This window comes from Pongo pygmaeus, chromosome 9 (genome assembly GCF_028885625.2).
Source record: "Pongo pygmaeus isolate AG05252 chromosome 9, NHGRI_mPonPyg2-v2.0_pri, whole genome shotgun sequence".
Classification (NCBI taxonomy): Eukaryota; Metazoa; Chordata; class Mammalia; order Primates; family Hominidae; genus Pongo; species Pongo pygmaeus.
The window spans coordinates 106,515,959-106,804,316 of NC_072382.2; the positions used below are offsets into that span (position 1 = coordinate 106,515,959).

General features: G+C 36.7%; 6 protein-coding genes and 1 long non-coding RNA gene across 12 annotated transcripts; 1 reads left to right on the forward strand and 6 right to left on the reverse strand.

Moving 5' to 3' along the window:
* Nucleotides 1-34,518: 34,518 nt before the first annotated feature.
* CASP4 (caspase 4) lies at nucleotides 34,519-61,042 on the reverse strand. The gene is made up of 9 exons (XM_054437876.2): nucleotides 59,180-61,042; nucleotides 46,437-46,691; nucleotides 43,588-43,697; nucleotides 42,618-42,791; nucleotides 41,210-41,444; nucleotides 40,174-40,317; nucleotides 38,733-38,842; nucleotides 36,408-36,511; nucleotides 34,519-34,626 (listed from the first exon to the last, which is right to left on the reverse strand). Exons 1-8 carry the CDS (start codon nucleotides 59,184-59,186, stop codon nucleotides 36,413-36,415), a joined length of 1,134 nt encoding a protein of 377 aa, XP_054293851.2. The 5' UTR covers nucleotides 59,187-61,042; the 3' UTR covers nucleotides 34,519-34,626; nucleotides 36,408-36,412.
* LOC134740278 (uncharacterized) lies at nucleotides 52,142-122,042 on the forward strand. Of its 3 annotated transcripts, XR_010127630.1 has the most exons (5): nucleotides 52,142-57,528; nucleotides 96,414-96,467; nucleotides 115,749-115,804; nucleotides 116,645-116,770; nucleotides 119,239-122,042. It is a non-coding gene; the product is annotated as an uncharacterized LOC134740278 (long non-coding RNA). The 3 variants fall into 3 exon arrangements; XR_010127631.1 differs by lacking the exon at nucleotides 115,749-115,804 and having other exon boundaries at nucleotides 116,645-116,779; XR_010127629.1 differs by lacking the exon at nucleotides 115,749-115,804.
* Nucleotides 84,352-100,589, reverse strand: LOC129007267 (caspase-5). Its single transcript, XM_054437879.2, has 9 exons — nucleotides 100,379-100,589; nucleotides 98,660-98,911; nucleotides 94,866-94,975; nucleotides 93,553-93,726; nucleotides 91,788-92,022; nucleotides 90,417-90,560; nucleotides 88,911-89,020; nucleotides 87,271-87,373; nucleotides 84,352-85,880 (listed from the first exon to the last, which is right to left on the reverse strand). The coding sequence occupies exons 1-8, from the start codon at nucleotides 100,455-100,457 to the stop codon at nucleotides 87,275-87,277; spliced, it is 1,203 nt and encodes a 400-aa protein (XP_054293854.2). The 5' UTR covers nucleotides 100,458-100,589; the 3' UTR covers nucleotides 84,352-85,880; nucleotides 87,271-87,274.
* Nucleotides 106,428-120,471, reverse strand: LOC129007266 (caspase-1). Its single transcript, XM_054437878.2, has 10 exons — nucleotides 120,433-120,471; nucleotides 119,535-119,801; nucleotides 118,375-118,437; nucleotides 116,463-116,578; nucleotides 115,625-115,798; nucleotides 114,964-115,198; nucleotides 114,423-114,566; nucleotides 112,142-112,251; nucleotides 111,528-111,658; nucleotides 106,428-110,907 (listed from the first exon to the last, which is right to left on the reverse strand). Exons 1-9 carry the CDS (start codon nucleotides 120,437-120,439, stop codon nucleotides 111,560-111,562), a joined length of 1,215 nt encoding a protein of 404 aa, XP_054293853.1. The 5' UTR covers nucleotides 120,440-120,471; the 3' UTR covers nucleotides 106,428-110,907; nucleotides 111,528-111,559.
* Nucleotides 122,043-126,872: 4,830 nt separating the features above from the next.
* On the reverse strand, nucleotides 126,873-130,656 carry CARD16 (caspase recruitment domain family member 16). 3 transcript variants are annotated; one of them, XM_054437880.2, is made up of 4 exons: nucleotides 130,601-130,656; nucleotides 129,693-129,959; nucleotides 128,785-128,847; nucleotides 126,873-127,028 (listed from the first exon to the last, which is right to left on the reverse strand). In XM_054437880.2, the coding sequence occupies exons 1-3, from the start codon at nucleotides 130,605-130,607 to the stop codon at nucleotides 128,828-128,830; spliced, it is 294 nt and encodes a 97-aa protein (XP_054293855.2). In that variant the 5' UTR covers nucleotides 130,608-130,656; the 3' UTR covers nucleotides 126,873-127,028; nucleotides 128,785-128,827. The 3 variants fall into 3 exon arrangements, with proteins under 3 accessions (XP_054293855.2, XP_063527454.1, XP_063527453.1); XM_063671384.1 differs by lacking the exons at nucleotides 128,785-128,847; nucleotides 130,601-130,656 and adding an exon at nucleotides 130,501-130,579 and having other exon boundaries at nucleotides 129,693-129,873; XM_063671383.1 differs by lacking the exons at nucleotides 128,785-128,847; nucleotides 130,601-130,656 and having other exon boundaries at nucleotides 129,693-130,095.
* A 17,208-nt stretch (nucleotides 130,657-147,864) lies between these two features.
* Nucleotides 147,865-190,479, reverse strand: LOC129007786 (caspase-1-like). The gene is made up of 8 exons (XM_054439056.2): nucleotides 190,284-190,479; nucleotides 187,230-187,339; nucleotides 151,974-152,147; nucleotides 151,260-151,494; nucleotides 150,722-150,865; nucleotides 149,169-149,278; nucleotides 148,569-148,699; nucleotides 147,865-147,949 (listed from the first exon to the last, which is right to left on the reverse strand). Exons 1-7 carry the CDS (start codon nucleotides 190,462-190,464, stop codon nucleotides 148,601-148,603), a joined length of 1,053 nt encoding a protein of 350 aa, XP_054295031.1. The 5' UTR covers nucleotides 190,465-190,479; the 3' UTR covers nucleotides 147,865-147,949; nucleotides 148,569-148,600.
* Nucleotides 190,480-200,298: 9,819 nt separating this feature from the next.
* CARD18 (caspase recruitment domain family member 18) lies at nucleotides 200,299-229,540 on the reverse strand. Of its 2 annotated transcripts, none has more exons than XM_054440287.2 (3): nucleotides 229,491-229,529; nucleotides 228,583-228,849; nucleotides 200,299-200,368 (listed from the first exon to the last, which is right to left on the reverse strand). In XM_054440287.2, exons 1-2 carry the CDS (start codon nucleotides 229,495-229,497, stop codon nucleotides 228,584-228,586), a joined length of 273 nt encoding a protein of 90 aa, XP_054296262.2. In that variant the 5' UTR covers nucleotides 229,498-229,529; the 3' UTR covers nucleotides 200,299-200,368; nucleotide 228,583. The 2 variants fall into 2 exon arrangements, with proteins under 2 accessions (XP_054296262.2, XP_054296263.2); XM_054440288.2 differs by lacking the exon at nucleotides 200,299-200,368 and adding an exon at nucleotides 227,488-227,872 and having other exon boundaries at nucleotides 229,491-229,540.
* Between the last annotated feature and the right edge of the window lie 58,818 nt (nucleotides 229,541-288,358).

Below are 288,358 nucleotides of genomic sequence, written 5' to 3' on the forward strand. Positions count from 1 at the left end.
CTACAAGAAAGCAGCAAATCCTGCTGATAGTAAACCTCTTCAGCCTTCCTGATGTCTTATTTCCAGTCTCAAAGGATTCACATTGCATTGATTTTATTTGCTAAACATTTTCAGATTCTGACCACTTCCCTCAATTCTAATTGTTCATTACTTCTATCCAGGCCAACATCCTTTCTTTCTTAATAAATAAGTTAATAAGAACTTTGTAAACTAACTGATTGTCCTTTCTATTCTATTCTTCACAATGAAGAGTGTTCCAATATCTATATTTGACCATGAAACTTCTCAGCTCATTCTAATCTAGGCCTACTCATTCACCCTCATCTTCTGATACTGTTCTGACTTTGTGCCTTACATTCAAAACACTCTGCCCTTCATTTAATTTCTAGAAAGCCTCTACATAGGGATCTCTGTATTTCTAGCCCCCACCTTCTCATTCCTTCTTGTTTGCCTACTGCTGTCTGTGTATCCTTCAAGTCTCAGATTAGACAGCACTTTTTTCATGGAATCCTGTCTGATTTTCTGAGGACAGACAGTGTCAGAGTCACATGCCCATAGGGCATGTTGCTTCTCCTTAGGGTAGCAGACCTTTTTCCCTTTATTTATGATTCCCAGCCTACTTATCAGTATCCACTACTAGATTTTATGCTTTGTGACGACAGGGACCATGATCTATGCCTGTGCTAATTTTGGCATCCGAGGGATATTTATTAATTATATTCTAAATCACCAGTCAAGTGAATGTAGGAACAAATAAAAAAAAATTAGGTGTGGCTCAACCCTTGTAGAATACTGTTTTCTATTAACAGCAAACCAGGTAAGTTCGATTACATTTAACAGACAAAAAGTGCACATTGGAAGTTTCAAGCAGAAGGAAGCCATATTCATTCTCCTATTCATTCAGGACTATTTAAGGAGCAGCAGCTCTTGAAACTGCTAGTATTGGGAGTACCATTTTGGAAACATGCTTACACTCAAGAGGAAAAATAGAAATGCAAATAAGTATAATGAAACACCTTTTAAGAATTTAAATAATGAGCAGATGCTCAAGAAAAGCACAAGCAAAGTGTGTCTCAGGTAGATGATAGCTGTCCAATCGAGGGATGGCTTGGCACTGAGACCTGAAGAACTGGTAGGAATTTGGCCCTTGGACAACTGGGGGCTGGTCTCCTGTCAAGGAGCAGTGTGAGAAGAAGCAAAAAGCCTTGAGGGTGTCTGATGTAACCAGGAAGTTAGGAGAGCTTGGCTTTAGAAGAAATAGAAGTGTGCATCTGAGACTGAAGTGGAAGTGATCAGAGACAGGGCAGGTATTTGAAGATATTTTCACAACCTCAGCATCACCCCACAACCTCAGTGGATATTTTCAGAAAATTAGAGTAATGGCTGAGTTTGAGAGTCATGCCAACCTGAGATCACTCCTCTCAACTGACTTTTGACCTAAAGCATGCTCTGAAGGCATTCTCTCAGAATCCCCTTCAACTATGATATGGCAAGAATAGCACAACTGTATTGCTTGGTTTAAAATATTAAATCAGAGAGACTGCATGAAATAGCTGTCATATGGTAAGTATTTTTTAATGAAACCATTATTACATGTATTTTTTGTTATTATAATAATCACTGAATGAAAGCTGCAGTGATAGTAAAAATGGAGAGAATCAATCAGAGGAAAAAACTCACCAGCACCACAGTTTTGATTCCAGGCAGTAATGTAATGCTTAAACACTTTAAAGGGTACTCTTCCTCAGAAGTTTTAGTTAACGATAGCTGACTAAAGTTGGTTGTTTATAATTATCAAACCACAACTTTTTTTTGACTACTGGCTTTCAATTTCTACTGTCTATTTTTTAATACCTTGATTCAAATCCAATGACCAGTAACATCAGCCTGCTTGGTCGAAGAGGTAGCCATGTTTATGAATTTGACTAACTGATGCCTAGCCAAATGCTTTATTAGTTTCATGAAGAAGAAGAGTGAAGAAAACCATCCACCTCTATATTTTGGGAGCTTAAGTTAAATATTGTGAGGTGAGACATAAACCCCACAGAGAATTATACTACAGGGAGAATCAAAGGAGAAAATAAACTCAACGACAAGGAAGTAGGAGTGAAGTAAATACAGTAATTGTTTTATGAAGCTGAAATCATACTTTACAGGGATTAATGGAAAAAAATGGATACACATATTTCAAAAGGTAGTAAAACTTGCCTGAAAAATCATATTTTTAAAAACGCAATAGGGAGCAACCATATGTTCCTGAGCAAAAAGAATTACATTAATAGATCACTAGCAGGTAAGCAGAGACAGGTAACTTAACTGATTGACTTTCCTAATAATACTAATCTGCAGAAAAACCTATTCCAGATCAGCTTTAGAGGAATTATCTGCAGATATATAAAAGTTAATAAATGTCTTCAGGCTATTTAAGATTGATCTATTCAGGGTAAGGAAATGGGTAGTCATCTAATTTTTTTTATGTGGCTACACATTACCGCGATATAAGGTTTAGAATCCACTGATCTAGTCCCATTTATTTATTTTTCAGTGAGGAGAATGAAGCCAAAGAAGCGATATGACCTGCTGGAATACTATCTGTCTAAATAGATCATGACTCTATCCCTTAGGCTTTTTCAGCTTCTATGTATAAGACAGGAGACCTGAAAGTTGTGTGCAGGAAGAGTTGGAAGGTTAAGTCCTGGAGAGAGGGAGATCAATTAAACAACAACAAAACAAAATAAAACAACTGTGATAGCAACCAATGAAATATTGCAGTAAAGTAGTCAGTACAAGGACTAAAGAGAAAGGAAGAAAAATGGAATCACTTTAAACAGACCAAGAATGTAATTCACAATAAGAGATGGCAAAGAGGGTGACGACAACTCAGAAGCTCTCATATCTGATTCTGGGAGAAAGGTTTATAATCTGGGCAATAATTTGGGAACAATAGAAAACAGAAAATTTCAGAGTGCATTTGGAAACTTCTAGAATTTTCTCATGCAAATAATAACTTCCTCTGCTTTCTTTACCCTCTACTCTCCCTTTGATTACCAGAAGCTGAAAGCAAGGAATTAACTTCTTTCTAGCTAGAAGACATCTGGAGAACATATTCTCTCCTTCAGTGTCTAATACTAGCTCCCGTGATTCAAACTTCACACAACCAGTAAGAAAAAAGATTCAGCATGCACTCTATTTGGCCCATTTCCTGTTTTGTGTTCATTACACAGCAATAAATAAAGTGTTTTCTAAGATCCCAGTCCCAAGCTCCTATTCAGAAGAGGACTCACCTGCCATAGATAACAGCCTCCGACCTTTCTTACAGCACTGAAAAAAGGCTCAGACTGAAAAATGAAAGTAAACTGTGTATTTACTTATTGCAAAGAATGGAAATATGTAATCACAGATTGAGAGACTGCTGCTCAGAAATTCTAGGCTCATTGTCAAGAAGTTCCTTGTCATCAGCAAATTGGCATCCAAGTACTGGACTCTAGTTTCTTCCCGTGGGAAGAAACAAAGAATGGAAACGACCAACATTGTTATGTGCGTTGACACTTCAGCCTGTTTTTTTCCCTCCTTTTCCTTTTCCTGCTCTGTAGTCCCCACACCTTCTATCCATCTGTCTCTTCTCTTTTTGATCGCTCAGTTTTTGTTTCTCTAATCACATAAAAACACAAATTCTGAAGGACTTTAATCTAACAAGCCTCCTTTATTTCCTCATAAGAATTAACCAGATAGTTTGTATTTCCTGTTTAAACTGTGTTATTGGATCCTGACAGTGCCTTCCCCTTTCTGTCTCATTGTTGTCTTAACCTTTGGTGGAGATAGTGCTGAAGAAACCCTCTTCTCTACTCCATGGCATGCTTTCCTTTAGCTACCTAATATGGCCATAATATTTAATTTTTACCAAAAGTGAAAGTTTACCTCTGCTTTTTGATATTCCCTGAACAAAGGCTGATTGTAGAAGCAATCTCAGGCTGTAGTACCATTAATATGTGATTGTACAAAAGAGATATGTCCAGAAGAATAGTTAGTAAAAGGAGAAAGTAAAAGACAGTGAGGTGTTGAACTTCGAAAGTTTTCAAGAGGTCCGAAATTCACCTTACCTTTTTTGAGTTTAGGATTAGAAGAGGCTCATGATTACAACCGAACTTGTTGTTCTTCCAGTCCTTCAAAATCTTGACAGCACTGAGTGACTGATTTGACCCTAAACTCTTTTTCCTTGCACAATGCAGGTGATGCAGGTGCATAATTTTGCATTCAGTGCACTGTGGTGTTTCTTCATAGTTGTATGTTCTGTCTGCTAATACTTTTATGTTTGTTGACTGTCATACCTTCTCAAGGAGACTGTGAGCTATTAGGAATGAAGGGTTTAATCAAAATTTACTTTGTATTTCTCAATTCCCTTAGCTAAAGGTACAAATATGCAGATTCTGTTCATGGATTTTTCGATAGTAAGCTCTGGGATTTGGGAAAAAAGATCCCCTTTGCACACCATGCTGTCACTGTCATAACTGCCTTTCTTCTCCCCATTGCTCCTGCTGAGTTCTAAATTCTTTGAAGTCGGGTACCTGCTTTAGTTTATATCTGTGTTCCTAAAGGAGAAAGCCCAGAAAATGGTTTATTAAAGAAAAAAAAATGGTGCTATTAGCCAGTTCAGGTCTTATGAATCAAGTCTAAAGACTCTAAATCCATAACCTTTTCTACATTTCAGATCCTGTTTTTCCAGTGGGGTAAAAAACAGTAACAAAAACATAGGACACCCTTTCATTTTTATATCAGACTTAATGGAATGCTTAAGTAAATGTTTGCTTTTTTAACAGACATGACTCTAAAAACAGGTGCATAATGAGGGAATTCCTGGCTTCCTGTGGGAAAAAAATAAAGTAAACATTTAAAAAAAGGTCCACTAAAAGATATGCAAGTTATAAAGTCACACCACCAGTGGAAATATACACACTCTGAAAAGGAAAGTGTCCATGCTGTGTGTAAATATTCCCCTGCTGAAATTAGAGAGAAATACCTAAAAGTGAGTATTCATAATCTTATGGTCACCTAAAAAATAATCAACTGACCCACAGAAAGAGGGCACTAAGAACAGAACTTTGAGAGAAGAACAATGTACACTGCCCTGATCAGAACGAAAATATTCCTTCAGCATTCACTGTTTATTATATTACAGGTAGAGTACCGCTATTCCAAAATGCTGAGAACAAAAAGTGTTTTGGATTTCAGACCTTTCTGAATTTTGGAATATCCACATTATAATTACCAGGTGAGCATCCCAAATCCAAAAACTTAAAATCTGAAATTCTTCAATAAGCATTTTCTTTTTTTTTTTGAAAGAGGAAAATGGTTATTTTTTATTATTATTATTATTATTATTATTATTATTATTATTATACTTTAAGTTCTAGGGTACATATGCACAACGTGCAGCCTTGATATATAGGTATATATGTGCCATATTGGTTTGCTGCACCTATCAACTCTTCATTTACATTAGGTATTTCTCCTAATGCTATCCCTCCCCCAGCCCTCCACCTCCTGACAGGCCCCAGTGTGTGATGTTCCCTGCCCTGTGTGCAAGTGTTCTCATTGTTCAGTTGCCACCTATGAGTGAGAACATATGGTGTTTGGTTTTCTGTCCTAGTGATAATTTGCTCAGAATGATGGTTTCCAGCTTAATCCATGTCCCTGCAAAGGCCATGAACCCATCCTTTTTTATGGCTGCATACTATTCCATGGTGTATACATGCCACATTTTCTTAATCCAGTCTATCATTGATGGACGTTTGGGTTGGTTCCAAGTCTTTGCTATTGTGAATAGTGCCACAATAAACATAAGTGTGCATGTGTCTTTGTAGTAACATGATATATAATCCTTTGGGTATACACCCAGTAAGGGGATTGCTGGGTCAAATGGTATTTCTAGTTCTAGATCCTTGAGGAATCACCACACTGTCTTCCACAATGGTTGAACTAATTTACACTCCCACCAACAGTGTAAAAGTGTTCCTATTTCTCCACATACTCTCCAGCATCTGTTGTTTCCTGACGTTTTAATGATCACCATTCTAATTGGTGTGAGATGGTATCTCAATGGGGTTTTGATTTGCATTTCTCTGATGATCAGTGATGATAAGCATTTTATGTTGTGTCTGTTGGCTGCATAAATGCCTTATTTTGAGAAGTGTCTGTTCATATCCTTAGCCCACTTTTTGATGGGGTTATTTATTTAATTTTTCCTTGTTAATTTGTTTGAGTTCTTTGTAGATTCCGGATATTAGCCCTTTGTCAGATGAGTAGATTGCAAAAATTTTCTCCCATTCTATAGATTGCCTGTTTACTCTGATGGTAGTTTATTTTGCCATACAGAAGCTCTTTAGTTTAATTAGATCCCATTTGTCTATTTTGGCTTTCATTGCTATTGCTTTTGGTGTTTTAGTCATGAAGTCCTTGCCCATGACTATGTCCTGAATGGTATTACCTAGGTTTTCTTCTAGGGTTTTTATGGTTTTAGAACTAACGTTAAATCTTTAATCCATCTTGAATTAATTTTTGCATAAGGTGTAAGGAAGAGATCCAGTTTCAGCTTTCTACGTATGGCTAGCCAGTTTTCCCAGTACCATTTATTAAATAGGGAATCCTTTCCCCATTGCTTGTTTTTGTCAGGTTTGTCAAATATCAGATAGTTGTAGATGTGTGGTATTATTTCTGAGGGCTCTGTTCTGTTCCATTGGTGTATATATCTGTTTTGATATGAGTACTGTGCTGTTTTGGTTACTGTAGCCTTGTAGTATAGTTTGAAGTCAGGTAGCATGCTGCCTCCAGCTTTGTTATTTTGCTTAGGATTGTCTTGGCAATGTGGACTCTTTTTTAGATCCATATGAACTTTAAAGTAGTTTTTTCCAATTCTATGAAGAAAGTCATTGGTAGCTTAATGGGGATGGCATTGAATCTATAAATTACCTTGAGCAGTATGGCCATTTTCATGATATTGAGTCTTCCTATCCATGAGCATGGAATGTTCTTCCATTTGTTTGTGCCCTCTTTTATTTCGCTGAGCAGTTCTCCTTGAAGAGGTCCTTCACATCCCTTGTAAGTTGGATTCTTAGGTATTTTATTTTCTTTGTAGCAATTGTGAATGGGAGTTCACTCATGATTTGGCTCTCTGTTATTGGTGTATAGGAATGCTTGTGATTTTTGCACATTGATTTTGTATCCTGAGACTTTGCTGAAGTTGCTTATCAGCTTAAGGAGATTTTGGGCTGAGATGATGGGGTTTCTAAATATACAATCATGTCATCTGAAAACAGGGACAATTTGGCTTCCTCTTTTCCTGATTGGATACCCTTTATTTCTTTATCTTGCCTGATTGCCCTGGCCAGAACTTCCAACACTAGGTTGAATAGGAGTGGTGAGAGAGGGCATCCCTGTCTTGTACCAGTTTTCAAAAGGAATGCTTCCAGTTTTTGCCCATTCAGTATGATATTGGCTGTGGGTTTGTCATAAATAGCTCTTATATTTTGAGATGTGTTCTATCAATACCTAGTTTATTCGGAGTTTTTAGCATGAAAGGATGTTGAATTTTGTTGAAGGCCTTTTCTGCATCTATTGAGATAATCATGTGGTTTCTGTCAGTGGTTCTGTTTATGTGATGGATTATGTTTATTGATTTGTGTGTGTTGAACTAGCCTTGCATCCCAGGGATGAAGCCGATTGAACGTGGTGGATAAGCTTTTTGACATGCTGCTGGATTCGGTTTGCCAGTATTTTACTGAGGATTTTTGCATTGATGTTCATCAGGGATATTGGTTTAAAATTATCTTTTTTTGTTGTGTCTCTCCCAGGCTTTGGTATTAGGATGATGCTGGCCTCATAAAATGAGGTAGGGAAGATTCCCCCTTTTCCTATTGATTGGAAATTTTCAGAAGGAATGGTACCAGCTCCTATTTGTACCTCTGGTAGAATTCGGCTATGAATCTGTCTGGTCCTAGACTTTTTTTGGTTGGTAGGCTATTAGTTATTGCCTCAATTTCAGAGCCTGTTATTGGTCTATTCAGAGATTCAACTTCTTCCTGGTTTGGTCTTGGGAGGGTGTATGTGTCCAGGAATTTATCCATTTCTTCTAGATTTTGTAGTTTATTTGCATAGAGGTGTTTATAGTATTCTCTGATGGTAGTTTGTATTTCTGTGGGATTGGTGGTGATATCCCCTTTATCGTTTTTTATTGCGTCTATTTGATTCTTCTCTTTCTTCTTTATTAGTCTTGCTAGTGGTCTATCAATTTTGTTGATCTTTTCAAAAAACCAGCTCCTGGATTCATTGATTTTTTGAAGGATTTTTTTTGTGTCTCTATCTCTTTCAGTACTGCTCTGATCTTAGTTATTTCTTGCCTTCTGCTAGCTTTTGAATTTCTTTGCTCTTGCTTCTCTAGTTCTTTTAATTGTGACGTTAGGGTGTCGATTTTAGATCTTTCCTGTTTTCTCTTGTGGGCATTTAGTGCTATAAATTTCTCTCTACACACTGCTTTAAGTGTGTCCCAGAGATTCTGGTACGTTGTGTCTTTGTTCTCATTAGTTTCAAAGAACTTCTTTATTTCTGCCTTCATTTAGTTATTTACCCAGTAGTCATTCAGGAGCAGGTTTTCAGTTTTCATGTGGTTGTGCGGTTTTGAGTGAACTTCTTAATCCTAAGATCAACTTTGATTGCACTGTGGTCTGAGAGACAGTTTATTGTGATTTCTGTTCTTTTACATTTGCTGAGGAGTGCTTTACTTCCAATTATGTGGTCAATTTTAGAATAAGTGTGATGTAGTACTGAGAAGAATGTATAATCTGTTTATTTGGGGTGGAGAGTTCTGTAGATGTCTATTAGGTCCACTTGGTATAGAGCTGAGTTCAAGTCCTGGATATCCTTGTTAACCTTTTGTCTTGTTGATCTGTCTAATATTGACAGTGGGGTGTTAAAGTCTCCCATTATTATTGTGTGGGAGTCTAAGTCTCTTTGTAGGTCACTCAGGACTTGCTTTATAAATCTGGGTGCTCCTGTATTGGGTGCATGTATATTTAGGGTAGTTAACTCTTCTTGTTGAATTGATCCCTTTACCATTATGTAATGGCCTTCTTTGTCTCTTTTGATCTTTGTTGGTTTAAAGTCTGTTTTATCAGAGACTAGGATTGCAACCCTTGCTTTTTTTTGCTTTCCATTTGCTTGGTAGATCTTCTTCCATCCCTTTATTTTGAGCCTATGTGTGTCTCTGCACATGAGAAGGGTCTGCTAAATATAGCACACTGATGGGTCTTGACTCTTTAGCCAATTTGCCAGTCTGTGTCTTTTAATTGGGCCATTCAGCCCATTTACATTTAAGGTTAATATTGTTATGTTTGAATTTGATCCTGTCATTATGATGTTAGCTGGCTATTTTGCCCATTAATTGATGCAGTTTCTTCATAGTATCAATGGTCTTTACAATTTGGCATGTTTTTGCAGTAGCTGGTACCGGTTGTTTCTTTCCATGTTTAGTACTTCCTTTAGGAGCTCTTGTAAGGCAGACCTGGTGGTGACAAAATCTCTCAGCATTTGCTTGTCTGTAAAGGATTTTATTTATCCTTCACTTTTGAAGCTTAGTTTGGCTGGATATGAAATTCTGAGATGAAAATTCTTTTCTTTAAGAATGTGGAATATTGGCCCCTACTGTCTTCTGGCTTGCAGGGTTTCTGCTGAGAAATCCACTGTTAGTCTGATGGGCTTCCCTTTGTGGGTAACTTGACCTTTCTCTCTGTCTGCCCTTAACATTTTTTCCTTCATTTCAACATTGGTGAATCTAACAATTATGTGTCTTGGAGTTGCTCTTCTCGAGGAGTATCTTTGTGGTGTTCTGTGCATTTCCTGAATTTGAATGTTGGCCTGCTTTGCTAGGCTGGGGAAGTTCTCCTGGAAAATATCCTGAAGAGTGTTTTCCAACTTGTTTCCATTCTCCCCATCACTTTCAGGTACACGAATCAAACGTAGATTTGGTCTTTTCACATAGTCCCATATTTCTTAGAGGCTTTGTTTGTTTCTTTTTACTCTTTTTTCTCTAACCTTGTCTTCTTGCTTTATTTCATTAATTTGATCTTCAATCACTGATACCCTTTCTTCCACTTGATCAAATCGGCTATTGAAGCTTATGCATGCCTCACGAAGTTCTCGTGCCATGGTTTTCAGCTCCATCAGGTCATTTAAGGTCTTCTCTACACTATTTATTCTAGTTAGCCATTTGTCTAACCTTTTTTCAAGGTTTTTAGCTTCCTTGTGATGGGTTCGAACATGCTCCTTTAGCTTGGAGAAGGTTGTTATTACCGACCTTCTGAAACCTAGTTCTGTCAACCTGTGAAAGTCATTCTCCGTCCAGCTTTGTTCTGTTGCTGGCAAGGAGCTGCAATCCTTTGGAGGAGAAGAGACGCTTTGGTTTTTAGAATTTTCAGCTTTCCTGCTCTGGTTTATCCCCATTTTTGTGGTTTTATCTACCTTTGGTCTTTGATGTTGGTGACCTACAGATGGTGTTTTGGTGTAGATGTCCTTTTTGTTTCCCTTCTGTTTGTCAGTTTTCCTTTTAACAGTCAGGTCCTTCAGCTGCAGGTCTGTTGGAGTTTGCTGGAGGTCCCCTCGAGACCCTGTTTGCCTGGGTATCACCAGTGGAGGCTGCAGAACAGCAAATATTGCTGCCTGATCCTTCCTCTGGAAGCTTTGTCCCACAGGGGCACCTGCCTATATGAAGTGTCTGTCGGCCCCTACTGTGAGGTGTCTCCCAGTTAGGCTACACGGGGGTCAGGGACCCACTTGAGAAGGCAGTCTGTCCATTCTCAGAGCTCAAACGCGATGCTGGGAGAATCACTGCTCTCTTCAGATCTGTCAGCCAGGGACATTTAAGTCTGCAGAAGTTGTCTGCTGCCTTTTGTTCAGCTATGTCCTGCCCACAGAGGTGGAGTCTATAGACTAGTAGGCCTTGCTGAGCTGTGCTTGGCTCTGCCCAGTTTGTGCTTCCTGGCTGCTTTGTTTACCTACTCAAGCCTCAGTAATGGTGGATGCCCCTCCCCCAGCCAGGCTTCTGCCTCGTAGTTTGATCTCAGACAGCTGCACTAGTAGTGACCAAGGCTCCATGGGCATGGGACATACCAAACCAGGCACGGGAAAGAGTCTCCTGGTCTGCCGCTTGCTAAGATCATGGGAAAATCTCAGTATTTGGATGGGTGTGTCCTGTTTTTCCAGGTACTGTCTGTCATGGCTTCCCTTGGCTAGGAAAGGGAAATCCCCTGACCCCTTGTGCTTCCCGGGTGAGGTGATGTCCCGCCCTGCTTCAGCTCGCCCTCTGTGGGCTGCACCCACTGTCCAACCTGTCCCAGTGAGATGAACCAGGTACCCCAGTTGGAAATGCAGAAGTCACCTGTCTTCTGCATCGATCACTCTGGGAGCTGCAGACCAGAGCTGTTCCTATTAGGCCATCTTCAATAAGCATTTTCTTTGAATATCGTGTCAACACTAAAAAAGTTTTACTTTGCTCAACACAATACTAGCAAACTGAATACAGCAGCACTTCAAAAGGTAGTTCACCACAGGCCAGTGCACTTCATTCCCAGAATGCAAGGTTGATTCAACATACACAAGTCAATAAATAAGATTCACCACATAAGCAAGATTTAAAACAAAAACCAGACACAGAAAAAGCTGCTGATAAAATCCAATATCCCTTCATGATAAAAACCCTCAACAAATTAGGCAACAAAGAACATACATCAAAATAATAAGAGCCATCTAGGTGGGCGGGGCCAAGATGGCCAACTAGAAGCAGCAGCAAATCAGAGGCTTACATAGAAAAGAACCATATTATCACGTGAATCCTTCAACAGTATTGTTGAAGGTATCCAGGTTCTCTCATCAGAACTGACTAGGTGACTGCTGGGATTCCCAGAGAGTAAGGAAGACCAGTGTGGTCTGGCAGGCCACCTGAGAGCCACATGGGGCAGGGGAGCCCCACATCCCAGCCAAGGGAGTTGGTGAGTGAGCATGCTACCCAGCTAGGGTAACCATGCTTTTTCCATGGACCTGCGCAACCCATGGATCAAAAGATCTCACTCATGAACTCACGCCACCAGGACCTAGGGTCCCAAACCTGGAGTGGGCAGATTTTCAAAGCCTCTCAGCTAGAATCAACTTAAGCTTGCCTAGTTTCCAGTGGGAGGGGCGACTAGCACCACAGCTGTGGCTGCCTGCTATCTAAGCCATTTGAGCTCCTTGGGGGAGGGTTGGCAGCCAGCACTGAGACTCATAACTGCCTAACATGCTAAGCTCCCTAGGCAGGGGAAGGACCACATCTATCTCTATAGCTCCAGGCCATACTTTTCCCCTGCTAGAGCCAGGGAAGCTGGACAGCTTAGTCCCAAGAGGTGTCTCCCACAGCCCCACACACCGGCTGTGGCAAACTGCAGACAGAGTGCCTCTTCAGGCCTTACCCTGACCCATCCCTCCTCACTGGGAGGGGCCTCCCTGCAAGAACTCCAACAACTCCAGCTAGAGGCTCAGGGACAGAACCCTGATCTCCCTGGTCCTGAGCCCCTAGGAGGAAGGCTGGCTGCAGTCTCCGTGGACCAGCAGACTTAGCCTTTTTTACTGGTAGTTCTGAGGAATCCAGGCAGCCCAGGTGAGTCGGTTCCCCCCAGCAAAGCAGACTCCCTCAACAAAAAGACATTCAAAGTGCTTTGTTAAATAGGTCCTGTTCCCTGTGCTACCCAACAGGGTGAGACCCTCCAACAGGGTGAGACCCTCCAACACTTTATACAGGAGCAATCCTACTGACATCAGGTTGTTGCCCCTCGAGGTCAGAAGATCCCAGAAGAAGGAACAGGCACCCATCTTCGCACTTCTCCAGCCTCCTTGAGTGACATCATCAGGTGTGGGGACAAACTAGATGAATAGGGCCTGAACCCCCAGCAAATCACAGTAGCCCTACAGAAGAGGAACCTCACCATTGAAAGAAAAACAAACAAATAGAAAGCAGAAAGCAACAACAGCAGCATCAACAAGAAAAACAAAAATCTCCACAAAAACTGTATCTGAGGGTCAGCAACCTCAAAGATTGAAACTAGATAAGCTCTTGAAGATGACAAATAATCAGTGAAAAAAATGCTGAAAACCCAAAGGGTCAAAGTGACTCTTCTCCTCCAAACGACTGTAGTGCCTCTCTAGCAAGGGCACAGAACTGGATGGAGGATGAGATAGTCAAATTGACAGCAGTAAGCTTCAGAAGATAGGTAACAAAACTCTGCCGAGGTAAATGAGCATGTTCTAACCCAATGCAAAGAAGCTAAGAATCTTGATAAAAGGTTAGAGGAGCTGCTAACTAGAATAACCAGTTTAGAGAGGAACATAAATGACCTGGTGGAGCTGAAAAACAACACAAAAACTTCATGAACAATACACAAGTATCAATAGCTGAATTGACCTAGAAGAAGAAAGGTTATCAGAGTTTGAAAACCACCTTGCTGAAATAAGGCATGCAGACAATATTAGAGGGAAAAAAAATGAAAAGGAATGAACAAAGCCTCCAAGAAATATGGGACCACGTAAAGAGACCAAGCCTACGATTGAGTAGAGTACCTGAAGGAGACGAGAAGAATGGAAACAAGCTAGAAAATACACTTCAGGTTATTATCCAGGAGAATTTCCCTAACCTAGCAAGACAGGCCAGCACACAAATTCAGGAAATACAGGGAACACCATTAAGATACTCCATGAGAAGATCAACCCCAAGACACATAATCATCAGATTTTCCAAGGTTGAAATGAAGGAAAAAATGTTAAGGGCAGCCAGAGAAAAAGGCCAGCCAACCTACCAAGGGAAGCCCATCAGACTAACAGCGGACCTCTCAGCGGAAACTCTAAAAGCCAGAAGAGATTAGAGGCAAATATTCAATATTCTTAAAGAAAAGAATTTCAACTCAGAATTTTATATCTAGCCAAACTAAGATTCATAATCCTTTCCAGACAAGCAAATGCTGAGGGATTTCTTCACCACCAGGCCTGCCTTGCAAGAGCTTGTGAAGGAAGCACTAAATATGAAAAGTAAAAACCAGTACCAGTCACTGCAAAAAGCACAGCAAATTATAAAGACCAATGACTATGAAGAAAGTGCACCAACTAGTTTGCAAAATAGCCAGATAGCATCATGATGACAGGATCAAATTCACACATAACAATAATACCCTTAAATGTAAATGGGCTAAATGCCCCAATTAAAAGACACCGAATGGCAAATTGGATAAAGGGTCAAGACCCATTTGTGTGCTGTATTTAGGAAACTCATCTCACATGCAAAGACACATAGGCTCAGAATAAAGGGATGGAAGAAAATTTATCAAGCAAATGGAAAGCAAAAAAAGAAACCAAAAAACAAAAAGCAGGGGTTGCAATCTAGTCTCTGATAAAACAGACTTTGAACCAACAAAGATCAAAAGAGACAAAGAAGGACATTACACAATGGTAAATGGATCAATTCAACAAGAAGAGCTAACTATCCTAAATATATATGCACCCAATACAGGAGCACCCAGATTCATAAAACAAGTTCTTAGAGACCTACAAAGAGACTTAGACTCCCACACAGTAATAGTGGGAAACTTTAACACTCCATTGTCAATATTAGACAAATCAACAAGATAGAAAATTAACAAGGATATTCAGGACTTGAACTCAGCTCTGGATTAAGTGGACCTAATAGACATCTATAGAACTCTTCACCCCAAATCAACAGAATATACATTATTTTCAGCACCACATGGCACTTATTCTAAAATCAACCATATAATTGGAAGTAAAATACTCCTCAGCAATGCAAAAGAGTGGAAATCAAAACAAACAGTCTCTCAGGACACAGTGCAATCAAATTAGGACTCAGGATTAAGACATTCATTCTAAACCACACAATTTCATGGAAACTGAACAACCTGCTCCTGAATGGCTCCTAGGTAAATGATGAAATTAGGGGAGAAATCAAGAAGTCCTTTGAAACTAATGAGAACAAAGAGAAAACATATCAGAATCTCTGGAAAACAGCTAAAGCAGTGTTAAGAGGAAAATTTGTAGCACTAAATATCCATGTCAGAATTCTAGAAAGATCTCAAAATGACCGCATAACAGCGCAATTAAAAGAGCTAGAGAGGTAAGAGCAAACTAATCCAAAAGCTAGCAGAAGACTAGAAATAAATAAGACCAGAAAATAATTGAAGGAGATAGAAACATGAAAAATCTTCCCCAAAATCAATGGATCCAGGAGCTAATTCTTTTGAAAAAATTAACAAAGTAGACCACTAGCTGGAAGAATAAAGAAGAAAATAGAGAAGAATCAAATAGACACAATAAAAAATGATAAAAGGGATATCGCCACTGACCCCACAGAAATCCGAAGTACCATCAGAGAATACTATAAACACCTCTATGCAAATAAACTAGAATCAAGAAGAATTGAATAAATTTCTGGACTCATACACCCTCACAAGACTAAACCAGAAAGAAGTCGAATTCCAGAATAGACCAATAACAAGTTCTGAAATTGAGGCAGTAATCAATAGCTTACCAACCAAAAAAAGCCCAGCACCAGACGGATTCACAACCCAATTCTACCAGAGGTACAAAGAAAAGCTGGTAACATTCCTTCTGAAACTATTGCAAAAAGAGGGACTCTTCCCTAACTCACTTTATAAAGCCAGTATCATCCTGATACCAAAACCTGCCAGCGACACAACAAAAAAAGATGAACATCAATGCATCTGATGAACATCAGTGCAAAAATCCTCAATAAAATACTGGTAAACCGAATCAAGTAGCATATCAAAAAACTTATCCACCACATCAAGTCAGCTTCATCCTTGAGATGCAAAGCTTGTTCAACCTATGTGAATTAATAAATTAAATCCATCACATAAACAGAAACAAAGACAAAAAACACATGATTATCTCAACAGGTGCAGAAAAAGCCTTCAACAAAATTCAACATCCCTTTATTTTAAAAACTCTCCAATTCTGTGAAGAAAGTCATTGGTAGCTTGATGGGGATGGCATTGAATCTATAAATTACCTTGGGCAGTATGGCCATTTTCACGATATTGATTCTTCCTACCCATGAGCATGGAATGTTCTTCCATTTGTTTGTATCCTCTTTTATTTCCTTGAGCAGTGGTTTGTAGTTCTCCTTGAAGAGGTCCTCCATGTCCCTTGTAAGTTGGATTCCTAGGTATTTTATTCTCTTTGAAGCAATTGTGAATGGGAGTTCACTCATGATTTGGCTCTCTGTTTGTCTGTTATTGGTGTATAAGAATGCTTGTGATTTTTGTACATTGATTTTGTATCCTGAGACTTTACTGTGGCACTATTCACAATAGCAAAGACTTGGAACCAACCCAAATGTCCAACAATGATAGACTGGATTAAGAAAATGTGGCCATATACACCATGGAATACTATGCAGCCATAAAAAATGATAAGTTCATGTCCTTTGTAGGGACATGGATGAAATTGGAAATCATCATTCTCAGTAAACTATCACAAGAACAAGAAACCAAACACCGCATGTTCTCACTCATAGGTGGGAATTGAACAATGAGAACACATGGACACAGGAAAGGGAACATCACACTCTGGGGACTGTTGTGGAGTGGGGGTGGGAAGGATAGCATTGGGAGATATATCTAATGCTAGATGATGAGTTAGTGGGTGCAGCGCACCAGCATGGCACATGTATACATATGTAACTAACCTGCACATTGTGCACATGTACCCTAAAACTAAAAGTATAATAAAAATAAAAATAAAAATAAAAACTCTCATTAAAGTAGGTATTGATGGAACATATCTCAAAATAATAAGAGCTATTTATGACTAACCCACAGCCAATATCATATTAAATGGGCAAAAGCTGGAAGAATTACCATTGAAAACTGGCACAAGGCAAGGATGCCCTCTCTCAACACTCCAATTCAACATAGTATTGGAAGTCCTGGCCAGTGCAGTCAGGCAAGAGAAAAAAAATAAAGGTATTCAAATAAGGAGAGAGAAAAATTATCTCTGTTTGCAGATCACATGATTCTATATTTAGAAAAACCCATCATCTCAGCCCCAAAACTCCTTAAGCTGATAAGCAACTTCAACAAAGTCTCAGGATACAAAAACCAATGTGGAAAAATAATAAACATTCCTTTACACCAACAATAGACAAGCAGAGAGCAAAATTGTGAATGAACTCCCATTCACAGCTGTGACAAAAAGAATAAAATACCTAGGAATAAAGCTAACTAGGGATGTTAAGGACCTCTTCAAGGAGAACTACAAACCCCTGCTCAAGAAAATCAGAGAAGACAGAAACAAATGGAAAAACATTTCATCTGCATGGATAGGAAGAATCACTATTGTGAAAATTGCCATACTACCCAAAGTAATTTATAGATTCAGTGCAATTTCCATCAAACTACCATTGACATTCTTCACAGAATTAGAAAAAAACTACTATAATTTCATATGGAATCAAAGAAGACCCCGTATAGCCAAGACAATCCTAAGCAAAAATAACAAATCTGGAGGCATCAGGCTACCTGAATTCAAACTATCCTACAAGACTACAGTAACCAAAACAGCATGGTACTCATACCATAAAAGATTTATAGACCAATGTAACAGAACAGAGACCTCAGAAATAACACCACACATCTACAACCATTTGATCTTCTACAAGTCTGACAAAAACAAGGAATGCGGAAAATATCTCCTGTTCAGTAAATGGAGCTGGGAAAACTGGCTAGCCATATGCAGAAAACTGAAACTGGACCCGTCCCTTACCCTTTATACAAAAATTAACTCATTGTGGATTAAAGGCTTAAATGTAATACCCCAAACCATAAAGACCTTAGAAGAAAACCTAGGCAATATCATTCAGGACATAGACATGGGCAAAGACTTCATGCTGAAAATGCCAAAAACAATTGCAACAAAAGCCAAAATTGACAAATGGGATCTAATTACACTGAAGAGCTTCTGCACAGCAGCAGAAACTATCATCAGAGTGAACAGGCAAACTACAGAACTGCAGAAAATTTTTGCAATCTACCCCCCGAGAAAGGTCTAATATCCAGAATTTACAAAGAACTTACACAAATTTACAAGGAAAAGAACAACCCCATCAAAAAGTGAGCAAAAAATATAAACAGACACTTCTCAAAAGAAGACATTTATGTAGCCAACAAGCATGAAAAAAAACTCAACATCACTGATCATTAGAGAAATACAAATCAAAACCACAATGAGATACAATCTCTTGCCAGTCAGAAAGGCGATTATTAAAAAGTCAAGAAACAATAGATGCTGGTGAGGCTGTGGAGAAATAGGAACGCTTTTCCATTGGGAATGTAAATTAGTTCAACCATTGTGGCCGACAGTATGGCAATTCCTCAAGGATCTGGAGCCAGAAATACTATTTGACCAGGCAATCCCATTACTGGGTATATACCCAAATTAAAATAAGTCTACTATAAAGACATATGCACACGTGTGTTTATTGCAGCACTATTTATGATAGCAAAGTCATGGAACCAACCCAAACGTTCAGCAATGATAGACTGGATAAAGAAAATGTGGTACATATACACCATGGAATACTATGCAGCCATAAAAAGGAATGAGATCATGCTCTTTACATGGATGAAGCTGAAAGTCATTATCCTCAGCAAACTAAAACAAGAACAGAAAACCAAACACTGCATGTTCTCAATCAAAAGTGAATGTTGAATAATGAGAACACATGGACACAGGGGGGGAACAACACACACCTGGGCCTTTTGGGGCGTGGAGGGGAAAGGGAGGGAACATAGAAGACAAGTCAATAGGTGCAGCAAACCACCATGGTACATGTATACCTATGTAACAAAACTGCACATACTGCACATGTACCCCAGAACTTAAAGTAAAATTTAAAAAGAGCCCTCTGGCCGGTCTCGGTGGCTCACGCCTGTAATCCCAGCACTTTGGGAGGCCGAGGTGGGCGGATAACGAGGTCAGGAAATCGAGACCATCTTGGCTAACACGGTGAAACCCCGTCTCTACTAAAAATACAAAAAATTAGCCGGGTGTGGTGGCAGGCGCCTGTAGTCCCAGCTACTCGGGAGGCTGAGGCAGGAGAATGGCGTGAACCTGGGAGGTGGAGCTCGCAGTGAGCAGAGATAGCGCCACTGCAGTCCGGCCTGGGCGAAAGAGCAAGACTCCATCTCAAAAAAAAAAGAGCCCTCTGTGACAAACTCATAACCAAATTCATAGCCAATCATAGTGAATGGGGAAAAGGTGGAAGCATTCCTCTTGAAAACCAGCACAAGACAAGGATGCCTTCTCTCACTACAACTATTCCACATAGAACTGGAAGTCCTAGCCAGAGTGATCAGGCAATAGAAGGAAATAAAAGGCATCCAAATAGGAAAAGAAGAAGTCAAACTATCCTCCAGTATACAAAATTTGGTAGCATGCATGTAATGTATCTTTATAATAGAACAATTTATATTCCTTTGGGTATATATACCCAGTAATCATCCATACTATTCTTTACATGTGGTATTTTCATCTGTTTCTGATATCAAGGTAATATTAGTCTCATAAAGTAAATTGAGAAGTGTTTTCTCCTCTTATAATTTTTATAAAATTTTTTTAAATTTTATAATTTATAATATATTATAAAATATATTATTATTTTATAATATATAAAATAAAAATCAAGACATAATGAATGGTGGCAAGGCTGTGAAGAAAAAGGAATGCTGTCCAGCACGATGGCTCATGCCTGTAATCCCAGCACTTTGAGAGGCTGAGGCAGGTGGATCACTTGAAGTCAGGAGTTCGAGACCAGCCTAGCCAACATGGTAAGACCCCATCTCTACTAAAAATACAAAATTTAGCCAGGTGTGGTGACACATGCCTGTAGCCCCAGCTACCCGGGAGGCTGAGGCAGGATAATCACTTGAACCTGGGAGACGGAGGTTGCAGTGAGCCAGGATTGCGCCACTGCATTCCAGCCTGTGTGAGAGAGTAAGACTCCATCTCAAAAATAAATAAATAAATAAATAAATAAGGAATGCCTGTACATTGTTGGTGGGAACATAAATTAGTTCAGCCACTGTGGAAAGTAGTTTGGAGATTTTTGTATCCAAAGAAATATAAATCATTCTATTATAAAGATACATGCAAGCATATGTTCATTGCAGCACTATTCACGCTAGCAAAGACACGGAATCAACCCAAATGCCCATCAATAATAGAATGGATAAAGAAAAGGTGGTACATATACACCATGGAATACTTTCAGCCCTAAACAGGAATAAGATCATGTTCTTTGCAGGGACATGGACATGGGTGGAGCTGGAAGCCATTATCCTCAGCAAACTAACACAGGAACAACCAACCAAAAACTGCATGTTCTCACTTATAAGTGAGATATGAACAATAAGAACACATGGACGACAGGGAGGGAAACAAGACACACTGGGGCTTCTGAGGGGCTCAGGGGAAGGGATAGCATCAGGAAGAATAGCTAATGGATGCTGGGCTTAATACCTAGGTGATGGGTTGATCTCAGCTGGAAACCACCATTTCCTTTGTAACAAATGTGAACATCCTGCACATGTACCCCAGAACTTAAAATAGCTTGAAAAAAAAAAAAAGAACTTAAAACAGAACTGCCAGGGAAGCCAAAAATACTTCCAAACTCACTCTACAAGTACAGTATTACTCTGATACCAAAACCAAACCAAGATACATTAAAAAAAAGAAAGAAAACTATTGGCCAATATGATTGATGAATATTGATGCAAATACTAGCAAACAAAATTCAACAACACATTAAAAATTGTTCATCATGACCAAGTCAGATTTATCCTAGGGATGCAAAAATGCTTCAACATATGCAAATCAATGTAATGTAATACACTGTATCAACAGAAGAAAGAAAAAATATATAATCATTTCAATTGATTCTTAAAAATCAATTGACAAGATTGAAAATGCCATCATCATGAAAATTCTCCAAAAAAAAAAAACAGGTAGAGAAGAAACACTTTAGCATAATAAAAACTATGTACAACAGACCCACACATAGTATTATACTGAGTGGGGAAAACTGAAAACCTCTCCTCTAAGATCAGAAACATGGCAAGGATGCCCACTTTCAACACTGTTATTCAACATAGCGTTGGAAGTTCTAGGAAGAGCAATTAGACAAGATAAAGAAATAAAGCGCATCCAGATGGGAGAGGAAAAAGTCAAATTATCCTTGTTTGCATGTTATGTGTTCTTATATTTGGAAAAACCTGAAGACTCCACCAAAAAACTATGATAGCCGATAGACAAATTCAGTAAGATTGCAGGATACAAAAATCAATCTACAAAAATGGGTAGCATTTCTATCTGCCAATGGTAAACAATATGAAAAAGAAATTTTAAAATTTCATTTATAATAGCTACAAATAAAATTAAATACCTAGGAATTACGTTAACCAAAGAAGTAGAAGACCCTCACAATGAAAACTATAAAACATCAATGCAAGAAATTAAAGAGGATGTGAAAAAAATTTAAAAATTCCTTGTTTGTGGGTTGGAAGAATCAATATTGTTAATATGTTCGTACTACCCAAAGCAATCTCCAGATTCAATGCAGTCCTTATCAAGATACCGTTGATATTCTTCACAAAATCAAAAAAAAATTCTAAAACGTATATGAAACCACAAAAGATCTGAAATAGCCAAAGCTATCCTGAGCAAAAAGAACAAAACTGTAGGAATCACAATACCTGACTTTAAATTACACTACAGAGCAGCAGTTATCAAAATGTCATAGTACTGGCATAAAAATAGACATGTAAATAAATGGAACAGATTACAAAATGCAGAGATAAATTCATACATCCAGAGTGAACTGATTTTTGACAATAGTGCCAAGAATATTCATACATTGGTGAGAGGACAGTCTCTTCAATAAATGGTGCTGAAAAATAAAACTAGATATCCACATGAAAAAGAATGAACCTAGACCCCCAACTCTTGCCATATACAAAAATCAAATCAAAATGAATCAAAGACTTAAATCAAACACCTCAAACTATGGAACTATAACAAAAAATGGAGAAACTCTCCAGTCCTTTGGACTGGGCAAAGATTTTTTGAGTAACACTACGGAAGCATGGGCAACCAAAGCAAAAATGGACAAATGGAATTATATCAAGTTAAATACCTTCTGCACAGCAAAGGAAACAATCAACAATGTAAAGACAAAATCCACAGAATGGGCAAAAAAATTGCAAACTACTCATCCGACAAAGGATTAAAAACCAGAATATATAAGGAGCTAAAACAACTCTATAGGAGAAAATTTTAATAACCTGACTTAAAAATGGGCAAAAGTTCTGAATAGACATTTCTCAAAAGAAGACACACAAATGGCAAACAGTTATATGAAAAGGCGCACAACATTAGAGAAATGCAAATCAAAGCTACAATAAGGTATTATCTCATGCTAGCTAAAATGGCTTTTATCTAATAGTCAGGAAATAACAAGTGCTAGCAAGGATGTGGTAAAAGGAACCCTCATTTGCTGTTGGGGATAAAGTCAGTTAGTACAACCACTATGAAGAACGGTTTAGAGGTTCTTCAGAAAACTAAAAATAAGCTACCATATGATCTAGCAATTCCATTGCTGGGCATACACTCAAAAGAAAGGAAATCTGTATATCAAAGAGATATCTGCATTCCTATGAATATTGCAGCATTATTCACAATAGCCAAGATTTGGAAGCCAACTCAGTGTTCATGAACAGGTAAATGAATGAAGAAAATGTGGTACTTATTCATAGTGGAATACTATTCAGCCATAAAAAAGAATGAGATTCAGTCATTGGCAACAACATCGATAGAACTGGAAGTCATTAGGTTAAGTAAAATATATGAGGCACAGAAGGACTAAGATCACATGTTCTCACTTATTTGTAGGAACTAAAAATTAAAATAATTGAATTCCGTGAAATATAGAGAAGAAGAATGGTTACCAGAGGCTAGGAAGCGTAGTGTGGGGTGCAGGGAAATTGGGGAGGGTTAATTCCTCCAAAAACTGTTAAAAAGAAGGATTAAGACCTAGTATTTTCTAGGAAAACAGGGTGACTAAAGTCAATAATAATTTAATTTTACATTTAAAAATAACTAAAAGAGTATAACTGAATTATTTGTAATACAAAAGAGAAATACTCGAGGTATGGATGCTTCACTTTTCACAATGTAATTATTATGTATTGCATGCCTGTATCAAAATATCTCATGTAAGCCATAAATATGTTATGTGTATACACATAAATATGTACCTAAAATTGAAAATTAAAGAGAGGGAGAAAAAACAAACTGGACTATCATTTAATCTAGGAATCCTCTTATGGAGCATATATCCAAACGAAAATAACTCATTCTTTCAAAAAGACACATGCACTCATATATTCATCACAGCACTATTCATAATAGCAAAGACAATGAATCAATCTAGGTGTCATCAAGGGTGGATTAGATAAGAAAATGTGGTGCATATACAACATGGAATACTACACAGTTACAAAAAGAACGAAATCATATCCTTTGGAGTGGCATGAATGCTTCTGGAGGACATTATCCTAAGCAAATTTACTCAGAAACAGAAAACCAAATAGTGTGTGTTCTCAGTTATAAGTGGGAGCTAAACGCTGGGTACACATGGATAGAAAGATGGGAAACAATGGACACTGCGATCTACTAGAGGAAGGAAGGAGATAGAAAGACAAGGGTTGAAAAACTACCTATTGTGTACTATGCTCACGACTTGGATGACAGGACCAATTGTCACCAAAACCCCAGCACCATGCAATATTCTCAGGTCACAAAAGTGCACATGTACCTCTTAATGTAACTTTTCAATTAAAAAATGTGGGAGGTAATGGGAAAAAATTTACGTTTTGGAGAATTTTGGATTTTGAATTTTTGGATGAGGAATAACCACATTTAGGGCTAGATACCTTGACCAGAATGGAGTTTCAGTACTCCTCTCCAACCTCTTCAACTCCGCAACACACGTGCACATCGGCCTACAGGCCTACTTCTTTTAATGTCCTAGGAAGAGATAGAAACATCTTGTCAATGTCACTCAGTGACGAGCATCTATGCCCTGCAATCTGGAAGATCGAATGAAAATCAGACCTAAAAAGGGAAATTCTGTAGACCTTTGCTCTGATGTAGAATCTTTAGCCAGAAAATCTGCAACAAATACAGCAAAATGAATAACAAAAATAAAAAAGTACTTGCACCTGCAACAAGCATAGCAACATGCATATCTAAGCATTGAATGACCCTCCCCAGGGTTTTTTAAATCTGCTCTGGATCTGATAGCCATGAATGATACAGGTAAATTAGAATCCATTCATTCCATCTCTTCAGGGCAGGCCAGATCTGCTTTCTATGTTTCCAACCGCGATAGTCTAGTATCCAGGGAAGTCAAGTGATATTTCAGAAAATATCCTCCTTATCACTGGATAAGGGATATTCTTGCCAATGTTTGATAAGTGTCCGAGTAAAAAGCCACTTGTGAAATGTTGGCAAGAAACATTATCTGTGAATAAACCACATCACAAATCCCAAGACTGGCTCTTGCCTGAAGAAAAAGAAGAAATATTGTTTTTTTCTAAGTCAGCTAAGGCATGCAATGGAATTCACTTTGTTTTCTATACACTGGATTATATTTCTAGTGAATATATTCAAAATTCAGTGAGTATATTGTTACTGATATTTGACAAGCGTGCTGCATGTGGTGCAGATATTAGAGTAGCATATTCCCTGAGTTCAAGAAGTCATCAATTTAGTAGAGAGTAAGAGAAAGGTAAAATGGGGCAGAGGAAAGTGACTGGTCCATGGAAAAACATACCTAAATGTGCATTTCAAGAGTGATATTTACTAACTGTGATTTAAGTTAATTATGAGCTCTGAAATGCAATGGCCTCATCTATAAAGGGGAGGATAATGATTCATATACAAAAGATATCTGAAGCATCATAAGTGTATGGAATAATGTAGGATATGTAATACTCAATCTGTACAGTATAATTCTATTAATAGATTCTCAATTTATCAACTTCAAAAATAATTTTAATTAGAATTAAACAATATTCACCAAAAATATTTACGCAAAATTTTAACTAAATACAAAAATGGTACAACAGAACAAAAGTGAAAATCTAGAAAGGGTTGATTAGGGAAGAAATACATAATATTGGAGGAAAGAAGTTCTTATGGACAACAGAAATATTGAAGAAGAATTAATTTATTACACAGTTGACACAGAAGTAATGAAGACATATAAATATTACACAAAGGAAGGTGTAAGGGAAAAATAATGGCAATAGCTCTGTATATAACCATGGACACTTTGTTTAATCCAATCTTTTAGTCAATGGTAATGGTAATAAAATATATTGAATATTAAATTAAAATTCTATATAGAACCATGTCTGTCACAATTAAAGGGAGGTTTTAACTAAGTCTTGTTCCAGTTAAATAAAGTAGGTAAGAGATAGGATGGAGACAGGTGTCTCTGCAAATGTTTTGTGAAATTAAGGAAGTAGATGGTTACTTTTCTTCAGGAGAGCACCATGATGTGGTTGCAATTTACACAGTGGAATGTGGAGCTAGGTGTAATATTGGAGTTATAGATAACTAAATTGGAGTTTCTGATAGTCATCTGGAAAGGAGGAGTAAAAAATAGTGAAAGAAAAGAAAGACACAGAAATCAGCAAGATTGATGTTGAGAAAACAGTGGACCGAAAAAGGGCTACAAAGACAGAGGCAAATGTCATATGGAAGGCCGGGATCAAATGATTTTAAAGAACAGTTCCATCTAATATTAAAGTCTACTGATTACACTGAAGCTAGAAGTGTTTGGGTCTTTTGTGTGGTATCATCATTTTTGATCATGGAAAAAATTAATTCTACCTTAGGATATGGTCAGCACAATGTGGAACCAGTCTGTCTCCTGAGGGAGGGCATCTCATTATAGACAATACGTAATTTAACTATATGAGCAGAGCCAAGACCTTCAGGCCGTAGGTGACCAAGAGAATGCAAGTTCAAGGAAACTGCCAAACATGGTGAATGAAAAGATTCAAATGACTTTTATTTAAACTTGATAAGGAAGTTAACTGAGTTAAGTTACAAAGTAGAAACATCTTTAATGATAGCAGTTGTTTAACACCTTCTTTACTCTGGACCATGCTAAATATTTTGCCTACATTAACCCATTACATCCTTAGAACAATGATATTTATATTCACATCTATTAGTAAGGAACTCAAAGAAAGCCCAGAGAAGCTAAATAAGTGAAATTAATTTACCAAGTACTAAATGGCTGTGTCGGTCTATAAAAGCAACGTTCTTACACCAAAGCTTACATTTAGAATTATTCAGATATATTCTGTTTTATGTACTTCATAATTCTAGGTAAAACCCCCTTTAAGGTAGGACCCAAATGTGCCTTGCTTGCTTTTCTGCTTCTCTGCCCTCTGCTCCCACTATTCTATAAATACTTGATGTCTGGGCAAATTGGACTGCTGAATGATCCCAACATGGCAGACCTTTTCTATGCGGAATCAGATTCTAATGTACTCCAGCTTAGATCATTTTCCACTGAATTCTCTATTATTGCTCACAGTTTAAGGAAAATATTTTGTACTATAGAGGAATTCAATGATTACTAATTCAGTGAATATATATAATATATTAGTATACATAATATATATAATTATATATTATATATATTATATATACTAATATATATAATATATAATATAATTGAAATATATAATATATAATACATAATATATAATATATAATATATAATATAAAATTTATTATTATATATAATATCTAATATATAATATATATTATATAAAATATATTATTATATATAATATATCTTATATATAATATATAAAATATATAATCTATAATATATAATATATAAAATATATAATATACAATATATATAAAATATATTATATATTATATAAAATATATTATTATATTTAATATATAATATATAATATATAATATATAATATATATAATATATAATATATAATATATAATATATATAATATATAATATATATAATATATAATATATAATATATAATATATAATATATAATATATATAATATATAACATATATAATATAAAATATATTATTATTATATATAATGTATAATAATTATATAATATAAAATATATTATTATATATAATACATAATAATAATATATAATATATAATATATAATATATAAAATATATAATATATCATATATAATATATAAAATATATAATATATCATATATAATATATAAAATATATAATATATCATATATAATATATAAAATATATAATATATATCATATATAATATATAAAATATATAATATATACAATATATAATATATAAAATATATAATATATAAAAAATATATATAACGTATAATATATATAAAATATATATAATATATAATATATAAAAAATATTATGTATAACATATAATATATAAAAAATATTATATATAACATATAATATATAAAAAATATTATATATAACATATAATATGTAAAAAATATATGTTATATATGACATATAATATATAAAAAATATATACTATATATGACATATAATATATGTAAAATATATATCATATATGATATACAATATATGTAAAATATATATCACATATGACATATAATGTATATCATATATAACACATAACATATGTAAAATGTATATCATATGTAACACATAACATATGTAAAATGTATATCATATGTAACACATAACATATGTAAAATGTATATCATATGTAACACATAACATATGTAAAATGTATATCATATGTAACACATAACATATGTAAAATGTATATCATATGTAACACATAACATATGTAAAATGTATATCATATGTAACACATAACATATGTAAAATGTATATCATATGTAACACATAACATATGTAAAATGTATATCATATGTAACACATAACATATGTAAAATGTATATCATATGTAACACATAACATATGTAAAATGTATATCATATGTAACACATAACATATGTAAAATGTATATCATATGTAACACATAACATATGTAAAATGTATATCATATGTAACACATAACATATGTAAAATGTATATCATATGTAACACATAACATATGTAAAATGTATATCATATGTAACACATAACATATGTAAAATGTATATCATATGTAACACATAACATATGTAAAATGTATATCATATGTAACACATAACATATGTAAAATGTATATCATATGTAACACATAACATATGTAAAATGTATATCATATGTAACACATAACATATGTAAAATGTATATCATATGTAACACATAACATATGTAAAATGTATATCATATGTAACACATAACATATGTAAAATGTATATCATATGTAACACATAACATATGTAAAATGTATATCATATGTAACATATAACGTATACAAAAAATATATCATATGTAACATATAACGTATACAAAAAATATATCATATGTAACATATAACGTATATAAAATATATATCATATGTAACATATAACGTATATAAAATATATATCATATATAACGTATATAAAATATATATCGTATATAACATATAACATATATAAAATATATATCATATATAACATATATAATATATATCATATATAACATATAATATATATAAAATGTATATCGTATATAACATATAATATATAAAATGTATATCGTATATAACATATAATATATATAAAATATATATTCTATATTATATGGTATATATAAAATATATATACCATATAATATATAATACATATAAAATATATATAATATATAATACATATAAAATATATATTATATATAAAGTATATATTATATATAAAATATATATATAAAATATATGTTATATATAAAATATATGTTATATATGTAATATATATATATTTGGTCTCTTTGGATAAAGGGAACTGAGTGTATAACTTGGAGCAAAGCTTGAGTTGGCCTTCAAAAATCTTATCTAAAGTCAACACCAGTATCTGTGCTCTAGTGGGTGGGTGTGTGTTTCTGTATTGATAACCCCAACAAAGGTGTCCTGTGTAGAAACCCATTATCTGGTGTAAAAGAGCAGAAAGAAATAAAATCCTCCTTTTCGTGGGCTTTTTAAATATCATCATCCTGAAAGTCTTCTAGATTCGGTCAGCTTGTGTTTCCAGAGGCTTCTATTGAATCTTTTAATCACACAACCCCACAGTTCTCAGGAACTACAAGATATGTCTTCTACGACTAGCAATTGCCAAGAGAACCATGTTCTCCTCTTAACCTGTGTTCAATTCTATCTATTAATGTGTTTGCTCTATCATTTATTCACATGCCCCTAAACGCATGCAACCCGGTAAAAATCTTTTCAACAAATTTTACCTTTTCTAATCCTCAAATTCTAACAACATTCAAACATCAAAGTCTCAAATTTAAATATTGTAATGGTTAGTATTGAATGTCAACTTGATTGGATTGAAGGATGCAAATAATTTTTCCTGGGGGTGTCTGTGAGGGTGCTGCCAAAGGAGATTACCTTTTGAATCTCATCCTAAATCTGGATGGGCACCATGTACTCAGCTGCCAACACAGCTAGAGTAAAGGAGGCAGAAGTTGGAAGGACTTGACTTACTGAGTCTTCCAGTCTCCATCTTTCTCCCATGCTACATGCTTCCTGCCCTGGAACATCAGACTCCAAGTTCTTCAGCATTTGTTCTCTTGGAGTTACACCAGAGACTTGTCAGAGGCCAGGGACTTTAGGGCCTTTGGCCACGGACTGAAGGCTGCACTGCTGACTTCCCTACTTTTGAAGTTTTGTGACTCAGACTGATTTCTTGTTCCTCAGCTTGCTGACAACTTATTGTGAGACTTCACTTTGTGATCACATGAGTCAATTTTCCCAAAAAATCCCATATATATATATATCTCCTATTAGTTCTGCCCCTCTAGAGAACCCTGACTAATACAAATATGCAACAAACATCTACCAACCAGCAATACAATTCACAGAAGCCACATTATTGTGTACTGACAGTATGTGTTCTTTCATGTTAAGCAGCAAACATAAAGAAACGGAAAAATACTGGATGCATACAGATGAAGTCAGTATTTTAATGTCTGGTGTTCTCAAAGACATCAGCACTCACCACCACGGCAGGCCTCGATGATCACCTTGGGATTGTCCTTCAAACTTGGACAGTTCCTGGTATTCAACATTTGAAAGACTTGATTGACGTCTAATAGATCTGGGACTTGCTCAGACTACTTCTTGCCACAAATCCTTCCTGAATACCATGAGACATGATCACCAGAAAGGTACTGTCAGAGGTCTTGTGCTCTGGGCAATGGGCAAATGCCTTCAGCTCTGTGGTCATGTCCTAAAAGAGATCCATACTACTGATTTTTCACTATGTGATTCACTATTATGGCACCTTAGAAATCAAATAAATAAATACCCAAGGAATTTCTTAAGGAATTCCATGACAAATAATGAAGTGGCAAGGAAAATTCTAGTCTTAATTTAGAGAAAAGTAAAGAGAGTGTTATAGAAATCATCCTGAGATTTCTTATAGAGAGAAGGTGGCATTATTGAATTAATAAAACATTGCCCAGTTAAGTTATACCAGGCTCTTGCTGAATGACTGTTATGTTATGAGGGAACATGTAGCATCCAGAATCCTCCACTGGCAAGTTTGGATTTTAGATTCTCAAGAGGTTACATTTCCTGGTCATACAACTAAGCTTTCTAACATTATTTAAGAATGTGAAAGCCATTACCATTGTCTCTATGTATGACAAAACTTATTGAAGCAGTGACATATTCTTTCACATTCACGCTGTACCCCAGAGTTTCCACCAGCATCTTTATATCTCTGACATCAACTTCAGCTCTGACCCTCCTGGGAAGAATGGCATTCCTCCTGGGTAATGGCATTCTTCTCTATCCCACTTTGTGTTCCTTACAGCATCATCTATGTGTGAATCCATAAAGGAAGAGGTGCATTCTTAGGAGGACAATCCTGATCTAGTCATTAATACCATTGAGTGAATTCACTGCTAATGGAACACATTCCAAGCCAGAGGAGATTTCCAGTGGTGCAATACAGGCATCTACTTTCATATCTTAGAATCAGCATTTTTACAAATATTTTAGACAAAAACATAGAGAGCTTTTCAAGACCATGCATAATTAAACACCCAGAAAACAATCAACATGTGAGATAAAATATTTACGATATAAGTTTATTTCAAAAGATTCAAACACTAGGATAAAATTTAATGGGAGTAGTACTTAATTAAATGTTTCTTTAAAAAATATATGTTTGCCTGTTTATTTACTTATTAGTCATGATAGTAATCATCAGACATTGTTTTAATGAGCCTTCGTGCCAACCTTCAGGATTTCTTCTTAGTACATATCAGTTATTTTAACATTGCTGTGTTGCAGATTATCAGAGCCATAGAATAGAAGTGGTCTAAGCATCTGGGTTAGCCCTTTGAGAAGAGCTCCCTATTAGAAAAGAAGGACGATTTTAGAATTTTCATGAATGAGAAATAAGTTTCTAACATATCTGAGCCATTATAAATGTTTCACCTTTTTAAAACATCCTGCATTAACGGATACAGGCGTGTGTCATTTCATATCCCTAAATTATTGGAATGCTTTAATTTCAGGATACAGATTTTTAATTATCTATTCATTAATGATTTATATATTCATGTGAGTGCAATAAAAATGGGAACGTTGTTTGTCTTGTTCATTTTTCTCTGTCTAGTCCATAAAACAGGGTATGGAATACAGTTGGCATGTGATTATTATTTTTTCTAGTGGCCCAGAAAGTAATATTAATTCTAATGAAATTATTTAGTGAAGTGTTCTTTTAACAAGTATTTATTGAATACACACTATGGGCAACCAACTGTTAGATAAGAGCGTACCTGTGAATAAGTCAGACATTTAAAAATTATATCTTAAAGCTTAAAGTCCAATGGGGGAATCTGAATTTATTTTTTAAATTACCCAAACATGTCGTAAAAGTTATGGTAAAGAATTATAGGGCATTTCAGGATAGGGACTCTGAAATACAGTAGTAGAAGTAGAAATGGAGAGAGAGATCCAAATTTGAACAATAAATCCATAAACTTGACAAAAGCTTGAATGTTGGATGTGAGTGAGAAGAAAGAGCTCAAGATGAATTTCGGGTTTCTGGTTTGAATAACTAGTAATGGTGACATCATTAACCAAGATAGGAGAAATTGAAAGAGAAGCAGCATGGGGGAAAATGGCACGTTCAGCTGTGGGAATGTTCAGACAAAGGCGTCTCTGGGAGATGTGAGTGAATATGTTCAGTAGACACTTGAATTGTAAAGTCTGAGACTTAAGTGGGTAATCAGCATTTAATACACAAATTCAAAATTTGTTCATATAGATGTGCACACAGGAGTAGTGACACTATTGGAATAGCCTCTGTAGAAGCAGAATAGATTAAGAAGAGAAAAAATAATATGGTCAATCTATGAGAATTACCCATAGCCCTCCCACCCTGGTTTTATCCTATGTAATTAATATCAAGGAAGATGGGAATTCAAAGAACGCTATTTTTTTAGAAGCACCATTACCTAGGAAGGGAGAAAACACTGCTTGAGAGTCTTGTGTGTCAAGGTAACTTCCAAATGGTGGATCTAAAGAAAGACGGACATTGAAATAGCCTCACCTTCTCTGAAGAACTTTACCCCAATGTGTTGGATACTGTCTACTGAATTTTTTTTCCACACACTTGACTGATTGATAATAAGTCCTGTTCAAGATGTAAGTCACTTGAAACCATGCACATCACTTGGGAAACAAGAGGGTCTTCATATGAATGACTAGACAGTTATTTAACAGCTAAGGCAGAATAGAGTATCTGTGAGTGACACCTTTGGTCTCTGCTTTGTATGGTGAAAGTGGAATCAAGATATCATCAGATATAGAATTAATAATTTTCTTGACATGTGTATGTCAAGGTGGCTCCTGAGGAATCACAGTTGTGTGAAAGTAAAGTTGCCCAACTCAGTTTGATGAACAGTATGGGGGAGAAAAAGACATATATGCTTGGACCCCTAGTTTTGCTAAGATTTTTCACAGTAGAAAGTGGTTAACTGCCTCATATGAAAAATGAAATATAGCTCGTTCACACTGCCAAATCTCTCTCCTGTTGTACATAATATTTGATGGTGGTGTGATTTCCGATTATTTCCTTGATTCATTTTGAAATAATAAATAATATACTTTACTCTCATTTCTTCTTTCATCAGTTTTGCACAGTAGCTTAATTCTCTTCTGTGTAAGTTGATCAGAGTTTCCTGGTGTAATTTACTCCAACTTTTCTCACCTCCAATTATCCCTTTTTTCCCCAATGTCTTATTGTGGTAAAAATACATACCACAAAATTGACCATCTTAACATTTTAAAATGCAGTGTTTGATACTAAATCCATTCATAATGTCATATAACAGTCACCCCCATTTACCTTCAGAATTCCTCTTTATCTGGCAAAGCTCAGATTCTATATCATTAACTAATAACTCCCCATTTCCTCCTCCCCACAGTCCCTGGCCATCACCATTCTACATTCTGTCTCTATGAATTTGATACCCTAGGTACCTCGTGTAAGTGAAATCATACAGTATGTGTTTTTCTATTGCTGCCTTATTTCACATAGCATAATGTCAAGGTTCATCCATATTGTAACAAATGTCAGAACATCCTTCTCTTTTAAGGCTGAATAAAATTCCATTATGTGTATATACCACATTTTTCTTACCCATTTATTAGTTATTGGATAGTTCTACATTTTAGATATTGTGAACAATGCTGCTATAAATGTGGATGTGTAAATGTATCTTTGAGACCCTGCTTTCAATTACTTTAGTTATGTACCTATAGGTGGAGTTTCTGGAGCATATGGTAACTCTACTTCTAATTTTATGAGGCACTACCATACTGTTTTCCAAGGTGGCTGTACCATTTGAAATTCTCACCAATAGAGCACAGAACTCCAATTATTCTACATCCCTGCAAACCCTTGTTATTTTCTGTTTGTTGGGGGGTTGTTTGATGGGAGTCATTCAAATGGGCATGAGGCAGTATCTCACTATAGTTTTCGGCAACATCTTCTTTCATCCTATTGTTGGGGATAAGTCACAGTCAGTTTTCTTCATCAGCCAAGTATAGATATTTCATGAGCCATAAAGCTAGAAAATCCAGTTAGCTTCCTCCACTTCATTTCCACTCACCCACCATTTTCACTGAGATTATATTCTCTATTAGAAAAAGACACAGTTCGTTTGTCTTCACTTTTATTGAAATACAAAATGTTAAATATGCAAGCTGTACTAATGAAGGTGCTCCTTGAAGTTGATAAAGGAAGGCTGGGCTGCTTGTGGCTTCCTGCAGGGGAGAGAAAAAACAGAATGTCAAGATGGTCACCCCTTGCTGCCTTCATCCCATCCCTCATCATGATTCTTCTTGCATCCTCTTCCATGTGCTCTTGCCACTTCCCTTGACTTCCATCTGTGACATCTTAGTCTATTCACCAAAATGTGATCTTTGTAAAACCTAATTTAAAGCATATTACTTCTTTTTTCTAAAGCACTAGAAAGGCTTCCTGTCTCGCTCAGATAATAATTTTTAAAGGTTTACCATGTGATAACATAGAATCACGCTATTTGGCTTCTCACTGCTTCTCCTAATTTGTCTCCAGTTTCTCCACTCACATTCTCTTTTGGTCACACTGTCTCATTGCAGTTCTTTAAACATGTTAAGTGCATTTCTACTGCAGGGCATTTGCACTGGCTGTATTCTGTGCTGGGACACTTTTCCTGCATAAGAACCACGTTATTCACTCCTCAACTCTGTCCATTCTTTGTTCTGATTTCATTATTTCAAGAAAAGCTTTTGAGTGAAATATCTATAAGAGTACAGCATCCATCATTCTGTGTTTTCCTTTGTCTTCCTTTATTTTTCTTTTTATCTTTTTTTGCTCTCTGGCCTGTGATATATTTACCACTTTATGTCTTCAGAGTCTGTTTCTACTCACTAGAATATAAGCTTTCTGAGTGTAAGAAATCTATTTACGTTGTTAATTGGCATATTCCAAGCATCTAGAACAAAACCTGGTGCATAGTTAGTGTTGGCAAATATTAGTCAACAAACAATTCAATGTCCAAATGTAGCCCCATCGTATGGATTAGGCACTGAAAGCTGTTATGCTGAAATGATGCAATATTGTGACTGAAGTGTCAGAAACCAAGAGTAAAAATTATGTGGTAAATGTTGGAAGTATTGAGAACAACTTTATACATTTCACTATAAAATATAATTTTAAGTATGTATTTTAGAGGGAGATTGATAATAGTCTTATAATCTAGTGTGAAATAAAGATATTATGAGTGAAGAAAGTAATCATTTAGTCCAGACTCAGTGTACCCATTCTATAACATTTTGGTCAAAGTAATAAGAAAAGTTACATGGGAGCTTGAAGGAACTTCTGGACTGTGATTGAGGATTCAAAAGCCAACTCTGAGTGATTGGTGATCTGCATTGTGAGAACAGTCTGAGAACCAGAGCCTGGATCAACACAAACTCCACAGTGTAGGATGTATTCTGTACCATCTGGTAATGGTACCTGGATGTCAATAATGTGGTATTTGCTGTGACATCCTCACTCAGAGGATCAAAATGCTGCTTTATCCAGAGTTAGCTCCTTTGTTTACTCTGTTTTGTTTAGGGTTTGATGCAATGTTTGGCTACTTAGTGTGTGTGTCTCTCTCTCTCTCTCTCTCTCTCTGTGTGTGTGTGTGTGTGTGTGTGTGTGTGTAAGAAAGCGGAATAAAAGAGAAAGACAGACTATGAGAGGTAAATGAATATAAATAGTAATGGAAGCATGAATATGTTTCTATTTCAATAATTGCTATCTTTGGTTTTTCATTATCACATTCTGCTGCGATTTTCCTTACCTCCTTGATTGATTGATTGCCTGATTAATTGTAGAGTTGGAGGAATCCAAATGCATATAAGTCGGAAAAAAGTAGCAGATAATCACCAGACTATATCAACAAAAACACCAATTTGACCATCCAAATACTCAGCTGTCATTTGTCATTGGACTTAACCACCAATATCACTCTCTCATTTATTTCACACACCACCAACAACTCTCAATACTTAACCATTTTCAATTGCCAGGAAAGAGGTAGAAATATCTTGTCATCGACAGTCGTTCTATGGTGGGCATTTGGGCTTTAGCCCTTGGAGTTTCAAATGATTGCTGTACCTGAAAAAGAAAATAGGCTGTAGATGAGATACGACTCTTTTCAAGTCTCAGAAAGCATCTTTCACCATGTACCAGACAACACCTGGAATGAAGTGAGCTTGCAGGTTTTATAGAACCAAGCCCATGGGCATTCTAACTCCTCGACATTGTACCCTACCTCTTAGAATTGACACTCCATGTCAGACTGTACTCTTTACATCAAAATAAACACCTCATGTCTAATCCAAGGTCTTTCAACATTCATTTCCTCTATTTTCCATTTCTGACCTACAGATCTGACAATAAGTTATCCCTTGGAAATTGTTCATGAAAACTGGATAAGGAAGGACTCTGTACTTTCAATGCCCACCAAGGCTGATCCCTCAATTGAAGGAGAATTAAATCGCAGTATCTTATCTTTCTTTCTTTCTTTTTTTTTTTTTTTGAGATGGAGTCTTGCACTGTCACCTGGGCTGGAGTGCAATGGTGCAACCTCGGCTCACTGCAACATCTGCCTCCAGAGTTCAAGCAATTCTCCTGCCTCAGCCTCCCAAGTAGCTGGGATTACAGGTGCCCGCCACCACACCTAGCTAATTGATTTTTTGTATTTTTAGTAGAGACGTGGTTTCACTATGTTGTCCAGGCTGGTCTCAAACTCCTGCCCTCATGATCCACCGGCATCTGCCTCCCAAATGACTGCTGGGATTACAGGCATGAGCCAACGTGCCCAGCCCCAGTACCTTATCTTTAACACCCAAACACTGAACAACTTTCATATCTCCACCACCAAACTGATCTTGTAGTTTTTTTGCATCAACTAATTGGTAAGTCTACTTATCCTAAATCCAGAATTTTCAGTTCCTTTTTCTATGAACATCCTTGAAAGTACAATGTCTAACTCCCAGTTATCCAAGAAGATTGAAAAGTTTTAACTTCCTAGATCTCTATTCACAGGAACTCTGTCTCAATTTATGCTGCATTTCCTCCTCCTTCTCCTCCTCCTTCTTCTTCTTTCATTACATTTTTTTTTAAGACAGGGTCTTACTCTGTCATCCAGGCTAGAGGGTAGTGGTGAAATCTCAGCTCATTGCAACCTCCACTTCCTGGGCTCAAGCGATTCTCCCACCTCAGTTCTCAGGTAGCTCGGATTACAGGTTCCAGTCAATATGCCCGGCTAATTTTTGTATTTTTTGTAGAGATGGGTTTTGCCATGTGGCCCAGGCTGGCCTCAAATTCCTGGATTGAAGCCACTCCACCCTCCTTCGGACCCACAAAGTGCTGGGATTACAGGAATGAGTGACTGTGCTGGCTCTGGATGGCTTTCTTCTATAAACGCCAGAGGTATATCTTTTTTTCCCACAGGAGTTTTACTGTCCTCTACAATTTTTACTTTATTAATAATTATACTATTCTGTGTTAATGCCAATCCCATTTTCTCTTTAAACAAGAGGGTGCATTTATCTATGTATTTATGCATCTATTTATTCAATAATTATTAATTGAATATCTGCTACATGCCAGGTTTGTTGAATTGCTGAGCAAATCCCTGCCATCATGAAGTTTGCATGTTAGTGAGTAAATACACGTAAAAAAACAGACACATAAATAAACTATTAATATATGTTGAGTGGGTGGAGGTACGGGCTATGGAGAAAAATAACGTAGGAAGTAGTAGGAATAAGGAATGTCCCAAGTTGGGCAAGAAGTAGCAAACCTTTCCTTCTGCACTTTTTTATGGAAAGAATGACTTCTTTTTTGTTCCCTCTCACATGTCTTTATGGATCCTATCACAATCTGTTAGCACATATTTGTTTGTTAACCCACATTTTCAGTATCCATATCTCCCACGAAAATGTGAGTCCTAGATAGGATTACGTCATGTAGGCCTGATTTACCCCTCTGTCACCAGGAGGAAATCCATGACCTAACAGACCACCCAGATTTTATTCATTTAATAAATTAAGAAATAAAAATTATTTCAAAATATTTTTCCTTCTCTAAAACTTAAGAACATACAGTCCATAACATAAAGCTTATGGTTGATATTATTTTACTTTGATCTTCTGCTGGGATATATTGGAATTGTCTTTTCCTTAGCCATATTTTAAACAACTGAATGACAGAAACTAGGTACCTCTCTACTTTCACTTCCCTGACAAAGATTGTCATTGTGAAGTAAAAGGTGAATCATGACAAATTCTTCCTGAAGAAATAAATGAATAACTAGAAAAGAGACACTTACCTTCCGAAATACTTCCTCTAGGTGGCAGCACCAAGAATATTTCTGGAAGCATGTGATGAGTTGTGTGATGAAGATAGAGCCCATTGTGCTGTCTCTCCAGGACACGTTGTCTATAATGATACAGGTGGGTATGCCTTGGGCTATGACTTTCACTATGTTTTTGTTCATATTTATGTTTTGAGAATGTTTTTAAAAAGAAAAGCATAGCTTGGGAATTACATTTACAGATTTGTAGGAAGCACTTACAACCTGACATTTACCCACTTTCCACAGAAAGTAAACAGAAAACCTAGCAAAAGGTGATCAAAAATTGCAGTTTGTAAGCATTTCAAGAGATTGTATGTTGAATAAATTTTGATTCTTGGGATTGACTTTCCACTACAAAACTCATGTTCATTCTCTCAGCTTTTATAGGGGCTTGAGAAATAACTGGAATTATCCCACTTTACAGAGGAAGAAATAGAAGCACAGAAAGATGAAGGAACTTCCCCATGTTCACACAGTGAGTAAGCAACAAAAAATTGCCACCAGGCTCCAAAGTTGTTTGCAGATTATGCCACACTGTCTTTCACCATATAATAAACAAAAATAGATGAACACATGACAAGTTTCAGTGATAGAAGATGAAAAAAGTGATAAAAATCTACTGTACAGGATGGTGCCAGTAGTAACCAACATTGTATTATGTACTTGAAATTTGTTAATAGAGTAGATTTTATGCTAAGTATACTTCTCACAAACAATCACGGAATGATGGTAATAATAAACAGAGAAGTGTAAGAATCTTTTGGAGAAGAGAGATATGTTTATGGCATAGAGAGTGGTGATGATTTCAGGAGTACATACATATCTCCAAACTCATTAAGTTGTATACATTAAATATGTACCATTATGTATGTCAATCATACCTCAATAAAGTGGTTTTAAAAAATAAGATTTAAAAATATACAAATCAAAAACAGTTAAATGTATGCTCCTTAAGATGATTACCTAGACATGAAATACTAACCAGTGTTCCCTGAGATTAGACCTAATCAGCCCCATCCTATCATTTCCTACTTGTTTTAAAGGGTATCCACAGTTCTAGCAGGGCATGCAATGGCACTGCTCATTGTAGAATCAGATGGGAAATATGGAGAAGAAAACTTGAAGTTGATCATTTGAGAAAAAGAAGCCATTCCTGGAATCCATAAAAACACTATGTAAAATGTTAAATGAGCTTAATAAAAAAACAGAATTCATCATCTGTTTAAATGGTGAGTGGTGAATGGGTTTCCATGTATCGGGTTGCTTTAGGAATCTGTTCTCACAGCACACATAAGATCATGTAAAATACGACATTCTATCAGATCATTGTTTCATAGGGATTCTTGATTTTCTAGATTCATTCAAAGGTAGCCTCAGGCCCACAAATCCCTTACTGCCACTGAAAGATACATACGTGGTGTTGAAGAGCAAAAAGCAATGAAGTCCTTCTCCACGTGGGTCTTGTAAACAGCATCTTCCTCCAGGTTCTCAGGTGACTGTGAAGAGGCCACTTCCAAGGATGCTGGAGAGTCTCTGACCCACAGTTCCCCACGGTTTGCTGTGGAGACATTAACTTTCTGCACACTGCTGTGCCTCCCACAGAATGGCTATCACAGTTGCCCACCTTGTTCTTTTTGAATGTTCATTCTTACTAGTTTCATACTTACAGACCCACACACTACAAACACACACACGGAAACACACACACACACAAACACACGCACAGACACACACACACTCACACCACTTTTCTTTCTCTCCAGTGTCATTCAACAGTGTGCCTACTGATAGTGAAATCATCTTGAATTTACTATTTTCTAGAAAAAAAAATCTGTTTTGTTTTGAAAAATAGATCCCAAGAGCTATGAGACAATTGGTCTCAAATTCCTGGCCTCAAGCCATCCTCCTGTCTTGGCCTCCCAAAGTGTTGGGATTATAGGCATGAGCCACCATCCTCAGCCAGCCATGAGGCAATTGAATCTCTGGAGCAAAGTGGAACTGCAACATTCTAAAGTCCCCTGATCTCTTTACTAATTTCCCCCTCAATAATTATAAGAAAAAGGGATGCTGTTTTACATAATGGCCCCAGTTTCAAATGAAATTCTTCTCAAACCACACAATGTCAAAATGTCTGTAAAACATTTACAAATCAAGCTATCATGAAAATGATTCTATTCCAAAGTTTGAGTATTTCTGTTTAACTTTGATTTAGGGATTCTGATGATCTCCTTCACCACTTACTGTGGATAAAATTGTACAGAAATTTCTCCACTAATTATGATGAGACAATTTCTTGTTATACCAGACCCTTAGGTAGAGTTTCTTTAGAATTCAATGTACTTTATTTGCACTGGATGGGGTCTAAGACTGTTGACCCTAAATATAAACCAAACATCACAATCCTCCTCATACACCTTCATAACTGTTAGATGTTCAGTCTTAGCACTCACCACCTCTGCAGGCCTGGACAATGATGACCTTGGGTTTGTCCTTTAGACTGAGGCAGTTGCGGTTGTTGAATATCTGGAAGATGGTGTCATAAAGCAGCACATCTGGCTTTTTCTCATCATGCACGGTTCCGCAGATTCCCTCCAGGATGCCATGAGACATGAGTACTAAGAACGTGCTGTCGGAGGACTTGTGCTCTGGTCGGGCAGCAAATGCCCTCAGCGCTGACTCCATATCCTGGAAAAGAGCAATGTCTAACTTCAGTCGGAGAAGCATCACAATTAATGGGACCTCCTAGATTTACCATGAGCAAAACGAGAAACATATGTAACATCCGAGTCATGGTGCTTCACATAGTGCTTACTCAGTCATGACAGCTGTTTTATGGTTTTATTTTTCCTTCTCCATGGGGCTGTGGGTTCCCATTTTCTCTTCCTGCTGACATACTGTCTTCTTAGTATATTGTATATTGTTATGTGTTACTCATGTTACTTTTTCTTTTCCATCTCAATCTTTTCTCTCCTTACCTACCAAGAGTCATGTGTTATAAATGCAACACACCACGTTCTTTGTAAAATCCATCCCACTATGCTTAGAATAGAATCAAACTTCTGGCCTGACCATACACCACCCTCATACTATGTCCCTTCTCCTTCAACCTCTAGTCACACTGGTCTTCTCTTTGTGCTTCTCATGTGCCAGGTTTATTTTCAGCTCAGCTCTTTCACAGGTAGCATCTCCTACTTTGAAGGCGCTGCATTCATGTCTTTCCAGAGCCATCTCCAACCAACCCAAAAACATTGCTCTCCACCCTACAATTCTGTCTCATATTTCCTTTTTCTTTTCTTTTTACTTACTTTTAGCTGTCTTGTCACTGTTTTGTAGACACACATATGCACACCTGGTGCTTGAAGTTGTCTTTTTTCTTACAATTTCACTGTTTCTTTCTACGGTAACCTAGATGAATGCTGGCTGGGAACTTCCTGTCTCATTTACAGACCTATTCCCAACGTTAGGAATAGCTCTTAACACCAAGTTTAGGACTCAATATTCGTTTTATAAGTGTACTGCCATTTAACATTCATTACTCTATAATTTTCTGGGGATTCTTGGGGCTGCATCCCAATCACATGATTTTGGAATTCAGTAAGAAACATAAAAACACGTGTCAATCATGTTTCGTCTAGTTTTCCAGAATTGAGGATATTTGGAGGACCAAAAAGACAGACATAGATTTACCAGTCTAGTACTCTTATTTTGTATACGCACACACATACACACACACACACACACACACACGCACACAAACCCAGAGGTTGTTAAACCTTGTTGAGCTCTTTGAAGCTAGGTAGTTATTAGAAGGATGTGTCTTGAATATGTATGTGTTTGTGGTGGCTGAGGGATTCTTACCCTGGCTGTCAGATTCTCTTCTACATCTACGCTGTAGTCCAGACCCTCAAGTAGCTCCTTCATCCCTGTGATGTCAAAGTCAGCTCCATTCCTCGGAGGCAGATGGTCAAACTCTGTATTGCATATGATGAGAGCCAGGCGTGTGCGGTTGTTTCTCTCCTTTATTGGATAGATCTGCAGGATATGGAGATGCAATAAATTTAATTTACTCAAGTCTCCTTTCAGCCTCCTTATGCCTATCAGTGTTGCTTTTTCAAGTCTTCGTGCAGCTGCTCTCTGCTCTAACTTGTATCAAAAGACACTGACTTTCTCTCTCTCAAGAACCCAGGGAAACAACCAGGACGTATCTGAAATGGTTATTAAGAATCTTGAGGAAACTAGATAATTCCTACCCCTTTTCTTCTCCCTTTTCTTCTTCACCTACTCCAATCTTTCTCAGCATTCAAAGTTCAGGCCAAATTTCATACAAAACAAGAGATGTCATTGACTCCAATGAAAAATGAATACAGCAAAAGTCTTTGACTTTGGAAGAATAGCTATTTTGTTACTATTTTTAACACATAAATTTATAATGTTTTTCAAGCTTTAATTATATTTCCCAAGTATCCTTCATGTCTAGCTTTTCAACTAGATTGCAACCAATTACAAGTCAGCTATATTATCCTCCAAATGTGTTTATTCCATGGCTAATGCTACAATTGCCATAAAATCCAAATAATTACAAGAATAAATACAGGAGCAATAGAAATACCAATTTTCTTTCAACTCATGATAAAATGATCTGCATCATGGATTGAGAAAGGATTGGTATCGTTGTGAAGTCACATAATCTTTCCCTTAGTAAAAGCATTATTGAAAATGGTTACTGTCATCCCCACCCCCAATCATTTAGTGCTGTAAGAAATGGTGCACTGAAGGAAAGCAATGATATCTCTTCTTTTTTTTCTATTTCATGTAGATAGCATAGCACCTCTTCAGCTCTTTCTTTACATAGTCTCAGGAATTCTTCATGAGGGCAAAGCTTGAGGGCATCTGTAGATTCTCCTGACTCAGGTGGTCCAGCCTCCATATTCGGATGAGCTGCAGGATATTGCATAACATAAATTGTGATTTCTGCCTCTGTGACCCAATTTATCACCTAAGAAGATTGAGAGAGAAGACGTCCTGGGAAGATTTCTTCACATATAGGGGTTTTAGTTGTATCTCATATCTAGTATTCTACATCAGGAGATGTATTGTTACTGGAAAAAATAGAAAAGCAGATCCACCCAAACATGTAATCATAGATTCTGATCATTCTGGGGAAAACATGTCAATGATGTTGGGGTTAAATTTGGCCTTTCCTTATACAGTCAAAAGAATTTGAGTTTTCCAAAGGTTTTACTCCAGGATACTCATTTATCTGTATGGACTTTCTATTGTGTCTGTGCAAGAGTATACTGAGTAAATAGTTGTCAGAACACTATCTACTACAAATTTAATGTGTGTTCCACGTCCAATATTTAATTTCTACTATCACATGTAAAAAGTAAAATTAAACAGGTAAAATTAATTCTAATAACATTTATTTAACATAACATACAAAAAGTATTATTTTAACATGTATTTTTAGTCACAAGCCAAATGCTTAATAGTTATCCCATACAGGATGGAACAAAATCCCATTTTGGAGTAATCGTCACCTCCTAATCCCCACTACACATACAGACACATACATACACCAAACCACAGAATATTGAATCTTGTACTTTCAAAGCATTATTTTTTCAGCAACCTTACTGTTAATTTTTAATGATTCTAGAAGAAATGAACTTCAATTATCCCTGTGCAAATTGTAAAGCCAGCTATTTGTAAAACCAGCCAGTCTGAGCTCTGGAGATGTAACAAGTTTTAAGAGTGTGTATGAATATCAAGCCTTCTGAGCATCTCTTTTCATAGATTACACAGTGATATATGACCTTCGGTCCTATTTCAGAAAATTCTGCCAATGTGAAGACATACTGGATCCTTGGATATTCCCTGGTCAGAGGGTATGTTTTCTAATCCAAAGTTTCCTGTTTCCAGTTCACTTACAGGTTTGGAGAACTTCCTAACTTAGTCATCTCCTAATGATCATTATGTGTGTATGTGCGATACAGTGTTTTCAGATAAAATTAGAAATTAGATAGAATTTCTATCTTACATCCAATAATAAAATTAGCATGAAAGCAAATCATTTCATTACAAGATAGTACATATTATACTGCAAACTGCTGCCCAAAGAGAGCTGGATACACTCTAGGTACACTGGCAGTGTGCCTAAAGTTTCCTGGGATCACTCTGGAGACTCCAACTGCAGATAGAGCCCACGGAGACACTAGACCCCTCCTGTGAGGGGTTGCAGCTGCCTTATTCCTGCCACAGCCTCTGCTAATCAGATAGGTTACTTCAGTTTAGAATTGGATGCTCATTGTGATATCTGGGTTTGCTAAAACTATTCTGAAGCCTCTATTACTTCTATTCTAATTCCCATTAGTTGCACTATCACTGACTTTTTGAAAATGGAGATTGTTTCCATGCCATCCAGGTCTGAGAAAAAACTAAAGACCTGCAAAGGGACCAGTTTAAATATTAATGAGAATGCTACCTTCTTATAATCTTGGACAACTATTGTACTATCATGTGCTCCCTGTTGGTAGGAACACCCCTTCTTCATAGAGGAGTGCTGATTGAAAAAGCTCATTTGATATAGTGAGGTCTCAACAATTTATATTTCCTTTTGTTTATCACTGTTTATCATTATTGGTAATCTGTAATACTTCATGGCTCAAGATTTCAGCTTAAATTCTGGGGGGAATTGAGTCTGTCTCTGGTGAACTTCAATATGAGAATATTTAACCTTTAATAATACATAATTCAATCTGGGTCAAAAGTTCTGAAAAGAAGTTTTAAAATTTTAGACATTTTATGGAGATTCTCCTTATCATATTTTGTAACTCGCAGAAGTAAGTAAGCACTGGAAAAGTCTAGTTCATAGCATCCACATAATAATTATGAAAACTAATATTTATTGAATGCATATACTTTATTTATTTATTCATCCTACATTATTTAGGCATCTGCTATGTGCCAAGAAAACTACTGATTACTGTTATTGATTGGTGAATAAACCAGTTGCATTCTGGTGGGAGAAACTTGGTAGATGTTGTTTCTGTCTACTGAGATGAAAAGGGAATAAAAATGCAACAGTTTTGTTCTGGGGAACAAAGTGTATAGTTTTAGCTGTATTTGTTTTGTGATGCCAGGAAAACAGTCAAGTAGACCTGTTGAATATGCTGCTAGAGCTAAATGATCCTGGAGTTCAGAGGAGAGAGTTCCTGATGAGAGCTAGTATCTTGGGAGTTGTTGGCGTGTGATGCCTGTCATTATAACGTTTCTAGGCTTAGACGATCTTATGAGAAAGTACTGGAATTGTCTTCATTTCACAGATGGTAAGACTAATAACTAGGGAGCTAGCAAAGTTAAGCAACTTGCGGGAAGTCACATAGGTCACAGGTGACAGAATCTAGGTTTAGTTCTGTGTGTCCATTACTACAAGTTGTGAACTATTAACTATTTTTGTACACAGTCTGAACACAAGGACTCAGCCTTTTAGCTGATTGTAAACTAGATTCCGCCCCACAAAAGGGAAGTGGTCTCTAAAAGGACAAAGATAGATTTAGTGAAAATGATAGTTTAGGAAGGGAAAGATAGGGGAATCACAGAAGACACTGCTTAGGCCTTGGAGTTAAACAGATTTAGGGAAAATTGAGATATTCATTGTAAAAGATCCAGTCTTACCTTTTTTATTGGGGGATATTTGGTCTATGTTAAAAAAGGTTTGAAGAAGCATTTGTCCTGCCATACGTTGCTTCTCTTGGATAGAGTCTGCCATGACCCGAACTTTGTCTTCAGTTTTAGCATCATAATATTTCTTTTTTTCCTCTTCCTTCCAGTTCAGCACATTTTGTTCCACCAAGTTATCCAAAACACCAGTGAGGAAATCTTTGCCCAGGGATTCCAACATCTTAAGTGGTTTTTTTCTGTGGTTGCCTTCTGTTAGAAATAGAAAGACTCCTTTAACTACGTGCACAGCTTAAAGAGTTTCACCCTCACTTTAGATATAGTTCTATAATGTGAAATACTTCTGAAAGTATGTCCTACTTCACCAACTGTCTTCTTGTACCTGTAGAGTTCTGTCATTCATCAAATTCCTACCAGGTTGTTTAACAATTTATTGCCACTTAATACTTTTTTTCTTTTTTGTTCTTTTTTCTTTTCTTTTCTTTTAGCTTCTCATCTTCCTTCTGTGGCATTGGACCTAATGCTAACTTCCTGGTCAATCCATTGTATTCATTTTTCTCTTTTACTGGTTCACGGCCCATAGTTATAATGATCTGCCTAAAATATACATTCCCAGGAAAGTCAATGCTCTTGTCTAGAATATAAATTCTTCCTACTAGATTTTTACTTCCTATATGATTTTTACTCTTTTCTGTATTCAGTTTTCTTGGTGAAATAACTGTATCTTTGAATTTGCATTTTTTTAACCTACATCCTATACCCACATCTTTGTATTCAAAATGTTTAAAAGTACTTAATATGCTTGCTAAATACATAAATTAAAGAATAAATGGATGAGTGCATTCATATTTATAATTCAAATCTTGTTCTCAATGAATATTTAAAATTGAAAGTAACCTGATTACTAATCTTCCAGTGTGGTGGATTAATTTAATTTGACACCATGTTAATGTATTACTCCTTAGAGTAATTTGAATATTTATAAGGAAATATAGATATCAAAGTAATACATCCTTTGTTTCAATGCAACAGATATGATTTCGGCAGATTGTACACAGAAATGCTGGATAGCTTATCAATTCTCAATCCATGCTACGAAGGCAATTATACAATCCATGTAGATGTAAGGATAGTGTTGACACAAAATGACATCTAAAGAAATCATGTCAGGGCGTTGCACAAAAGCTTTGGCACAGAAGCACCAGCCTCATTGTCTGGGTTATGTTGAATTAATATTTTCGTAAATGTTTATTGGGCAGCTATTATGAGAAAGACATTAGACATTACAAACCAGGAAAAAAGTTACCTAATACAAATTAACTTAATAAAGGGTAATATCTCCCATGTACTTATTATAAATAAAAAATGAATGCATATAAAACAATTTAAATCATTATTATAATTATCATTATTATTTACAAATCACTGTACCAAAGGTTTTACAAATATTAAAATACTGGACCCTCACAATAAGCCAGTGTGGTAGTTATTATATTCCCTATTTTATATTCACCATTTAAATAATAACTTGTGTCACATCATATGAATTAGGATTCAAATCTTGTTTTTTTCACCATAGTCTATATGGTTAATCATGATATGGTTCAGTTAAAATAGTTAATATTCATTGAGCCCTCATCATGACAAGTGCATTACTGAAATTTCACAAAAATTCCATGTAAAACATATATTAACCTCTCTTATATGGAAAATGAAAGGTAATAAGTAATTGACTCAAATAATGTGAGAGAACACCGAGTATATAGTAACTGGGAACAAGAATTGAAATCTAGGGGTTCAGAATCCAGAGCCCCCATTCTTAATTCATCAAACTACATTGCCTGACAGTTGGTGAAGAGCTTCTTAAAAGAATGTAGACAAGATGTTTAAGGGGCTCAGAAAACATTAGTACATTCCAACAGGTGAGATCACAAAGGCTTCTGAGAAGAGGTAGCAAAAATATTAGTCTTGCAACATCGTGTACAGATGTTGCAACACAGTGTGATTTGCAAACAGTACACAGATTAGTGTGTGGGATATCCAAACTACCTGAGTTCTGGGCTTCTGTTTTATTTATTTGTGTGCTCTGTAAACTAATATAGTGTTGACTGAATAAATGATATGTGAAGAAATACAATAAGCAATAAAATTGAAGAGTTTTTAACAAAAAAATGCCACATATGACAAACACACAGCTAACATCATACTCAATGGTGAAAAGTTGAAAACGCTTTCTCTAAGATCAGGAAGAAGACAAAGATACTCACATTTACCACTTCTATTCAACGTAGTTCTGGCCAGAGCAATTCGACAACAAAAAGAAATAAAAGGCATCAAAATTGGAAAGGAAGAAGTTTAATTGTACCTGTTCAAAGATGAAATGGTCTTATATACAGAAAACCCTAAAGGATCCACCAAAAATCTTTTAGAACAAATAAACAGATTCACGAAAATTGCAGGATAAAAAAAAATCAACATATAAAAATCTGTAGTGTTTCTGTATAACAATAAACCATCTTTAAAAAATAAATAAATTTCCATTTAAAATTGCTACGAAAATACTTAGAAATCAATTTAACCAAGTAGGTAAAAAACATGTACACATAAAAGTATAAAACTCCAACCAGATCAACATGGTGAGACTATGTCTCTACAAAAAATTTAAAAAGTTGGCTGGCCATGGTAGCATGTGTCTACAGTCCTTGCTTCTTGGAAGTCTGAGGTAGGAGGACTGCTTAAGCCCAGGAATTTGAGATTATAGTGAGCTATAATTGTGACACTATACTCTAGTCTTGGCTACAGAACGAGATCCTGTCTCAAAAATAACAACAATAATAACAAATCTCAAAACTATAAAATATTGATAGAGGAAATTGAAGAAGACAAAAATAAGTAGAAATATATTTTGAGTTGATGGACTGGAAAATTACTATTATTAAAATGTCCCTAATAACCAAAGAAATATAAAGATACAATGCAATTCCTATCAAAATTCTAATGGCAGCTTTTACAAAAATAGAAACAAATCCTAAAATTTATATGGAATCACAAAAAAAAAAAAAAAAACCCTTAATAGGTAAAGCAATTTTGAGTAAAGGGAACAAAGCTGCAGGCATTGCACTATCTGAGTTCAAAATAGACTACAAAGTACTACAGTCATCAAAATAGCACAATAGTGGCATAAAAATAGAAACAGAGAGCAAATGAACAGGACAGAAAACCCAGAAATAAACCCAATTATTTACATTAATTTGACTTTTCAACAAAGGTTTCATGAACACACAATTGGGAAAGAACAAATTCTTCAATAAACGGCACTGGAAAAATTGTAAAACCACCTGCAGAAGAATAAAAATCTCTAAACATATACAAAAATAAACTCAAAATGAGTTAAATAGGTAAATGTAAGAACCAAAACTGTGAAACTACTAGAAGAAAACAGAGGCGAACAGCTTCATAACATTGGTCTAGACAATGATTTTTGGATATGACACAAAAGGACAGGAAACAAAAGCTAAAATATGCAAATGAAATTACATCAAACTAAAAAGCTTTTACACAGTCAAAGAAACAATCAAAAGATTTAAGAGATAATCAACAGTGTGGGAGAAAATATTTGCAAACCATACATCTGATAAATAATTAATATGCAAAATACAAAGAACACAAACAATTCAATAGAAAGAAAATAAACTGATTTAAAAATAAGCAAAGGACCAGAATAAACATTTTTCAAAAGAAGACATACAGAGAATATGTATATGAAAAATGATCAACCTCTCTAGCCATCAGGGAAATTGAAGTCACAATGAAATATCACTTTGCACCTGTTGGAATGGCTATTACCAAAAAGACAAAAGATAACAAATGGTGGAGAGGATGTAGAAAAAAAGAAACTCTTGTATGCTGTTGGTAAAACGTAAATTAGGCCCTTCACAGTGGCTCACAACTGTAATCCCAGCACTTTGTGAGGTCAAGGTGGGCGGATCACCTGAGGTCAGTAGTTCTAGACCAGGCTGGACAACATGGTAAAACCCTGCTTCTAGTAAAAATACAAAAATTAGCCAAGCATGGTGGTGGGCACCTGTAATCTTAGCTACTCAGGAGGCAGAGGCAGTAGAATCGCTGGAACCCTAGAGGTGGAGGTTGCAGTGAGCCTAGATTCCACGACTGCCCTCCAGCCTAGGCAACAGAGTGAGACTCTGTCTCAAAAAAAAAAAAAAAAAAAAAAAAGTAAATTAGCATGGTCTTTATGGAAACCTATATGGAGACAACTCTGAAAGTTAAAAATAGAGCTAAAGATATGATCAAGCAATCCCACTATTAAATATATGTCAAAAATTGGAAAATCAGTGTCTCGAGGAGATATCTGAACCTCTATTTCCATTGCAGCATTATTCACAATAGCCAAGATATAAAATCAACCTAAATGTCTGCAGACAGATGAATAGATGAAGAAAATGTGGATTATATACACAATGCAACACTGTTCAGCTTTTAAATGGAAGTAAATCCTATCGTTTCTGACAATATTGATGAACATGAAGAACATTGTATTAAGTAAAATAAGCCAGGCCCGGCACCAAAACACAAAATATCACATTATCTCACTTATACATAGAATCTAAACAGGTTAAACTCATAAAAGCAGAAGGTTGTACATAGAAAATATATACAATGTTTATTTGTCAAATAAATAAATAAGTAAATTAAAAGTATGGCCTGAGGTATAATCTACACATTCTGATGGCATCCATTATATGCTTAAAAGAATAAATAAATCATTCTCAAATTTATGGATTCAGCCCAGATGTGGATGTCGGTATTGGAACCCATACATTCAATAGACAATGAGATATCTCAACTACATCTCACAACATCATTCAACTCAACTTACAAAGATGAACTGTTCATTTTTTCATTTCCATCCTTCATTCTCTTTTCCATATACTAGTAAATAATACCTATACTCCAATTGCAAAAAAGCAGCAAAACCTGGTGATATTCAACCTCTGTGGCCTTCCCTATATCTTATTTCCCTTCTTAATTCATATTGCATCGATTTTATTTGCTAAACATTTTCAGAATCTGACCACGTCTCTCAATTCTAATTGTTCATTACTTCTACTTAGGCCAACATCCTTTCCTTCTTAAGAAATAAATTCATAAGAACTTTATCAATCTACTCTCCGTCCCTTCTATTCTACTCTTTGCAATGAAGAGTGTTCCAATATCTAGATTTGACCATGAAAACTTTCAGCCTATTCTAATTTAGGCCTTCTCATTCACTCATTTTCTGATACTGTTCCCACCTTGCTCATTACATTCAAAACGTTCTGCCTTCATTTAATTTCTAGAAAGATTCTATTTAGGAATCTCTGTATTTCCAGCCCCTACCTTCTCATTCATTCTTGTTTTCCTACTGCTGTCTGTCTAACCTTCAAGTCTCAGATTAGAGGGCACTTTTCTCAGGGAATCAAGTCTCTACTTAGGGATCTGTATATTTTCAGCACCCCCGCTTCTAATTTCTTCTGGTTTTTGAACTGTTCTCTGTCTATCTGTCTGTCTATCTGTCTATCCTTCAAGTATCAGATTAGATGGTATTTTCTTAAGGGAATCCTCTCTAATTCTTCCAGAGGAGACAGTGTCAGAGGTATATGCTCCTAGGGCACCTTGTATCTCCTTAGAGTAGCATATTTTTTTTTCCATTTATTTATTTATGTATTTATATATTTTTGTGAGACAGAGTCTCACTCTGTCACCCAGGCTGAAGTGCAGTGGTGCTATCTTGGCTCACTGCAATCTCTGCCTCCCAGATTCAAGCGATTCTCCTGCCTCAGCCTTCTGAGTAGCTAAGACTACAAGTGCATACAACAACGCCTGGCTAATTTTTGTATTTTTAGTAGAGATGGGGTTTCACCATGTTGGCCAGGCTGATCTCGAACTCCTGACCTCAGGTGATCCACCCATTTGGTCTCCCAAATTGCTGGTATTGGATTACAGGCATGAGCCACCACATCCAGCCTTTTTTTTTTTTTTTCCATTTAATTGTGATTCCCAGCCTACTTACCACTATCCACTGTTAGAATTTATGCTCTGTGAGGACAGGGGCCATGAACTACATCTGCACTATTTTTGGCATTCTTTTTACTAATTATTTACTGAATGTTTACTAATTATTTACTGAATCAGTAGTCAAGTCCACGTAGGAACAAATGAATAAAACTTAAGTGTGGCTCAACTCTTGAGGAATATGAAACCACCTTTGCAAAATTATAATTGAGGAAATTACAACAATGAACGAAATCAGACTGGGAAAGCCTTTGTGGCTACCTGCTTATGGTTTGGTGCCCCGCCCCACTCCAGCGATGGATCCAGAAGCTAGCCCAAGTGGCTGCCTAGTTCTCTTGGACTGGGGACTGGCTCTGGTACTCTCTCCACTGGCAGGCACTGCCAACCCAATGTGCATGCATTTAATTGCAGTGGAGAAATAATCCTGGAGAGATGTCCTTTAACTGTAGCCCTATCACAGGGCTTCTATCTGTAGCTGCATTAAAAGGTGTCTGGATTGGTGAGTACCCTAGGTGCTCACCAATGCCTCCTTCCTTCTCCTGCCAATGCCTCCTTCCTTCTCCTGACTGGTTCTGTGGCCCCATAGTGGGGTGTCTCTCTGTAGCCCCATTGCAGGGTGTTAGGATTGGTGAATATACTAGGCACTGCTAATGCCTCCTTCCTTCTCTCGACTGCTCTGTAGCTCTATGATGGGGTGTCTTAGCCCCACTGCAGGGTGTCTGTTTGTAGCTCCACCACGGGGTATATGTTTGGCTCCACTGGGGTCTCGGTTGGCTCTAACTAGTAGGAAGAGTCTTGGTTCAGGAGACTTGTCCTCAATCAGGACAATTTTGAGATTTCTCAGACAGAGAATAGGAGGATAGTTTAGAAGGGATACTCTTGGAGTTCCTGTTTAGGGATCATCTGATTTGGAAGGCCTTCTGTCTGTCTCATCTTTGTGTGTGTTTGTACATGTGGAGGGAATCTCAGAAGGAATTGCTGAAGGAAGTCCAGCAGGCCTAACTCAGAGAACTCTTCTTATTTGGTTACATTCGATAAGACCTGGAGAAAGCTCAACAGGCCTGTCTCATGGTGACTATCTGCTCTTTGCCTTACGCAGAGACCCAATTGTGAATTATTGTTCTGAGGTCGTCCCTCCCCACCTGGAGTGGATCAAAGACAACAGGGACCAACAGGAAAAAGTCTGAGCTTTGCCAGGTTGATATTGGGTGCTGAACGAGGTGACTAGTGTCTGTTTTGTTATGTGAATTCTGCTGGGATAGAAAATGTTAAATGGTTCCCCATGCAGCCGGTTGGGCAGCATCTTGCATTTTAAGAATCTTGCCTATGTTTCCATAAAACAGAAAATGGTGATTTTTCTCTTGTAAAGTGGCTTGAACCCCACAACTATGGTGAGGTGAGCAGGGTGATCAGAAGCCATTCCATTCTTCTGGAAGTTGCAGAGGAAGGGAACCCAGAAATCTGATATGCCAGCAAAAAGAGTAAGAAATTCTTACCAGCTAGGTTTCTGGTCTCTCTCTCTTTCTCCATCAGTGTAAACAGTAAACATCACTATATGTTTCTCTGTAAAGGTTTGATTAATAGAAAAAAGAATTTACAAGACTAGTCTTGCTAAGAATTTGTCTTTCAGTGTTCGGTAATGGAAAGAGGGGTATCACAAGATAGAACATGAGTTTAGGACCCCTATAAGCCTGCTTTTCAAGCCAGCTCAGCAGGCTGGCCAATTATAAACTTCGTTATGGGTCCCCGAAACGAATACTGTATGAAATTTCTCTGTCTTGTTTGGCCTCCTTAAAAGCTTAATCTTGTGACCATATGTGGATACTTTCTTTTGGTTTATACCATCCAGCCCTAAAAATTTTTCTTGAGCAGTTAAAAGCCTTGGCAAGGTTAAAAGTGGCTTCTCTAGTCTCCTTCTTGGAATAGCAATAGAAACTGCTCAATGCTATAATTCAGTAGCTAAGACTTTGCCTTTTGACAATAGAGGCCCAGGCTCTATTCTTGGCTTCTGGAATGATTTCTTTTTTTTTTTTTTAAATTTGAAAAAAAGTGTTTTTTTTTTTTTATTATTATACTTTAAGTATTAGGGTACATGTGCACAATGTACAGGTTAGTTACATATGTATACATGTGCTGTGCTGGTGTGCTGCACCCATTAACTCATCATTTAGCATTAGGTATATCTCCTAATGCTATCCTGGTTTGCTATTTGCATAACTTTGCCATTTAATGAGGTTCCCCCACAACCCCATGGATAGCTTCTGATTTCCTGTCTTGAATTTTCCTTTCTCTGAACTACCTTGGGGAAATTCTAAGTCTTCTAAAAAGAAACTGCTTACCACATCTTTGAAGCACCTGGGAGGTTACTTTTGATAAAGTTCAAAAGCCAGAAATGTTGGCCACATGGCTAAAGTTGGGTAATAAGAAATTTAAAAGGATTTTTTTAAGAGCACTGTGGTTAAAAGTCAGCTTAATTAAAGGTGAATAAACAAGTTATGGATACATTTAAAAGGCCTTTATGTTTTTCTCTTCTTGGATCTCGTTTTTCTGTGAAAAGGTTTTATTCTTCTTAGTAAACCGAATTATTTTTCTCCATTTTTTGTCTTGCCACTCTTAATGCACACATGAGAGGCCCTAAGATAACTTCTGGTAGCCTGGGACTCCTTGAGAAAAACAGAGTAGGCACCACAGACCCCATTTTGGGAAAAACAAACAACAAAAAACAAACAAAAAACCCTCTGTTTTATTCATGACACCCAAGGAATTAAAAGTAGATGGATCCCTCTTAAAATCAAAGGCTCTGTTCTGTTTTGCATTGTGTTGTCTGACAGTGCGAGTTTTGGGGATATCAGAAATTACTTTGCATTATGAGATAGCTTTCGTATGTAATAACTAGGTAGGAAATATACTTTAAGGGATGGCTAATAGTATTTTTGGAGGGAAACTTGGCTGTTTGCACACTTGGGTCAGAGAAGCATGCTCCGGGCCACCTTGAAGATATGGAAACATCCCCATGCCTGACTGAGAGATGAGAATTCCATGGGGGATGGGCTGATTTCAAAATGGACTGATTGGCTTTAAGTTGCCTTGCAATAAAATGCAGGTTAGAAGCACTGCACTCTCTTCTCCAGTAGTATTTCCTTCCTTTTGGGGATCCAGGATCCAGTATAAAATGGTATCCTTCATTTTGGAGATCTGTCTTTGCCTTCAGCTGTGCCTGCTTATTTAGCTCAGAAAAATATGCATGCTTTCCTGGCCCTGTTCCTCCAAGGGCTCCACTCTGAAGCCAGTAATCCAGCTAACAACTGGCAAATAAAAAATCTTACAAGTGCTGAATTTTCTGTCTGTCTGTGTATTTATATAGACTTCTATAATTCTGATATAATTTACTGTACATTATTAGTAATTATAATTGTTATGTAAAATTGTTGGATGCCACAGAAGTAAGCAAAATTCCTAGTCAAGTATAGCTTTAATAGTGTCTATAGACTTTTGTGTTCCACAGACATTTTGTCTTGCTTTTGTCCTTTTCAAAAGGCAGTTTATAATCAGATATAGGACTCTTAGTGCAGGTCTCAGATAACTTTAAAAATTGTGCTATTGGAATAGAGGAAAAAAACGAAACTTCCAGGACTCTCATGGAGAGCTGATATCTTAAATGTCACCAATCCTTTTGTTTTCAGAGTCAAGATAACTTATTTTTTTAGAGATATTTGCAACTTTTAACAAGTAGGTAAAATACACTCCTGTGAAAAAATTTTGAAGCATATTTGTTTCTCTCTCCCTGATTTCTCCAGAATTTGGAAACTCTTTGTAAGTATTCTCAATTTATGGCAGCATGGTTAATTCCATAAGTACAATAAAAATCTGTTTTCTTTTGTAACACGACACAATTGGAGAAATTGGTTATTTTACCAAGGCTTTGACTGGAATGGCACACTTCCCTTAAAGAATCAAAGTTGACTTATAGAGCCAATAAAAGCCCCTTGGGGAATCTGGCTTCATACCTTGTCTACACAGAGTCCTTGTACAAGGTTCCTGATCTGTAGTAAGTAAAGAATATCACTTTCTAACAGGTTCATGAGCTCCAAGTTATCTTGGGACCTTGAGAGGAGAGGAATTTACCCAACTCATAGGTATTTAAGGGTACAAATGCATGGCTGGGATCGGCTCTTAAAAAGTCTTATCTGAGATTCCTCATGGAACAGAGTTCCATCAAAGCCAATTTAAACAAAAAACAGCCTAAATAACACTTCCCTCTCCCAAACAGCCGGATTTGCATGAATTACTCTTACGCCATTGCAATTCCCCTGTCTTGATAAATTGGCTCTGTCTAAGGAGTCGGCAAGGTGAACCCACCTGGTGATTACAAATTCTTAATAGCAAACCAGGTAAGTTTGATTTCATTTAACAGACGATAGTTGCGTGTTGGATGTTTCAACAGAAGGAAGGCATGTTCATTTCCCTATCCATTCAGGTATATTTAATGAGCATAAATTCTTGAAACTTACTCTGCTATTATTGGGGGTACCACTTTGGAAGCATGTCTGTACACTTTAAAGTTTGCAGTCAAGTGGAAAAATAGATATGCAAATAAGTAAAATGAAAAATATTATAAGAATGTAAATAATTAGCAGAAGCTCAAGAAAAGCATAAGCAAAGTGTGTCTCAGGCAGAAGACAGCTGTCCAGAGAAGGGAGGGCTTGGCACTGAAACCTGAAGGACTGGTAGGAATTTGTCCCCTGGAAAACTAGGAGCTAGTCTCTTGGCAGAGAGCAGTAAGGAAAGAATCACAAAGGCTTGAGGGTGTCTCATATAACCAGAAAACTGGGAGAGCTGGGCTTTAGAAAAAATAGAAATGTGAGGCCAGGACTGAAGTGGCAGTGATCAGAGAGAGGGCAAGTATTTGAAGATGTTTGCAGAAAGTTAGATTGATGGCAGAGTTTGAGAGTCATGCCAACCTGAGACCACTCCTCTCAACAGAATTTTGACCTAAAGCATATTTTGAAGACGTTCTGTAAGTATCCCCTTCAACTATAATATGGCAATAATAGCACAACTGTATTGATTGATTTTAAATATTAAATCAGAGAGAGTGCATGAAATAGCTATCATATGGTAAGTATTTTTTTAAAGAAATGGTTACTATAGATTATTTTTTGTTATTATAATAATCACTGAATGAAAGCTGCAGTGATAATAAAAATGGAAGGAATCAATTAGAGGAAAAAACTCATCAGGACCACAGTTTTGGTTCCAGGCAAAGTGATGTAATGCTTAAACACATTACAGGATACAATTCCTCAAGAGTTTAAGGTAACAATAGCTGTCTACATTTGGTTGTTTATAATTATCAAACCACGACTTGTTTTTGACTAGTGGCTTTCAGTTTCCCCTGTTTTTATCTAATGATCCCTTGATTCTGGAGCTTAAGTTAAATGTTGTGAAGTTAGACATAAACCCCGGAGAGAATTGTTCTATAGGAAGAATCAAAGGAGTAACAAGGTAATATGAGTGAAGTAAATACAGTATTTTTTTTTATGAAGCTGAAATCATGCTTTACAAAGATTAATGGAAAAACTGGATATACATGTTTCAAAAGGTAGAAAAAATTGTCTGAAAGTTCAGATATTAGAAAAAAAAAGGCAATAGGGAGCCACTGTATGTCCCTGAGCAAAGTTAATTACATTAATAGATCACTAGCAGGTAAGCAGAGAGTGTTAACTAACTGGTCAACTTTCCTAATAGCACAAACCTATGACAATTCAGTTTCATAAGAATTATGTGGCGATCTTCAAAGGTAACAAATGCCTGCAGGGTATTTAAGATTGAGCTATTCATGGTGAGGAAGGGGGTAGTCATCTCACTTTTTTTATATAACTACAGATTGCTGTGATATGTTATAAGGTTTAGAATTCACTGCTCTAGTCCAATTTCTTCCTTTTCCTGTGAGGCGAATGAAGCCAAAGAAGCGTTATGACCTGCTGGAATACTAGCTGCCTAAGTAACTCTATCCCTTAGGCTTTTTCAGCTTCTGTGTATAAGACAGGTGACCTAAAAGTTGTGTGCAGAATGGATTGCAGAGTTAAGTGCTGGAGAGAAGGATATCAGTTAAAAACAATAACAACAGCAAAACAAAACAACTGTGATATTAACCCATGAAATATTATATTAAAGTAGTCAGTACCAGGACCAAAGAGAAAGGGGAAAAAATTGAATAACTTTAAACAGACCAAGAATGTAATTCACAAGAAGAGATGTCAAAGAAGATAACAATTCAAAGGCTCTCAGATCTGATTCTGGGAGAAAGGTTTATGATCTGGGCAATTAATTTGGAATCAAAAGAAAGATTTCAGAGTGCATTCTGAAACTTCTAGAATTGTCTCACACAAATAACTTCCTCTGGCTTTCTTTACCCACCCTTTGATTACCAGAAGCTGAAAGAAAGGAATTAACTTCTTTCTGGCTCAAAGACATCTGGAAAACATATGACCTCCGTTAATATCTCTAACACCAGGTCCCATGATTCAAACTACACGGAATCAGTAAGAAAAGGAATTCAGCATGTGTGCTATCGGCTCACTTCCTTTCTTGTGTTTATTTTAGAGCAATAAATCAAGTGTTTTCTAAGTTCCTACTCCCAAGCTCCTAGTCAGAAAAGGACTCACCTGCCATAAGGAACAGCCTCTGTCCTTTTCTACAGCGTTGAAAAGAGCCTCAGACTCAAAAATGAAAGTAAACTATGTATTTCCTTATTGCAAAGGGCGGAAACATGTGATTACAGATTGTGAAACTGCTGCTCAGAATTCCAGACTCATTTTCAGGAAATGCCTTGTCATCAGCAAATTGGCATCCAATTACTGGAATTTAGTTTCTGACTTGGGGAAAAAAAATGAAAATGACAAAACATTATCCTGTGGGTTGACACCTCAGCTTCTTTTCTTGTTTCCTGTGGCCACCCCAACTTCTTCTATCCATCTGTCTCTTCTCTTCCTGATCTCTCAGTTTTTCTTTCTCTGATCACAAAGAACTACAATGACTGAAGAAGTTTAATCTAACAACTCTTCTTTCATTTCCTCATAAGAATTAACCAAATAGTTCATATTTCCAGCTTTTTGGGCAGACACTGATCTGCAGGAGTTTTTACATAGTCCAGCAGCTCCCAGAACTCTAGTGAGGCAGGAGTCCCGTCCACTCCCATGGAAAGGGGGCTGAAGCCAGGGAGCAAATTGGCCTTGCAGCAGGTCCACTCTCACAGAAGCCTGCAAGCTAAGATCCGCTGGATTAGAATCCCCACTAGCCAGCATAGCAGCCTGGAGTACGCCAGAGATGACCGAGTGCCCCAGGGGAGGGGCAACTGCCATTACTGCAGCTCTAGTCAGTGGTTTTCCCCTACCAGTGCTAGGGAGGCTGGGCAGTTTGGACTGGACAGCAGTCTTCACAGCGCAGCACAGCCGCTGTGGCAGATCATGGCCAGACTGCTTCTTGAGGTGGGACCTGGATCCATCCCTCCTCACCCGGCAAGAAATCCTTGCAGGAATTCCAGCAACTCCAGCTAGGAGTTTACAGACAGAGCTCTCATTTCCCTGGGACAGAGCACCTGCGGAGAGGGGCAGCTGTGGTCTCAGGTTCAGCCAACTTAATCTTTCCTGCCTGCTGGCTCTGAAGAGTATCAGCGATCCAGACAAGGGGGATTCCCCCAGCCCAGTGCACCACCTCTGCTAAGGGATAGCCAGACTCTTTCCTTAAGTGGGTTCCTGATCCTGGGCCTCCTGACTGGGTTAGACCTTTCAACAGGGTTGCCAGACACCTCATACAGGAGAGTTCCAACAGGCATCAGGTCAGTGCTCCTCTGGGAAAAAGCTTCCAGAGGAAGGAGCAGGCAGCACTCTTTGCTGTTCTGCAGCCTCCCTTGGTGATACCTAGGTGAACAGTGTCTGGAGTAGACCCTCAGCACACTGCAGCAGACCTGCAGAAGAAGGGCCTGAATGTTACAAGAAAAACAAAAAACAGAAAGCAACAATAACACAGCATCAACAAAAGAGACCCTACAAAAATCCCATCCAAAGGTCAACAGCTTTAAAGATTAAAGGTAGATAAATCCACAAAGATGAGGAAAAACCAGTGCAAAACCACTGAAAATTCCAAAAGCTGGAATGCCTTTTCTCCTCAAATGATTTCAACACTTCTCCAGCAAGGGCACACAACAGGGCTGAAGCTGAGATGGATGAACTGACAGAAGTAGGCATCAGGAAGTGTATAATGACAAACTTTGCAGAGCTAAAGGATTATATTCTAACCCAAGGCAAAGAAGCTAAGAACCATGATAAAAGATTACAGGAGCTGTTTATTAGAATAACCATTTTAGAGAGGAATACAAATGACGTGATGTAGCTGAGAAACACAGCATGAGAGCTTCATGATGCAAACACAAGTATCAATAGCAGAATCAACCAGGCAGAAGAAAGAGTATCAGAGCTTGAAGACTATCTTGCTAAAATAAGGCAGGTAGAAAAGATTAGAGAAAAAAATAAAAAGCAATGAACAATACCTTCCAGAACTATGGGACTATGTAAAAAGACCAAACCTATGACTGTTTGAAGTACCTGAAAGAGATGGGGAGAATGGAGCCAAGTCAAAAAACACACTTCAGGATATCATCCAGGAAAACATCCCTAACCTAGCAAGACAGGTCAAAATTCAAATTCAGGAAATTCAGACAGCCCCAGTAAGATACTCCACAAGATCAATCCCAAGACACATAATAGTCAGATTCTCCAAGGTTGAAATGAAGGGAAAAAATGTTAAGGGCAGCCAAAGAGAGAGGCCAGGTCACCTACAAAGGGAAGCCCATCAGACTAGCAGTGGAATTCTCAGCAGAAATCCTACAAGCCAGAAAAGACTGGGGACCAATATTCAACATTCATAAAGAAAATAATTTCCAACCCCGAATTTAATATCTGGCCAAACTAAGCTTCATAAGTGAAGGAGAAATAAAATCCTTTTCAGAGAAGCAAATGCTGAGGGATTTTGTCACCACCAGGCTTGCCTTGAAAGATGTCCTGTAGGAAACAGTAGTCATGGAAAGGAAAATCTGTTAGCAGCCACTATAAAAACACACTAAAATACACAGGCCAATGACACTATGAAGCAACTACATTATCAAGTCTGCAAAATTAACCAGGCAACATCATGATGACAGGATCAAATTCACACATATCAATATTAAACTCAAAATAAATGGGCTAAATTCCTCAATTAAAAGACACACAATGGCAAACTGGACAAAAAGACAGGACTCATCAGTGTGCTGTATTCAAGAGACACTGTTGGTGAGAATGTAAATTAGGTCGTTGATTGTGGAAGAGTGTGTGGTGATTCATCAAAGATTTAGAACAGAAATACCGTTTGACCAAGAAATACCATTACTGGGTATACACCCAGAAGAATATAAATCATTCTATTATAAAGATACATTACATGCATGCATATGTTCATTGAAGCACTAATCACAATAGCAAAGGCATGAAATCAATCAAAATACCCATCAATGATAGGCTGAATAGAGAAAATGTGACACATATATACCATGGAATACAATGCAGCCATAAAAACGAATGAGATCATGTCCTTTGCAAGGACAAGAATGAAGCTGGAAGACGTTATCCCCAGCAGACTAACGCAGGAACAGAAAACCAAACCCTGCATGTTCTCACTTATAAGTGGGAGCTGAACAATAAGAACACATGGACTCAGGGAAGGGAACAACACACATGGGGGCCAGATAAGAGGATGAGGGATGCGGGAGAGCATTAAGGAAAAGAGATAATGTATGCTTGGCTTAATAACTAGGTGATGGATTGATCTGTGCAGCAAACCACCATGGCACACATTTACCTATGTAACAAACCTGCGCATCCTGCACACGTATTCCAGAACTTAAAAAAAATTTAAAATAAAATGGTAGTATGAAGTTCAACATTGAAGGATTGCAAGAGGTCAGACATTCACCTTCACTTTTAATGAGTTTGGGATTAGAAAAGGCTCATGATTGCAACTGAATTTGTAGTTTTTCCAGTTCTTCAAAATCTTCACATCACTGACTGACCGATTTAACCCCAAACTATTTCCCCTGCACAACACAGGTGCATAATTTTGCATTCAGTGCACTGTAGTGTTTCTTCAGCATCTCATACTCTGTCTGCTATTACTTTTATGTTTGTTGACTGTTATACATTCTTAAGGAGACTGTGAAATATTAGGGATCTATGGTTGAATTATTTATTCTTTCAAAGCTGTGAAAATACAATAAAGAGCACAACACATTTTGGTCACTTTATTAAATGACATTAAATAGTTTAAGTTTAAACTACTAAACAGCACTTTTAATGGTGAAAACACAGGTAGTATATTGTCATACTTGAATGCTTTTCTTTAGAAACACAATTCCAGTCCTTATATATATTACAAGACAGCCTTAAAGGAAGAAGTGACATCTTTTCTACAGTACTTAAGATACTCAATACAGAACTGAAAAGCAGTCTAACAGAAACAAAGGCAAAGAGTGGTTTTTATCTCAGCAGAAAAGTAATGGTAGATTTAAAGCAGGCAGAAAAGATAATAGGACCTAGGAACTCTATAGTTTGTTGTTCAACCTTTGGGCTCTTTCTTCGTAATGTAAATGTGCACAAAGATGATTTACTTCCTTTCACATAAACTCTGGTGTTGCGGGAAGTCAGGGACCCCGAACAGAGGGACTGGCTAAAGCCATGGCAGAAGAACATAAATTGTGAAGATTTCATGGACATTTATTTGTTCCCCAAATTAATACTTTTATAATTTCTTACGTCTGTCTTTACTGCAATCTCTGAACATAAATTGTGGAGATTTCATGGACACTTGTCGCTTCTGCAGTCAATATTCTTGTGATTTCCTATGCCTGTCTTTAATCTCTTAATCCCATCATCTTCGTAAGCTGAGGGTGTATGTCGCCTCAGGACCCTGTGATGATTGCGTTAACTGCACAAATTGTTTAAACAATATGAAATCTGGGCACCTTGAAAAAAGAACAGGATAACAGCGACGTTCAGGGAACAAGGGAGATAACCATTAGGTCTAGCTGCCTGAAAGCTGGGCGGAACAGAGCCATATTTCTCTACTTTCAAAAGCAAATAGGAGAAATATTGCTGAATTCTTTTTCTCAGCAAGGAACAGCCCTGAGAAAGAGAATGCGTTCCTAGGAGGAGGTCTCTAAAATGTCCGCTCTAGGGACGTCTGTCTTTTACGGTTGTGATAAGGGATGAAATAAGCCCCGCTCTCCTGTAGTGCTCCCAGGCTTATTAGGATGAGGAAATTCCCACCTAATAAATTTTGGTCAAACTGGTTGTCTGCTCTCAAACCCTGTCTCATGATAAGATGTTATCAATGACAATGCTTGCCCAAAGCTTCATTAGCAATTTTAATTTCACCCTGGTCCTGTGATCTTGCCCTGCCTCCATTTGCCTTGTGATATTTTATTACCTTGTGAAGCACGTGATCTCTGTGACCCACACCCTATTCGTACACTCCTTCCCCTTTTGAAAATCACTAACAAAAACTTGCTGGTTTTGTGGCTCAGGGGGCATCACGGAACCTGCCGACATGTGATGTCTCCCCCGGACACCGAGCTTTAAAATTTCTCTCTTTTATACTCTTTCCCTTTATTTCTCAGACTGGCCGACACTTAGGGAAATAGATAAGTGGCCACAAAGAATTATCGGCGGTGGGTTTCCCCCAATACTCTGACAAGTAGAGGTGCCATAAAACCTACAAAGTGCTCAAAATAGGGTTTTCCTCCTTGTTTTCTACTCATTCTTAGATTATTTGTTTTCTGTTTTTTGTTTGTTTTTTTTTTCTTAAAAGGACAAACTGAGCTGTAGCCTAGGGTTTTTGTGTGGTGGATCGATTTGTACTGTTAGTGAGCAGGACTCTACAGTGTGTCACCACTGAGTCATGTCTACCCTTGTACATGTCTCAGTTTCTCTCTCCAGAGTTCTATGAACTCTGAGAGGGCTCAAAACACTGGATGATTAGCCTGATATTTATTTCCTGGACAAGCCATTTTTATAATTAATTTTTGTTGGGGATTTTCCTACAGGGCTGCTGCATGTCACAAGGGGTCAACCCCCAGACACACCCAGGGGTGCCTTTTGGCTAGGAGGAGCAAATGCCCTTTCTCTTCAAAAAAAAGTTGAGAAAACTCAGTTTCTTATTAACCAGTGAAATCAACAATTCAGTTCCTCATGCAAATGTGCAAAGCGAATTAAGATTAATTTTGGGAGACAAAGCAATTGAGAGAATTCCTTGGAAAGCATCTCCAAACTATAATTAAAATCCTGAAACAACAACTTTCTGGGAGAAAAACCAGCTAAGATAAATCAAAGACCATCAACCAAAGAGAAGTCGGGGGCTCAGGAGGACTTACCAGTTCCACCAGATGAGAAGCTTGAAGTCATGTAGGCTTCAATGGGCCCTGCTGCTACCATGGCTCCATATTTGGGCAACTCCTTTGGGGTCCTGAGTCTTCTCTGAGGTGCCACATGTTTGATCACCAAATTATTGTCAATGCAAAGAGTAAAACTCTGTAAAATGTTTGAATAAATTTATTCTTAGCCAAATATGAGTGACCATGGCCCATGACACAGGCCCTCAGGAGGTCCTGAGAACATATGCCCAAGGTGGTTGGGGTACAGCTTGGTTTTATACATTTTAGGGAGGCATGAGATATCAATTAGATACATTTAAGAAATACATTCATTTGGTCCAAAAAGGTGGGACAACTCAAAGTGTGGGACTACAGGCTACAGGTAAATTTAGACATTTTCTGGTTGATAATTGGTTGAGTTTGCCTAAAGACTTAAAATCAATAGAAAGGAAACGTTCAGGTTAAGATAAAAGATTGTGGAGACCAAGGTTCTTTTGAAGTCTTGTAGTGATGGGCCTTAGAGAAAATAGATGACAAATGTTTCCTATTCAGACCTTTAAAAGGTGCTAGACTCTTAGTTAATCTCTTCAGGATTAGGAGAGCCTGGAAGAAAATGATCTAGCTATGTTAACAGAGATTCTTTACAGATGCAAATTTTCCGACACAAAGGACAACTTTGCAGGGCCATTTCAAAATATAGCAAAGAAACCTGTTTTGGGGTAAAATATTTTGACTTTCCTCCTTATCACATAATGGTATGCCAGAGGAGATTCTAAAGTCATGATACACAGGGTTAAAGAAAATCCATCTGATGAGAATTTACGGTTTGTAGGGCCTGGCTCCCCAGACCCCTTAGATAAGAATTTGGGCAAGATAAAGTCACCAGAACAAATTTGGGCAAGATAAAGTCATCAGAACAAATATCTACCAACCAGCCATCTAATTCACAGAAGCCACAATCTTGAGTACTGACAGTATGAGTTCTTTGACATTAAAAGACAGACATAAAGAAACTGAAAAATCCTGGATGCATACAGATGAAGTCAGTGGTTGAATGTCTGGTGTTCTTAAAGACCTTAGCACTCACCACCGCGGCAGGCCTGGATGAAGATCACCTTGGGTTTCTCCTTCAAACTTGGACCGTTCCTGGTATTCAACATTCGAAAAATTTCATTGACTTCTAATATATTTGGGAGTTACTCAGAGTACTTTTTCCTACAAAGGCCTTCCCAAATGCCATGAGACATGAACACCAGGAAAGTGCTGTCAGAGGTCCTGTGCTCTGGGCAATGAGCAAATGCCTTCAGCTCTGTAGTCATTTCCTAAAAGGCTCTATACCACTGATTTTGGACTGTGTAATTCACTATCATGGCACCTTAGAAATCAAATAAATAAATACATAAGGGATTTCTTAACGAATTTTATGATAAACAATGGAGTGACAAGAAAAATTTTAGTCTTAGTTTGGAGAAAAGGGAAGAAAGTGTTATAGGAAATCATCCAGAGATATAAAGAGAAGGACGCATTATTGAGTTAATAAAACACTCCCCAATTAAGTTATACCAGGCTTTTGCTGAATAATTCTTATGTTATAAGAGAACATGTAGCATCCGGCATCCTCCAATGACAAGTTTGGATTTTAGATTATGAAGAGATTATATTCCCTGGTCCTACAACTAAGCTTTCTAACATTATTTAAGAATATGAAAGCCATTACCATTGTCTCTGTGTATGATAAAACTTACTGAAGCAGTGACATTTTCTTTCACATCCACGCTATACCCCAGAGATTCTATCGGCATCTTCATATCTCTGAGATCAGCTTCACCTCTAACCCTCCCAGGAAGAATGGCATTCCTCATGGATAATGGGATTCTTCTCTGTCCAACTTTGTGTTCCTTACAGCATCATCTATGTGTGAAGCCATAAAAGAAGAAATGCATTCTTAGGAGGACAATCCTGATGTAGTCATTAACACCATTGAGTGAATTCTCTGCTAATGGAACACTTCCCAAGCTAGAGGAGATTTTTATTGGTGCAATCCAGGAATCTATATTCATATTCTAGCATCAGCATTTTCACAAATATTTTAGACAAAAACATAGAAAGGGGCAGTTTCAAGGCTGTGCCTAATAAAACACTCAGAAAACAATGTGTGAGATAAAATCTTTACAATATAAGTTTATTTCAAAAGATTCATACCCTAGGATAAATTTAATTGGAGTAGGACTTAATTAACTCTGTTAAATATGTCTTTAAAAGATGTATGTCTATTTATTTACTTATTAGACATGATAGTAAGCATTAGACATTGTTTTAATGACCTTTTGTGCCAACATTCAGGATTTCTTCTCAGTACATATCTATATGGGAAGGAAGAAGAAGAATAGTGAGTATATAAACTAGAATGAATATGAAATAAGACAATCAATGCTAAAATCAAGGTGCACAATAGATGACTTCATAGCACTAAACATTGCTTTCATAAACATATGAGGAAGAGTTTTCACAGAGGTTTATGTGAGAAAATCCCTGAGAATTTTATTTGATCACAAATTCCACACCATATGACAATGTGATGTATTTGATAAATAAATTAATGTAATCTTTGTCTGTTTCAAAATATAAATAAATGTACTAGATATTTGGAGATCCTTTTAGAAACTAAGCTATTAAAATGAGAAAATTATATTCAATTTGGAAATGGAATTTGAGAAACTCTTGTAAAATCAGCTAGGTAAACCAAAGCAGCATTAAGTGGGTTAATTTTGGAGAAGATAAGAGCTAATTAGAATGAATATTTTGGAGAAAACTGTAGAAATAATCATTAGGTGGAAAAAAATGCTTGTTTTTTTCATAGAGAAATCAGGAGAACAACACAAAAGACCTAAGATGGCTAGGCACTGTGGCTTAAGCCTGTAATTCCAGCATGTTGGGAGGCCGAGGCGGGTTCATCACCTGAGTTCCGGAGTTCAAGTCAGCCTGGGCAATATGGTGAAACCTTGTCTCTACTAAAAATACAAAAAAAAATTAGCTGGGTGAGGTGGCGAGCACCTATAATCCCAACTACTTGGGAGGCTAAGACAGGAGAATCACTACTTGAATTCGGGAGGCAGAGGTTGCAGTGAGGGGAGGTTGTGTCATTGCACTCCAGCCATAGGCAACTAGAGTGAAACTCTGTCTCAAAAAATAAAAAATACTTAAAGTAAGTTTTTGATTGTTTTGTAAGGAAGGAATAGGATATTTGGTTATCTGATCAGTGTCTCATCTCAGAAAATATTCATAAAATTCATAAAATTATCACCCTTAATAGATTCAGCAGGCCAGGTGAAGTGACTCACACCTGTAGTCTTAATACTTTGGGAGTCCAAGGTGGGAGGATTGTTTGAGCCTGGGAGTTTGAGACCAGCCTGGGAAACAAGCAAGTCCCTGTCTCTGCAAAAAATAAAAAGAAAAATTAGCTAGGCATAGTGGTGTGTGCCTATAGTTAGTTCCATCTACTTGGGATACTGAGGTCGAAGAATTGTTTGAGCCCAGAAAACCGAGGCCACAGTGAACTGCGTTCATGCCACTGCATTCCAGCCTAGACAACAGAGCATGACCATGTCTCAAAAAAAAAAAAAACAAACAAAACAAACAAAAAAAAATCAGTAAAATAATATCTAAACTTTGTGAAAAAAATTGCTTTCCTGGCTTCACAATTTCTTTCAAATATAAAATCTTTTTATTTTAACAGAAAGAGTCACTTTTGGAAAAAAATATTTTAGAGTTGTATCCTGTTCTAGGACAAATAAAACACTGACAATTTGGTAAGCAAGAAGCTGAACTCACAAACATAAATTTTTCTAACCAAAACCCAGCATATGTTGACTGTGTTAGGACTCAATAAAACTTAGATCATGATTTTCAGGGTAGAGCACTGAAACATTTTTAAGATCTTCCTTGTCATCTGGGACATAAGTATTTCCTTTAGTACCTTGAATATTTTATGGAATAAAAACATTTATGCCCACATTTTTGTGGCAGCGACTAGCCAGACACTCTCAGTGTCTACACTGAGACCCAACAAGACACTTTTCTGTTTCCTGGGCACTCAGCTAGTCTTTGTTGCCAATGACTCTAGTAGTTAGGCATGACCATATCACTGGTTTCTAACTAGTGGAATGCAAGCACAAGTATGGGGTAAGCCTAGAAAAATCTCCTAAAGATGATCCTCCGTATTATTTCCAGTGCCACTAACTAGATGGTTATCATCACAGTTATTTTAACATTGCCATGTTGCAGATTATCAGAGCCATAGAATAGAAGAGTTCTAAGCATCTGGGTTAGAACTTGGAGAAGAGCTGTCCACTAATCAGGAATAGCAATTTTATAATTTTCATGAATGAGAAATAAGCTTTTACCATATCTGAGCCATTATAAATGTTTGACTTTGTTAAAACAACCCACATTAACACATACAGGCCTGTGTAGTCTCATTTATATCCCTAAATTATTGGAATGTTTTAATTTTAGGATAGAGATTTTTAATTACATTTTCACTTAAGATTTATGTATTCATGTGAGTGCAATAAAAACGGGAATGCTGTCTTGTTCATTTTTCTCTATCCAGTCCATAGAACATGGTATTGAATACAGTTGGCATGTGATCAATATTTTTCTAGTGGGCTAGTAGCAATAATTCTAATGAAATTATTTAGTGAAGTGTTCTTTTAACAAATATTTATCAAATGCGCAATACGAGGCAACCAACCATTAAATGAGATCATACTTAGGAATAAGTCAGACATTTTGAAATTTTATCTCAAAGCTTAAAGTCCAATGGAGAAAATTGAATTTATTTTTTAAATTACCAAAACATTTGATAAGAGTTATGGCTAAAGAATTACAGGGAACTTTAGGAAAAGGGGTTCTGAAGCATATTAGTAGAAGTGGAGAGACAGATTCAAATTTGAACAGTAGATCCATAAGCCTGACAATGGCTTGAATGTTGGAGGTGAGTTAGAAGAAAGAGCTCAAGATGAGTTTCAGGTTTCTGGTTTGAATAATTGGTGATGGTGACATCATTAACCAGGATAGGAGAAACTGAAAGAGAAGCAGCATTGGGGAAGAATGGCATGTGCAGCTGTGGGAAGGTTCAGGCAAAGGCGTCTCTGTGAGATGTGAGTGAATATGTTCGGTAGTCACTTGAATTATGAAGTCTGCCACTTAAATGGGTAAGCAGGATTTAATACACAAATTCAAATTTGTTTATACAGACATATACACAGGGATAGTGAAACTGTGAGAATAGCCTCTGTGGAAGCAGACTAGATTAAGAAGAGAAAAAAGTATATGATCAATCTATGAGAATTACCTATTACTCTCTCATCCTGGGTTTACCATATGTATTTAATATCAAGGAAGATGGGATTCAAAGAATGCTATTTCTTACCTGGGAAGGGAGAAAACACTTCTTAAGAATCTTGTATACTAAGGTCATTTCCAAAGAGTGGGCCTAAAGAAAGATTGACATTTAAATAGTCGCTTATCATCTCTGAAGAACTTTACTCCAATGTGTTGGATACTCTTCACTGATTTTTTTTTCCATATGCCTGACTGATTGATAATAAATCCTGTTCAAGATGTGTCATTTGAAACCACGCACATCACTTGGGAAACAAGAGGCTCTTCACATGAATGACTAGACAGTTATTTAACAACTAAGGCAGAATAGATGAGTATCTGTGAGTGACACCTTTGATCTCTGCTTTGTATGGTGAAAGTGGAATCAGGACATCATCAGATATGGAATCAGTAATTCTCTTGACATGTGTATGTCAAGGTGGCCCCTGAGGCAACACAGGTGTCTGAAAGTAAAGTTGCCTAACTCAGTGCTGACTTTGGCTTTGAAGAAAACTATGAGGGGGAGAAGGCGTCTGTGTTTGGACCCCTAGTTTTGCTAAGATTTGTCACAGCAAAGGGGTTAGGTGAACAATCGGCCAAACCAGGAGGAATGAACCCAAGTTCCAAGCTTGAGATGAATCAGTGACATCTCAGAGGAATCCATTTAGAACTTGGGAGGAATGGGGGTCAGAGACATGCTGGAACTCACAAGTTCTTTTAATCTCCTTAAATTGAAGGAGAAGGTTAATAAGAATGTGTTCTTCATCCTAGAATGATAGATATTTGTGCAAAGTCAATAATATTCCCTTAACATGTTTCTGAAATTTTTTCAAATTTATTTCTTACTGATATTAATAATCTCCCCTCTAGTGAACTAGTGAAATTTCCATGGTCCAGAGGGACTCATGACACATATGTTAGATCATTTTATAAGTTGAATGTTGCGATGTACATGAAGGTTACAGGCAAATACACTGTCAACTTTACTATGTGAATTTCTTGTCCCAACCATTATCTATTCTCTATACTATGTCCTCTATTCTCTACCTATATCTCTATGCCCTATACTATAACACTGCGAGCAAAGTGGAAAAAAAATAATAATAATAATATGGAGTTAACATTTATTACTCAGTTCTTTTAGGGCTATCATTATCACTCATGGTTTGCAATATTGTACTAGCACTTAACCTGTCCCCTTATATCCACTCTTGCTGGGCTATAGTCCATTCCCCACAGAGCTCCCAGAGTGATTCTTTAAAAATGAAAATTTTATCACTTCATTGCTTACAGCCCTCCAGAATTTCTTATTACTATTAGTATGAAGGAACATACAAGGCCTCAGATATTCTGGTCCCTCCCTCACCCCCCAGCTTCCCTGTTGGCATCTCTCCTGACGCTGTGTTCCAGCTACTAAGCCCTCTCTCTGAAGCTCTGTTTTGTCTGCAAGTTCCCCATACACACTGCTTCTCTTGTCTAGAATGTTCCTCTTTTACCCTTGATTTGCACTCCTTTGTTTTTCAAATGTGAGCATAAATGTTTCTTTAAAGGTTTTTATCACAGTGGACAAATCATTATTTATTCCTCCTACATTGTGCCTGCATTTTTTCTCTCAATTAATGTCTGCCTTTATGGCCTGACTGTAAATACCATAAGGTTTAGTAATCATGTCTCCTTTAATTGTGCATCATATGTCCTGCATCTAGCCTAGTCTTAGCACACAACTACATGTACAAAACGAAAAATAAGAAAAGGAATTTGCATATTAGACTGTATTTCCGCAACTAAACTGAACAATCCTTCAGAATATGTATCAGGCTTCATATGCAGTTTTAACTTCCTTTAACAGCTATAAGTATAGAACTCTTCTTTCAGATAAGTTCTAGAAAATATATGATGGGTAATAAGACAGAGGATAACTGGGGAAGCTATCTGAGTAGGGAACTAGAAGAAATATGTTTAGCCAGAGCAGAGAACAAATGCAAAGTTTTGCTGTGTATGTAATTATTTTGTTTAGTTTTCATCAAGCAACTAAGCAGATAGTGATGCCATCATCAAACTGGGAAAGAATGGGCTTAATAAGCTTGTTTTGGAAGGACTCAGAGAAAGAAAAAGTAATGAGAAATCAGAAATTTTATTTTAAATTCCTTAAATTTGAGCTACCAATTAGATATGCAAGGAGACAGGTACAGTAGAAAATTTTATGTATGAAACAGGAACTTGATTTTTATAGGGTTCTATATAGTCTCATGGTTCTTGTGAAGGGTCAAAGAACTTAGACTAATACTAGACACCCAACAAGTCTTTGATGTTAAAGTGGTTTAAGTAGCCTAGAAAATGCTGTTATTAGTAATTGACTAGAATAGTTCTAAGGAAAAAAAGGAGTACTCAAACTATAAACACAGAAATTATATTACTTGATTTCTTTTTTACATGAATAAAGGACACCTTTATTTTCACCTTTTGAAAATATTTGGGTAGCTAAAACATAAATTCTACTCTTTATGCCTTTCAAGGAAGTATATAACATAGATAAGAGTACTAGTTTCCGTAAGAAATTTATTAGTGAGCAAATGGCACATATAAGATGCGTTTTGTATGTGTCCCCAAACATGTGACCATTACTTGGTTTATTTTACACCTATATAGTTTGAAATATTCAACATTTATTGCACCTATTGTATTGAATTTAAAAAAGAGTATGTGCCACTCTACTCTTTTTAAAGAGCACTTACATAAATTTAAACGTATCTAATTTTTCCATTATTTCCCCCATAGTGCACAAAATTTAACTAAAAAATATTTGTTTTTATTAAAGTTATTCTGAGCCAAATCAGAAAAAAAGCCAAAGGATGCAAAATACATATTTTTGCTTGTCTTGTTTTAATTTTTGCATCATTTTTTTCCTGTAATTACATTCAACACTTATAAAATGGTTTTGTGGGAACTAATTCCATCATGAAAACTTTGTAAGTATGCCATGCTCCACACTTCCATTTAGGGTTTCGTTCTTTATAAAAAGTGTATGGCCTTAAAGTGCAAAAATACAGAGCTATTTATAGGATACTTAATATCCCAAACAAGTTAAACTATATGTAAGACTAATTAGAGTCTTTGGCAGAAACCAATATTTGTGTCTTAGACTCCAGAAACATCTGTCTCAGCCTTGTTCAGTGCCAAGGAAAAATTCAACATACTGTTATTGACCCATAAATTCTACATCAAAATGAACTATGATTCTCTCACAGATTTAGAAGCCTCAAAAATTACATCTCATAATTTGCATATCAGTAGTATATGCAAAAATATGTATTTTGCATCCTTTGGCTTTTTTTCTGATTTGGCTCAGAATAACTTTAATAAAAACAAATATTTTTTAGTTAAATTTTGTGCACTATGGGGGGAATAATGGAAAAATTAGATACATTTAAATTTATGTAAGTGCTCTTTAAATTTATGTAAGTGCTCAGTTACTGCCACAATACTGCCGTATAACAAATGATCTCAAAATTTCAGTGACAAATTTCACTAAGCTCATTTTGCACCTGTGGGTATACAATTCAGCTGCAGGAACCTCTTACTTCCCTTGTGGGTCATCTCAGTGCGTCTTTTCCATAATTCTCATCCTCCATTAGGTCTGGTAGGTTTCTGTCATAGCAACTGCAGAAGCTGAGATGACAAGCCTAATCAGTTAAAGATATTTGAAGCCTCTGCTTGGATTAATAAATTGGTCATTTCAACTGCAAAGAAGTTGCTATGGAAGATGTAAAACATGTTACTCAGGACAATTTACTAATCCTCTATGTCCTGAAGATTTCTCTAATGAATTGAATCCAAATATTTCCCTCCATTTGATCTCCTGTAGCAAATATTGATTAAGCCATTAATAAAATGATGCTTTATATTCTTTCCTATACGGTAGATACTTTCTGACATGCAATTTTTTTCTGAAGTTCAAAAGCACTATGAAAGCATGTACTAGAGATTTTTGTCAATTTGTATAACAGATGTTCAGCACAATGCCTTAAATAAATTATTGTTTTTAATAATGGACACAATATAGAGGGTAAAAAAGCATTTTTTAAAAAAAGAATCAGACAATTTTGGTTTGAGTTCTATTTATCAGTAGGATATCAATCAAAATACATAGGCTGCAAATATCACCAGGTTTACTATTAACTTTCTGCCTAATGTAGTCAACAGGGAGCTCTGATCATTGTGGCTTTTTAGAGAATTGGAATGATGGAAGATCCGTTTTGACACATGGCTTTACCATGGCAGAGAAATGGTAAATAACAAATGGTGTTCTGGTTTCCAACCCATTATCTCAAATGGAAGCTCACATACTACCTCTGCTTATGTGGCATTAGTGAAAGTAAGTTATGTAGCTACAGCAACCTTGAAAGGGGATGGGTACAATCCTACCACATTCCAAGAGGCAGGCCCATGAGATGAGTACCTTTATTTCTCCTGTTTTATGGAAGAAAATAAGACTTCAGGCTGTAGAATAACCTCTGAAATCACACAACTGGAAAGTACCCAAGCTGGAATTTTCATCAATGTATCTAAGGAATGAAAACCTATGCTTTTTGGCACAGCATTTCTTTACCTTTTCATGTGAAGTAGGCTTTACAGTAGATGCTATGTGCTATTGTCTGAATCTTTATTTTCCCTCTAAAATTCATATAGTTAAAATCCTAACCCCCAAGGTTATGGCATTTGGAGGTGGGGCCTTTGGGAGGTGATTAGGTTATGAAAGCAGAGCCTTCATAACTAGAATAAGTGCTTTTATAAAAGAGACCCCAGAGAGGTAGCTCTTTACTACTACCATGTGAGGACAAAGTTATAAGATGCCGTACAGAAATTAGAAAGTGGGCCCTCACCAGATCTAGATCTTCCAATGCCTTGATCCTGGACTTCCCAGCCTCTAGAACTGTGAGAAATAAATTTCAATCATTTATAAGCTACTCAGTTTATGGCATTTTGTTCCAGCTGTCCAGATGGAATAAAATAGTAGGTACTAACAAATACTAGCTCTTGTTATCCTCAACCCTTGTATTTTCTACTGATGATAGTGATAATTAAGAATGTTAAGAATTAAATAACTATACAAAACAAAACACAAAAGAAAGAGAAAATTTTATCTTCTTAGGCCAATGTGTGTTAATCTCTACCTAAAAGAAGCTTGGTAGACTGTCTTTTTGGAGATATTGCTTGTTAGTAATGAATATACTATAGTCCATAATGTAAGGTATGCCCGTTATCAGTGGAGATTTTAACATGCTTAAGAAACCATTATAGAAGTCCAAAATATTAATTTAGTTTTGAGAAATATAACTTTTATAAGAAATAGAATATTTGCATTAATATAGTAAGAGTATTTTCTTTCAGCAACCTGGCTAAAGTATAATCAGAAGAATGCTAAGTGGACATAGAATCAAATGAGGGGGGAATGAGATAAATCAATTTGTAATATCATCAAGCTAATAACTCCAACTTAAAGGAAATACTTCTGCTTATGGATGAAAGTATCAAAGTCCATTGATTACGCAACCCTTTGCATACTTTCACCATCACTAAATGCTTTGTTATCATTTGGCCAAGGCTCCCTCCCACAAAATGAAGAGGAATGGGTACTGTCACCCCTGCCTCTGTGACTCTTTTTTCTTATTTCAATGTATGTCTAGACATAGACTTTCCTCGAATGTGTGCTTATGTTCCTTCAGTTTGCCAAGTCTCTTAGACTTCAGACTTGTTATTAATATAACATTTCATACCTTTGCACTATCATATTTATTGATTTCATATTTAAATTTCAGAATAAAGTAATTTTCCACTGTTTTCAGACTTATTAGGATAATCTCATATATGATAAGAATAACAATGATGATGATACAGAACCAAGTTTAAATATTACTCCAGAATTACTTCCAGGGGCTTGCAATGTCAGTGGATGAAATATGTGTCAAAAATTGGAGTAAAATAATGTTTTTCCTAATTAATAAGTGCATATTCTTTTTACTTTAAAATTTCCTGTATAGATCATTTCAAAGGTGGTTTCCCAAACTCAGTGAGAAATCACAGTACCTGCTTTTAACTTCTTATTGCTGAAAGAGGCATTGAAGAGGGTCAGAGAGACAGTCTTGAATGGTAGACACCAATCTTCCCCTATCCCCCGGCAGAGGCCATGCAGCAGTATGGAAAGTCGGTGCGTTGGAGGAGGGAGAGTACAGCATCTGAGGGACATTACATTGAACTCAATGTTGCATGTCATAGTTGAGAACAAAGCTGTGATGGGCTCAGCCAGTGCCTGTGCATGGTGGGAGCATTTGAACCAGCCCTAGCCAGAGAGGAATTGTCTATCCCAGTGGTTGAAACTTGAGTTGCTCAGCAAGCCTCATCACTGCTAGCCAAAGTGCTCTGGGGTCCTTGGTAGACTTGAAAGGCAGTCTAGGATTCAAGAACTACAATTACTAGGGAACTCCTTGTGCTGGGCTGGGCTCAGAGTCATTAACCTGGAAAGTTACTAGCCAGGTGGCTAAGGGGGTGTTTGTCTCACCTCCCCGCAAACCCCAGGATGCACAGCTCACAGCAATGAAAGTGCTTTCTTTTTTCTGCTTAAGAAAAGGAGAGAGAAGAATAAAGAAGACTTTGTATTGCATCTTGGATATTAGCTCACCCACAGTAGGATAGGGCACCTAGTAAAGATGTGAGATACCCATCCCAGGCCCTGGCTCTCAGATGACATTTCTAGACACACCCTAGCCAATCGGGAACCCAGTGCCATAAAGGGAAGGACCCAGTCCTGGCAGAATTCGTCACCTGCTGACTAAAGAGTCTTTGTGTCCTTAATAATCAATACTCAGGTAGTATGCAATGCGCCCTGGGCTCTAAGATGTCCTGAATTCAGCTGTGATCCAACACATTCCCAGCTGTGGTGACTATGCTGAAAGACTCCTACAGTTTGATGAAAGCAGGGGAGAAAGTAAAGGGGACTTTGCCTTGCACTTTAGGTACCAGCTTGGCCACAGTGGGGTAGAGCAATAATCAAGATCTTAGGGTATCTGAGTCTAGGCCTAGGCTCTTGGATAGCATTTCTGAACCTGTCATGAGCCACAGGGGAGCCCACTGCCCTGAAGGGTGAGTCTCAGGCCTGGTAGCATTAATCACAAACTGACAGATGAGCCCTGGGGCTTTAAGTGAACATCAGTGGTGGCCTGGTAGAATGCCCCATGGGCCTGTGGTGGTGGTGGCCACAGGGAAAGTCTCCTCTGCCTGTGGGAAGGGAAGGGACAAGCAGGAAGGACTTTGTATTGTGGTTTAAATGCCAGCTTAGCTACAGTAGAATAGAACAACAGGCAAATTACTAAGATTTTTTTACTCCAATTCCTGGCTCCCAAATGGCATTTCTGGGCCTATAGAGAACCTGGGGGAGCTCACCACCTTGAATGGAAGAACACAAACCTGTCTGGCTTTGCCACCTGCTGATCACAGAGCCCTAGGGCCTTGAGTGAACAGAAGTTGTAGCCAGTTAGTGATTACAGAGCATCTTGGGAGAGACCCAGTGCTGTGCTGGCTTCAGGTCTGAAATAGTGGTGGTGGTGACAGGGGTGCTTTTGTCTCTCCACCCCAGTTCCAGATGGCTCAGCACAGAAAGAGAGACTCTTTCTTTTGTTTGGGACAAAATAAGAAAAAAGAACAAGAGCCCGTCTGATAATCTAGAAAATTCTTCCAAAATTCTATGTCTGTAACTGTCCAGAGAATTCAAAATAGCTGTTTTAATGAAACTCAAAGAAATTCAAGATAGCACAGTGAAGGAACTCAAAATTCTATCAGGTAAATTCAACAAAGAGATTGAAATAATTAGAATGAATCAAGCAGAAACTCTGGAGTTGAACAATATAATTGATATACTAAAGAATGCGTCAGAGTCCCTTAATAGTAGAATTGATCAAGCAGAATAAAGAATTAATGAGCTTGAAGACAGTTTATTTGAAAGTATACAGCCACAGGAGACGGAGGAAGAAAAAAAACAATAAAGCATGACTACAAGATCTAGAAAAGAGGCTCAAAGGGATAAATCCAAAAGTTATTGGCATTAAAGATGAAGTAGAGAAAGAGATAGGGATAGAAAGTTTATTTCAAAGGAGTAATATCTTTTTTTTTGCTTTTTTTATTATTATTGTACTTTAAGTTTTAGGGTACATGTGCACAATGTGCAGGTTAGTTACATATGCATACATGTGCCATGTTGGTGTGCTGCACCCATTAACTCGTCATTAGCATTAGGGATATCTCCTAATGCTATCCCTTCCCCCTCCCCTCACCCCACAACAGTCCCCAGAGTGTGATGTTCCCCTTCCTGTGTCCATGTGTTCTCATTGTTCAATTCCCATCTATGAGTGAGAACATGCGGTGTTTGTTTTTTTGTCCTTGTGATAGTTTACTGAGAATGATGATTTCCAATTTCATCCATCTCCCTACAAAGGACATGAACTCATCATTTTTTATGGCTGCATGGTATTCCATGGTGTATAAGTGCCACATTTTCTTAATCCAGTCTATCACTGTTGGACACTTGGGTTGGTTCCAAGTCTTTGCTATTGTGAATACTGCTGCAATAAACATACATGTGCATGTGTCTTTATAGCAGCATGATTTATAGTCCTTTGGGTATATACCCAGTAATGGGATGGCTGGGTCAAATGGTATTTCCAGTTCTAGATCCCTGAGGAATCGCCACACTGACTTCCACAATGGTTGAACTAGTTTACAGTCCCGCCAACAGTGTAAACTTCCCAAGCCTAGAGAAAAATATCAACCTTCAAGTACAAGAAAGTTATAGAACACCAAGCAGATTTAACCCAAAGAAGACTACCTCAAGACATCTGATAATCAAACTTCCAAAGGTCAAAGATAAAGACAGATTTCTAAAAGCAGCGAGAGAAAGAAACATATAACATACTCCAATACATCTAACAGCAGACTTTTCAGTGGAAACCTTACAGGCCAGAAGAGAGTGGCATGACATAATTAAAATGCCAAAGGAAAAAACTTTGACCCTAAAAAAGCATATCCAATGAAAATGTCCTTCAAGCAAAAAAGATGAATAAAAACTTTCCCAGACAAACAAAAAAAAGCTGAGGGCTTTTATCAACGCCAGACATGTTCTACAAGAAATGCTAAACCAAATTCTTCAGTCTGAAAAACAGGACTTAAATGAGCAAGAAAGAATCATCTGAAGATACAAAACTCACTGGTAATAGTAAGAGCACAGAAAAACATGGAATATTATAATGCTGTAATTGTGATGTGTAAACATCTCTTAATTAGAAAGAGTAAACCAATCAAAAATAATAACTATAACTACTTTTCAAGATGCAGACAGTACACGAAGACATCAAGAGAAACAATAAAAAGTTAAAAATTGAGTTGATGCAACTAAAGTATACAGTTTTTATTAGTTTTCTTTTCCCATGGTTGTTTGTTTATGCAATCAGTATTTAGCTGCTATCAGTTTAAAATAATGAGTTATAAGATAGTATTTGCAGACCTCATGGCATCCATACAATGGATACACAAAAAGTAAAAAGCAAAAAATTGAATCATACTACAAGAGAAAATCACCTTTGCTAAAAGCAAGACAGAAAGAAAGGAAAAAAGGAAGATAGGACCATAAAACAAGCAAACAACAAATAACAAAATGGCAGGAGTAATAAAATAAAAGGCATTAAATTAAAAAGAAAGAAGTCAAATTATCTTTGTCTGCAGATTATATTTTCTTCTTATTTGGAAATCGTAAAGACTCCACCGGAAAACTATTAGAACAGATAAACAAATTTGGTAAAGTTATAGGAGATAAAATCAATATACAAAAATCTGTAGCATTTCTACATGCCAACGCTAAACAATTCGAAAAAGAAATTTAAAAAGTAATCCCATTTATAGCAGCCGTAAATAAATGCCTAGGATTTAACTTTGCCAAACAAGGGAAAGACATCTACAATGAAAACTATAATACACTGATGAAAGAAATTGAAGAGGACACAAAAAATAAAATGATATTCCATGCTCATGAATGGAAATATCTAATATTGTTAAAATGTACAAACTACCCAAAGCAACCTACAGACTGAATGCCATCTCTGTCCAAATGCCATCTCTGTCCAATAAAAAGAATGCCCAACAACATTCTTTACAGAAATAGATGAAATAAGTCTAAAATTTATATTGAACTGCAAAAGACTCAGAATAGATAAAGGTATCCTGAGCAAAAGGAACAAAACTAGAGGAATCACATTACATAATTTCAAATTATACTACAGAACTATAATAATTAAAACAGCATGGTACTGGCATAAAAACAGATGCATAGACCAATGGAACAAAATAGAGAACACAGAAACAAATTTACACACCTACAGTGAGCTCATTTTTGACAAAGGTGTCAAGAATATACCCTGGGGAAAAGATAGCCTTTTCAATAAATGGTGCTGGGAAAACAGGATATCCATTTGCAGAAGAATGAAACTATAATCTTATCTCTTGCCACATACAAAAAAAAGTCAAAACAGATGAAAGATTTAAATCTAAGACCTCAAAATTATGAAACTACTAAGATAAAACATTAGGGAAACTATTAGAACATTGGTGTGGGCAAAATTTTTTTGAGTAATACCCCACAAGCACAAGAAACAAAAGCAAAAATGGACAAATAGAATCATATCATGTTAAAAAGCATCTGTGGAATAAAGAAAATAATCAAGGTGAAAGACAACCAACAGCATGGGAGAAGATATTTGCAAACTCTCCAAATGAAAAGGAATTAATAACCAAAATTTATAAGGAGCTGAAACAACTCTATAGGAAAAAAATCTAATGATCTGATTTAAAAATGGGTAAAAGAAAAAAATAAAAATGGGTAAAAGATTTGGATAGATATTTCTCAAAAGAAAACATAAAAATAACAAACAGACTTATGAAAAGCACCATTGATCATCAGAGAAATGCAAATCAAAACTCCAATGATACATCATCCCACCCCAATTAAAATGACTTTTATCCAAATGATAGGCAATAACCAGTGCTGGTGAGGATGCAGAGAAAAGGAAACCTTCATACACTGTTGGGAATGTAAATTAGTACAACCACTATGAAGAACAGTTTGGAGCCTTCTCAAAAAAACTAAAGATAAAGCTACCATATAATCCAGCAATTCCACTTCGGGGTATGTAGCCAGAAGAAAGAAAATCAGTATATTGAAGAGACATCTGCACTCCCATATTTTTTTGCAGCACTGTTTACGTCAGCTAAGATTTGGAAGCAATCTAAGTGTCCATCAACAGATGAATGGATAAAAAAAATATGGTACATATACACAATGCAGTATTATTCAGCCATAAGAAAGACTGAGATTCTGTCATTTGCAACAACACGGATGGAATGGGAGATCATTACATTAAGCAAAATAAGCCAGCCACAGAAAGACAAATATCACATGTTTTCATGTATTTGTGGAATCTAAAAATAAAAACAATTGAACTTATGAGCATAGAGAGTAGAAAGTTGATTACCAGAAGCTGGAAGGGTAGTGGAGGGTTGCAGAAGGAGGTGGGAATGGTTAATAGGTACAAAAAGTTAGTTAGAATGAATGAATAAGACCTAGTATTTGACAGCACAGCAGGTGACTATAGTCAAAATAATGTAATTGCACATTAAAAAATAACTAAAAGGGGATAATTTGATTATAACACAAAGGGTAAATGCTTGAGGGTATAAATATCCTATTTTTTCATGATGTGGTTATTATACGTTGCATGCCTGTATCAATATATCCCATGTATCTCATAAGTGCATTCATTATTTGTGATAACACCAAAATTAAAAGTTAAAAAGCATCTCATACTTTTCTCTGTTGTTATACATATTCTCCAACTAAAAATAATGGTGGGATTATGGATCAAAAGATTACAAGGCAAAAGATTACAGGTACCATGTCTTTAAAACTTTCAAAATATGTGTAAATACTTGCTAATATGAGTATATGTCAACACTATTTACTTCTTTCACTGGATGTTAGGGAAACAAGGAACAGGGTGGATCTTTCTTCTGAGTAAAGGAAAATAGTTTCACTAAATTCTTGTCTTTATTTCAGAAAATGCCTGCCCTTCAAGGCAGATGAGAGAGTATTTTTTTAATATATTTTAAGTCTAATTTTCCCCTTTTAAGTCAAATTCTTCTTTTCTCTTTGGGTGACATTACTGATTATTATTATCTCCAATGGAAGATAGCTACATATATGAATGGAGGGAAAGAGAAGTCGTTTGGAAATGAAAGACTAACAGAAAAAGAACTTATATATTATTTGAACCCAATTCATTTTTACTTTGATTCCTAGTTATGAATTCTAATTCTACCCAACCTTAGTTTTAAGAGTCTTGGCAAAGAATTGTAACACAGGCAATTCTGGCTTCCTGTATGCCATTCAACCTGCTGTCCATTCTGCAAGCCATCTTTCTTAATTATAAATCCGACTATAAATAATGCCCCTGTTTAATAATATTCTAAAATAATTTACACTGTCCCCAGGACAAATAATTACTCCTATATATTTCTTCAGTACATCTAATCTTTTCAAACCATACTTCAACTTTTACATTGCAACCATACAATTTTTTTAATTCCCAAATGTGTCTTATCGTTTTGCACTCTCAATTTTGGTACGTGATTTTTCCTCCCCCTTCTAAAATTCTCTTTTTGATATAACAAATTTATCATAATGAAAGCATGCACACTTACATGCAAACATAAGTCTCTGTGTTCTGTTTTCCTGTCAATTTTTAACACCGTTAATAATTCAAATTAAACTCCTATTTTTCATTGTACCACCACTAGTCTCTAAATTGCTGGGAGTTCTCACTCCACTGATGCCTGCACAACCCTGGAAGTATAAATTTGGAAGGTGAGGGGAAAGAGGCTGACTTAAGGCTGCCAGTGATACTCCCTTCACTGTTTCGAAAAGTCACATAAGTGATCGCTTTTCTTCTGTCTCCAGTTCTGTTCATGTGTCAATTGGGGTATTGTTTATCTATCACACTCACTTGGGTTTTTTTGTTTGTTAAATGTACAAAAGACTGATACTTAAATCACTTTTGAATAATAAATATAGGTTTGCCACTAAAATTAAACAATAGAAAAGTTTGTAAAGTGGAAAGGGATTATCCACACTCTTTAATTTGACACAAGGTAACCCCAATTATATGTTTAGCTTGCATCTTTCTGAATTTTTTCTATGCTTTTGTAAAACACTTAATACATTACCGATTTTATTGATTTCCTTAATCTTTGGCTTCCTAGTATCCTTGACCTTTGCTTCAACCCTGAACCAGTCTTATGACTTGGTTTTGGCCAACATAATGCAGTAGAAGGACCTCGTGCAGTTCCCAGCTCAGGCTTTACAAAGCCTGGTGCTCTTCTTCCTTGTGGACACCTGAACCTAAATGAGGACGAGCCTGAGCCACATTGCTGGCTAATAAGACACATCATGTGGAAAAGAGCCCAACTGCCCCAGCCAAGGTCATTCTAGACCAGCCACGTGCTTTCCAAACATATGAGAGATCCCAGCCTTTCAGTAAAGATGCCTACCCCATGCACAGGTGATCTCAGACACATGGATAATCTCAGCAGAGTCAAGACCTACCTAGCTAACTGGTAACCTTGTGAACAATAGCAAATGCTTATTGTGTCAAACTACTGAGGTTTTGGGTGTTTTGATACCCAGAAATAAATAACTGGCAGACACATATTTACCTATACCTTTTTTCCTTATAGCACCAGTATCATATAATTATATTATCAACAATTTGCTCCATTTGTTTAATTTTTGCTTCACAACATAGGACAAACCCTTTAAAAATTCAGCACATTAAAATTCAATACTATCTGATTTTTAGAAATCTATAAATTATTAAAAGCGTCAATTCAATATAATTTTAAATGTTTTGTCAAAGTAATACATTCATGAGACAGTCCATAGTACAGAAAAGAATACAATAAAAATCATATTTCCCAGTACAACTCTCCCCACCTTTAGTCCCACATACTAGATGTAATTTCCTTCAATTATTTTTGTTTTGTTTTGTTTGGCAGTAACATTTGGAATTCTCAATGACTATTATAGCTCTGTGTTTCCTGAAATATGGAACATAAACAATGCCATTGACTACCTCATATGAAAAATGAGATGCAGCTCACTTACATAGCCACATATCTGGTCTATTCTACTTAATATTTGATGATGTCATGATGTTCAAACTTTTTATTGATTAATTGTGAAACCATAAATAATATATTTAACCCTAATTTCTTCTTTCATCAATGTTGCTCAGTAGCTAAAATTTTCTCTATGTAAGTTGATTAATGTTGCCCTCATACCTTCTCACTTTCAATTATATCATTATATTTTTGCAATTTTTATCATAGTAAAATGCCATAACAAAATTACAAGCTTAACAATTTTAAGTGTACAGCCAAATAGTATTAAATACATTCATAATTTTGCACAAAAATCACCCATCTACCTCCAGAATTCTTTCTATCTTGTAAATCTGAAACTTTATAACCATTAAATGACTCTTCATTTTCTCCTGCCCTAGCACCTGGCAATCACCATTCTACTTTCTGTCTCTGTGAATCTGATAATCTAGGTACCTCATATAAGTGTGATCATATTGTATTTTTGTGTGTGTGAATGGCTTATTTTACCTGGCATAATGTCCTCAAAGTTCCTCTATATTTTAGCATATGTCAGAACTTCCCTCCTTTCTATGCTAAATTGTATTTTATTATATCTATATACGATATTTAACTTATCCATTTTTCAGTCCATGGATACTTTTGTTGCTTCCACATTTTAGATATCATGAACAACGTTGCCATGAACATGGGTGTATAAATGTATCTTTGAGACCCTGCTTTCAATTATTTTAGGGATGTACCCAAAGGTGGAGTTTCTGGATCCTATGATAATTCTAGCTTTAATTTTGTGAGGAACTTCCATACTGTTTTCCACAGTGGTGCCATTTGACATTCTCACCAACAGAGCACAGGGTTCCGATTATTCCACATCCCTGCAAACACCTGTTATTTTCCGTTTGTTTGTATATTTTGATGGGAGTCATTCTAATGGGTATGAGGTGGTATCTTATACTTTTAAACACTATCTTCTTTCATTCTATTGCTGGCGGTAAGTCACAGCCAGTCGTCTTCATCAGCCAGGTACAGATGTTACATGAGCCATAAAACTCGAAAATCCAGTTAGTTTCTTCCACTTCATTTTCACTCGTCCACCATTTTCATTGAAATTATATTGTCTATTAGAGAATCTAAAAAGATACAGTTCATACAATCTAAAAAGATATAGTCTTTACTTTTATCGAAATACCAAATGTTGACTATGCAAGCTATACTGGTAAATGTGCTCTTTGTTGTTGACAGAGGAGGACTGGGCTGCCTGTGGTTTCCTGCAGAAGAGAGAAAGGACAGAAGGTCAAGATGGTTACCCCTCACTGCCTTCATCCCATCCTTCATTATGATTCTTCTTCCATCTTCTGCCATATGCTTTTGCCATTTCCCTCGACTTCCATCTGTGACCTCTGTGTCTATTTAGCAAAAAGTACTCAGGAATATCTTTGTAAAACCTAAGTTAAATTATGTCACTTCTCTTTTCCAAAGAACTGGAAGGGTTTCCTATCTACTCAGATAATTTTTTTTTAAAGATTTACCATGTGATGTTCAAGCACATTGTGATGAGGCTCCTCACTGTTTCTCCTAATTTGTCTCTGTCATTTCCCTCACTTGCATTCTCTTTTGGTCACACTATCTCATTGTAGTTCTTTTTAAACATGTTCAGCATATTTCTGCCCCAGGGCATTTGCACTTGTATTCTGTGCTGGAACACCTCTCCTGCATAAGAACCACATGATTCACTCTCCAACTCTGTCCATTCTTTATTCCAATTTCATTATTTCAAGGAAGGTTTTCCTGAATAAAGTACCTATAGTTGAGCATGTATTTTCTACAGTCCAATAACTGTGGCTGAATGTCAGTAATGAGACAGCCAAGTAAAAAGGGCTCCCTGGCAGAACCTCCCACCAGCCTGTGCACTGGGAAAAATGCTCACTGGGGTGGAGCCTTGGGAAGTTCATGCCATTTGCAGCAGGGAGAAGCCTGGCCTCTCCTCTTCCTGGGTGGTACCTGGTATTCAATCTGCGAGGCAGGAAGGGCATTAGCAGAGCTCTGGCTCTGAGAATGGTCTGTTTCCCATTTTTTTCCTTTTCACACAATAAACCCTGCCCTCCTCACCTTTCAGATTGTCTGTGAGCCTAATTTCTCATGGTCGTGTGACAAGGACCCCATCTTTAGCTGAACTAAGGAGAAAGTCAACAACAGTAATGTGATATGTGCACTCAGGACCAAAGCCCTGCTTTCCCCATAGATAGCTCCTGTGTTTACTCTGTTTTGTTCAAGGTCTGATGCAATGTTTGGTAACCAAGTGTGGCAGGTGGGAGAGAAACAGAGAGAGAGACAAAGAGAGGGAGTGTATGAGAGATAAATGAATATAATTAATAATGGTAATATTTGTACATTATTATTTTAATAATTACTAACCTAGGACTTTCATTATGTATTACATTTTGCTGCAATTTTCCTTACTCCTTGATTGATTGTATAGTTGGGGGAAACTAAATGCATATAAGTAGAATAAAAAAGAGCAAATAAATACTCACCAGACTACATCAATAAAGAAGACTAACTTGACCATACAAGCAGTCAGCTGTCATTGGTCATTGAACTTCATCACCAATATAGCTCTTTAATTTATTTCGCCCTCCAACAACTCTCAACACTTACATTTTCAATTGCCAGGAAAGAGGTAGAAATCTCTTGTCAAGGTTGCTCGTTCTATGGTGGGCATCTGGGCTTTAGCCTGTGGAACTTCAAATGATTTCTGTACCTAAAAGAAAAAACAGTAAATGAGATATGAGGGATTTTGGATCCTCAGAAAGCATCTTACACCATGAACCAGGAAATGCCTGAATGAAGAGAGCTTCCAGGGTTGATAGGACCAAGCCCATGGATATTCCAACTCCTTAAAACTGCTACTCTACCTCTTAGAATTGACACCCCATGTCATACTGTACACTTTACATCAAAATAAACACTGCATGCCTAGTCAAGGCTTTTCAACCTCCATTTTCTCTATTTTCCATTTTTGACCTACAGATGTGGAAATCAATTAAATATCCTTTGGGATATGCTCATGAGAACCAGATATGGAAGACTTAGTACTTTCAACCCCCACCAATGCTGATTCTTCAATTTAAGGAGAATTAAATCCCAGAATCTTGCTTTAAGGCCTGAACATTGAACAACTTTCATGCCCACACCACCACGCTGACCTCTGAAATCTTATGCATGGACTGATCAATGAGATCCTGCTTACCGTAAATCCAATATTTCTAGTTCTTTTTCCAGGAATACCCTCAAAAGTCCAATGTATAATTCCTAATCATCCAAAAGGATTTACCTTCCCAGTTCTCTATTCACAGAAACCCCATCTCAATTTGTGGTACAATCTTCTTTAAACACCAGTGGTATATCTTCCTTTTCCCACAAGAGTTTTGCTGTTCTCTATAATTTTTAATTTAGAAACAACCACACTTTCCTGTGTTAATACCAATCCTATTTTCCCTCAAAAAGAGAAGGAACATTTATCTATTCATTTATGCATCTATTTATTCAATATATATTAATTGAATGTCTGCTATATGTCAGGCATATTGAGGTGCTGAGCAAATCCCCGCCATCCTGAAGTCTGCATATTAGTGAGTACATACAGGTAAAAAACAGACACTAAATAAACTATTAATATATGCTTAATGGGAGGAGGTAAGAACTGTGGAGAAAATAAAGTAGGAAGGATGGGGAATAAGGAATGTCCCAAGTTGGGCAAGGAGTAGCAAACCTTCCCTTCTGCCCTTTCCCGTGGAAAGAGTGATTTTTTTTATTCCCTCTTACGTGCCTTTATGAATTCTACCACAATCTGTAATTGCACAGTTTTTTGTTAACCCATATTTCCAGTATCCATATCTCTCACAAAAGTGTGAGTCCTAGGTAGTCTTAAGCCATGCAAGCCTCATTTACCCTTTTGTCATCAGGATGAAGCCCCTCACCTCCATCCAGTTTTTATTCATTTAGTAAATTAATCAAAATTATTTTAAAATATTTTCTATTCTCTGAATTTTAATAACTTATAACCCAAAACAGGAAGCTTATAGCTGATATTATTTTGTTTTACTTTGCTCTTCTTCTGGGATATATTGACATTTTCTTTCTCTAAACCAGATTTTAAACACCTGAATGACAGAAATCAGGTGCCATACTACTTTTGCTTGCCTGAAGAAGTGTGTCATTTTTATTCAATTAGTGAATAATGATAAATTCTTTCTGAGCAAATAAATAAATGACTAGAAAAGGAAATGGAAGCTTACCTTCCGAAATATTTCCATTAGGTGGCAGCAGCAAGAATATTTCTGGAAGCATGTGATGAGTTCCATGATGAAGATGGAGCCCCTTGTGCGGTCTCTCCAGGACACGTTATCTATGATGATACAGCCTGGTATGCCTTGGGCTACGACTTTCACTGTGTTTTTGTTTATACTTTTGTTTTTCCATAGCTTGGGAATTTACTTGATAGATTTATGAAAATCCCTTATAACCTAACATTTACTTAGGTTTCACACAGAGGAAACAGAAAAGCTGGCAAAGGTTGAACAAAAAACACAGTTTGTAAGCATTGTAAGAGATTGCATAGTGATTGTATTTTGATTCTTGGAACTGACTTCTTATTATAGGCCTCATGTTCATTCACTTTGCTTAGAAAAGGGGATTTGAGAAATAACTGGAATTGTTCCACTTTACAAAGGAAAGAATAGAAGCTCAGAAGGATGAATAAACTTTTAGGTTCAGTGAGGAAGCAACAAAAAACTGCTGTTGGGCTCCAAGATTGTTTACAGATTGCACCATGATGTCTTCACCATATAATAAACAAAATAGATGAACACATCCAAAGTTTCAGTTATAGAAGATTAAAATATCATAGAAAAATACTGTATAATATGGTGCCAATAGTAAATAATACTGTCTTATATACTTAAAAATTTGCAAAGAGAGTAGATCTTATGTAAATTATCCTTATCACACCCCTGCAGAATGATGATAATAATAAATAGAGAGCTGGAGGAATCTTTTGGAGGAGAGATGTTTACAGCGTACATTTGGGTGATGATTTTAGGGATGTGTACTAATCTCCAAAATTTTTGACTTGCATACATTAAATATGTACAGTTTTCATATGTCAGCTATGCTTCCATAAAGTGGTTTAAAAATAAGACTTGAAAATTTACAACTTGGAAAGAGTAAAATATAAAGCCCTTTAGGATGATTACCTAGAGGTGAAATACAAACGACTGTTTCCTGTAATTAGACCTAATTAGCCCTACCCTAACATTTCTTACTTTTTTTAAAGTGCATTCACATTTTTATCTGGACAGTTAATAACATTGCTTTTTGTAGGATCAAGTGGGATATATGTAGAAGAGGGCTTGAAGTTGATCATTTGGAAAGACAGCCAGTACTGGGATCCATAAAACTTCTATTCAAAATGTTAAATGGATTTATTAAAAAAACAGCATCCATCATTTATGTTTACATGGTGTGTGGAGAATGGGATTCCTTGTATTGTATTGCTTTAATATTTGGTGTGCCTTAGACTGTAAAGTGTAACACTTGTAATAAAAGTACAATTTTTTAAAATGTGTGCGTGGGAGGGGGAAGGAATCTGTTCTCACAGCACACATAAGATCATGCAAAATATATAGAGAGCACACACCATTCTCTCAGCTCATTGTTGCATAGGGCCTATCTTGATTTCATAGAATCATTCAAAGGTGGCCTCAGCACCCCCAAATTTTTGACTTTTACTAAAAGACACATACGTGGTGTTGAAGAACAGAAAGCAATGAAGTCCTTCTCCTTGTGGATCTTGCGAACAGAATCTGCCTCCAGGTTCTCAGATGACTGTGAAGAGATGACTGCCAAGGATGCTGGAGAGTCTCTGACCCAGAGTTCCCCATGTTTTTCTGTAGAGACATCAACTTTCTTTTTTTTTTTTTTATGTTACTTTAAGTTCCAGAATAGAAATGCGGAACGTGTAGGTTTGTTACATAGTTATGCGTGTACCATTGTGGTTTGCTGCACCTATCAACCTATCATATAGGTTTTAAGCCCACATGCATTAAGTATTTGTCTTAAGGCTCTCCTTCCCCTTGTCCCCCACCCCCCGACTGGCCCCAGTGTGTGATATTCCCCTCCCTGTGTCCATGTATTCTCATTGTTCAACCCTCACTTACAAGTGAGAACATGTGGTGTTTGGTTTTCTGTTCCTGTGTTAATTTGCTGAGGATGATAGCTTACAGCTTCATTCATGTCCCTGCAAAGGACATGGTCTCATTCCTTTTTAGGGCTACACAGTATTCCATGAGATATATGTACCACATTTTCTTTGTCCAGTCTATCATTGATGGGCATTTGGGTTGGATCAAGAGACATCAACTTTTTATACACTGATGTGTCTCACTTAGCATGGCTACCACAATTGCCCACCTTGTTATTTTTCAGTGTTCTTTCTAACTAATTTCATACATACATACAGAGCCACACACATGCAAACACACACACACATTTTGCTTTGTCTCTAGTGTCATTCAACAATGTGTAAATTAATAGTGAATTTATCATGTCGTTACCAGTTTTCAGTTAAATTATTGCTGCTTTCTTAAAAATACAAAACAAAACATACATCCCAATAGTCATGAGGTAATTGGAAGTCAGGAATAAAAAGAGGGAGAGAGAAGATTGACTTAAATCCCCTCAAGTTTCCTTAACTCCCAACTCATTTTCTCTTCAATAATTATGAATAAATAGGGTGCTTGTATCACATAATAACTTCAGTTTCAAGTGCAAATTCTTCAGAAACCACATCATGTCAACATGTCTGTAAATCATTTACAAATCAAGCTATCATGTACATGATTCCATTTCAAAGTTTGAATATTTCTGTTTAACTTTGATTTAGGGATTCTGATGATCTCCTTCACCACTTACTGCGGATAAAATTGTACAGAAATTTCTCCACTGATGAGACAATTTCTTATTATATCAGCCCCTTAGGTAGAGTTTCTTCATAATTCAATGTACTTTATTTGCACTGGATGAGGTCTAACATTGTTTCCCCTAAATATAAACCAAACATCACAATCCTCTGCATACACCTTCAAAACTGTTAGATGTTCAGCCTCAGCACTCACCACCTCTGCAGGCCTGGACAATGATGACCTTGGGTTTGTCCTTTAGACTGACGCAGTTGTGGCTGTTGAATATTTGGAAGATGGTGTCATAAAGCAGCACATCTGGTTTTTTCTCATCATGCACAGTTCCGCAGATTCCCTCCAGGATGCCATGAGACATGAGTACCAAGAACGTGCTGTCGGAGGACTTGTGCTCTGGTCGGGCAGCAAATGCCCTCAGCGCTGACTCCATATCCTGGAAAAGAGCAATGTCTAACTTCAGTCGGAGAAGCATCACAATTAATGGGACCTCCTAGATTTACCATGAGCGAAACAAGAAACATATGTAACATCCGGGTCGTGGTGCTTCACATAGCACTTACTCAGTCATGACAGCTGTTTTATGTTTTTTTGTTTTGTTTTTTCCTTTGTAATGGGGCTGTGGGTTCCTACTTTTTCTCCCTGCTGACACACCATACACTGACTTCTTAATATATTGTATATTTTTATATGTTACTTATATTACTTTTTTTATCTCAATCTTTTCTCTCCTTTCCTAAGAAGAGTCATGTGTTATAAACGCATCACACCACTGTCCTTGTAAAACCCAACGTACGTTGCTTAGAATAAAATCAATCTTCTGGCCTGACCATACTCATCCTTACACTATGTCTATTCTGCTTCAATCTCTAGTCACACTGATCTTCTCTTGTGCCTCACATGTGCCAGTTTCATTTTCAGCTCAGCTCTTTCACAGGTAGCTGCCCCTACTGGGAAGGCGCTGCATTCGCATCTTCCCAGAGCCATCCCATTCCTTCCCGTAGTGCCGTCCAACTCCTGTGTTCTCTCCCCACAGAGGCTTTTCTGGACCAACCCAAAAACATCGCACCACATCCAACATTGTCTCTCATGTTTCCTTTTTGCTTACTTTGGATTCTCTTGTTATTCTTATACAGACACATACACACACTCATTATCTGAAATTGTCCGGTTTTGATTATATTGTGAGATTTTATCTCCACTCTAACCTAGATCCTTGTAAATTTGAAGCTTCTTGTATCATTTACAGATTTATTCACAGTATCAGGAAAAGCTCTTGGCCTCAAAGTTTGGATTTAATATTTGTTTTAAGAGTGCACTCCTGGGCCGGGTGCGGTGGCTCATGCCTCTAATTCCAGCACTTTGGGAGGCCAAGGCAGGCAGATCATGAGGTCAGGAGATCGAGACCATCCTGGCTAACAAAGGTGAAACCCCATCTCTGTTAAAAAGAGAGAAAATTAGCCGGGCGTGGTGGCACGCTCCTGTAGCCCCAGCTACTCGATAGGGCAGGAGAATCGCTTATGGAAGGTGAATGTTGCAGGGAGCCGAGATCACGCCACTGCACTCCAGCCTGGGCAACAGAGTGAGACTTGGTCTCAAAAAAAAATAAAAATAAAAATAGAGTGCCTCCTGCCTAAAACACATTACTCTGTGATTTTATGTGGAATCTTGGGGCTACATCCCAATCACCTGATCTTATTGGAACTCAATAACAATTGTGAAAATACATGCCAATCATATTTTGTCTAGTTTTGTGGAGTTGAGGGTATTTGAGGCTCAAAAGAGACACTGATTTATGTGTTCAATAATTTCATTTGCTAGTGCATGTGCGCATGTACACACACACACACACACGCACACGAACCCAGAGGTTGTTAAACCTTGTTGAACTTCTGTAAAGCTAACTAATTATTAGAAGAATATGTGTTGCCTATGGATGAGTGTGAGATGGCTTAGGGGTTCTTACGCTGGCTGTGAGATTCTTTTCTTCAACCACGGTGTAGTCCAGGCCCTGAAGCAGCCCTTTCATCCCCAGGATGTCAAACTGAGCCCCATCCCTTGCAGGCAGATGATCAAACTCTGTATTGCATATGATGAGAGCCAGGCGTGTGCGGTCCTCTCTCTTTTTTATTGGATAGATCTGCAGGAGATGGAGATGAAGCAATTTTGATTACCCGAGTCTCTTTTCTACCTGCATATGCCTCACAATTTTGCTTTTTTAAGACCTCATGCAGCTGCCCCCTTCCCTATCCTCTATCAGAAGACACTGCCTTCCTTTCTCTCAAGAGCCCAGAGCAAGAACCAGGACGTATCTGGAATGATTATTCAACCTTCTTGTCTCTCTAGAGCCCAGAGCAAGAACCGGGACATATCTGGAATGATCACTCAAGAATCTTGAGGAAACTAGAATAATTCCTACCCCCTTCCTTCTCCTTTTTCTTCTCCACCTACACAAACATTTCTTATATTCAGGTTCAAATCAAATTTCATATAAACCAAGAGGTGTTGTCATCGGCTCCAGTAAAAATAAATATAGCAAATTTTCTTTGCCCTCCATATTATGATTATTTTGGTACTATTTTAAAAACATAAACTTACAATGATTTTCAAGATTTAATTATACTTTTCAAATATATTTTATGTCTAGGCTTTTCAACTGAGTACAAACAATTACTACTCAGCCATGTTATAAACATTTTATTTTGTGGCTATATCTGAAATTGTAATAAATCCCAAATAGATACAAAAATCAATAAATGATAAAAAAGAGGAAGCTACATTTTATCATGGATTGAATGAGCATTGGTATCTGTTTGAAGCCATATAAACCCTTGCCTGCTGAAAGCATCTATCATAAAGGTTACCACTGTCACCACCCCCTCATCATTTAGTGCTTTAAGTATTTGTGCATTTATGGCTGGCACTGTGGTTCCCGCCTGTAATCCCAGTGCTTTGGGAGGCCAAGGCTGTGGATCTCATGAAGATAGGATTTGGAGAACAGACTGGGCAACATAGGGAGACTATATCTCTACAAAAATTTAAAAAAAAAAATCAGCCTGGCAAGGTAGTGTGCATCTGTAGTCCTAACTACTTGGGAGGCTGAGGCTGAGGCTGGAGAATCTCTGAGCCCATGTGTTCACGATAGCAGTCAGCTATGATCACACCATGGCACTCCAGGCTGGGCAACAGAGCAAGACCCCATTTTTAAAAATGTGCATTGCATTTAATGAAAGCAGTTGTTTCTCTCTTTTTCCCCATTTCATACAAAGAGCACAGCACCTCATCATGATTTTTTTTACACAGTCTCAGGAATTCTTCACGAGGACAAAGTTTGAGTGTATTTGTAGATTCTGCTGACTCAGGTGGTCCAGCCTCGATTTGCAGAAGAGCTGTGGGATATCACAAAATATAAATTACGGTTTCTGCCTCTGTGACCCAATTTATTACCTAAGAACCTTGAGAGTGAGAGAGAGAGAAATCCTAGGAAAAAGACTCTTTGTATGTAGGGGTTATAGCTGTACCTAATTTCCGGCTTAAGGAGATGTGTTGTGAGAATTCCCTGATAGAGAAAGCAGACTCCCACAACCCCACCAAGAAGAAAATGATTCCGATTATTCTGGAGAAAAAATCTTGATGATTTAAAGTTAAATTTGGCTTTTCTATATTCAGAAAAACAGTTTGATTTTTCCAGTGGTTTTACACTAGGGTACTCATTCATTTATTTGGACTTTCTGCTGTGTCTGGGCAAGAGTGTGCTAAATAAATACTTGTCAGAGTGCTATTTGAAATACAATGTGAGTTCCATGTGCAATGTTAAATTTTCTAATATCACATTTACAAAAGGTAAAAATAATTGTAATAATATATTTATTTAACGTAATATATTCAAAATATTATTATTTCAACATGTGTCACTAGCCACAAGTTATGTCTGGTGGCTACAAAAGTGGATGGGACAACATCCCATTTTGGATTGATAGTCCCCTCCTAGTTCACACCACATACAGATACATGTATACAACAAACGCTTAATAGAATATTGAATTCTGTACCATCCTGGTATTTTTTAAGCAACTTTTATGTGAATTAGTAATTATTCTAGAAGAAATAGGCTTCAGTTATCTTTCAACAAATTGTGAAATCACCTATATATGAAGAAAGGTTGTCTAGTGACAACACAGTACACAATAGTACTGTGTCCAAAGTCAAAGGGACAAATATTTGTATGAGATTCTGACATAACTCTGGACATCTTGTCTCTAAACTGCTGGACAGCCAACACTGTCCAACTCATGTTTTATAATGTGAGGAAATAATACATCTCTTTTGGATAAGTTTGCTTCTGAGTAATTCTGATCTATCCCCTTGTGAAATGTAATATTGATCTCTTTTGACCGATATTGTGCAAAAAACTGGGAGATTATTGAGCCCTCCTTCTGGAAAAGAAAAAGGAATTTACGTATACAAATTCGAAGAAGAATTTAGTAAGATCTAATAACAAGATTTCTTTTCATGAAAGAAATGAACAAGCAAACTTTTATGTTTGGTTACGTGACCCAACCCAGACATAGGAATCATGAGTAAAGTAATATTGTTCTGTATAAAATTTATATTGTTTTTAAATATTTCATGTATTTTTTATGTTTCAATCAATTGTTTCTGTTCATTTTTAATAATATTTTAAAGTAAATGTCTTACTAAAGTGTATGATAAAAGCATGAGTTCTGGGAATGCAATAAGTTCTAAGTGTGTAAGGAAACCATACCTTCTAAGCATCTCTTTTTTCATAGATTAAACAGTGACAGATGCTTTTTCTTCTCATTTCAGAAAAGTCTGCCAATGTGAAGACATCCAGGGTCCTGGGATATTCCTGGTCTGAGGGTATGTTTTCCTGTTTAAAGGTCTGGAGAACTTCCAACTTAACAGTCATCTCTTAATGATTTTTATGTGTCTGTGTGTAGAACAGGTGTTTTCCAGTAAAATTAGAAATTAGACAGAAATTCTATCTTATATTCAGTGGTTGAATTAGTACAAAAATATTATTTTATTACAAAATAATAAATATTATAGTGCAGTCTGCTTCCAAAGAGAGTTTCTATTAGCCTGGCAGTGCAACAAGAAGTAATGTGGAAATCAGCAGTTTAGATAAAAATTTCAATTTGAGACTTATCTGTTGTCTAATGGAACAGGAGTCTCTCAGGAATCTGCTCAGGAATCTCTTTACATTGACACAACAAGAAAGAGAGTAGTGGAGTGGTACAGGATCAGTAAAGCAATTTCCTACAGCACGTAGGGACTTACGTGGTTATCTCCTGACTAAATCAGATCATTGGTATACAGTGTGTATATATATATGTGTGTGTGTGTGTGTGTATATATATATGTAAACAGTTTGTTAAATAACAAACGAATAGCTAGGATTCTTCTTATCCTGCACTCCAGAATCCAATGCTCTGCTGGAAACCCTCAGAATTATAACCATATCCAAAGGCCTAGCCAAGGCCTGTACCTCTTCTCATAGCCCAGCCCACCCAGCTTCCTGGTCTGCTGGGCCAGTGTACTCAAAGTATTCTGGGATCGATCATTCTAGAGAAACCAAATGCAGATAGAGTGCAGAGAGCCACTGGACCCCTCCTGCAGGGATCTGCAGCTGCCTCCTTCTTGCCACAGCCTCTGCTGATCAGATAGGCTAATTCAGTTTAGAGTTTAGTGCTCATCATATATGATATCTGGGATTGCTAAAATCATTTTGAAGCCCTTATTGCTACAAATATGATTCCTATTTGTTGCATTATCTCTGATTTTTAAAAACCGATATTTTTTCCTCATGCCATTCCAGGTTTGAGGAAAAGGAAAATACTTGCAAAAGACCAGTTTAAATACTAATAAGAATGCATCCTTGCCTAAAATCTTGGACAACTATACTAGCATGTGGTTGCTGTTGAGGGGAAACTTTCCCTGTAGAGAAGGGGAGTTTATTTTGTGTAGTGAGGTTTGAACAATTTATGTTGCTTTATGTTCATGATTGTATATGATTATTGGTAAGCTGTAGTAGTTCAGGGCTGAAGATTTCAGTTTAAAGTCTATGGCAAAATGAGTCCTTCCCTGGAAAACATGAATCTGAGAACATTTAGGCTCTAATAATACTGATAATTCAATCTATGTCAAAAGTTTTGAAATGTTATAAAATTTAAACATTTTATAGTAGTTCCCTGATCATAATTTTGTAACTCACAGAAATGAGTCAGCATTGGAAAATTCTAATTTGTAGCACCCAAATAATAATTAAGAAAGCACTCTTTATTGCATGCATATACTTCATTTGTTTATTCATCACACATTAATTAGGTATCTGCTATGTGCCAGGATCTCCATTAATTACTCTTATTAATTGGTGAAGAAACCAGTTACATTCTGGTAGCAGAAACTTGGTGCATGTTACTTCTTTTTACTGAAGCGGAAAAGGGTTAAAAGTGGAGCACGTTTATTCTGGAAAATAGTGTTTAATTTTAGCTGTATTCATTTTGTGATGCCAGTGAAACACTGGAGCAGAATTGTTTTATATGCCGCTAGAGCTAAATGAGTCTGGAGCTCAGATGAGAGAGTTCTGAATGAGAGCTGGTATCTTGGAAGTTGTTGGCATGTGGTGCCTGGCATTACAATGTTTCTAGCTGTAGACAGTCTTGTGAGAAAGTGCTGGAATTGCCCACATTTCACAGGTGGTAAGACTGATGACTAGGGAGAATGGAAGGTCAAGAAACTTGCATGAAGCTGCATAGTTCACATGTGACAGAATCTAAGTTTAGGTTTAGGTATCTCCTACTAAAAAAATCTCCCTTGTTAACTATTTCTGTGCACTGTCTAAACACAAGGACACAGTTTTTTGGCTAATTGGAAATTTGATCCCATCCCATAAAAGACAAGGTGGTCTCTAACAGGACAATGACATGTTTACTGAAAATGAGAGTTTAGAAATGAAAGTGTAGGTGGATCACAGATAACACTGCATGGGCCTTGGAGTTGAATATATTCTGGAAAATTTAACATATTTATTGTGTTAGATGCAGCCTTACGTTTTACACTGGTGATCTTTTGGTCCATATCGAGAAGTGTTTGGATAAAGATTTGATGAGCCTCGCGATTCTTTCGCACAGAGTCTACCAAGATCAGGGCCTTGTCTTCAATTTTGGCATTATAATATTTTTTCTTTTCCTCTTCCTTCAATGTCACAACATCGTGTTTTGCCAAATGATTAAAAACACCATGAAGAACATCTTTGCCCAGGTATTCCAACATCTTAATTGTTTTTTTTTTGTGGTTGTCTTCTGTCAGAAATAGAAAGACTCCTTTAACTATGGGCACAGCTTAAAGAGTTCTGCCTTCACCTAAGACGTAACTCTGTAATATGAAACTCCTCTAAAAATACATTCTATTTTACCATGTCTCCAGCGAATAACACACATCTTTTTTTGCAACTGCAGAATTCTCTCACCTATGAAATTCATACCAGACTGTGCTTAGCAATTCATTTCCTCTTAAATTTGTTTTTATAGCTTTTCTTCTTCCTTCTGTGGCATTGGGAATAATGCTAACTTCCTGGTCACCTGCTGTTTTCATATTTCTCTTTCTCTTGCTCACAGCTCATGATGATGATAATTTACCTGAAATGGACACTCCCAGGACAGTCCATGCTCTTGTCTAGACTGTAAATACTACTAGACTAGACAATCTTGCCTCTTTGCTGTATTTAGTTTCCTTGGGGAAAGCACTATATCTTTGAATTTGCATTTTTAGCACACATCCTATACCCACATCTTTGTGCTCATTAACATCTTTGTGCTCAAACTTAAAAGTACTTAGCATGCTTGCTAAATACATGACTTAATGAACAAATGGATGACTGCATCCAGAGTCCTAATTTTTTCGCATCTTTTCCTCAATCAAAATTTGAAATTGAAAATAATATGATAACTAATCTAGCATGGTGAATTTATGTGACATCAGGTTAATCACTACACCTTAGCATAATTTGAATTTTTATTGGAAAATATAGATATCAAAGTGATAAGTTTTTGTGCCTGGCCCTCTTCTAATTACTGCCAGTCATTGGTAAAGCAACCAGTTGCATTCTGGTGGGAGAAATTTGATATATATTAGTTTCTTTTACTAAAATGGAAAGGGGTTAAAGTTGGAACAAATTTGTTTAGAAGAAAAAGTGTTTAATTTTTAGGTAATCATTAGTTTAACGAAGCCAATGAAACACTGGAGCAGAATTGTTGAAAATGCGTCTAAGAGCTAAATGAGTCTGGAGCTCAGAGGAGAGAGTTCTGGATGACAGTTAATATCTTGGGAGTTATTGGCATGTTGATGCCAGCCAACACAATGTTTCTAACCTTCCACAGTCTTGTGAGAAGGTACTGAAATTGTCCCCATTTCATAGATGGTAAGACTGATGATTAGGGAGCAAGAGAGGTTAAGACACATGCAGGAAGCCACACAGATTATTAATAACAGAATCTAGGTTTAGGTTTGAATATGTCTTACTACAAGCCTCTACTATTAATTATAGTGCACAATCTGAACCCAAGAACTCAGCCTTTTAGCTGATTGGAAACTGGATCCCACCCCACAAAAGACAAGGTAGTCCCTGAAAGAAAAATTATAGGTTTGGTGAAAATGATAATTTCATAAAGGAAGGAGGATAGGGGGATCACAGAAGTCACTGTGTGGGTCTTAGAATTGAACAGATTCTAAAAAATTGGAAATATCCATTGTAAAATATCCAGTCTTACTTTTTACACTGGTCGACTTTTGATCCGTATTAGGTAGGGTCTGGATAGATGTTTGTCCAGCCACGTTGTTCTTTAGCATGTGGTTTATCACCAAGTTATCCAATCCACTCTGAAGGATACATTTGAACACAGCTTCAAAATTCTTACGCCTTTTTTTTTTGCAGCTGTCTTCTATCAGAAATATAAAGACTCCTTCAACTATGGGCACAGCTTAAAGAGTTTTGCCCTTGCTTTAGACAAAGCTCTGTAATGTAAAACACCCTTGAAAATACATTCTGCCTTACCATGTCTTCAACAAATACGCATTATTTCTTTGTACCTGTAGCATTCTCTCACCCATCAAATTCCTACCAGGCTGTGTTAAACAATTCATTGCCACTTAAGTTTGTTTTTTATAGCTTGTCTTTTTCTTTTCTGCGGCATTGGGCCTAATGCTAAATTCCTGGTCATCCATTGTGTTCAGATTTCTCTCTCTTGCTCAAACTCATGATGATCTACCTGAAATGTGTGCACCCAGGACAGTGCATTCTCTTGTCTAGACTGTAAATTATTCCTACTAGACTGCAGGATCTTTCTTTTTCTCTGTATTTAGCTTCGTTGGTGAATTAACTGTATCTTTGAATTTGCATTTTTTAACACACAAGCTATACCCAATTGTGCTAATTAGCAATTTTCTGCTCAAAATGCTTAAAAGTGCTTAATCTGCTTGCTGAATACATAAGTAAACATCCAACTTAATCATTAAGTGGATAAATGCATCTAGATACCTAATTCTTTAGCGCCTTTTCTCAAACCAAAATTTAGAATTGAAAATATTGAACAAATATTATGGTAGATTAATATGACACTGAGTTAATGTATTACTCATTGGTATAATTCAGATTTTTACCAGGAGATATATATATATCCTGGTAAAGCAATATATATGTATACACACACACACATATATATATATCAAAGTAATAAAAAATCATTTATTTCAATAAAAGAGATATGATTTAAGCAGGTTGTATGTGGAAAAGCCAGATATGTCCTCTCTTCTCAGTTAACTCTATAAAGATCATTATCTAGTTCATCTAAATATAAGGATAGCTTTCACACAAAATACAGTTTATAAAGAAAACATGTCAGGACATTGAACAAAATTTTGGCCCAGAAGCACCAGACTCATTTTCCAGGTTATCTTGAGTTCATATGCCAATAATGAACCAACCATTATGAGAAAGACACATGGAAGTTACAAAACAGGAGAAAAAGTTACATTTAATAAACGTAACATCTCCTATGTATTTTTTGTGATTAAAAAATGAATTCGTATAAAGCAATGACAATCATCATTATATCATATGAGTAATTATCATGATTATTATTAATAATATCAGTAATCATTATTATAATGATTTAATAAATCAGTAACTATCATTATTATTATACTCATATAATAAATCAGTAATTATCATTATTATACTGATATAATAAATCAGTAATTATCATTATTATATCATATCAGTAATTATCATTATTATTTACAAGTCTCTCTTCTAAGTACTTTACAAATAGTAGTATACTGGACCCTCACAATAAACCAGTAGAATATTTATTATTTTATCAATTTTATAAGTCATTTAAATAATAGGTTGCCCTAAATCACATGAATTAGGGTTCAAATCCTATTTTTACACCACATTCCATAGAGTTAACCATGACAGGCTTTCAGTAATAATAGTTAATATATGTTGAACCCCCATGAGGTCAAGTGCTTTACTGAAATTTCACAAAAACTCCATGCAAAATGTATATTAAGCTCTTTTATATGGAAAAGGAAACATATACAGATAAGTTACTTAAGAAATTGAGTGTAATCCTGTGAAAAGAAAACGAAGTATATAGTAACTCTGGAGCAGGAATAGAAGTACAAGTGTTCAGAATCCAGAGCCCCAAGTCTTAAGTTATGAAATTACATTACATGATCGTTGATGAAGAGCTTCTTAAGAGAACACAGATAAGATGCTTAAGGAACTCAGAAAATATGAAAAAATTCCAGGAGGAGAGTTTACAGAGGCTTCTTAGAAGACAAGACAAAAACGTTGGTTTTAAATGCAATGTAGATGTTGGAACAGAGAATGTGAAGATTTGCGAAGAGTACACAGATTAGTTTATGGAATGTCTACTCTGCCTGAGTTCTGAAGTTCTATTTAAATTATTTGCATGCCTAGTAAATGAATATAGTATTGACTGAATGAATATGTGGAGACATATGAAAAGCAATTAACCTAAAGAGGTTTACAACACAATAAATGCCACTTATGACAAACACACAGTTAACCTCATAGAAAGAGGACAAACACACCCACTTTCACTGCTTCTATTCTAGAAATCCTAACCAGAGGAATTAGACAACAGAAAGAATTTAAAGGCATCAAAATAGGAGAGGAAGAAGTTAATGTGTCCTGTTTATGAATGACATGATCTTACATATATTAAGAAAACCCTAAATGCTCCATGAAAAATCTGTTGGAACTAATACACAAATGCAGTAAAGTTGAAGGATACAAAAACAACATGCAAAAATTAGTATCATTTTTATAATAACAACAAACTAAAAAATTGGATGATAAAAATCTCATTTATAATGGCTATAAAAAAATTTCATGAAATAATAAGGAATAAATGTAACCAAAAAGTTAAAGACGTATATACTCATAACTATAAAACATTGACAGAAGAAACTGCGTGAGATTCACAAAAATCGAAAGATATCCCATGTTCATGAATTGGAAAATATTACATTATTATGTCTATACTACCCAAGAAATCTATGAATTCAATACAATTCCTATTAAGCCTCCAATGGCATTTTTTACAGAAATATGAAAATCAACCTTAAAATTCATATGGAGTTATGAAAAAATTCAAATAGCCAAAGCATTCTTGAGTAAAGAACAAAACTGGAGGCAGCACACAACCTGACTTTAAAACATACTGCAAAGTTATAATAATCAAACATAGTACTGGCATAAAAACAAACACAGAGAACAATGGAATAAAACAAAAAGGCCAGAAATAAACCCAGTTATTTACAGTAAATTTATTTTTGACAAAGTTTCAAGAACACATAATAGGCTAAGGACACTTTCTTCAATAAATGATGTTGGGAAAATTAAATATCCAAGAGCAGAAAATTAAATATCCAAGAATGAAAACGGGCCCTTATCTGTCACCATATACAAAAATCAACTCAAAATGGATTAAGAACATAAGCCTAATAACTGAAACTATGAAACTACTACACAAAAACGTGGGAAAGCTTAATGACGTTGGTATAGACGATGATTTTTGGATATAACACTAAAAACATGGGAAAAGAAAGCAAAATTAAGATATGAGATTACATCGAACTAAAAAGCTTTTGCAAAGCCAAGGAAACAACAACCAACAGAATAGGAGTAAATATTTGAATCCATATATCTGATAAGATATTAATATTCAAAATATATAAGAAACACAATTCAATAGGAAGAAAACAAATATTACAAAATGAGCCAAGGACCAAAATAGACATTTTTCAAAGGAGGATGCATAAATGGACAACAGGTATATACAAAATGCTCAACATCTCTGATCACCAGGGAGATTAAAACCACAATGAGATAATGCCTCACACCTGTTAGAATGATTAGAATGGGTATTATTAAAAAAAAAGATAACAAGTGTTGGAAAGGATGTAGAGAAAAAGGAACTCTAGTATACTGTTGGTGAAAATATAAATTAGTACAGTCATAATGAAAAACAATAGGAAACTCCTCAAAAAGTTAAAAATTAAAATGAATTAAAAATGTTAAAAATGATGTAGCAACCCAAATATTTAGTATATGTTTTAAACGTTAAGTCAGTGTGTTGAAAAGACATATACACTTCCATTGTGATTGCAGCATTATTCACAATAGGCAAGATATAAAATCAACCTAAGTATCTGTAGATGGATGAATGGATGGAGAAAGTATCATAATGCAACAGTATTCAGCTTTAGAAAAAAGAAAGAAATCCTGTCATTTGTGACAACATTGATGAACATGGATAACATTATACTAAATAAAATAAGCCAAGCTGGGCACCAAAAAACAAATACTATATGATCTCACTGATGTGTAGACTCAAAAAAGTTAAACTCATAAAAGCAGAGAGTAGAATGGTGGTGATTAGGAGGAGGCAGGAAGTTTGGGGAGATGTTGATCAAAGGAAACAACATTTCAATTAGATAGGAGAAGTAAGTTTAAGAAATCTATTGCATCACATAGTGACTATAGTCAATGATGAATTCTTGAAAATTGTTTGACAGTGTAAATTTTAAGTGCTGTAATCACAAAAAAGATAAGCATATGAGGTAATGCATATGTTATTTAGCTCTTTAGGCATTCTACAATATATATTTCAGACATCATTTTGTACATAAGTATATAAAATATTTATTTGTCAATTAAATAAATAAAACAATATTTATAAAAAACAATTCAAGACATTTGGCTTGAGAGCCTCTTTTCATAATCTATAAATTCTCATAGCATCAATTATAAGTTTAAAATAATAAATAAATGACTCAAATTTATGGATCAGCCCAGATGTGGATCCCATATGGAAACCCATACATCCAACAATGAGACATCACTTAAAATAATCCCACAACCTCATTCAATTGAACTTTTAAAATTGAACTGCTAATTTTCTTCTATTTCCATCCTTCATTTCCTCCTCCATATAGTAAAAAATAATACCTAACTTCCAAGTGCGGGAAGGCAGCAAAACCTGGTGATATTAAACTTCTCTGCCTTCTGTATGTCTTCTTCCCCAACTCAATTCACACTGCATTGATTTTATTTACTAAACATTTTCAGAATCTGACCACTACTCTTAATTCTAATTGTTCATTACTTCTATTCAGGCCAACACCCTTTCTTTCTGAATTACACCAAGAACCTTATAAACCTTCATTTTGTCCCTTCTATTCTATTCTTCACAATGAAGAGTGTTCCGATATCTAGATTTGACCATGAAACCTCTCAGCTCATTCTAACTTAGGCCTTCTCATTCAGCCTCATCTTCTGATACTGTCCGCACCTTGCTCATTACAATGAAAATATCCTGCTCTTCATTTAATGTCTAGTCCAGTCTCCCACCTTCTCCTTGCTTCCTATTCTCCTATACTTTCTATTTATTCTCCAAGTCTAAGACCAGAAGGCATTTTTTTTTCAGGCAATCCTCTGATTCTCTGAGGGGAGACAATGTCAGAGGTACATGTCCCTAGGGCACCTTGTTTCTCTTTAGGGTTGCATAGTTTTTTACCTTTAATTGTGATTTCCAGCCTAATTCTCAGCATCCACCATTAGATTTTATGCTCTGTGAGGACAGGTGGCCATAAACTAGGCCTGCACTACTTCTGGCATTCAAGGGAAGTCTAATAATTATCTACTGAATCACTAGTTGAGTGAATGTAGAAACAAATGAATAAATTTTAGGTAAGGCCCAACTCTTGAAGAATATTTAATAAAAGGTAAGTAAGTTTGATTTTATTTAATAGACAATAAGCACACACTGGAAGTTTTAAGCAGAAGGAAGGCATATTCATTCTGGAAAATTTGGTGAGCAAAAGTTTGTGAAAAATACTCTGCTAGTAGTTAGGGTACCATTTTGAGGAAATATTCTTACACATTCAAGCTTACAGTCAAGTGGAAAGATAGATATGCAAATAAGTCAAATAAAAAACATTATAAGAATTTAAATAATGAGCAGATGCTCAAAAAAAAGCATGAGCACACTGTGTTTCAGGTAGAAGATAGCTGTCCAGAGAAGGGAGGGCTTGACACTGAGACCTGAAAGACTAGGGGGAATTTGCCCCTTGAACAAGTGAGGGCTGGTCCCCTAACAGACAGCAGTGTGGGAAGAAACACAAAGATTTTAGGGTGTCTAAAGTAATCAGGAAGCTGGGTGAGCTGGGCTTTAGAAAGTATTGAAGTGTGCAGCCAAGACTGAGGTGGGCGTGATGAGATAGGGCCACCATTTGAAGATATTTGTTTGCGGAAAATTGACAGAACATTAGTGTGTCGAGTTTAAGAGTCAGGCCAACCTAGATTCACTCTTCTCAACAGACATTAGACCAAAAGAAAATTTCATAGTCCTTTTCTAGACACCTTCCTCAACTATAAAATGGCAATAATAGCACAAACTTAACTGACTGGTTTTAAATATTCAGTCAGAGAGAGTGCAGGAGATACCAATCACACAGTACTGTTTTTAAAACACAGTTTTTATTGATTATTTTTTGTTATTTTAGTAATCAATGAATTGAAGATGCAGTGATAATAAAAACGAATGGAATAATTTAGAGGCCAAATTCATCACGAGCAGTTTCAGTCCTAGGCAAAGTGATGTGATGTTCTTACACATTTTATATAGGATACTGTTTTTCACTAGTTTTATTTAACGAAGACCAACTACACATGGTTGTTTATAATTATTGACCCACTTAACTTGTTTTTGATTAGTGCCCTTCCATTTCTCCTATCTATTATCTAATGATTCTCCTTACTCCAGTCTACGACCGGTAAAGTCAGCCTGCCCGGCCAAAGAGGCAGCCATGGCTATGAATCTGACTTACTCCTCCCTGGCCAAATGCTTTTTAGTATCATAAAATAGACAAAAAAAAATTTTTAAAGCAAGCAATTCCTGCATGTTAGGAGTGTCAGTTAAATCTTGTGAGGTGAGATGTAAACCTTGGAGATAATTAAGCTACTGAGGGATGTAAACCTGGAGATAATTAAGCTACTGAGAGAATCAAAGGAATAAAGAAACTTAACAGCAAGGAAGTATAAGTGAAGTAAAATACAGTAAATATTTGCTTTTTTTTCTTATGAACATAAAAATCGTGGCTTAGAGTGATTAATGGAAAAATGAATAAGTATATTTTGAAAGACAGAAACACCATCTGAAACATTATCTGAAAGTTTAGATATTTTTTAAAAGGCAATAGGGAGCCAATGTATGTTGCTGAGCAAGAAAATTACATTAATAGATCCCTAGCATGTGAGAGGTGAGAGTTAACTAACTGACCACCTTTGCTAATAATGCTAACCTGCAGAAGAATCTGTGCCAGGCTAGCTTCATAAGAATTGTCTGCAGATCTTTAAAGGTTAATAAATGTCTACAGGCTGTTAAAGATTGAGCAATTCAGGGTTGGGAAGGCAGTGGTAATCTGATTTTTAAATATGACTGCAGATTATTCATATATGTTATAAGGTTTAGAAAGCACTGACCTATTCCAGTTTCTTCCTTTTTCCAATGAGGAGAATGAAGCCAAAGACGCAATATGACCTGCTGGAATATGAGCTGCTTAAGTAGCCCAGGACTCCAACTCATAAGCTTTTTTAGCTTCTGTGTGTAAGACAGGTGGCTTGAAAGTAGTGTGCAGTATGGACTGAAGGGTTAAGTTTTTGGGAGTGGGAAAACAGTTAAAAGTCTATGATAGCAACCTAAGATGTATTACATTATAATAGTTAGTACCAGGACTACATAGAAAGGTGGAAAAATGCAATCACTTTAAACAGACCAATAAGATAATTCAAGATAAGGGATGACAACACGTTGAGAACACAGAGGCTCTCAGATCTGATTGTGGGGAGAAGGTTCATAGTCTGGAGGATTAATTTGGATCAAGAGGAAGCAGAGAAGATTTCAGAGTGCATTTAGAAATTTCTGGAGTTTTCTCACACAAATAACTTACTCTGTCTTTCCTTACACTCTCTTTGATTACCAGAAGCTGAAAGAAAGGAATTAACCATTTTCTGGCTTGAAAACATCTAGAGAACATACTCTCCTTCAGTGTCTCTACACAGAGTCTCATGATTCAAACTACATACCACCAATAAGAGAAAGATTCAGCATGCACGCTATTGGCTGATTTCCCTTTTGGTATTTCTGCCTGTCACATAGCAATAAATCAAGATTTTTCTAAGACCTGAGTCCCCAGCTGCTAGTCAGAAAAGGGCCCAGACTCACCAGCCATAGCTAACAGCCTCTGTCTCTTCTTACAGCACTGGAAAGTGCCTCAGACTCAGAAATAAAAGACACCAGGTATTTCCTTATTGCAGGGAGTGGGGACAAGTGATTACAGATTATGAAGTTGCTTCTGGGAACCTCTAGTTTCATCATTGGGAAGTGCCCTGTAGTCAGCAAATTGGCTTTCTAGTCTTGAACTCTAGATTCTTCCCTGGGGAAAAAAAATGCAAATGACAAAACATTGTTTTGTGGGTTGAAACCTCAGCCTGGTTTTCTTTTTCCTTTTCTCTCTCCATAGCCCCACATCTTCTTCTATTCATCCCTCTCTTCTGATCTGTCAGTTTTTCTACCTCCGCTCACCTAAAAACACATGTCCTGAATGAGTAAAATCTAACTAGTTTCCTTTCACCTTCCCATAAGAATTAATCAAATATTTTGTATATCTTAGGTTTCTTTATTTTTCATTTCAATTTTTATTTGGGTTTCAGGGGTAGATATGCAGGTTTGTTACAAGAGTATATTAGATGATGCAGAGGTTTGTAGTACAATTTAACCTATCACCTAGGCAGTGAGAATAGCACCCAGTACATAGTTTTTCAGCTCTTGCCCTCTTCCTTCACTCCTCCCTCTAGTAGCTCCCTGTGTCTGTTATTCCCATCTTTATGTCCATGTGTACACAATATTTAGCTAGAACTTACAAGTGAGATTATGTGATATTTGGTTTTCTGTTTCTGCATTAATTTGCTTAGAATAATGGCCTCCAGTTGCATCCATGTTGCTGCAAAGGGCAGGGTTTCATTTTTATGGCTGTGTAACATTCCATAGTAGGTGTGTACCACATTTTTTAAAATCCAATCCACCATTGATGGACACCTGGGTTGATTCTATTATTTTGGCTACAGTGAATAGTGCTGTGACAAACATTTCAAAGCACATGTCTTTTTGATAGAACAGTACATTTTCCTTTGAGGATTCAGTCAGTAATGAGATGCTTGGGCAAATGATAGTTCTTTTTTTAGTTATTTGGTAAATCTCCAAACTGCTTTTCACAAAGATGGATGCATCACATTACTGGACTTCAAGCTATGCTAGAAATCTGCAGTAACCACAACAGCAAGGTACTGGTACAAAAAAACAGACACATAGCCCAATGGAACAGAATACAGAACCCCAAAATAAAGCCACACACCTATAACCAACTGATACTCAACAAAGTCAACAACAACAGCAAAAAGAAACAAGGAAAGGATTGTTTATTCAATAAATGTATTTCTTGTTTAAACTGTGCTGAGGAATCATGATGGAGTCTTCTCCTCCCCATCTCCCTGTCATCTTACCCTTTGATTGGAGACAGTTCTGAAGGAATCCTCTTATGTACTTCCTGGAATGCTGTTCTTCAACTGACTAAAAGTGCTTTAACAGTTAATTTTTACTTAGGGTGGCAATTCACTTCTGCTTTTTGATATTCTCTGAGCAAAGACTGATCGCAGATGTAGTCTCAGGTTGAAGTAGAATATGCATGATAGTACAGAAGAGATATGCCCAGAGAAACAGTTAATAAAAGGCAAAAAAAAAAAAAAGAAAAGAGAGAGAGAGAGACTGTAATGTGTTCAACTATGAAGGTTTTTAAAAAGTCAGAAATTAACTCTCATTTAATATATTAAATATTAGAAAAAACTCCTATTTGCAAGTAAGGGGTAGTTCTTCGAATCCTCCCTAAATCTTAACACCCCTGAGTGAATGATTTCACTTCAAACTCGTTTTCTCTGCACCATGCCAGGACTTCATTGTGCACACCATGCATCCTAGAGTTTCTTCAGGGTGTCAGGCACTATCTGCCAAGTGCTTCATTTTGGATGGCTGTCTTATCTTTTCAAGAAGTCTGTGAACTACTGAGGGTTGATTCAAAACTTACTTTCTTTGTCTTAAATACTTTTGCAAACAGTAGAAACATGCAAGTTCTGTTCATGGATTTGTCAGTAGTAAACTGTGGGATTTGGGAAAAGTTCCTTATCACACTACACTGTCGCTGTCATAACTAGCTGTCTTCCCCCATCTCTCCTGCTGAGCTCTAAATTATTTGAAGTCAGATACCTGCTGTAACTTATATCACATCCCCAAAGCAGAAAGCCCAGCAAACGATTTTTCTTTTTTTAAAAATGGCACAAAATAAATTTTTGTTCAAGAAAGTAATTAATAACATTGCTATGTTTGTAAGTCTGATTTTCTTTTTTAAATTTTTATGTTTTATTTTACTTTAAGTTCTGGGAAAGAAAGGTGCCAATAGCCAGTTTGGGTCTGACAGATTAAGTCAAACACTCTAAATTCCTTAGTCACTCTAAGTTCCAGTCCCTGTTTCTTCAGTGTGGGAGAAAAATGAGGACAAGTTTTCATTTTTCTACTAGATTTATTATTTCAAAAAAGTTTATTATTCAGCAGACATAATTCCAAAAACCTTTACAGAAGGATCTCTTCACTCCCTATGAGAAAAAGAAATAATAATAAAAAAATAGGAAAGAATTTTGTTAAAGACATGCAAGTTATAAAGTTATCCACCAATGGGAACATACACAATTTTAAAAGGAAAGACCGCATGCTATGTTTAAATATACCCTGCTGAGGTGAAGGAGAGAAACATCCAAAAGTGAGGGTTCATAGTCTTACGGCCACTTCTAGGCCAATATCAGCTGAATCTCAAAAGGGGTCTAAATGAAAAACTTTGGGAGAAGAGCAATGCGCTCTGCACTGACCAAAAGAAAGACATTACTTCAGTATTTTCTGTATGTGGCTTGATTATCCTTTATCCAAAATGCATGCTACCAAAAGTATTTCAAATTTCGGATATTTTTGTATATTGGAATTCAGCAGTATACTTACTGGTTTAGCATCCCTAATCCAAAAACCTATAATTTGAAATGTTTCAATAAACATTTCCTTTGAATATCATGTGGGCGCTCACACAGTGTTGGATTTTAGAGCATTTCAAAATTCAAATTTTTGGATTAAGGATTCTCAGCCTGTAGACCTAGAGTTCTTGACTAAAATGGACTTTCAGCACCCTTTCCTCAACCTTCCCAAACTCCCGACCATACACATGTACCTGCCCACAGACATTCATACGGTTTCCTTATTTTAATGTCCTGGGAAGAGGTAGAAACATCTTGTCAAAGTCACTCTTTCAGTGGTGGGCATCTGCGCTCTACCATCTGGCTGCTCAAATGAAAATCGAACCTAAAAGAGTAAGGAAAGTCTATAGCCCTTTTATTGCTGAGTTTTTTTTTTCAAGAGTTTCTTGAGTTATGCCAAAAAACTACAACAAATATAGCAAAATAAGTGACAAAAACAAAAAGTACTTCCATCTGCAACAAGTATAACCATATATGTATGTAAGCATTGAATGACCCTCCTCAGGGCATTTTAAATCTGCTGCTGGATCTAATAGCCATGAGAGATACAGGTAAATTAGAGTCCCTTCATTTGTCTCTGCAGGGCAGGAGCGGGGTGAAACTAAACGATTGTTTTCTCAAGGCTGTGGGTCTTAATAGATTGGATTAGGCTCCTAGGTTTGTCCACTCTCCAAAGAACTCCAAAACTCTTTTGGAAAGAAGGGTATTATTGGAAGATAAACATGTCTGGATCTGCTTTCTATGCTTCCAATTGCAATAGCCAAGCATTCAGGGAAGTAGAGTGAAATAGCATCCACTAGAGTCCTACCTTGCGGAAAATTTCCTCCACATCACAGGAACAGGCATATTCTTGCATATGTTGAATGAGTCTCATAATAAAAACAGAGCCCATTGTGGGATGTCTCCAAGAAACATTATCTATGGATAAAGCACATTTCAAATCTCAAAACTGGCTCTTGCCTGAAGAAAGAGAAGAAACCCTAGTATTTCTACTCCAGCTGAGGGATGTTTGAAATCATAAATTTAGTAGCAAATAAGGAAAAGGCAGAATGGGGTCGAGGGGAGTGATTGGGATTTGGAAACGAAATATCTAAATGTACATTCCCAAAGTGGTATTACTGACTGTGATTTAAGTTAATTATGCATTCTGATATTTAATAGACTCAGCTAGCTATACAGGGGATGGTATTAACTCCATGCACAAGAGGTATCTGAGGTCACACAAGTGTTTGAGATAACCCAGGATATGCAATACTCAGTCTACATGGTGTAATTATATTAACAAATTCTCAATTTATGTACTTCATAAAAGATTAATCGAAATTAAATAACATCGACAGTAAGATATTTACACACAAAAAGTTAACTATAAAAATCATAAAACAGAACAAAAGTAGAAATCTAGGAGGAGTAGATAAGGAAATAAGCACATTATATTGGAGGAAAAAAGTTGTTATGAAGAAGAGAAATATTAAAGAAAAACAATATTAATTTATTACACAGTAGACACAGAAGTAATGAAGGCATAAAATTATGCAAAGGAAGTCATAAGAGAAAAGCAGCAGCAATAGCTCTGTATATAATGACAGACACATTCTTTAATGATGCATTTTAGCCAGTTATAATGGTCATAAAGTATATATTGATAATAAAATTCTATTTAGAAACACAGCTATCTCAGCTAAATGAAGCCTTTAACTGACACTTGTTCTAGTAAAAGGAAGTAAGTGAAAGATATGGTGGAGACAGATATCTCTGCAAATGTTTTGTGAAATCAAGGAAATAGATAATTATTTTTCTTCAGGAGATCACTATGATGTGGTTGGGATTGGCACAGCAGAATGTGGAGATAGGTTTAACATGGAAGTTATAGATAACTGAATTGGAGTTTCTGACAGTCATCTGAAAGGGAGGAGTAAGGAAAGTGAAAGAAAAGAAAGACACATAAATCAGCCAGATTGATGACGAGAAGCCGGGGCCTACAAAGAGCTACTTAGAGAGCGGTGAATGTCATGTGGAAGGCTGGGATCAAAGGATACTAACGAACAGTTCTGTCTAATATTAAACTCTGCTATATGTACTCAGGCTGAAAATATATGGTGTTTTTGGGTGGTGTCATTGTTTCTGATCATTGGGAAAAAAAAATTATTGAGTTCTACATCAGGGCATGTTCAACACAATGTAGAACCAAGCTTCTTCTGAAAGAAGATATCTCATTTTAGAAAATATTTTAGAAAACTTAACTATCTGAGCAGAGGCAGGGCCTTTGGGCCAGAGGTGACCAAGAGAATGCAAGTCCTCTCAGGAAACTGCCAAACGTGGTGAATGAAAGGTTTAAATAATTTTTATTTAAACCTTGCTTAGAAAAGTAACTGAATTAAATTATCAAATATATACATTTTAAATAATAGCAGTTTTTTAATGTGTGCTTTATTTTGTGTCATGCTCAATATTTCAAATATATTAATTTATTAAATCCTTAGAAAAATAATATTTATACTCACATATTAGTGAGCAATTCAAGGAAAGCCCAAGGAGGAACTAGTGGAACTGTTTTACAAAATACTAAATGTCTGGGTCAGTCAATAATAGCAAGATTCTTACTACAAAGCACACGTTTAGAAAAATTCAAATATATTCTGTCTTATACACTTCATGCTTCTAGGTAAAACCCACTTTAATTTAGGGCCCCAAAGTGCCTTGCTTGCTGTTCTACTTTTCGGAACCTTGCTCCTACTCTTCTACAAATATTTGATGTCTGGGCAAATCGGACTAATGAATGATCTCAACATGGTGGAATTTTCTATGCAGAGTCAGATTCTAATGTACTACAGCACATACCATCTTCCATTTAATTCTCTGCTATCGCTCAAAGTTCCAAAAATATTTTGAAACATAGATGAATTCTTTAATTAGTAATGCATTGAACAGATATGTAAAATTGATCTCTTGGATAAAGGGAATTGTGTGTATAACTTGGAACAAAGCTTGAGTTGGTCTTGAGTTGTTAATCACCACCTCTAGTGGGTTACTGTCACTTTTTGTATTGATAGCCCCAACAAAGATGTCCTTTGTAAGAAACCTGTTACCTGGTGTGGAAGAGCAGAAAGCGATAAAATCCTTCTCAATGTGGGCTTTCTTAATAGCATCATCCTCAAACTCTTCTGTAGTTGGTAAAGATATGTTTCTAGAAACTCCTACTGAATCTTTTAACCACACCACACCATGGCTGTCTGGAAAGACACAGTTTGATTTGTTACTACTACCAATGGCTGAGAAGATGTTTTCCTCCTAGCCTCTGTTCAATGATATTTATTAATGTGTTTGCTCTATCATTAATTCACATGCAAATACACACATACATTTCAGTTACAATCTTTTCAACAATGTTTATCTTTTCTAACCATCAAACAAATTGTAAAAATTTCCAAACATCAAAATCTCAAGCTTAAATATGGAACAAATATCTACCAACCAGCCCTTCAATTCACAGAAGCTGCAATCTTGAATACTGACAGTACGTGTTCTTTGACATTAAAAGACAAACAAAAAGAAACCAAAAATTCCTGGATGCATACAGAGTAGGATAGTATTTGATTGTCTGGTGTTCTCAAAGGCATCAGCACTCACCACCACGGCAGGCCTGGATGATGATCACCTTCGGTTTGTCCTTCAAACTTGGGCAGTTCTTGGTATTCAACATTTTAAAGATTTCATTGAGTTGTAATACATCTGGGACTTGCTCAGAGTGTTTCTTCCCACAAATGCCTTCCCGAATACCGTGAGACATGAACACCAGGAATGTGCTGTCAGAGGTCTTGTGCTCTGGGCGGTGTGCAAATGCCTTCAGCTCTGTAGTCATGTCCTGAAAGAGACCATATCACTGATATTCGATGTAATTAACTATCATGGTACCTTGGAAAGTCAATAAATAAATACTTAAGGAGTTTCTTAAGGAATTCCATGAAAAACAACGGGGTGCCAAAAAAAATTTAGTCTTAGTTTCAAGAAAGGTGAAGGAAAGTGTTATAGGAAGTCATCCAGAGTTATCTTGTAGAGAGACGGTGGCATTACTGAGTCAATAAAACATCTCCCAATTCAGTTATACCAGGCTCGTGCTGAATGACTCTTATGTTACAAAGGACCATGTAGTATCCAGAACTCTCTCATGGCAAGTTTGTATTTTAGATTGTCAAGAGATTACATTTCTTGGTCTTACAACTAAGCTTTCTAATATTATTTAGTTATACGAAAGGCATAACCATTGTTTCTGTTGTATAATAGAACTTACCGAAGCAGTGAGATTTTTTTTCACATCTACGCTGTACCCCAGATTTTGTAGCAGCATTGTCATGCCTGTGATGTCAACCTCAGCTCCAGTTCTTCTAGGAATACTGTCAAATTCTTCATTGCAGATAATGAGAGCAAGACGTGTGCGGCTTGACTTGTCCATTATTGGATAAATCTGTAGGTAATGCAATTTGAATGAGCAGCCTTGTTCTCTCCAATTAAATATTTCCCTTGCTGGTTTATGACAGCTTCCCCTTCCTTAGTCCTATCAAGATACCAAACCCCATGAACTATACATTGAAAAGGGGGAACAGAATTGAATGCTGCTTCAAGAGTATGCATGGACATTGCAAACGCCCAGATGGCAGCTGAGCTTCTAACTTCATTGTTCTTGATAGGTAGGATTTTGAAAGATGCACAAGCTTTGAAGCAAAAATGACTGAATTCTAAAACTGGTTGTTCCAATTTCTGATTGTTTTTCTTTGGGAAAAATATTTAACAATCCCCTGTCTCAGCTTCTTGATCTCTAAAATGGGTTATGTTTAAGGTTAAAAATTATGTATTATCATGTGCAAGATGCTTAGAACAATGCCCATTCATAATAAGCATTCAATAGCTGCCATCACTGATGTTATTTACCCAGGAAGTGGATCCAATTTGGAACTCTTTCTATAAACCTGGGATTCTAGGATATAGAAATCCTTTATGTAAGGGGAGCAGAAGTATGATTCTCCAGAACTGCTCAATGAAGTTGGCTCTAAGAATAAGCCACTGCATTTCAGAACTGCCTCAAGTGTTTCTTTCACCCCACTCTAATCCTTGTGTTCTGAGCATGGCACCTCTGCCGGCTTTTCTTTCCATATCTTTTGAGCTTCTTTTAGGGAGCAAAGCTTGACATTCCCTTTTGAGCCTGAAGATGTGGGCATAGCTGGGTTGTCCTGCACTGCCTGAGGAGCTGCAAGAGACAAAGAACATCATGAACAGTGGCATCCCTGTTTGTTCCGCTTTGTGTTTGTTACAGCCTCACCTATGGATGAAGCCGCAGAAGAGGAAATGCACTCTGAGGAGGACAATCCTGATCTACATCATTAATACAGCTAAGTGAGTTTGCTCCTAATCGAGCACATTTCAAGCAAGAGATTTCCAGGTATGCATTGTAAGTATCTTCTTTCATATTTCAGGATCAGCCTTTCTACAAGCATTTTAGATACTAACATAGGAAGGGAAAATTTCAAGTCTATGCCTGATAAAACACTCAGAAAACAAACAATGTGTGAGATAAAATAGTTAGAATATAAACTTTTTTCAAAATATTCAAACCCTAGGATAAAATGTAATGGGATCAGGTCTTAATTTAATCTACTAAAATATTTTTAAAAATACATGTTTATCTTTTTATTTATTTACTTAATATACATGGTAGTAAGCACTAGGAATATTTTTTAATGAATCTTTGTCCTGTCCTTCAGGATCTCTTCCTTCTATGTGTACATATGAAAGGACATGAATATTGAATATATGAACTAGAATGAAGATATAATGATAAATGCTAAAATCAAAGTACACACTAGGTGGATTCATAGCACTAAACATTCATTGCACAGACACATGAGGAAATGTTTTCACAGAGTTTATGTGAGAAAATCCTTGAGCCTTTTATTTCATCACAGGTTCAACACAATCCAACAATGTGATGTCCTTGTTAAAGAAATTAATGTAACCTTTGTTTTAAAATAGAAATAAGTTTTCTAGATCTGTGGAGGACCTTTTAGAAACTATTAAGGCAAAAAATAATATTTAATTTTAAAAACAAATTTGAAAAACGGTTATACAATCAGTTAGATAAACAAAGGCAGCATGAAATGTGCTGATGTGGAGAAGAACTAATTAGAATAGATATATTGGAAAAAATTATAGAATAATCATTTGTTGGATAAAATGTTGGATTCCTTCATAAAGAAGTGTGAAAACAATAGAAAAAAACTAAATAGAAGTAGTTAGGTTATTTTTGAGCTATTTTTTCACAGTAGAGAATACAGTATTTCTTTATATATTGAATATCCCATGCTGTGAAACATTTAAGAAAATATTCATGATATCCAACCTTAATAAATTCAGTAGAGTAATATCTGAACTTGATAAATAATTTGCATTCCTAGCCTCTACATTGCTTTCAGATATAAGTTTCTTTTATTTTAAGAGTGCACTATGGGAATAGGGGTTCTTTAATAAAATAATAGAAGTAGAAATAGAGAGATGGTTCCAAATTTGAGAAAAGCCTGCATAAAACTTGGCCATGGCTTGAATGTTAGAGGTGCATGAGAAAAAAGGGTGCCATATGAGTTTCAAGTTCCTGGTTTGAACAACTGGTGACGGTGGCACCAATAACCAAGTTACACAAAACCGGAAGAGAAGCAGGGTGTGGAAGTATGGCATGTTCAGCTCTGGGAAAGTTTAGAGTAAGATGTCTCTGGGATATGGGAGTGAATATTTTTGTAGGCTTAAATAATGAAGTTTGGTACTTATTTGGGTAATCAGGATTTGAGACACAGATTCAGAATTTTTAATATAAACGTGGATAAAGAAGCTGTGGAAACAGTTTCTACAAAAGCAGAATAGATTACAAAAAGAAAATTATACGACCAATCTATGAGAATTCTCCATAGCCCATTTACCCACGGTTCATCCTACAAAATTAATGTCAAGGAAGATGTGGGTCAAAGAATGCTCTTCCTTTAAAAACAGCATTACCTGGAAAGGAAGAAAGTACTCCTTGAGAGTCTTGCATATTAAGGTAATTTCCAGATGTTTGATCTATGAAAAGATAAAGGATATTTAAGTAGTCACTTATCATCTCTGGAAAACTTCACCCCAATCTGTAAAACACTCCCCACTAAAAATTTCTCCCATAACACTGACTGACATTAAATAATGTTCAAGATGTTCTTTAATTTAGAGAGTGGTGGGAGGTAGAAAATGAAAGAGGCATTGATAGAAAAATACATGTTTATTACACATAGATGAAAACAGAAACATCTGCAATGTCTGCTTAGACAGGCATAAGCTTTCCCTAAACCTTAGAACAGAAGGCTTTTGCTTTCAAAGAACATCTCCCTCTGAAGTGGCTTTAGGAAGTGCCACAGACATCAATGACTGGGAATCCACCAGAACTCTCATCCTCACCACGTGGTAGGTCCAAGTGGTCATGAGATTTGGCCAGCTCAGTTCCCGAGCCCTGTATTGGGCCTGAGGAGGATTGCAAGTGGAGGATTTCCAGGCCTCACAGCATGATCCACAGCCTGGTAACAGACAACCGGGTGATCTTACTCAAAGAAAATACAAGGAGGCAACTGGAGGAATGAGCCCATTAGAAATCTTCACTTTTCTATACGTTCAATGTGTTCTCTGAGTGTATCGCCAATGTGTTCTCTGAGTGTATCGCCATCATTGAAATATATTTTATTCTTTTGGGAGGGTAAAATTTTGGAGAAAAGTTATAAAAAGTATTTGATTATAAACCTTAAATCTTCATGTGACTTTACAACTACGTAAGTGCCTACGGACCCCTTGCACTCAGCAAAAATAAATCCACAAGTAAATATTTTGCCTTGCCAGGAACACTGGAACACACAGCGTGAAGCTTTTCAGATGGTTCTCAAGAGCTTCAGCAAAGGAGCTACCACATACTCAGAACAGGAAATGAGCTTTAATCAGAAAAGTGCCACTGAGGATGAAGGAAAAGAATCAAAGGAGAGTCAAGGGACATGCAATAGGGACCCTGCTACAGAAATATGGCCCTGAAACCAGAGATAAGAAAGTTTTCTTCAAATTAACATGACTACTAAAGAAATCAAATGTTACGCACGAAGACAGGCCCTAGGTGAACTTGAGTGTGAGTCACTGACCCTTACCTGCTGAGAGTCCCAGCGTCTCTGCCAGGTAACTGTCTTCTTCACAAATGTATGTGATGCAAATTTCACATGCCCGTGCCCCTTTCGGAATAAGAGAGTCAAGCAAAGCTCGGGTCTTATCCATAACTGTAGCATTTTCACGTTTTACTTTCTCTGTCTCTTCCTTGTTCAGCACCCTTGTCTGTAATAATTCATCCAGTAAGCCATTTATCGTGCCTTCACCCATGGAACGGATAAACAGCTTTCTCTTCTCCTTCAGGACCTTGTCTATTTGGAGCACAAGGATTTCTCACATCATGAAAACGGCCTCATATTCCTCTCATGTAATCAACAGAAACTGACCTCATTAGATTTCATCAGTGAAATGTCCCCCTCCTCACAGTTGGGTAATCCCTCTTCTTACTGTATCGCTGTCCTACTTGTTTCCCTCAATAGTCTCCATGCATGTGCATGGAGTGGCCTGAAGACTGAGTTTACCATTTCCACATCAGTCCCTGGAAAGCAGAGATCATCCTCTTATGTCGCATGTTTATTTAACTCTGATTAATAAAGTAATGAAGCAGAAATAGCCCATTTCATTTAGGAGCCACTGCTGCTAGTATTCCTACTGTGCCAATTCTGTACCCTCTGTCAGACTTTCAACATGTAAATAAGAGTTTAATTAAGATTGCAAAATGACATCAGGCTTCCGCTAAAGCCTCAGTTCCTTTCTGGGCTTTCCTTTCCTTTCTAAAGTCTGCAAGAATCTTCTAGTTCCTTCTCTCCTCCCTCTCCCCACTTTTCCTCACTTCTACTCAAGTAAACTTCCACAGATGCTAATTATGGCTTCCAGAAGAGCCAGCGCCTTCCAAAACTCTTTCTTCCCAGGGACCTTTTCTTGGAACAGTAAAAGACTCACCGGCCATGGCTTTTCTCTCCTCCCCTTCTAGTGTGACTGAAACTGAAAGTATGCTTCACCTTCCTTTTTGGCAGGGCCTGTACGCGTATTGGGAAATACTCACTGTGCATGCATATGCATATCTTTATTTTTCTTCCCATTAAAGAATCAGAACTGTAGCCTGCATCGGGTAGCGTATCCATGGGAAATTTTCTTCACCAGCCCTTGGATAGATCACGGTAGGAGGGGAATGGGGCTTGGAGAGTAAGACAGGATTGAAAAAGTACGTGTACAATTAAATTCACACAATGAAGAGTTTCTCAATCATTAGAAAGCTTGACGGAGAAAAGTAACACAACCTTTGGAGTATGTGAACCACTGTTCCCCTGACCCCACCTCATAGCTCTTGGGAAAGTTGTAAGTAATGTATGTCCCTGTGAAACATTTTTGCTTTAAGAAATGGAAACATTTTTCAGCAGAATTGAAGCTTTTCTTATTTAATGTCCTTCTTTTCACATTGCTTTTTTCTTTCTTTCTTTCTTTCTTTCTTTTCTGATACAGGGTATCATTCTGTTGTGCAGGCCAGAATGCAGTTATTCGACCTTGGCTCACTGCAGCCTCCACTTCCCAGGCTCAGATGATTCTTCCAACTCAGCCTCCCAAATAGCTGCAATTACTGGCACATGCCACCATGGCCAGCTAATATTTGTATCTCTTGTAAAGACAGGGTCTCCCTGTGTTTCCTAGGCTTGTCTTCAGCTCCCAGGCTCAAGCAAGGTGCCCACCTTGGCCTCCCAAATTGCTAGGATTACAGGCATGAGCCACCCACCCATCCTGGAGGGTTTATTTTTGAGGGAAATTGCATTATAGAGGCCCAGAGCATAGGCTCTGGAATCAGAATGTTGAACTTAGCATTTTAAACTTCCCTTCCTCAGCAAGATATTGAACTTCCCTATGCATTAGTTCCCCTGTATGTGAAATAATTTTATTAATAGTATGTACCTACATAGTTTTGAGCATTAAGTGAGAGAAAATGTGGAAAATGCGTGGAACATAGCTTGGCAAATGGTAAGCAAATAATAAGTGATAATACTGTAATTAATACAAATGTTTAAGGTTAGAAAAATAATCAAGGATGATTATTTGCAGATTATCTAGCTAAGTTTATCTTTTGTTAGAATCCTCAAGCAGTGCATCTAGTCATTCATTTAGCAAACATATAAGGACGACATTGCTCTAGGTGCCAGAGGTTCAGTCAAAATATATCACGGTCCTTTCCCCTTTGGTCTCACATTCAAGAGGGGAAGACAAACGTGAAGGGTGGTGATGTGGTCTGTCTCCGTTTCCCTACTCAAATCTCACCTTGAATTGTAATAATCCTCATGTGTTATGGGAGATATCTGGTGGTATGTAATTGAATCATGGGTGCTATTTTTTTTCATGCTGTTCTCTTGATAATGAATGTCTCATGAGATCCGATGGTTTTATAAAAGGGAATTCCCCTGTTCATACCCTCTTGCCTGCACCCATGTAAGACGTGTCCTTGCTCCTCTTTTGCCTTTTGCCATGATTCTGAGGCCTCCCCAGCCATGTGGAACTGTGAGTCTATTAAATCTCTTTTTTGTTCTATATAATTACCCAGCCTTGAGTATGTCTTTATTAGCAATGTGAGAAATGACTAATGCAGTAAATTTATACCGAGTAATAGAGTGCTGCTGTAAAGATCTCCAAAAATATGGAAACGACGTTGGAACTGGGTAAAATGCAGAGGTTGGAACAGTTCTTAGGGCTCAGAAAAAGATAGGAAAATGTAAGAAAGTCTGGAACTTTCTAGAGACTTGTTGAATGGCTTTGACTAAATGCTGTTCATCTCGAGTGAAGATAGGAACTTGTTGGGAAGTGGAATAAAAGTGACTGTTGCTGTGTTTTAGTGAAGAGATTGGTGGCATCTTGCCCCTGCCCTAGAGATCTGTGGAACTTTGAACTTGAGAGAGATGATTTAGGGTGTCTGGCAGAAGAAATTTCTAAGCAGCAAAGCATTCAAGAAGTGATTTGGGTGCTGTTAAAAGCATTCATTTTTATGTAGTTGCAAAGATATGGCTTGGAATTGGAACTTATGTTTAAAAGGGAAGCAGAGCATAAAAGTTTGAAACATTTGCAGCTAGATGATGTGCTAGGAAAGCAAAACCCACTTTCTGAGGAGAAATTCAAGCCAGCTGTAGAAATTTTCAGAAGTAATGAGGAGCCAAATGTTGATCTCTAAGACATTAATCTCCAAGACAATGGGGAATATGTCTCCAGAGTATGTCAGAGACCTTCCAGGCAGCCCCTCCTATCACAGGACTGGAGACCTAAGAGGGAAAAAAATGTTTTCATGGGGTAAGCCCAGGGCCCTTCTACTGTAGGCAGCCTAAAGACTTAGTGCCCTTCTTCCCAGGCCACCGAAGCCATGGTTAAAAGGGGCCAAGAAATAGCTTGGGCTGTGACTTCAAAGGGTGCAAGCCCCAAGCCTTGGCAGCTTCCATGTGGTGTGGAGCCTGTAGGGGCACAGAAGTCAAGAATTGAGGTTTGGGATCCTCTGCCTAGATTTCAGAGGATGTATGGAAATGCTTGGATGTCCAGGCAGAAGTTTGCTGCAGGAGTGGGACCCTCATGAAGAACTTCTACTAGGGCAATGCAGAAAGGAAATGTGGGGTCTGAGCTCCCACACAGAGTCCTCACTGGGGCACTGCCTAGTGGAGCCATGAGAAAAGGGTCACCATCCTCCAGATCCTAAAATGGTAGATCCACCAACAGCTTGCGCCATGCACCTGGAATAGTCACAGGCACTCAATGGCAGCCCATGAAAGCAGCTAGGAAGGACGCTGTACACTGCAAAGCCACAAGGGTGGAGCTGCCCAAGGCCATGGAACCCCGACTCTTGCATCTGCATGACCGAGATATGAGATACGGAGTCAAAGATCATTTTGAAGCTTTAAGGTTTGGCTGCCCCTACTGGATATTGGACTTGTATGAGGAATGTAGCCCCTTCCTTTGGTCAATTTCTCCCATTTGGAATGGGTGTATTTACCCAACACCTGTATCCTCGTTGTATCTAGGAAGTAACTAACTTGCTTTTGATTTTACAGGCTCATAGGTAGAAGGGACTTGCCTTGTCTTAGAAGAGACTTTGGACTTGGACTTTTGGGTTAATGCTGGAATGAGTGAAGACTTTGAGGAACAGTTGGAAGGCAGGATTGGTTTTGAAATGTGAGCGCTTGAGATTTAGGAGAGGCCAGGGGCAGAATGATAGAGTTTGGCTCTGTTTTCCCACCAAAACCTTACCTTAAATTGTAATAATCCCCAGGTGTCATGGGAGGCACCTGGTGGGAGGTAATTGAATCATGGAGGTGGGTTTTTCCCATGTTATTCTCATGATAGTGAAAAAGTCTCATGAGTTCTGATGGCTTTACAAAGGGGAGTTCCCCTGCACATGCCTTTTTGTCTGCTTCCATGGAAGATGTGTCCTTGCTCCTCCTTTGCCTTCCACCATGATTGTGAGGCCCCCCAAGGCGTGTGGAACTATGAGCCCATTAAACCTCTTTTTTTCTTTATAAAGTACCCAGTCTTGGGTATGTCTTTATTAGCAGCATGAGAACAGACTAATACACCTGGTATGTAATATGTAACTGGAATATTCAGAATGTTCAAATGTAGCAAGTGATGAGAATGATAAAAAAATAATTGGCAAAGTAGGAGACAAAATATTGCAGGACTCATGAACTTTAGACAGGGGAGCCAGGGAAGGCAATCACATGTTCAATTGCTTATCCCAGAAACAAACTCAATGTGGCTAATTTATTTTATAAATCTATTTAATGAAAGGTGGGCTAATAGCAAAATGCACACGGTATGTTACACTTATCAAATTCTTTACCAAAAATTATCCTGAGTAGTTACCTTAATATTTTTGGAGATTAAAGACCCAGAGTTATAAAAATATCCACCTTTCGACTTGTGGGCTACCAGTTTTATTTCCTGTCCTCTAGGTGAAGGGTTAAATGTGTTTGGGTTTAACTAGAACTCACTGTGTAGGAGGACATCGTTTTTTATTTTTATTTTTTGACAGAGTCTCACACTGTCACCCCACTGGAGTGCAGTGGCGCCATCTCTGCCTCCCAGGTTCATGTGATTCTCCTGCCTCAGCCTCCCAAGTAGCTGGGATTACAGGCACCACTACACCTGGCTAATTTTTTGTATTTTTACTAGAGATGGGGTTTCACTATGTTCACCAGACTGGTCTCAAACTCCTGACCTCGTAATCTGCTCACCTCAGCCTCCCAAAGTGCTGGGATTATAGATGTGAGCCACCATGCCCAAACTGTCATGGTGTTTTATCTTTACTTTGCCAATGACTTAATCCGATGGCAGCACAAACTTGTGCTCCTTGCCACTGGGAGGATTTGTAGCATGGAAGAAAGCAGAAATTGCCTGTGTATTACTTATCTTCCAATCATTTACTTTTAAATGATTCAGTTTTTTTTCTATTAACTAAAGTATTTCACATGAGAGTTTCCCTCCCAGCCAGAGCCATGAACCACTGAGTTGAAGCATGTCAGAGTGACATCCCGGAAACAGAAGCCATGACTAGACCATATATCTGGGAATGTAGAACCATGAGCCTTGAGTCTCGTGTCATGGAAAGCTAAACACTAAGCCACTAGATTGCAAGGGCCCACTGTTTCCTCAAAAGTGAAGATGTCAAAAACTGGAAACAAATCAATATCCAATTCCGGAGCATAAAATAACAATTTGTGCTATACATGTATGCTGAAATGCTATTCAGTCATGAAAGGGAAAAATTACTAATATATGCAATAACATGGATGAAAAAAATATGTTTCAATTATGAGTGAAAGAAGCCATATAGGAAGGAACACATACCCTGTGATTCCAATTATATAAAGTTCTAGATTAGGAAAAACTAACGTATAGTGATAGAAATTCGATGACTACTTATCTGAGGAGGAAGTAGAAGGAGATTGATAACAATGGGCATGACAAAACTTTCTGGGGTGACAAAATCGGTTTGCCTATTCACTGGGATGTTATTATACTAGAATAGCCAAGTATCATTAATTATCAAATTGTATTCTTAAAAGGGGTACATTTTCTTTGACGTAAATTATACAAAAAAACATTAAAATTTTGAAGTGAAAATGGTCAATGGTTGTAATAATAGATTTTTTTTTGTTGATTTCTGGCTGGACACACTCCACAAATTTGTAAAAATTTTGGTAAGAGGAAGTTGTTCTTATAGTGACTGAGTTGTAATTACCAACCACCCAAGTTGGATGGGGAATTGTGGACAGAGTGGATATAATTTATAGGAACCAAATTGTTGACTTAAATGTGTACTTGGAAAATAGAATTACAAAGGTAAAATCATCTCAAAATAAATGAATGTAACAATTCTATTATAAACAGTATTTTAAATGTGCATAATGTTACAAAATCCTGTCAGTGTGAAGTCTGGGAAACAATATCATTTTAAATGACAGAGTAGGTACTATAAAAATCTCTGACATAGAAGGCAGAAAATTCTGTGCTTGGGTTTTGGCCAACCCATTTCCAAGCCTTAGAAGTTCATGGATGCTTTGAGTTTATCCAGCTCTTCTTAGTTATATTTTTGGACTATCAGCACATTTTGTGTAATACAACTTAGAGCACTAATCAACTATTACATGTTATTTTATTTTTTCTTTGTCTAAAAGCCTCTTTCTTTCTGCCTGGCTTATCAGTGTGGACTTTGGCATCTAATAGCCCTAGGGTCAACTTCTATTTATGAGCCGTAGATCTCAGACAAGTTCTTTAACATCTCCCATCCTCTGTGTTCTCATGTATAGGAGGGGCCTCATTATCATTCTTACCTTCTAAGATGCAATGCCAGGTGTAGAGAGCATGCCACTGTACCTCTCATTTATAGTAGTCATAGGCTATAGCCCAGAAGCAAGGTAATGTTAAAATGCACTTTTTGGTAAAGTGCTTCTGAATTTTTCATATGCTTCATTTCAATATGTTAAATAAACATTAATTTCATTTTATGAATAGGAACAACAGGTAAAAAACTGACTCCAATTCTTGGTAAACACAAGTTGGAGAATTGGGTGAGAAGCGAGAGTCCACTTCAATACTTGCTCAATGTGATGTGCTTTTTTCCAACTGGGCACTACACTGGAAAATCTGGATTATACAAGCAGAAAAAATGGCTTGTTTATGTCAGTGGGAAATAAATTCTAAGAGACAGACTGGGTGAAGACTATGATAATTTATGAGTTCTAGTTTGCAACTCTTTACCTAAAGCTGGGATTCTAGGATATAGAGATCCTTTATGCAAGGGGAGCAGAAGTATGATACTCCAGAACCGCTCAATAAAATTGGTTCTAAGAAAAAGCCACTGCATTTCAAAACTGCCTGAAGTGTATCTTTCACTCCACTTTATTATGTATTCTGAACATGGCACCTCTGCGACTTTTGTTTCCATATCCTTTGAGCTTCTTCTAGAAAGCAAAGCTTGATTCTGCCTTCTGGGCTTGAGGATGTGGGCATGGCTGGGTTGTCCTGCACTGCCTGAGGAGCTGCAAGAGACAAGGAATATCATGAACAGTGGTATCCCTCTTTGTTCTTATAGCCTCACCTATGGAGGAAGCTACAGAAGAGGAAATACATTCCTAGAGGACAATCCTAATCTAGTCATTAACATAGTTGAGTGCGTTTGCTGCTAATGGAGCACATTTCAAGCCAGAGATGTCTAGGTATGCATTACAGGGAGGATCTACTTTCATATTTGAGCGTAAGTATTTCTACAAACATTTTAGATAAAAACATAGAAAGGAAGCTTTTCAAGGCCATGCATGATAAAACACTCAGGGAACAGTCAATGCATGATATAAAATAGTTAAAATATGATTTGTTTTCAAAGGATTCAAACCCTAGGATAAAATTTAACGGGAGCAGATCTTAATTAACATCAATTAATTTTTAAAAGATGTGTTTATCCTTTTATTTATTTACCTAATAGACATGGTAGTAAACACTGGGAATATTTTTTTAATGATCCCTTTTCCTGTCCTTCAGCATCTCCTCCTGCAATGTATACATATGGGAGGACAAGAATATTGAATACATACACTAGAATAAATATAAATAGAATGATTAATGCTAAAATCGTGGCGTGCTCTAGATGGATTCATAGCACTAAACATTGCTTGTACAAACGTATGAGGAAATGTTTTCACAGAGTTTATGTGAGAAAATCTTTGAGGCTTTTATTTCATCACAAGATCAACACAATCTGACAATGTGATGCACTTGTTAAAGAAATTAATGTGATGTTTGTTTCAAGATAGAACTGAGTTTTCTAGATATCCAGAGGATCTTTTATGAACTATTAAGGCAAAATAATAATATTTAATTTTGCAAACAAATTTGAAAAACTGCTATAAAATCAGATAAAGGCAGCATGAACTGTGTTGACATGGCGAAGAACTAATTAGAATGATTATATTGGAGAAAACTATAAAATAATAATTTAGTAGAAGAAATGTTTGGTTTCTTTGTAAAGATTTGTGAAAGCAATAGGAAAAAACTAAAAAAAAGCATTTGAATTGTTTTTGAGAATACAATATTTGGTTATATAGTGAGTATCCCATGCTGTGAAACATTTAAGAAAACATTCATGAGGTAATCATCCATAATAAATTCAGTAGAGTAATATCTGATCTTGATAAAAACATGCATTTCTAGCCTCTAAATGGCTTTCAAATATAAGTTTCTTTTATTTTAAAGGAGACACTTAAGGAATAAGAGTTCTTTAGTAAAATAATAGAAGTAAGAATGGAGAGACATTTCCAAATTTGAGAGAAGAATGCATAAAACTTGGCCATGGCTTGAATATTGGAGATGCATGAGAGGAAAGGGGCCAAGATGAGTTTCAAGTTCCTGGTTTGAACAACTAGTGATGGTGGCATCAAAAACCAAGTTACACAAAACTGGAAGAGAAGCAGGGTGGGGAAGAATGGCATGTTCAGCTCTGAAATTGTTTAGATAAAGGTGTCTTTGGGAGATGTGAGGGAATATTTCAGTAGGCTTAAATGATGAAGTTTGGTACTTTTTTGGGTTATCAGAATTTGAGATACAAATTCAGATTTTGTTAGTATAAATAGGAGTAGTAAGGCTTTGGTAACAGTTTCTGCAAAAACAGAATACATTAAAAAATTATATGATCAGTCTGTGGGAATTCTCCATTTCCCCTTCAAGCAGAGTTCATTCTACTAAATTAATGTTAAGGAAGATAGGGTTCAAAGAATGCTCTTCATTTAAAAACAACATTACCTGGGAAGGAAGAAAATGCCAATTGGGAGTCTTGTGTACTAAGCTAATTTCCAGGTATCGGACCTATAAAAAGATGAAGAACATTGAAATAGCCACTTATCTCTGGAAAACTTCACAGCAATGCGTAAGCCACTCCTCACTACAAATTCCTCCCACAACCCTGACTAAATGACAATAAATAATGTTCAAGTCCACCAAAACTCCCATCCTCACCATGTTGTAGGTTCAAGGGATTATAAGAATGGGCAAGCTCGTTTCCTGAGCACTGTATCAGGCCCTAGGAGGGCTGCAGATGGTGGAAGTCCAGGCCTCCCAGTATGATCTGCAGCTTGGCAACAGGCAAGTGGATCTTACTCAAAAAAAAAATGCACGGGGGCAAAGGGAGGAAAGAGCCCTGTTGAAATCTTTACTTTTCTGTAATCATTGAATGTATTCCCTGAATGTATCATCATCACTTAAATATACTTTATTCTTCTCAGAGGGCAAAATTTTGAAAAGAATTTATAGAAAGTATTTGAATACAGACCCTACAGCTCATGTCAAACAACTACATAAGTGCCTAGGGACACCCTGGACACAAAATAATAAATCAATCAGTAAATATTGTGCCTTGCCAGGAACACTGGAACATATTGTGTGAAGCTTTTTAGATAGTTCTCATGACCTTCAGGAAATTAGCTACCGTGTACTTAGAACAGAAAATGAGCTTTAATCAGAAGAGGGCCACTAAGGCTGAAGGAACACAAACAAGAGTCAAGAGACATGCAATAGGGACCCTGCTACAGAAATATGGCCCAAAGGCAGAGATAAGAAGATATTCTGCAGATTAACATGACTAGTAAAGAAATCAAATGTTAAGCATGAAGACAGGCCCTAGGTGAATTTGAGTGTGAGTCACTGACCCTTACCTGCTGAGAGTCCCAGCGTCTCTGCCAGGTAACTGTCTTCTTCACAAATGTATGTGATGCAAATTTCACATGCCCGTGCCCCTTTCCGAACAACAGAGTCAAGCAAAGCTCGGGTCTTATCCATAACTGTAGCATTTTCATGTTTTATTTTCTCCATCTCTTCCTTGTTCAGCACCCTTGTCTGTAATAATTCATCCAGTAAGCCATTTATTGTACCTTCACCCATGGAATGGATAAACAGCTTTCTCTTCTCCTTCAGGACCTTGTCTATTTGGAGCACAAGGATTTCTCACATCATGAAAACGGCCTCATATTCCTCTCATGTAATCAACAGAAAGTGACCTCATTTAGATTTCATCAGTGAAATGTCCCCCTCCTCACAGTTGGGTAATCCTTCTTCTTACTGTATTGCTCTCCTACTTGTTTCCCTCAGTAGTCCCCATATATGTGCATGGAGTGACCTGAAGACTGAGTTTACCATTTCCACATCAGTCCCTGGAAAGCAGAGCTCCTCCTCTTGTGTCCCATGTTTATTTAACTCTGAATAATAAAGTAATGAAGCAGAAATAGTCCATTTCATTTAGGAACCACTGCTGCTAGTATTCCTCCTGTGCCAATTCTGTACCCTCTGTCAGACTTACAACAGGTAAGTAAGGGTTTAATTAAGATTGCAAAATGACAGCAGGCTACCCCTAAAGTCTCAGTTCCTTTCTGGGCTTGACTTTCCTTTCTAGAGGCTGCAAAAATCTTCTAGTTCCTTCTCTCCTCCCACTCCTCCCTCTCCTCCCTCTCCCTCACTTCTGCTCACCTAAACTTCCACAGATACTAATTATGGCTTCCAGAAGAGTCAGCCCCTTCCACAACTCTTTCTTCCCAGGGACCTGTTCTTGGAACAGTAAAAGACTCACCGGCCATGGCTTTTCTCTCCTACCCTTCTTGTGTGGGCTGAAACTGAAAGTATGCTTTGCCTTCCTTTTCGGCAGGGCATGTACACATATTGGGAAACATCCACTGCACATGCATATGCATGTCTTTATTTTTCTTCCGAGAGAAAGAATCAGAGCTGTAGCCTGCATCAGAGAGTGTATCCAAGGGAATTTTTTTTTCACCAGCCCTTGGATAGATCAGGGTTGGAGGGGAATGGGGCTTAGAGAATAAGACAGGATTGAGAAAGTATGTGTACAGTTAAATTCACACAGTGAAGAGTTTCCCATTCATTCAAAAACTTCACCAAAAAGATTAACACAACCTTTGGAGAATGTGATCCACTCTTCCCTTGACCCCACCTCACAGCTTTGGGGAAAGTTTGTGGGAAATATATGTCCCTGTGAAGCAATTTTGCTTTAAGAAATATAAACATTTTTCACCAATATTAAAGCTTTTCTTATTTAATGTTCTTCCTTTCCTGATGGCTGTTTTGTTTTGTTTTGTTTTGTTTTCTGATACGTGATGTCACTCTGTTGCCCAAGCTGGAGTGCAGTGGCATGACCACGGCTCATTGCAGCCTCCACCTCCCTAGGTTGAGATGATTATCCCACTTCAGTTTCCTGAGTAGTTAAAATTACAGGCAAGCCCCATCAGGGCTGGTTAATTTTTGTATTTTTTGATGAGACGAGCTCTCCCTATGATTCCTTGGCTGATTTTGAATTCCAGTGCTCAAGCGATCCGCCCATCTTGGCCTCCCAAAGAGCTGGGATTACAGGCATGAGTCATGAGCCACTCACTCATCTTGGATGGCTTTCTTTTGAGGGACATTGCATCGCAGAGGCCCAAAGCAGAGACTCTGAACTCAGAATGTTGAACCTAGCATGTTAAACTCACCTTCCTGGGCAAGATATTGAACTTCTTTATCCATTGGTTCCTCTGTCTGTAAAATAATATTATTAATAGTACATATACATCTACACAGTTTTGAGCAGCATTGAGATAAAATGTGAAAAATGAATGGAACATTGCCTGGCAAATGGTAAGCAGATAATGAGGGATATTACTATAATTAACACAAATATTTCAGTTTAGAAAAATAATCAAGGATGATTATTTGCAGATTATCTAGCTAAGTTTATATTTTGTTAGAATCCTCAAGCAGTGCCTCCAGTCATTCATTTAGCAAATATATGTTGACAACATGGTTCTCGGTGTCAGGGGTTCTGTCAAAACATATTATGATCCTTTCCCTCTTGCTCTCACATTCAAAAGGGAAAGATACACATGAAACCTGGTATGTAATATGTAACTGGAATATGTAGAATGTTAAAAGATGCCAAGTGATAAGAAGAATAAGAAATTAATTGGAGAAGTGGGAGACAAAGTATTGTAGGACTCATAAAAATTGTACACAGAGGAGACAGGGAAGGCCAGAAGAGGTCTCTGCCTTTGTCAGTACATGCTCAATTGATTATCCCAGAAATAAACTCAATGTGGCTAATTTATTTCATGAATAAACTTGATGGAAGATGGACTGATAGCAAAATGCACACACAACATTTCATTTATCATTTTTTTTTTTTACCAAAAATTTTCTTGGGCTGTTACGTTATTATCTTTAGAGGATAACGACCAGATTTACAAAAATATTTACGGTTTGACATGTGGGCTACCAGTTTTACTTCCTGTGCTCTAGACTAAGAGTTAAATGTCATTGGTTAAGTAGAAACAGACTGTGTAGGAGGACAATAACTTGGCTTTTAATCTAAGGTGTTTTTCATGGTGTTTTTATCTTTACTCTGCCAATGACCTAATCCGATTGCAGCAAAATCTTGAGCTCCTTGACACTGGAATGATTTGTAGCATGGAAGAAAGCAGAAATTGTCCTTGCACCACTTCTCTTTAGTTTATTTACTTTTAAATTTATGTACTGACTTATTTATTTTTTCTGCTACTTAAGGGTTTCACATGAGGGTTTCTCCCCACCAGCCAGAGCCAAGAACCACTGAGTTGACGCATGCCAAAGTGGCATCCAGGACACAGAAACAATGATTAGACCATGTATCTGGGGATGTAGAATCATGGGCTTTGAGTCTTGTCCTGGGAATGTAAACGTTGAGCCATTAGAGTGCTAAGGCTCACTATTTCCTGAAAAAGGAAGATGTCAAAAACTGGAAACAATTCAAATTCCAATTTGGGAGCATAAGTAAACAATTTGTGCTAGACACGTACACTGAAATACTATTCAGTCATAAAAGGAAAAATTACTAATATATGCAATAACATGGATGAAAAACTTATACTTTCATTATGTGTGGAAGAAGCCATATAGGAAGGAGCACATACCCTGTGATTCCAATTATATAAAGTTCTAGATTAGAAAAAACTAATGTATAGTGGTAGAAATTCAATCACTACTTATCAGAGGAGGAAATGGAAGGAAATTGAGAACAAAGGGCAAGACAAAACTTTTTGGGGTGACAATATCGGTTTGTCTATTAAATGGGATATTATACTAAATATCCTTGTATAATTAATAATCAATTTATATTCTTAAAATGGGTACATTTTCTTTGAGTAAATTATACTAAAATAATGTTAAAATTTGAAATGAAAAAGGTCAATGATAGTAATAATAGACCAATCTGGAAAAAAATTTTTTTTTCTTGATTTCAGGACACAATCAAGCCCCCAAAAATTACTCATAATTCTGGTAAGAGGAAGCAGTTCTCATAGTGACTGAAATGTAATTACCCACCACCCACATTGGATGGGGATAGGTAGACAGAGGGGAGATAATTTACAGGAACCAATTTATTGACTGAAATATGTACTTGGAAAATAGCATTATGTAAGTAAAATTATCTTAAAATAAATGAATGTAGCAATTCTACTATAAGTGATATTTAAAATCTGCATAATGATTTAAAAATCCTTCTATCAGTGTGAAGTCTGTGAAACAATATTATTTTAAATGACAGAATAGGTACTATAAGAACCTCTGATACAGAAGACAGAAAATTCCTGTGCTTGGGTTTTCCCCATCCCATTTCCAAGCCTTAGAACATCATATACCCTTTCAGTTTATCCAACTCCTCTTCTTATTTATACTTGTGAACTATTAGCACATTTTGAGTAATACAACTTAGAGCACTAATCAACTATAACATGTTATTTTATGTTTTCTTTGTCTAAAACCTTCCCCTTTTCTGCACAGCTTATCAGTATGGACTTGGGTATCTAACAGTCCTGAGGTCAGCTTCTGTTTATGAGCTATTAGATTTTGGACAAGTTATTTAACATCTTTCAGCCTCTGTGTTCTCATGTATAGGAGGGGTCTCCTAATCATTCTTACCTTCTAGGACGCAATGCCAGGTGTAGAGATCATGCCACAGTACCTCTCATTTATGGTAGTCATGACCTATAGAGCAGAAGCAAGGTCATGTACAAATGTACTTTTTGGTTAAGTACTTCTAAATTTTTCATATGCTTCACTTCAGTATGTTGAATAAGCATTAATTTCATTTTATGGTAGGAAGATCAGGTAAAAAATTGCTTCAAGGCCTTGGTAAGCCCAAGCTGGAGAACTGGGTGAGAAGCCAGCCCACCACCTCACTCATTACTTGCTCAATGTGATGTGCTCTTCTTCAACTGGGTACTAACTACACTGGGAAATAGGAAGTAGATAAGCAGATAAAAGGTGCTTTTTTGTGTCAGTGGGAAATAAATTCTGAGTTAAATGCATCTAGACTATGATAATCTATAACAGTCAGCCCCAGTAAACTATTTAAATGATGAGATGGGCAATAGGAAACCATTGCAGCTTCCTAAGTAGGAGAGTCACTTTAACATGCTTCTAAAGTAACTATTTCATATTGAGTGCTTAATAAGGCCCAGGCCCTGTAATCGATACTTCATCTATATTGGTTCCTCTTGTCGAACCATTTGGAAATATTGGTACTTCGAATAACCCCAGATTATGAAATCAAAATCTCATCCTGAGCCTCACCCTTGAGACTTCATGCACCACCACATCCAGAATTTAATAGGACATGTTCTTTGAGGCATTGCTGGTCCCATATGAACCAGGAGGTGGGTCCTGATTGGACTGAGTGTTGGAGACAAGAGAAGGGGTAAGAATGTCTGGGAGTTGGTGCTGACTACAGAAAGAAGCTGCAGAAGAGTAGGAAGGAGTGAAGATGAAGCAGTAAAGAGCTTGCCTGGACAGGCAAGTGGCCAGGAGGGGTGTGGTCTCCTTGTGTCAGATTTCTACACCAACAAGATAGATAATAACTGACCCATGGAACCTCTACAAGTTAGAGTCTCATCTTGGAACCAGATAGAGCCAAATCCCTAAGGAGGGATAGACATGGTCTTGGATGTGTGTTGCCTAGCAGCAGAAACAGAAGCCATTCTTCTCCTTCAACCCACTCAAAATATAAACTACACTGACAGATGAAGTATATAAATACAGTAGAAAGCAAGCCACTATAAGGATATATCAGCAGAAAGAAGAGACTATAAATTTAGATCTTGAAGGACATTGAGATGTTAGACAAATCAAATATCAAATATAGAATGAAATCATTCTATATCAAATATAGAAGGATGTAAATAAAGGGAGCAAAAAGTAATTATTCTATAATAAGCAATAATTTGAGAAACAATAAAAATAGAGCATGTATAAATACAAAAATTAGTTATGTTTAATAATGGACAGATTAAAAGGCAGACACACAAATCTGCGAAAATGTATATAATGTGGAAGATACAGAGATGTACAGTTGACCTTTAAACAATGAAATACGTAAAGGCATTGACCCCCATATACACTTGAAAATCTGTGGCCGGTTGCGGTGGCTCACGCCTGTAATCCCAGCACTTTGGGAGGCAAAGGCGGGCGGATCAAGAGATCAGGAGATCGAGACTATCTTGGCTAACATGGTAAAACCCCATCTCTACTAAAAATACAAAAAATTAGCCGGTGGTGGTGGCGGGTGCCTGTTTTCCCAGCTACTCAGGAGGCTGAGGCAGGAGAATGGCGTGAACCCGGGAGGCGGAGCTTGCAGTGAGCTGAGACCGCGCCACTGCACTCCAGCCTGGGCGACAAAGCGAGACTCCGACACACAAAAAAAAAAACAAAAAAACTGCATATAACTTTTGACTCCTCCCAAACTTAACTCCTAATGACCTGCTATTGAAGAGAAGCCTTACCAGTAACAAAAACCACTGATTAACACATATTTTGTATTTTATATGTATTATATACTGTAATATAAAGTAAGCTAAAGTAAAAAAAGTTGTTAAGAAAATCATAAGGAAGAGAAAATATATTTACTATTGACTCAGTGAGAGTGGATCATCATAAGGTCTTCATCCTCATCGTCTTCACATTGAGTAAGCTGAAGAGACGGAGGAAGGGGATGGCTTAGTCTTGCAGTCTCATGAGTGGCAGAAGAAGAAGAGGTGGAACAGGACACAGGAGAAGAAGGCAAACTGCGTTTATCTTTGTGGAAATGCATAGTTATTTCTGTCTAACATTTTTGCTTTTCCATTTCCCCAAAATTTTTTCTAGACAGTATGAATCTTTCACCACTTCCCTTAGTTTCAGTGCTCATGTCATAGAATGGTCTTTGTTGTAAAACAGGTCAAAAGCTGCTTTGAAAAATCAGAATCTTTCTGCCAAATTATAATGCCAATTTGTGCTCTGGCACTGCTTCTTCTACATCTTCTTCCTCATCATTTGGAACTGGTTCAGAAGCACACATCTCTATCAAGTTGTCATCTGTTAATTTCTCTAATGCGCAATTAGCTCTTGAATTTTTATAAGATCCATATCTTAAAGTTATTCACTTTTTTGCAATATCCACAATCTCTTTCATTATTTTCTTGATTGGCTTTTTCATAAACCCTGGTGAAGTCATGGACAACTTCTGGAAACAGTTTTCTCTAGCAGAAATTTATTGGGGTCTTGTTATGTTGCCTAGGTTGGCCTTAAGCTCCTGGACTCAAGCTATCTTCCCACCTCAGCCTCTTTAGTAGCTGGGGTCATAGGCCCATACCACTGCACCCAAAATCATGGCTTTTAATTTTTTAACATCAATGATGTCATTTTCAGTGGTGTAGCCCTTCCAGACTTTCATGATGTCATCTCTATCGATGGTCTCTTCCTTGGCATTCGCAAATCTTTTCATAGAGCAACGTGTGTAATGAGCATTAAAGTTCTTTCTGACCTGATTCAGAGGCTGAATTAGAGATGTTTCATTTGGTGGCGAGTAGACCACTTTGATTTTTTGCAAATTGAACTCATGAGGTTTTGGGTAGCCAGGGGCATTGTCCAACATCAAAAGAATCATAAATGGGCCGTCCCTTATTGGCAAAGTATTTCCTGACTTCAGGGACAAAGCATGAAAGGAACCAATAGAGAAAAAGCGCTCCCATTGCACAGGCATTCTTGTTGTCCAACCAAAACACTGGCAGCTAGTGTTTACCATTGCTGTTCAAGGCTCAGGGATTAGTAGCTTTATAGATAAGAGCAGTCCTGATGATAAACCCGACTGCATTCCCATGAAACAGTAGAATTAGCTTATCCTTTTCTATTTTAAATCCTGGTGTTGCTTCTATTTCTTACTAACAAATGGCCTTTTTGGCATCTTTTTTTCTAGACTAGAACATTGTCACCTGTATTCAAAATCTGTTCCGGTAGTATAGTTTCTCTTCAATGATTTTCTTAATAGTTTCTGGGAACTAATCTGCTGCCTCTTGATAACCAAAAGCTGCATCTCCTGATGTCTTGACATTTTTAATGCACTTTAAATTATCGAATCATCCTTGGCTATCATTAAAGTATCCACCTTTAGATTTCCCCTTTCTTTTGCTTTAAGTTGTATACAATGACTTCATTTTTTCCGGAATCATATTAGAGTCTATAAATATACCTTTCATATGAAAATTCTGCCACCACATACACGCTTCAATTTCAATACAAGATTAAAAATTGTTTCACAATAGTGCAAGGTTTTGGCACTGGCAGGCATAGTGCAGTGATAGCTTTATTATCTCCTTTTATTTTTTTACATTGGTCTTCATTCTGTATTCATTTATCTTGAAATGGTGAGCAGCCACAAATCCAGATCTCAATCTACAGTACATATCAAACAGTTCTACTTTTTCTTGTAATGTCATGACATTGTTTTTTGGGAACATTACACCATCAGTATTGGTATGTTTTATGGACCCCATGCTGTTATTCAAGAATTATGGTGTTGCAGTAAATGCAATGAAAAATACATTAAAAACCCAAGGATATTGCTTTTTATAGCAATATGAAATTTACTGGAGATACAAACTGCTGATGTAGAGATAATGCGTGTCACATGGCATTTTAAGCTACAAAACTTGAGTTCACTGAAATAGCAACAGGAAATGGCTATGAAAATACAGGAGTACAGTATCCATGGTTGTGTGCAGTTAGGATTTAATACTGTATCTTTATATTTGTTTACATTTCTCTCATTTCAAGTGGTACTATGTTTTATCTATGAGTGCATAAACTTTGATAAACTTAAGCTTTCTATAATAGATTTGTGTATATTTTATAATATAGTAGTAAATGATAAAATAGACTTAACATCTCCATAAATTTTGTGCATTTTTTACATACCTAACTTAATTTTTCAGTATTTCTAGTGAAGATGATTTGTGATTTTCTTCAAATTGTAGCAAATCTCCTAAACTTTTCCAACATGTTTATATGTTTATAAAATGCATGAATAAGCAGACCGAGGCATTTCAGATACTTGTTGTTTATGGGTTAATACTAATTTATCTAGATTGCAAAATCAAAACAGAAATGAGAGGCTGAAAAATTTGAGAGGACTTCAGAGGTATGAAGGATGGAATGAGAAACTCTGAGATATAGCTGATCAAATTACCAGAAAGCCTGACAAGAGAGAATAGAAAAGACAAAATATTTAAAGCAAATTTTTCAGAACTGGGGAAAAATATGTGTCCACTGATTGAAGAAGCACAATGTATCTGTAATAGGATAAGTTCAAAGAATAACTGCTTTCTAACAGCCCTCTGAGTTCAGCATTGTGATGAGTTGACTTGTGTACCATAAAAACATATTGAAGGCCTACACCCCAGTTACTCAGAACGTGCTCTTATTAGGAAATAGGGTCCTTGCAAATATAATCAGTTACAATGAGTTTATTTTGGATTAGTGTAGGGCCATCATCCGGAACAACTCATGTTCATACCAAAGAAAAGGGGCTCTGGAGCAAAGACAGACAGGAAGAGCAATATGTGAAGACACAGACTCACAGAGGGAAGGCAGCAATATAATGACAAAAGCAGAGAATAGAGTGATGTAGCTGCAAGCAAGGAACACTAAGATTGATTGAGGCAACCAGTAGTGAGGATGGTGGCCATGGCCCTACTCTACTGACATCCTGATTTCAAACTTCTTGCCTCCAAAACTGAGAGAATGCATTTCCAGTTAAACCTCCCTGTTTGTGGTGATTTGTCATGGCAGCCCTAGGAAATGAATACAGGTATTATTAGTTCCATTTTGCAGATGAGAAAACAGATTCTCAGAGAGATTGATGACTTAGCCAATGGAGTGAGGAGCAATCTCACCTCATGGATCTATAATCTGAAAATGGAACAACAACCACATGTGCTAGAACAGAAGTAAAAACTGGTGACCCACAGAGTCCATCATGAGCCCAGTGATATTTCTTTGGCTCTCTCAGATGTTATTTATCTTGACATTGAATTAATTATCAGAGGTAAAAAATTGTAAGATTTCAAATAAAGTGTTGGATTCCAGGCCTCTGTTGCTTGAATTTCAACATGGAAAGGGTTGCCTGGTACTGAGTCCTTGATGACGCGTTCATTATGCCTTCTGATTTTTCCTGCGTTCACCTAACTTGATTAACTTAATGTATGTTCTCTGCCAAGCCTATATGGTGTTTGTATTTGTGGCCTCTGCCTGGGAAACCTGAGATTAGACTTGCAGTCCATAAATTTTGTTAAGATTATTATTAAAAAATATTATTAATCTCACCAATTTACACTGATGTAATGATTTGTATGATAATTCACTTCAAGTCTCATTTCTCTATCTGTCAGCTACCTGCCTTGGAGAATTGTTGGATTAAATTTAATGTCTGAAAAACAATAATACCTATTGAACAGCACAAATGTAATAATGTTACCTCTTATCTCAGTATGATTCTTCACATATCTGTAATGCTAGAAAAATATATGTTACATACGAGAAAATTTTTCATAAGGAAAAGCAACAGCATTTTTCCACAAGGATTTCAAAACATTGAGTAAATGTATCTATTTCAAGGGAGACGGGAGGGTAAAATGATGTAATAACTATATTGATTAAGAAGAAAGGAAATTTAAGGGATAAATAATGCAACATAAGTTTCATAAGCAATGTAGTATGTGATGTTTATTTTCACTATGTAACTCAGAAAAATCATTGTCATCACATGACACACCACTTCAACCCTCCTGACTTTAGTGCTGTTGTAGTGGGGACTCCCCCTCATGTGGTTGTTTTCACACATCAAGCCACTGTGCTTCAGGTTCTTTCTGCTTTGAAGTTCGAAGATGTTCATCAAAGGACTGAGGACTGTTTAGCTGTGCATATGTGGGTCCAGAATTGTAGGAGAGGGAGGACCTTCTCCTGGGGGCTAATTTCAACCAATGAATGGCATTAGTCCATTGATAAATGTCTCTAATTCCTCATCTTCTAGTAAGGTAGAATCTACATAATTGTAGATGATCCTGAAGAAAGACTGGAACCCAGTTTCTCAGAGCATTAATGAATTCATTATTGCATTTTTTGGAATATTATCTTTCTTTCATCTCCCTTCCCCACTCCCTCACTTCTGCTTTTTGGAAATACTTTCCAAATAATACTTACAGTCAAGTGGCTGACTCCTCCTATTTCATGGTCAACCAAATTGCATCATTATCATCATCAACATCACCACTATCATTGCTGCCATCATTATCTTTATTGAGCAATTTAAGTATGAACAGAACTATAATTAGTTTTCTACATGTATCATGTCATGTAGTTCTTACTATATTACAAAATTGCTAGGACTAACTCTCCTCACTCATAGAACTCTGTAGCTAAGTTGATTACACATATAATCACATATCTAATATCAAGTACAGGGCAGAAGAAGCCCAGGCCTTGAAACAGCTCCTTCATCCCCATGATGTCAAAGTGAGCCCCATTCCTTGGAGTCAGATAGTCAAACTTCGTATTGCTTATAATGAGAGCCAGGTATCTGCAGCCCTTTCTTTTTTTTTTTATTAGATTGATCTGCAGGAGATGGAGATGAAGTGACTTTGATTACCTGAGTCTCTTTTCAATCTCCATATGCTTCACAATTTTGTTTTCTTAAAACCTCGTATAGCTGCCCTCTTCCCTAACTCTATCAAAAGACACTGCTTTCCTCTCTCTCAAGAGCCCAGAGCAAGAACCAGGACATATCTGGATGATTACTCCAGAATCTTAAGGAAACCAGAATAATTCCTACTCCCTTTTTTCTTCTACATCTACTCAAACATTTCTTATATTCAGGTTCAAATCAAATTTCATAAAAACCGAGAGACGTCATTTGTAAAAATGAATATAGCAGAAGTTGTTTGCCTCCCATATTATGATTATATTTATACTATTTAAAAAATATTAACATACTGTTTTTTAAGCTTTAATTATATTTTTCAAATATGCTTCACATCTAGGTTTTTCAACCAGAGTACAAATAATTATTACTCAGCTATGTTATCATGTAACTATTTTTCTTCTGTGACTATAGCTGAAATTGTAATGTATCTCAAATAGATACAAGAATCAATAAATGAAAAAATGATGAATCTACATTTTATCATGGGTTGAATGAGCATTGGTATCTTTTTGAAGCCATATGAACCGTTCCTTGCTGAAAGCATCTATGATAAAGGTTACTACTGTCATCACCCCCAGTCACTTAGTGCTTTAAGTATTTGTGCATTTATGGCTGGCACTGTGGCTCCAGCCTGTAATCTCAGTGCTTTGGGAGGTGAAGTCAGTGGATCTCATGAAGCCAGTATTTAGAGATCAATCTGGGCAACATAGTGAGACTATGTCTCTACAAGAATTAAAATGATCAGCCTGGCATGGTGGTGTGCATCTGTAGTCCTAGCTGCTTGAGAGGCTGAGGTTGCAGAATCTCTTGAGCCATGTGTTCAAGACAGCAGTCAGCTATGATCACACCATGGCACTCCAGGCTGGGCAACAGAGCAAGACCCCATTAAAAATAGTGCATTTAATGAAAGCAATTGATTCTCTCTTTTTGTCCATTTCATGAACAGAGCACAGCATCTCTCCAGGTTTTTCTTTACGGTCTCAAGAATTCTTCTTGAGGACAAAGCTTGAGAATATTTGTAGATTCTGCTGATTCAGGTGGTCCAGCTTTGATTTGTGGAAGAGCTGTGGGATATCACAAAATATAAATGATATCTTCTGCTTCTGTGACCCAGGTTATCACCTAAGAAGGTTGAGACAGAGAGAAAGAGAGAGAAATCCTAGGAAAAAGACTTCTTTGCCTGTAGGGATTATAGCTGTGCTTAACTTCCAGCTTAAGGAAATGTATTGTTATTGAAGAAGAAAAGGGAAAGCAGAAATCTCCCTCCATCCCTCCATGCACAAAAAATGCAATCACAGATTCTGATCATTCTGGAAAAAAAATCTTGATGATTTAGGGTTACATTTGGCCTTCCTCTATTCAGAAAAACAGTTTGATTTTTCCAGTGGTTTTACTGTATGGTACTGATTCATCCATGTGGACTTTCTACTGTGTCTGGGCAAGAGTGTACTAAATAAATACCTGTTCAGAGTGCTATCTATTTGAAATACAATGTGAGTTCCACATGCAATATTAAATTTTGTAATATCACATTTACAAAAGGTATAATTAATTTCAATAATATATTTATTATAATATATACAAAACATTACTCTATCAACATGTGCCACTAGCCACAAGTTAAGTACTTAATAGGTACATGTGGCTACAAAACTGAATGGGACAACATTCCATTTTGGAGTGATAGTCCCCTCCTAGTCCACACCACATACAGATACATATATATAGCAAACACTTAACAGAATATTGATTTCTGTACCATCCTGGTATTTTAAAAGCAAACTTTAAGCGAATGATTAACTTTTCTAGAAGAAATGGGCTTCACATATCTTTTAACAAATTGTGAAATCAGCTATTCAATGAAAAAATGTTGTCTAGTGACAATAGTACTGTGTCCAAAGTCAAAGGGACAAATATTTGTACGAGATTCTGACATAAATATGGATGTCTTGCCTCCAAAGTGCTGAACAATCAACACTAAGTTTTTCACCTTGTGTTTTATAATGTGAGGAAATAATACATCTCTTTTGGATAAGTTTGTAATAGTCATTCTGATCTATCCCTTTGTGAAATATAATATTCATCTCTTTTGACTGATATTGTGCAAGAAACTGGGAGATTCTTGAGCCTTCCTTCTGGAAAAGAAAAAAGAATTCATGTATACAAATTAGAAGAAAAGTTTACTAAGATATAATAACAAGGTTTCTTTTCGTGAAAAGAATGGGCAGGCATAGTATTTATGTTTGGTTACATGACCCAATCAAGACATAGGAACTATGAGTAAAGTATTATTATCCTGTGTACAATTTATATTGTTTTGTTATATTTCATGTATGTTTTCTATTTCAATCATTTGTTTCCATTTGTTTTTAATGATATTTTAGAATAAATATCTTGCTAAAGTGTATGATAAAAACCTGATCTCTGAGGATGCAACAAGTTGTAAGAGTATGTAAGGAAACCAAACCTTCTAAACATATATTTTTTCATAGATTAAACAGTGACATATGTTCCTCCTTCTCATTTCAGAAAGTTCTGCCAATGTGAAGACATCCAGGGTCCTGATATATTCCAGGTCTGGGGGTATGTTTTCCTGTTTACAGGTTTGGAGAACTTCCTAAGTTAATAGTCATCTTTTAATGACCTTTATGCATCTAGATAGGTAGATAGATGATAGATAGATAGATAGATAGATAGATAGATAGATAGATATAGATGCACATATATATGCATCTATATATATCTATATATATATAAAGTGATTTTAGGTAAAATTAAAATTAGACAGGATTTCTCTCATATCCTATAGTAAAGTTAGCATGAAAATGATAATTTTATTACAGTATTATAAATATTATAGTGCAGATTGCTGCCCAAAGAGAGTTTCTATTAGCCTGGCAGTGCAACAGAAAGAAATGTGGAAATCAGGAGTTTAGATAAACATTTCAATTTGAGCCTTATCTGTTATGTAATGAAATAGGACTCTCTCAGGAATCTCCCCTGGAATCTCTTTACATTGAGACAAAAAGAAAGGGAGTGGTATAGGGTCAGACAAACAATTGCCATGGCAGGTAGGGGTTTACATGGCTATGTCTCTGACTAAATCACAGTCTTGGAACTGTGATTTCTATATGCTGCATAATATATGTATATTATGTGTATATATATATAATATTTTATATAATATTATATATATTATATTTTATATAATATTATATATATATATATGTTGGTTTGTTAAATGAAACAAACAAACAAATAGCTAGGATTCTTCTTATCCTGCACTTCAGAATCCAATGCTCTGCGGGAAAACCTCAGAATTATAACCATATCCAACGGCCTCGCCAAGGCCTAGACCTCTTCTAATAGCCTCGTTAACCTGCTTCCTGGTCTGCTGGGCTAGTGTCCCCAAAGCGTCCTGGGATCCATCACTCTGGAGAATCCAAATGCAGATAGAGGGCAGGGAACCACTGGACCACTGCTGCAGGTATCTGAAGCTGCCTCCTTCCTGCCACAACCTCTGCTAATCAGAAAGGTTATTTCAGTGTGGAATTTAGTGCTCATTATATATGAGAATTGTACACGATAAATAATATATAATTATTGGTAAACTCTAGTAGTTCAGGGCTGCAGATTTCAGTGTAATTCTATGGAAAATTGTGTCTATCCCTGAAAAACATGGATCTGAGAATATTTAAACTCTAATAATGCTCATAATATAATCTGGGTCAAAAGTTTTAAAAAGTTATAAAATTTAAACATTTTATAGGAGTTCCCCAATCATATTTTTGTAATTCACAGAAATGAGTAAGCACTGAAAAATTCCAATTTGTAGCATCCCAATAATAATTAGGAAAACTACTCTTTATTGCATGCATACACTTCGTCTGTTTATTCATCACATATTAATTAGGTATCTGCTATGTGCCAGGATCTCTAGTACTTACTCCTATTAATTACTGAAGAAACTAGTTACATTCTGGTGGCAGAAACTTGGTACCTTTTAACTCTTTTTACTTAAATGGAAAAGGGTTAAAAGTGGAACAGGTTTATTCTGGAAAACAAAATGGTTAATTTCAGCTGTATTCATTTTGTGATGCCAGTGCAACACTCTAGTGGAATTGTTGAATACACTGCTACAGCTAAATGAATCTGGAGCTCCAAGGAGAGAGTTCTGGATGAGGCCTAATATCTTGGAAGTTGTTGGTATGTGATGCCTGGCATTATATTGCCTCTAGCTTTACATAGTCTTATGAAAAAGGACTGGAATTGTCCCTGCTTTATACATGGTAAGACTGATGATTAGTCAGCTACAGCGGTTAAGATACATGCAGGAAGACATACAGTTTACTGACAGAATCTAGGTTTAGATTTGAGTATCTCTTACTACAAAGCATCTACTATTAATTATTTCTATGAACAGTCTGAACCCGAGGACTCAGCCTTTTAGCCAATTGGAAACTGGATCCCACCCCACAAAAGGCAGGGTACTCCCTTAAAGAACAACGACAGGTTTAATGAAAATGACAGATTTGTAAAGGAAGGATAGAGAGATCGCAGAAGACACTGCATGGGTCTTGGAGTTGAATAGATTCTAAAAAAATTGAGATATCCATTGTAAAATACCAGTCTTACCTTTTATACTGGTGGACTTTTGGTACATATTAAGTAGGGTCTCAATAGACTTTTGTCCAGCCACATGGTTCTTTAGCACATTGTCCATCAAGACGAGGGCTTTGTCTTAAATTTCGGCATAATATTTTTTCTTTTCCTTTTTCTTCAATATCAGAACTTTTTTTCTTCACAAGTTATTCAAACTGGCATGAAGAATACCATGGCCCCCACACCTTCTTCTATTCATCCTTTCTTCTATCTGTCAGTTTTTCTACCTCAGCTAATCTAAAATACATGTCCTGAATGAGTAAAATTTAACTAGTCTCCTTGCATTTTCCCATAAGAATTAACCAAATAGTTTATATTTCACTTTTTGTTTTCATTTCAATTGTTTTTTTAGATTCAGGGATACACATGCAGGTATGTTAAAAAGGGTATATTATGTGATGCTGAGGTTTGGGGTGTGATTTAACCCATCACCTAGGTAGTGAGAGTAGCACCCAGTATATAGTTTTTCAGCTCTTGCCCTCCTCCTTCACTCCTTCCTCTAGTAGCTCCCTGTGTCTATTATTTCCATCTTTATGTCCATGAGTGCCTACTATTCAGCTACCACTTATAAGTCAGATCATGTGGTACTTAGTTTTCTGTTTCTGTATTAATTTGCTTAGGATAATGGGCTCCAGTTGCATCCATATTGCTGGAAAGTACAATATTTGAATTTATATGGCAGTGTACTATTCCATGGTAAATATGTACGAATTTTTTTTTATCCAATCCACTATTGATGGCCACCTGGGTTGATTCTATGATTTTGCTATGGTGGATAATGCTCTTGACAAACATCTGAAACATGTGTCTTATTGATAGTACAGTACATTTTCCTTTGGGAATTTAGCCAATAATGGGATTACTTGGTCACATGATAGTTCTGTTTTTAGTTCTTCGGTAAATCTCCAAACTGCTTTTCACAAAGATGGAGGCATCACATTCCTGGACTTCAAGCTATACAAGTCAACAGTAACCCCACAGCAAGGTAATGGTACAAAAAACAGACACATAGACCAATGGAACAGAATAGAGAACTCCAAAATAATACCACACACCTGTAACCAACGGATATTTAACAAAGTCAACAACAACAAAAAAGAAATAACGAAAGGATTTTTTATTCAATAAATGTATTTCTTGTTTAAACTGTGCTGAGAAATCATGACGGTGTCTTCTCCTCCACATCTCCTGGTCATCCTACCTTTTGATTGGAGATCATTCTGAAGGAATCCCTTTACTCCCGGGAAAGCTTTCCTTCAACTGCCTAAGATTGCATTAACAGTTAATTTTTACTGAAGGTGACAACTTACTTCTGCTTTTTGATATTCGCTGAGCAAAGAGTGATCACAGATATAGTCTCAGGTTGTAGTAGAATATGCACGATAGTACAGAAAAGATATGCCCAGACAAACAGTTAATAAAAGGCCAGAAATAAGGGGGACTGTAATGTGTTCAACTATGAAGATTTTTAAAAGGTCAGATATTCACTTTGATTTATAGGTTAAAGATTAGAAAAGGCTCATATTTGCAGGTGAAATGGTAGTTCTTCGAATCCTCCCTAAATCTTAACATCCCTGAGTGAATGATTTCACCCCAAACTTGTTTTATCTGCACCATGCAGGGACTTCACTGTGCACACTATGCATCCTAGAGTTTCTTCAGGGTGTCATGCACCGTCTGCCAAGCGCTTCATTTTTGATGGCTGTCTTACCTTTGCAAGAAGTCTGTCAACTACTAAGGGTTAAGAGTTAATTCAAAATTTACTTTCTCTCTCTTAAAAACCTTAACAAAGAGTAGAAATATGCAGGTTCTGTTCATGGATTTGTCAGTAGTAAACTGTGGGATTTGGGAAAAGTCTCTTATCACACTGTACTGTCACTGTCATAACTATCTGTCTTCTCTCCATCTCGCCTGCTGAGCTCTAAATTTTTGGAAGTCAAGTACCTGTGATAATTTGTATCTGCATCCCTAAAGCAGAAACCCCAGCAAATGGTTTTTCAAATGAAAAAATGATGCTAATACCCAGTTGAGGTCTTATGAATTAAGCCTAACATTCTAAATTCAATACTTCCTCTGATTTCCAACCTCTGTTTCTCCACTGTGGAAAGAAACTGAGGACACGTATTTATTTTTATATCAAATTTATTAAAATGTTCAAAAAAGTCTATTATTAAACACATATAATTCCAAAAACCATTACAGAGTGAAGGAACTCTTGGTTTCCTATGGGGGAAAAAACATAAAAGAGAATTTTGTTAAAAGAAATGTAAGTAATAAAGTTATACCACCAATGACAACACACACAATCTTAAAAGGAAAGACCACATGCTATTTTAAAATGTTACCCTGCTGAGGTGAAGGGGAGAAATATCTAAAACTGAGGGTTCATAGTCTTACGGCCACTTCTAGGTCCCTATCAGCTGACACTCAGAAAGGGTCTAAAAGAAAAACTTTGGAAGAAGAGCAGCGTGCTCTTCAGTGACCAGAAGAAAGGCATTACTTCAGTATTTTCTGTATATTATACTACGGATTGATTATCCCTTATCCAAAATGCATGCTACCAGAAGTATTTTGAATTTCAGATATTTTTGTATATTGAAATATCTGCATTATATTTACTAGTTTAGCATTCTTATTCCAAAAACCTAAAATTTGAAATGCTTCTATAAGCATTTCCTTTGAATATCATGTGGGTGCTCACACAGTTTTGGATTTTAGATAATTTCAAAATTTAAATTTTTGGATTAAAAATTCTAGGCCTGTAGATCTAGAGTCCTGGACTAAAATGGACTTTCAGTACACTTTCCTCAACCTTCCCACACTCCCAACCACACACACATACCTGCCCTCAGACATTCATACAGCTTCCTTATTTTAATGTCCTGGAAAGAGGTAGAAATGTATTGTCAAAGTCATCCTTTCAGTGCTGGGCATCTGTGCTTTATCATCTGGCTGCTCAAATGAAAGTCGAACCTAAAAGAGAAAGGAAAGTCTGGAGACCGCTTTTTCTGAAAAGTTTGTTGACTCATGCCAAAAAGACTACAACAAATATAGCAAAATAAGTGACAAAAACAAAAAGTACTTCCATCTGCAACAAGTATAGCCATGTGCTTATCTAAGCATTGAATGACCCTCCTTGGGGCTTTTTAAATCTGTGGTTGGATCTAAGCCATGAGGGACACAGGCTAATTAGAGTCCACTCATTTGTCTCTGCAGGTCAGGGGGGAGGGTGAAAATAAATGATTGTTTTATTGAGGCTGTGGGTCTTAATAGATTGGATTTGGCTCCCAGCCTTGTTCACTCTCCAAAGAACTTCAAAACTCTTTTGGAAAGAAGGGCATTATTGGAAGATAAACATGTCTGGATCTGCTTTCTATGCTTCCAATTGCAATAGCCAAGCATTCAGGGAAGTAGAGTGAAATAGCATCCACCAGAGCCCTACCCTGTGGAAAATTTCCTCCACATCACAGGAACAGGCATATTCTTGCAGATGTTCAATGAGTCTCATAATAAAAACAGAGCCCTTTGTGGGATGGCTCCAAGAAACATTATCTGTTGATAAAGCACATTTCACATCTCAAGACTGGTGTTGCCTGAAGAAAGAGAAGAAACTCTAGTATTTCTGCTCCAGCTGAGGCATGTTTTGGAATTCATCTATTTTCCATACACTTCATTGTAATTTTAGTGAATCCATTTGAAGTTCAGTGAGTGTATTTTTACTTATACTCTAACCGGTGCTGTATATGTTGCAGGCATTAAAATGACATAGTCCCTGAGTTCACACAGTCATAAATTTAGTAGAGAGTTAGGAAAAGGCAGAATGGGTTAAAGGGAAGGAATTGGGTTTTGGAAAATAGCTATATACAGAGCTAAATAGAGAACTGTGAATGTCATGTGGAAGGCTGGGACCAAAAGATATTAAAGAACAGTTCTGTCTAATGTTAAAGTCTACTATATGTACTCAGACTGGAAATGTATGGTTTTTTTGTGTGTCTTGTCATTGTTTTTGATCATTGAAAAAATATTGAGTTCTACATCAGGGCATGTTCAAGACAATATAGAACCAAACTTCTTCTGGAAGAATATATCTCATTGTACAAAATATTATAGAAAATTTAACTACTTGAGCAGGGGCTGGGCATTTGGGCCAGAGGTGACCAAGAGAATGCGAGTCCTCTCAGGAAACTGCCACACAAGGTGGATGAAAGCATTCAAGTGATCTTTATTTAAACCTTGCTAAGAAAAGTAACTGGATTAAGTTCTAGGATAAAAACATTTTAAATAACACCAGTCCTTTAATGTGTACTTCTTTCTGTGTCATGTGCAATATTTCACATATATTAATTTATTTAATCCGTAGAAAAATGATATTTATATTCGTATATTTTAGTGAGCAATTCAAGGAAAGCCCAGGGAGAAAAAAAGTGGAGCTAGTTTACAAAGTACTAAATGACTAGATCAGTCAATAATAGCAAGATTCTTACTGCAAAGCATATCTTTAGAATAATGCATATATATTCTGCTGTATATAGTTCATGCTTCTAGGTAAAACCCACTTTAATTTAGGGGCCCAAAGTTCCTCGTTTGCTATTCTACTTTGCTGAACACTGCTCCTACTCGTCTCCTGTGAATACTTGATGTGGGGCCCTATTGGTCCATCGAATGATCTCAACATGGCGGACCTTTCCTATGCACAGTCAGATTGAAATGTGCTACAGCGCGGATCGTCTTCCATTTAACTCTCTGTTATCTCTCACAATTCTAAAATATTTTGCCACAGAGAGGAGTTCATTAATTACTACCTCAATGAAAAGATGTGCTTACTTGCTCTCTGTGGATAAAGAGAATTGTGTGTATGACTTGGAACAAAGCTTTAGTTTCTGTTCAAAAATCTTATCTAAAGTTCTGTGCACTTATCTACCCTCCAGTGGGTAGTTGTGAGTTTTTCTATTGATAACACCCACAAAGATATTCTGTGTACAAGAAACCTGTTACCTGATGTGGAAGAGCAGAAAGCAATAAAATCCTTCTCTATGTGGGCTTTCTTAATAGCATCATCCTCAAAATCTCCCAGAGTTGGTAAAGATATATTTTCAGAGACTCGTAATGAATCTTTTACCAACACCATACCACGGTTCTCTGGAAAGACAAAATTTGGTTTGTTACTACTATCAGTGGCTGAGAGGACAACTTTCTCCTCTTAGCCTCTGTTCAATCATATTTATCAATATATTTGCTCTATCATTAATTCATGTACACATGCACACATACATTCAAGTAACAATCTTTTCGACAATCTTATGTCTTCTAACACTCAAACAAGTTTTAAAAACAACCAAACATCAAAGTCTCAGGATTGAAAATGAAACAAATATCTACCAACCAGTCATACAATTCACAGAATCCACATGTTGAGTGATGACACTACGTTTTCTTTGACACTAATAAACAGACATAAAATGAAAAACCCTGGATCCATACAGATGAGAACAGCATTAGAATGTCTGGTGTTCTCAAGGACATCAGCACTCACCACCACGGCAGGCCTCGAAGATGATCACCTTGGGTTTGTCCTTCAAACTTGGGCAGTTCTTGCTATTCAACATTTTAAAGATTTCATTGAGTTGTAATATATCAGGGACTTGCTTAGAGTATTTCTTCCCACAAATGCCTTCCCGAACACCGTGAGACAAGAACACCAGGAAAGTGCTGTCAGAGGTCTTGTGCTCTGGGTGGTGAGCAAATGCCTCCAGCTCTGTAGTCATTTCCTGAAAGAGACCATACCACTGATTTTGGACTATGTAATTAACTCTCATGGCACCTTGGAAAGCCAATAAATAAATACTTAAGGATTTCTTAAGGAATTCCATGACAAACAATGGAGTGCCAAAAAAACTTTAAGTCTTAATTTCGAGAAAGGTGAAGGAAGGTGTTTTAGGAAGTCATTCAGAGTTATCTTGTAGAGAGAACGTACCATTACTGAGTTAAACAAACAAACAAACGAAAACAAAATCAAAAACAAAAAAACTAAACAAAAAAAAAACCACTTCACAATTAAGTTAAACCAGGCTCATGCTGAATGACTCTGATGTTTCAAAGGAACATGTAGCATCCAGCACCCTCCCATGGCAAGTGTATATTTTATATTATCAAAAGATTACATTTCTTGGTCCTACAACCAAGCTTTCTAATATTATTTAGTATAGGAAGGGCGTGACCATTCTCTCTAAGGTATAATAGACCTTACCCAAGCAGTGAGATTTCTTTTCACATCCACCTTGTACCCCAGATTTTGCAGCAGCATCGTCATGCCTATGATGTCAACCTCAGCTCCCGTTATTTTAGAAAGACTATCAAACTCTTCGTTGCAGATAATGAGAGCAAGACGTGTGCGGCTTGACTTGCCCATTATTGCATAAATCTGTAGGAAATGCAGTTTGGATGAGTAGTAATTCATTCTCTGTAATTTAATATTCACCTGGCAAATTTATGACTGTTTACCCTTTCTTAATTCTATCAAGATACCAAATCCCATGGACTATACATTGAAAATGGCTAATGGAATTGAGTGCTACTTCGAGAGTAGGCATAGAAATTGCAAATGCCCAGATGGCAGGTGAACTACTGACTTCATTGCTCTTGATAGGTAGGATTTTGAAAAATGCACAAGCTTTGAAGCAAGAATGACTGAATTCTAAAACTGATTGCTCCAATTTCTGATTTTCTTTTCGCAAAATATTTAACAATCCCATGACTCAGCTTCTTGATTTCTAAAATGTTTTATTTTAAGTTTAAAAATTATGTATTATCATAGACAGAATGCTTAGAACACTGGCCACTGTTAGTGAACATTCAATAGCTGTCATTGTTGATGTTATTTATCCAGGAATTGGATCCAATTTGGAACTCTTTCTATAAACCTGGGATTCTAGGATACAGGAATTTTTTTTTTATGTAAGGGAAGCAGAAGTACGATTCTCCATTGAGAACAGCTCTAAGAAAAAGCCACTGCATTTTAGAATCACCACAAGTATCTTTCACCCCACTCTATCCTTATGTTCTGAGCATGGCAACTATGTCGACTTTTCTTTCCATATCCTTTTAGCTTCGTCTAGGGAGCAAAGCTTGACGCTTCCTCCTGAGCCTGAGGATGTAGGCATAGCAGGGTTGTCCCACACTGGCACTGCCTGAGGAGCCTCAAGAGTCAAAGAACGTCATGTACACTGGCATCCCTCTTTGTTCTGCTTTGTGTTTCTTACAGCCTCACCTATGGATGAAGCCAAAAAAGTGGAAATGAATTCTTAGGAAGACAATCCTGATCTTTCACCGCTGAGTAATTTCACTGCTAATGGAGTACATTTCCAGCCAGAGAATTCCAGGTGTGCAATACAGGGATCTCCTTTCATATTTCAGGATCAGTATTTTCACAAATATTTCCGATAAAAATGTAGAAAGGAAGCTTTTCAAGGCCATGCATGATAAAATGCTCAGAAAACAACGAAATGTGTAAGATCAAATAGTTAGAATATAAATTTTTTTCAGAAGATTTGAACCATAGAATAAAATTTAATGGGAGGCAGTCTTAATTAAAGCTACTAAAAATTTCTGAGAGATATGCTTATGTTTTTATTTATTTACTTAATGGAAATGGTAGTAAGCACTAGGAATATTTTGTTAATGAACCCTTGTCCTGTCCTTCAGGATCTCTTCCTACTATGTACATATATGGAAGGAGGAGATTATTGATTATATGAACTAGAATGAATATAAAATACTATGATAAATGCTAACATCAAAGAGCACACTAGATGGATTTATAACACTTAACACTGACTGCACAGACATATGAGGAAATGTTTTCACAGAGTTTATATGAGAAAATCCTTGAGACTTTTACTTCATCACAGGTCCAACACCATCTGACAATGTGATCACTTGTTAGAGAACTTAATGTAATCTTTGTATCAAGATAGAAATGAGTTTTCTAGATTTGTGGAGTCTCTTTTAGAAACTATTAAGTCAAGAAAATAATATTTAATTTTGAAAACAAGTTTGAGAAACTATTATACAATCAGTTAGACAAATAAAGACAGCATGAAGTGTGGTGACATGGGGAAGAAATAATTAGAATGGATATATTGGAGTAAACTATAAAATAATAATTTGACAGAATAAATGTTTGGTTTCTTGAGAAAGAAGAATGAAAACAATATAAAAAACAAAATAGAAGTATATGGGTTATTTTTGATGTAATTTTTCTTAGTAAAAATACAGTATTTCATTATATAGTGAGTATCCCATGCTCTAAAACATTTAAGGATACATTCATGAATTAATCAACCTTAATAAATTCAATAGAGTAATACCTGACCTTGATAAAAAAAAATGTGCATTTCTAGCCTCTAAATTGTTTCTAACAGAAGAGGGCCCTTGATGAATAAGGGTTTTTTAATGAAATAGAAGTAGAAATGGAGACACAGTTCCAAATTTGGGAGAAGATTGCATAAAACTTGGCCATGGCTTGAATATTGGAGATGCGTGAAAGGAAAGTGGCCAAGATGAGTTTCAAGTTCCTGGTTTGAACAACTAGTGATGATGACACCAACAACCGAGTTACACAAAACTGGAAGAGAAGCAAGGTGTGGAAGAATGGCATGTTCAGCTCTGATACTGTTTAGATAAAGATGTCTCTGGAAGATGTGAGGGAATATTTCAGTAGGCTTAAATGATGAAGTTTGGTACTTACTTGGGTGATCAGGATTTGAGACACAGATTCCGAATTTTTGATAGAAACATAGATAGTGAAGCTGTGGGGACAGTTGCTACAAAAGCAGAATAGATTACAAAAAGAAAATTAAATGATCACTCTATGGGAATTCTCCATAGCCCCTTTAACTGTGGTTCATTCTACAACATTAATGTCAAAGAAGACAGGGTTCAAAGAATGCTCTTCCTTTAAAAACAGCATTACCTAGGAAGGAAGTACTACTTGAGAGTCTTGTGTAGTAAGGTGACTTCCAGATATTGGACCAGAAAAAGAAGAAGGACATTGAAATAGTCACTTATCATCTCTGGAAAACTTTACCCTAATGCCTACAACACTCCCCACTAAAGATTCCTCCCACAACCCTAACTGAACGACATTAAATAACATTCAAGATGTTCTTTAATTTAGAGAGTGGTGGGGGTTATAAAATGAAAGAGACGTTTTCAGAAAAATATGATATTTATTACACATAGATGAAAACATAAACTTATCCCAAGTCTGCTTAGACAGGCATAAGCTTCCCCTAACCCTTAGAAAAAAAAAAATAATAATAATAATTAAAAAAAGGCTTTTACTTTGAAAGAACATCTGCCTCTGAAGTGGCTTTGGAAAGTACCACAGAGACCAGTAACTAGGAGTCCACCAGAACTCTCATCCTCACCATGTGCTAGGTCCAAGGGATCACAAGAATGGGCCAGCTCATTTCCTGAGCACTGTATCAGGCCCTAAGGGGGCTGCAAGTGGAAGCAGTCCAGGGCCCACAGCATGATCCGCAGCCTGATAACAGGCAAGTGGGTGATCTTACTCAAAAGAAAATGAAGAAGGCAACTGGAGGAAAGAGCCAACTTGAAATCCTTATTTTTCTGTAATCATTCAGTGTATTCTCTGAGTATATCGCCATTTCTGAAATATAATTTATTCTACTTGGAGGGCAAAATTTTGGAGAGAAGTAGAAAACATGGTTAATTACAGACCTTAAAGCTTCATGTCAGACAACGACATAAGTGTCTGGGTACACCCTGGACTCAAAAATACTAAATCAATCAATAAATATTGTGCCTCGCCTGGAACAGTGGAACATATAGTGTGAAGCTTTTTGGATAGTTCTCATGACCTTCAGGAAATTAGCTACCATGTACTCACAACAGGAAATGAGCTTTAATCAGAAGAGGGCCACTGAGGAAGAAGGAGCAGAAACGAAGGAGAGTCAAGGGACATGCAGTAGGGCCCCTGATACAGAAATATTGCCCCAAGCCAGAGATAAGAAAGTTTTCTGCAACTTAACATGGCTAGTAAAGACATCACATGGTAGTCACAATGACAGGCCCTAGGTGAACTTGAGTGTGAGTCACTGACCCTTACCTGCTGAGAGTCCCAGCATCGCTGCCAGGTACCTGTCTTCTTCACAAATGTATGTGATGCAGATTTCATATGCCCGTGCCCCTTTCTGAATAACAGAGTCAAGGAAAGCTCGGGCCTTATTCATAACTGTAGCATTTTCATATTTTACTGTCTCTGTGTCTTCCTGTCTCAGCACATTTGTTTCCAATAATTCATCCAGTAAGCCATTTATTGTACCTGCACCCAGTGAATTGATAAGCAGCCGTCTCTTCTTCAGGAGGACCATGTCTGTTTGGAGGACAAGGATTTCTCACATCATGAAAACAGCCTCATATTCTTCTCATGTCATCAACAGAAAGTGACTTCATTCAGATTTCATCAGTGAAATGTCCCCCACCTCACAGTTGGGTAATCCCTCCTCTTACTTTATCGCTGTCCTTCTTGTTTCCCTGAATAGTCCCTGAATTGTCTCCCTGAATTGCAAAATGACAGCAGGCTGCTCCTAAGTCCTCGGTTCCTTTCTGGGCTTGCCTTTCTTTCTAAAGGCTGAAAGAGTCAACTAGTTTCTTCTCTCTTCCCTCTCCTCCCTCTCCCTCACTTCTGCTCACGTAAACTTCCACAGATACTAATTATAGCTTCCAAAAGAGCCAGTGCCTTCCACAACTCTTTCTTCCCAGGGACCTGTTTTTGGGACAGTAAAAGACTCACCTGCCATGCTTTTCTCCCCTCCCTTCTTGTGTGAGCTGAAACTGAAAGCATGCTTCACCTTTCTTTTTACCTTCCTTTTATACCTTTTTGGCAGGGCGTGTACATGTATTGGGAAACAACCACTGCACATGCATACGCATGTCTTTTTTTTATTTTTTCATTTTTTAATAGAGTAAGAATCACATTCCTGAACTCTAGACTGCAACAGAGAGTGTATCTTTGGAAAATTTTCTTCACCAGCTTTTGGAACAGGTCAGGGTAGGAGGGGAATGGGGCTTGGAGAATAAGACAAGAATGACAAAGTATGTGTACAATTAAACTCACACAGTGAAGAGTTTCTCATTCATTAGAAAACTTGATGGAGAAAAGTAACACAACCTTTAGAGAATTTGAACCCCTAATCTCCTGGGCCCATTTCACAGTCTAGGGAAAGTCATGGGAAATGTATGTCCTTGTGAAGCAATTTTACTTCAAGAAATGAACACATTTTTCACAAAGATTGAAGCTTTTCCTATTTAATGTCCTCCATTTTCAGATTTTTTTTTTCTGATACAGAATTTTATTCTGTCACACAGGCTGCAGTGCAGTGGCACTAACATGGCTCACAGAAGCCTCCACCTCCCCAGGCTCAGATGATCCTCTCAGCCCTGCCTCCCAAGTAGCTGGGAACACAGGCACAGGCTACCATGGCTGGATAATATTTTTTTGTTTGTAAAGACAAGGTCTCCCTATGTTTCCTAGGCTGTTTTTGATATTCTACACTCAAGCAATTCACCCACCTTGGCCTCCCAAAGTGCTGGGATTGTGGCTGTGAGCCACCCACCCATCCTGGATGGCTTTCTTTTGAGTGACATTGCCTCGTAGAGGCCCGGAGCACAGACTCTGGACTCAGAATGTTGAACTCAGCATCTTAAACTTAGTTTCTTGGGCAAGAAATTGAACTCCCCTATGCATTGGTTCCTCTGTCTGTGAAATAATTTTAATAATAGTACACATCTACACATTGAGCATTCAGTGAGAGAAAATGTAAAAAATGCATGGAACATTGCCTGGCAAATGGTAAGCAGATAATGAGTGATATTACTATAATTAATACAAATATTTTACATTAGAAAAATCAAGGATAATTATTTGCAGATTATCCAGCTAAGTTCATCTTTTGTTAGACTCTTCAAGCAGTGCATCTAGTCATTCACTTAACAAATATATATGGACGATATGGTTCTAGGAGCCAAGGGTTCAGTCAAAACATATCATGGTCATTTCCCCCTTGCTCTCACATACAAGAGGGGAAGACAAACATGAAGCCTGGTATGTAATATGTAACTGGAATATTCAGAATGTGCAAATATGGCAAGTGATGAGAAGAATAAGAAATTAATCGGAGAAACGGGAGACAAAATATTTTAGGACTCATGAAAACTGTAGAATGAGAAGCCAGGGAAGGTCAGAAGAGGTCTCTGTCTTTGCAAGCACATGTTCAATTGATAATTCCAGAAATAAACTCAATGCAGCCAATTTATTTTATGAACCTCTTTGATGCAAGTTGGACTAATAAAAAAATGCAGACAGTACTTTACGTTTATCAATTTCTTTAAGAAAAACTTTCTTGTGTCATTACCTTGTTATCTTTGGAGAATAAGGACCAGGAGTCACAAAAACATCCACCTTTTGACATGTGGGCCACCAATGTTACTTCCTGTGCTCTAAGCGATGAGTTAAATGTGTTTAGGTTAGACTAGAATCCACTGTGTAGAAGGAAAATGATGTGGCTTTTAACCTATGGGCTTTCTCATGATTTTTTTTTCTTTACTTTGTCAATGACCTAGTCAGATTGCAGCAAAATCTTGAACTCCTTGACAGTGGGAGGATTTGGAGCATGGAAGAAAGCAAAAATTACCTGTGCCTCACTTCTCTTAGATTCATTTACTTTTACATTTATGTACTGATTCTTTTATTTTCTCTGTTAACTTAAGGATTTCACTCATAGTTTTCTCCCCCAGGCAAACCATGAATCAGTGAGTTAAAGTATGACAAAATGGCATCCAGGACACAGAAGCCATGACTAGACCATATATCTGGGGATGTAGAACCATGAGCCATGAGTCTTTTGTCCTGGGAAACTAAACGTTGAGCCACTAGATTGCAAGATCTCACTGTTTCCTCAAAAATGAAGATGTCATAAACTGGCAACAACTCAATATCCAATTCAGGAGCATAAGTAAACTATTTGTGCTATACACATACACTGAAATACTATTCAGTCACAAAAGAAAAAAATACTAATTTATGCAGTAACATGGGTGACAACATTATGCTTTCATGATGAGTGAAAGAAGCCATATACAAAGGAACACATATCCTGTGATTCCAATTAAATAAGGTTTATATTAGAAATAACTAATGTATAGTGGTAAAAATTTAATCACTACTTATCTTAGGAGGAAGTGGCAGGAAATTGAGGACAATGGGCATGAAAAACTTTCTGGGGTGAGAAAATCGGGCAAAGTTTTTATCTTTACTTTGGCAATGACTTAATCCATTTGCAGCACAATCTTGTGCCCCTTGCTACTGGGAGGATTTGTAGCATGAAAGAAAGCAGAAATTGCCTGTAAATTACTTCTCTTCCAATCATTTGCTTTTAAATTTATTTACTGATTCATTTATTTTTTCTATTAACTTTCACACGATTTTTCTTCCCCAGATAGAGCCAAGAACCACTGAGTTGAAGCATGCCAAAGCGGCATCCAGGACATGGAAATCATGACTAGACCATATATCTGGGGATGTAGAACCATAAGCCTTGAGTCTCATGTCCTGGGAAGCTAAACATGGAGCCACTAGATTGCAAGGGCCCACTGTTTCCTCAGAAATGGAGATGTCAAAAACTGGAAACAACTCAATAACCAATTCAGGAGCATAAGTAAATAATTTGTGCTATATACATACACTGAAATGCTGTTCAGTCATAAAAGGGAAATATTACTAAGATATGTAATAATATGGATGAAAAAACTTCTGTATTCATTATGAGTGAATGAAGCCATATAGGAGGGAACACATACCCTGGGATTCCAATTATATAAAGTTCTAAATTAGAAAAAACTAACGTATATTGATAGAAATTCAATCACTACTTATCTGAGGGGGGAGTTTTTTTCTTCTTAGTCAACTGAATTATTTTTTTCCATTTTTTGTCTTGCCACTTTTAATGCACACATGAGAGGCCCTAAAATAACTTCTGGTAGCCTGGGACTCCTTGGGAAAAAAAGAGGAGGCACCATAGACCTCGTTTTGGAAAAACAACAACAACAAAAAACAAACAAAAAAAACCCCCTCTGTTTTCTTCCTGAAACCCCAGGAATTAAAAGTAGATAGATCCCTATCAAAATCAAAGGCTCTGTTCTGTTTTGCATTGTGTTGTCTGACAGTTTGAGTTTTGGGGGGATCAGAAATTACTTTGCAATATGAGAGAGGTTTGGTATGTAATAACTAGTAGGAAATATATTTAATGGATGGCCAAGAGTATTTTTGGAGGGATACTTGGCTCTTTGCACACTTGGATTAGAGAAACATGCTCTTGGCCACCTGGAAGATATGGAAACATCCTTACCCCTGACTGAGAGATAAGATTCCCATCGGGGATGGGCTGATTTCAAAATGGGCTGATTGGCTTTAGGTTGCCTTGCCACAAAATGCAGGGTAGAAGCACCACACTGTCTTCTCCGGTAGTATTTTCCTCCTTTTGGGGATCAAGCATCCAGTATAAAATGACACCCTTAATTCTGGAGATCTGTCTTTCCCTTCAGCTGTGGCTGCTTATTTAGCTCAGAAAAAAATGCATGCTTTCCTGACCCTGTTCCTCCAAGGGCTCCACCCTGAAGCTAGTAATCCAATTTAAAGCTGGCAAATTAAAAATCTTACAAGCCCGGAGTTTTCTGTCTGTGTATTTATATAAACTTCTGTAATTCTGATATTATTTAGTGTACATTATTAGTAATTATCATTGTTATGTAAAATTGTGGGATGCCACATAAGTAAGCCAAATTCCTAGTCAATTGTAACTTTAATAGTGTCTATAGGCTTTTGTCATTAACAGATATTTTGTCTTGCTTTGGTCCTTTTCAAATGGCAGTTTATAATCAGATATAGGACTTTGAATGCAGGTATCAGATAATTTTAAAAATTGTGCTATTGGAATGGAGGAAAAAATGAAACTTCTAGGACTCTCATGAAGACGTTATGTGTTAAATATCGCTAATCCTTTTGTTCTCAGAGTCAAGATAACTTATTTCTTTAAAGCTATTTGCAGCTTTTAACAAGTGAGTAAAATATGCTCTGGTGAAAAAATTTTGAACCATATTTGTTTCTCTCTACCTGATTTCTCCAGAATTTGGAAGCTATTTGTAAGTATTCACAATTTATGGGAGCATAGTTAATTGCATAAGTGCAATAAGAATTTTTTTTTTTTTGTAACGACACAATTGGAGAAATTGGTTGTTTTATCAAGGCTTTGGCTGGAATGCTGTGCTTCCTTTAAAGAATTGAAGTTGACTCATAGAAACAATGAAATGCCTTGGGGAATCTGGCTTCATACCTTGTCTACACAGAGTCCTTGTACAAGTTTCTTGATCTCTGGTAAGTGAAGAATATCACTTTCTAACAGGTTCAGGAGCTCCAATTTATCTTGGGACCTTGAGAGGAGAGGAATTTACCCAACTCATAGGTATTTGAGTGTACAAACGCATGGCTTGGCTCAGCTCTTAAGTCTTATTTGAGATTGCTCATGGAACAGGGTTCCACCAAAGCCAATTTAAACAAAAAACAGCCTAACTGAAAAATAATTATCTCATTGCACCTTAAGCAAATAATCAGGTCAAGTACAGTAAGACTAAAGCTTATTTTTGTAAACAAATTATTTCTATCATAATTTGTTCTTAATGGATCTGGAAAGAGAAAAATTATGCTTTGAAAGAAAACCTATAATACACCTGCTGTTAGCTGTCCTTGAGTTTTTTTTTTTCTTTTCTGCAGTTTGGAATAAATCCTAAAATATTTGTGGATTAGAAGTCCCTAAACTAGTGCTTTTAAATCTTTCCTTTTAAAATTCTTTTTAAAATCTTTCACTTTAAAATTGAGAATTGTACTCTTTATCTTAGGATTTGTTTTATACCTTACAGGAGGCTGTTCTCTTGAATACTGCAGGAAACCTACAAGGACAGTACTAATGTTTTTGCCATGTAAGCATGGGAAGCCCAGCCAGGCCTGCTTGAGTATGGTCTGGCAGTTGCAAAGCGATTCCAGTCTTCTCACCTTGGGGTTCACTCCAATTTCCACTATGTCCCCTGTCAGCAGGTGGAAGCCAGTGTGATCAACGGCCTTTTCCCATCTTCATAGCCTATACTTAATGTTAAGCTGTTACAAAACCCCAAGGAAGGGATTGAAACCGCCTTTACAATATTGCAACTGAGGAAATTATGAGAGTGAAATAAATCTGACCTAACCAACTCCATCTTGCTTCTAACCCTTAAGATGTCCTTCTTCATTCCTGGGCATAGGCTGAGCTAACTTTGGGAAGGAATTCAGTTCATGGTTTGACTCTGAAACAAAATTGATTACAGCCCTTTCCCAAAAAGACCCCCTTCTTGCCTGGGGTCCAGTCTGCCTTTGCAGGACTAACAAATTAGCTACAAGATTAAAAATTACAATTTAAGGGTCACGCAACCTCTGGCTCCTAGAGTCTGAACGTCCCCAACGTGCTCCCGGGGATAATATCACTATTGTGAAACCTAAGATCAGCACTTAAGATATTTTTCAGACACTGCACTCAGTGGATCAGCTGACACCACCCGACCCATAATCTAACTCAACCAGGCTGCCATCGCACCCAGGAAGAGAAGACAGCAAGAAAACCTCACTTTGACACCCTATGATTCCATCTCCCACCTAACTAATCAGCGCTCCCTACTTCCCAAGCCCTTACCTGCCAAATTATCTTTAAACATTCTGATTTCTGAATGCTCAGGGAGACTGATTTAAGTAATAACAAAACTCTGATCACCCACACAGCCGGCTGTGAGTCAATTACTGTTTCCTGATTGCAATTCCCCTACCCTGATAAATCAGCTCTGTCTAAGCAGTGGGCAAGGTGAACCCATTGAACAGTAACAAATTCTTAATAGCAAACCAGGGAAGTTTGATTTCACTTAACAGATGATATGCACATTGGAAGTTTCAAGCAGAGGGAAGGCATGTTCATTCCCCTATCTATTCAGGAATATATATATATATATATATATATATATATATAGTCAGAGTTTCACTCTTGCTGCCCAGGCTGTGGTGCAATGGCGCAATCTCGGCTCACTGCAACCTCCGCCTCCCGGTTTCAAGGAATTCTCCTGGCTCAGCCTCTCAAGTAGCTGGGATTACAGGCATGTGCTACCATGCCCAGCCAATTTTTTTATATTTTTAGTAGAGACAGAGTTTCACCTTGTTGGCCAGGCTAGTCTTGAATGAGTGACCTCAGGTGATCCACCCACTTCGCCCTTCCAAAGTGCTGGGTTTACAGGCGTGAACCACAGCACCCAGCCCCGTTCAGGAATATCTAATGATCATCATTTCTTAAAACTTATTCTGCTAGTATTAGGGGTACCACTTTGGAAACATGTTTGTACACTTTAAAGCTTGCAGTCAAGTGGATAGATATGCAAATAAGTAAAATAAAACATTTTATAAGAATGTAAATAATGAGCAGATAATAAAAGCATAGGTAAAGTGTGTTGTAGGTGGAAGAAGATAGCTCTCCAGAGAAGAGAGGGCTGGGCACTGAAACCAGAAGGACTAGTAGGAATTTGTCCACTGATCAACTGTGGGTTGGTCTCCTGGCAGAGAGCAGTATGGGAAGAAGCACAAAGGCTTCAATGTCTGGTGTAACCACAAAACTGGGAGAGCTGGGCTTAGAAGGAATATAAATGTAAAGCCAGGACTGAAGTAGGAGTGACCAGAGTCAGGGCAAGTATTTGAAGATGTTTGCAGAAAGGTAGAGTAATGGCATAGTTTGAGAGTCACGCCAACCTGAGATCACTCCTCTGAACAGACTTTTGACCTAAAGCATATTTTGAAGGCATTCTCTAAGTATCCCCTTCAACTATAATATGGCAATAATAGCACAAATGTATTGATTGGTTTTAAATATTAAACAAGAGAGAGTACATTAAATAGCTATCATATGGTAAGTATTTTTTAAAGAAATGGTTATTACGGATTATTTTTTGTTATAATAATCACTGAATGAAATCTGCAGTGGCAATAAAAATGGAAGGAATCAATTAGAGGAAAAAACTCATCAGGACCACAGTTTAGGTTCCCGGTAAAGTGATGTAATGCTTAAACACATTATAGGATACAATTCCTCAGGAGTTTAAGGTAACAATAGCTGACTACACTTAGTTGTTTATAACTACCAGATCATGACTTGTTTTTGACTAGTGGTTTTCAATTTTTCCCATCTATTATCTAATGATCCCTTGATTCTGGAGATTAAGTTAAATGTTGTGAGGTGAGACATAAAACCCTGATAGAATTGGTCTATAGAGAGAATCAAAGTAATAAAGAAACTCAACAACAAAGAAATATGAGTGAAGTAAATACAGTAATTTTTGTTATGAAGCTGAAATCATGCTTTATAGGGATTAATGGAGAAAATGAATACACAGGTTTCAGAAGGTAGAAAAACTTGTCGGAAAGTTCAGATTTTTTTAAAAAAAGGCAATAAGGAGCCACTGTATGTCCATGAGCAAAGTTAATTACATTAATGGATCACTAGCAGATAAGCAGAGAGAGTTAAATAACTGGTCAACTTTACTGATAACACTAATCTATAGACAAACCTATGCCAGGTCAGTTCCATAAGAATTATCTGCAGATCTTCAAAAGGCAATAAATGCCTGCAGGATATTTAAGACTGAGCTATTCAGGGTGAGGAAGGGGGTAGTCATCAGACTTTTTTAATATGATTACAGATTACTGTGATATGTTATAAGGTTTAGAATCCACTGACCTAGTCCAATTTCTCCCTTTTGCTATGAGGAGAATGAAGCCAAAGAAGCGTTATGACCTGCTGGAATATTAGCTGCCTAAGTAACTCGTGACTCTATTCCTTAGGCTTTTTCAGCTTCGTTATATAAGACAGGAGACCTGAAAGTTGTGGGCAGAATGGATTGGAGAGTTAAGTCCTGGAGAGAGGGAGACCACTTAAAAACAACAACAGCAACAACAACACAAATGTGATAGTTACCTATGAAATATTGCATTAAAGTAGTCAGTACCTCGACCAGAGAAAGGGGGAAAAATGGAATCACTTTAAACAGACCAAGGATATGATTTACAATAAGAGATGGCAAAGAGGTTAACAATTCAGAGGCTCTCAGGTCTGATTCTGGGAGGAATGTTTATGATCTGGGCAATTAATTTGGAATCAAGAGAAAGATTCCAGAGTGCATTTTGCAACTTCTAGACTTGTCTCACACAAATAACTTCCTCTACCTTTCTTTACTTTCCCTTTGATTACCAGAAGCTGAAAGAAAGGAATTAACTTCTTTCTGGCTCGAAGACCTCTGGAAAACTATGATCTCCTTCAGTATCTCTAACACCAGGTCCTGTGATTCAAACTATGCACAATCAGTAAGAAAAAGAATTCAGCATGCATGCTAATGGCTCACCTCCTTTCTTGTGTTTATTACACATCAATAAATCGAGTGTTTTCTAAGATCCTACTCCCAAGTTCCTAGTCAGAAAAGGAATCACCTGCAATAGGTAACAGCCTGTGTTCTTTCCTACAGCATTGAAAAGAGCCTCAGACTAAGAAGTGAAAGGAAACTGTGTATTTCTTTATTGTAGAGGGCAGAAACGTGCAATTACAGATTGTGAAACTGCTGCTTAGAATTCCAGGCTCATTGTAAGGAAGTGCCTTGTCATCAGCAAATTGGCATCCAAGTACTGGAACTTAGTTTCTTCCTGTGGGAGGAAAAAAAAAAAAGAAAATGACAAAACATTGTCCTGTGGGATGACACCTCAGCCTGTTTCTTTTCCTTGTTGCCTGTGGCCTTCCTACTTACTCTATCCATCTGTCTCTTCTCTTCCTGATCTCTCAGTTTTTCTTTCTCTGATCACAAAGAACCACAATAACTGAAGGAGTTTAATCTAACAAGTCTTCTTTCATTTCCTCATAAGAATTAACCAAATAGTTCATATTTCCTGCTTAAACTGTGTTGATGAATCCTCATGATGTCTTCCCCTCTCTGTCTCCTTATGGTCTTAACCTTTTATTGGAGATAGTGCTGAAAGAACCCTCTTCTCTACTCCCTGGCATGCTTTCCTTTTACTACCTAAGAGGGTCATAACATTTAATTTTTACCAAGGGTGAAAGTTCACCTTTGCTTTTTGATATCCCCTGAATGAAAGCTGATTGTAGAAGGAGGCTCAGGCTGTAGTAGAATTAATGTGTGATTATACAAAAGAGATATGCGCAGAAGAACAGTAAGTAAAAGGAGAAAGAAAAAGGCAAGGGATGGCCGAGTAGAAACAGTTCTGGTCTGCAGCTCCAGCAGAGAAAAACACACAAGGTGAGTGATTTTTGCATTTCAAACTGAGGTACCCAAATCCTCTCACTGGGACTATCTAGGCAGTTAGTGCAACCTACAGAAAGCAAGGAGAAGCAGTGTGGGCGGCAGTTCACCCACGAGCTACATGGGACAAAGGGACTTCCTTCCTTCAGGCAAGGGAGGCAGTGAAGGACTGTGCTACCCACCCGGGGTACTATTTTTTCCAGGATTTTTGCAATCCAGGGCTCAGGAGATCACCTCGTGAGCATACACCATCAAATTCTCTAAAGGTTGTGTTACTTTTCTCCATCAAATTTTCTAATGAATGAGAAACTCTTCACTGTGTGAGTTTAATTGTACACATACGTTCTCATTCTTGTCTTATTCTCCAAGCCCCATTCCCCTCCTACCTTGACCTGTTCCAAGGGCTGGTGAAGGAAATTTCCCAAAGATACACTCTCTGATGCAGTCTACAGTTCAGGAATCTGATTCTTTCTCTGCTGGAAAAAAAAAAAAAAAAAAGACATGCATATGCATGTGCAGTGATTGTTTCCCAATATGTGTACACGCCCTGCCGAAAAGGTGTACAGGGAAGGTAAAAAGAAAGGTGAAGCATGCTTTCAGTTTCAGCCCACACAAGAAGGGAGGAGAGAAAAGCCATGGCCAGTGAGTTCTTTACTGTTCCAAGAACAGGTCCCTGGGAAGAAAGAGTTGTGGAAGGCGCTGGCTCTTCTGGAAGCCATAATTAGTATCTGTGGAAGTTTACCTGAGCAGAAGTGAGGGAGAGGGTGGAGAGTGAGGAGACTAGAAACTAGAAGATGCTTACAGCCTTTAGGAAGGAAAGGCAAGCCCAGAAAAGAACTGTGGCATTGGAAGTAGCCTGCTGTCATTTTTCAATCATAATTAAACTCTTACTTATGTGTCGTAAGTGTGACAGAGGGTACAGAATTGGCACAGGAGGAATACTAGCAGCAATGGTTCCTAAATTAAATGGGCTATTTCTGTTTCATTACTTTATTAATCAGAGTAAAATAAACATGTGATACAAGAGGATGATTTCTGCTTTCCAGGGACTGATGTGGAAATGGTAAACTCAATCTTCAGGCCACTCCATGCACATGTATGGAGACTATTGAGGGAAACAAGTAGGACAGCGATACAGTGAGAAGACGGATTACCCAACTGTGAGGAGGGGAACATTTCACTGATGAAATCTAAATGAGGTTGCCTTCTGGTGATGACATGGGAGGAATATGAGAGGCTGTTTTCATGATGTGAGAAATCCTTGTGCTCCTAACAGACAAGGTCCTGAAGGGGAAGAGAAAGCTGTTTATCCGTTCAGTGGGTGAAGGTACGATAAATGGCTTACTGGGTGAATTATTCGAGACAAGCGTGCTGAACAAGGAAGAGATAGAGAGAGTAAAATGGGAAAATGTTACAGTTATGAATAAGGCCCGAGCTTTGCTTGACTCTGCTGTTCAGAAAGGGGCTCCGGCATGCCAAATTTGCATCACATACATTTGTGAAGAAGACAGGTACCTGGCAGCGACGCTGGGACTCTCAGCAGGTAAGGGTCAGTGACTCACACTCAAGTTCACCTAGGGCCTGTCATTTTGACTACCATGTGATGTCTTTACTAGCCATGTTAAGTTGCAGAAAACTTTCTTATCTCTGGCTTCGGGCAACATTTCTGTATCAGGGGCCCTATTGCATGTCCCTTGACTCTCCTTCGTTTCTGTTCCTTCATCCTCAGTGGCCCTCTTCTGATTAAAGCTCATTTCCTGTTGTGAGTACATGGTAGCTAATTTCCTGAAGGTCATGAGAACTATCTAAAAAGCTTCACACTATATGTTCCACTGTTCCAGGCGAGGCACAATATTTATTGATTGATTTAGTATTTTTGAGTCTAGGCTGTACCCAGGCACTTATGTCGTTGTCTGTCATGAAGCTTTAAGGTCTGTAATTAAATACGTTTTATAACTTCTCTCCAAAATATTGCCCTCCAAGAAGAATAAATTATATTTCAAAAGTGGCGATATACTCAGAGAATACATTGAATGATTATAGAAAAGTAAGGATTTCAAGTTTGCTTTTTCCTCCTGTTGCCTCCTTGCATTTTCTTTTGGGTAAGATCACCCACTTGCCTGTTGTCAGGCTGTGGATCATGCTGTGAGCCCTGGACTGCCTCCATTTGTGGCCACCTTACGACCTGATAGAGTGCACAGGAAATGAGCCGGCCCATTCTTGTGATCCCTTGGACCTACCACATGGTGAGGATGAGAGTTCTGGTGGACTCCTAGTTACTGGTCTCTGTGGTACTTTCCAAAGCCACTTCAGAGGCAGATGTTCTTTCAAAGTAAAAGCCTTTTGTTTTGTTTTGTTTTGTTTTCTAAGGGTTAGAGGAAGCTTACGCCTGTCTAAGCAGACATGGGAGAAGTTTATGTTTTCATCTATGTGTAATAAATGTCATATTTTCCTGACAATGTCTCTTTCATTTTATACCCCCACCACTCTCTAAATTAAAGAACATTTTGAACATTATTTAATGTCTTTCAGTCAGAGTTGTGGGAGGAATCTTTAGTGGGGAGTGTTGTAAGCATTAAGGTAAAGTTTTCCAGAGAAGATAAGTGACTATTTCAAGTCCTTCTTCTTTCTCTAGGTCCAACATCTGGAAATCACCTTACTACACAAGATTCTCAAGTAGTACTTCCTTCCTAATTAATGCAGTTTTTAAAGAAAGAGCATTCTTTGAACCTTGGCTTCCCATGACATTAATGTTGTAGGATGAAGCACAGTTAAAGGGGCTATGAAGAATTCCCATAGAGTGATCATATAATTTTCTTTTTGTAATCTATTCTGCTTTTGTAGCAACTGTCAAAACAGCTTCACTATCTATGTTTACATTAACATTTGGAATCAGTATCTCAAATCCTGATTACCCAAATAAGTACCAAACTTCATCATTTAAGCCTACTGAAATATTCCCTCACATCTTCCAGAGACACCTTTATCTAAACAATATCAGAGCTGAACATGCCATTCTTCCCCAACCTGCTTCTCTTCCAGTTTTGTGAAACTTGGTTGTTGATGTCACCATCACCAGTTGTTCAAACAAGGAACTTGAAACACATCTTGGCCCCTTTCCTCTCACTCACATCCAATATTCAAGCCACCGCCAAGTTTTATGCATTCTTCTCTCAAATTTGGAACAGTCTCTCTATTTCTTCTTCTATTTCATTAAAAATCCCTATTCATCAAGGGCCCTCTTAAAATAAAAGAAACTTATATTTAAAAGCAATTTAGAGGCAAGAAGTGTAAATTTTTCTATCAAGTTCAGGTTTTACTCTATTGAATTTATTAAGGTTGATTAACTCATGAACGTTTTCTTAAGTGTTTTATAGCATGGGACACACTATATAACCAAATACTGCATTTTCACTAAGAAAAATTACCTCAAAAATAACCCATATACCTCTATTTAGTTTTTTTATGTTGTTTTCATTCTTCTTTCTGAAGAAACCAAACATTTCTTCTATCAAATTACTAATTTATAGTTTTCTCCAATATATCCATTCCAATTAGTTCTTCCCCAAGTCAACACACTTCATGCTGCCTTTATTTATCTAACTAATTGTATAACAGTTTCTCAAACTTGTTTTCAAAATTAAATATTATTTTCTTGACATAATAGTTTCTAAAAGATACTCCACAAATCTAGAAAACTCATTTCTATCCTGAAACAAAGATTACATTAAGTTTTTTAACAACTATATCACATTGTCGGATGGTGTTGTACTGGTGACGAAATAAAAGCCACAAGGATTTTCTCACATAAACTCTGTGAAAACATTTCCTCATATGTCTGTGCAGTCAATGTTAAGTGCTATAAATCCATCTAGTGTGCACTTTGATTTTAGCATTTATCATTCTAGTTCATATATTTAATAATCTCCTTCTTCCATATGTATACATAGTAGGAAGAGATCCTGAAGGACAGGCCAAAGTTCATTAAAAAAATATTCCTAGTGCTTACTACCATGTCTATTCAGTAAATAAATAAAAAGATAAACATATTTCTTAAAGATTTTTGGTAGATTTAGTTAAGACCTCTTCCCATGAAATTTTATTCTGTGGTTCAAATCTTTTGAAATAAATTTATATTCTATTTTATCTCACATTTGATTGTTTTCTGAGCATTTTTTCATGCACGGCCTTGAAAAGCTCCTTTTCTACATTTTTATCTAAAATACTTGTAAAAATACTGATCCTGAAATATGAAAGGAGATCCCTGTATTGCACACCTGGAATTCTCTGGCTGGAAATGTACTCCATTAGCAGTGAAATTACTCAGCGGTGAAAGATCAGGATTGTCTTCCTAAGAATGCATTTCCACTTTTGTGGCTTCATCCTTAGGTGAGGCTGTAAGAAACACAAAGCAGAACAAAGAGGGATGCCAATGTTCATGATGTTCTTTGACTCTTGCAGCTCCTCAGGCAGTGCCAGTGTGGGGCAACCCTGCTATACCTACATCCTCAGACTCAGGAGGAAGCACCAAGCTTTGCTCCCTAGATGAAGCTAAAAGGATGTGGAAAGAAAAGTCGACAGAGTTGCCATGCTCAGAACACAAGGTTAGAGTGGGGTGAAAGATATTTTTGAGGCAATTCTGAAATGCAGTGGCTTTTTCTTAGAGCTGTTCTCAAAGGAGAATCTTACTTCTGCTTCCTTTACATAAAAAAAAAAAAATCCTGTATCCTAGAATCCCAGGTTTATAGAAAGAGTTCCTAATTGCATCCAATTCCTGGATAAATAACATCAACAATGGCAGCTATTGAATGTTCACTAAGAGTTGGCACTGTTCTAAGCATTTTGTACATGATAATACATAATTTTTAACCTTAAAAATAGTCCATTTTAGAGATATAGAAGCTGAGACATGGGGTTGTTAAATATTCTGCCCAAAGAAAAACAATAAAAAATTGGAGCAATCAGTTTTAGAATTCAGGCATTCTGGCTTCAAAGCTTGTGCATTTTTCAAAATCCTACCTATCAAGAAAAATGAAGTCAATAGCTCACCTGCCATCTCGGCCTTTGCAGTTTCTATGCCTACTCTCAAAGTAGCACTTAATTCCGTTCCCAATTTTCAATGTGTAGTCCATGGGATTTGATACCTTTGATAGGACTAAGAAAGGGAAAACGGTCATAAATTAACCAGTTGAATATTAAGTTACAGAGAATAAGACTATTCATCCAAACTGCATTTCCTACAGATTTATCCAATAATGGGCAAGTCAAGCCGCACACGTCTTGCTCTCATTATCTGCAACAAAGAGTTTGACAGTCTTTCTAAAAGCGTGGGAGCTGAGGTTGATGTCATAGGCATGATGACGCTGCTACAAAATCTGGGGTACAAGGTGGATGAGGAAGGAAATCTCACTGCTTTGGTAAGGTCTATTATACCATAGAGACAATGGTCATGCCCTTTGTGTAACTAAATAATATTAGAAAGCTTGGTTGTAGGACCAAGAATTGTAATCTGTTGATAATCTAAAATATAAACTTGCCATGGAAGGGTGCTGGATGCTACATATTCCCTTGAAACATCAGAGTCATTCAGCATAAGTCTGGTTTAACTTAAATGTGAAGGTTTTTTTTTTTTTTCTCAGTAATGCCACCTTCTCTCTACCAGATAACCCTGAATGACTTCCTACAACACCTTCCTTCACCTTTCTCGAAATCAAGACTAAAAGTTTTTTTGGCCCTCCATTGTTTGTCATGAAATTACTTAAGAAATCCTTAAGTACTTATTTATTGGCTTTCCAAGGTGCCATGAGGGTTAATCACATAGTCCAAAATCAGCGGTATGGTCTCTTTCAGGAAATGACTACAGAGCTGGAGGCATTTGCTCACCGCCCAGAGCACAAGACCTCTGGTCTCATGGTATTTGGGAAGGCATTTATGGGAAGAAATACTCTGAGCAAGTCCCAGATGTATTACAACTCAATGAAATCTTTAAAACGTTGAATAGCAAGAACTGCCTAAGTTTGAAGGACAAGCCCAAGGTGATAATCATCCAGGCCTGCCATGTTGGTGAGGCTAATGTCTTTGAGAACACCAGACATTCAAATACTGTCCTCATCTGTATTCATCAAGAATTTTCAGTTTATGTCTGTTTTTTAGTGTCAAAGAACATGTACTGTCAGCACTCAAGATGTGGCGTCTGTGAATCGTATGACTGGTTGGTAGATATTTGTTTTATATTCAAGTCTGAGACTTTGATGTTTGGTGGTTTTTAAAATTAGTTTGAGGGTTAGAAGAAATAAGAATTGTTGAAAGAATGCTACTTGAATGTACGTGTGTATGTGCATGTGAATTAATGATAGAGCAAATATATTGATAAATATGATTGAACAGACGCTAAGAGGAGAACGTTGTCCTCTCAGCCATTGGTAGTAGTAACAAACCAAATTTTGTCTTTCCAGAGAACCATGGTGTGGTGTTGGTAACAGATTCAGTACGGGCCTCTGAAAATATATATTTACCAGCTCCGGGAGATTTTGAGGATGATGCTATTAATCAAGCGCACATAGAGAAGGATTTTATTGCTTTCTGCTCTTCCACATTAGCTAACAGGTTTCTTGTACACAGAACATCTTTGTGGGTGTTATCAATAGAAAAACTCACAGCCACCCACTAGCAGGTAGATACCTGTGCAGAACTTTAGATAAGATTTTCGAACACAAACTAAAGCTTTGTTCCAAGTTATACACACAATTCCCTTTATCCTCAAAGAGCAAGTAAGCACTTCTTTTCACTGAGTTAGTAATTAATGAACTCCTCTTGGTTGCAAAATATTTTAGAACTGTGAGCGATAACAGAGAATGAAATGGAAGACGATCTCTGCTGTAGAACATTAGAGTCTGACTCTACATAGAAAAGGTCCGCCCTGTTGAGATCATTCAATGGACCAATTGGGCCTAACATCAAGTATTCATAAGAGAAGAGTACAAGCAGTGTTCAGAAAAGTAGAACAGCAAGCAAGGCACGTTGGGCCCCTAAATTAAAGTGGGTTTTACCTAGAAGCAGGTATATAAAGCAGAATATATATGCATTATTCTAAATGTATGCTTTGCAGTAAGAATCTTGCTATTATTGACTGATGTAGTCATTTAGTACTTTGTAAACTAGCTCCACTAATTCCTCCCTGTACTTTTCTTGAATTACTCACTAATATATATGAATATAAATATCATTTTTTAAGGATTAAAGGAATTAACATATGTGAAATATTGCACATGACAGAAAGAAGTACACATTAAAGAACTGGTATTATTTAAAATGTTTTTATTTTATAACTTAATTCAGTTACTTTTCTTAGCAAGCTTTAAATAAAAATGACTTGAATGCTTTTATCCACCTTGTATGGCAGTTTACTGAGAGGACTCGCATTGTCTTGGTCACCTCTGGCTCAAAGGCCCTGCCTCTGCTCAAGTAGTTAAATTTTCTAAAATAATTTGTACAATGAGATATCTTCTTTCAGAAGAAGTTTGGTTCTATATTGTCTTGAACATGCCCTGATGTAGAACTCAATATTTTTTTCAATGATCAAAAACAATGACAAGATAAACATACAAAAAAAATACATTTCCAGCCTGAGTACATAGAGTAGACTATAACATTAGACAGAACTGTTCTTTAACATCCTTTGGTCCCAGCCTTCCACATGACATTCATGGCCCTCTGTATAGCACTTTGTAGGCCCCTGGCTTCTCATCACCAATCTTGCTGATTTCTGTGTTTTTCTTTTCTTTCATTTTCCTTACTCCTCCTTTCCATATGACTGTCAGAAATTCCATTTAGTTATTTATAACTCCCATATTAAGCCGAGCTCCACATTCTGCTGTGCAAATCCCAACTATTTCATAGTGCTCTCCTGAGGAAAAATAACTATCTACTCCCTTAATTTCACAAAACATTTGCAGAGACAACTGTTTCCACCCTATCTCTTACCTACTTCCTTCAACTAAGATAGCTGTGGTTCTAAATAGAATTTTATTATTAATATACACTTTATGACCATTATAATTGGCTGAAACGTGTCATTAAAGAATGTGTCTGTGATTATACACAGAGCTATTGCTACTGCTTTTCTCTTACGCCTCCCTTTGTATAATTTTCACATCTTCATTACTTCTGTGTCTACCATGTAATAAATTAATATTGTTTTATTTAATATTTTTCTTTATCATAAGAACTTCTTATTCTCCATTATGATGTTATCATCCTTTTATTGACTTTTCCTAGATTTCTACTTTTGTTCTGTTTTATGATTTTTATGGTTAACTCTTCGTGTGGAAATATCTTACAGTCAATGTTATTAAATTTTAACTAAAATTTTATGTGAAGTACATAAATTGAGAATTTATTAACATAATTACATTGTGTAGACTGAGTATTACATACCCTTTGTTAGCTCAGACACTAGTGTAGACTCAGATATCTCCTGTGTATGAAATTGTTACCATTCCCTGTATAGCTGAGTCTATTACATATCAGCATGGACAATTAACTTAAATCACAGTCAGTAACACCACTTTGGGGATGCACATTTAGATAGTTCTTTTTCAAATCCCAATTCCTTCCCTTTACCACATTCTGCCTTTTCCTAACTCTCTACTAAATTTACGGCTGTAACTCTGGGACTATGCGACGTTAGTACCTGCACCATATACAGCACCATTTAGAGTATCAGTAAAAATATACTCACTGAACTTCAAATGTATTCACTAAAAAATACAATGAAGTCTATGGAAAATAGATGAATTCCAAAATATGCCTCAGCTGGAGCAGAAATACTAGAGTTTCTTCTCTTTCTTCAGGCAAGAGTCAATCTTGAGATTTAAAGCTTTATCAACAGATAATGTTTGTTGGAGCCATCCCGCAAAGGGCTCTGTTTTTATTATGAGACTCATTGAACATCTGCAAGAATATGCCTGTTCCTGTGATGTGGAGGAAATTTTCCACAAGGTAGGGCTCTAGTGGATGCTATTTTCACTCTACTTCCCTGAATGCTTGGCTATTGCAATTGGAAGCATAAAAAGCAGATCCAGACATGTTTATCTTCCAGTAACACCCTTCCTTCCAAAAATGTTTTGAAGTTCTTTGGAGAGTGAACAAGCCTGGAAGCCAGATCCAATCTGTTGAGACCAACAGCCTCAATAAAATAATCATTTAGTTTCATCCTCCTCCTCCCCTGCAGAGACACATGAATGAACTCTAATTTCCCTGTGTCCCTCATAGACATTAGATCCAACCACAGATTTAAAAAGCCCTGAGGAGAGTGATTCAATGCTTAGATAAGCACGTGGCTGTACTTGTTGTAGATACAAGTACTTTTTGTTTTCGTCACTTACTTTGCTAGATTTGTTTTAGCCTTTTCGGCATGAGTTAATAATCTTTTCAGAAAAGCAGGTCTCCAGACTTTCTTTTCTCTTTCAGGTTCGACTTTCATTTGAGCAGCCAGATGATAAAGCGCAGATGCCCAGCACTGAAAGAGTTACTTCGACAAGACGTTTCTATCTCTTCCCAGGACATTAAAATAAGGAAGCTGTATGAATGTCTGAGGGCCGGTATGTGTGTGTGGTCGGGAGCATGGGAAGGTTGAGGAAAGTGTACTGAAAGTCCATTTTAGTCAAGGACTCGAGGTCTACCGATTGAGAATTTTTAATTCAAAAATTTAAATTTTGAAATGCTCTAAAATCCAAAACTGTGTGAGCGCCCACATGATATTCAAAGGAAATGCTTATTGAACCATTTCAAATTTTAGGTTTTTGGAATAAGGATGCTAAACCAGTAAGTATAATGTAGATATTCCAATATACAAAAATATCTGAATTTCAAAATACTTCAGGTAGCATGAATTTTGGACAAGGGATAATCAAGCTGTAGCATAATATACAGAAAATACTGAAGTAATGCCTTTCTTCTGGTCACTGCAGAGCACGCTGCTCTTCTTCCAAAGTTTTTCTTTTTTTCTTTTAGACCGTTTCTGAGGGTCAGCTGATATTGACCTCGAAGTGGCCATAAGTCTATGAAGGCTGACTCTTAGATGTTTCTCCCCTTCACCTCAGCAGGGTAACATTTTAAAATAGCATGTGGCCTTTCCTTTTAAGATTGCATATGTTCCCATTGGTGGTATAACTTTATAACTTACGTTTCTTTTAGCAAAATTTTCTTTTATGTTTGTTTTTTATTTTTTTTTCCCCATAGGAAACCAAGAGTTTCTTCATTCTGTAATGGTTTTTGGAATTATATCTGTTTAATAATAGACTTTCTGAATATTTTAGTAAATCTGATATAAAAGTAAAAACATGTCCTCAGTTTTCTTCCACATCAGAGCAACAGTGGTTGGAAATCAGAGGGAGTACTGAATTTAGAATGTTAGACTTAATCTGTAAGACCTGAACTGGCTATTGGCACCATTTTTTTCATTCAAAATACCATTTGCTGCTGGGTTGCAGACACAAATTACAAATTAGGGATGCAGATACAAATTACCACGGGTACCCGACTTCAAAAAATTTAGAGCTCAGCAGGAGAGATGGACAGAAGATGAATAGTTATGACAGTGACACTGCAGTGTGATAAGGGACTTTTCCCAAATCCCACAGTTTACTACCAAAAATCCATGAACAGAACCTGCATATTTCTACCCTTTGTTAAAGTATTTAAGAGAGAGAAAGTAAATTTTGAATTAACTCTAGACCCTCAGTAGTTCACAGACTTCTTGAAAAGGTAAGACAGCCATCAACAATGAAGCACTTGGCAGATGGTACATGACACCCTGAAGAAACTCTAGGATGTGTGGTGTGCACAATGAAGTCCCTGCATGGCGCAAAGAAAATGAGTTTGGGCTGAAATCACTCACTCAGGGATGTTAAGATTTAGGGAGGATTGGAAGAACTACCCTTTCACCTGCAAATATGAGTCTTTTCTAATCTTTATCCTATTAAATCAAAGTGAATATCTGACCTTTTAAAAACCTTCGTAGTTGAGCACATTACAATCCCTTTTTTTTTTTTTTTTGCCTTTTATTAACTCTTTGTCTGGGCATGTCTTTTCTGTACTATTGTGCATATTCTACTACAACCTAAGACTACATCTGTGATCAGTCTTTGTGCAGAGAATATCAAAAAGCAGAAGTAAATTGTCACCTTCAGTAAAAATTAACTGTGAAGGCAATCTTAAGCAGTTGAAGGAAAGCATTCCAGGGAGTAAAGGGATTCCGTCAGAACGCTCTCCAATCAAAGGGTAAGATGACAGGGAGATGTGGAGGGGAAGACACTGTCATGATTCCTCAGCACAGTTTAAACGGTTGCAGGTGACAATAGTTTTTGTTTTTGTCATTTATGTTGCTGTGTTTGTTGCAGTTTTTCTAGTGTAAGATTCTACATCACAAAAGGTCCACAGACTTTCTCTTTTTAGGTCCGATTTTCATTTGAGCTTCCAGAGGTAGGGCACAGATGCTCATCATTGAGTGACATTGACAAGATATTTCTATTTCTTCCTAGGACATTGAAAGAAGTAGGTTGTATGAATGTCTGTGGGCAAATGTCTGTATGTTTGTGATGGGGATTTGAAGAAGTTGGAGAGGAGTACTGAAGCTCCATTCTGGTCAAGGTGTCTAGTTCTAAATGTGTTACTCTTCATCCAAAATTTCAAAATCTTAAATCCTCCAATATCTACATTCATCCCTATTACCTCCCACTTTTTTTCATCAAAAAGACACACCGAAAAGTCCCCAATAATTGCTAGTTTAAATGCCTTCATTCCATTAAATTGTAAGAGTATCTCCTATTGATATTGTTTTTTTTATATAATTCCAACTTTTATTTTCCATCAAGGGGTACATGTGCAGGTTTGTGACCTAGGTATATTGCATGATGCTGTGGTTTTGGTGACAATTACTCCTCTCATCCAAGTTGTTAGCATAGTACATAATAGTTAGTTTTTCAACCCTTGACCCTCTACCTCCATCCTCTCTCTTATTGACCCCAGTGTCCATTGTGCCCATTTGTATTCTATGTGTACCCAATGTGATTATTCTTTCTGTTTCTGTACCCATTAACACTCCCCAAATTCCCCCACACCACACTATGCTTCCCAGCCTCTGGAAATAATTCTTCAACTCTCTGTTTCATTGAGTTCAAATATTTGAAATTTTAGCTTCCACAAGTAAGTTTGATTTGCATTTCTCTAATAATAATGTGCATTTTTTCATATACCTGTTTGGCGTTTGTGTGTACTCTTTTGAGAAATGTCTATTTAGATCTTTTGCCCATTTTTAAATCAGATTATTAAAATTTTCTCCTGTAGAATTGTTTGAGCTCCTTATATATTCTGGTTTTTAATCCCTTGTCAGATGGATTGTTTGCAATTTTTTGCCCATTCTGTGGGTTTTTTCTTTACATTGTTGATTGTTTCCTTTGCTGTGCAGAATTAACTTAATGTAATCCCATTTGTCCATTTTTGGTTTGGTTGCTCATGCTTCTGGAGTGTTACTCAAAAAATCTTTGCTTAGTTCAAAGGACTGGAGAGTTTCTCTATTTTTTGTAAGAGTTCCATAGTTTGAGGTCTTTGATTTAAGTCTTTGATTCATTTTGATATGATTTTTGTATATGGCAGGAGGCAGGGGTCTAGGTTCATTCTTTTGCATATGGATATCCAGTTTATTTTCAGTACCATTTATTAAAGAGACTGTCCTCTCACCATTGTCAAAAATGAGTTCACTGTAGATGTGTGGATTTATCTCTGGGTTTTATAACCTGTTCCATTGATTTATTTGTCTGTTTTTATACCAGTACTATGACATTTTGATAATTACAGTTCTACAGTGTAATTTAAAGTCAGGTAATATGATTCTTACAGTTTTGTTATTTTTCTTCGGAGTACCTTTGGCTATTTTAGATCTTTTGTGGTTCTATATACATTTTAGGATTTCTTTTTATTTTATTATTTCTGTGAAGAATGCCAATGGTATCTTTATAAGGACTGCATTGAATCTATAGATTGCTTTAAGTAGTAGAGACATGTTAACAATATTGACTCTTCCAATCCATAAACAATTTTTGAAAATTTTTTGCATCCTCTTTAATATCTTACATTAATGTTTTATAGTTTTCATGGCAAGGGTCTTCTACTTCTTTGGTTAATGTAATTCCTAGGTATTTAATTTTAATTCTTGCTATTGTATATGGAATTATTTTCTTGATCTCTTTTTCAGATTGCTTACCATTGGCATATAGAAATACTATTAAATTTTGTACATTAATTTTTGTATCTTGCAATGTTTCTGAATTAGTTTATCAAGTCTAAGAGTTTTTTGGTGGAGTCTTTAGGATTTTTCAGATATAAGATCACATAATCTGCAAACAAGGATAATTTGACTTCTTCCTTTCCAATCTGGATGCCCTTTATTTCTTTATCTTGTCTAATCGCTCTGCCTAGGACTTGCAACACTATGTTGGATAACAGTGTTGAAAGTGGACATCCTGATCTTAGAGAAGAGGCTTTTAGTTTTCCCCACTCAGTATAATACTAGCTGTGGATCTGTAGTATATGACTTTTATTATGTTGAAGTATGTTCTTTCAGTACCTGTTTTTTTTTTATAGAATTTTCATGATGAAGGTATTTTGAATTTTATTAAATGCTTTTTCAGCATCAATTGAAATGATTTTATGTTTTTTGTCCTTTCTTCTGTTGATACAATGTATCACATTAATTGATTTACATATGTTGAACAATTCTTGCATCCCTTGGATAAATCTTACTTGGTCATGATGAATGATCTTTTTAACGTGTTGTTGAATTTGGCTTGCTAGTGTTTTGTTATTGATATTTGTATCAATATTCATCAATCATACTGGCCAAAATTTTCTTTCTTTCTTTTTTTTTTTTTTTTTTTTTTTTTGATGTGCCTTTGTCTGGTTTTGGTATCAGAGTAATGCTGTCCTTGTAGAATGAGTTTGGAAGTATTTCTTCCTCCTCTGTTAGTCTAAGGTTTTTTTTCCTTCAAATTATTTTAAGTTCTGGTGTACTTGTGTAGGATGTGCAGGTTTGTTACATAGGTAAATGTTTGTCATGGTGGTTTGTTGCACAGATTAACCAATCATCTAGGTATTAACCGAGAATCCATCAGCTATTCCTCCTGATGCCCTCCCTTCCCCTGACCCCCTCGCAGGCCCTAGAGTGTGTTGTTCTCCTCGCTATGTAAATGTGTTCTCATTGTTCAGCTCCCACTTTAAGTGAGAACATGAGGTGTTTGCTTTTCTGTTCCTGCATTAGTTTGTTAAGGATAATGGCTTCCACTGCCATCCATGCTCCTGTGAAGGACATGATCTGATTTCTTTTAATGGCTGCATAGTATTCCAGCATGATGTTCCATGATGTGGCTGCACAGTATTCTATGATGTATACATACCACCTTTTCTTATTCCTATCTATCACTGATGGGCATTTAGGTTGATTCCACGTCTTTGCTATTGTGAATAGTGCTGCAGTGAAAATACGCTTCCATTTATCTTTGTGATAGAATGATTTATATTCCTTTGGGTATGAAAATCTCCAATCTACTTCCCACAGTGAGGAACTAATTCAGGTTTCCACCAATATTATATAGGCATTGCTTTCTCTTCACAGTGTTGTCAGCATCTGTTATTTTTTGACTTTTATTTTCACAAAAAAAATAAAAGGAGAAAACACTTCTCAGTTTATTCTGTGAGACCAATATTAACTTGATATCAGAAATTCACAATAACAAAGACCTGGAATCAACCCAAATGCCCATCAGTGATAGACTGGATAAAGAAAATGTGGTACATATACACCATCTAATACTATGCAACCATAAAGAAGGATGAGATCATGTCCTTTGCAGAGACATGAATTACCTGGTAGCAATTATCCTCAGAAAACTGGCACAGAAACAGAAAACCAAACACTGCATGTCCTCACTTATAAGTGGGAGCTGAACAATGCGAACACATGAACACATGGAGGAGAACAACACAAATTGGGGCTTGACAGGGGGATTTGAAGGGAAGTAGAGCATTAGGAAAAATATCTAATGCATGCTTGGCTTAATAGCTAGGTGATAGGTTGATCTGTGTAGCAAACCACCATGGCACACATTTACCTAAGTCACAAACCTGCACATGCTGCACATTAATCCCAGAAATTAAAAAATTATATCTAATAAATTCACACATAAAAATTATCAAAAATTCTAAAAAAACTGAATCCAGCAACTATAAAAACTATTATACACGATGATCAATGATATACTATGGGCATTTTATTAATAGCCATTCTGATTGGTGTGACATGGTGTTTTATGGTGATTTTGGTTCGTTTTTCTCTGATGATTAGTGATGTTGAAAATTTTTTCATATATTTTTTGCTACTTGTATGTCTTCTTTTGAGAAATGTTTGTTCATGTCTTTCACCTACTTTTTAATAGGTTTACTTATTTTTTCCTGCTGAGTTGTTTTAGTTACTTACAGGTTCTGGATATTGGACTTTTGTTGGATACATTGTAAATATGTTCTCTCATTCTGTCTTAGCACCATTTATTGAATAGGGAGTCCATTCCCCATTGCTTATTTTTGTCCACATTGTCAAAGAACAGATGGCATACAGCTTTATTTCCAAGTTTTTCATTTCATCTATTGGTCTATGTATCTGTTTTTGTATGAGGACCACACTGCTTTTGTTACCGTAGCCTTATAGTACAGATTGAAGTCAGGTAAGGTAAGGCCTCCAGCTTTGTTTTTGTTGCTTAGGGTGGCTTTGGCTATTCAGGCTCTTCACTGGTTCCACATGAATTTTAGAATTTTAGAATTGTTTTTATTTTTCACTCTGTGAAAAATGGCGTTGATCATTTGATAGGAATAACATTGAATCTGTGGATTGCTTTGGGCAGTATGGCCATTTTAATGGTATTGATTCTTTTACTCTGTGAGCATGGAATGTTTTCCCATTTGTTTGTGTCATATCTGATTTTAGTGTTTTGTAGTTCTCCTTGTAGAGATCTTTTAGAATATTCCTGGGTATTTTCTTTTCCTTTTTTGGCTACTGCAGTTGAGGTGTGTTCTTGATTTGGCTCTCAGCTTCGACAGTTTTGGTGTACAGAAGTGTTACTGAATTTTGTACATTGGAGGACAGTTTGACTTCTTCTTTTCCTATTTGGATACCCTGTATTTCCTTCCGTTGTCTGATCACTCTGGCTAGGACTTCCAAGACTATGTGGAATAGTTGTGTTGAGAGAGGGCATCCTTGTCTTGTGCTGGTTTTCAAAGGGAATACTTTCAGATGTTTGGCTATGGGTTTGTCAAAGATGTCTCTTATTATTTTGGGGTCTGTTCCCTTTGTTGCCCAATTTGTTGAGGGTGTTTATCATAAAGGGATGTTGCATTCTATAAACAGCCTTTCTGTGTCTGCTTTTTTGTTTTAAATCCTGCTTATGTGGTGAATCACATTCATTGACTTGTGTATGTTGAATCAATCTTGCATTATGGGAATGAAGTGCACTGGATTGTGGTGAGTTAACTTTTTGATGTGCTGTTATATTCAGTTTGCTAGTATTTTGTTGAACAAAATCAAAAACTTTTTGAGTGTTGACATGATATTCAAAGGAAATACTTATTGAAGTATTTCTGATTTTAGGTTTTGGGATTAGGAATGCTCAACTAGTAATTATAATGTAGATATTCCAAAATTCAGAAAAGTCTGAAATCCAAAATATTTTGTGTCCCCAGCATTTTGGAAAAGAGATATTCTACCCATAGTATAATAAACAGGGAATACTGAAAGAACACCTTCCTTCTGCTCAGTGCAGAGTGCACTGTTCTTCTCTCAAAGTTCATTGCTTAAACCATTCCTTTTGAGGGTCAGTTGATTTCTGAGGTAGTAATAAGATCACAAATGCTCACTTATAGGTTTTTCTCTCTCATTTCAGCAGGGGAATATCTAGATAGAGCATGGGCTCTTTACTTTTCAGAATGTGTATAGCCCCATTGGTGGTATGACACTATAACTAGCATATCTTTTAGTGGAACTTTTAAAAATGTTTGGTTTATTTCTTTTCCCCAGAGGAGGCAAATAATTCTCTCTTTATGCTCCTGCTTTTTGAGTCATGTCTATTCAAAAACACACAGTTCTGTAAGCATTCCATAAAGTCTGACATAAAAATGAAAATGTCCTATGTTTTTTACCACACTGGAAAAAAAACAAAAGATGAAACTTAGAGCAGGTAATGGATTTAGAGTCTTCAGACTTGATTCATAAGACCTGAACTGGCTAATAGCACCATCTTTTCCTTCAGAATACCATTTTCAGGGCTTTCTGCTTTGGGAATACAGATATAAATTATAGTAAGTACATAACTTTGAAGAATTTAGAACTCAGCAGGAGAGGTGAGGAGAAGGAAGACAGTTATGATAGTGAGAGCATGATGTGAAAAGGGTCATTTTTCCAAATCCCAGAGTTTACTATTGACAAATCCATGAAGAGAATCTGCATATTTCTAAGCTTTGCTAAGGGTGTTGAGAAATACAAAGTAAATTTTGATTAAAACCTAGATCCCTAACATTTCACAGTCTTCTCACAGTCAACAAATATAAAAGTAATAGCAGATAGAGCATGAGACTCTGAAGAAACACTACAGTGCATTGAATGCAAAATTACACACCTGCATTGTGCAGGGGAAAATAGTTGGAGTTTAAATCAGTCACTCAGTGATGTAAAGATTTTGAAGAACTGGAAGAACTACAAATTCAGTTGCAATCATGAGCCTTTTCTAATCCTAAACTCAATAAAAGTGAATGTGAATTTCTGACCTCTTGAAATCCTTCAATGATGATCATCATACTGCCATTTTATTAATTATTATTTTTTAAGTTCTGGAATACATGTGCAGGATGTGCAGGTTTGTTACATAGGTAAACGTGTGCCATGGTGGTTTGCTGCTGCACAGATCAACCATCACCTATTTATTAAGCCAGGCATTCATTAGCTCTTTTCCCCAATGGTCTCCCCCAGCCCCCATCCTCTTCTCTGACCCCAGTGTTTGTTGTTCCCTTCCCTGTGTCCATGTGTTCTCATTGTTCAGCTCCCACTTATAAGTGAGAACATGTATTGTTTGGTTTTCTGTTCCTGCATTAGTCTGCTGAGGATAATGGCTTCCAGCTTCATCCTTGACCCTGCAAAGGACATGATCTCATTCTTTTGTATGGCTGCATAGTATTCCATGGTGTATATGTAGCACATTTTCTTTATCCAGCCTATCATTGATGGACATTTGGGTTGATTTCATGTCTTTGCTATTGTGATTAGTGCTGCAATGAACATATGCATGCATGTAATGTATCTTTATAATAGAATGATTTATATTCCTCTGGGTATTTACCCAGTAATGGTATTTCTGTGTCAAGTGGTATTTCTGGTTTTAATCATTGATGAATCACCACACACTCTTCCACAATGGTTGAACTAATTTACATTCCCAGCCACAGTGTCTCTTGAATACAACATACTGATGGGTCCTGTCTTTTTATCCAGCTTGCTATATTCTGTGTCTTTTAATTGGGGCATTTAGCCTGGTGGCAACAAAATCTCTCAGCATTTGCTTGTCTGAAAAGGATTTTATTTCTTCTTCACTTATGAAGCTTAGTTTGGCCGGATAGAAAATTCTGGGTTGGAAATTATTTTCTTTATGAATGTTGACTATTGGTCCCCAGTCTTTTCTGGCTTGTAGAGTTTCTGCTGAGAAGTCTGCTGCTAGTCTGATGGGCTTCCCTTTGAAGGTGACCTGGCCTCTCTCTCTGGCTGCCCTTAACATTTTTTCCTTCATTTCAACCTTGGAGAATCTGATGATTTTGTGTCTTGGGATTGATCTTGTGGAGTATCTTACTGGGGTTGTCTGAATTTCCTGAATTTGAATGTTGGTCTGTCTTGCTAGGTTGAGGATGTTCTCCTGGATGATATCCTGAAGTATGTTCTTCAACTTGGTTCCATTCTCCCTATCTCTTTTGGGTACTTCAATCAGTCATAGGTTTGGTCTTTTTACATAGTCCCATAGTTCTGGAAGGTATCGTTCATTGCTTTTTAATTTTTTTCTCTAATCTCATCTGCCTGCCTTATTTCAGAAAAATAATATTCAAGCTCTGATATTCTTTCTTCTGCCTGGTTGATTCAGCTATTAATACTTGTGTTTGCATCATGAAGCTCTCACGCTGTGTTTCTCAGCTCCATCAGATCATTTGTATTCCTCTCTAAACTGGTTATTCTAATGAACAGTTCCTGTAATCTTTTATCATAGTTTTTAGCGTCTTTGCCTTGGGTTAGAACATAATCCTTTAGCTCAGCAAAGTTTGTCATTACTCAGTTTCTGATACCTACTTCTTTCAGTTCATCTGTCTCAGCTTCAGCCCTGTTCTGTGCCCTTGCTGAAGAAATGCTGAAATCATTTGAGGAGAAAAGGCATTCCAGCTTTTGGAATTTTCAGTGGTCTTGCATTGGTTTTTCATCATCTTTGTGGATTTATCTACCTTTAATCTTTGAAGCTGTTGACCTTTGGATGGGATTTTTGTAGGGTCTTTTTTGTTGATGCTGTTGTTATTGTTGCTTTCTGTTTTTTGTTTTTCTTCTAGCAGTCAGGCCTCTCTTCTGCAGGTCTGCTGCAGTTCTCTGAGGGTCCACTACAGACACTGTTCACCTGGGTATCATCAATGGAGGCTGCAGAACAGCAAAGATTGCTGCCTGCTCCTTTCTATGGAAGCTTCGTCCCAGAGAGACACTGACCTGATGCCAGTTGAAACTCTTCTGCATTAGGTGTCTGGCAACCCCTGTTGAAAGGTCTAACCCAGTCAGGAGGCCCAGGATCAGGAACCAACTTAAGGAAGGAGTCTGGCTATCCCTTAGCAGAGATGTTGCAGTGGGCTGGGGGAATCCCCCTTGTCTGGATCGCTGATACTCTTCAGAGCCAGGAGGCAGGAAAGATTAAATTGGCTGAACCTGAGACCACAGCCACCCCTCCCCACAGGTGCTCTGTCCCAGGGAAATGAGAGCTTTGTCTGTAAACTCCTGGCTGGAGTTGCTGGAATTCCTGCAAGGATGCCTTGCCCAGTGAGGAGGGATGGATCCAGGTCCCTCCTCAAGAAGTCTGGCCATGATCTGCCACAGCGGCTGCGCTGCGCTGTGAAGACTGCTGCCCAGTCCAATCTGCCCAGCCTCCCTAGCACTGGTAGGGGAAAACCGCTGACTAGAGCTGCAGTAACAGCAGTTGCCCCTCCCCTGGGGAACTCGGTCATTTTAGGCCTACTCTAGGCTGCTATGCTGGGTAGTGGGGATTCTAATCCAGTGGATCTAAGCTTGCAGGCTTCTGTGGGAGTGGACCTGCGGAGCAAGGCCATTTTGTTTCGTGGCTTCAGCCCCCTTTCCATGGGAGTGGATGGGACTCCTGCCTTACTAGAGTTCCGGGAGCTGCTGGACTGTGTAAAAACTCCTGCAGCTCAGTGCCTGCCCAAACAGCTGCCAATCAGAACAGCAGCCGTGAGTCTGCCCAGTTTTGTATTGAGACCCAAGGTCTCAAATTCTCTAAAGATTTTGAAAAATGCACAAGCTTTGAAGCAAGAATGACTGAATTCTAAAACTGATTGCTTCAATTTCTGATTGTTTTTCTTTTCGCAAAATATTTAACAATCCCATGTCTCAGCTTCTTGATCTCTAAAATGTTTTTTTAAGTTTAAAAATTATGTATTATCATAGACAGAATGCTTGGAAAACTGGCCACTGTTAGTGAACATTCAATAGCTGTCGTTGTTGATGTTATTTATCCAGGAATTGGATCCAATTTGAAACTCTTTCTATAAACCTGGGATTCTAGGATACAGGAATTTTTTTTTATGTGAGGGAAGCAGAAGTACAATTCTCCATTGAGAATAGCTCTAGGAAAAAAACCACTGCATTTTACAATCACCACAAGTATATCTTTCACCCCACTCTGTCCTTATGTTCTGAGCATGGCACCTCTGTCGACTTTTCTTTCCATATCCTTTTAGCTTCGTCTAGGGAGCAAAGCTTGACGCTTCCTCCTGAGCCTGAGGATGTAGGCATAGCAGGGTTGTCCCACACTGGCACTGCCTGAGGAGCCACAAGAGTCAAAGAACATCATGTACACTGGCATCCGTCTTTGTTCTGCTTTGTGTTTCTTACAGCTTCACCTATGGATGAAGCCAAAAAAGTGAAAACGCATTCTTAGGAAGACAATCCTGATCTTTCACCGCTGAGTAATTTCACTGCTAATGGAGTACATTTCCAGCCAGAGAATTCCAGGTGTGCAATACAGGGATCTCCTTTCATATTTCAGGGTCAGTATTTTCACAAGTATTTCCGATAAAAATGTAGAAAGGAAGCTTTTCAAGGCCATGCACGATAAAATGCTCAGAAAACAATCAAATGTGTAAGATCAAATAGTTAGAATATAAATTTTTTTCAGAAGATTTGAACCATAGAATAAAATTTAATGGGAGGCAGTCTTAATTAAAGCTACTAAAAATTTCTGAGAGATATGCTTATGTATTTATTTATTTACTTAATGGAAATGGTAGTAAGCACTAGGAATATTTTGTTAATGAACCCTTGTCCTGTCCTTCAGGATCTCTTCCTACTATGTACACATATAGAAGGAGGAGGTTATTAATTATATGAACTAGAATGAATATAAAATACTATGATAAATGCTAACATCAAAGCACATACTAGATGGATTTATAACACTTAACATTGACTGCACAGACATATGAGGAAATGTTTTCACAGAGTTTATATGAGAAAATCCTTGAGACTTTTACTTCATCACAGGTTCAACACCATCTGACAATGTGATCACTTGTTAGAAAACTTAATGTAATCTTTGTTTCAAGATAGAAATGAGTTTTCTAGATTTGTAGAGTATCTTTTAGAAACTATTAAGTCAAGAAAATAATATTTAATTTTGAAAACAAGTTTGAGAAACTGTTATACAATCAGTTAGACAAATAAAGGCAGCATGAAGTGTGGTGACATGGGGAAGAAATAATTAGAATGGATATATTGGAGTAAACTATAAAATAATAATTTTGATGGAATAAATGTTTGGTTTCTTGAGAAAGAAGAATGAAAACAATATAAAAAAAATAGAAGTATATGGGTTATTTTTGAGGTAATTTTTCTTAGTGAAAATACAGTATTTCATTATATAGTGAGTATCCCATGCTCTAAAACATTTAAGGATACATTCATGAGTTAATCAACCTTAATAAATTCAATAGAGTAATACCTGACCTTGATAAAAAAAAATGTGCATTTCTAGCCTCTAAATTGCTTCTAAATAGAAGAGGGTCCTTGATGAATAGGGGTTTTTTAATGAAATAGAAGTAGAAATGGAGACACAGTCCCAAATTTGGGAGAAGAATGCATAAAACTTGGCCATGGCTTGAATATTGGAGATGCGTGAAAGGAAAGTGGCCGAGATGAGTTTCAAGTTCCTGGTTTGAACAACTAGTGATGATGACACCAACAACCGAGTTACACAAAACTGGAAGAGAAGCAAGGTGTGGAAGAATGGCATGTTCAGCTCTGATACTGTTTATATAAAGATGTCTCTGGAAGATGTGAGGGAATATTTCAGTAGGCTTAAATGATGAAGTTTGGTACTTACTTGGGTGATCAGGATTTGAGACACAGATTCCGAATTTTTAATAGAAACATAGATAGTGAAGCTGTGGGGACAGTTGCTACAAAAGCAGAATAGATTACAAAAAGAAAATTAAATGATCACTCTATGGGAATTCTCCATAGCCCCTTTAACTGTGGTTCATTCTACAACATTAATGTCAAAGAAGACAGGGTTCAAAGAATGCTCTTCCTTTAAAAACAGCATTACCTAGGAAGGAAGTACTACTTGAGAGTCTTGTGTAGTAAGGTGACTTCCAGATGTTGGACCAGAAAAAGAAGAAGGACATTGAAATAGTCACTTATCATCTCTGGAAAACTTTACCCTAATGCCTACAACACTCCCCACTAGAGATTCCTCCCACAACCCTAACTGAACGACATTAAATAATGTTCAAGATGTTCTTTAATTTAGAGAGTGGTGGGGGTTATAAAATGAAAGAGACGTTTTCAGAAAAATATGATATTTATTACACATAGATGAAAACATAAACTTATCCCAAGTCTGCTTAGACAGGCATAAGCTTCCCCTAACCCCTAGAAAAATAAAAAATAATAATAATAATAATAAAAAAGGCTTTTACTTTGAAAGAACATCTGCCTCTGAAGTGGCTTTGGAAAGTACCACAGAGACCAGTAACTAGGAGTCCACCAGAACTCTCATCCTCACCATGTGCTAGGTCCAAGGGATCACAAGAATGGGCCAGCTCATTTCCTGAGCACTGTATCAGGCTTTAAGGGGGCTGCAAGTGGAGGCAGTCCAGGGCTCACAGCATGATTCACAGCCTGATAACAGGCAAGTGGGTGATCTTACCCAAAAGAAAATGAAGAAGGCAACTGGAGGAAAGAGCCAACTTGAAATCCTTATTTTTCTATAATTATCATTCAATGTATTCTCTGAGTATATCGCCATTTCTGAAATATAATTTATTCTACTTGGAGGGCAAAATTTTGGAGAGAAGTAGAAAACATAGTTAATTACAGACCTTAAAGCTTCATGTCGGATAACTACATAAGTGCCTGGGTACACCCTGGACTCAAAAATACTAAATCAATCAATAAATATTGTGCCTCGCCTGGAACAGTGGAACATATAGTGTGAAGCTTTTTGGATAGTTCTCATGACCTTCAGGAAATTAGCTACCATGTACTCAGAACAGGAAATGAGCTTTAATCAGAAGAGGGCCACTGAGGATGAAGGAACAGAAACGAAGGAGAGTCAAGGGACATGCAATAGGGCCCCTGATACAGAAATATTGCCCGAAGCCAGAGATAAGAAAGTTTTCTGCAACTTAACATGGCTAGTAAAGACATCACATGGTAGTCACAATGACAGGCCCTAGGTGAACTTGAGTGTGAGTCACTGACTCTTACCTGCTGAGAGTCCCAGCGTCGCTGCCAGGTACCTGTCTTCTTCACAAATGTATGTGATGCAAATTTGGCATGCTGGAGCCCCTTTCTGAACAGCAGAGTCAAGCAAAGCTCGGGCGTTATCCATAACTGTAGCATTTTCCCATTTTACTATCTCCATCTCTTCCTGGCTTAGCATCCTTGTCTCAAATAATTCACCCAGTAAGCCATTTATCGTACCTTCACCCACTGAACGGATAAACAGCTTTCTCTTCCCCTTCAGGACCTTGTCTGTTAGGAGCACAAGGATTTCTCATATCATGAAAACAGCCTCATATTCCTCCCATGTCATCACCAGAAGGCAACCTCATTTAGATTTCATCAGTGAAATGTCCCCCTCCTCACAGTTGGGTAATCCGTCTTCTTACTGTATCGCTGTCCTACTTGTTTCCCTCAATAGTCTCCATACATGTGCATGGAGTGGCCTGAAGACTGAGTTTACCATTTCCACATCAGTCCCTGGAAAGCAGAAATCATCCTCTTATGTCGCATGTTTATTTAACTCTGAATAATAAAGTAATGAAACAGAAATAGCCCATTTCATTTAAGAACCACTGCTGCTAGTACTCCTCCTGTGCCAATTCTGTACCCTTTGCCACACTTATGACATGTAAAAGTTTAGTTAAGATTGCAAAATGACAGCAAGCTACTCCTAAAGCCTCTGTTCCTTTCTGGGCTTTCCTTTCCTTTCTAAAGGCTGCGAGAGTCATCTAGTTTTTCTCTCCTCCCTCTCCTCCCTCTCCCTCACTTCTGCTCACGTAAACTTCCACAGATACTAATTATAGCTTCCAGAAGAGCAAGCGCCTTCCACAATTCTTTCCTCCCAGGGACCTGTTTTTGGGACAGTAAAAGACTCATCTGCCATGGCTTTTCTCTCCTCCATTCTTGTGTAAGCTGAAACTGAAAGCATGCTTCACCTTTCTTTTTACCTTACTTTTATACCTTTTTGGCAGGGCATGTACACATATTGGGAAACAACCACTGCACATGCATATGCATGTCTTTTTTTTATTTTTTCATTTTTTTAATAGAGTAAGAATCAGATTCCTGAAATGTAGACTGCATCAGAGAGTGTATCTTTCGGAAATTTTCTTCACCAGCCCTTGGAACAGGTCAGGGTAGGAGGGGAATGGGGCTTGGAGAATAAGACAAGAATGAGAACGTATGTGTACAAATAAACTCACACAGTGAAGAGTTTCTCATTCATTAGAAAACTCGATGGAGAAAAGTAATACAACCTTTAGAGAATTTGAACCACTGCTCTCCTGGGCCCATTTCACAGTCTAGGGAAAGACATGGGAAATGTATGTCCCTGTGAAGCAATTTTACTTCAAGAAATGAACACATTTTTCACAGAAATTAAAGCTTTTCCTATTTAATGTCCTCCCTTTTCAGATGTTTTTTCTTTTATTTTTCTGATATAGAATTTTATTCTGTCATACAGGCTGCAGTGCAGTGGCACTAACATGGCTCACAGAAGCCTCCACCTCCCCAGGCTCAGATGATCCTCTCAGCCCTGCCTCCCAAGTAGCTGGGAACACAGGCACAGGCTACCATGGCTGGATAATATTTTTATGTTTGTAAAGACAAGGTCTCCCTATGTTTCCTAGGCTGTTTTTGATATTCTGCACTCAAGCAATTCACCCACTTTGGCCTCCCAAAGTGCTGGGATTACAGCTGTGAGCCACCCACCCATCCTGGATGGTTTTCTTTTGAGGAACATTGCCTCATAGAGGCCCGGAGCACAGGCTCTGGACTCAGAATGTTGAACTCAGCATCTTAAACTTAATTTCTTGGGCAAGAAATTGAACTTCCCTATGCATTGGTTCCTCTGCCTGTGAAATAATTTTAATAATAGTACATACCTACACATTGAGCATTAAGTGAGAGAAAATGTGAAAAATGCATGGAACATTGCCTGGCAAATGGTAAGCAGATAATGAGTGATATTACTATAATTAATACAAATATTTTACATTAGAAAAATCAAGGATAATTATTTGCAGATTATCCAGCTAAGTTCATCTTTTGTTAGATTCTTCAAGCAGTGCATCTAGTCATTCACTTAACAAATATATATGGACGATATGGTTCTAGGAGCCAGGGGTTCAGTCAAAACATATCATGGTCATTTCCCCCTTGCTCTTACATACAAGAGGGGAAGACAAACATGATGCCTGGTACATAATATGTAACTGGAATATTCAGAATGTGCAAATATGGCAAGTGATGAAAAGAATAAGAAATTAATTGGAGAAACGGGAGAAAAAATATTTTAGGACTCATGAAAACTGTAGAATGAGAAGCCAGGGAAGGTCAGAAGAGGTCTCTGTCTTTGCAAGCACATGTTCATCTGATAATTCCAGAAATAAACTCAATGCGGCCAATTTATTTTATGAACCTATTTGATGCAAGTTGGACTAATAAAAAAAATGCAGACAGTACTTTACGTTTATTAATTTCTTTAAGAAAAACTTACTTGTGTCATTATCTTGTTATCTTTGGAGAGTAAGGACCAGGAGTCACAAAAACATCCACCTTTTGACATGTGGGCCACCAATGTTACTTCTCGTGCTCTAAGCGATGAGTTAAATGTCTTTAGGTTAGACTAGAATGCACTGTGTAGAAGGAAAATAATGTGGCTTTTAACCTAAGGGCTTTCTCATGATTTTTTTTTATCTTTACTTTGTCAATGACCTAGTCAGATTGCAGCAAAATCTTGAACTCCTTGACAGTGGGAGGATTTGGAGCATGGAAGAAAGCAAAAATTACCTGTGCATCACTTCTCTTAGATTCATTTACTTTTACATTTATGTACTGATTCTTTTATTTTCTCTATTAACTTAAGGATTTCACACATAGTTTTCTCCGCCAGGCAGAGCCATGAATCAGTGAGTTAAAGTATGACAAAATGGCATCCAGGACACAGAAGCCATGACTAGACCATATATCTGGGGATGTAGAGCCACATGAGCCATGACTCTTTTGTCCTGGGAAGCTAAACATTGAGCCACTAGATTACAAGGGCCCACTGTTTCCTCAAAAATGAAGATGTCATAAACTGGCAACAACTCAATATCCAATTCAGGAGCGTAAATAAACAATTTGTGCTATACACATACACTGAAATACTATTCAGTCATAAAAAGGAAATATTACCAAAATATAAAATAACATGGATAAAAATATTATGCTTTAATTATGAGTGAAAGAAGCCATATAGGAAGGAACACATACCCTGTGATCCCAATTATATAAAGTTTTAAATTAGAAAACAACTAACGTATAGTGAAAGAAATTCAATCACAACTTATCTGAGGCGGAAGTAGAAGGAGTTTAAGAAGAAAGGGTATGACAAAACTTTCTGCAGTGACATAGTTGGTTTGCCTATTCATTAGGAAGTTATTCTACTAAATATCCTCAAATCATTAATAACCAACTTGCATTCTTAAAAGGGGTACATTTTCTTTTATGTAAATTAGACTGAAATAACATTAAAATTTTGAAATGAAAAAGGTCAGTGGTAGTAATAATAGACTGCTCAGCAGGCTGGCCAATTATAAACTTTGCCATGGGTCCCTGAAACCAATACTGTATGAAATTCCTCTGTCTTGTTTGGTCTCCTTAAGAGCTTAATCTTGTGACCATATGTGGATACTTTCTATTGGTTTACACCATCCAGCCCTAAAATTTTTTCTTGAGCAGTTAAAAGCCTTGGCACGGTTAACATTGGCTTCTCTAGGCTCCTTCTGGGACTAGCAATAGAAACTGCTCAATGCTGTAATTCAGTAGCTAAGACTTTGCCTTTTGACAATAGTGGCCTAGGCTCTATTCTTGGCTTCTGGAATGATTTCTTTCTGGTTTGCTATTTGCATAACTTTGCCATTCAGTGAGGTTCCCCCACAACCCCATGGATAGCTTCTGATTTCCTCTCTTGAATTTTCCTTGCTCTGAACTACCCTGGGGAAATTCTAAATCTTGTAAAAATAAACTGCTTACCATGTCTTTGAAGCACATGGGAGGTTACTTTTGGTAAAGTTCAAAAGCCAGAAATATTGGCCACTTGGCTAAAGTTGAGTAATAAGAAATTTAAAATGATTTTTTAAAGAGCACTATGGTTAAGTCAGCTTAATTAACAAATTAATAAACAAACTATGGATACACTTAAAAGGCTTTCATTTTTTTCTCTTCTTGGATCTCGTTTTTCTGTAAAAGGTTTTTTTCTTCTTAGTCAAGTGAATTATTTTTCTCCATTTTTTGCCTTGCCATTCTTAATGCACACATGAGAGGCCCTAAGATAACTTCTGGTAGCCTGGGACTCCTTGGGAAAAACAGAGGAGGCACTATAGACCTTGTTTTGAAAAAAAACAAACAACAAAAAACAAACAAAAAAACCCTCTGTTTTCTTCCTGAAACCCCAGGAATTACATGTACATAGATCCCTCTCAAAATCAAAGGCTCTGTTCTGTTTTGCGTTGTGTTATCTGACAGTTTGAGTTTTGGGGGGATCAGAAATTACTTTGTATTATGAAAGAGCTTTGATATGTAATAACTAGGCTGGAAATATAGTTAATGGATGGCTAAGAGTATTTTTGGAGGGATACTTGGCTCTTTGCACACTTGGATTAGAGAAACATGCTCTTGGAAACCTGGAAGATATGGAAATATCCTCACCTCTGACTGAGAGATGAGACTCCCATGGGCTTGGGCTGATTTCAAAATGGGCTGATTGGTTTTAGGTTGCCTTGCAACAAAATGCAGGGTAGAATCACTGCACTGTCTTCTCCGGTAGTACTTTCCTCCTTTTGGAGATCCAGAATCCAGTATAAAATGGCACCCTTAATTTTGGAGATCTGTCTTTCCCTTCAGCTGTGGCTGCTTATTTACTTGGAAAAAAATGCATGCTTTCCTGACCCTGTTCCTCCAAGGGTTCTGCCCTGAATCTGATAATCCAATTAAAAATCTGGCAAATAAAAAATCTTACAAGTGCTGAATCTTCTGTCTGTGTATTTATATTAACTTCTATAATTCTGGTATTATTTAGTGTACATTATTAGTAATTATCATTGTTATGTAAAATTGTTGGATGCCACAGAAGTAAGCAAAATTCCTAGTCAATTTTAACTTTAATAGTGTCTATAGGCATTTGTCATCCACAGATATTTTATCTTGCTTTGGTCTTTTTCAAATGGCAGTTTATAATCAGATATAGGACTCTGAGTACAGGTATCAGATAACTTTAAAAATTGTGCTATTGGAATAGAAGAAAAAATGAAACTTCTAGGACTCTCGGGGGAGCATATGTGTTAAACATCACTAATCCTTTTGTTTTCAGAGTTAAGATAACTTATTTCTTTAGAGCTATTTGCAACTTTTAACAAGTGAGTAAAATATGCTCCTGTGAAAAAATTTTGAACCATATTTGTTTCTCTCTACCTGATTTCTCCAGAATTTGGAAGCTGTTTGTAAGTATTCACAATTTATGGCAGAATAGTTAATTGCATAAGTACAATAAGAATCTGTTTTCTTTTTTAACAGGACACAATTAGAGAAATTGGTTATTTTACCAAAAATTTGACTGGAATGGTGTGCTTTCTTTAAAGAATCGAAGTTGACTTATAGAGACAATAAAAGCCCCTTGGGGAATCTGGCTTCATACCTTGTCTACACAGAGTCCTTGTACAAGTTTCTTGATCTCTGGTAAGTAAAGAATATCACTGTCTAACAGGTTCAGGAGCTCCAATTTATCTTGGGACCTTAAGAGGAGAGGAATTTATCCAACTCATAGGTATTTGAGGGTACAAACGCATGGCTGGGCTCGGCTCTTGAAAAGTCTTATCTGAGATTCCTCATGGAACAGAGTTCCATCAAAGCCAATTTAAACAAAAAACAGCCTAACTGAAAAATAATTATTCTTGTTGCACCTTGTGCAAATAATCAGGTCAAGTACAGAAAGACTAAAGCTTATTTTTGTAAACAAATTATTTCTGTCATAATTTGTTCTTAATAAAAATGAGTCTGGAAAGAGAAAAATTATGCTTCAAAAGAAAACATATAATATACCTGTTGTTAGCTGTCCTTGAGGTTTTTTTTTTTTCCCACAGTTTGGAATAAATCCTAAATTCTTTGTAGATTAGAAGTCCCCAAACTAGTGCTTTCAAATCTTTGCTTTTAAAATTGAGAATTTTACTCCTCATCCTAGTATTTGTTATTTACCTTACAGGAGGCTGTTCACATAAATACTGTAGTAAAACTACAGAGAAGAGTACTAATGTTTTTGCATTGCAAGCATTGGAAGCCCAGTCAGGCCTGCATGAGTATGCTCAGACAGTTGCAAAGTGGTTCCAGTCTTCTCAACTTGGGGTTCACTCCAATTTCCACTATGTCCTGTCAGCAGGTAGAAGCCAGAGTGATCAACGGTGTTTTCCCATCTTCGCAGCCTACATCTTAAGACTAAGCTGTTATAAAACCCAAAGGCATGGATTGACGCTACCTTTACAATATTGCAACTGAGGAAATTATGACAGTGAAAGAAATGAGACCTAACCAACTCCATCTTGCTTCTAACCCTTAAGCTGTTCTTGTTCATTCCTGGGCATAGACTGAACTAACTTTGGGAAGGAATTCAGTTCGTGGTTTGACTCTGAAACAAAATTGATTACAGCCCTTTCCCGAAAAGACCCCTTCTTGCCTGGGGTCCAGTCTGCCTTTGCAGGACTAACAAATTAGCTACAAGATTAAAAATTACAATTTAAGGGTCACGCAACCTCTGGCTCCTACAGTCTGAACGTCCCCAACGTGCTCCCAGGGATAATATCACTATTGTGAAACCTAAGATCAGCACTCAAGATATTTTTCAGACACTGCACTCAGTGGATCAGCTGACACCACCCAGACCTGTAATCTAATCCAACCGGGCTACCATCACACCCAAGAAGAGAAGACAGCAAGAAAACCTCGCTTTGACACCCTATGATTCCATCTTCCACCTGACTAATCAGCACTCCCTACTTCCTAATCCCCTACCTGCCAAATTATCTTTAAACATTCTGATTTCTGAATGCTTGGGGAGACTGATTTAAGTAATAACAAAACTCTGATCACCCACATAGTCGGCTGTGAGTCAATTACTGTTTCCTGATTGCAATTCCCCTACCCTGATAAATCAGCTCTGTCTAAGCAGTGGACAAGGTGAACCCATTGGGTGGCAACAAATTCTTAATAGCAAACCAGGTAAGTTTGATTTCATTTAACAGATGATAAGTGCACAGTGGAAGTTTCAAACAGAAAGAAGCCATGTTCATTCCCCTATCCATTCAGGAATATATATATTTTTTGAGATAGAGTTTCGCTCTTGTTATCCAGGCTGGAGCTCAATGGTGCAATCTCGGCTCACTGCAACGTCCGCCTCCCAGGTTCAAGGAATTCTCCTGGCTCAGCCTCTCGAGTAGCTGGGATTACAGGCATGCGCCACCATGCCTGGCTAATTTTTTTGTATTTTTAGTAGAGACAGGGTTTTACCATGTTGGCCAGGCTAGTCTTGAATGACTGACCTCAGGTAATCCATCCACCATGCCCTCCCAAACTGCTGTGATTACAGGCATGAGCCATTGCACCTGGCCCCTTTCAGGAATATTTAATGATCATTAATTCTTAAAACTTATTCTGCTAGTGTTGGGGGTACCATTTTGGAAACATGTTCGTACACTTTAAAGCTTGCAGTCAAGTGGATAGATATGCAAATAAGTAAAATGAAACATAAGAATGTAAATAATGAGATACTTAAGAAAAACATAAGTAAACCGTGTCTCAGGTGGAAGATAGCTCTCCAGAGAAGAGAGGGCTTGGCACTAAATCTGGAAGGACTAGTAGGAATTTATCCCTTGGACAACTGGGGGTTGGTCTTCTGGCAGAGAGCAGTGTGGGAAGAAGCACAAAGCCTTGAGAGTGTGTCATGTAACCACAAAACTGGGAGAGCTGGGCTTTAGAAGGAATAGAAATGTAAAGCCAAGACTGAAGTGGGAGTGATCAGACTCAGGGCAAGTATTTGAAGATGTCTGCAGAAAGGTAGATTAATGGCAGAGTTTGAGAGTCATGCCAACCTGAGATCACTCCTCTCAACAGACTTTTGACATAAAGCATATTTTGAAGGCATTCTCGAAGTATCCCCTTCAATTATAATACGGCAATAATAGCACAACTGTATTGATTGATTTTAAATATTAAATCAGAGAGAGTGCATGAAATAGCTATCATATGGCAAGTATTTTTTCAAAGAAACCGTTAGTATAGATTATTTTTTATTATTATAATAATCACTGAATGAAAGCTGCAGTGTTAATAAAAATGGAAGGAATCAATTAGAGGAAAAAACTCATCAGGACCACAGTTCTGGTTCCAGGTAAAGTGATGTAATGCTTAAACACATTATAGGATACAATTCCTCAGGAGTTTAAGGTAACAATAGCTGTCTACACTTGTTTGTCTATAATTATCAGACCATGACTTGTTTTTGACTAGTGGCTTTCAATTTCTCCTATCTATTATCTAATGATCCCTTGATTCTGAGCTTAAGTTAAATGTTATGAGGTGAGATATAAAACCCGGATAGAATTGGTCTATAGAGAGAATCAAAGGAATAAAGAAACTCAACAACAAGAAAATATGACTGAAGTAAATACAGTAATTTTTTATGAAGCTGAAATCATGCTTTACAGGGATTAATGGAAAAAATGAATACACATGTTTCAGAAGGTAGAAAAACTTATCTGAAAGTTCAGATTTTTTTTTAAAAAAGGCAGTAAGGTGCCACTGTATGTCCATGAGTAAAGTTAATTACATTAATAGATCACTAGCAGGTAAGCAGAGAGAGCTAACTAACTGATCAACCTTCCTACTGACACTAATATGCAGACAAACCTATGCCAGGCCAGTTTCATAAGAATTATCTGCAGATCTTCAAAAGGCAATAAATGCCTGCAGGATATTTAAGATTGAGCTATTCAGGGTGAGGAAGGGGGTAGTCATCAGACATTTTTATATGACTGCAGATTACTGTGATATTTTATAAGGTTTAGAATCCACTGATCTAGTCCAATTTCTCCCTTTTGCTATGAGGAGAATGAAGCCAAAGAAGCGTTATGACCTGCTGGAATACTAGCTGCCTAAGTAACTCGTGACTCTATCCCTTAGGCTTTTTCAGCTTCATTATATAAGACAGGAGACCTGAAAGTTGTGTGCAGAATGGATTGGAGAGTTAAGTCCTGGAGAGAGGGAGACCACTTAAAAACAACAAAAACAACAACACAAGTGTGATCGTTACTTATGAAATATTGCATTAAAGTAGTCAGTACCAGGACCAAAGAGAAAGGGGGAAACATGAATCACTTTAAACAGACCAAGGATATAATTCACAATAAGAGATGGCAAAGAGGTTAACAATTCAGAGGCTCTCAGATCTGATTCTGGGAGGAATGTTTATGATCTGGGCAATTAATTTGGAATCAAGAGAAAGATTTCAGAGTGCATTTTGCAACTTCCAGACTTGTCTCACACAAATAACTTCCTCTACCTTTCTTTACCCTTCCTTTGATTAACAGAAGCTGAAAGAAAGGAATTAACTTCTTTCTGGCTCGAAGACATCTGGAAAATATATGATCTCCTTCAGTATCTTTAACACCAGGTCCTGTGATTCAAACTACACACCACCAATAAGAAAAAGAATTCAACATGCGTGCTATCGGCTCACCTCCTTTCTTGTGTTTATTACACATCAATAAATCAAGTGTTTTCTAAGATCCTACTCCCAAGTTCCTAGTCAGAAAAGGAATCACCTGCAATAGGTAACAGCCTGTGTTCTTTCCTACAGCATTGAAAAGAGCCTCAGACTAAAAAATGAAAGAAAATTGTGTATTTCTTTATTGTAAAGGGCAGAAACATGCAACTACAGATTGTGAAACTGCTGCTTAGAATTCCAGGCTCATTGTCAGGAAGTGCCTTGTCGTCAGCAAATTGGCATCCAAGTACTGGAATTTAGTTTCTTCCTGTGGGAAGAAAGAAAAAAGAAAATGACTAAACATTGTCCTGTGGGTTGACACCTCAGCCTGTTTCTTTTCTTGTTTCCTGTGGCCCCTCTACTTCTTCTATCCATCTGTCTCTTCTCTTCCTGATCTCTCAGTTTTTCTTTCTCTGATCACAAAGAACCACAATGACTGAAGGAGTTTAATCTAACAAGTCTTCTTTCATTTCCTCATAAGAATTAACCAAACAGTTCATATTTCCTGTTTAAACCGTGTTGATGAATCATCACGATGTCTTCTCCTCTCTATCTCCCTTTTATTGGAGATAGTGCTGCAAGAACCCTGTGGTCTAGTCCCTGGCATGCTTTCCTTTTATTACCTATGATGGCCATAACATTTAATTTTTACTGAGAGTGAAACTTCACCTTTGCTTTTTAATATCCCCTGAATGAAAGCTGATTGTAGAAGGAGTCTCAGGCTGTAGTAGAATTAATGTGTGATTATACAAAAGAGATATTCACAGAAGAACAGTAAGTAAAAGGAGAAAGAAAAAGCCATGATGGCTGAGTAGAAACAGCTCCAGTCTCCAGCTCCCACAGAGAAAAACACACAGGGTGAGTGATGTTTGCATTTCAAACTGAGGTACCCAAATCCTATCACTGGGACTATCTAGGCAGTTGGTGCAACCCACAGAAAGCAAGGAAAAGCAGGGTGGGACAGCAGTTCACCCAGGAGCTACATGGGACAAAGGGACCTCCTTCCCTCAGGCAAGGGAGGCAGTGAGGGACTGTGCTACCCACCCGGGGTACTGTTTTTTTCCAGGATTTTGCAGTCCAGGGCTCAGGAGATCCCCTCGTGAGCATATACCATCAGGGCCTTGGGTCTCAAGCACAAAACTGGGCAGACCCACGGCTGCTGTTCTGGTCGGAGGCTGTTCGGGCAGGCACTGAGCTGCAGGAGTTTTTACATAGTCCAGCAGCTCCCAGAACTCTAGTGAGGCAGGAGTCCCGTCCACTCCCATGGAAAGGGGGCTGAAGCCAGCCAGGGAGCAAAATGGCCTTGTTCAGTAGGTCCACTCTAACAGAAGCCTGCAAGCTTAGATCCACTGGATTAGTATCCCCACAGGCCAGCATAGCAGCCTGGTGTAGGCCTAATATGACTGAGTTCCACAGGGGAGGGGCGACTGCCATTACTGCAGCTCTAGTCAGCGGTTTTCCCCTACCAGTGCTAGGGAGGCTGGGCAGATTGGACTGGGCAGCAGTCTTCACAGTGCAGCACAGCTGCTGGAACAGATCATGGCCAGACTGCTTCTTTAGGTGGGACTGTGATCCATCTCTCCTCACTGGGCAAGTCATCCTTGCAGGAATTCCAGCAACACCAGCCAGGAGTTTACAGACAGAGCTCTCATTTCCCTAGGACAGAGCACCTGTGGGGAGGAGCGGCTATGGTCTCAGGTTCAGCCAACTTAATCTTTCCTACGTGTTGGATCTGAAGAGTCCCAGCAATCCAGACAAGGGGGCTTCCCCAGCACAGTGAACCAGCTCTGCTAACAGATAGCCAGACTGCTTCCTTAAGAGGGTTCTTGATCCCTTTCCTGCTGACTGGGTGAGACCTTTCAACAGGGGTCACCAGACACCTCATGCAGGAGAGTTCCGACTGGCATCAGGTCAGTGCTCCTCTGGGACGAAGCTTCCAGAGGAAGGAGCAGGCAGCAACCTTTGCTATTCTACAGCCTCCATTGATGATACCCAGGTGAACAGTGTCTGGAGTGGACCTTGGGCAAACTGCAGCAGATCTGCAGAAGAGGGGACTGACTGCTAAAAGAAAAACAAAAAACAGAAAGCAACAATAACAACAGCATCAACAAAAAAGACCCTACAAAAATCCCATCCAAAGGTCAACAGCTTCAAAGATTAAAGGTAGATAAATCCACAAAGATGATGAAAAACCAATGCAAGACCACTGAAAATTCCAAAAGCTGGAATGCCTTTTCTCCTCAAATGATTTCAACACTTCTCCAGCAAGAGCACAGAAAAGGGATGAAGCTGAGATGGATGAACTAACAGAAGTAGGTAACAGAAAGTGGGTGATGACAAACTTTGCTGAGCTAAAGGATTATGTTCTAACCCAATGCAAAGAAGCTAAGAACCATGATAAAAGATTACAGGAACTGTTCATTAGAATAACCAGTTTAGAGAGGAATACAAATGATCTGATGGAGCTGAGAAACACAGCCTGAAAGCTTCATGATGCAAACACAAGTACTAATAGCCAAATCTATCAGGCAGAAGAAAGAATATCAGAGCTTGAACACTATCTTGCTGAAATAAGGCAGGCAGACGAGATTAGAGAAAAAAAATAAAAAGCAATGAACAATATTCCAGAACTATTAGACTATGTAAAAAGACCAAACCTACGACTGATTGAAGTACCTGAAAGAGATGGGGAGAATGGAACCAAGCTGACAAACACACTTCAGGATGTCATCCAGGAGAACATCGTCAACCTAGCAAGACAGAACAACATTCAAATTCAGGAAATTCAGACAACCCCAGTAAGATACTCCACAAGAAGATCAATCCCAAGACACATAATCATCAGATTCTCCAAGGTTGAAATGAAGGAAAAAATGTTAAGGGCAGCGAGAGAAAGAGGCCAGGTCACCTTCAAAGGGAAGCCCATCAGACTAGCAGCGGACTTCTCAGCAGAAACCCTACAAGCCAGAAAAGACTGGGGACCAATAGTCAACATTCACAAAGAAAATAATTTCCAACCCAGAATTTCACATCTGGTCAAACTAAGCTTCATAAGTGAAGGAGAAATAAAATTCTTTTCAGACAAGCAAATGCTGAAGGATTTTGTCACCAGCAGGCTTACCTTGCAAGAGGTCCTGAAGGAAGCACTAGGCATGGAAAGGAAAATCTGTTAGCAGCCACTACAAAAACACGCTGAAATACACAGGCAAATGACACTATGAAGCAACTGCATTAACAAGTCTGCAAAATTAACCAGCCAACATCATGATGACAGGATCAAATTCACACATACCAATATTAACCTTAAAAGCAAATGGACTAAAGGCCCCAATTAAAAGACACAGAATGGCAAGTTGGATAAAAAGACAGGACCCACCAGTATGCTTTATTCAAGAGACACTGTTCATGGAAATGTAAATTTGTTCAACTGTTGTGAAAGAGTGTGTGGTGATTCATCAAAGATTTAGAACCAGAAATACCATTTGACATAGAAATACCATTACTGGGTATATACACAGAGGAGTATAAATCATTCTATTATAAAGATACATTACATGCATGCATATGTTCATTGCAGCACTAATCACAATAGCAAAGACATGAAATCAACCCAAATGTCCACCAATGATAGGCTAGATAGAGAAAATGTGCTACATATACACCATGGAATACTATGCAGCTATAAAAATTGATGGGATCATGTCCTTTGCAGGGACAAGGATGAAGCTAGAAGCCATTATCCTCAGCAGACTCATGCAAGAACAGAAAACCAAACACTGCATGTTCTCACTTACAAGTGGGAGCTGAACAATGAGAACACATGGACACAGGGAAGGGAACAACAGACACCGGGACCAGAGAAGAGGATGGGGGATGGAGGAGAGCATTAGGGAAAAGAGCTGATGAATGCTTGACCTAATAAAGAGGTGATGGGTTGATCTGTACAGGCAACCACCATTGCACATATTTACCTATGTAACAAACCTGCACATCCTGCACATGTATTCCATAACTTAAAAAATAAAATAAAATAAAATGGCATTATGATGTTTGACATTGAAGGATTTCAAGAGATCAGAAATTCACCTTCACTTTTAATGAGTTTAGGATTAGAAAAAGGCTCATGATTGCAACTGAACTTGTAGTTCTTCCAGTTCTTCAAAATCTTCACATCACTGAGTGACTGATTTAACCCCGAACTATTTTCCCCTGCACAATGCAGGTATATAATTTTGAATTCAATGCACTGTAGTGTTTCTTTAGAGTGTCATGCTCTATCTGCTATTGCTTTTATATTTGTTGACTGTTATACATTCTTAAAGAGACTGTGAAATCTTAGGGATCTAGGACTGAATCAAAATTTACTTTGTATTTCTCAACACTCTTAGCAAATGTTAGATATGTGCAGATTCTCTTCATGAATTTGTCAATAGTAAACTCTGGGATTTGGAAAAATGTCCCTTTTCACATCATGCTTTCACTATGATAACTGTCTTTCTTCTCCCCACCTCTCCTGCTGTGTTCTAAATTCTTCAAAGTTACATACTTTCTATAATTTATATCTGTATTCCTAAAGCAGAAAGCCTTGAAAATGGTTTTCTGAAGGAAAAAATGGTGCTATTAGCCAGTTCATGTCTTATGAATCAAGTCTAAAGACTCTAAATCCATTACCTGCTCAAAGTTTCATCTTCTGTTTTTTTCTAGTGTGGTTAAAAAAATAGCACATTCTTTCATTTTTATATCAGACTTAATGGAATGCTTATGGAACTGTGTGTTTTTGAAAGACATGACTCGAAAATAGGTGCACAAAGAGAGAATTCTTGGCTTCCTGTGGGAAAAAACAAATAAAGCAAACATTTAAAAAAGTTCCACCAAAAGATATGCAAGTTATAATGTCATACCACCAATGGGACTATACACATTCTGAAGATGAAATAGCCCATGCTGTGTCTAAGTATTCCCCTACTGAAATGAGAGAGAAACACCTATAAGTGAGCATCTGTGATCTTATTACCACCTCAGAAATCAACATCAACTGACCCTCAAAAGGAGTGGTTTAAGCAAAGAACTTTTAGAGAAGAGCAATGTACTCTGCACTGACCAGAAGGAAGGTGTTCTTTCAGAGTCCCCTGTTTTTTATACTATGGGTAGAGTATCTCTTTTCCAAAATGCTGTGGACACAAAATGTTTTGGATTTCATACTTTTCTGAATTTTGGAATATCTACGTTATAATTACTAGTTGAGCATTCCTAATCCCATAACCTAAAATCTGAAATACTTCAATAAGCATTTCCTTTGAATATCATGTCAACATCCAAAAAGGTTTCGGTTTTGTTCAACAAAATACTAGCAAACTGAATACAGCAGCACATCAAAAAGTTAATTCACCATAATCCAGTGCACTTCATTCCCATAATGCAAGATTGATTCAACATACACAAGTCAATAAATGGGATTCACCAAATAAGCAGGACTTAAAATAAAAAGGCAGACACAGAAAAGCTGTTGATAAAACCCAACATCCCTTTATGATAGAAAACCCTCAACAAATTAGGCAACAAAGGAAACAGACCCCAAAATAATAAGAGTCATCTATGACAAATTCATAGCCAAACATCTGAAAGCATTCCCTTTGAAAACCAGCACAAGACAAGGATTCCCTCTCTCAACACAACTATTCCACATAATCCTGGAAGTCCTAGCCAGAGTGATCAGACAACAGAAGGAAATACAGGGTATCCAAATAGGAAAAGAAAAAGTCAAACTGTCCTCCAATGTACAAAATTCAGTAACACTTCTGTACACCAAAACTGTCGAAGCTGAGAGCCAAATCAAGAACTCATCTTAATTGCAATAACCAAAAAATAAAAATAAAATACCTAGGAAAACATCTAAAAGATCTCTACAAGGAGAGCCACAAAACACTAAAATCAGATATGACACAAACAAATGGGAAAACATTCCATGCTCACATAGTAAAAGAATCAATACCATTAAAATGGCCATACTGCCCAAAGCAATCCACAGATTCAATGTTATTCCTATCAAATGATCAATGCCATTTTTCACAGAGTGAAAAATAAAAACAATTCTAAAATTCTAAAATTCATGTGGAACCAGTGAAGAGCCTGAATAGCCAAAGCCACCCTAAGCAACAAAAACAAAGCTGGAGGCATTACCTTACCTGACTTCAATTTGTACTATAAGGCTATGGTAACAAAAACAGTGTGGTCCTCGTACAAAAACAGATACATAGACCAATAGACGAAATGAAAAACTTGGAAATAAAGCTGTATGCCATCTGTTCTTTGACAATGTGGACAAAAATAAGCAATGGGGAATGGACTCCCTATTCAATAAATGGTGCTAAGACAGAATGAGAGAACATATTTACAATGTATCCAACAAAAGTCCAATATCCAGAACCTGTAAGTAACTAAAACAACTCAGCAGGAAAAAATAAGTAACCCTATTAAAAAGTAGGTGAAAGACATGAACAAACATTTCTCAAAAGAAGACATACAAGTAGCAAAAAATACATGAAAAAATTTTCAACATCACTAATCATCAGAGAAAAAAGAACCAAAATCACCATAAAACACCATGTCACACCAATCAGAATGGCTATTAATAAAACGCCCATAGTATATCATTGATCATCATGTATAATAGTTTTTATAGTTGCTGGATTCAGTTTTTTTAGAATTTTTGATAATTTTTATGTGTGAATTTATTAGATATAATTTTTCTAATTTCTGAGATTAATGTGCAGCATGTGCAGGTTTGTGACTTAGGTAAATGTGTGCCATGGTGGTTTGCTGCACAAATCAACCTATCACCTAGCTATTAAGCCAAGCATGCATTAGATATTTTTCCTAATGCTCTACCTCCCTTCAAATCCTCCTGTCAGGCCCTAATGTGTGTTGTTCTCCTCCATGTGTTCATGTGTTCTCATTGTTCAGCTCCCACTTATAAGTGAGGACACGCAGTGTTTGGTTTTCTGTTTCTGTGCCAGTTTTCTGAGGATAATTGCTACCAGGTAATTCACGTCTCTGCAAAGGATATGATCTCATCCTTCTTTATGGTTGCATAGTATTAGATGGTGTATATGTACCACATTTTCTCTATCCAGTCTGTCGTTGATGGGCATTTGGGTTGATTCCAGGTCATTGCTATTGTGAATTTCTGATATCAAGTTAATATTGGTCTCACAGAATAAATTGAGAACTGTTTTCTCCTTTTTTGTGTGAAAATAAAAGTCAAAAAATAACAGATGCTGACAACACTGTGAAGAAAAAGCAATGCCTATACAATATTGGTGGAAACCTGAATTAGTTCAGCACTGTGAGAAGTAGGTTGGAGATTTTCATACCCAAATGAATATAAGTCGTTCTATTACAAAGATACATGGAAGCGTATCTTCATTGCAGCACTATTCACAATAGCAAAGATGTGGAATCAACCTAAATGCCCATCAGTGATAGATAGGATAAAGAAATGGTGGTACATACACATCATGGAATACTGTGCAGCTATATCATGGAATACCATGCTGGAATACTATGCAGCCATAAAAAGAAATGAGATCATGTCCTTCACAGGAACATGGATGGAGGTGGAAGCCATTATCCTCAGCAAACTAATTCAGGAACAAAAAACCAAACACCTCATGTTCTCACTTAAAGTGGGAGCTGAGCAATGAGAACACATTTACACAGCGAGGAGAACAACACACACTGGGGCCTGTGAGGGTGTCAGGGGAAGGAAGGGCATCAGGAGGAATTGCTGATGGATTCTGGGTTAATACCTAGATGATTGGTTAATCTGTGCAGCAAACCACGGTGGCAAACATTTACCTATGTAACAAACCTGCACATCCTACACAAGTACACCAGAACTTAAAATAATTTGAAGGAAAAAAAACCTTAGACTAACAGAATAAGAAATCCTTCCAAACTCATTCTACAAGGACAGCATTACTCTGATACCAAAACCAGACAAAGGCACATTAAAAAAAAAAGAAAGAAAAAGAAAATTTCGGCCAATATGATTGATGAGTATTGATGCAAATATCAATAACAAAACACTAGCAAGCCAAATTCAACAACACATTAAAAAGATCATTCATCATGACCAAGTAAGATTTATCCAAGAGATGTAAGAATTGTTCAACTTATGTAAATCAACTAATGTGATATATTGTATCAACAGAAGGAAGGACAAAAAACATAAAATCATTTCAATTGATGCTGAAAAAGCATTTAATACAATTCAAGATACCTTCATCAAGAAAATTCTAAAAAAAAAGGTACTGAAAGAACATACTTCAACATAATAAAAGACATATACTACAGACCCACAGTTAGTATTATACTGAGTGGAGAAAAACTAAAAGCCTCTCCTCTAAGATCAGGATGTCCACTTTCAACACCGTTATCCAACATAGTGTTGCAAGTCCTAGGCAGAGCAATTAGACAAGATAAAGAAATAAAGGGCATCCAGATTGGAAAGGAAGAAGTCAAATTATCCTTGTTTGCAGATTATGTGAATTTATATCTGAAAAATCCTAAAGACTCCACCAAAAAACTCTTAGACCTGATAAACTAATTCAGAAACATTGCAAGATACAAAAATTAATGTACAAAATTTAGTAGCATTTCTATATGCCAATGATAAGCAATCTGAAAAAGAAATCAAGAAAATAATTCCATATACAATAGCTAGAATTAATATTAAATATCTAGGAATTACATTAACCAAAGAAGTAGAAGACCCTTGCCATGAAAACTATAAAACATTAATGTAAGATATTAAAGAGGATGAAAAAAATTAAAAAAATTGTTTATGGATTAAAAGAATCAATATTGTTAACACGTCTCTACTACCTAAAGCAATCTATAGACTCAATGCAGTCCTTATAAAGATACCACTGACATTCTTCACAGAAATAATAAAATAAAAAGAAATCCTAAAATGTATGTAGAACCACAAAAGATCTAAAATAGCCAAAGGTATCCTGAGGAAAAAGAATAAAACTGTAAGAATCCCATTACATGACTTTGAATTACATTGCAGAGCTGTAGTTATCAAAATGACATAGTACTGGTATAAAAACAGACACAAAAATCAATGGAACAGATTACAAAACCCAGAGACAAATCCATACATCTGCAGTGAACTCATTTTTGACAATGGTGCTAAGAACGTAAATACATTGGTGAGAGGACAGTCTCTTTAATAAATGGTACTGAAAATAAACTGGATATCCATATACAAAAGAATGAACCTAGACCCCTACCTCCTGCCATATACAAAAATCATATCAAAATGAATCAAAGACTTAAATCAAAGACCTCAAACTATGGAACTCTTACAAAAAATGGAGAAACTCTCCAGTCCTTTGGACTGGGCTTAATACTCCAGAAGCATGAGCAACCAAAGCAAAAATGTACAAATGGGATTAAATCAAGTTAAAAATCTTTTCCACAGCACAGGAAACAATCAACAATGTAAAGACAAAATTCACAGAATGGGCAAAAAATTGCAAACTATCCATTTGAAAAAGGGATTAAAAACCAGCATATATAAGGAGCTCAAACAACTCTATAAGAGAAAATTTTAATAATCTGATTGAAAAATGGGCAAAAGATCTAAACAGACATTTCTCAAAAGAGTACATACAAATGCCAAACAGGTATATGAAAAGGTGCACAACATTATTATTAGAGAAATGCAAATAAAAACTTATCTGTGGGAGCTAAATTTTAAAATATTTGAAATCAATGAAACAGAGAATTGAAGAATTATTACCAGAGGATGGGAAGCATAGTGTGGTGTGGGGGAATTTGGGGAATGTTAATGGGTACTGTTTCTGTACCCATTAATCACATTGGGTACACATAGACATACAAATGGGCGCAATGGACACTGGGGTCAATAAGAGGGAGGACGGAGGTAGAGGGTCAAGGGTTGAAAAACTAACTATTATGTACTATGCTCACAACTTGGATGCGAGGAACAATTGTCACCAAAACCACAGCACCATGCAGTATGCCCAGATCATGAACCTGCACATGTACCACTTAATGGAAAATAAAGTTGGAATTTTATTTAAAAAAACCACTCAATATCAATATGAGATATGCTTACGGTTTTTATGGAATGAAGGCATTTATACTAGCAATTTTTGAGGACTTTTCAATGTCACTTTTTGATAAAAAATTGTGGGAGGTAATAGGAAAGAATGTAGATATTGGAGGATTTCAGATTTTGAAATTCTGGATGAGGAATAATACATTTAGAACTGGAAATCTTGACCAGAATAGAACTTCATTACTCCTCTCCAACGTCTGCAAACCCCCAACACACACATACACACATTTGCCCACAGACATTCATACAACCTACTTCTTTTAATGTCTTAGGAAGAGATAGAAACATCTTGTCAAAGTCACTCAGTGATGAGCATCTGTGCCCTACCATCTGGAAGCTCAAATGAAAATCAGACCTAAAAAGAGAAAGTCTGTGGACCTTTTGTGATGTAGAATCTTACACCAGAAAAACTGCAACAAATACAGCAAGATAAATGACAAAAACAAAAAGTATTGGCACCTGCGACAGTTTAAACTGTGCTGAGGAATCATGATGCTGCCTCCCCTGCACATCTCCCTGTCATCTTATCCTTTGACCGGAGAGCGTTCTGAAGGAATCCCTTTACTCCCTGGAATGCTTTCCTTCAACTGCTTAAGATTGCCTTCACAGTTAATTTTTACTGAGGGTAACAATTTGCTTCTGCTTTTTGATATTCTCTGAGCAAAGATTGATCACAGATGTAGTCTCAGGTTGTAGTAGAATATGCGTGTTAGTACAGAAAAGGTATGCCCAAACAGTTAATAAAAGTCCAAAGAAAAAGGGATCGTAATGTGTTCAACTATGAAGGTTTTTAAAAGGTCAGATATTCACTTTGATTTAATAGGATAAAGATTAGAAAAGGCTCACATTTGCAGGTGAATGGGTAGTTCTTCCAATCCTCCCTAAATCTTAACATCCCTGAGTGAGTGATTTCACCCCAAACTCATTTTCTTTGCACCATGCAGGGACTTCACTGTGCACACCATGCATCCTAGAGTTTCTTCAGGGTGTCATGCACCGTCTGCCAAGTGCTTCATTTTTGATGGCTGTCTTACCTTTTCAAGAAGTCTGTGAACTACTGAAGTTAATTCAAAATTTACTTTCTCTCTCTTAAATACCTTAACAAAGGGTAGAAATATGCAGGTTCTGTTCATGGATTTGTCGGTAGTAAACTGTGGGATTTGGGAAAAGTCTCTTATCACACTGCACTGTCACTGTTATAACTATCTGTCTTCTCCCTATCTCTCCTGCTGAGCTCTAAATTTTTTGAAGTCAGGTACCTGTGGTAACTTGTGTCTGCATCCCTAAAGCAGAAAGCCTAGCAAATGGTTTTTCAAATGAAAAATGGTGCCAATAGCCAGTTCAGATCTTACAAATTAAGTCTAACATTCTAAATTCAGTACTCCCTCTGATTTCCCACCCCTGTTTCTCCAGTGTGGAAGAAAACTGAGGACACGTTTTTACTTTTATATTAGATTTATTAAAATGTTCAAAAAAGTGTATTATTAAAAAGACATAATTCCAAAACCATTACAGAATGAAGAAACTCTTGGTTTCCTATGGGGAAAAAAAAATAAAAAACAAACATAAAAGAGAATTTTGCTGAAAGAAATGTAAGTTATAAAGTTATACCAGCAATGGGAACATATGCAACCTTAAAAGAAAAGGTCACATGCTATTTAGAAATGTTACCCTGCTGAGGTGAAGGGGAGAAACATCTAAAAGTCAGCCTTCATAGATTTATGGCCACTTATAGGTCCATATCAGCTGATCCTCAGAAAGGGTCTAAAAGAAAAACTTTGGGAGAAGAGCAATGTGCTCTACACTGACAAGAAGAAAGGCATTACTTCAGTATTTTCTGTATATTGTACTATGGCTTGATTATCCCTTATCCAAGATGCATGCTACTAGAAGTATTTTGAATTTCAGATATTTTTGTATATTGGAATATCTGCATTATACTTACTAGTTTATTATCCTTAATCCAAAAACCTAAAATTTGAAATGGTTCAATAAGCATTTCCTTTGAATATCATGTGGGCGCTCACACAGTTTTGGATTTTAGAGCATTTCAAAATTTAAGTTTTTGGATTATAAAATTCTAGGCCTGTAAACCTCGAGTCCTTGACTAAAATGGACTTTCAGTACACTTTCCTCAACCTTCCCACACACCCGACATACCTGCCCACAGACATTCATACAGCTTCCTTATTTTAATGTCCTGGAAAGAGGTAGAAACGTATTGTCAAAGTCACCGTTTCAGTGCTGGGCATCTGTGCTTTATCATCTGGCTGCTCAAATGAAAATCGAACCTCAAAGAGAAAGGAAAGTCTGGAGACCGGTTTTTCCGAAAAGTTTGTTGACTCATGCCAAAAAGACTACAACAAATATAGCAAAATAAGTGACAAAAACAAAAAGTACTTGTATCTGCAACAAGTATAGCCATGTGCTTATCTAAGCATTGAATGACCTTGGGGCTTTTTAAATCTGTGGTTGGATCTAATAGCCATGAGGGACACAGGCAAATTAGAGTCCACTCATTTGTCTCTGCAGGTCAGGGGGAGGGTGAAAATAAATGATTGTTTTATTGAGGTTGTATGTCTTAATAGATTGGATTTGGCTCCCAGGCTTGTTCACTCTCCAAAGAACTTCAAAACTCCTTTGGAAGGAAGGGTATTATTGGAAGATAAACATGTCTGGAACTGCTTTCTATGCTTCCAATTGCAATAGCCAAGCATTCAGGGAAGTAGAGTGAAATAGCATCCACTAGAGCCCTACCCTGTGGAAAATTTCCTCCACATCACAGGAACAGGCATATTCTTGCAGCTGTTCAATGAGTCTCATAATAAAAACAGAGCCCTTTGTGGGATGTCTCCAAGAAACATTATCTGTTAATAAAGCACATTTCAAATCTCAAGACTGGCTCTTGCCTGAAGAAAGAGAAGAAACTCTAGTATTTCTGCTCCAGCTGAGGCGTGTTTTGGAATTCATCTATTTTCCATATACTTCATTGTAATTTTTAGTGAATATATTTGAAGTTCAGCGAGTATACTTTTACTGATACCGTAAAGGGTGCTGTGTATGGTGCAGGTATTAACGTGGCCTAATCCCTGAGTTCAAAAAGTCGTAAATTTAATAGAGCGTTAGGAAAAGGCAGAATGTGGTAAAGGGAAAGAATTGCAGTTTGGAAAAGAAATATCTAAATGTGCATCCCCAAAGTGGCATTACTGACTGTGATTTAAGTTAATTGTCCATTCTGATATGTAATAGACTCAGCTATACAGGGAACGGTAACAATTTCATGCACAGGAGATATCTGAGGCTACACAAGTGTCTGAGCTAAGAGAGAATATGTAATATTCAGTCTATACAGGGAAATTATGTTAATAAATTCTCAATTTATGTACTTCACATAAAATTTTAATTAAAATATAATACATTGACTGTAAGATATTTACACAAAAAGAGTTAACTATAAAAATGATAGAACAAAACTAGAAATCTAGGAAGAATCAATAGGAGGATGATCACATCATAATGGAGAATAAGAAGTTGTTATGAAGAAGAGAAATATTAAAGAGAAACAATATTAATTTATTACATGGTAGACACAGAAGTAATGAATATGTGATAATTATACAAAGGAAGGCGTAAGAAAAGCAGTAGCAATAGCTCTGTGTATAATCACAGACACATTCTTTAATGACACATTTCAGCCAATTATAATGGTCATTAAATGTATATTAATAATAAAATTCTATTTAGAACCACAGCTATCTTAGTTGAAGGAAGTAGGTAAGAGATAGGGTGGAAACAGGTGTCTCTGCAAATGTTTTGTGAAATTAAGGGAGTAGATAGTTATTTTTCCTCAGGAGAGCACTATGATATAGTTGGGATTTGCATGGCAGAATGTGGAGCTCGGCTTAATATGTGAGTTATAAATGACTAAATTGGAGTTTTTGACAGTCATATGGAAAGGAGGAGTAAGGAAAATGAAAGAAAAGAAAAACACAGAAATCAGCAAGATTGATGATGAGAAGCCAGGGGCCTACAAAGAGCTACATAGAGAGCAGTGAATGTCGTGTGGAAGGCTGGGATCAAAGGATGTTAAAGAACAGTTCTGTCTAATGTAACAGAAATCCAGGTTAGTGCAGAAACTTGGATAGCCACATAAAGAATGGAAGACAGTGTTAGGCATCTACCACCCCATTCCCAAACCAAGATCTTCTGGGAACAAAGAAACACTTTTTCTTTCAGTGAAGAGGTAAGCAAAAGGATCCCAGCAACGCTTATCTACATATTATTTCTTCAGACTTCACTATTATGATCCCCTACTGCCTGGATTCTACATAGCTGTGTTGCCCCAGAGAAGGAGCTGACAATCTGTCTCATGCCCTGTGGCCACATAGCTACTGTGCTATGCCATCTTGGTATTGGAATGACAACTGGAGTCTGTCTTGTTCTTGGGGCAAGTAGCCATGACATCCCTTCAACTTAGAGGTTAAGGCACTGCTAAATCACTCCAGCCTGGTGGCCCAAGATTCTTAAGCCATGCTGGAAGCAGCTGTTACATCTTACCCTGTGAAGCCAAACAGAGGTGGAGCTTCTATACCTATCCTTCCCCCTAGCACCTTGGGCCAGAACTGAAGCAATCTCCTGGGAAAACAGTACCTTAACCACTCAGAGCAGTCACACCTCCCAAATACCTATGCCAAAGTGACAACCTGCATCTCAGGGAAAAAATGTATGGGCTGCTTAGAATAATCACATCCCTCAAGTCTGAATTCTAGCAGCATATTACCCACTTGGGGAATCAATGTCCTGGCTAAGCTTGCCAACTGTGCACCGCAAGGCTGAGATGATGCAGTAGCCCACATCCCAAGGACACAGACCAGTGGCCAAGCTGAGACACTCTGCCCTACAGGCAAAAGAACTCTAGTACCCTGCTTCTCTGCATCTGGACTAGTGTCCTACAGTATGAGCTGCTGAGATACCCCACTTGCTGGAAAGTAAAATAATCACTGTGCTGCTCCCTGCCTCTTCTCAGCCCAAGTGGCAGCTGGGCTGTGCCTTTCTGGGCTACTTCCTTCCACTGTACCTGGCCTCACTGAATCTGGGATACTACTGAACCCCAACATCTCAAGGTTTATAGTCACAACTATAGAGTATCTCATCTCCTGGGACCTGAATTGCCAGAAAGGCTTACTAGTTCAAATTTCAAAATTGTAGATATACCCTGTTTCCCGGACCCAAACCTCCAAAATATGCCTTTTTTCACAGAGTCAGGGTAGGGCTGTACTCTGCCCATGAGGGGTAAAATTACAGCTGAAAACTAGTCCCCTGGGTCCAAGCTGCTGGTGAGCCTAGTGGGTGCCTCAGAGTCACATGTCCAGTCTCTGTGGGCAACCTACATGCAGCCCAGCCACAGAGAATGAACAAGGACCTCAAGACCCAGATACCACAATATGTTTGTAGGACCTTGAAGCTAGGAGTCTAGCCACACTTTTGCTCCAGCCAAGAACCTGAATCTGGAACTCAACTATTTGTAAGCCATGTCAGCTCTAACAACAAGAGGAATCCCCTTGATTAAGTCTCCCCATTGTGGAGAAAATGATAATAAGAGAGATCCAAAACCTCTTGACACTGAAGGCATTAACAACATATGCCACTGAAACTGCTCCTATAAGCTGCTATAGCTACTATAGCCTACTGAAGTGTCCATAGTCATTGCCAAAATTGAATGCCCCTAAAGAAGTGGCATGGAATCTATACAACTATACCTACCCAGAAATAGAGCCACCATACTCTTTCCTACTGGCACACTAAAATCCAACTTCAGGTGAAAGTGGAAGAGGCAGTTGTTTCATCATATTCACAGATGTCAACACAGGGAAACAAAGAAACATGAAACACAAGAAAATATAACACCACCAAAAGAACTTTATGACTTTCTTTTATCAAATCCCAGTGAAAAGAAAATCAATGAAGTGCCAGAAAAAAATTCAAAATAATAATCATAAGGAAACTAAGATAAAAGAAAATATAGAAAAGGAATTTAATTAAATCAAGAAAACAATTCACAATGTGAATGAAAACTTTAACAAAAAATAGAAATAAAAAATAAAAACGATTCCTGCAGCTGAAGAATCTCATAAATGAAATGAATAGTCAATATAAAGCTGCAAGCAGAATGTACAATCTCTGAACTTAAAGGTTATTTCAAATCACTTTCTCAGAAAAATTAAATGAGTAAGAATAAAAATATGAAAAAAAAAAAGCCTACAAGATACATAGGACACCTTTAAGTAAACAAATGTTGATTTTATGGGAGTTTCAAAAGGAGAAGAAAAAAGACAGAGGATAAGTTTATGAAATGCTGGCTGAAAATTTCCCAAGTCTGTAGAGAGAAATGAACATATAGATCCAGGAAGCTCAATTATTCTCCAAAGTATTCAACCCTAATAGGTCATTTATGAGGCAGTCAAAGTGTTAAGTCAGAGACAAGGAGAGAATTATACAAACACACAGACTAGTATTAAGTCACATAGAAGATAATCTCTATTAGACTAACAGTAAATTTCTTCAAAGAAATCTTCCAGGAAAGGAGAGAATAGGATAATATATTCAAGTGTTGTAAAAAATAGCAACCAATAATATTACAGCCAGTAAAATTATCTGTCAGAAATGAGGACGAAGTAAAATAAAAAAGTCTTTCCCAGAGAAGCAAAAACTAAAGAAATTCATCACCACTAGACCAAACCTACAAGAAATGCTCAAGGGAGTCCTACACCTGGAAGCAAATAGATAATAATAATTATCATCAAAAACCTCAAAAGCATAAAACTCACTGGGAGTGCAGATATACAACAAAGAAAGAGAAAGGGGTCAAACCTTATCACTACAAAAAAACCACTCAAACACAATACAAGGGGAATACGATACATAAAACAATACAGAAGGAAGGAAACAACAAAGGATACACAAAACAACCAGAAAAAAATAACAAAATAACAGGAATAAGTCTTCACTTATCAACAATAACCTTTAACGTAAACCAATTATATTCTTCTCTTAAAAGATATAGACTCGCTGAATAAGTAAATACATGACCCAACTTTATGCTGCCTACAAGACACTCACTTCACCTGTGAAAACACATATTGGCTAAAAGCGAAGAATTCAAAAAAGATAGTCCACAGAAACAGAAACCAAAGCAAACAGGAGCAGCTATATTCATATCTAAAAACAGATTTTAAATGAAAAACTATAAAGAGACAAAGAAGGTCATTACATTGTACAGGAATCAATTTAGAGACAGGAGGATCAATTTCAAATACATACACACCTAACACTGGAGCACATAGATATACAAAGCAAATATTATCAGATATGAAATGAGAGATAGACTCCAATCCCGTAAGAATTGGACCTTCAACAACATACTCTCAATATTTGACAGATCATTTAAACAGAAAATTAACAAAAATCATTTGATTTAGACTGCACTTCAATAAAAATGGGCCTAACAGTTATTTACAGAGAATTTCACTGAAAAGATACAGAATGTGCATTCTTTCATTAACACACGGGACATTCTATAGGCCAGATCATATGTTAGGACACAAAAATTGTCTCAAGAAATTGAAAAGAATTGAAATCATATCAAACATATTTTCTAATCATAGTGGAATAAAACTAGAAATCAATAACAAGAGGAACTTTATAACTTTTACAAATAAATGGAAATTAAACAGCATACTCCTGAATAACCAATGTGTCAATGAAGAAATTACAAGGAAAATTTAAAACATTCTTAAAACAAATAAAAAATAGAAACACAATATACCAAGACCCATGAAATTCACAAAGCACCTTAAAAAGAAAACATAGCAATAAATATCTACATGATAAATGTAGAAATAATTTGGTGTGATGGCACACACCTGTAATCATAGCCATTCAGGAGGCTGAGGTGGAAGGATCAGGCTGCAATGAGCTATGACCACACTACTAAACTCTAGCCTGGGTGACAAAGTGACATATTTTCTCAAAACAAAATGTAGAAATATTTCAAATAAACAACATAATGATATATCTCAAGGACAAACTAAAACCAAGATAAAGGACAAACTAAAACCAAGATTAGCCGAAGGAATAAAATAATAAAGATCAGAGTCCATATAAACAAAATTGGTACTAAAACAAATGCAAAATATCAACAAAATGAAAAGCCAGTTTGTTAAAAAGCTAAGCAAAATTAACAAATTATTAAGTAAACACAGAAAAAAGAGAGAAGACCCAAATAAATAAAATCAGAAACAAAAAATGAGACATTACAACTGATATCACAGAAATAAAATGTATCATTAACAACTGTTATTAATACAAACAACTCTACACTGACAAATTAGGAAACCTCATAAAAATAGATAGACTCCTGGACACATATTGCCTGCCAAGATTGAACCAAGAAGCAATAGAAAACCAGAACCAATTACAAGTAATGAGATTGAATCTGTGAGGAAAAGTCTCTCACCAAAGCAAAGGCCAAGAACCTAGGGCTTCACTGTGGAATTATACTGAACATCTAAAAAAGAACTAGTACAAATTTATCTCAAACTCCTCTATAAAATTGAGGGGGAGAAAATTCTTTCAAACTCATTCTAAAGACTCGCGTTAACTTGATACCAAAGTCAGAGAGAAACACACAGAAAAGAAAACTACAGGCCAATATCCCTTATGAATACAGATACAAAAATCATCAATAAAAACTAAATCCAGCAGCACATTAAAAAAATCATTCACCATGATAAAGTAGGATTTATACCAGAGATGCAAGAATAGTTTAACATATAAACATCAATAAATATCATACATCACATCGACAGAATAAAGGGCAAAAATCAGATGATTATATCAATGGATGTATGAAAAGCATTTGATGAAATTCAACATCCCTTCATGATAAAAACTTTCAACAGGCTTTTTATACAAGGAATGTACCTCAATACAATGAATGTCACATGTGACAAATCCAAGCAAACATCGTACTGCATAAGGAAAAATTGAAAGCTTTTGCTCTAAGATCTGGAATGTATTAGTCCATTTTCACACTGAACTGTCTGAGACTGAGGAATTTATAAAGGAAAAGGCTTAATTGTCTCATGGTTCGGCATTGCTGGGGAGTCCTCAAGAAACTTGCAATCATGGAAGAAGGCAAAGGGAAAGCAAGGCATCTTCTTCACAAGGTAGGAAGAAGGAGAAGTTCCAAGAACAGGGGGAATAGCTCCTTATAAAATTATGAAATCTCATGAGAACTCACTATCACAAGAACAGCATGGAGGAAAATGCCCCCATGATTCAGTTATCTCCATCTGTCTCTCCCTTGACATGTGGGGATTATGGGAATTACAATTCAATGAGATTTGGGTGGGAACACAAGGCCTAACCATATCATTCCGCCCCTGGTCCCTCCAAAATTTCGTGACCCTTTTACATTTCAAAACCAGTTATGACTTCACAACAGAACCACAGAGATTTAATCTCATCTGAGAATTTGGACTTGGATGTCTGGATTAATTCTGAATCAGTTAAGACTCTGGGAGACTGTTGAGATGTCCCCCAAAAGGCACAGGTCCCTTCTGCCTGTAAGCCTGTAAAATCAAAAGCAAGTTATTCCTACCTACAATGGGATACAGGCATTGGGTAAATACCAAGTGGGAGAAATTGGCCAGAACAAAGGGGAAAAGGCCCAATGCAAGTCCGAAATCCAGTGGGGCAGTCAAATCTTAAAGTTCCGAAATGATCTTCGTCGACTCCATGTCTTACATTTAGGTCACATTGATGTAAAAGGTGGGCTCCCGTGGTCCTGGGCAGATCTGCCCCCATGGCTTTGCAGGGTCCAGCCCCCCTCCTGGCTGCTTTAATGAGCTGTCATTGAGTGTCTGTTGTTTTTCCTGGTGAACAGTGTAAGCTGTCAGTGGATCTACCATTCTGGGGTCTGGAGGATGATGGCCCTCTTCTCATAGCTCCCCTAGACAGTGACCTAGTGAGGACTCCTTGTGAGGGCCCAACCCCACATTTCTCTTCTGTACTTCCCTAGCAGAGGTTCTCCATGAGGGCTCCACCCCTGCAGCAAACTTATTCCTGTAGATCTAGTCATTTCCATACATCCTCTGAAATCTAGGTGGAGGTTGCCAAACGTGTTCCTGACTTGTGTGCACCCACAGGCCCAACACCATGTGTAAGCCACCAATGCCTGGGGCTTGCACCCTCTGAAGTAATGGCCTGAGCTGTATATTGGCACCTTTTAGCCAAGGCTGGGACACAGGGCACCAAATCCTGAGACTGCACAAATCAGCAAAGCCGTGGGCCCAGTCCATGAAACCATTTTTTCTTCCTATGCTTCCTGGCCTGTGATGGGAGGGGCTGCCAATGAAGAACTCTAGCATGCCCTGGAGACATTTTCCTTATTGTCTTGGAGATTAATATTTGGCTGCTTGTTATTTATGCAAATTTCTTCAGCTGGCTTGAATTTCTCCTCAGAAAATGAGTTTTTCTTTTCTATCACATCATCAGGTTGCACATTTTTCAAAATTTTATGCTCTGCTTCTCTTTTAATCATAAGTTACAATTCCAAATCATCTCTTTGTGAATGCGTAAAACTTAATGCTTTTAAGAGCACCCAATTCACCTCTTGAATGCGTTGCTGCTTAGAACTTTTTCCTTCCAGATACCCTAAATCATCTCTCTCAAGTTAAAAGTTCCACAGATCTCTAGGACAGGGGCAAAATGTCACCAACATGTTTGCTAAAGCATAGCAAGAGTCATCTTTATTACAGTTCCCAAGAAGGTCCTCATCTTCATCTGAAGTCCATCTTCATCTCAGCCTGGACTTCATTGTCCATATCACTACCAGCATTTTGGTCAAAGCCATTCAGCAAGTCTCTAGGAAGTTTCAAACTTTCCCACATCAGCCTGTATTCTTCTTCTTCTGAGCCCTCCAAACTGTTCCAACCTCTGCCTGATACCCAGTTCCAAAGACACGTCCACATTTTCAAGTGTCTTTATAGCAGCATCTCACTCCCGGTACTAATTTACTGTATTAGTCATTTTCATACTTCTATAACAACTGCCCAAGACTGGGTAATTATAAAGGAGAGTTTTAATTAATTCTTGGTTCAGCATGGCTTGGGAGGCCTCAGAAAACTTACAATCATATTGAAAGGCAAAGGGGAAGCAAGTAATCTAACTGTTATGCATATATTAGAGTTTTGATTAATTCATGTCTTTGCCAGTATTGTTAGCCGTTGAATTTTAGCAGTTCTAATATATGCATAACAGTTTTTCATTATGGTTTTGATTTGCATTTTTCTGATGACCAATGATGTTGATTTTTCTATAATCTTGAAAAATCTTGAGTAAATTATTTTCAATTTTTTAATCTTTCTCTCTAATTCTTACTCAATATTCAAGCTCCATATAAAATTTTATAAAAATAGAAAATATTCTCTACTTGTTTCAACCTATCACACTCAAGACTTTCAGGTCCATTTTAGCATTATTATTTAAATTACATTTTGAACATATCAACATATATTACTTCATAGTATTATTAGTTATTTTGTGCTTGCAGGGCTGAAATTCCCAAGTAGATTACTTATAACTATAGCTAGACATTGTAGCATATATATTGAATATATAAATTCCACATTATCCAGTCATATAACAAATATTAAATTAGCAGAAGGATCAATGAATAAATAAAAGTGATTTTAGATTTCTATTTCAGCTTGGGGTGGAAGGTGATATGAATATTGGGTGAGGAACATGACTTCATACTATTGTATGGTAATTTAGAAAAGTTTTATTTTTGAATCCTCAGAAAAATGTATGTTAAAGGGAATTTTTTCTATCCCCTTCCTCTTCTCTCTCCCAATTTCATGCATTGATCATATCATCTTTCCAGACATCTCTTTGCTTACTATCTGGAAATGTTCTTTGGGGCAAAACTTAAATATATATGTGAATTCTGTTGATACATACACTTTAAATTCAACATGGACTTCTCAAAATGCTGTAAGAGATATGTTATAAAATCAATAATGATTTTTTTATTATACTTTAAGTTCTAGGGTACATGTGCACAATGTGCAGGTTTGTTACATATGTATACATGTGCCATGTTGGTGTGCTGCACCCATTAACTCATCATTTACATTAGGTATATCTCCTAATACTTTCCCTCCCCCCTCCCCCCTCCCCCCACCCTACAACAGGCCCGGGTGTGTGATGTTCCCCTTCCGTGTCCAGGTGTTCTCATTGTTTAATTCCCACCTATGAGTGAGAACATGCGGTGTTTGGTTTTTGTTCTTTTAATCTCCCACACTTGACACACCATGCCATATCTCTTTCCATCAACTGGATGAAAGATAACTTTGACGTTGGTAGCAAAGAGTCTAAATTCAAAAATGTAAAGAGATTTAGTTCTTGACTCACCTCTTGGAAGAGAGCCATTCACTGTTTAGAAATATTCTTTGTGAATTGCCTTGAGTAAGAAACGCATGTCTATCATGTTTGAGCCATAACACATTTTTGAATGAATTTATTACAAAATACAGAGAGAATTTTAAGGACGTTTTCATCTTCAATAAATAATTTAATAATTCTCTTATGAATAATCTATTTATTTAAGATCTAGGTAAGCAAGGAACTTATTAGTCTTATATATCCAAGTATTCTCAGTCAGTGAAACACTGTCCTGAATATAGTAGATGTGCAGTAAGTGTTTATCTATTGAATAAATATTACTACTTTTTAAACTACTCGGGAGGCTGAATCAGGGGAATCGCTTGAACCCAGGAGGCAGAGATTGCAGTGAGCAGAGATCATGCCACTGCATTCCATGCTGGTGACAGAGCAAGACTCCGTCTCTAAATAAATAAATAAATAAGCAATGAAAATCACAGCAGAGGAAATGTATGATACTGTTAAAGCAAGGGGTCTAAAATAAAGAGGTAGCAGGGGGATAAAAAATTGGTATACACTTGACTAAACAATAAGAACGTTTGCCACTGCTTGAATGCTGGAGTGCAAGAGGAAGAGAATTCCCATGATTATTTGGAAGATTCTATTTGAAACGCTGAGTAGATGGTTGTGCGATTTGCAGAAAGGGTAAATTGGAAGAGGAACATCTTTGGGGGAAGATGATGAGTTTAGCTTTGGTCATAATCAGTCTGAAATAATTAAAGAAGACCAATAGGTAGCTAAAGAGAGATGTTGGGAAATCAAAAGAGTGGTTTGGACTTGAGAATATGAGGTAGGAAAATGTAGTCTATAGATGAAACTTAAGCTATGGGAATGGATGAGTTGGTTCAAAGACAGCATCTCTGAGTAAGGCTGAGAATCAATCCCTGAGAAATCTCCATTTTCCTCTCCATCAACTGACTTTGTGGATCAGTGGTTAATACTAAAGGAGATGGGCTCAAGGGGTATACTTGCTCTGAAAATGCCATTCATTACTGTAAAGAAAGGAACCACTGCTAAGAAGCCTTGCATCCTATGTTCATTTATAGAATAAGACTCTGAGGAAAGATGATTGCTATTAAAACAGTCACTTATCAGTCCTGAAGATTATTCTCCAAAATACACTGTGTATTTTTCACTAACAATTCCTTTCACTGTCTAGCCGATTATTCATTTCAAGCTGTAACTATCTGGAAATAATGGGATTTGTTGATTAATGCCTTAAAATGAAAATCATCTCTAGAAATAGGTATGTCTTCATAACTCCAAAACTGACCATAACCACATAAGGAGTATTTTCACCATGATGCTGTTCATCTCAGAGCTGACTGATCTATGAAGAAAAAAAAGAAGAAAAAGTGTATGTATAAGAAAAAGTCATCTCCACTGGGAATCCAGCCTTGCAAAGATTTATTACAGAAGAAAGTAGTTAAGTGATTCTCTTTCTTTCACCCAATCATAGGGTACATACCTCCAGCATGAAAACTTAGATAAATGAGTGAAGTTACTCAGAAGAACATGTTTAGAGATTAGGGATGTTTAAAGATCAGGGATCAGAGAATTCGTACAACTCACATAAACTTTTGCTCTTCTTTTGGGAAAAGGCAGTTAATAGAAATATCTCCTTGATCCCCGAATCACAGATACTTGTGAAAATCAATAATATTTTCCCCTAAGTCTTGAAAATATTCAAAAAATGTCAATAAATATTTGCTAAGATGTCTATGATATGCCAGGTTCTATGCTTGACACTGAGGCTAAAATAATAAACAAAAATTAGGCTGGGTGCACTGGCTCATGCCTGTAATCCCAGCACTTTGGGAGGCTGAGGTGGGTGGGTCACCTGAGGTCAGAAGTTCGAGACTAGCCTAGCCAACATGGTAAACCCCACCTCCACGAAAAATACAAAAATTAGCCAGGTATGGTGGCAGGCACCTGTTATTCCAGCTACTCAGGAGGCTGAGGCTGGAGAATTGCTTGAACCCGGGAGGTGGAGGTTGCAGTGAGCCGAGATCGTACCATTGCACCCTAGCAACAAGAACAAAACTCTGCCAAAACAAACAAACAAACAAAAAACAAAAGTGCCCAAAGTCCTCATGGAGTTATATGTATGATTTAGGATAGAAAATTTACACAAATAACCATACTAAAATAAAAAATAGAACCTCTTCCAATCTATGATAGGTGTTATGATCAGGAGGTAAGTGACATTATTTATTCCATGTATTGATGTCTTGAATACACAGCCATTAACGTCACAGCTCCCTCTTAGCTTTGTGGTATTGGGCAAGTTGTCTCTGAAAAGTGGGACTAAGTTATACTAATTGTAGTAATTTAATAAGGCTGTTGTGGAGAATAACTGAGAAGATACTAAGTGCTGACACACAGTAAAGACCTCCTTGAAAGCTAGCTGTTATTAGAAAAGCAAATAATCAGAAGAATGCAAGCCAGTCCGTATCAATAAATGCTTCCGTGGGGCAGTGACAACTGACTGCATCATAAAAAGTTAGGCATGGGTTGAAGAGAAGAGCGTTCTGATAAGAGGAAATAGAGTGAGATGGGAAACGTGCAGACATGGAAATGAGGAAAAAGTCTGCATCAAGAGCTTAGCACTCCACTCCACAATGTTAATGCACTCCACGAGGAGGCTGGATAGGTAAGGAGGCCACAGAAAATAACCGTTTTTGGCGTGTTAAAGGCCAACACGGGAAAGCTATTGCTTTGTTTTAAATAGAGATATGACTTACATGCCCCCAAAATTGTCTGGCTCCAAGAGTGTGGCTCCAAAATATTTTTGTGAGAAGAGCTTATGGGTGATTATCCGGTTGAAGAAAGGGAGATTCAAGAGAAGTAAAGGAATTGTTTTGAATTGTGTGTTTTTGTTTTGTTTTGTTTTAGATTCTACTATTTGATCTAGATGTTGGTTACTAGGGTTGATTGAAAACACATTGTGTTTAGCTACTTTTCGGCTTCAGGGGATCAAGTCAGGTTAGGTAGTAAAAAAGACTCCTAGATTGAGCTACTCCTTTAAGTCCTTCCTTTCAGTGACCTCACAGACATCACTGCTGATTGCCTGTTGCTGTCCAACATAAATTATCCAAGGTTCTTAGCAGGGGCGCTAATTGGCTTTAACAGCTTCACTGAAGGTGAGGATACTCATGAGCTGCCCTAATCCTCACATAAATTACATAGACCGGACAGACTTTTACAGTCTTGATTTGATTATTTATAGGTTTTGTACTTTATATGGAGTTAAAGAAAAATTATATGGGTTATGATTTTTATTCCCTGGACTTTTATCCTTTACTCTGTATCATGATTCTATGTCTCTATAAATGAATGTACCAATAAAATTATTATACATGCAGGAAAAATGTATTGCTTGCTCATTCATTGGCAAGAACTGGGCTTAGCCCTTTGTAAACTCATTTCATTCTTTCAAGGACTCTATGTGGATGGTGTTTTTAATTCCTTTTTAGATATAAGGAATTTGTGCCTCAAAAAGCTTAAGATAATTTCCAAATGATCACTGAGCTTATGACAGACCTATCTTGACTGCAAACTTGTTCCCTTGAATACTGAGCATACTGCCAAACTACACTCAAAATGTAATTCCCTGTGTATTATTCTGAGACAATATCTGAGGCTGGGCAATTTACAAAAGAAAGAGGTTTAGTGGACTTACAGTTCCACATGGCTGGGGAGGCTTTACAATCATAATAGAAGACAAGAAGGAGCAAGTCACGTTTTACATGGAGGGCAACAGGCAAAGAGAGGGAGCTTGTGTAGGGAAACTCCCATTTTTAAAACCATCAGATTTCATGAGACTTATTCATTATTACAAGAACAGCGTAGGAAAGACCCATCCCCGTGATTTAGTTATCTCCCACAGGGTCCCTGCCACAACATGTGGTAATTATGGGAGCTATAAGATGAGATTTGGGTGGGGACACAACAATATCACCCTCAAAATGTGTTTTCTCAAATAAACCATCTGATTGCAAATGAGAATAGCCTTAACCTTAACCTTAATACTTATTTCAAATAAACACTTTCGGTCAGTGGCATATACTTCCTCTGCAGAAGAAAATAACAAACATTCCCATTTACTGTATTTGGTGTCAACCTATAATGATGATTTTCTCCACAATTTATGGCTGACAAATTCAAAAATGAGAGGAATCACAGTAAGTTTTATTTTAGTTTGCTAAAGAGCTTGGAAAAAGTGCACAAACCTAAAAAATTCAGGAAATTCTTTGGCCTTTGTTCCTGGCACCCAATCCTTTGCTAGCACCTATGCCAGAAATTTTAGAAATTGACATGAGCTAACAAATTAGAAGATGTCCTGAGACATCTAGAAGACAATGCTTCATTATTTAACACTATGTACACAGTGAAAAGACAGCTTAAGCATAATTAATAGCCAGTGTTTTGCTCTGAAGGGTGCAAAGTGATGACATGCCATCACACTATCTTGACTCCACAAGTCTCCATTCCTTAGACATTAAGTCATATCTTGTTTCACCCTGCCCTGCCCATGTGGACTTGAAATGCTATCAGTGCTTTTATGAACACTTTTTTTGTGGAAGCCTGATGTCTGGCAATGGAGTATCTGCCATGGATTTTCTCTATTATTTTCCCAGAAAGGAAGTTTTGTTTATTATGTTGAGTAATTGCCATAGACCTGGGTCTGAACAACTAGATGAGAACATTACAAAGAAGGAACGCCATTTAAAATTCTGAGTGGGGACTTCATTTTATTCCCATCACAGCAGACTCTCAGTGCTAAAAGTACCAAAGTAGGCTGTACATGTCTCTACAGGATTGCAAAGGAACTAAACAAAAAGGAAGGGAAGGGGAGGGACTTTCTTAATTACATTACAATCATCATGACCTTCATTATTATTGATGAATTATCCTCTGTTGGTATGAGGAGAGAAAGAATAAGAAGCAAGTAGTATGAGAGAATGAAAGATTTATTGGAAATTGATGAAATTAATCAGGTTTGAAAAAAGCACTTTTGTTTTGTTTTGTTTTTTTCTCTCACGAGAATATCTTCTCCCTTGGAAGAAGCTCTGGGAAGTCTCTGAAGTGCTCCAGAGTTCTATCTTCTCTCTGTGGAGGGAGAAAAGTGGTATTGGAATGGGCCAGCTCAGATACAAGAGCCTGCATCTGGGCTCTTAGTAGGCCTAGAAATACAAAGGGATAGGCTACAGAGAACGGCCTGTAGACTAGCCCCATGAAAGTAGACCATATTGCACAAAAGAAAAGGCAAAGGAGATGACTTCCAACGAGAATCCATATATAATTTCATGCAAATATAATTATTTAGTGCATATTTAATTTTATTCACTCAATTTATTCTTTGACAATTCCATCATCATTGTATATTCTGAAAAGTACTTAATAGGGAGTTGGGGTAAGAGCAGGGTGGTAGGTACAAAAAGAGCTTATACCTTCTCTTCTAATAAATACAGGGACTTCTTAGGCTCAAGAGGGAGTGATGTTCTACATTGCTCCCCAGGACCATTAAAGGATTCAGGATAAAAACATCTAGACTCTTTAAATGAACTACAGTAATAATTCACCACCTACATAGAACTAGAGATGAGCTGTAGTCAGCAGAAGGTACTGAGAGAATAGGTACAAGGGACACAAAAAAGTAGACAGAAGAGACATAAGCTAGAGCCATGCATAAAGGAATGGAGTCTGAGGCTAAAATGATAGGAACCCTATTATCAACTGACAAGACAAGTGAAGAAAATCATAACTGAATTCAAGATACAGGGACTATTTGGACATTAGGTTGAATCATTCCACCTTACCTTAGTGCAAACCCATCTTTGAGGCAAGTTGAGGGTCTTCTTCGCAGAGATGCTTGATAAATTTGCAGCAAGATTTGGGTCCTTTTCCAGTAACAAGGTCAATCAAGACTCGAGCCTTATCCATGACAGTGTCATTTTCATCTCTCACTTTGTTCATGTCTTCCTGGCTAATAACTTCCTCCTCTAATAGGCAATCCAGCAAGGCATTTATTGTGCCTGCACCCACTGAATGGATAAAAATTCTTCTCTTTTTACGCAAGACTTGGTCTGTTGGAAGCGCAAAGATTCCTCAAATAGTGAACATGACACAACTTCCCTCTCAATTTACCAACAGGCAAACAATCATTTACACATTTCTCTCCACAAGTACAGTAATCCCAAGGAATGCTCTTATACCTTTGCATTTACTCCGCGTACTTCCTTCTGATTCTAGCATTACCTACATATGCTCACTGAGTGACCTGGGAAACTTGATTTCATGATTTTTCTGTTAATCTCCTAAAAATCAGAAGTCATTCTGTTCTGACACATCCCAATTTCTTGAATTTTAAAGGGAATGGACAGTTTCATGAATTTTGAAGAGAATTGACTGTTTCCTTTGAGAACAACAGCTACTGATACCCACCCTGTGCCCATTCTCATCCTGAATTACATAACTCTTCAAATGTGGACAACACTAGCAAAATTACAGCAGATACCAGTAGGATCCCAGATTCTTCCTGGCCTTTATCTGTTCCTTCAAAAACGCTGTGCAAGTCTGGGCATCTTCCCACCCTGCCTCTCCCTTCTTCTTTCTCACTCCACCCCAAGGCTGCTCACACAAACCTTCACAAAGCCTAATGAGAAAGGCAGTCCTTTCCCAAACTAATTCCTCCCTAAGACCTATCCTCTTACTGGGGAAGACTCACCAGCCATGGCTCCTCACGTTGGCGCTTGCAATGTGTGTTACATTTGCAATGACAGGCAAGGTAGCTCTATCCTTTTAGGCAGGGCGTGTACACAGATCAATGAACAATACTTACACCTACACATGTGTATTTATAATTATTGCCCAAGAAGCTGTAAACTATTGTCATTTCCCAAGGTATTTTTACACAATTGAATCTCAGATTGTAGCATGAACTGTGCCCATAAGAAAATTGCTTCCCATTCCTTGGTGGGTGAGAAACAAGAATAGGAGAGAATTGAGAAGGCACACACAGAGCTAAACACATGCAGTAAACAATCTTTAATTCACTGAGATTTAAATAGAAAGTAAAATCACAGTATAGGGTAGTTTTGCCACCTAAATCAAGTACTAAGAGTTCTTTTTTTTTAAATTGTGGTAAAATACACATAATATAAAATTTACCATCTTAGGCATTTTACAGTATCCAGTTCAGTGGCATTAAGTACATTCACATTGCTGTGTGGCCATCAATATCATCCAACTGCAATTGTTTTCATTTTGGGAAATTGAAACTCTATACTCCTTAAACAGTAACTCTCTATCCTTTCCTTCCATCGGTCCCTGGCAACTACCATTCTACTTTCTGTCTTTATGAATTTGACTTCTCTAGGTATCTCATGTAAGTAGAGTTATACAGTATTCATTTTTTGATGCCTGACTTATTTCACTTAGTGTAATGTCCTCGCTGTTTATTCATGTTGTGGTGTGGGTCACAACTTCCTTTCTTTTTGAAGTTGAATAATACTCCATTCTATGTATGTACCACATTTTAGTTTACCCATTTTTCATTGAGCACAAATTTCTTCCCTCTTTTGCTATTGTAGATAACACTGCTAAGAACATGGTATACAAATATGTATTTGAGATTCTGCTGTCAATTATTTGAATATATACCCAGAAGTGGAATTGACAAATCATAGAGTAATTCTATTTCATTTTGTTTTGTGGAATCGGTATGCTGTTTTCCATAGCAGCTGCACTATATTACATTCCCACATATAAAGCACAAGTGTTCCAATTTGTCCATGTCCTCGCCAATACAAATTATTTTTCTATTCTTTTGATAATAGCCATCCTAATGGGTGTGAGATGGACTAAGACTTCTTACCTTCCTTTCATTGTTTTTTACCTAAGCTCTAGGCGGTCTCCGGACACAGAAATGGTGTATGAAGCAGTTTTGCTATTTGGAATAAAAGTGCTTTGTTACATAAGGCTCTTTATCTTCAGATGGCACCATTTTAAGTAACACTGTATCACAAAGATTGAGGGCACAGACTCTGAAGTCAGAATGGTTGGATCCACATTTTGACTGCTGATCTTAGGAAAGGAAATTAACCAAGCCTTAGTCTTCCCATCTGCCAGATAGGTTTGATGATAATTCCCACCTCGCAGTTTTATTGTAAGTATTTAATGAGCAAATATGTCATTAAAATAGCCCCTGGCATAAAGGAAGCACCTCAATTATTGTATATGTCCGTGTAAAATCCCCTATTCATCTCATCAATTCATTCAACATAAATATTCAGCATAGTTATTTACTGAGACCCAAGTCTATGTGCCATACATTATTATAGATGCTGGGGATATAGTAATGACCAAAAACAGACAAAAATTCCTACCCTATTAGAAGTTGTATTACAGTAGGAGAGACACATATACTCATTAAATGTATACAAAATATTTTAAGAGTTTTTTAAAGAAAAATATTCTCAGAAGATTTGAGGAATCACGTCTTCACTAAAATACTTGTATTAGCTTATATATGTGACATAATTTGATAAATATTTAAAATCTGGGCAAGGTGCTACAGTTTATGTGCCCATGGGCCCAGGAATACATCCAATGAGGTGAATTGGGGAGGGGAGGCTGTGCCTGCCTGGTAAGGGTAGTCCTCTCAGAAGGGGCAGGGCTCCTCAGACCCAACTGGTTTTGGCTAAGAGAAAGAAAATTCAGTTTACTTTTTCATTTTGACGGTACTTTATCTCTAACTTTAAAAATATTTTCAGTTGGTTTACTATTGTTTTAAAACACTGTGAAAATTAAACAAAGCTTGCCTGTGGTTCACATTTCACCTGAAGTCTGCCAATTTACTTTGCTTTCTTGGCAAATAATTGCATTTATTTTCTTGGGAATAGACATTTCTATCTTGGTAGTATATAGTCAAACATTGTGGAGATTTTAGTCTTTGACTTCTTTGACTTTTTTCTCTTTTTCTCCCTACTTTTCCAATCTAGCTTATAGCAGGCTCTGTGTCCTCTTGCTTTAGGGAAGATTTATGGCAGGATAGAAATTAGAGATGGTCTGAATGAAACTGGGATCTGGAACAAGAAGAAGACAAGTCACAAAAAGAATGGAACATCACTGTGGAAATCACAGAGAGAATATTATCCTGGTTCTCCACCAGCCAGGAAAGCACACCATTCTATGGACGTACAGGAGATGGTGCCTGACAATAGCTGATGGCCAACTGATACCTCTAGAAAGCAAAACTATAAGCACGAGGATTCCCAAACTCACATATGCTTCCCAGATCTCTCAAAGATAAGCACAGAACTCTTAGATATGCCACTCTATTGCTGACTTCAAAATGAAAGTGCCCATGATTATAATGTTTGAATGCAAAAGGCAGGATTTCCTTTTCCTGTTTTTCTGGAAAGCACTCAAGTATGTGTAAGCCTGGTAAGACTACAAGAAGAGAATAGAGACCTCATAATAACTAAAAGTGGAATTATCTACTACCCTATTTGTAAAGGCACTTACTCCAGAACATAATTTGAATTGAGATATAATTATCATAAAATAAATAAATTACGTGATAAGCAACAGGTAGTGTTTTAAAGGATGAGTGATGACCTGAAAATTTAGATCTAGGCTCATTTCAGATTTCTGGAATTGTATTTGCTGCTGGCAATTCAGATTTGTCATTATGAAAAGAGTATTTCTTACTTTTGTGGGAGTAGGGAGTAGTTATGACATGAAAGCATAAGTTATCTAGTTGCCACTTTTACTTATGTCATTTACAACTCTTTGAAGATACTCAATGTTCCATCTTTCATTCCTCTGTTCTTGGGTATAAACATTCTGGAACATATCTAGTGAATATACATTAGTGGGAGCACAAATCAAATGTAAGAATTTTTTTTTCAGAAGCCTTCCCCTCTTCCCAGATTTGGAATCAAATCACCCATTCAAGTGTACTTTGTTAGTTGCATGAGATGATGAATGACTTAGTTACACTATCTAAGCCTCAGTTTCCCCATTCAGACACTTCCTTCATCTATATCATTGCTATTCCTAGATTTATTATGACTATTTAAGATAATGTATATAAAATCATTGCCTGGCCATATCTGAAAGTGGCTGCTCTTAAATTAGCAATAGTCTTGAAGGAAGAAGGTACCCTGGTACCTTATATTTCTTTATAAAATGCTTACAGATTTCTCTATAGTAGACAAGATGAAATATATGTCCATTTTATGAAAAATACTAATTACCAGAGGTTCAAAGATGCACCTGGCACAAGGGGCCTCTCACTCAATCCTAGGCTCCGTGTGATATGCTACGTGTTCCTCATCCTAGCACTGTGGTTGATTACATGAAGAAAATCAGCTGGTAAAATAGGACTCAGTGCCTGCCCTTGAGGAATTTAAAATAATTTGGCACTGATAAGGCATAAACACAGGAAAATATTGTATGACAATACGGGACAAAATGAACTAAGATGCTATGAGGTATCAGAGATGGGAGAATTAAATATAATCTGGAGCAATCAGGAAGATTTTACACAGGTAACATAAAATGTTCCCAGAATCTGTTGGATAAAAACATTTAAATAAGCACTAAAAGAGGTTGCTAATTTGCTGATAGCTTGCCCTGTTCTAGGTAATATAGTAGGCTGTTTAACCAGCCAGACAACACTAGAAAAACAGCATTTGCATCCTAGCTTTGCAGATGAGGAAATTGACACTTCCAGAAAATGAAGCTTTTACTCAAGATAATGAAGTCAGGGGATGTGAAAAACGTGATTTGATTACTTAAGTTGAAAGACCACAACGGTGTATCTGTACAAAGTAGAGCTGAGAGACCTGGACAATTCAGACACTGAGAATAATAGGAACAAAATCAAGAGGAACAAATCATGGTAAGGAAAGGACATAAAGACTTTTTATTTATTTATTTTAGATTCAGGGGGTGCATATGCTTGTTTGTTACATAAGTATTACATGCGTAGTGGTGGAGATTGAGCTTCTAATGTATCACCCTAATATTAAACATTGTACCTAACAGGTAATTTTTCAACCCTCTCACCCTTTCCTATTTTAGGATCCCCAGAATCTATTTTCTCCATCTTTATGTCCATGTGTCCCCATTGTTTAGCTCCCAACCTCTATAGAAAACTCAAATAACTGAAAATAGAACTCCATAGATATCCCAAAGAACTAGAAATAGAATGACCATTTCACCCAGCAATTTCGCTACTCCGTATCTACTCAAAAGAAATGAAATCATTATATTAAAAAGACACTTGCACATATATGTTTATCCCTGCACTACTTGCAATAGCAACCTAAGTACCCACCAACAGTTGATTGAATAAAAAAATGTGATATATACATATATGAATACTAAATACTATACAACCATAAAAAAGCATAAAGTCCAGCTCTGTTCAGTAACATCGATGGAGCTGGAGGTCATTATCTTATTATCTTCAGAGAAGTAACTCAGACATAGAAAGTCAAATACCATGTGTTCTCCCTTATAAATGGGACCTAAACAATGGGTACCATCGACATACAGAGTGGTGTAATAGACAGTGGAGACTCCGAAAGGTGAGAGAATGGATGAGGTTTGAAAAAAATACTTACTGGATACAATTTCACTATTCAGGTGCTGGGTGCACTAAAACCCCAACTTCACCACATTGCAGTATATTCATGTAAGAAATATCAGTTGTACCCCAAAGTATATAAAAGTAAAAATAAAAAAGTTAAAAATAAAAATCCTATGTTTAGATGATTGGTGGTGTAGATATGAGGGGAAAGAATTTAGCTGGATTACTAGTTAATGTAATAGTTAAAGTTTATTTTAGAATAAAATTTTGAAACATGTGGTTACATGTAAGCAAACTAAAATGTATCTATGGGACAAGATAACAAATACTACTGGTGTAAATAGAGTGAATTTCTGACTCTAAACTTCTTATGCATATTTGGAAGGATTTTGAGCAGAGAAAATTTAATTTGTTAGCTTAAGTACTTGAAAGAGTGACTCATCTAAATTCCTATGCATGAAATGTCATTGCCTATGAGTTGCATTGCTCAGTGTTTGAATGTGGTACAATGAGAGTACTGTCAATTTAAGTGTAGGCTAAACCCTAGTGTACCTCATGCTAATAACAGATAGATCCAAGTTAAAGTAGCTGCATATAAGTCACTCAAATAACCGGTTTCACCATAGTTAATACTATTTTCTAAATGAGAGTCATCTGTAATGATAAATAACCTGCTCATGTGCTTTCTTGGGTTAGTATATGTAAATTAATACCTTCTTGGAAGTTGCTATACCAACAGTATTTAAATCCTTACCTCTTGCATTATAGAAAATATACTTTGATTTGCTTACCTTTCTTTATCTCTAATTTACTTTATTGTGATATAATTTACATGCGCTTATGTAAACCCATTTTTGGCGTAAAGTTCGAAGTGCTTTGCTAAACGTGCACATTGCCAAAGTCTACTTATAGAATATTCACATTATCTTAATAAGTCCAATTTCAGTCAGTTACAGAAAACCTAAACTAAGCTCAAGGAAACCACTGATGTGATTACTAACTATCACCAGGGATTAGCTTTGCTTGTTCTTTATTTTCATATAAATGGGATCATACAGTATGTACTATGGGTGTTAAGTTTCTCCTCAACTCTGAGTCTACCAGGTTCTACATTGCTTCTGCATCCCTGTGCTGTGCCCTGTAATCCCCCTCAAGATAATTACAGGGCTCACTCATGTTTATTTTCCAGGGATCAGTATTCCTCATTGTTAAGCATATTGGAAGCTGCTGCTTCATATATTTTGTCTGTTTTGGTTTGTTTTAGACAAGAGTGTAAATCCAGTCTCTATCAAGCCATGTTGACAGAAAGTAGAAGTCTCAGGTCCTTAATTTTAACCTAAATTTTCACCTCAGGTTTCATGTACTAGAGCCTCACCTTAGAGACATTGCTTCTTTCAGTTCTCATAAAGACCTGTTCGTCTCAGTCCTCTGAAATTTCAGTTTCAAGTTTTTGTTCCATAAAACCTTATTTCAGATTCTTCTTTCACTCACTTCGCACTTCCTTCCTTATCTCTCCCATTGGCCAGTAAATATTTCTGTTTTTATGCCAATCAAAAATAGACACAAGTTATCCTATTTCATCAAACTTTGACTTTATGAACAAATACACCTAACATAGAATTTCTTCTGTGTTCTGTTTTACAGAACCCTGTTATTCTTTTCCCTAGAATTTGGAGATAACCTGTTTTTGAGTACTGCGCTTTGTACCATCTATAATTGCTGCTGGAATTTTAGTTATAAATGCAGGGACTGGCCGGGCACAGTGGCTCATGCCTGTAATCCTAGCACTTTGGGAGGCCAAGGTAGGTGGATTGTCTGAGCTCAGGAGTTCGTGATCAGCCTGACAACATGGTGAAACCCCGTCTCTACTAAAATACAAAAAATCAGCCCAGCGTGGCAGTGTGCACCTGTAGTCCCAGCTACTCAGGAGGCTGAGGCAGAAGAATTGCTTGAACTCGGGAGGCAGAGGTTGCAGTGAGCTGAGATCGCACCATGGCACTCCAGCCTGGACGACAGAGCGAGACTCTGTCTCCAAAAAAAAAAAAAAAAAAAAAAGCCAGGACTGTCTGCTGTTCATTTTTACTACATTAACTGGATCAGAAAGCTTCAGTTCTTGTTTATACAGGAACTCAGTAAATATTTATCAAAAAATTTTTACACCAAATGTTTTCCACAATCTAAATATATAATCGACTATTATTCCACATCACAGGGTATCTTCATAGTTTATTTTTTTCTCTATGAGGAAAAAAATTTATGTCTCTTTTATCTCTCAGACTTTTAATATTTCAATAAATATATTCAGCATGTATTGACTTTCTTTGCTATCAGAACTTAGTGTTTGAGTATAATTAAAAAGCAAAACATACCACAATGTGAATAATTTACGTAAAATATGTTTATGTATCATTTGTGTAAAATATGCAGGTGGCTTATCATATACGTTTGTTTTGGCTTGTATGAATAAATAAATGAATGTAACATATAATATGGGTCTTACAAATATTTCCACAAGGTAACAACCTCAAGAATATATTTGGAGTTACTTCATGAGTTGTGTGATGAAGAGCGATCCATTTGCACTTCTCCAGAAAACGTTATTTTTGAATAAAGGAAATAATAAATCCTAAATAAAGAAAATAATAAATGCTTTATCCTTTTTTTAAAAAAAGTCAAAGATTGTAAATAACAGATTAAATCAAGTAGGAAAAATAAAGACTCAAATTTCTTTGTCCATATAAAAAGAGTAGCATGATGGGCTTAGATTATTATAAAAGACATATGCAAAGGTTGTAGCATCACAGGTGAAGGAATAGGACTCTAGAACCATAGTTCTGTAATTCAGAAGGCAAAACTATTATTTTATATTTGATACTATACGTCATGTTTCCTAGAAAATATTATTTTATTTGATCTTCAAAATTTACTCAAGGCAGAATAGCTGCAAAGTGATACAGTAGCAACTGAACTCACATTTGTGCTGAAGGTTCTTCTATACCTTCCTACAGATGCCCTTTACTGATAACAGACCAGCCAGTAGGTAACACTGAGGATGCTTTATCTCAGTTAACATTGACTGGTCCATTTCCCATAGCGTCATGGACAGAGACTACCTTTGCTAAGGCACATTGGGGCTAAATATTAAATATGTCTACATGTCTAGACAAAATAATTAAAAAAATAATATATTAAATAAGAATAAGGTTTTGGGTTTTGCTTGAGCATTTTAGAAATTCTGTCTGCTCTGCCCAGGCCTTGAACACCACTGGAAATACTCTTCTCTCTACTATACTATCTCCTTTTAAAAATTATATTACCTTAAACAAGATGATTTGGGGAATTGGTCCTTTATATATAGTGCTACGTATATATATATTTCAATTTTTTACTCGTTTAATACATATGATACTTGTATGATGTGGAAAATATTATTAATCCCATTTTACAGATAAGAAAAATGAAGCACAGAGCTTGAACACCTTCCCAACGTCACAAAGCAAGGAAGTGGCAGAGCCAGAATTCAAATCCAGGTGGCCCAGCTGCAGAATCTGGTTCTTCATCATTATTCCAGACCATCTCTCAGAACCTGGTTGTAGAAAAGATGGCAGGTGTCCAGCAAATTAAGCTGTTACTAGAGCTTGATACAGTCTATTGATCTTTAGCGTTAGCTTAGTGTTATTATCTTATACAGCCCTGAAAACAGGTGCTGTGCCACATGTTTCCTTATGTATTTTTCATACTGCACCCTCACAAGTGAGCTAGATAGCAAAGGCAAGTAATAGCTTCTTCACCTCGTGAATAATGAGTCTGCATACTTGTCAAGAGATGAGATGAATCAGAATGAGAGTCCAGTTTTTCTCATCCCTAGGCCAGCTCTCTCTAGTGTCGTAAGCCACCTTTCTTGTGAGCATTGTGCCAAGTCTTCTGAGAAGACAAGAAAGGTAATATTGAGGGGAGAGGGAGGTCTGCTTTCAAAAGGCTAAGTGTAGACTGAAGGACAAAAGCATAAGCACAGGGGAAAATATATGACAACAAAAGAGAAGTCGAAAATCCTCTAAAGGGCAAGACAAGCTAAGATTGCTATAAATGGACTTTAGAAAAACATGGATTTAAAAGCGCTCAGGGCTTTAAAGAATGACAGGGTTTTTAATACACAAATGAAGAACAAAGGGGACTATATTTAAGGAGAGCCTACTGTGTGCCAGGCATTGTGGTGAGTGCTTTATGTACAATGGGCATTGTTCACTCAGCACCACAGTGAAGAAGATGTTAGTGCTATATTCCCATTTTACAGATGGCAAACTGGCCTCACCCACATTAAAACTCTTGCTTGAGGTCACATTGTTAATCACCAGTGGATATCAAACTTAAGTTCACTCTTCCAATTGCAAAACCCAAGCTATTTCATGTGCAAATACAAGAGACAGAAAGACATTTCATGCCTGTAGAATGGCATAAAAATTGAAAGCACAGAAATCGGAATGCAGAGCATAAAAACAAAATTATCTAGATAAATTGGTTTCTTTACAAGGCACTTATCACTAACTGATACTCTTTCATTTATTTATTTGTTGTCTATCTAGTTCTACAAAATGGGCTTCTAGAAATAACGACTTGTCCATCTTCTTTGCTTCAATACCCACATCACCTAAAACAACGGGCACATCACATTAAACAAATGTCATCAGTATATATTGTAAAATATAAATGATTTAGAGTGAAAGGAAGAATATATATCAAATACAGCAAATTTATGAATGAAAATTAATTTAGAAAAATATTTGATAATATAGGGCAATCAGTTTAAAATTTGAAATTAAATGAGGGAGATAAACGTCGAAGAATATGAATTACTGAGTTAATCATAACACATTTCTTCATTTATTTTCATCCATTAAATACTTATTTATTGAGTATCTAATAAATCTCAGGTAACTGAATTAGAATATAAGGATTTATTAGTAAAACAAAAATACAGTATTAACCTTGTCCATAAGGACTTTTGCTGACTAATAGAGAATGTGGCCATGTGAGTTAGTAATTAAACCACAATTGAAGTTACAAAATTAAAGTCTTCATGGCTGGGAGGTAATGCATGTAATCCATTGCTCCTCTACTAGATGAACAGTTCTGGCAATAGCTTATTTCAGAGAACAAAAGCCTCAGGTTATTTCATTCTTTCATAAGTTTAATGTGGACCAGAACAATTTTAGATTGTATACATCTTAATTCACTCAAAAATATATATTTTGACACTACTAATTACATATTATACTCAGTGAGAATAGTATAAGTCAATAAGAACATAGAGTCTTGACTTCATAAAGCTTACATTCCAGTAGAGAAGAGGGACTTAATAAGTCCACAGACCAATAAATAAAATACCTGCAAGTCATAATGCATACCATGAAGAACACATATGTGGAGAGGTGGGTTAATTTACTACTGCTTTTGTAACACATTATCACAAATGTAGTGACTTGACACAACATAAATTTATTAGCTTATAGTTTTGGAAGTCAGAGTCTGAAATGGGTTTCACTGGGTTCATATGAAGGTGTTGGCAGGGCTGTGTTACTTCTGGAGGCTCTAGGGGCCAATTCTTTCTCTTACATTTCCTGGTTTTTAGAGGCTACCCAAATTTTTTAGCTCATGGCCCTCTGTCATTCTGATCTATGCTTCTGTTTTCACATCTTCTTCTTTACTCTTTTGCTGCCCTCTTTCCCTTATAAAGACTGTTGGGATTAAATTCGGTGCATCTGGATGATGCAGGGTATTCTCTCCTTCTCAAGGGACTTCATCATATCTGCAGAGTTTCTTTTGCCATGTAAGGTAACGTATTCACAGATGCAGGTAATCAGGACATGGACAGGTCTAAGAGTTCGTTATTCTTCCTACCATGGAGGTAATGTTGAGAAACAAGGCACTTGGGGCAGCAGAATTTCCATAAGAAAGTTATCACTGAGTTGGTGATGCTATGTGTTCTATAAAACAATTAAAGGGAAAACACCATTTCACTAATTCTGGGACTACCATATGTTCATATTTAGAACATTTTCTTTTATTTTTGAACATCAATTTTAAATAATTTTTTGGCAAACTACAGAATATACAATTTTCAAATCTGAAAAATGAAGACATAAGGAAATTGCAATATGTGATAGAATAAGGTGACTTTGAGCCCATTTTAGAGTGGATTGTAAGTTAAAAAGTATGTAATTATGTTATGATTATTGGCCTTTTTTTTCAGCATGGAAGAAAAGAATTGCCTACATAAATTCAAATATAATAAGTAATAGTGTTGGAATCTTAAATACGATTCGAAAATACAGTTGCAAATTCATAATACCTTCAGTTTTAACAAAATATGTATTTCGTATCTTTGTGAAAAAGGCCTAGAGTTATAAAAGTCTAGTAGTAATAATCACCTCTAGTTTCCAGTATAATTTCTAAAAACTATTTACCGCTAAAGAAGGTAAGGGCTTCTTGGAGAAGTAGCTGATCCAAGGCAGGGGGCAGAAAATTTATGACATAAATGTAGAATGCTTTCTTGAACCAGAAAGCAAGGAAGCTCTCATGGGTCATACTAAAGAGGCAAAAGAGCCAAACTGAAGGACTTTCATGGAGCAAGATGGGGAAATTTTAACTTCAGAAAGAATGATGTCTTTAAATGAGTATTAAAACACATACGGTATATTAAAAGCAGTGAGTATGAACTAAGTTTCTTAGAGAGTATGAGAAACAAAACAAAACTCTTGAGCACCAGTAAAAGTTGCCAGGGCACCAATTAATTGATAATTAAAGTGAAATAATTAAGTCTTTAACTCGATCTTTTCATGTGAATTATATTTCTGAATTTGATAATTAAAGTGAAATAATTAAGTCTGTATCTTGATCTTCTCATGTGAATTTTGTTTCAGGCTAACAAAATTAGGAGCTAGTACATAAGGGAAAATTCTTGTATTAAGAAGTCCAGTTAATTAATAAATGGATAAAAAAATTAGAAAAAAACTATAATCTCACAGGTTGTAATGACAGATACGATCATGACAACGGCAATCAGTGGGTGGTAAAATCATTAGTAAAGGTTCACCAGGACCTTTATAAAGAAAGGATCAAGCCGAACCCACAGATTATTTCTAGTATCATTAAAGCTGAGACATTACAGGTGTTATGTACTTTCTAATATTCTACAGTATGAAGTAATCAGGATCACCTAAGAAGTATTCTTGCAAAATAAAATTAGCCTGAATCTAATCACAATTTTAGAAGTAATTTTCAGGCTCACACCTGTAATCCCAGCACTCTGGGAGGCCGAGTCATGTGGATCACCTAAAGCCAGGAATTCGAGACCAGTATGGCCAACATGGCAAAACCCTGTCTCTACTAAAAATACAAAGAGTAGCTGGGCGTGGTGGCACACACCTGTGATCCCAGCTACTCAAGAGGCTGAGGCAAGAGATTCGCTTTAACCTGGGAGGCAGAGGTTGCAATGAGCCAAAATTGCGCCATTGCACTTCAGCCTGGATGATAAAGTGAGAACTTGTCTCCAAAAAAGAAAAGAAGTAACTTTCACAACAAATCTGGGGCATAGATGAAGTAGTTAAACACCACCACAAGCAAGAAGTCAGCTAAATCCTGAATGTGAGCTATTCTATAGGAAAATTTACCTAATTATTTCAAAAGGCTTTTGTACTTAAAAAGGGAAAACCAAAAAATACTTACAAGGGACTTAGATATAACCAGATGCAAAGAGCAGATATCATTTGCATTTTGATTTATATAAACCAAGTATACTACTTTTTCCAAAATACATAATAAACTAAATGACATCACAAAAAATTAAATAAATATTCATGAGTTCATACTGATATCCAGTCATGTACTACATAAAGGCATTTTGGTCAAGAATAGACTGTATATAAGATGATGGTCACATAAGCTTATAATGGAGCTGAAAACTTATTATCTAATTTTTGCTATACTATACATTATATCATTATTTTATAGTGTACTTCTTATATTGATTGTTTTTAAAGTTAACTGTGAGACAGCCTCAGGCATGTCCTTCAGGAGGGATTCCAGAAGAAGGCATTGTCATCATAGGAGATGACAGCTCCTTGTTTGTTATTGCCCCTGAAGACCTTCCAGGGAGACAAGATGTGGAGGTGAAAGAGAGTGATATTGATGATCCTGACCCTGTATAGTCCTAGGCTCATGTGTGTGTTGGCTCTTAGTTTTTAATTAAAAAGTTTTAAAAGTAAAAAAAAAAAGTAATAATACACATTTTAAACAGAAAAAGCTTATAGAATGAGGATATAAATAAAGAAAATATTTTTATATAGCTGTACTATATGTGTTTGAAGCTAAGTGTTATTACAAAAGAGTCAAAAAGTTTAAAAAACCAAGAAGTTTATATAGTAAAAAAGTAAGTAACAAGATACAGTGATCATGACATGATCATGACAATGGCAATCAGTGGGTGGTAAAATCATTAGTAAAGTTGACCAGGACCTTTATAAAGAAAGGATCAAGCCGAACCCACAGATTATTTCTAGTATCATTAAAGTTGAGACATTTCAGGTGTTATATACCTTCTAATATTCTACAGTATGAAGTAATCAGGATCACCTAAGAAGTATTCTTGCTAAATAAAATTAGCGTGAATCTAATCACAATTTTAGAAGTAACTTTCAGGCCAGGCGCGGTGGCTCACACCTGTAATCCCAGCACTCTGGGAGGCCGAGTCAGGTGGATCACCTGAAGCCAGGAATTCGAGACCAGCATGTCTCGATACAGTAAGCCAAGATAAATATATTACAAAGACAGAAAAGTACTTTTTAATAAATTTGGTATTATCTAAGTGTATGTTTATAAAGTTTGTAGTAGTTTACAGTAATGTCCTAGGACTTCACATTCACTCATTACTCGTTCATTCACTGACTCACACAGAGCAACTTCCCGTCCTGAAAAGTTCATTTATCGTAAGTACCCTATACAGATGTACCATTTTTTATCTTTTATACCATGTTTTACTGTACCTTTTATATGTTTAGATACACAAACTCTTACCATTGTGTTATAGTTAACTACAGCATTCAATACAGTAACATGCTATACAGGTTTACGGCCTAGAAGCAATAGGCTATACCATACAGCGTAGGTGTGTAGTAGGCTGACCACTCCATAATACTTGCACAATAATGAAATTGCCTAATGACACATTTCTCAAACATATCCCTGTCATTAGGTGATGCATGGCTTTGTAAAGGAATGATTGAATAAATAAATAAATGACAGAAAAGTTCAATGCTCTTTTTAGAAAAACACAAATAATATATGTAATTAGTCCTTTCTCAGCACACTCCTCCTTTGTGGTCTCTTTCCTCAAAATTCACAATCTAAATATGAGGAAGCATCAGACAAGCTTCGATGAGAGACATTCTACAAAATGCCTCTTCTACAATGTCAAGGTCATAAAAATCAAGGAGACACAGAAGAACTGTCACAGACCAAAGACTGAGATATGACCACACAGGGCAGTGTGGCATCCTGGATTGGGAGTGGGCACTGATAAATCACGTGGTGCTGAGGGTAGCATGGCTCAGATTCTAAATCTGGTTTCATATCTGTCACTCTTTGAAAGAGAATGGAGAACACCCAAGCAGATGTTCAAATAGAGATACGTAAACATAAGGACACAATTAAATCTTTGATGACGGTGTCCTCCTTAAGTTTAATTTCGTGGGTTGTAAATAACATATATCTAGAAACTTTGCCCAGCATTCCAATAAATCCAAATTTAGTTATTTCTTTCTTTTCATAGTTTTGTTTTTTATAATTATTATTCTGACATAGGGCTCTAGGGCATTAATGTGGCCACATGCGCTAGTGGTTTAAGAAAGTGACTCTGTCTTGAGAATGAAGCTTCCTTCTGAGTTTTCCTTCAATGAGCCCAGAGGAGCAAGGAAAAGTGTAGAAGTTCAGAAAGCATAGCCAATTCATGTCATTTCTGCATAAAGGCTCCTAATTTTCTCATTCCACTTGGAAGATTTAAACTAAAAATCTATGCATCTCCATTTAAAAACATGTTTACAAATGCCAAGACTTTCTGTTTCTTAAATCAAAATCAGCTTGTTTAATACCACATTCCAAAATAAGAGTTTTATCTCATCTTTCACAGCCTGATTCTGATTTTTTTTTACCCTTTTTTTGGGAGGGGGACAAATTCTTACTGCGTGTTTGGAATAATGCAGTTTACATTGTTGCCATAACTGGCTTGCTTCAACTATCACCTGTCTCCAAGCATATTTGACTTTATACTCTTTGACCTAGGGCGTTCTCCTACTGAGTTTGGTATGAAGATCACAATTGAAATTTGATTCCCCTCATTTCCCACACTCCACTGGGTCATGTGATTAGATACAGCAATCAACTTTCCTTGCGAAAGCAGGCAGAAATGTACATCTGTCTGTTTTGAAAACCCCCATGGACCTCCAGATGCGTGTACATCTTGAGGAATTAAATTATTCATATTAGGCCGGGCGCGGTGGCTCAGGCCTGTAATCCCAGCACTTTGGGAGGCCGTGGTGGGCAGATCACGAGGTCAGGAGACCGAGACCATCCTGGCTAACACAGTGAAAACCCATCTCTACTAAAAATACAAAAAATTAGCCGGGCATGGTGGTGGGCGCCTGTAGTCCCAGCTACTCAGGAGACTGAGGAAGGAGAATGGCGTGAACCCAGGAGACGGAGCTTGCAGTGAGGGGAGATCGCGCCACTGCACTCCAGCCTGGGTGACAGAGTAAGACTCCGTCTCAAAAATAAAATAAAATAAAATAAAATAAATTATTGATATTAGAACAATCAGCTACCTACTGTTTTTACTTTTTACTTTATTTTATTTATTTATTTATTTATTTATTGAGACAGAGTCTCACTCTGTCGCCCAGGCTGGAATGTAGTGATGCAATCTCGGTTCACTGCAACCTCCGCCTCCCGGGTTGAAGCGATTCTCCTGCCTCAGCCTCCCGAGTATCTGGGATTACAGGTGCCTGCCACCATGCATGATCATGTTTGGTGAGGAATAGTGTTAGAAACAGAATTTTTGCTACTTCCAATTTATTTAGACGCTTATACAGATACATCTTGTAATTTTTACACGAATATGTACAGTGAAGCAGGGTGATTAGCCAATCCTGAAACATTTTTTTCTTCGCTCAAAGGGGCCATGAGTTAATGTCTGTGTCTCCAATTTAATTCTGTTTTGTTTGATCTTGTTCTAATATGAATGAAAGCTCGTTAACCAATTTCTACTATTTTCTGCTTTACTAGATCTATCAAGTTACACATGGTCATATCAATCCATAATCTTATAGTATCCCTCAGACTTAGGATTACTTATTTAATCATTTACTTTTCCATTTATTTGCTTATTTATCATTTTATGTCTGAAATTAGCATCTCAGAAATGGCCCCAAATTGTAGAAGTATAGGTGATACTTTTTCCTGGTGTTAACCTAAACATTAATTGCTTAAAAATAAAAAAATACACTTCCCCAAGTTAAAAAAAAAAAGGCTTTCATAAACTGAAACCACTTGAAATATTACAACAATTATCACTGGGCTAGGTCAAAGCAATGGCTATGATGAAAACAACCAAATAAGAGCCTGTGAGATTTCATTGAAAACATCCTTTTACATTTTCACAAGCATGAGTATTGCTCTGTCTTTTTAGCTAGTTAGCTTGAATATTTCACCTCACTTTAGCTAATCGAGTAAATGTAGATGTTTATTACTGTAGTCCTTTAAGACTTCAACATTTACAAAATCTAGTTAAGAATGACATGACGTACAACCACAGTAATAACAATTGCTGAATCTTTTCAGACTTTACTAAAAAGTTTAAGTGGATCAATTATTGCAGTCTCAATGTTTCACAGTCTTCCAACTCATAGGAGCCAGCATTATCTGTGGATTATGATATGTTCTGATGAGGAAGCCAGTATGCCTTGGTTTTCTGCCCAAGTCTGTGCTACAGCAGTGATCAGTGCCCTCCTCTACTAAAGACACAGCATTTAGAAGTACTTCTCATTCTTTCCTGCATCCCACAATCCCTTCCTTGGACTCAAGTTTGCCCTTTTTTTCTGGTGCTCTTTCTATGGGTTGTAACTGATGCTTTGCCCAACTCCTGAGTCTTTTTTCTTCTTCTTCTTCTTTGTTGAGATGGAGTTTTTCTCTTGTTGCCTAGGCTGGAGTGCAATGGTGCAATCTCAGCTCACTGCAACCTCTGCCTCCTGGGTTCAATTGATTCTCCTGCCTCAGCCTCCTAAGTAGCTGGGATTACAGGCATGCATCACCATGCCCAGCTAATTTTGTATTTTTAGTAGAGATGGAATGTCCCCGTGTTGGTCAGGTTGGTCTCAAAATCCTGACCTCAGGTGGTCCACCCACCTCAGCCTCCCAAAGTGCTGGGATTACATGCATGAGCCACTGCGCTTGTGTCTAGGTTGTGTCTAGACTGTCTGTGCACAGTTTAGTCTGAGTAGGGGCTCGAACCCCTTGACCTACCGTCCACTTTTTTTTTTTTTTAATTTTCAGATCCAAAAACCTTGGTACCACATTAAATAACTTTGACACTTTGGAAATATACATATGTAACTGAGTATTGTGTTGGCGTAACACATTTGAGAAATTTAAGCCTTGGCCAAAAAATAAACCCTTACTTTTTCAACTCCCTTTAGAGATTACTGGGCTCCCCTGACTGGGCTAACAAAATAAGAAGGTAAGGAACTGTGCTTGAGCTCCCTTGTGTTGGCTTGGCTCTCTGAATCTATCCAGCAGGATCAAGTAGGGAAGGTAGGAAAGCAGTGGTCAGACTCTGCCGAAAGACTGATAAAATTCCTTCAGAAACAGTTCTCAGGTTTCCCTCCGAGCAGCTCCCTCTTCCTTCCATTGACTTCCAAGTCTTCTTCCAGAATGAAGCAGTAGTTGGGGGCATTTGTCTTCCTTCCTGTTCCTCGGCAAAGACAATCGGCAGCATCGGAATCATAGAAAGGGGAGAGGATCCTGGAGAGAGACTGAACACGGGCACTAGATACAAGAGGCTCATGAATTGCGTCAGAACTCACTGGAAGTAGAGGTCTATGCAGAGGAGGTTAGGTGTGGTACATCTGTGTGGAGTTTTACCCTGGATCCTTTTATCCTGTGGTTTTGCCCAGGCCAGTCTCCTCAGGTATCCTGTCAAGAGGTGAGAGGGAAGTTGAACTCTTGTTACACCATTGCCATTATCTACTCAAGGTTACATCATCATGCAAGGAGACTTTAAGCTGGTGAACGAGATGTTTGTGTTGGAGGCAATAATGCCAGCCTGTGGAGGGGACAGGCTTTACCAAAGAGCTAATGAAAGAGCTATTGTTCAGGCCCACCTGGCCTTGGCTCTGCTTTCTCCTCCAGAAGAAATCTTGATTGAAGCACCAGCAAGTATATTTCTTGCCTTTGTCATTGTTTCCTTGGTATGCATCTCATTTGGCAATCTCACAGGAAGAAGGTGCGCCAGCGTCTTTGGCTGCATTCAGGCATTCCTATTTTTATTGTCTATTAGCATTATTGTCTTCAAATTGCAAGGAGCATTACAATACATACTGAAGGCTAGGTATTCACAAAAGCTGATTTAAATAAATTAGTTAAGTATTTTTATTATTAATCTCTGTTTCAGATAAGTAAACTTTGAGAGGAATACCAGGGAGACCCTGCTGTAGCCCTCTATTTTGGACACTTCCTGTATCAGGAAGTTTACAATTTGAGAAGTAGGATGTAGGAAAATCAATTTTTAAACAAGACCAGTTACGAGAAAGATGCAGAAGATTTATTTTTCTTTTATACTTATTTTTTACAGACAGGATTTCCTCTGTCTAGGCTGAAGTATAGTGGTGCAATTATAGCTGAGTGCATCCTTGGACTCCTGGCCTCAAGAGATCTTCCCACTGGAGCCTCCCTCCTGAGTAGCTGGGACTACAGATGTGTGCCACCACGCCCAGCAAGATCCTTTATGATACATATACAAAACTGCCTCCTAGTAATTTCCATGTTTTAAAACTTTTTTTGATATCCTAATTCATAAAGTAGTGGCTCTTGTCTTTAGGAACTGTTCAAATATTTCAAGTAACTAGTTTCTCCTTAGGTATACCCCGAGATAAGCAACCCCACTCCCTTAACCCTCCTCATATGCACAGGGTCACATGGTGTGTAACAGGTGGAAACCAAAGCAGACAGAACAGTCATCTGGCTCCTAACCCAGTGCTCTTTCTATGATCTCACAGCATCTCTGAAGGAACTTCCAGCATCCTGCCTCTATTTTACCTCAGTGATTTACTAGAATAATAAAGAGAGCCAGGTTTAAAAGGATTCCCTTGTTAAAGCCACCATTATTTGTCCTGAGAAAGTCATAGCTGGAGGTAGTTCATTAGGACCTCTTTCTTGATTGGGATCCTGAGGGCAGAAAAGTGCTGGAAGAACTGGTTCTTGACATGGTGGAACCTCAGCTCTTGGTGGCGACATTCAGGTTGTGACAGCTACATGTTGTGCTCACTTCAAATTAAACTCTGCGATATAGATTAAACGCCATAGTCAATGCGGAAACATGAATTAAATCATTCAAATGTGAATTGCGAATAACGAGAAATGATTATTTATTTATTTATGTGCATTCTAAAAACCTAGAGCACAGTTCAGAAAATGATTAGAAGACAGCAGTCTCTAAGCAAGTACATTTCATGGTAGCTCATGAGCTGCACCTGGTTGACTCCTCTCACTTAGCCCAATAAGTTGCTAAAGCAAGGAGCTAGTTCAGCTTTGTACCTCTCTCTGGTGAGAGGACTAAAGTAAAGACACCCTGGATTCATTAGGATACACAGTTGGCTACTGGGCAGAGTCCACATATCAATGGCTTGAACAAAATGGAGTTTTATTTTTCTTTCAACTAATAGTCTGAGCATTCTACACAAAAGTGTTCCAGGCTTGTTACATTGGAGATTTGGGGATCCAGTCTTACTCCATTTTGTCATGGTGTAAGATGATTCCTTTAGCTTATGTCAACTTCCATTCATTCAAGCTGGAAGAAATGAAGCAAGGGAAAGAAGAGGCTCTATTTCATGACGTTTGAATCAACAACAAGACATAGTACCCATAAATTTCACTAATTCCCTGTTGGACAAAACCTGGTCATATGGCCAAAGCTAGCTTCAAGTCAGGTGATAGGAAAAACAAACAAAAACTTTAGCTGGACTGACATGTACTCAACTGAAAATTCTGTTACTGTAGAAAAACGGGAGATGGATATTGGGGTGATCATCACGGTCTCTGTCACAGTCTTGGAAAGTGCCTGACAGATTTATCTTTGGCAACTTGAAGCGGTAGTAGACTGCTAAGTGATTTTGTCACCCAAAGAAATTTTTCTAGTTATTCTTGTCAGCTCTGATCCCATTTTCTACATTCTATATGAATATAATAAGCATGTGTACTGATGTAGCTGTTGCCCTAGTGTTCTGCTGCATAAGCTTGCATTTTAACTCTCAAATTTATCCCAGTTTAGTACAAAAATGATACATCATCTTATCTGTGGCCTTTATGCAACACCGTTTCCTACACCCCTGCCCTCCCACAGTTCCCAAGTTGTAAAGGGAAATGGAGTAACCATCTATGAGATGTAAACCTGGGGCATAATTTTTAGCTCTTTCCAGAGAAGCATGACCTTCTTATCAATAGAAAATTTCCTTTATAGGGAAAAGAAATTTGCAGAAGTCCCTGTGCAGTGTAGTAGGCATCATAAGATCCTCATAATTAATTTTTTATTGAGTTAAGAAGGTTGGCAAGGTTATTTTCTTTTGAGAGAGGACATGGTTTTTATTTTTATTTTATATTGTTAATGATCTTTTCTTTTTTCCCAATTTTTGTTTTAGATATAGGGGGTACACGTGCAGATTCATTACCTGGGTATATTGCATCACGCTGATGTTTGGGTTACAAATAATCCCATCTCCCAGGTAGTGAGCATGGTACCTATAGGTTAGTTTTTCAACCCTTGTCCCCATTTGCTCCCTCCCCTTTCTAGTAGTTCCCATTTTCTGTTGTTGTCATCCTTATGTCTATGACTACCCAAGGTTTAGCTCTCACTTATAAGTGAAATGTAGAGTATTTGGTTTTCTGTTTCTGCATTAATTCACTTGGGATAATGCCTTACAGCTGCATCCATATTTATGCAGAAGACATGATTTCATTTTTTTATAGATGCATAGTGTTCCATGGTGTATATGTGCCACATTTTCTTTATCCAAGAATTGGCAAATTTTTCAAAGGTAAGGCTTAGATAAAATTTTAGTGTATTTTTATACAAAGTTAATCAAGACTTTACATTAATATGGGCATAGAATGAATACTACGCTTGGATTTTGCCATTGCTGTCCTGAATAACACCTATCTACCAGTTTCTTAAAGTAATAGTTTTAATATTTGACCTGCAAATTGGTACCCCTTTATCACATAGAAAGACATCTTACAAGGAGGTAGAGCTATCACACAAGCTAAAGATATCATCACTTATATCCTGGGGCATTAGGATTTATATAGGCCTTCATGCATGTGTTCCCAAATCCAAATCAGATTCTCTACATTCCAGTTTCAGGATTCAAGTTAGCCTTCCGTTTTACCTAGAGTGATTGCAAGAAATTTCTAACAATTAGGCAACAATCATTGTCTAGAGAAATCACTGTTACTTAGCAAACAGGACATCTTATATCATCAGGTCTCCTTTAGCTCTTTTATTTTATAATGAATCAGTTTATCACAGTTCCTTGTCATATCTGAAGATACATACTATGTCCCAGGGAGAGCAAAAGTATATTTATATGATGAAGTGAATGTGTGACAAGACAATTAAAAAAAAACCTTGCAAGTATAGGAAAAGAGCAGACCCCAGTTGACTGTAAACATCAAAACAAGGAATTGGCAGTCAAGGCAAATACCTGGGCAAGTTGAATTATCTACTAGACAACTCTGCAGAAACAAATAACTTCAAAACCTCATAATCACTTACTTCTTACTATACTCTTGTGTCCATGGTAGTTTGTGATGGCTACCATGACATCCTTACTCTGGAACCTGGGCTGAAGGAGTAGCCTCTTTCTGGAATTCTCTTGGTCATCATGAAAAAGAAAAACATATATATTTTACTAATTATGCACAGGCACTTAAAGCTTTTTTGAAGTGATACCCATAATTTCCACTCACATTTTACTGATCAAAGCATGAAGGCTCCCAAGTTCAACATTATCTGGATATGCAATCCACTGGAAGGAGGCAAAAGGCAGAGGAACCACTGACTAGGAATGAACACTAAGCCAATCTACCATGGGGACAAAGGAAATTTAGAGTACTTCACAATTATTAGTTAGAGCACTTCACAATTATTCTCCATGGGAATTGCTAGCTAATAGTATTTGAGCTCACATTACATGACAGATCTTACACTAACATTTTACAGACATTGTTTTATGTAATCCTCACAAAATTTCTATGGTGTAAACACTTTATTATGCTCATATTACAGATAAGAAAACCATGAGTGTAAGTTCCTCAACAAATTAATAGCAGAGAGATAACTCAAGCCTCGGGCTACCTGTTTCATAGTAATACTCTGTTCTTGAAGGGATAAAGGGATAAAGATGCCCAATTATTTGAGTCTTTGTGAACAAAAAAAAATAAATAAAAACAGGGTAAGCATAAAGAAAAGATTTATTGCAATAAGATGAACACAAAGGCAACTGATTGACTAAGTTCAGATAGGAAGAGGTCTTTTACTCTCCAGGAACTTTTGCATATATTAGGAATCCAGCTCCTTGCTTTCAAGCAAAGAAGCAAAGAATTAAAGAAAAGAAATGGATAATAGTATTTAAAATGCCAGTGGAGTTCTATGTTCTCTATGGAAGAAGTAGCTGCTTTGAAAAAGGGCTGGTTCAGATCAAAGAACCCCAGACACGATCCCCCAAAGGATCTTGGAACAGGTAAGTACCTAGAGAAACTACTATGACACATACCGGGGGAGAAAACGAGTGAGGACCTAAGGAGACACAGTGTCTCTACTTCTTTCATAATAGCAAGGTTATTGATTGGGAGAAACAGATGCCATGAACACCCACATAGACCCCAACTGGTCCCCAGTTTTCTCTCAGTTTGTTTTTTGTGTCTCTTCATTTAATTCACATAGCAGTATGGCCCATGTCTTTTTCACATCTACACACTTTATTGAACCTGTGAGTTGTTTACTTAATGTTACATTATTTCAATTACACTTTAAACTTAAGATTTAAATGCCATCTATCATTGGTAGTTTGTTTCGTTATGATTTTGCCATTACTAGTCTTTCTTCAACCCACCAAAGGCAATATGTTGGCGTTTAAAAAGAAAAAAAAGAAGTAAGATATATAGTTGGAGGATTGAAAGGAAAAGGCAGATCAGCCTTTCTTTGTTCAGCTCCATCTTTAAAGTGACCGATAAAATACTTGTAATGTTTATTTTGTATCTGCACTATTGAGAATCCCAAGATGAGGCTTTCAAGGTATTTCTAAGGTTTGTAAAAGGGAAATATAGCAAATGCCATGGCGTATGGATCACCTGGGGTCAGGAGTTCAAGATCAGCCTGACCAGCAATGTGAAAACCCGTCTCTGCTAAAAACACAAAAAATTAGCCAGGCATGGTGGCAGGTGCCTGTAGTCTCAGCTACTCGGGAGGCTGAGACAGGAGAATTGCTTGCACCTGGGAGGTGGAGCGTGTAGTGAGCCAAGATCATGCCACTGCACTCCAGCCTGGGAGACGAAGCAAGACTCCTTCTCAAAAAAAAAAGAAGGAAAGAAGGAAGGAAGGAAGGAAGGAAGGAAGGAAGGAAGGAAGGAAGGAAGGAAAAGAAAGAAAGAAAGAAAGAAAGAAAGAGAGAAACAAAGAAAGAAAGAAAGAATGAAAGCAAGCAAGCAAGCAAGCTCTTCAGTGTCAAGCAGGGGAAAGGAACCTAAGAGGTGTGTCACAGTAACAAGGAAAACACAGGATAGTGTATCCTATGGTCTTAGACACAGAAAGTAGGGTGTAACAGTAAAAAAAATACTGGGTTAAAATGGGCTACTGAATGGTCTGTTACTTGAACAACAGAATATGGAAACAATATATTGGACTTCAAGATATAGTTAGTGACTATTGCATTCCACCTTTAAAAGAGTTAGTGAAACATAATTGGAGAGAATTCTAGGTTGCTGTCAAGACACAAGTTTCTGACATACCTTAGTTGATAAAAATTTGGCTGACGAGGTGTCCTTTCCAAATGATAGTGCCAATTAGAGGCCAAACCCAATCTATTAGGGTATCATTTTTATCTCCACCATTTTTCTGTCTACTCCTGATTTAGCTCTGTGACCCCTAACAGGCCACAGATTATGTCATTGCCCATTGACTCAATAAAGAAAATTATTGCTGAAAGCATAAATTGCCATAAGTCATGCATATGATGAGAGGTGTCATCCATTTCTTTCTTATAATGGTTCGGAGTTCCCACAAGAATGACCTATTAGTAATTGAATTTCCCCTTTTTTCATTTCTTTTTTTTTTCTGGAGGGCTCCTCTTCCTTGTGCTCTAGTGCTGTCAGAACTGTGTAGCTGTGTTGATATAAATGTGTGCTACCCTCTTTTTGTTCTCCTTTGTCATCTGATTAGTCTTTAAAGATGCAGCACTCTCTTTCCACCTCATAAGGCCCTCAGTTCCTGAGAACCCATCTTGGTCTCATTCTGGAGAAAAGTAAATCCCTCAAGATCTTCCTTATGAGGCTTACAGTCCATTCTGCTTTTTCCATGTGAAGAACTGACATCAGTCAAATTTGGCCCAATCAAGAAATCGAAGAATAACAAAAGAATTGCAATGCATTAATAAAGACCCAGATCCATCCAGACTTTATGATCCTCTTCCAAAAGTCCAGTGGGATACCTGATTCATCATCCTGTCTTTCACCAGCCAAGGAATGCAGAGCCTCCTGGTCAAGAGGCAAAGCTGGTCAGACAAGCTTCCGCCAGTAAGTTCATTTCTTCTTCCATATTTCTGTCATTCTCTTCTTCTCCCCCTCTCTCCAACTCTCACCAACTTGTGATGAATAATTACTTTGAAAACAGACATTATCTTTCTCAAGGACGTCCTCAAATATCAGTTCTTTTAGATATTTCATGGCTCTGTCCACCAACTTTGGGACAAGTAAAGGAAGAATTAAAGAAAAACCTACTGTTCCTTTCTTTTTGATCAGTGTGTTTATGTAAGAATACTCTTTTACTCCAGGCCTCCTGTGGAATAGGAAATTAAACAAATTCTTACCTACTTCCTAATTATATTCAGCATGCTTCCTCTCTTTCCCCAGTCTCAGTCTTATGTAGAATAAGATTGTCCTTTGGAAAGGACAAACCAGCTCTGCATACTTGCATACAAGATACTTTCTTAGCTGAAGTTTTTCAGAACCATTTTCTCTGATAAGGGTGTAAGGTGGGTGAAGGAGATCACTCTCCAGATCCAATGAGAGAAGGGCAGGCCAGGGGTGGGAGTAGAAATACATAGATTCCAAGTCTCTGTCATTGTGAGCAATTAATTAACTTGACACATGGAAGAAGCCTGAGTTGGGAAATTTCAGAAGTAGGAAAATAATACTTGGCTTTAGTTTTTGTCCATACAAAAACCAGGTTTGATAAAAGATGATCGACCAGTACATCATGGTAAATATATGTGCTGAATTTAGCTCAGGAGATATGGAGCTAGAGATATAGAGCCACGTAAGTGGCCAACCTGAAAAATCATTTTAGTCATTGTGTGAATAACACATAGAATTAAGGAAAGGGAGAAGTCTGGGAAATTGGACCTAGGAATTTTCTCTTTGCTTTGGTGGGTGAGATATGTTAAAATTTAAGATTGATTAGAAAATGAAGACTTGAATGTCGCCCATGTTTTTTCAATGATCATAACTATCTTGCAGATACCTAAATACAATTTTAACCAACTGAGAACATAAAGATTCACGCTGTGGATGTGGGAGCAGAAATGGTTTGAAAACCTGTTAATACTTTCTTGAGAAAAAATTTGTTAGCCTGCTTGATTGCGAACTCTGTGCTGCTGCTGTGGTTTTTTGTATTACAAATGTGATTATTTATCTCAGTGTAACATAAATTGAGATGTTGCTGGGTTTTTCCAAGAAAATAAGTGAGTCATAATAAACCTTTTCTTGTATAAGGATGAATGTGAAGTACATAATCATTATTTGAACAGGATGTTCCTTTAAAAAGCAATTGAGATCGTACAACGCAAGGTTGTTTGGATGGCAACTTAGCGTGTCTGGCAACAGGAGTTTGTTCCTTCTGTTTCTCAACAATACTTTCAGAGGTCACAAAATTAAATCCTTTGGTTGACATATACCCCATCCTTGTTTCTCTATTTAGATTTAGTGACTGGACTCTCAATGTTTCATCCCTGTCTGAATTTCTTGGCAGACTGTGCTTTAACCTTTTATGTGTGGTTTGTTAAATTTAAAATTTTAGAAAGTGACATCCTAAATAATAAAAAGATAGATTCAGGGTAGAAAACTTTTATATAAAAATGTAAAAACAAATATAAAATGCTTTTTAAATTTCAATACAATATGTGTGTCTGTACATATTCATTCCTAATTATGGTGATTATGGTAAATTATTACTAGCAATAATTTTTTTGGTTTTGACATGGTCTCACTCTATCACCAAGGCTGCAGTGCAGTGGCACAATCATAGCTCACTGAAGCCTCAAACTCTTGAGCTCAAGTGATCCTCCCGACTCAGGTAGGACTACAGGTGTGAGCCACCATACTGAGCTTTAGAAAGAATTCCAGTAAAAGAAAAGATGCCATGGTTAAGTTTTTTTTTTTCTAGATGGAGTTTTGCTCTTGTCACTCAGGCTAGAGTGCAATGGCACAGTCTTCACTCACTGCAACCTCCACCTCTCAGGTTCAAGCGATTCTCTTGCCTCAGCCTCCCAAGTAGCTGGGCTTACAGGTGCCCCTCACTATGCTCAATTTTTGTATTTTTAGTAGAGACGAGGTTTCACCATGTTGGCCAAGCTGGTCTCGAACTCCTGACCTCAGGCGATTTGCCCGCCTCGGCCTCCCAAAGTGTTAGGATTATAGGCATGAGCCATCACGCCTGGCCTTAAGTAATTTTTATTACCTCAAATCAATATAATTTCACCATGGAAAATTTGAAAACTATGGAAAAATTTTAAATAGAAGAGAAATGCCACCTACATTTCCACTATATATACACATATATATGTCCATATTGTCATTTTTGTACTTTTAATTGCTCTGCACAGAGCACATAATAAAACTGAATTATTTTTTAAATATAAGGACTATTACACTATATACTTATTAGTGGTAAATACATTTGGGCAGCAGTTCCAAAACTAGAAACTTACCAAAATAGGCTCACGGCATCCTTTCTACACTTATTATTCTTCGTCTATGGTCGAGTAAGTGAAAACATCTAGGAATAGAGCAGTCAGGAAACAATGATATGCTAGAATTATAACTTTAGGGAATTTTATTTTCAAAATCAGAAACTTTATAGGATTTTATTTTCAAAATAAAAAGAAATACAAAGAGAATAGAGTTAAATTTGCTTTTATTTTTTCGTTGGTTAGTGGTTCAGGTTGATCTTTTGACTTCCTGATGTTCTCATTTTCTCATAAGTTAAATTAGCCATCCGTCTGGCACAAAGGTTTTGTGTAAGAATCACCTAAAAATTGTAAAGATTTTCGAGCTGCTAAAGACAGAGAGAATTAAAAAGCATTGTAATGCCTCTAAGCCATGTTAATTTGATATGAACTAAAATTAGTGACCTAGATTTTCTTCTCTCATTTCATAGATCCTAATTTATTTAGAGCACTGTATTTTATTATTTCATGAAAATACCAAGATGCATTTAAATTTTTCTAGATATGGAAATAACTCTAAGGGAAACAAGTAATGTAGATGAGTTTACTAAACACGTGGTGGAACTAACAAAATGAAACACAGAGTTGATTGTTCTATAATCAGTACAAAGTGGAGTGTAGCTGTCTATCCATCACTTTTTCATTTCAATTGTATCTCTATAGCACATAAGAAAAATGTATTGGTTTACACTGTATAACTACAATATCATAATAACACTTTGTATGGGTATGGATTCTAGATTTACAATGTGACCTTGGGCAAAATCTAAAAGAAGGCTATAGATCAAAGAGGAAATACTAACTCTACAGAAATGGAAAAGATTTCAAATTAATATGATAAAACATACTCTGTTAGAGAAATCGATAGACACACTGCAAAATAATTCCAATGCAGGGAAGGAAAGATATAAGAGAAGCTCAGTGCTGGGTAGAGCAGGAAAAGAAATATCAAGCACCAACAGGAAGATTACAGGGTTAGAAACAGTCATATTTTAGCAGATCAAAACAAGAAAGTTAAAACAACATTCAAATGTTTATTCTTTTTCATTCATATTCTAATTATTGAAACATAATAAGTGAGTACTTTTTGGCAACTGATAGACCAACAAAAATAATGATTTAGATTCTCTATAATTTTTCTGTTGTGTATCTGACCAAGAATTCTGTGAATATATTACAATATAATACTAATACAATATGACAAATACGTTTGCTAATATAATGTGAGATGTCCTCTAAACCGTAATAGATACCCATACCAGAAGGTTAAAAAATATGTGTAGAGAACACACTGGGATTAGCTTTAGAACTGACATTTTTCCTCTCCTTTTCAGGACCAAGATGTCAGCACTGACTCCAGAGTTCTAAAAATCCTGAAGATCACTACAAACAAATGAGAAACTAAAAGTCTGGTAGAACAGAGGCCATAACTGGGTGAGCAGCACTGTCTCGCTTCCAAAAATTTACTCTTCATGAAAAATGAAAATCATGGTTTCTCAAAGGCAACTTAAGTAGCTAAATTAGTTAAAATTGCCTTTATTATTTTTAGAAGTTACATATTTTAAATCTCTAATTTCTTGTCCATTCCTCCCAGTATTTTTTAACTTTTTCATAATTTCATTTTATAACCAAGTTCTAAGGAAATTTGGTTTCTAAAACCAATTGCGTAATATACACAAGTGATATTATAACATGAGAAATCATCTGATAAGGACCTTTATGGTAGGATCATTTCATGAGCTTTGAGTTAATACTGAAGTTCAAATTTGGTTTGATCTTACAATTTCTGAGCCTTTTATTTTATATGTAAGTATAGTGACAATAGTTTAAACAGTTACTGGGTTGAATACATCTGATCATGTAACTCAACATATTTAACATACATCTGGATCATAATAGTTACAAAAATCAATTTCATTTTCTTCATGTTCTGAAATATTCCGATGACTCCACCATTAAATCTCAGTCTAATAATGCTTTATGTAGAGATAATAGTCATGTCCTATAAGAATTTTTATTTTTTGTTGATTACTATTGACTGTGTTGAAAGTTGCTGGAATTCTAATTTCCAGGCAAGTGAAATGTTACTGTGCATTCAGATTATTCTAGACACACAATCTTAATCTGTGTATAGTCAGGGCTCAATATGTAGACTGGAGGAAGGCATGGGCAGGGCAAAGGAAGGTGGCTGAGAACACAATTTGTAGAACACAGATATGCCCTCCTTTTCATCACTTCCTATTCTGTATGTCATGCACTCTCCTTTGGGGTCAAGGATAAATATCTTGCTCCTATATATACTGTTCACTGGACTATAATCTTGAAAGAAATTTGATACTAGCATGTAATTAGCTCCTGTGTATATTTGTTGAATGAATGACTGCATGAACAAATGAGTGTTATTAATTAATTGCTTGCTTACTTGGTTGCTTGGTTACTTGGTTACTAACATGGAGGAGTTCTTTTCTGCTAATCATTTCCAGCTCATTTTCAACAGTCTCTTTCTTCTTACAGACAAATGTCAAAATTTCAACTTTGTCTTTGCTCAGTAACAAAAGATATCTGGGTTTCTTTTGTAGACTACTACTCTTTTAAACTTATTAATTTTAGTAAATAGATAATGCTCATTAGAAATATTAAAATACAAGTAATAGTCTCACTTTGAAAGTACCAAGTGAAATTTTAATTTTGGTATTTAATCTTTACCCACTGGGTCTCTCTAAGAAGCACTGTCACAGATTACAAGATAAATGAAGTAAGTAGCATTTCTTTGCCAGAAAAGGACAGTCCGGACTGTACACAGATTTTAGCAGCACTTAATGCTTTTCCCATCTTCATTCTATTTCACAAGAAGAAAAATAAAAGAGACAAGCAAACAGCAACTCTGTAAATGACTGCCAACTGTTACTGGAAGGAAATGGGTCATGTTTTTCACCAAAAAGGTGACTGACAAATAACCAGCAAATTCCATTGCTTGGACTCATCATGCACCCAAAGTTATTGGCCTATTCACTACAACAATGGAGAGAGGACAGCTTGTAACAAAGGCAACATTTTGGAAAAGATGTCAAAATTAAAGAACTCTTCATAGTAATTTGAATACACTTTGAGAAGAGAGTGGATAATATTTTTCTCGTCTTTTTTTTTTTTTTTTTTGAGTAGAGTTTCATCCTTTTGGCCCAGGCTGGAGTGGAATGGCACGTTCTCGGCTCACTGCAACCTGTGCCTGCCAGGTTCAAGTGATTCTCCTTCCTCAGCCTCCCAAGTAGCTTGGATTACAGGCATGCACCACCACGCCCAACTAATTTTGTATTTTTAGCAGAGGCAGGGTTTCAACATGTTGGCCAGGCTGGTCTTCAACTCCTGACCTCAGGTGATCTGCCCGCCTCAGCCTCCCAAAGTGCTCATCTTATTAAAGTTAAAATAAAATATCAGAAAGATCTGTTTAATATTTTTAAAGACAAATTCAGCCTTAAACTGAATTTCAGTTTTATTTTATTTAATTTTTGATTTTTTATTTTCATAGGTTTTTGAGGAACGGGTGGTGTTTGGTTACATGAGTAAGTTCTTTAGTGGTGATTTGAGAGATTTTAGTGTACCCATCACCCAAGCAGCATACACTGAACCCAATTTGTAGTCTTTTATCCCTCACCTCTTTCTCACCGTTTTCCCCTCGAGTCCCCAATGCCCGTTGTATCATTCTTATGCCTTTGCATCCTCATAGCTTAGCTTCCACTTATGAGTGAGAGCATCCTGTGTTTGGTTTTCCATTTCTGAGCTATTTCCCTTAGAATAATAGTCTCCAATCCTATCCAGGTTGCTGCAAATACCATTAATTCATTCTGTTTTATGGCTGAACAGTATATTCCATCATATATATCTATATAATCATATATATGATGATATATTAATATATATATAATATATATCATCATATATATGATTATATAGATATATATATATCTCACAGTTTCTTTATCCACTCCTTGATTGATGAGCATTTGGACTGATTCCACATTTTTTCAATTGCAAATTGGGCTGCTATAAAAATACATGCAAAAGTATCTTTTTTCTTATAATGACTTCTTTTCCTCTAGATAGATACCCAGTAGTGGAATTGATAAATCAAATGGTAGATCTACTTTTAGTTATTTAAGGAATCTCCACACTGTTTTCCGTAGTGGTTGTACTAGTTCACATTCCTACCAGCAGTGTAGAAGTCTTCCCTTTTCACTGCATCAATGCCAACATGTGTGGTTTTCAGATTTTTTTTTTTATTATTATTGCCATTCTTGCAGGAGTAAGGTGGTATTGCATTGTGGTTTTGATTTGCGTTTCCCTGATCATTAGTGATGTTGAGCATTTTTTATGTTTGTGGGCTATTTGTATATCTTCTTTGGAGAATTGTCTATTCATGCCTTAACCCACTTTTTGATGGGATTGTTTGTTTTTTTCTTGCTGATTTGTTTGAGTTCATTGTAGAGTGTGGAGAATACACTTTCTTCTTTTTAAAGATAAAATAAAATAGCAGAAGATCTGTTTAATATTTTTAAAGACAAATGCATCCTTAAACTGAATTTCAATTTTAATAAGATAAATATTTGACATAGATATTGTAATATTTGTGAGTAAATTGTATCTTATGGGATACAATTTTTGTTTTTTTAGTAATTGCTTTTGAGGACTTAGGCATAAATTATTTGCCAGGGCTGATGTTCAGACTGGTGTTTCCTAGGTTTTCTAGAGTTTTTACGGTTTTGCTGACTTTTTATTTTTTTTTAACAGCTGCTGAGAGAGAGAGAGGTAAAAGAAGAGAGAGACAGAGAGAGAGAATGTAATTAGCATCTAATAAGAATGTAGGAATCATCAAGTTATAACTCCATTCTTTCTACAACATCCTTTGTGGGTATGTATAGAGGAAGACTAAATATTTTCAGAAATGGAGATTTTACTACTTCTTTATCTCCTTTATAAACATAGATTCCTCATCCTGAAATTTTATTTAATTATTTTAAAATTATCTCTGCTCTGCCAGACACTGAATTATCTTTGTGTAATTTTGCGGGTTTGTTGTTGTTGTTTTGTTTTGTTTTGTTTTGTTTTTGCTTTGTCTTATTTCTTATTCCTCTTCAGCAGGAAGATACTCAAATACATAACTGCTTGGTCAATTCTTTTGTTTTCTTCTTGTTGAATTTGAAAGGTTTTTTTTTTTTTGGCGTATTTTAGATAACAGTTCTTTATGAGATATGTGTCTTGCAAATATTTTTCCTAGTCTGTGGATTCTTCTCTTACTTTCTTGTAGTTTCAGTTTATTATTTCTTTCATTGATTGTGCCTTTGGTGGTGTATCTACAAATTTATTGCTATACCTGAGGTCATCTAGTTTTTCTCCTGTTATTTTCTAACAGTTTTATAGTTTTGCATTTTATATTTAGGTATGTGATCAATTATGCATTAATTTTGATGAAGAATGCAAAGTTTGTTTCTAGATTCATCTTCTTTTTTTTTTTTTTTTTTGCACTTGAATATCCAGTTGTTCCAGCATCATTTTTTGAAAAGGCTACCTTTTTGGGTTGTATTGATTTTGTTCCTTCATCAAAGATCAGTTGATTGTACTTTTGTGGGTCTAAGTTCTCTATTCTCTTCCACTGATCTGTTCGGCTCTTCTTTCACCAATAAAACACCATGTTGATTACTGGAGCGCCATAGTCAGTCCGAATTCAGCAGTGTCAGTCGTCCATCTTTGATCTATTTCAATATTGAATTGGTTACTCTGGGTTTTTTGCCTCTCCATATAAACTTTATAATCAGTTTGTCAATACTCATAAAATAACACGCTGGGATTTTGATTGGTATTGCATTGAATCTATATATCAAGTTGAGAAGAACTGATATCTTGACAATATTGAATCTTCTTGGCCATTAACATGAAATATCTCTCCATTTATTTAAATCTTTGATTGGTTCATCAGACTTTTGCAGTTTTTTCTATGTATAAATCCTATACATATTTTATTAGGTTTATACCAAAATATATTATATCATTTTGGGGATTTTAATGTAAATGATGTTTTTTATTTCAATTTCATTTGTTTGTTGATTATATATAGGAAAGTGAATGACTTTTGTATATAACCTTGTATCCTTCAATCTTGCTGTAAGTGATTTTTATTTCTAGGAGATTTGCTGTTGTTGCTGATTTTTGTGGTTTTTCTGCAGAGATGATCCTGTCATCACTGCACAAAGACTGTTTCATTTTTTCCTTCCCAATTATTATACTTTTTATTTCCTTTCCTTTTTTTCTTTTATTAACTAGATCTTCCAATAGATTTTTAAGGTAGTGTGTGCACATGATTATTCATTATCATTTTTCAACTGGTTATGTTTTTCTATAATGTTTTGAAAAAGCAAGTACAGAGAAGATGTAAATTCTTTTCTAATTAATGGATAGAACTTCTACATTTCCAATAATATTTCAGGCAAATTTTAGAGTAATCAAATAAAATAATACTAGAATTCATCCAGCAGAAAGCAATAATATTTAAATTGCTAAAAAGAGGCAGAGAAAATTTAATCAAACTATCAAAATATTAGAACACTTTAATAATCAAAGATTCTCTTAGTACTATACAAATCAGTGGCATATAAAATTTAGGATAGACAAATAACTTGTCTTAAGTGGAAATTTACTCTCAACAACATGTAACACATACCTCTTCCCCAACTTAAAATTAGAGTTTAAAGAAAACACAAGATAAAAATAAATTTAAATTACAAATAAATAAATAATTAAAAAATATATAGTGGCAAAGGAAGACTCAATAAATTATACCGTGATTATTGGTTTATCATTTTGAAAATTCAAATTAGCAAAATCACAAAAGAAGTAAAAACAACAATATGAAAAGGATATGTGGTATATGATACAACTATATGACATTCTGGAAAAAGTAAAACTATGGAGGCAGAACAAGGAACACTGGTTGCTAGGGGTTGAAGGGAGAGAGGGATATATACAGAGCACAGACGATTTTATGGCTGTGAAACTACTCTGCTTGATACCATGATGGTGGATACGTGTCATTATACGTTTGTCAAAACCTATTTCATATACAACACTAAGAATGAACCCAAATACAAACTAGCAACCTTGGGTGATGATGTGTTAAAGTAGGTTCATCCTGTTGTAACAAATGCATCATTCTAGTGAAGGATCTTGATAACGGGGAAAGCTGTGTATTTGGTATATGGGAAAGCTGCAGGGGCTATATGGGAGATCTCTGTGCCTTCTGCTCAATTTTGTTGTGAACCTAAAACTGCTAAAAAAAAAAAAAAAAAGGTTAGTAATAGGAATAAAGAATTAAAATAAATAATGCAGACTTTTCTAGAATATCACATCTGAAGATTCTATATTTTATTTAAAATTATCTAATTTATTCTTTATACCAATCCTGTAAAATGTTTTAAAATATACCACAAATATTGATTTAGTATTAAAAATAATTTCAAGCAACAGTTATTCTGAAAAATTTATTTGTTCCCAAATTTGGAGAATATTTTCAGTCAAAACTTTTAAAGTGAATTTTGTAAAATTGTACCTAGTTGTACAGCTGGAACACTTTTTTATATGTAAGGAAATGTAAAATTTCAAACAACACAGACTTTTTGACTAAAGGGAAGTCACTGTAAGAAAAATGGCTTTGAAAACCATGGAAGACAATCTTCTATGCTTTTTATGTAGGAAAGAGAAATGAAGACTCATAAGAACTGAAATTATTTTATCACAAAAATGGCAAAGTAGAAAACCAATTTGTTCAGGAAGCACTATGAAAAATACTGCTAACCTCTACTTCCTGAAAACAGGATGACATAATTGAATCTCTATGGATAGCTACAGTACATTTATTTATCTTTTCATGTTCTCCAAAGGCTTCTGCCATTTTCGTTTTTAAGTCTAGTTTAGAATATCCTTTTAAGCGTCTTTTTTATCAAGTGTCTACTTTAAATTCCAGGAAAAAAATGGTTGAAAACTTTATTTTTCATTCTTCTTTATTCAATTCTGTCAACTAAATAAACAGATCATTACTTTTCTTGTGTTTGTACAATTTCCCTATACATTCTTCCAAGTAAAGACAATTATTCTCTTCAGACATGGTCTGTGTATGCTAGTCACCATTTTGTCCTGACAGGAGAAATGCTCAACTTGTGTTCTTTGATCAAAAGGTTTGGGACATGTGGTCTTAACCAAAATACTTTTTCTTCACTGAACACAATGTGTGCTTTAATATAATAATATATGTTTGACTCTTAAAGCTAAACTACAGTGTTCAGTTTTTCCTAATGACTTTTATTTCACAGAACATTAAAACTTAAAATTTTTAAACATTTTAAAATAATTATAGATTCACAGGAAGTTGTAGTAGACTGTACTGAGATTTCCCCTCTACCCTTTATTTAGTTTGCCCAAATGGTTATACCTTACAAAATTACAGAAAAATATCAAAGCTCCCTGGCGAATTGGCATTGGTAGAGCATGTGTGTTTAAGGAGGTGTATATTTCTCTGTCAATCCATCACATGTAGAGTTCTATAACCAACACAGTAAAGACACAAAACCAGTTCATCACCACAAAGTTATCCTTCATGATACCATTTTAAAGATCCGCCTTTACCATCCCCACCTAACTCTCACTATTCCTAAACTCTGGCAAACACTAAGCTTTTAGTGATCAGTGCTTCAAATGGACTTTTTCTAATCTGTTGAAATGTCCAAGAGTGCAGTTGCTGGTTTCTATGATAAGTGATGTTTAATTTTTAAGAAACTGATAAAATTTTCCAGGCTGACAGATCCATTTTACATTTTCCTCAGCAATGTATAGGAGATCCAGTTTTTCCACGTTCTGTATTTTTTATTTTAACTATTCTGCTAGGAGTGTAATTACATCTCATGGCATTCATAATTTACATTCTTCTTAATGGACACTGATGTTGATTATCTTTTTATGTGCTTATTTTCCGTCTGGATATGCTCTTTGTAGAAGCATTAGTTTATGATTTTTGCTCATTTTAATTGAATTGTTTATTTGTTTCTATTGTAGAATTTTTAGAGTTCTTTATATGTTCTAGATATAAGTCCTTTGACAAATGCGTGGTTTGCAAATATTTTCTTAAAGTCTACAATTGATCATTATATCCTTCTGAACAGCCTTGCAGAATAAATCATCTTAATTTGGATGATGTCCCAGATTGTTACTTTTTTCTTCTTATATTCTTATAGGTGGGTTTGTGTCTAAGAAATATTCACATAGCCTTACATCCCAAAGATTTTCTCCTATGTTATTTTACTTATCTATTTATTTATTTATTTATTTATTTATTTATTTGACACAGAGTCTTGCTGTCACCCAGGCTGGAGTGCAGTGGCGCGATTTTGGCTCACTGCAACCTCTGCCTCTCAGGTTCAAGCGATTCTCATGTCTCAGTCTCCCAAGTAGCTGGGGTCATAGGCATGTGCCACCACAGCTGGCTAATTTTTATTTATTTATTTATTTTTAGTAAAGACGGAGTTTTGCCATGTTGGCCAGGCTGGTTTGGAACTCCTGACCTCGAACAATACACTTTGGCCTCCCAAAGTGCTGGGATTATAGGTTCTATGTTATCTTCTAAAGGTGTTATAAGTTCACAATTTGCAGTTAGCCTCTTTTCCATTTTGAGTGAATTTTTGTATAAGCTTTAAAGCTTGTTAAAGGCTTGTTTTTTATAATTTTTATATATCCATATATGTATTTATGTATGTATGTACATATGCTTGGAAGCATTTTTGTCTATAGATGTCCAATGTTTCAGCACCATTTAATGAAAAAGCTCTCCTTCATTTATTTAGTTGCTTTTCTACCTTTTTTTAAAAAAAATCAGTTGATTGTACTTTATAAAAACAACTTCTGGATTCTCTATTGTTACACTAATCTATGTATCTATCCCTATGTCAATAATACACAATCTTGATTTCTATAGTTACATAATAAGTCTTGAAACTTAGAATTATTCCTATCACATTTTCCCTTGATTTTCAAAATTGTTTTAACTATTCTAGCATTTATGTTTCCAACTAAATTTTAGAATAATCTTGTCTATATCTACAGAAAAATCTTGCTTGGGTTTTCATAGGAATAGCATAAAACATTACATCTACATCTATCTACATATATGTGCATATATTAATAACTCTCTCTCTACATGCATATATTAATAACTATATATAATACATAAAAAAATGAAGATAACATCTTTGTTTGGATTTTTCAATTTATTTATTTTTTTCTTAAGACTTGGAGACTTATAGTTATTTGCAAGTACCACATAAAATACTTGTTCCTTGCTTTCAGTTATGTGAATAAATTGGATTGAAATGTTGCAGTTAGGATTTACTGTGAATAGGTACAATAAACATGTTATGTCATGGTACAATTAGAGAGGAATCACAGTTCTATAGAGATTAGAACCTAAATTTTTCTTGAAAAGGCAAAAAGCAGACAACTTATCACAATTATCCTTGAATATCCTGTAAATTGTCTGTAAAGTTAAATAGCGTAGTGTAGCATGTATCTCTCTCGTGATTCTTCTGAATTTGAAGGTTGTCAACCATTACACAAGACTAAAATAAAGAACAAAAGAAAAGTCTATATGCCGAAGTCTGGGAACTGAAGCCGTTCTGCCTCTAGGGAGCTCTCTGGACTAACCATGATGCTGATATGAATAAAAAATTTATACTATTAAACATATATAACATAATAAACATTTTTAGATGAAAAGCGAAAAAGATATTGGATCAACATCTAAGAGACCAATTAAGTTTTGAAATCAACCTGATAGTTCCATAAATACATTTTTGATTCTGGACACAGTCTAAAAATTAAAAGAAGATAAAGAGCTAATTCTTTTCAATGCCTTAAATTTTGTCTTAACCTTTTCTAGAACTGGAGATGAATATTGTTATAGAAGGGATTCATTTTTTATCTCATTCCCCAGCATACATTAATATTTATTAATATATTATTTTCATACATGTCTAAAACAATACTAATTGTAACTGGGAATGGAAATTAGCTCTGCATATAAATAAAATTTTCTAGTATAATCTGAATATCTGATCAATATTTTGTCTCTCTATCTGAAATATATTTTTAAGCTTTTAGCCATAAAATGTTCTATCTGGTTGCACAGGCTTACAAGAATGCTTTTTTTTAAAATAACTTTGCCTTACATACAGTTCTATCATTTCAACCATTTGCTGCACCCATATACATCAGAATATTTTTCTATTCAGATTAAACTAATAAAACTAAAAAGTGATATAAATACCATATGGTACAATCAATGACATGGTATTTTTAAAGGAAGGGATATGACACTTTGGGGGATTCCTCTTATGACTTTAAAGATTATTCTAATGGTTAGATATAGAATCCTCTGGTCAACTGGATAAATGACAAGCATTTAAACTCTGCTTGCTAATATTTACATAGCTACCTTTAGGCCTGTGGGCCACTTGCTTTCCTTTTATGTTTTGAGAACTAGAGCTGCCCTATGCTCCCCTGAAATTGTGGAATAAACTCATTAAAATGAATGATAATGCATTCACTGGTAAATTTCACAAAGTGTGAAGGACACAAATATATGAACAAAATTAAATTATGTATTATTGAGAAATGGTTTATATACTTGCAGAGATATATTGCTGTTGTACTTACGTAGAAGTAGAAATAAAGAGTAGCTCTTTAACATATTAATTGATGTTTCCAGTTTGGGACCATGAACCATCCCAGAAACAGCTGATTGCTTTTTTAAAAAGTCCTCTGTCTTTGTTCAGCTAGTCCTACAATAGTAAATTACTCATAGTACACATTTATCATATGCTAGCAGTCTGTCCAGAATAACCTCGTTTGAAGAAAAGATAGGTCAAGTGCACATTCCAAGGAATATTTGCAAAATAATATGTATTTTCTTGCAAAATTTAAAAAAATTAGCTCTTAAGGTCACTTTCATATCACCCAGCTCTGCTAGTTTTGTTGTCCTTCTAACATATTTTAAAAGTATGCTTGTTTTAAAAGTCAAATAAATAAGATCTATGATAAAAATACAAGATAATAGTTGTGACAAAGTATTCTGAAGAAGTAAGTTTCTACTCTAGGTGCTGGCAGGATCCTTCTAATCAGAGGAGCTCTGTGTTTATCTCTTTTGAATAATTGTACTTTAGTTTCTTCATTTGTTTATCTATTATTACTGATTGCCTGGAAGTGTACAGAAAGTCATGTCAAGGACTAAAGCAAACTCCTCTCAAAATATTATTCTTGAATAAACTAGATTTTTAATATTAGTTAATATTTATGTGTACGATGTGTTAAGCATTTTAGTATGAGCTTGTTTCATGGTCAAAATAACACTGTGAGAGTATGAGATTTCATGTCTCCATTTTAGAAATGGGAAAATTAATCTGTGAGCAAGGTTGTGCAGGTTTATTAAAGCTGAATAACCACCAGTTGCTAGAGTGAGAATTAGAAATCAGGGTTGTCCAGAGTCTATGATCTGAACCACTCATAAACTCAGCTTTCTACACTTGTATCTCCCTTCAAATCGGTTATTAAAGTAAAAGCTAAGTTCTCACTAAACTATTGCTTAACAGATATTCTATTAAGATAATTCATGGCCTTTTACAAAGGCAGGACTAAAATACGATTAGTAGAAAGTCCTCTGAACAACTCGGCCTTGAGCCAACACAAGTTTCAGAGACAATGTGAACAATTCAGCCAGTGCCTTATAACTGAGATCCAGAAATAGCTCTGAATCCTACAAAGAACTAAAGAAGTATGTTCTCCAGCAGACAATGGGCAATAATGAGCTTCTGATGAGCCATATATAAATTTTTAAAATATTACAATATTTTTAGCCTATTTTAAGATATAAACATGTTTCCAAAAATACAGATTTTGCTTCTGTTTATTGATTTATTATCATTTGGTGGTCTATTCAAAGGTCTTCATAGAGTCAATAAATTCTGATTATTTTTTCAAGTTAAAAAGTTGCCGGGCGTGGTGGCTTACGCCTCTAATCCCAGCACTTTGGGAGGCCGAGACGGCCAGATCACGAGGTCAGGAGATCGAGGCCATCCTGGCTAACACAGTGAAACCCTGTCTCTACTAAAAATACCAAAAAAAAAAAAAAAAAAAAAAAGCAAAGGGATTTTTTAGCAAAAGCACAGCCTCCCAGAGTACAGGGAAATGATATTAAGATTACCCGATAGGGTTATTGGGGAAGTATGTGTTGCAGAAACATGTACTTCTGCAATTCTTGAGCAAGAGCTACTAAGGCCAACCAACAAGAAACTCTTGTCAGGAACCTGGCATTATGTGAATTTATCCAGTATGCTTCCTGGAGATCACTTGACTCTAAATAAAAGTGACAAACATCACCTTGTGTTTTCTGAGCAGGAAGGAAAGGTGCAAGCTAAAATGTGTTGTTATGATGCTAGTTGGCTTTGAAATTACTTTTCAAACAAAGCTTGCTTTTGATGAGTCCTAATCTGATATTCATGCACAAAAAGTGAAGATATAGCAAGTGTACTTAAAGAGAACTATGACTTAGAAAGCAGAACATTTATATTTATGTTTGTAGAGACTAGGAGAGATAATTGTCTTAGAAGTGATTTAAATGAACAGAAAGTAAGTGCCCAATTTCCAAAGAAGAATTAGAGACCTCAAAAGCCTTTATTAGAAAATCCTTGTGTTCTTTTTATGAAATGTCAGTGAAATGAGAGATTGTCATGATGTTAAACCAGAATAAGAATTTAAGGAATGGAGAAAAGCAATGATGAAAAAAAAAGTATGTATCAACCTTTGATCTAAAGTTTTCCTCTTCTTTGGAAAATGTCAAATTTTATGTGTATATTACTTGAGCTGAAATGTAAAATCTTAAGATTTATGCTGAAGCTTCCTATGACTCTAATGAAAATTTAGAATGTGAATAAGAACTTTTTAGAAATACTTTCTATTGTTATAGCTTCAATAAATTCTAAAAATTGTTTTTACATAACATCCATGGCAAGAAAAATTGTCTATACTAATCATAACATTCTTCTTCCATACTTCAGTATGAGAATACAACCATATTATTTTCTAATATTAAGGTCTATTTATTGATCCTCAGCAGCATTATTACAGTTATCTAATCTTTATTCAAATCATACTGTGCACAAAAACTGTTCTGACATTTAACTAATTTTCAAACATCTTAAACCATTCAAATGTAGTTTCCATTGAGTATAATTTGACTTTTATAAAACTCAGTTGAGAATTCCTTGTTTGCATATGTGTTTTACTTGTTTACATTTGTTTTTCTATCATATGCTATGTTTTCTCTATTGTGTAAACCAGGGAACTGAGAGTTTGCAGACCTTGGTTACCACATACATACCTAGGATCCAACACAATAGCGTTTCTGAATTTATACCAGAATCAGTATACTAGAAAGTATCTAGTGCACAGTAGGCACTCAATAAATGCTTGTGAAAATGGAAAAATATTTACATATAAACTTAGCAATTAAGGTGGAAGCTTATTAATTTGTGAAGTTCTCAATTCTTCAGATAATTTGGAAGGGTATTGTCAAGTGATTTATCCAGATTTTATTTTCCTTGCAATCATTTCTCCCTATTCTCCAGTTCCAGCATTCACATAATTTCTCTCTGACACAAATCTGTCTTTTTAGCTCATCACGTATTTTTCAAATAAGTTGTAAATCATTTTACTTATTTTATTGTCTGTCAATTTATTTCTCTAGTAGTCTCTCAAATTTTTTACTTGGCCTCACTGTGCACATACATACCAGCACATTCTCAACCCCTTTCCCTGTTTAAAAAAACTGGTTACAGTGTGATTTGGATTTGAAGCAGTAGATAATATACGTGCAACTGAAACATTTTTCCTTTTCTTTCTAGCTACAGTAAAGTCCAAGTCTATACACCAAAGATAGAAAAAATGAGAAAAATAAATGGAAAGAATGAAGCAAAAATAGAGCCCTGAAAGATACAAAGAGGTGTATTTAGAAAGTAGAAGGATCAAGACACTGTGTGCCTCAGAAAAAAGGAAGGTAAGCAGCAGTCGACTATATTTTTTAATTGAGATTTTCTTATCTAATTGGAATTATCCATGTAAGGAAACGAATCAGGAACTTGGTTGCCAGACGCAGAGAAGCAGATAAGATTTTCCTCTAGCTATACACTTGTGCTTTTGGCCTGATTAGCAGTGGATTGAATGACGGCCCTCCTCAAAAGGTATGTTCATATTCTAATCCCTGAAAAATGTAAATGTAACCTTGTTTAGAAAAAATGGCTTTTGCAGATATAATTAAGTTAAAGATTTTGAGATGGAGTAATTCAGAGGAGGAGAAGATAGGAAACAGAGGAGAAGAATCCCATGTGAAGAAGGGGACAAAGATTGAAGTTATACAGGCGCAAGTCAAAAAGGCTGAAGCCATCAGAATGTGGAGGAGGTACGGAAGGATTCTACCCTACAGCCTTCAAAGGGAGCATGACTTTGCTGACACCTTGATTTTGGAATTCTGGCCTTGAGAACTGTAATATAATAAATTTCTGTTGGTTTAAGCTATCAAGTTTATTGCTATTTGTTAAGAGAGCAGTAGGAAACTAACGGTATGTATATTCCTTCTTTAGTGACAGTTATGAAGTAAAAAACAAAAACAAGAGAATATGGAAACTGCTATACACTAATCATTTTTTTCTGCCCATACCTATCTGAAGCAGTTCCTATTTTTGAAGTTTCCTTTCTCTAACACACACACACACACACACACACACACTACCACCACCACCACCACCACACCAGAATTAAATAAAATACCACACAATGAAAGAGACTAGAGGTTGAGAGGGCTTCTATAATTTAAAATGTGGACATTGCGGCATCATCTTTGAATCCACTTGACATATACCAATTCAAAATGGAAAATTGTTGAAAACATATTGTGCTGTGTTAAATGTAAAAGACCATTTATGAATGATGCATGGGTTCTCTACACAGTAAAGCAAGTCACTTCATACATTTCTGCTTGGAAAGGAAAAAGAACATCATTAATGCTATAAAAAATGAGATGGTGATAAATAATGCTTGAGATTCTCTTCGGTCCATCAGCTGCTTTCAAGAAAGTTGAAATGATTAATGCAAAGTTTAGTATGAGCTTGACAAAATATATATACAGATTACATTTTCTTAAGTGAATAAACTTGGAGTTCTTATTTTTCTTCTAATTCTATGTGCAGGTTCATCCAGAATCAGCTTGGCTATAGCTGGAAGCAATTAAGAATATGCACAAAGGCCAGGCGCGGTGGCTCACGCCTGTAATCCCAGCACTTTGGGAAGCCGAGGTGGGTGGATCACGAGGTCAGGAATTCAAGACCAGCCTGGCCAAGATGGTGAAACCCCGACTCTACTAAAAATACAAAAATTAGCCAGGCATGGTGGCAGGCTCCTGTAATCCCAGCTACTCGGGAGGCTGAGACAGAGAATTTCTTGGACCCAGGAGGCAGAAGTTGCAGTGAGCGGAGATCGCGCCACTGCACTCCAGCTGGGTGACAGAGCGAGACTCTGTCTCAAACAAATAAATAAATAAATAAATAAATAATAAATAAATAAAAATAAAAGAATATGCACAAAGATTTGAAACTCTAGGAAATTGTTTTTATCTCTAATAGATTTCAGCGAAGGTAAATTGTGCATTGGTCACAAGGGAAAACTTGTCATGGTGACTCGTAAATTACTAAAATTGCTTTCATTTGGGAAATAGGCCTCATTAGTCCTAAATTTTACCTTATGATTATGTCAGGTAGCCAAACATCATTGCTTATGCTGAAATAAAGCTCTAGGTACTATTTATTTTAATAAAAAACCCAATGATCCTAGCACATTACTTCAGTTATAATCTCAAAGCTAGTACCATATATAAGGGAAGCCAATGGTATTACTTCTACCTCCTTCTCATGAAATCATCATTAAAGGCACATTCATAGATAATGGGAACTGAGTCAAGATGTTCAGCCTGACAATCCACTCCTATCTCCTGGGCCCAGATGCCCGTCCTTTAGCTCTTCAGGAGAAAGAAAAATATGCACTCACTACTGATATCCAAAACTGCCTATTAGCTTATAAACTTCCAGAATGCATCTTTTTCAAATAGCAGGTAACATATTCTTACAACTTTCTGGGAAGAGAAAAATACTCAAGAGGTTTGATGCTTATCTAGTACAATTTCTTCATTTAATTAATAGAGAAACTAGAGAACTTGAGGGTTGAATTAATGTCTCGGACCTCAAGTTCCAAAGTACAATCAACTTTATCTAAATTTGTATAAAGTTGTAGAATTTCATGAAGAGATAGAGTATAGTACAGCCATGGCTATAAAAACATGTATACCTGCCAAAAAGGAATTCTCCACTTGCAAATATATGTGAGAACAAAATATTAAAAGAAGAGCCAAAACAAAGGTAAAAGAATACAAAAATTGTAGAAAGATATCTTGATAGTTCAACAGAGCTTTATTTTTTGGTCTGCTATTTTCCTGGCACTATATTACATTCTGAGGCTCTCCCAATGAATTAAACACGGTCTCGGTCCCTTAGAAACATAAAACATTATGGCAGACACTAGTGAACAAATTATTTTGTAAACAGAGATAGAGAATGGATAGAGAATGGTATGCAACAAGAAGGATCAATAATTCCATCCTGAGAAGACTGGGAAAGACAGTCTACAGCTGGAAGCTAAATTGAATCTAGATCAATAAATGGAAGATAGTTTGATCAAGAAAAATAGAAGGAGATTACTGGAGAATAAAAAATATATATAAAAAATAGGTGCAAGGAGGCCATCTCTCCTGGAGGTATCACCTCCAGGCATATCTCAAGGCATTCAGAGGATCTGCTTGTGTAGTTAAGCAGCCTGATCCACTGCATCCTTCCTAGGCATAGATCATGGTACAGCAGGGGTCTCTACACTCCACATCCAGGAAGATTTCAAGGCACTCAGAGCATCAGATTGTCTGGATCAGCAGCCTGAGATGACCCACCCTTTCTGTGCTGATATCCTGATGCAGGGGAGTCCTCTCTGCTTCATGACCAGACAAATCTCCAAGCATCCAGACCACCCACTCATCTGGTTCAGCAGTCAGAGATGCCCCACCCTTCCTAGGCATTGATTATAGTGCAGAAAGATCCTCTTTGCTCCACATGCACACAGATCTCCAGGTAGTCAGAGCATCAGCTCACCTGGATCAGAAACCTGAGGTACCCCACCCTCCCTTTGCAGGGGTCCTAGGGTGTGTGTGTGTGTGTGTGTGTGTGTGTGTGTGTGTGTGTGTATGTGGAGGGGGATGGGGGCTCTCTCCTACACACCTAGTCAGATCTCCAGTCATTCAGAACAACTGCATCCCTGGTTCAGCAGCCTGATATGCCCCACTTCTCCAGCTGCATGCTTGGGCACAACTTGGGCACTTGGTAGCCACTCACTGGATCCTCCCTTTGTGTTTGTTCTTGTGCTAGCCATGGGGCTACCTGTAGGTGAAACTGCCCAATCTTGTCCCACCTTCCTATCATGTCTCCTATCTCCCCAGAGCTGAGTAGGATGCTCAGACCATTGTGCATCCCATGAATCAGCCCATTGCCTGAGGCAACAGAAAGCTTCTGGCAGTAAACATGGATCAAGTATATACCCAACCTCAGTGGCTATAGCCAGCTTTTACATATAAGTGTCATCTAGTGGCTTGTAGGTCAATCTGCATAGACCAATATAAAACCTGCCAAAAGAAATTCATACAGCTATAGAAGCAAAGCCAAAAGACCCTACCCAGCATTCTGTACAGTAGTACCCACTGACGAAGGAGAAGGCAAATAGAAAGAAAAAAATAATATTATAGAGTAAGAAAGAAAAAGAAAAATCTTACCCAAACAATAAATAATTTTTTAAAATTAGAGGTGTCAGCATCTGCAGATGAGAAGGAATCAGTGCAAAAATTCTGGCGCCACAAAACATCTGAATGTAGTGACAACATCAAAGGACCACATTTGCTCTCCAGCAATAGTCCCTAACCAAAATGGAAGCTCAGAAATGACAAAGAATTCAAAGCATGGGCTGCAAGGAAATTCAATGAGATCCAAAACAAGTTTGAAAGTCAACACACACAAAGACACTTGTAAAGTAATGCAGCAAGTGAAGGAAAAGATAAACATCTTGAATTTCAAAATACAATTAAAGGCTTTATCAATGGATTCAACCAAGTATAAGAAACAATTTTAGAGCTTGAAGACTGGTCTTTTAAGCTAACCTAATCAAACAAAAGTAAAGGAAAAGAAATTCTTTTTTTTCCTCCCTTTTTTTTAAAGTGCAGTGGCATGATCTCAGCCCACTGCAATCTCCATCTCCCAGGTTTCAGCGATTCTCCTGCCTCAGCTTTTTGTATTTTTAGTAGAGACAAGGTTTCATCATGTTGGCCAGGCTGATCTCGAACTCCTGACCTCAAGTGATCCACCCACCTCAGCCTCTCAAAATGCTGGGATTACAGGCGTGAGCCACTGCACCCGGCCCTGGAAAATGAATTTTAAAATATAAATGAAGTATTTGAGACATATGAGATTATATAAAGTGATCAAACCTATGAATTATGGACATTCCTCAGAGAGAAGGAGAAAAAGTAAGCAACCTGAAAAATATATTTGAGGAAATATTTCAAGAGAATTTCCTTGAAAGAGAAGTAGATAATCATGTTGAAGAAATCCAGAGAACACTTGTGAGATATTATACAAAATGAATACCAACAAGGCATATAGTCACCAGACTGTCCAAGGTCAATGTTAAAGAATCTTGAAAGCACCTAGATATAAAGGTCAGCTCACATAAAAAGGGAGCCCCAACAGGCTAATAGTAGCCTTCTCACTAGAAACCTTTATAAGCCAGAAGAAATTGGGGGCCTATTTTCTGCATTCTTTAAGAAAAGAAATTCCAACCAAGAATTTCATATCCTACCAAACTAAGCTTCATATAAGAAAGAGAAATAAAATCTTTTCTGGACAAGAAAGTACTATGGGAATATTTTACCACTAAACCTGCCTTACAAGAGATCCTTAACTAAGGTAGTTTTAAACATAGAAATAAAAGAATGATACGTGCTACCACAAAAGCACATTTAAGTACCTAGCCAACAGACCCTATAAGCAACCACACAATAGAAACTACAAAACAACCAACTAACAACATCATGATAAGATCGGCACTTCATGTATCAATATTAAACTTGAATGTAAATGGTCTAAATGCCCCATGTAAAAGGCTAAGTGTGGCAAGCTGGATTAAAAACAACAAGACCCCTCTGTCTCCTCTCTTCAAAAGACTTATCTCACATGTAATGATATCCATAGATGCAAAATAAAGCATTGGAGAAAGATCTACCACAGGAATGGAAAACTAAAAGGAGTAGAGGTCACTATTCTTATATCTGACAAACTTTAAATCAACAACAGTGAAAAGAAGACAAGGACATTACATAGGGAAAAGGTTTGTTTCACCAAGAAGATTTAACTATTCTAAATAAACACATCCCCTATGCTTGAGCACTCAGATTCACAAAAAAAAGTACTTCTAGACCTATTAAAAGACATAGCTGTACAATAATGATGGGTGACTTCAACAGCAGAAAGATAACAAAGATATTTTGTACTTAAACTCAAGACTTGACCAATTGAACCTAATAGACATCTATAGAATACTCCACCCATCAACAACAGAATATACATTTTTCTCCTCTACACACAGAACACACTATAAGATCAATCACATGCTCAGCCATAAAGCAAGCCTCAACAAATTAAAAAAAAAATAAAAATCATACCAACCATACTCTTGGATCACAGTGGAATAAAAACAGAAATAAATCAATATCAAGAAGAGCTCTTGAAACTACAAAATTATATGAAAATTAAACAACTTGCTACTGAATAATTTTTAGGAAACAACCAAATTAAGCAGAAATAAAAAAAAAACACCTCTTTGAAATGCATAAAAACAAAGACACAACATACCAAAATCCCTGGGATGCAGTAAAAGCAGTGTTAAGAGGAAAGTTCATAGTGGTAAACACCTACCTCACGAAGTCAGAAATATCTCAAATAAAGGACCTAAAATCACCCCTAGAAGAACTAGACATAAAAGGACAAACTAACTCCAAAGCTATCAGGAGAAAAGAAATACCTAAAATTGGAGCAGAGCTAAATGAAATTGAGACCATAGAGTCCATGCAAAGAGTCAACAAAACCCAAAGTTGGTTCTTTGAAAGGATGAACAAGATCAATAGACTGCTAGCTATATTAACAAAGAAAAAAAGAAAATCCAAATAAGTTCAATCAGAAACAGCAAAGTGACATTAAAACTAATAAGTGACGTTATAACTATAAGTGACATTATAACTAATCTCAGAGAAACACAAAAAAATTCAAGGACTATTATGAACACTTCTATACACACAAACTAGAAAATCTAGAGGAAATGGATAAATTCGTAGAAACACATAATCTTCCAAGATTGAATAAGGAAGACATTGAAACCCTGAACAGATCAGTAGCAAGTTCTGAAATTAAATCACTAATAAAATAAAAACTACCAGCCAAAAAACAAAAGCTCCAAACCAAATGAATTCACAGCCAAATTATTTTTATGTATGTATGTATGTATGTATGTATGTATGTATGTATGTATGTATTTATTTATTTATTTTGAGACAGAGTCTTGCTCTGTCGCCCTGGCTAGAGTGTAGTGGCAGCAATCTCAGCTCACTGCAACCCAGGTCCAAGAGATTCTCCTGCCTCAGCCTCCAGAGTAGCTGGGATTTCAGGCATGTACCACCACACCTGAATCATTTTTATACTTTTATTAGAGATGGGGTTTTGCCATGTTGACCGGGCTGGTCTCAAACACCAGGCCTCAAGTGATAGGCTGACCTAAACCTCCCAAAGTGCTGGGATTACAGGCATGAGCCACCCTGCCCAGCTGTCACAGCCAAATTCTGCCAGATTACAAAGAAAAGCTGGTATCAATTCTACTGAAATTATTCCAAAAAATCAAGGAAGACAAATTTTTTCCTAATTTATTCTGTGAAGCCAGCCAGCATCACATTGATTAAAAAAACTGGCAAAGACACAGTGAAAAAGGAAAATTACAGGCCAATATCTGTAATAAATGTAGGTGTAAAAATCCTCAATAAAATCCTGACAAGCTGAATCCAATAGCACATCAAAAAGTTAATTCACCATGATCCAGTCAGCTTCATTTCTGCGATGTAAGTTGGTTCAACATATACAAATCAATAAATATAATCCATTACATCAACAGAATTAAAAACAAAAATGATATGACTGTCTCAATAGACATGGAAAGCTTTTAATAAAATCCAACATCCCTTCATGATAAAAACACTCAAGAAATTCGGCATGAAAGGATCATATCTCAAATAAGAGTCATCTATGACAAACCCCACAGCCAATAAAATACCGAACTTCGCTGATGGAATCATTCTCAACCCAAACCTCAGCATCATGCAATACACACAGGTAACAAATGTGCGCATGTACCCCTGAATTTAAAGTTGAAAAAAAAATCTGAAAGTTTTTAAAAAATAAGGTATAAAAATACACCCACTGAAATATAAAACAGTATCAAGTTTATAGAAATCTACAAGTGTGTTTTTATCCACTGGGGTTAAGTTGGAAGAATTTGGGGAGATGAGAGTATTTTGGGAGATAATGGCTAGTAATGATGGCTCTTGCATTCTACTCTAAGAAGTGTGGCATTTAAAGTAGAAATAGTAGTTAGCACTGAAGCATTTATTCTAGAACAACTAAATTCCCAAATTTAAGTCTTAGGTAGTTCATTCTGAAAGCATTAATTGAGGTGGTTTCAAAGAGAAAGAGATAATATCAGACAAAACTAAAAGGTAGAACTGCAGTAATAGGCTCAAGTAAGAAGTAAAATCTGAAGTAAATCAAAAATTAAGTTGTAAATAATCTAGTGGACATGATAAATAAGAGAGAAAGGGGAAACTCTTGAGTAATTTCCCTTTCTGAAATACTTGAATTGTTGAGTACAGTCATCTACTAAGTTGCGACACCCACGGGAAAAAACGCATGCTGTAGGTGATGATGAGTTTGTTATTAGCTTTACTTTGAGATTATTTTAGGACATCCAAATTAAGATGTTTGCAGGGTTGAAATATCTGCACATAAGAAGGGCATATGTGTCTGAAGATCAGGAATTCAGTCAGGGATAGAGATTCAGATTTGTGGGTCACCATGATGCAATTGGTAGTGAAAATAATCAGAGAAATAGAATAACTCATTATGTAGGATAAGATTAGGATCGAATAAAATCAGAATCTCAGTGGACACCAAGACTGGCAGGAAGGCAAAAAAAACTAGAGTACAAGGAGATTGAGAACAATTTGAGACTAAGAAAGGGTCAGAGAGTGGGAGGTTCTTAAAGACAGAGAAGTCAGGGAGTGACATTTTTTAAGTGATTTGTGGTCATCAAGATCAATGTCACTGGAAGGATTACATTGTTTCTGGCACAACAGTGGTTATTGGTGACTTCACAAGAGCACTTTTAATAGAATACAACAAATATAAAATATATTACTGGAAACTAAGTGAAGATTTTCAATTTTATAAATGGTGAATAGGAAACAGGCATTTCTGCTCTCTCTGAAAACCCAACTATAGTGACATTAAGTTATTTTTGAATATATATAAGCAAAAAATCAAAGAAAACAGATTTTAGTACATAAAATGTTATTTCTGGAATATAGAAAGCATATGGATGAATAGTAACTGAGTGTATACATGAAAAATCCAGAACATGACAACTTGGGTAATGACAATTTAAAAAAATCATGATTTATGGTACAGAACCATGGAAAGTGTCAAAAATTGGAGACGCAAATTATCTCTGAAAGCCAGAGTGTGAAGTGGGACAGAAAACAAAAGATTTTTTGAAAGTGTCTTTAGGAGCAGGTAGCTGCCCTGATGTTCTCCCCAAGTCTAACAAACTAGTCCATTGCCCTTTCTTGAGCTCTGCAGGAAAAAAAAAAAAAAAAAAAAGGATTATTCTCTGAAGATGTTGAATTACAGAGACTGTGAATTGGAGACATCTTGACTAGCTAAGGTCAAAGATGAGGCACCCCCCTGGACACATGGAACCAGGCGATTGAGGGTGTACTGAATGGAGGGCCTCTTGACCCCATGGCTGCCGGCCTCCCACTACTCTGGCCTCTGTGCTTTTCTGTTGTTGGCAGATGACTAGAGGATTTCTTTCTGAGGAAACTGTCGTGTAGAATAGAGAACTACAAATTCCCCGCAATTTGAAGTTTAACTACATAACAATCCTGCACATGTACCCCTAAACCTAAAATAAAAGGCAAAAAAAAAAAACCTTCTACCCTACCTAAATACAAATTCATGATTAAACAAGCCATTACCACATACATAAATCTTCCTATTAGAATGTTAGGGCCTACTTCTTATTTTGATTGGACAGCCAAGGATCACCAGATATTTGAGAACCTCCTTAAAAACAAAACACAAAAAAATGCACATGAAAATCCAAAGATAGAAAAATGAACAAATAAAAACATCAGAGATCATATGGGGAATAAAAAACACTCATATAAAATTATAATTCTCATCTTCAAATCTAAAAATACTATATTACATCTATGATATGAGAGTATTCAGAGAATACGAATTTTTAGAAATGTGAAATCTTTTGACAAAAATAAAAATAAATGATTGAAATGTTGAAAAGCAATGAATAGAAAATTTTGCAGGAAAAAAATCATTTTAAAATAATAGAATTCTAAAAGGTTAACAACAACAACAACAAAAGCTCAGTCTAAGAGGCCAACTAATGAGTTCCACTGAGAGAGACAATGATGGGGAGGATATTATGAAAGCATCAGTTAAGAAATTTTTCCAGAATAGAAGGATAAGATTTTCCACAAAAAAAGGGCCCACTGAGTATCTACAATGTGGCTCAAATTCATCAATACTCATGACTACTCTTCATAACTATACAATTTCAGGACATTTGGGAAAAGTCCTAAGAGCATCTGGGAAGGAAAAAAAAAATGGGTTACATACAAAGGGCTTATACAAAGGAATAAAAATGACTTCTTACTTCTAACAAGCAACACTGGAAACTAAAAAAAGAACTGAACAATGGATTCAATTTCTGAGGGAAAGTCTTTTCTCTCCTGGAAGTCTATGAATCTCACTGCAAACTAAATGCAAGGATAAAGATATTTTCAGACATTCAAGGGCTCAAATTAACTTTCTCTGTGCACCTTTTTCTGTGTTATAGAGTAACTATAGAAGATTGTTGAAGTATATATTTCATAAAAAATGAAGGAATAAATTTAGGAAGGACCCAGGAATCAGGGCATTTAACACAAAAGGGTGTAAAGAGGAGACTAGAGAAAAATCCAGTTTAGACTGGAACAAGAGGAGTAAAGATTTCAGGAGAGATATTTCAAACACACACGTGTACACACACACACTGGTTTCTTTGTAGTCAAATACATAAAGTAATTTGTCAGTTATTCTTGTGTGTGTGTGTATGAGTATATATGGTAGTCCAGGGATGTGAAAAAGAGCCATATCCTCATTCTTCAAGCTATGAAACCAAAAGATATTCTCTAAAAATATTTAAAACCACTAAGTAGCAGTGAAAACTCAGTATTTAAAATATGCAGTTTAAATGGTTTATATGTGTATGCATACTCTATGGGAAATTACATTGGAATATTCAAAATTCGATTCCTGACATGAGACATCTAAAGTTTTATTATACATTAAAAAAGGTAAAGCATACATATTAAATATCTCAAAGGACAACAGAAATTTTCAAAAAAAATATACTGGAATGAAAAGAAAATGTCTACATAATAATTTTCACCAAATCATAATATCACAAATGCTGAAAATAATAATTCTTATAAATGATATATTATTTTTCATATTTCAGGAAGCTTAATCCACTTTATTTCCTGGAAACTCCTTTCTCTTTCACTCTTCACTGTCAGTTCTTTTCAGAGGCAGATATTGCTAAACTTGCACCAATATGTGTTCTCTAATTTTTCTGTATCAATAGAAGTTCTGATTTTTATGTAGGCATATGGCTTTCCAGGATATATGGTAAATTTCCCATCCTTGTTTATCGCTATGTTTGGATCAATAGACTTTAAAGAGAAGGGTCTTGTGACAGTTTCTCTTATGTGTCCATTTAATGGGGTCATGAAGTGAGCAGATATTCGATTAAACATGATTCTGGGCGTGTCTGTGAGGGTATTTCTGGATGGCTGAGATTAACATCTGCATCTGTAGACTGAGTAAAGTAGATTGCTCCTGCTCCTGTCCTCCACCAATGTGAGCAAAGCTCATCCCATCTGTTAAAGGTCTGGATAGAGCAAAAATCTAGGCAACAAAGAATTCACTCCCTCTGTCTCATGGTCTTTGAACTGGGGTATCAGTACTCTCTTGCCTTCAGATTCAGTCTGACATGTATACCTTTGACTGTCCTGGTACTCAGGTATTTTGAGCTGCAGTGCTTGGTACTTCCTAGCCTTCATAATAGTGTGAGCCAATGCCTTATACTCTGTGTGTGTGTGTGTGTGTCTGTGTGTGTATAAAAAATATAAAATATAAATTTATATTTTTTAATATTTTAAAATATACATATTATATATTATATACATAAAATATATATGTAATATATACCATATATTAAAATATAATATTTTAATACTTTAAAATGTATAAATTTAATATTTTAAAATGTATTGAATATTTTATATTTAAATTTATATGTTATATATAGATATACAAAATTTAAAAATATATAAAATTTGTTCCTCATAGAAGTACAGGGACAAATCTTTCAAAAGAAGGGTTTGACCTTCTTGGCCAGACGCGGTGGCTCACACCTGTAATCCCAGCACTGTGGGAGGCCAAGACGGTTGAATCACGAGGTCAAGAGATCAAGACCATCCTGGCCAACACAGTGAAACCCCATCTCCACTAAAAATTTAAAAAAAAATTAGCTGGGCATGGTGGTGCGTGCCTATAGTCCCAGCTACTAGGGAGGCTAAGGCAGAGAATCACTTGAACCCGGGAAGCGGAGGTGGCAGTGAGCCGAGATTGTTCTGCTGCACTCCAGCCTGGGTGACAGAGCAAGACTCTATCTCAAAAAAAAAGAAAAAAAAAGAAGGGGTTGACCTTCTTCATACTGAATGAGTGTGAAGGATGGAGCTCAAGCAGAATCTTGATCTATTTTGGGGAAATCAAAGGCCAAGATAAGTTAAAAGGAACCGGGTAAAGGCACCTTAAGTGGCTTATCATTCAGACTACCTATCTTTGAAATTCTTTTTATGAGGGAGATAGATAAACTTTTATTTTACTTAAGTTAATATTATTTTTTATTTTTGTTTTGCCCCTCATAATTTAACCTTATTCTAAATGATGAATTTCCTAAAATAGTCTCATAAAAATGAATGTTTTTGATACTTGGTTTAATTGAACAAGATCACATGTTTTCAGATTCTCCAATGCTGTGCTTTTCTTAACATGTTCTTTTCAATCTCCTGGAGGCAGTCATTTTATAATGGAAAAGACGTTGTTAATAAAGCTGCGTGATTCAGTGAGAACACAGACTGTTTCTTTCTGTTAATGAACCATCTTTATACTAACAAAGATGTAAGCATAATAGTGATGTCCACACAGGGCTACCCAGAAGGTAAAAAAGGAATCAAATGCTGAGTTGGTAAAGCTACTTACCCAAAAAGCCACAGCCATAACGACAGTATAAGGCAACTGTCTGTGTCCAGCTGCATCACAGTCTTGGACATCACCATCAGTAGAGCGCAATCCATGGTTCCCAGTGTAAGGACAAAATAAATTTGAATCATACCACTGGCATAAGAGATGTTCTTCTGTGGGCCCCAGAGATTGTACTGCAATTAAAAGATGGAGCTGATGATGTAGCAGAAATCCAGAAAAGAGAATAAGTACCGAGAGTGTGGGGATGGGAGACCAGGTATGACAGAATGATGCTGAACAGCTTGCCTATCAGTGTCATGAAGTAGAATATCAAGAGAACTACAAAAAGAACTATTTCCAGAGGAGGTCAATTAGAAAGACCCAGTAGAATAAAGTAATTTTCAGGACTTATGTCGATATTTCCCATTATTATTCATTTTCTGTTACCTGAGAAAAAAAATCATATACATTCAAAAGAAAAAAAAAGTAAGAAAATGCTCCAAGAATCACAGAGAAGCATGGAAAATAAACAAGTCAGTTTGAAAGGTCAATTTCAAACTATTGTTCAATTCTATGACGATTCGAACATTGAGAAAAACTGTGATAGTAATGAATTTAACAAATAAAGAATCATAAAAGCACATACCAATATAAAAAATAAAAGAATAAAGAAATAAATGCTGAAGACAAAGCTATTTCTTACAGTAGAATCCTAAGTAATCCTCATTAGAATGATGGAGTTAGAAAAACATAAATGGATGTTAAAACTATTGGATGAAAATCTGATGAGGAAAAGGATATTTACATAGTTTAAAATATCTCTCCACAAACTACTTAATTCCATAATGAAAAATAGTAAACTTTACAGTAGAAAACAGATCATTTGATATCATGATCAGTATTAACCTCACCAATGTTGTAACAGACCAATATCATATGCTTGCTGATATGATGCTCTGAACAGGACATAATGTCACTTCAATGTTATTCCTGCTGAAAATGCACAGCCTAATTCTAATAACAAGGAAACATGGAACAAACTCAAACTGAAAAAGTTTAACAAATAGGCTCGCCTGTACTCGTCAAACATATCAAGGTCAATGAAGACAAAAACCTGAGGAACTAGACTAGATTAAAGGAGATCAATGAAACATGATATCTGCACTAGTCTGTTTTCACACTGCTGATAAAGACTTGCCCAAGATCTGGTAATTTATAAAGCAAAAAAGGTTTAATGGGCTCACAGTGCCACATGGCTAGGGAGGCCTCACAATCATGGTGGAAAGCAAAAGTCATGTCTTACATGGCGGCAGACAAGAAAGAATGAGAGCTAAGTGAAGGGAGAAACCCCTTATAAAATCATCAAATCTCATAAGACTTATTCATTACCACAAGAACAGTATGGGAGATACCACCTCCATGATTCAATTATCTCCCATTGGGTCCCTCCCACAACCCATGAGAATTACGGGCTTTACAATTCAAGAAGAGATTTGGGTGGGGACACAGCCAACCTATATCAATATCTAAATGTGTGACCCTGAATTCAGGAAAAAAAAAAAAACAGGTATTAACAACATTATTAAGAAAATTGGAAAAATCAGAATGTAGACTATGGATTTAGATAATAATATTGTATCCATATAAAATTTGCTGATTTGGTAACTATACAGTGGTCCGTAAAATAGTGTTCTTGTTTTTAGGAAATAAACACTGGTATATTCAGGAAGAAAGGAAAAATGATATAAGCATAAATTAATGATGATTTACAACTAGATTTTTTTCCTCAAAAAAATAGTTGGCATATGTCTGTGTTTGCATGTGTATTTATGTAAGATAGCCAACAATCACAGCATGAAATGGAGAAGTAGAAAAAAATCACATTTTATACATAAAACTATTTCTTAAAAAAATCACCAACTTTGTATATGAGCCAATTACATTAATGATTGAGCCTGTCTCCAAATTGTGCAAATTACGTAACAAATAAGCATCATGTGAAAACATTCATAATGGTCACCGGACTAAATAAAAGAAATCTTATAACATGATAGTTTAGACACTAGGATCTTGAATGAAGTAGCCTAGATCCAAATCTCAAAAATGCCAACTCAGCTGGGAGCTACTGTCTCAATATCTGTGTGTTTTCACGTATATAAAATGGGACTAAAAACAATATCCACCACAAGCTCAGTCATCTGGGTTAGGAAAGGTCATTTCTATACACAGGTTAGCACAATGCATGGAATATGATGGACAGCTAATCAATGATATCATAGTATATGTGGCAGATGTTTACATAGGCACTAAGTGTTCTGTGCGAGAAAGGTTGGCAGTGACAGCTAATATTTTTTAAAGTAGGTAGCTGAAACCTGTGAACTTTAAAATCTGACTTGCTCAGCTTCCCAAAAATCCCAAAAGTCTATATGACACGTTCCTACAAATTCACAAAAGAAAGCCTCCTGGAGGCCAACAGATATAGAAAGGGAAGGGGCAATAAAATGGAATTGTTAAGACCACCTTGGCAGCCAGATGCCTTTCCTTTCAGAGATGGGGCTGGGGAGCACTGAGCGGTGACCCATCACATGATATTCACCTGGCAGAAAAGCTTGAAGTGTATGTTAGAAATTTCTGAACTGAGATGACGAGCTCGAGTTGAGTCGGCCCACATTGTAAGGTTCTCACAACACTGGCCACTGCAAGATTTGAATAATATTATGAGAAAAAGCCTGAGCAGCAGTAGCTTAAGACAGTGAGCCCTGAGGCACCATTCAACCATGTATGAGCAGCAAAGGCTGCCACCAAACATCCCCTACTTTGGAAGCCCTCCCAACATTTACAATGTTCACTTACTTTCGTAACTGCATCATAAATTAAAGCACATTGTCATTTACCAGGGAATATGCATCATAAATGCATTAGGGGAATATCTTAAAAGAAACAAAGGATTAGTCTTAACATTAGAATTATGAGTGACCCTTATGAATTTGCTAATTATTTTCCCTTCTGAAGACATTAGCAATGCCTTTTATCCACATTTGCATTTACATATGCTCACAACACACTCATTTGTGTTCTCTGCATTTACAAACAATTACTTCATAACAGACCTCCTAAATAATTCAGCAGTCTCACTCCAGAGAGTGCAAACCAACCTTTTCACACCCTCTCCCTCATGCCACTGACATACTCATGAGAAAGAAAAACAGATCTACTCAAAGATGTGATTCAGGAATCTAATTGTCAGTCCATTTCTATTGCCATAAATTGAGATTTGTCTGGGCATCTTGACATATTTTTGTTTAATCTGCTGTCCCTGTATTCAGTTCTGATTTTCCATTTCTATCATTCAGTGACGTTGATTTTGTTATAAGTCTGCAAAAGACTTGCGTATGTTTCATTGTTTTAAAAAATGAATGTGTTGCTTTTCACTAGGGAAGGGCTATAAGAAGCAATATATTTAAATAGTATTTTGTTCTAATAATAACTCAGGACAGAGAATGCTGACCACGTTGAACGAAGGGTTGTGGATTTAAAAAAT

Coding starts and splice junctions, on each gene's coding strand:
- CASP4 (XM_054437876.2), bottom strand. Junction 41,445..42,617: donor AAGAGAATCTGACAGCCAGG/GTAAGAATCCCT, acceptor GCTCTTTTCCAG/GATATGGAGTCAGCGCTGAG. Junction 40,318..41,209: donor TGTCCAGGCCTGCAGAGGTG/GTGAGTGCTAAG, acceptor ATGTCTCCACAG/CAAACCGTGGGGAACTGTGG.
- LOC129007267 (XM_054437879.2), bottom strand. CDS start 100,457: ATGCTAAAGAACAACGTGGCTGGACAAACATCTATCCAGACCCTACCT. Junction 98,912..100,378: donor AAAGTCGACCAGTGTAAAAA/GTAAGACTGGAT, acceptor TATTTCTGACAG/AAGACAACCACAAAAAAAAA. Junction 87,374..88,910: donor TAATGGAAATATTTCGGAAG/GTAAGCTTCCAT, acceptor TTTTTCTTTTAG/GTACAGAAATCATTTGAAGT.
- LOC129007266 (XM_054437878.2), bottom strand. Junction 115,799..116,462: donor GGAAAGAAAAGCCGGCAGAG/GTGCCATGCTCA, acceptor CATTACCTACAG/ATTTATCCAATAATGGACAA. Junction 111,659..112,141: donor TGGAGGAAATTTTCCGCAAG/GTAGGACTCTAG, acceptor TTACTCTTTTAG/GTTCGATTTTCATTTGAGCA.
- CARD16 (XM_063671383.1), bottom strand. CDS start 129,918: ATGGGTGAAGGTACAATAAATGGCTTACTGGATGAATTATTACAGACA. Junction 127,029..129,692: donor GACGCTGGGACTCTCAGCAG/GTAAGGGTCAGT, acceptor TGTCTCTTGCAG/CTCCTCAGGCAGTGCAGGAC.
- LOC129007786 (XM_054439056.2), bottom strand. CDS start 190,464: ATGCTAAGCCAGGAAGAGATGGAGATAGTAAAATGGGAAAATGCTACA. Junction 187,340..190,283: donor GGGACTCTCAGCAGGTAAGA/GTCAGTGACTCA, acceptor CTCCTCAGGCAG/TGCCAGTGTGGGACAACCCT. Junction 149,279..150,721: donor TTTCTGCTCTTCCACATCAG/GTAACAGGTTTC, acceptor CTTTATCAACAG/ATAATGTTTCTTGGAGCCAT.